The 286,195-nt window shown below is 44.8% G+C and overlaps 9 protein-coding genes and 1 long non-coding RNA gene across 18 annotated transcripts; 4 read left to right on the top strand and 6 right to left on the bottom strand.

The window, feature by feature from the left end:
* Positions 1-13,655: 13,655 nt before the first annotated feature.
* Positions 13,656-115,180, bottom strand: fars2 (phenylalanyl-tRNA synthetase 2, mitochondrial). 3 transcript variants are annotated; one of them, XM_036124864.1, is made up of 11 exons: positions 115,166-115,180; positions 113,344-113,391; positions 93,723-94,045; positions 91,592-91,678; positions 90,273-90,332; positions 90,008-90,176; positions 89,022-89,184; positions 88,803-88,934; positions 51,907-52,067; positions 49,243-49,418; positions 13,656-14,656 (listed from the first exon to the last, which is right to left on the bottom strand). In XM_036124864.1, exons 3-11 carry the CDS (start codon positions 94,025-94,027, stop codon positions 14,518-14,520), a joined length of 1,392 nt encoding a protein of 463 aa, XP_035980757.1. In that variant the 5' UTR covers positions 94,028-94,045; positions 113,344-113,391; positions 115,166-115,180; the 3' UTR covers positions 13,656-14,517. The 3 variants fall into 3 exon arrangements, with proteins under 3 accessions (XP_035980757.1, XP_035980756.1, XP_035980754.1); XM_036124863.1 differs by lacking the exons at positions 113,344-113,391; positions 115,166-115,180 and adding exons at positions 107,127-107,298; positions 107,419-107,438; XM_036124861.1 differs by lacking the exons at positions 113,344-113,391; positions 115,166-115,180 and adding an exon at positions 107,127-107,410.
* On the top strand, positions 113,577-139,967 carry LOC105917073 (LYR motif-containing protein 4A). The gene is made up of 3 exons (XM_012851762.3): positions 113,577-113,715; positions 122,403-122,523; positions 138,959-139,967. Exons 1-3 carry the CDS (start codon positions 113,627-113,629, stop codon positions 139,004-139,006), a joined length of 258 nt encoding a protein of 85 aa, XP_012707216.1. The 5' UTR covers positions 113,577-113,626; the 3' UTR covers positions 139,007-139,967.
* Positions 139,968-144,830: 4,863 nt separating this feature from the next.
* ppp1r3g (protein phosphatase 1 regulatory subunit 3G) lies at positions 144,831-147,538 on the bottom strand. The gene has a single exon (XM_036125495.1). It carries the CDS (start codon positions 147,441-147,443, stop codon positions 146,670-146,672), a length of 774 nt encoding a protein of 257 aa, XP_035981388.1. The 5' UTR covers positions 147,444-147,538; the 3' UTR covers positions 144,831-146,669.
* A 4,763-nt stretch (positions 147,539-152,301) lies between these two features.
* On the bottom strand, positions 152,302-157,334 carry LOC105917072 (cytochrome b5). 2 transcript variants are annotated; one of them, XM_036125096.1, is made up of 6 exons: positions 157,223-157,328; positions 156,984-157,165; positions 154,825-154,953; positions 154,721-154,750; positions 154,546-154,580; positions 152,302-153,281 (listed from the first exon to the last, which is right to left on the bottom strand). In XM_036125096.1, the coding sequence occupies exons 2-6, from the start codon at positions 157,119-157,121 to the stop codon at positions 153,197-153,199; spliced, it is 417 nt and encodes a 138-aa protein (XP_035980989.1). In that variant the 5' UTR covers positions 157,122-157,165; positions 157,223-157,328; the 3' UTR covers positions 152,302-153,196. The 2 variants fall into 2 exon arrangements, with proteins under 2 accessions (XP_035980989.1, XP_012707213.2); XM_012851759.3 differs by having other exon boundaries at positions 156,984-157,334.
* Positions 156,529-181,650, top strand: LOC105917063 (uncharacterized protein C18orf63). 5 transcript variants are annotated; one of them, XM_036125092.1, is made up of 14 exons: positions 156,529-156,546; positions 160,340-160,471; positions 160,592-160,670; positions 163,541-163,597; positions 163,673-163,784; positions 168,493-168,531; positions 168,642-168,718; positions 168,826-168,938; positions 169,952-170,048; positions 170,122-170,207; positions 171,463-171,664; positions 177,519-178,244; positions 178,383-178,469; positions 180,625-181,650. In XM_036125092.1, the coding sequence occupies exons 2-14, from the start codon at positions 160,341-160,343 to the stop codon at positions 180,745-180,747; spliced, it is 1,929 nt and encodes a 642-aa protein (XP_035980985.1). In that variant the 5' UTR covers positions 156,529-156,546; position 160,340; the 3' UTR covers positions 180,748-181,650. The 5 variants fall into 5 exon arrangements, with proteins under 5 accessions (XP_035980985.1, XP_035980986.1, XP_035980984.1 ...); XM_036125093.1 differs by lacking the exon at positions 156,529-156,546 and adding an exon at positions 156,575-156,593; XM_036125091.1 differs by lacking the exon at positions 156,529-156,546 and adding an exon at positions 159,064-159,168.
* A 33,739-nt stretch (positions 181,651-215,389) lies between these two features.
* dipk1c (divergent protein kinase domain 1C) lies at positions 215,390-254,615 on the bottom strand. Of its 2 annotated transcripts, none has more exons than XM_012857661.3 (9): positions 254,005-254,615; positions 250,498-251,368; positions 226,273-226,476; positions 225,553-225,609; positions 225,264-225,478; positions 224,536-224,845; positions 220,815-220,979; positions 219,143-219,217; positions 215,390-216,407 (listed from the first exon to the last, which is right to left on the bottom strand). In XM_012857661.3, the coding sequence occupies exons 2-9, from the start codon at positions 250,717-250,719 to the stop codon at positions 216,204-216,206; spliced, it is 1,452 nt and encodes a 483-aa protein (XP_012713115.3). In that variant the 5' UTR covers positions 250,720-251,368; positions 254,005-254,615; the 3' UTR covers positions 215,390-216,203. The 2 variants fall into 2 exon arrangements, with proteins under 2 accessions (XP_012713115.3, XP_012713114.2); XM_012857660.3 differs by having other exon boundaries at positions 225,553-225,606; positions 254,005-254,614.
* A 66-nt stretch (positions 254,616-254,681) lies between these two features.
* LOC118556816 lies at positions 254,682-259,813 on the top strand. Its single transcript, XR_004927390.1, has 2 exons — positions 254,682-255,098; positions 259,515-259,813. It is a non-coding gene; the product is annotated as an uncharacterized LOC118556816 (long non-coding RNA).
* A 967-nt stretch (positions 259,814-260,780) lies between these two features.
* Positions 260,781-266,889, bottom strand: tubb6 (tubulin, beta 6 class V). Its single transcript, XM_036125544.1, has 6 exons — positions 266,768-266,889; positions 264,529-264,637; positions 264,338-264,448; positions 264,008-264,123; positions 261,815-261,943; positions 260,781-261,703 (listed from the first exon to the last, which is right to left on the bottom strand). Exons 1-6 carry the CDS (start codon positions 266,822-266,824, stop codon positions 260,888-260,890), a joined length of 1,338 nt encoding a protein of 445 aa, XP_035981437.1. The 5' UTR covers positions 266,825-266,889; the 3' UTR covers positions 260,781-260,887.
* A 1,721-nt stretch (positions 266,890-268,610) lies between these two features.
* On the bottom strand, positions 268,611-273,818 carry cidea (cell death inducing DFFA like effector a). Its single transcript, XM_036125694.1, has 5 exons — positions 273,649-273,818; positions 270,114-270,252; positions 269,801-269,956; positions 269,174-269,346; positions 268,611-268,970 (listed from the first exon to the last, which is right to left on the bottom strand). Exons 1-5 carry the CDS (start codon positions 273,714-273,716, stop codon positions 268,862-268,864), a joined length of 645 nt encoding a protein of 214 aa, XP_035981587.1. The 5' UTR covers positions 273,717-273,818; the 3' UTR covers positions 268,611-268,861.
* A 2,693-nt stretch (positions 273,819-276,511) lies between these two features.
* On the top strand, positions 276,512-281,225 carry LOC105921802 (checkpoint protein HUS1). Its single transcript, XM_012857658.3, has 8 exons — positions 276,512-276,654; positions 277,585-277,712; positions 278,275-278,451; positions 278,723-278,830; positions 278,966-279,040; positions 279,856-279,955; positions 280,292-280,426; positions 280,948-281,225. The coding sequence occupies exons 1-8, from the start codon at positions 276,603-276,605 to the stop codon at positions 281,028-281,030; spliced, it is 858 nt and encodes a 285-aa protein (XP_012713112.2). The 5' UTR covers positions 276,512-276,602; the 3' UTR covers positions 281,031-281,225.
* Positions 281,226-286,195: the final 4,970 nt, after the last annotated feature.

Below are 286,195 nucleotides of genomic sequence, written 5' to 3' on the forward strand. Positions count from 1 at the left end.
GACCTGGTTTGGTCCCAACCAGCCTAAGATGAGGAAGATGAGGAAGATGAAGAGAGATGAAGGGAGAGTGTCCCGCTGGTCTTCCTGGTCCGGCGTGCAGGACCCGCTGAGAGAACTGGACACAACTCCTCGTCCTCTTTGATGCAATATAGCAAAGTTGCAAGCACAAAACCCCTCCTGCAGGTTGGCAGAACCTCGACTGGAACCTGGTCAGAACTAAATGCACCTTCCCTCATGATGCTGGACTGTAGGTCTATGACGTGTAACAAGGCCAGAGGTGAAAGCAGGACTTCTCTCTCACCAGCTCACTCTGGTCCAAAGCGTTTCCACACCAGAAGGGAGATACAGGTTCTGGTTCTGGTTCTGACCCGGGTCTCCTCTCAGTGGGACACGTCAGGAAAACCTGCAGAGGGAGGCGTCCCCATCAGAAAGCCCCTCATCTGGTTCCTTTCTATGCAGAGAAGCAGCAGCTCATCACCCCTGAGGCTGAGCCCAGCTGCTGGTATCCAGGTTCTGGTTCTTTTGGTTCTGATCCAGACTTCATGACCAGAGGCTTCATGGAATGATGCAAAACTAGTAAAGCTGAAAGGAGGACATAAATTGTTTACATAAATCGCTGCTGCATCTTTATCCTGAAAAATAGTGCAACCTACTGTGATTTTTAGAGTGATTCTTTTCAAGCTGTATGCAAACGAGATTTCATTCTGTACGCACTTTGTGCATACAAAACGACAATAAAGATATCTATCTATCTATCTATCTATCTATCTATCTATCTATCTATCTATCTATCTATCTATCTATCTATCTATCTATCTATCTATCTATCTGGACTCTGTCTGAACTTTTGTTAAGTTTGAACCCCGTTTTTCTCTAACACTAAACATCCTCCTACATTGCAAAACGTTCTTAAAGTTAGAGTTTTTGTCCTTGATTTGAGATGTTAAATAAGATGATCTGCCAGTGGAATGAGTATTTTGACCCCTAAAACAAGATAATTAGGTATACTGCACTTAGAATAAGATGATGGAGATGAGTTACTCCTGTTTTAAGTGCAAACATTTTATTCAATTGGTAGATAATCAGTCCTTTAGAAGTTTAGGTTAAATTATCAGGTAAATAACCTGAAATAACTTTAAATAATAACTCCAGTTAACCTGGCATAGGATACAGGTATTAAATGCTTGTGCTCCAATCATCAGGACTATTTTCAGAAGGGGGTTAGTAGGTTAAAAGTATTAAAAAACAAATTATTTAATATTAGTGTCACATTGACTGGCTGGATTAAAGAAGTTGATTTGGAAACTATAACAACTTTTATGGATTTAGAAACAGATTTAGTCTTTAGCATGGCTACATTATATAAACATTAGAAATAGCACTGAGCTATAAATGAATAAGAAATTGTCTTTTAGAAACCTTGTGAATATTTTTGGACTCTAAGCTTTTTTTTAATTTGCATCCTGTAAACTCCAGACAAAAAAGAACGTCTTATTTTCTTATTTAGTTGATCTCTCTCTGCCTCTATATTTATACTCATGCAATGGATCGAGAATATTTACACCAGTATCAACAAATCATGAGTTTCTGTTCAGTTTGGTCATTATTTTATTGCTGTTTGAAACTTTGGATGAGAATAATTTTATCTTTTACATTTTGTTTATAATTGTCAAACACAAAAACATGTTGTAAGAAAAGCACTTTCTTACAACATGTGGAAGTAGAGATACTTTACTTCAGAATTGTGGTTCTGACCGGGTAAACGGACTCAGCCACATTATAAAAGACAGGACCAGGTTTTGATTGGTAAAGTTCAGTGTAATGGTCCTCTACTGAAACGTAATATTCTTTAAGGCCACATAGACACAGTTTACTAATTCCTGCAGTATAGTGAAAAAACTAAAATTATAACTTAAATCCAGGTACGACACATTAGAAAACTCTTTTTTGTTCAAGGGAGAAATTAGTAAAAGGGAAAACTTGTCTCTATTCATATTAAAACATTATGATAACAACTACTTTTAAATTCAAGGGACTGAAATTAAAGTATTGTTAGATAATTTTTTCATTACTTCAGAAACAATTAGCTGTTGAGAAAACAAATTACTTTATAATGTATTTGATTAAAACGACACATTACGTTTAGTTACACGTGTGAGAAGGAAAACAAGGGAGGAAAGCTAAATAGTTTAGCACCATGGGCAAGAAGAAGTCTAATAAGCGATGTTTAACAAATTAGTGATCAGTACATGGGGCTAGCTTGTTGAAAAATCTTAGCTTTTTTTAAAAAAAAGGGTTCCGTCCGTCCGTCCGTCTGTTGTCTTCCGCTTATCCGGGGTCGGGTCGCGGGGGTAGCAGCTTCAGTAGGGAGGCCCAGACGTCCCTCTCCCCAGCCACTTGGGCCAGCTCCTCAGGAGGAATCCCAAGGCGTTCCCAGGCCAGCCGGGAGACATAGTCCCTCCAGCGTGTCCTGGGTCTTCCCCTGGGTCTCCTCCCGGTGGGACGTGCCCGGAACACCTCTCCAGGGAGGCGTCCAGGAGGCATCCTGACCAGATGCCCGAGCCACCTCAACTGGCTCCTCTCGACGTGGAGGAGCAGCGGCTCTACTCTGAGTCCTCCCCGGATGACTGAGCTCCTCACCCTATCTCTAAGGGAGAGCCCAGACACACTACGGAGAAAACTCATTTCAGCCGCTTGTATCCGGGATCTCGTTCTTTCGGTCACGACCCAAAGCTCGTGACCATAGATGAGGGTAGGAACGTAGATCGACCGGTAAATCGAGAGCTTCGCCTTTTGGCTCAGCTCTCTCTTCACCACAACGGATCGGTACAGCGCCCGCTTCACAGCAGACGCTGCACCAATCCGCCTGTCGATCTCCCACTCCATCTTCCCCTCATTCGTGAACAAGACCCCAAGATACTTGAACTCCTCCACTAGGGGCAGGACATCCTCCCCAACCCGGAGAAGGCACTCTACCCTTTTCCGGTTCAAGACCATGGTCTCGGATTTGGAGGCACTGATCTTCATCCCGGCCGCTTCGCACTCGGCTGCGAACCGCTCCAGTGAGAGCTGTAGATCACGCCCTGATGAAGCCAATAGGACCACGTCATCCGCGAATAGCAGAGACGCAATCCTAAGGCCACCAAAGCGGATCCCCTCAACACCTTGGCTGCGCCTAGAAATTCTGTCCATAAAAGTTATGAACAGAATCGGTGACAAAGGGCAGCCTTGGCGGAGTCCAACTCTCACCGGAAACGAGTCCGACTTACTGCCGGCAATGCGGACCAGACTCTGACACCGGTCGTACAGAGACCTGACAGCCCTTATTAAAGGGTCCGGTACTCCATACTCCCGGAGTACCCCCCACAGGATCCCTCGGGGGACACGGTCGAATGCCTTCTCCAGATCCACAAAGCACATGTAGACTGGTTGGGCAAACTCCCATGCCCCCTCCAGAATCCTGCTGAGGGTGTAGAGCTGGTCCAGTGTTCCACGGCCAGGACCAAAACCACACTGCTCTTCCTGAATCCGAGATTCGACTATCCGACGGACCCTCCTTTCCAGAACCCCTGAATAGACCTTACCAGGGAGGCTTAAGAGTGTGATTCCTCTGTAGTTGGAACACACCCTCCGGTCCCCCTTTTTAAATAGGGGGACCACCACCCCAGTCTGCCAATCCAGGGGAACTGCCCCCGATGTCCACGCAATGTTGCAGAGCCGCGTTAACCAACACAGCCCCACAACATCCAGAGCCTTAAGGTACTCAGGGCGAATCTCATCCACCCCCGGAGCCTTGCCACCGAGGAGCTTTTTAACAACCTCGGCAACCTCAGCACCAGAGATGGGAGAACCCGACCCAGAGTCCTCAGGCTCTGCTTCCTCAATGGAAGACGTGTTGGTGGGATTAAGGAGGTCTTCGAAGTATTCCGCCCACCGACGCACGACGTCCCGAGTCGAGGTCAGCAGCACACCACCCCCACTGTAAACAGTGTTGGTACTGCACTGCTTCCCCCTCCTGAGACGCCGGATGGTGGACCAGAATCGCTTCGAAGCCGTACGGAAGTCTTTCTCCATGGCCTCTCCGAACTCTTCCCACGCCCGAGTTTTTGCCTCGGCGACCAGCCGAGCCGCCTGCCGCTTCGACTGCCGGTACACATCAGCTGCTTCCGGAGTCCCACAGGCCAAAAAAGCCCGGTAGGACTCCTTCTTCAGCTTGACGGCTTCCCTCACCGCTGGTGTCCACCAGCGGGTTCGAGGGTTGCCGCCACGACATGCACCGACAACCTTGCGGCCACAGCTCCGACTAGCCGCCTCAGCAATAGAGGCGGCTAGTCGGAGGGTTAATGTCTTTTAAAGTGAAGCGGTGACACATTATTTAACAGAAAGCCAACAAACGGCTTTGATGACCTTTAAACATTACTGTCAGCTTGACACTCCCATCATCTCTGGCATAATTCTTGTAAATAATTAAGATAAATAAGCAGTTTTTAGAGATGGAGTACGCTAGCATCTATAGTAGAAGGAAAAACAACATATCCAGCAGTTCATTAATAAATATGGAGACATAAAAGGGAAGGAGGTAAAACTCATTCACCTTCTGTCCTGCTCTCCTCATAGACTCCGCCCACCTCAGATAGACTCCGCCCACCTCCAGGCTAAGCTAGGCACCTTTAATTCAGCACTTATTCAGTTTACATGTGCAACAAAACTAATATTCTGTTTAAACCCATTTTCTAACTATACATATTCCTAATAACAAAGCAATAAAGTCTGAACAGGTAAATTAGCAGGATGGATGTAAGTTCTACTTATTTAGAACATGACGAGTTTTACACAGACCATGAAACAGTTAATCAGTCCCAGAACTACAAGGAGGATAGTAATATAAGGCGTTAATGTAAATAAAACATTTTGGAGATTAAAACATGAAATTCATCCCAATGAGTCGTAAATGGGAGATTTAATAATTTGGTTTAGTTTTATATGTTAAGGGGTAGAAACCTTAGATATAAAGATGTAAGTAGAGAAAATCTAAATTATTCCTGTTATTTCCTGACATGATAAACCTGAACCACAAGCTTAAAGCCTCCTCTTCAGTTCCTGCTGCCGCTGATGCGCCTCATGAGCCGGTGAGCTCATAGTAACACGTGTGTGTGTGTGTGTGGGGGGGCAAACACACGGCCAACGCAGCAGACGCTGAAACATGTTGAGAGTGTGTGCCTGAATGCATTCAGAGGATTTGCAGAGACCAGAACCCCGACAGACGCCACCGGGGCCCGGCGGGGGCATGGGGTCCACGGCGCCGCCGTCGTGACTGAGACCGCCGACGATTCATCCGTCTGCAAACGACACGAGAGGAACGGCATCAAAGGACGGAGAGAAAAGGCCGAGCGCAGGAATAAACCGACCAGACATCGTCCCTGCTTTCATTTTAAGGTCAGACATGTTTCATCTGCTCACGCTCTCATCAGTGACTGGGAGAGGCGATGAACTTCCTGCACCAGACCCCCCCCCCCCAATGAAACGTCATTCTTTAGTCTTCACCCTGGCTCGTCACGTGTTGGTGAATAACCCAGAAACTCAGATGTTCAGGTTGTTCACAGCAAAACTCAGCCTCACTTTCCCCCTCTGGCTGCAGGTCTTCTGGGTTTCTCTTCTCCAGCTCTGGACGTCCACAGACTGAACAGTTCTCTCCGCTCAGACTGGATGGAGAACATCTGAAATCATCAGCGTTCAGCTCCTGTCGCACATTCTCAGTTAGAATTAGACCTGGACTTTGACTAGGCCATTCTATCTCAACCATAACATCTCAGGCTGCAGGTTCAGGCTGGTTCTCCTGCTGGAAGGAGAACCTCCTCCTCAGTCTTAGGTTCTCCTCCTGGATGGTCCTGGTTCTGCTCCATCCACCTTTCCTTGAAGTCTGACCAGCTTCCCACGGCATGATGCTACTAGAACCTGACTCTGCTTTAAAGTGGACCAGAACATTCTCCCTGACCCGTCTGCATGTACCCTCTGATGTGGGGGGGGGGGGGGGGGGGGGGGGGGGGGGTGTAGTCTGGGTTTAACCTCCAGGATGGATCTTCATTCATTGTCTCAGTAACGGACCAGGATTCTGGATCACATGTGGATAGTTGTCAGGTGATGAAGAGGAGTCAGCATCTCCTCCGTGACGGATGAAGATGTTCTCAGGATGTTTCTGACAGACGGAGGGTGAGAGCTGTGAGACTCCGCCTGCCTAGAGTCCGACCTGAAGGCAGACAGGAGGCCATCATCTCCAGACGCCGCTCCGAGCGGCTGAATCATCAGACCACAGGTGTGACCAGGATTTAGGCTTTAGAAGGAGCGGACCTGGAGACAGAAAGGTCCTGAAGCTGAGGAGGTAGATGAGCCGTGTGGGTTCTGATGGGCAGACCATAAAACTGCAGGTTCTTCTGGTTTGGGTCAAAACTCTCATGCTTTCAGGGTGGCTGCTGTGAAGATGTCAGAGGAAAACGCTGCTGCATTTTTAAACTTCTCGCTTTATGCAGGGAACCAGTGGAGCAACGACCGGGTCAGGGTTTCTGCATGAACATGAAGACAAGGAGAACAAATCCTAACATGCCAGGGTGGAAGTCAGCGGAGGAGAAACATGTTAAAAATTCATGTTTTCTGAGCTGCAGAGCAAAAAGCGCCTCTGGAACCAGTTTCTCCTTCAGCGTCTGAACTTCCAGACGTCCTTCTGATCCCGAGCTGAACGGCTGAAAGGACTCTGGTTAAACAAGCAAAGCGCATCTCCAGATATGCCAGAAAACTAATGTCTGTTTTCCTTTATGGTTATTTTCATCAGACGTATTCCAATCTGGGAATCTAGGAAATCTCCAGCAATTATCACCTAATCCTTTAATTTTAACAAAAGATCTCTCCGGTTGACGTGAGCCGTGTTCATCTTTCCAACACATTTAAACTTCTCCGTTGTTGTGAAATCCTTTAAACCTCCAGAAACGTCTCTGAATCGGTCTCAGCTGCCTGATAAATTATTGTAATTCCTGGAGAATATTCCAGTCATGCCGAATAACCGCTGCGGTATAAATTTTACCCCTGCCGACCGCTCAAAGCCTCTGACTGGAGAGCAAAGTGTTACTCTCACAGACACACACATCCAGCTGTGAGGCAAGTGCCTTGCTCAGGGGCACATCGACGGGGGGGTTGCGGCCTAGTGGTTAGAGCAGCGCGCTTGCACTTAGAGAAGGATGCAAGTCCCCGGTTTGATCCCCACTGCCGGCACTCTGGGTCCCTGAGCAAGACACTTATCCCCAGATTGCTCCCCAGGCGCCGCACATGGCAGCCCACTGCTCCCCAAGGGTGATGGGTTAAAAGCAGAAAACACATTTAGTTGTAATGTATGTTTCAATGACAATAAAGATGATATTATTATATTACTATCGACGTGGAATCGAACCCTCAACAGTTCTGTGTAAAGATCCTGCAGTAAGTCCCGTTGTGGCTTTAAATGACCTTCAGTAGATCTCTAACTGGGTTTCATGGCTTAAAATGTGTAAAGTTCTCACCTGGAAAACAGCAAAAAATAAAAAGCCCCAAATCCAAGGCACCTGGTTCAGGTGACACAGGTGCAGAGGGAAAACTAAACGTCACTTTTATCTCTGCTCCTGACCCCGACAGACAAGACATTTTTTCTTAATAGAAGGTACACCTGGTCTGGCGTTCTGTTAGCTGTGACATCATCAGGGGAGGCAGATCATCCTCTATTACCATCTAACATAGAAAGTACTCCTGGGTCAATGTGAGCTTCTGTGCTTTCTGTGTCTCTGCTCTGTCTTCTCTAACATAGAAAGTACTCCTGGGTCAATGTGAGCTTCTGTGCTTTCTGTGTCTCTGCTCTGTCTTCTCTAACATAGAAGGTACACCTGGTCTGGCGTTCTGTTAGCTGTGACATCATCAGGGGAGGCAGATCATCCACTATTACCATCTACCATAGAAAGTACTCCTGGGTCAATGTGAGCTTCTGTGCTTTCTGTGTCTCTGCTCTGTCTTCTCTAACATAGAAAGTACTCCTGGGTCAATGTGAGCTTCTGAGCTTTCTGTGGCTCTGCTCTGTCTTCTCTAACATAGAAAGTACTCCTGGGTCAATGTGAGCTTCTGAGCTTTCTGTGTCTCTGCTCTGTCTTCTCTAACATAGAAAGTACTCCTGGGTCAATGTGAGCTTCTGAGCTTTCTGTGTCTCTGCTCTGTCTTCTCTAACATAGAAAGTACTCCTGGGTCAATGTGAGCTTCTGTGCTTTCTGTGTCTCTGCTCTGTCTTCTCTAACATAGAAAGTACTCCTGGGTCAATGTGAGCTTCTGAGCTTTCTGTGTCTCTGCTCTGTCTTCTCTAACATAGAAAGTACTCCTGGGTCAATGTGAGCTTCTGAGCTTTCTGTGTCTCTGCTCTGTCTTCTCTAACATAGAAAGTACTCCTGGGTCAATGTGAGCTTCTGTGCTTTCTGTGTCTCTGCTCTGTCTTCTCTAACATAGAAAGTACTCCTGGGTCAATGTGAGCTTCTGAGCTTTCTGTGTCTCTGCTCTGTCTTCTCTAACATAGAAAGTACTCCTGGGTCAATGTGAGCTTCTGAGCTTTCTGTGTCTCTGCTCTGTCTTCTCTAACATAGAAAGTACTCCTGGATCAATGTGAGCTTCTGAGCTTTCTGTGTCTCTGCTCTGTCTTCTCTAAGCCCCAGTGGGTGGAGGCAGATGAGCGTTCACACTGAGCCTGGTTCTGGTTCTGCTGGAGGTTCTCCTCCCTGTTAAAGGGGAGTTTTCCTCTCCACTGTCGCTTCATGCATGCTCAGTATGAGGGATTGCTGCAAAGCCATCAACAATGCAGACGACTGTCCACTGTGGCTCTACGCTCTTTCAGGAGGAGTGAATGCTGCTTGGAGAGACTTGATGCAACCTGCTGGGTTTCCTTAGAGAGGAAACTTTCTCACCAACCTGGAGGATCTGATGGAGTCTGACTTTGGAAAGAACATTGAGATGATGGGATGTTAATTGATGCTATTACATAAAATTGAAGAGCGGAAGAAATGACGACGGGACCCTGAGTTCCTCAAACCAGACGATGTCCTCTTCATGTGAGCAGCTTGAGATCCCCTCCATAAACACTCAAAAACAGGACTGAGACTTGAACCCGTACTGAGAAGACTACGAGCTTTGTGGTGAGACTGTAGACCCTGGGAAGTGCTTAGAGACGACGAAGGCCCTGCACCACCCTCCATTAAAGAGGACACCGCCTTTAGCTTTCTCCAGAGCCACAAAACCCATGTACTGGACAATCAGACTTCCATCAGCTACTAAAATACCTTTAGAGTGGTTGAATCTCAATAAACTGCAAACATCTGTTTCCTATAAAAACTGTTACATCTGAAAAATGCGTGTCTCTACAGACCCATAGTTGCTATAACATGTTTAAAATCTCTGTAAAATCACCTCCATGTGAGGAAAAGGACGTTTAACAGAGTCTGACTCTGCATCGTGTCTCGGTCCTTTCCTCAAAGAGATCACCGCGTGTCCCCCGTGGACGATCCGATCAATTCAGAGCGGACCCAGCGGAGGATAAACCTCGGAGGAGCTCCACCTGGGAGAGGAGGCGCTGCAGATGATGGAGAGTATCGTTTGGGAGGAAGGTGTCGCAGTGCGACGCCTGAAGGACACAGAAGTCAGTGGGATGAAAGAAACCAGGTTTGGGGCAGAAACATCTGAACCTCCAGGGTCGGTGTCCTGCAGCTTCTAGATGTGTTCCTTACCCTCCACAGGCGAATCAAAGGCTACACGACGAGAAGGCAGTCACGCTCTGCAGCGCTCTGCTAATGAGCTCATAGTGGAGTCAGGTGTGTTGAAGCTGAGCTAAAAGTTGCAGGACCGCGGCCCCAGAGGACTGGAGGTGGAGACCACTGCTCCAAAAACACATTTTCTCTGCAATTACTGGTCCCATTTTATCTGGAGACATCACAGCTACGGTTCAAACACCCCTGGGGCCTCGGCAGAGTGTATTCACCCCCACGGTGAACGAGACACAGCCACGGCATCGGGTTCATTCAGCTGATTGGCTCCCAGTCCTGACTCAACAGTCAGTGATGGACAGAGAGACTCAGGTGAAACAGGTGGAGCTTCACCTGAGGCACAGCTGAGGACAAGGAGGATTCAACGTCTGAGGTCCGTTACAAGGGCTTCAGGTTGACTTTAAACCGGAAACTCAAAACACTCAAACTGATTTTATCAACCACATGTTTGGACTTTAAAGACTATCTGAGAAAAGGACCAGATACGCTTTAACCACCGAAGACCTGTGTCTGTAGTTCTCAGTTACTCCTGAACTGGTCTGCATGTGGCTGGGTTTAAGGACCCACTGGTATGTCCATGTTTCAGGAGGCCAGTGGGTGAGAGGCGCGCCCCCGGGTCAGAAATGAAGCTAATTAAACCCTGGAGTCCTACAGACGGAGCGGTTGCTGATTTTAATAACGTTGATTTTAATAACGCTGATTTTAATAACGCTGATTTTAATAACGTTTTACAAGAGGGCACACCGGTACCAGCCGGAGTAAAACAGCCCACTGTCCTACCGGGGGACGCGTGGGTCCATCGCAGCTCTGTCCAGTAGGTGGATAAACATCCATTCACCACGTTTTCCTGTAACAATGTCCATTTTTCAACAAAACACTAGTTTCTGTGACGTAGCAGTGAAATCCCTGATCATGACCACGTAGGCTGCTGGTCCCCATCTCCATATATGGTCGTCACCACGTCCATATATGGTCGTCACCACAGCGCTGGGTCCTGATAGGCTCTGACGGAGGCAGGAAATGGATTTTAAACTTTTTTCTCTGCTTTTAAAACTGTTAAAAAGGCTTGACTGGTATTTATCTCCTACTGTCCTGATTCGTAAGATTTATAATTATATTTAGAAATAAATGTTACATTGTTTGCTAAACTTATATTTACTGAATGCTTGTAAGCCTTAAACAGGAATCTCTTATACAACCTGAGAGTATTTCAAACAAACACGAGATCAGCCTTTATTCTCCGTTAATGTCGTTAACGGAACATATTCTCTCCAGGATCCGGTTCCAGGTTCTGCTGGATACATCTGAGCTGCAGCACATGTGAAGTTTTCCTGGTGTCCCCTGAATGTGGGACTGTTGCACGGACTTTTCTTTTTCTTTTTTTTCTGCACTGATACTTTTTCTCGGGCGTCAGAATACTAAAACAGGCACACTGATTAAATATTGAAGAGTGTATTTGCAGTGTCCAAACTGTAAGCCTGGCCTCAAACTGTCAGAGCTGAGTTTTAACTCGACCGGAGTGACGAGCCGAGCCATCGGACGGCGACAGGAACAGCGGCTGTGATTGGCAACGTTGGCCCGTTGGTGTGTGTGTGTGTGTGTTACTGTGTGTGTGTGTTACTGAGTGTGTGTGTGTGTTACTGTGTGTGTGTTACTGTGTGTTTGAGGCTACCTAAGCCAGCGTAGCGGCTCAGCGCTGTGACAGTGTGCTGACTGGTTGTTATGCTGTGTGTGTGAATGAATGTGGAGGAGTGTTTCCTCTAATGACTCCCATTCAAACCGCTGCATGTGTGGACGTACTGTCTTGTCTATCTCTGTGAGGACTCATTAGCGGTTCAGACGCTGTAAGTGAGGACACTCCGGACACTGTCCTCTCTCCCTCGCTCCGTGTCGAGACCCGACTGAAGAATAATGTGCAGCTCCACAGTGTAAAACAGATTAGGACAAGCGTGGTGGGCAGGAGCCCTGGAACCGTCTAAGCTACTGAATCTTCACATTTTTAACGAGGATGAAAACTGAAAGTGAAGCTGAGCCTAAACCGTGTGTCTTCATGTTCACATCGGTGCCGATCCAGTCTTTTACCTGTACTGTTCATTTAACGCTGAAAAGGAAACGTAGCAATCAGCGGCTGACCTCAGAAACCTCAATCATCTGACCAATGTTAGCGCCGATATAAAGGAGTTAACGACCTTTGGAGGAGCGACTGCTGTACGAAACAAGATGCAGTGTTCAGTTTGGGTCCCTCATCAGCAACATCCTGTCCAGAGATGCACAGAACCGGGTTTGGAAAAACCAAACAAGCTTTGGGCCTGTTCACCTCGCAGCCACTGAGTGGACCCTGAGCCATGCCAAGGGCCCATACATGGTCCAGGGCCTCACTGCTGTGTATTCAACAAGAACCCGGCCGGTCAGGACTTCCTCTTCAGACTCTCCATGTCCTCGGCACAAAGAAGTTCCTGCATGGGAGCTCTGACGTCCTCCACCTGCAGGACGCCCCGTTTGGACCGCTGAGGTTTAGCAGATACAGGCAGAGGTTCTGGAAGTCCGATCCTGGCGCGTTACTCTTCAAAATATTAGTCAAACAGAAACGCACAAACTGTATCTAGAAGGTTTTATTATTTTCATCTGGTCTCACAAACGTAACTACAGCAAACACTTCAAGATTTATCTCAACGGAACGCTGAAAATAAAGTGAAATAAGCGACGCTCAAACAGCAGGTTGTTGATGGCAGACGATGTTTCTCTCTGGTTTTCTCTAAATCACGTCATTAAACACATGATCTCAGAGCTGAATTCACATAAAGCTGGAGCGGCCGAGCTGAAGACATGCAGCTGGAGGAGAACCGCGGCGGAAAGCCTGGCTACGGAAAACCAAAGAAGCCAGAAGTGAGGAGAAGGTTGATCAGATCCAGGCTCGGCTTTCTGAAGAAGCTTTTTTAGGAAAGCTTAAATGAAAGCCTGTCAGCGCCGGCGTCTGCTCTGACAGGCTTGTTGTCTCCTGAGCCGCTGGGAGGAAGGTGGAGGGGAACCCTGCTGCTGGTTTGGTCCGCCCACATCCACCCGACAACCTCCCGCCGGTTCCAGCTCGTTACGCGACCCGACGGCGCCGCAGACGTTTTACTTACAGGCAAATCTGAGGAAACAAAGTTAAAGAAGAGATGCAGGAGACGGATTTTCACAGAGTTGTCAAACTAAGACAACTAATTATTGTTGGTGTGGCCTCCCAGCAGCTGTGCTGTCAGGGACGCTTTTTATTGTTACTCTAATTTATTTAGAAATTAAAAAACTAATCATGGGCAGACTTTTGGGGCTGCGTCTCAGACTAATGCGGTGGAGAAAGTGACAGGAAGAAACACAATCCCTGAATGTTTAATGAGCTCATTGTTCAAAAGGAAAACGGATTTCTGTTTATTAGATGCTGTTTTATTTCCATCTGGAGCAAGATGATGTTGGGCGGATGGGTCAGTTTCTTTTATCCAGCTGCGCTTTGCTAAGCTGCAGAACAATCATTCAAGATTCGTGTGCCGTAGGTTCACCATGAAAATGACAGAAAAATGGTAACAAAATATGTCGAGGAATAACAGGAACCCCTCAGCATGATGCTGCCACCACCGTGTTTCAATGCTCTTTGATGACATAAAGGCCCAGTTTGCTTTCACCAAACCTGCTCTATAGTATTATTATGATGCCTGAAAACATTTTAGTCTTCTTCTCCTGATTGATACCTTTTTAAAGTGGATCCTTTTAATCTTTGGTAACCTGTGTGCAAACGATGGCCTTGCCAGGTGTGAACTTGAATGCTGGAACTGAATCAAAAGGTAAATTAACTTATACAACCAGGTCACTGTAACTTTTTATTATGTTTAACTTTTACACCCAACAGTCTTTAGTTAACGTTAAAAAAAAAATAATTTCCAAAAACATTTCTGATGAACATGTCTGTCTTCACGAATGTGGCGACAGTCCAAAGTGCAAAAGCTTTCTGTCCATAACAGGTTCTGCAGGCGGCACCATTTTACATAATTTAGCGTTTAAAAAAAAAAAAAAAAAAATTTTATGGAACCTGAAAGGAGAGGAACGTCTGAGATTTCACCTCCTGTGCTTTTCTGGGATCCAGTCAGGTCCGTGTGTGGTTCTTTAAGAGGAACCAGGACCGGTTCAGGTTCTGACTGCTTAAACCATTCCTGGGTTTGGTCTGGAGACTCAGATCCAAATGCTCTCCTCCTCACATCTGTATGTGGAGCAGAAGGTTGCCTCTAATGGAGAACAGCCACGGTTCTGTTGAAGCTCGCTGGACCCAGTAAAGATTTTAACGGGAATTTCACATCAAATAAAACAGAAACAGGAAGTGAAGACAGGGACATGAATGCTGGCGTCCATCCATGGAGCCGTTGTTCTGTGCAGATCCATGGATAGACGGACGTACCCACACACCCCGACAGATGCTGGTGCCCAACGCGCAGAAGATGTTTTTGGAAATTAAAGGTGACACACGTCAGATTCACACGTTTAAGGCTGAGGATGACGAAGTGCCGCTGCAGCGTGTGAACCGCCGGCAGCAGCAGCATCAAAGGTGTGACGCCTGCATTGAACTCCGTTCTCCCTGCGGCAAAAAGCCACAGCTACAGAGACGTGATGAATCTGCTTAACAGCTCCGGCGGCGTGTCGGGACCTCTGCAGACTGTAAATCTGTGCGCCTGAGTCAGTATCGGCCCTGGACGCCCAGCTCCGTCTCGGCCGCGCGCTCGATTTGATCGTGGACCCGACGGACCTCCTGCTGGGTCAGAGTTCGCTCCATGTGGCGGTAGACGATGCGGTAGCAGTGACTCCGCCGCCCGGTCCTGGAACACAGAAACAATCAGACGATTAGCTTCAAACTCAACGTTCTCCTCTTTCGTTTAGCAGAAACGGGTCTTTACAGGTCGGCATTAAAAGAGTCGTGCAAACCAGAGTTAGGCAAACATTAGGTATTTTGAAGCTAATGTTAAGATTTTTATGTTAGTATTGTTATTATATTTTGATGCTGTTGGGTTCCTGTGATTCAAGCTTAGCTTTTCTTACATTTTATAGCAACGGTTTTCACTTTAGGTTGAGTTTATAAAAATAGGCTGTTAGCATCCTGTTTCATGCTAACATTTAGTTTAGGATAATGTTACGTAGATTTTCTTTGTTCTTTGTAGCGGCTGTTAGCTTAAAGGGTCACAGCTTCAAGCCAAGAAGTGAAACATCATCTGGTCTCAGCGGCATCTTAACAGAGATCCACTACAATTCAAAACTCTATTACTATTTAAGCTGCTGTCTTTTTGTTTCCCATACAGTCAGATACGTTTGCTTTTTGAAAGACACCAATTACATCTAAATGTGAGGAAATTATTTTGTCCTGTGTGTTGCTTCTGATGAATGTTTTTAATCCTGGAACAAAGAGGCGGACTTCACAGTGTTCTGCTGCGTCATTACCGGGTGCGTTACTTTTCCCTCTACAAATATATTTTTCTCATTTAATGACAAACTTGGAGTATTTGGAAATTAAATTTACATATTGTCTTGAGTGTGCCCAGATGGTAAGACAGTGAGGGATGCCTGAAGCTTGACTTTAGGTTTCCACCATCCATTATGTATAATGGACTAAGCCTGAGGACTAACATGCTAGAGAGGAGAAGACCATCTAATGCACCGTTTATATTAAACACACTCCTAACATAGCATTGGTAGAGATTATGAGATTACAGACTAAATTTACTGTAAGCTACTCTTCAGTCTGTAAACCTTGAGTAGGACGTTTATCTGTTGCAGTAGGATGTTCTCTGGCTAAAATAAAAACATCTTTTTGGCCTGAAATGCATCTAAATGTGGAATAACTTTGAAGGATAGTCAGAAAATGAACTGAATAATTACATAATTATGACTCACAGGAAAATACTCTTGACTTTAGTTAATAAAGATGGACAGTTTAAATCAGGGTGTCGTCGGCATAGATGTTGCTTTTATCGATTAGTGAGTTTTACATCACTGCAGACCCCAGAGAATCGGCCCCGGCTAGCAGAGACATTTAAGGTTGGCTGAAATGTGCAGCTACCCCCACGGACAGGACAAATGTCTTCTGGAGAAAGGCTTGGTGGTCAGACCAGACAGAGATTAGCCACGCTGTGAAGAAGTACGGTGAGAGGAGCCAGGAGAGGACTTTAAACCTAACGACGGCGTATAAAGAAGAAGATGGTTAACTCTGAATGGTTCACCTCAGAGCTACAGCTGCATGGAGGAGGACTGGTTTAGGAGCTGATGAAGATTAGCATCAAGTGGGAAAGTGTCTCCAGAGGTCCGACCTCAGCTCTGAAGGAAGTTTCAGGACATTAACTGAACACTAGGCGTGTCTTTAAATCAGCTCCACCAACTATTTCCTGTGAATCCCTGATGCATCCTGCAGCTCTTCATCCTTCCTGTTTACTCTTCCTCATCTCTAGCTGTCCTAACCTCACCCTCCTCTTCCTCCTCTGATTCAGCTTTTCATCCTCTTCATCTTGGCCTTTTGCATGCCACCCCAGTTCCTACCCCCCCCCCCCCCCCCCACCCACCGTTGACAAAATGCCTTACGACACGTTAAACCTACAATAACAAAATACAACATGATCTCTCCCTCTCTCTCCCCATTCATCCTGGGTGTCGCTCGCCCTCGCTCGGCGGCTGATGAATAATTGAACATCAGTACATTTGGTGGAAATGTCAGAGAGAGAGTCTGGCTGCACAGAAACGGAGAGACACAAACGCAATTACACATCATATACAAGCGCACACACACGGAGTGAATAGTATTTCATGAGATAGAGTGTCTTATAGTTTAATAATTGATGTCTCCATTATCCAGCCCACGTAGCTGGTGGGGTGGGGGGTGAGATATCAATACACTGACACCTGTAAACTTTACACACACACACACCGGGCAGAGTAAATGTGCCATAATTATGCACATGTTACATTATTCATACAGTAAACAGTTTTAGTAGGAATCAAAAATCCTCATAATGAAATTATTTCATCTTCATATCTGGAGATCAATAGTCTCCTGCAGTATTTGGGTTTTATGATCTTGATATTTCATCTGGTGTGTAAGAGAGGCTCATTATTCCCCTGAACCTGTGGCTGCCGAGTCAGTAACTCAAAAACTAAACTGCTGCTGAATAAAATTTTTACCTCAGGGCTAAATATTAAAGGAGAGCTAACCAGAAACTATAGCAGAAATCATGAAGGCTTTGTCCCTATGGAATTTAAAACACACGTAAAAGTATACAGCGATTTTCAAAAGGCATCTAATTTCAGAAACTCTTCAGAAAATCTCACAAAAACTGAGAAAAATAAGCCTAATTTCTGATTTTTCAAGGCTGCGTGAGAACCCCGGCAGATGAGGAACAAACTACAGCTGCAGAAAACCTCTGCTGCTCATGAGGAGCAATCTGAAAGAATCTGGGCTTTAGGAGACAGTGGGGAGATTGCTGAACTGCTAAAAAGGCCACAGGATTGCTGCTTACAGTTTATCACACAGAGTGGACAGAAAACACGTGGAGCAAGGTGGTCCGCCCAGACCGGATGATTTTAGACTCTTTGGCCTTCATGCAACACCACAGGAGCTTATACCCTAAACCTGGGGAGTGGACCAAAATGTGCTAAGGTAAAAACACGTGTGCAACCAGATTACATTTCTTTGTCCAATTATGAATCCAAAAACTATTCTATGAATTTAAAAGTACAAAAATGTATAAAATAACAGTCAGATATATTGAAGAGAACTGACTTAGTCATTGTGGGGCTAAAACATAAAAAGGGTCTCACTTATTTGCCTTTTTAAAAGAATGATTTACTCACATTGTTTCATTTTTTGTGGGTCTAAAAAAATGTTTTAGTCTTTTCTCATCAACAAGAACAGAATATGTATCATTCTGGAGGTTTGTTGATGAAATAACGGAAGAAAGTGGCTAAAAAAAGACAAAATAAATTTAATGTTAAGATTTTAATATTTTTGTCAAATCTTACCCTGATAAAAAAATAAAAGAGTCAGTCTGCATATCCTGTTGAGATAAGGTCGGGGGCCGTGTAAAATCCTCCCAGGGGCCTGAAATGGCCCCCGGGCCACATGTTGGACAGCCCTGAACACACCGTCTCCACAGAGACACACGGTGGTGGCAGCATCATGCTGTGGGACGATCCTGCAGGAGACCTGAGACCAGGGTGGAGGTTCACCTTCCAGCAGGAGAACCGCCCTGAACAGCCAGATGCATTATGGGATGGATCAGAGCAGAGTCAGGGGTCAGAACGGCCTAGTCAAAGCCCAGAGCTGGACGTGAAAACTGATGTTCTCTGATTAACTGTTCTCTGTTTTCTAAGGAATAAAGGCTGAAGATGTTTGTCTGTAGACGTTCAGAGCAGAGAGACAAACGGCAGCAGACTCTGGGAGTCGTGCATCAGTTTCACTCGTCTTGGTGTTCGTTTCAGCGTCTCCTGCTGAGGTTTGTGACGGAACGTGAAGCTATGGCCTCTCCTGCAGGATGCTGCGTCTTCTCGCTGACAAACGCAGTTAAACCGTGAGGCAGGAGGACCAGGTAACCCTGCTGCCTGCTGTAAATACACCAGAATCATATCGGTTCATTTGTCCCGGTATTAAAACGCGTTTCCAGACGAGGCGTCCGCGGCGCAGCCAATCAGAGAGCTGCTGTGGCTGCGGAGCGAGACGGAGAAATGATTAAAACCAAATTACCTAACAGCGATAATGAAACAGGCAGAACCTCCTGTGTGACACTCGCAGCTATTTCTGAGCACAAACGGCGAGGTGAGCGCCGGCGTCTCCTGAAGTTCTGCTTTAATCGCTGCAGCAGCTTCTCTGGAGGAGTAATTGCTCTGCTGGAAACATTCCTGTCTGCACCAACTCCTCCTGCATGAGGCATGCAGCACATTCCTGTGCAGAGTGCCGTCCCCACCGTGACTTTGGTTACCAGCTGGAAAACAACGGCAGCATCAGCAGGCCCGGTTCACCAGGACCAGACCAGCGCCATCATTAGATGCAATCAGGCCTCCTGCGTTAAAGACGTTTAATTAGTAACGCAGCAGAAGGAATCACAGTGTCTCCCTGGATCAGTTCTGGTTCTGGTAGCTGAGCGGCTCCAGGTGAGGCCTCGGCTAGTCAGGAGACGTGGGGGGGGGGGGGGCTGGAGGGGGATAAGAGGAGGCAGGGAAGGAGACGTATGGGGGGGGGGGCACCAGGAGACGAGCTTCTGGAGGTTCAGACCCAAACGTTCATCTGCAGAGAAGATGATCTGCTCCCCGCAGGACGGCCACGCCGCCGAGCGTCAGCCACACAGAGAACGCTCGTTAATATCCTGATCAGAGGAGAGAGGAGAGCTCCATCAAGGTCAGAGGAGGAGAGGAGGCGACCCCCCCCCCCCCAAAAAAAAAACAATTAGTCTGAGGAGGAACTTCAGCAGATGGAGGGAGGGAGGATGGAGGGATGGAGGGGAGTGTAGCGTTTCATCGGGGAGGCCAGGAGCCGCTATGTGGACCAGCCTGAAAGAGGAGAGCTGGGGGGGGGGGGGGGGGGGGGGGTAGATCGATAGAAGCGGGGAGCCCCCACAGCTGCCAGCGACCTTGAAAGCACCGCGCTGCCTTCACATGCAGACAGAGAGACACCGAGATCTGATCCTGTAAAAGCCTTTCAGGAGGAGAAGAAAGTTGGAACAAGAAGGCGAGGCAGGATGAAGCTGCTCTTCCTCCTCCTCATCATCACCATCATCATCATCATCATCGTCACCGTCACGCTGCTGTTTGATGCTCATTTCCTTTCATCTTTCCACTGAAGGAAAGAGACACAAAGCCTCTCAGCTCTGCTGTGACAATCAGACTTCTGATGAAATATCTGCAGACGCTGATCTGAGATCAGCAGACAGAACAAGCCGAGCGCTGATGCTGATGCAGGTGACAAACACCTGCATCTCATTTCCTTCCTGCTACCAGAAAACCTGGAAAGATTTAATTATTATATTATCATATTAATGTTTTTCTAAATGCCGACTCCATGAAGCTACAGAACATCGGCTCTTTGAGCCTCTCTGCTGTTTAAGTTCAGCTGAACAGAAACTGGTTTCACATGTCAGACGAGTTTTAAACAGTTTTAGACCTAAAACACCACGCAGTTCCCATTCTGCTCTTCTTCATCGTCCTCCTCAAAGCTAATGCAGCGTCTGAAGCACCTTTCCTGGTCAGGAAATGTCCTACTGATCACTTCTGACCTCTGCCTAGCTTCCACTTCTCTTTCCTATAACTCATCTTTATTCCTCTACCAGAATTGATTTTGACCAAATGTCCCAATTCAGCCAAATAAACTCCAAAAGCTTAGAGCAGATCATTCAGCAGCTAAGTTCCTCCTCAAGCTGCCTTGATGTTCTCCCCGCAGCTTTCTTTAAGAACGTTCTGCCTGTCATAGCGTCTGATTTGACTCAGATAATAAACGCGTCCCTTCTGTCAGGTGTTTTCCCCCAGTCCCTAAAAACAGCAATTATCAAACCACTGCTGAAAAAGAACAATTTAGACAAACTTCTACTCCAGAACTACAGGCCCATCTCAAACCTCCTTTATCAGTAGATTATAGAAAAAGCTGAGTTTCAACAATTAAACACCTTCTTAACAACGACCAGCCGCTTTGATGTTTTCCAGTCAGGTTTCCTCACCACAGTACAGAGACCGCCCTGATCAAGGTGTTTGATGACATCCATAGAAATACAGACTGTGGAAGAACCACCGTGCTGGTTCTATTGGACCTCAGTGCAGCATTTCATACTGTCGATCTCTCCATTCTGTTAGAACGCCTGGAGAACTGGGTCGGCCTCTCTGGTACAGCTCTCCACTGGTTTAAATCCTACTTAAAGGACTTTTTTGTATCAGTAGGTAACTTTACATCAGAGATGACAAAAATCACATGTGGGGTTCTCCAAGGGTCCATCCTGGGTTCCTCCTGTTCTAGATCTACATGCTCCCTCTAGCCCAGATAATAAAAAATAACAACATCAGCTACCATAACTATGCAGACGACACACAGCTCTACATCACCATGTCACCAGGTGACTATGAACCAATTCAGGCACTGAGTAAATGCCTAGAAGAAATCAATGCATGGATGTGCCAAAATTTTCTTTAATTGAATAAAAACAAAACAGAAGTAATAATATTTGGACCAACAGAGGAGAGATCAAAAGTTAGCACACAGCTTCAGTCGCTTCAGCTAAAAACCACCAATCAGGCCCGAAATCTGGGTGTAGTGATGGACTCAGACCTGAACCTTCAAAAGCATCTAAAGACAATTACAAGGTCAGCTTTCTATCACCGGAAGAACATTTCTAGGATTAAAGGACTGATGTCTCAGCAGGAACTGGAAAAACTAATCCATGCGTTTATATTTAGTAGAATTGATTACTGCAACGGTGTTTTCACAGGTCTGCCTAAAAAGTGGATTAGACAGCTGCAGCTGATCCAGAACGCTGCTGCCCGCGTCCTCACTAAGACTAAGAAAGTAGAGCACATAACCCCAGTTCTAAAGTCCTTACACTGGCTCCCTGTATCTCAGAGAATAGACTTTAAAATACTTCTGTTAGTCTATAAATCCTTAAATGGCTTAGCACCTAAATACATCACAGACTTGTTATCAGTGTATCAACCTTCCAGACCACTCAGGTCTTCTGGCTCCAGTCTGCTCTGCATACCTAGAACCAGAACCAGACATGGAGAAGCAGCATTTAGTTCCTATGCTCCATTTATCTGGAACAAACTTCCAGAAAACTGTAAAAGTGCTGAAAGCCTGAGTTCTTTTAAATCAAGATTAAAAACACATCTGTTTAAAATTGCCTTTGACTGTTCTAGTTAAACAGTTTTACTGTTTTTAATGTTCTTTTTTTGTTACTACATTCTATCCCTACTTGCTTTTATTCTATTTTCTATCTACATTTTATTATTTTGGTATATCTTAATCATGTAAAGCACTTTGTATTGTCTTGTACTGAATTGTGCTATATAAATAAATTTGCCTTGCCTTGGCTTGCCTTGAAAACTGGCACCAGCACACTCCTCCGTTCCTCAGGCTAAAGTACTGAAGTAGTAGCAGCGCTATTTCAACATATTTTACTCAAGTAAAAGTAAAAAAGTATTCAGTGAGAAGGCGACTAAAGTGCTGAGTAATTAATCATAACAGCTGATCATTTAGAATTTAAAAATGACGTAATCAGATAGACAAAAATATAAGGTTCTATGAAAAATCAGGTATTTTAAATAAAAAAATATACTAAGAATAAGGCAGAAGAAACATGTTTCTAAATCTTGTCTTCAACATTAAACTTGAAAGCGATACTTAATTAATGTATACACAGAATGTTAGAACAGTGCAAAGTACTGTAACCATATCTACTGTTTACTGAACGTTCATCTGACCTCCTAATGGCTCAATAATCTCAGAGGATAGAAAATAACATTAAAATAACATAAAAATAAGGTACAAAGATTGTGTATAAATATGTTTTTTTTTAAGGTTTTTTTTCTCTCTGATCAATGACAATATATATATGGATGTATTTCCATAATAGAAAAAAGGGTCAATAAAAAGTTCAATAGAATAACAGTTTTCCTTCCTTATGCATTCTAACCATGTAGGTTAATATTACATCATTACATCCTCCCAACCAATCACAACGCAGACCCAGGAACCAAGCTCCGCCCCCTTCACAGAGTTCAGAGAGCACACATTCTTTTGCGTTTTTAAAAACTTGTAGTTTTGGTAAAAAGTTGATTGAATAAAGGGTTGAGTTTGAATACAGTGTTTGTGTCTTTATCTAAAAACAGGTTGCTAAGCAACAGCATAAAATGGCCAGGGCTGCACTTAAAATCTATGTTTTGACTTTGTTGATAATTATTGATATCGATCGATATGATTTCTATTTTATGGATCTGCTTTTTTATATCGTCCAGCCCTAATCTGATCTTTTTTTAATGAAGTTACTCACAGTGAGTAGATTTTACTCAACAGTAATAATATGACTGAAGTAAAAGTAGAGCTCAGTAAAGTACATTTTGTTCAAAAAGTTACTGAAGTAAATGTAACTGAGTAACTGTAACTAGTTAGTGCTCAGGTGTGATGGATGCATATAAACACGGCTGGATGGATGGACGGTTGATTAATTAATGAATGGAAGTGATTGGTGGATCAGTGGAGTCACAAAGTTTACCGCTGGGCTAATCTCTAAACTCTAAACTCTCCAGTCCTGCAGGCCCGGCGTCCTGCAGCTTTTAGCAGCAGCGCTGCTTCAACTCGCCCTGACTCCAGTCTGAGCTCCTCAGCAGAGATCTGACTGCAGGCCAGTGGCTAGTTCAGCCGTCTGGCTGCGCCGCCAAGGCCGAGGGTCACGTCTGCAGTCTGAGACCCGGACTAAAGATCTAAAGCTGCAGCTGACTCCTAAAAGAAGGACTTTAGGGTGAATAAACGTTTGTCTGAAAGCCCAATAAGGAGAGAAATGACTTCAAAACTGAAGTCAAATCCATATTTCACAGACACGTCTGTTTAATCTTGAGTGAATCTTAATAAACAGAAAATATCCACCCCGTCTTCTAGAGCTCTAAACCTTTTAACCAGCTCTGATTCACGTCTCTTCCTCTGCCTCAGCGCCTTTTTTCCCAGATCCCATAAGTTGATTGCAGTCGATATTCTTGCTCTCGTCTCCATCGTCATCCGGACAGATGCTGAACAAATAGCTAAACCTAATTCCTCCTTCAAAGCCTCTCCTCCTTTCCTCATGCAGCGCCTCTCCTGGGCCAGAGCACAGCCCAAATCAATTAGTATTCTGTTAGACAGCTGCGACGTGCGCTAGTGTGAACTCCGAGCTCTCCTCTCTCGTTAATCTCACCACTTAGATCCTGCCTAATTGGGACGGACAGTCAGACGGAGGTGATGGAGGATGGGAGGAAGAGGAGTTTTGAACCGCCGACGGAGAACACAAACATAAAGAACGAATCCCAGCAGTCATTAATACGCCACACAGTATTCAGAGGAGCGTGTGAATAAATGTTTCTCTGATTATGCGCCATACTATGAGGGGCTTCGTACCTCCTACTCATCCGGCTGAACATAAATAACATCAACTTTGCCTCTGGTGTTTCCAGCATGTAGACATGTCCTAAAAAACAATAAATTCATGTTTTTATTACTCTAATCCAAAGCTGTCGGGCAAATGCAGAATTTATGCAAATATAATCAAGGGAAAGAAAAACATCAGTCCACGTCAGTCTGAGAGGACACAAATGTTGTTTATTGGCCTTTTTCCTGTGAATATTATGCATGATTTATGAAATACTGACTGAGCTTCATCTGTGCGTTAAAATCTAACAGAGAAAATGTAAACAGGTGACTTAAATCAGTTCATGCGCTTGTTAAATGTCACGAGAACCGCTGACCTGATGCAAACCTTCTTAAACGTGTTTTCAACACTGGAGAAATTACAGACAATGAGAATTTCTCCTCAGGCTGACCGTTTTCCAGAAAAAAATCAACACAAGTTTACTTAAACCCCTTAAAATATTAATCTAAATGCCACAATGATTAGCATCTAAAGGCTCACAATGAGATTTCTTTTCCTGGAAAAATTATTATAAATATAAATTTCATATCTACCACAGAGTTCAGACTGTAGTTGTCACATATTTGACTGTTTAAGCTGTTTTAACAGCATTAAAATCAGTTGTGGTGTGTTGGATCTCCGTTATAATTAACAATGAAAATGATTACCTGTAATATCTAAACAAAGGTGAGCAAATAATCCCATGTGGAGTTCCTCCAGGCTGTATACTTGGAACCTTAATAATTAAAATGTCAACAGTACCTCATTCATTTAAAGGACACATATAATGCTTTTTAATTCTCCCTTTACACACTGAAATCATCCAGTTGTGGTCCATATAAAGTGGAAATGCAATGTTTTTGTCGGAATTCCTCATTAATTTACCCCCATGTTATCCTTTATATCCCTGTTCTAAAGAGCATCTGAGAACAACTTAATTTGGTGCCGTCTCTTTAAATGTAGAGGAGGCACTTCACCTCCTCTACATTTTTCTGCACAAGAAAACTTATTTAAAGAGTAGAAAAGTGGATTTTGCCTGAACTGTCTCCATTAAACCCAAAAGGTAGATCTAGATTTAAAGTGAGCTTATAACTTTAGTTTAATCTTTCTTCTGGTTGAACGTGATGCATCAGCACCAAATAAAAACCATCATAATCCCAGTGGAAAGATTAAAAAGCTGCACAGCAGTCAAAAAGAAAAGGGTTTGATCACAATAAAGATTTCCCATTCATTATTGAGCAAGGTGTCAATTATTTTCTACCTGTAATTTTATTGGAAATAAAAAAACAGATATATTATATTCACATTACCATGTATACTCATTTAATATTATTTTATTACAGATTGAGTAACAAAATTAAAATGTTGGAATCCGTTTTAAAAGTGCATAGCCACGTTATTTGACTTTTTATTTGTAGCTGATTGACCTACTGGTTGGTTAGCTGACAGGGCGAATGGCTGGCTGATGAACAGGCTGACTTGCTGATTGGTTGGTTTACAGGGTGACTGGTTGGGGCTGACTGAGTCACTGACTAGCTGGTTAGTGGGCTAACTAACGTATGACTAGCTGTTTATGGATCAGAACCATCTGGTTAACCGGCATGGTTGCAGCCAGAGCCTGAATCAGCAGAGTTCTGCCATGACATGAAGACGCCTCTGTTTTTTCAGCAGGCTGTGTCGATGTTTTCTTCACAGGTTCTGCTAGTTAAAGCTCCGACAGCTGCAGCTCATCACCAGTGCTGCCTGAGATCTCAGCAGCATCCACAAAGTCCTGTCCTCAAACCGCCGCGCCGCCGCGCCCCCCCTCCTACGGGTCCACGCAGGACGAGACGGTCAAGGACTGAAAAGCATCTGATGTTTTTCAGCACCTTGGAGAGCGGCGCCCTCAGGTCATCTGGAACAGGTTTACTGAGCTTCTCCCAGGATGGAGTCCAAGCTGAAGGAGCTTTTACTTTCTGTGCTCACCATCTGCTGTGGAAGCTGCCTGAATACCTAAAGTCTGCTCAATCTAACACTCCGGCTCGGCCTGCACAATCATTTAAACACATGCAGGAAATTCCTCAGGAAGCTGAAGGAAAGCTGGTATTTTATTAAAATGTTTTGCTTTAAATGGAGGTTTTATGCTGTTATGTTTCAAAAGCACAGTTCAATGCATTGTTATCGGTCTCTAAGAGATAATTTGGGCATTTTGCCATAATTATGTGCTGATATCAGATTTACTTCTGAAGAGATTCTGTAAATAAATCTGAACATTGGAATCAATAGACTGACCTGACATGAGAGTTCATAAACATTTGGTTGACCCAATTCCTCGGAAAGCTGAAGTAAAGCTGATGTTTTAGTAAAATGGTTCAATGCTTTGCTTTAAATGAAGGTTTTATGTTTTAAAAGCACAGTTTAATGCATTTTTATTTGTCCCCAAGACATAATTTGGGCATTTTACTGTAATGATGTGCTGATAAAAGAGAAACTTAATCAGATTTACTTCTGAAGAGATTCTGTAAATAAATCTGAACATTGGAATCAATTGGCTGACCTGAAATGATATTTCATAAACATTTGGTTGGCCCGGGTTTAATCTCCGTTACCTCTGTCCTCCTGCCCTTCAGCGGCACCAGACTCTGGGCTGAGTTCTGGTGGGCCCGCCGGGCCGGAGGCAGATATCCTGAAGGGCGGGGCTAACCGCTGCCGAGCGTCTCTGACTAATTCATGCACATGTATTAATAGATCATAGGCAGCTCTCCCGGGCCGCCGAGCCGTCTGCGCGCCCAAAAAAAAGCCGAATAAACAACCCGGCAGAGAAGACAGCCGCCGTCACTTTGCAGACGAAAGGCCGGCTTCACAGGGAGGCAGCCGTTCGTCTATCCGCCAGCTGAATTTGTTTGATTTACCCAGGCTTTTATTTATTTATTCATCCTCTGCGTGAGTTTACTGTCAGACGAAATCCAACAGAAGACGTGGAATGCTGACCTCAACGCGGCGTCATCGCCACGCACAGAGCTGCTCTCATTCGGCTTTAATCCGCTCATGAAAGCAGAAATGTGCGTAAAAACAGCCGCGGCTGAAGTCAGAGCGGGAGAGCGGGGACGTCACGGCCGGATGGGTCCCTCTGCTCCGTGAAAGTGGGACACGGTCATGTTTGTCCAGCAGCTGCCGCTCAGAGGAAGAGCTTCCTGATCATTAGTGCTGCTGCTCAGCTGCTTTAAATCACCTGAACAGGTACGTTTCAGCTGTAGACCAGCAGACCAGCTTCCTCACAGGGCTCCAGCTCAAAGCTCCTAATGCTTTGAGCTAATAAAAGAAGTTATTAGTCTATTATTTTAAACTTTTCTCTGGTACTGAGATCATCTGGTTCAGGTTCTGCAGAGGTTCTAGGCCACCATGAGGGAGCAGACTGGGCCTCGTTTACCAAAAACGTCTGAGTGGCTTTTATCGTTCAGATGCAGAGAAAAACACCTGAACTGTGGTCAGAGTTTGTCTAGTATCTTATTTTAACGTTAGTGAGACATCAGAAGTGCCGATGAGGCCCCGTCTCTGACAGGACTCGTCCACGGATCACCAGAATCCTCCCTGGTCTCCACCTGGAAGGTTCTAGCGTTACTAATACGTTTATTTTCTCACTGACTGGGTGTCTGGGTGGTTTATTAGCACCTCTGTTAGCTGATTAACTGGCTGAGGGATCTCTGCTGAAGATCCAGGTTCTGGTGGGGAAGACGGATGAACAGATGGGATCAGAGTGAAGCAGGACGCCTGGTAAAATGTCCTCTTCAGTCTGGAATGATGGACGGGTGGCGACACAAAGGGCACGGAGCAGCATTAAAGTGGATTCCAGGAGAGACGGATCCCTCAGCTTCCCTCTCCCCTCGAGGCATCCTGCTCTTCCTCCTCCGGAGAGACTGAAGGAGGAGTGAGGAAGAGGAGGAGCGCTGTGAATTATTAACCGATCTGTCACTGTAGTAGGGAACCCTGTCTGTCACAGGAGGGAACACATAAACCCACTCCCACAGATCCCATCACCGTATCGGCGTTTGGGTCTGAGCTCGTTAAGGATTCATGAGGCTTCAGCCTAAACGGTCTGGGAGGACCATCGGATCCTCTTTCTCTGCTTTCTCTGCTTTCTCTGCTTTCTCTGCTCTTCATCCTGCCTCACGTCCCTAAAGAGCCGCTCTGCTTAACTTTCATCAGTCTGCTCTCATTTCGTCCTCCTGCTGTAGCGCAGCAGCAAAGACCAGACGCTCCAGGTGCGCCACCGCAGGTACGGCCCGGGATTCAGCTTCTAAACAGGAAGTCAATCGGCCAATCAGACGCCAGCAGCTCAATGCATCGACTCATCCAGATGTGATGAAGACGAGCTGCTGAAGGTCAAAATGAGCACCAGAATCAGAACCATAGACGGGCCGGTCCAGATAGTTCAGAACCTGCTGAACTGCTGGCAATTTCACCAACAACCCTCCCTCTGGTTCAGAGTATGGTCTGAAGAGGAGAAAACCTCTGAGCAGCTGGAGATGAAGATGTGGTGCTGATGTCAGAGGAGAACGGGCCGGCCGGTTCTGGATGAGAGAAACAGAACCTCTAATAATGGTTCCTCAGAACCAAAGTCTGCAGAACAGAACCTATTAATGTAGAACATGTAGGACCTTGGAGCAGATGGACCTCACCGGGTACCGCTCCTCTCAGCTGAGAACAGGAACCATGATTCCCACAGAATCACCAGAACCGGACCAGAACAGGTCGGATGAAGGTTTCATGGTCCGATGAGTCTGGATCTCAGCTGACTGGGTCAGAACCTGGTGGAACCAGCAGGAAAGCCTGGATCCATCCTGCTTGTGTCAGAGGTCCAGGCTGGTGGAGGTGGTACCGTGCTGTCAGAGATCTTCTCTCTTTGGACCTCTTGGTACCAGCAGAGCACCATCTAACCCCCACAGCCCAGCTGAGTTCTGGTCCTGACCGGGTCCACAGTGGACCCAGGTTCTGATGCTGCTCCCAGCAGGATGATGGACCGAGCCACAAAGTTCTGGGTCAGAAGGTCTCACCAGAACATCTCTGTGGGGGAACCGGAGGTTCTCATCATGGATTAAACTGTGTGACGTTATCAGGTCAGTTTGGACCAGAACCTCTGAGGAATGGTTCTGACACCTTGTAGCATGGATACCATGAAGAATTAAGGCGGTTCTGAAGGAGGTCCAGCTGGGTCTCAGTAAGGTTGTTCTGGTGGTCCGCAGTGATGAGGACGGCCAACATGGCGCTGACTTAGTTTCCTCTGATCAGAACCAGGTTCTGGATCCGGACGGAGAAGAAAACAGGGATCAGAAGTGGCTCCTCAGGTTCTGGTTAGAGTAACAACGGTCCGCTCCGCAGCGGGACCAGAACCAGAACCCTGCTCACTCTTAACGGCGTGGTCTGCAGACGGGCCTTCAGGCTGGACCGGGTCAGCGGTACCACCCAGGCCCGGCGCGGTGAAGCCAGGAGGTTCTGGGCCGGCTGTCTTTCTGACTGGATGCATTCAGCGTGAGCGTCGCCTACCGTCCATCTGCTGGAGCAGCGGGACACCATGAGCGTCTCATGACTCAGACCCCCCCCCTCCTCTTCCTCCTCCTCCTCCTCCTCCATCGCTCCGTTTATCAGAACAAACCAACAGATGACCTGAGTCACCAGCAGCTTCATCTGTTCCTCACATTCACGGCGCCGGCGTGGGTCCAGCGGACCAAACCGGGCTCAGAGCGGCACCGCTGCAGAACCACCGAGGCCTCAGAACCCGCTTCAGCCCAGCTGCGCACATCCAGGTGGAAATAACTCTCATTACCCACAATCCCCGGGCCGGGCTAATGCAAAGCCACTTAACATCAGCGGCGTCTGATTGGCTGCTCCCTGCTTTCTCCTGCTATCACAGTGAATAATTCAGACGGGTCGGCTGGCATTTCCCCCCCCGCTAATTGCTCGTTAAGTGCTCCGTTTGACCTTTAGCGGCAGGAGGAGCGCTTCTGAGCGGTTCTGTCTGCAGCGGAGGGGAACCGGGTCTGAGCCCGGTTCCCCTCCGCTGGGGCGGCGCCGACACGTGGAGGACAGGGCCGGCATCAGAACCGCCTCCACCGAGGCGATGTGGGCTTCAAACCAGCGCTCAGAGACCGGGGGGGGGGGGGGGGGGGGTGGGGGGTGATGTGTTCTTTATCACTACTGTTGCTCTTTGCTATCAGTTATCACTTTGTTTCCTCAGGAAACTTAATACTGCTTCTAGTAACACGTTTTCCATTTAGCAACATTCTCCAGACTTATTACCATTAATAAAACAAAACAGACTTTAATTTAACTCTGAAATCTATAAAAAGACAATTATACCAAAAACATATTTCTAGTTTTACAATAAATTAAAGTTTTGCTGCAGGTTTTTCTTTAATGGTAAATTTTTTCTCCAGATTAATTATGCCTACAGTCACTATTCATTGTGTTTATTATTCTTGAACAAATGTTTCTTTTACTTCCATCTATTAACTAAAAGCAGCGAATGAGCAGAAGTTCAGTCTACATTAAATCAGTATTTGCTGAGAGGCTTGTCTACCTCCAGGACAGCATCGGTTCTCCTAGGTGGACCTGAACCCCTTCAACTCCAATCAATACAATTAAATGTTATTTAATTTAAGTCAGCTTCCATCAGATCCTCCAGGTTGGTGAGAAAGTTTCCTCTCTAAGGAAACCCAGCAGGTTGCATCAAGTCTCTCCAAGCAGCATTCACTCCTCCTGAAAGAGCGTAGAGCCACAGTGGACAGTCGTCTGCATTGTTGATGGCTTTGCAGCAATCCCTCATACTGAGCATGCATGAAGCCACAGTGGAGAGGAAAACTCCCCTTTAACGGGGAGGAGAACCTCCAGCAGAACCAGAACCAGGCTCAGTGTGAACGCTCATCTGCCTCCACCCACTGCGGCTTAGAGAAGACAGAGCAGAGACACAGAAAGCTCAGAAGCTCACATTGACCCAGGAGTACTTTCTATGTTAAAGAAGACAGAGCAGAGACACAGAAAGCACAGAAGCTCACATTGACCCAGGAGTACTTTCTATGTTAAAGAAGACAGAGCAGAGACACAGAAAGCACAGAAGCTCACATTGACCCAGGAGTACTTTCTATGGTAGATGGTAATAGAGGATGATCTGCCTCCCCTTCCTGGTATCTTGGTCTAACCACAGATCTTCTGAGAACGCGGCTTCATCAGACGGTTCTGCTGAACATCTTCTGATTTCAAAAGGAAATAAACTTTAATCTGCTTCCCCAGGTCCACCACTGGGTCCACGATCCTCCAGCCTGACCTCAGTAGCCGTCCAGCTGCTCCTCTCCCAGTTCTAGAGCCGGTTCTGTTCAGTTAAAGTCCGGTTTAACCCACATGGGATGCTGATTTTTAAAGCATTCTTAGCAGTTTTTGATAAATGTCCAAAATCTTCACACAGTATATACATATAAACACATTTTCCAGACTATCAGGCACACTTAGAATCCTTAAATTATCTCAGAAATTGATGGTGCGCCTTATCAATTTCTGGGGATTGGGGGGTGCACTGTAAAACAAAGGAACTAAAAGTAAATAAAATCCTCTAGAATGAGTGTATTATTCCTTAATTTGAGCAGCTAAATAAGACTATCTGCCAATGGAATGAGAATTTCTACCCCTAAAATAAAATAATTAGATATCCTGCACTTGAAATAACGAGATGGAGATGAATTGTTCTTATTTTAAGTGCAAACGTCTCATTCCATTGGCAGAGAGTCTGATTTAGCTGCTCAAATTAAGGAATAATACACTCATTTCTAGAGGATTTAATGTACTTCTAGTTCCCTTTCTGCAGTGAGTGATGTTACACACCTGGGAAGAACATTGAGTGTGCCTTATAATCTGCTGCTCCTTATGGTCCAAAGAATACGGTAGAAATGGACAGAGATTAGACCAAGCTAACAAACAACAGCGTTATCAATTACTAAACAAATACAGTTAGATTTTCCAGGTTATAACAGAGATATTTCTGGTATCTTTGGCTGTAAGCCTCTGGATGTTACGTCAGGGTTTTTCTTTGGTTTTAAATCTCCAGTAAAGAAGAAATTTATCGACAGAAAGAAGAGAAATGGCTTCTGGAAAAAGAGGAAACGGTAAAACAAGCAAAGCCTTTCCAGCTTGTTGTGCTGCAGGAAAAAAAAGAAGCACAAACACGTTTCTGAGAACAATCTGATCGTTCCAGTCATGTTGAAAATTCAGAGTTTGTTCCGACAGGGATTGTGTCTCCGGGCAGCGCTAAATATTTAAGCAGCAACACATAACGCTGAAGGCAACAAGCTGGTTCACAAAGTGAGCAGCGGCCAAACAAGCTGGGCCTGACCTGAAAGCTGCCGTTCAGCTCAGCGCCGTCACTTCACATCTGCAGACCCAACAATGGCTGCAGACTCATTCATTATTCACACTCAGTTTATCCTACAGGAAACACGTCTTTCTGTTTCCTCTGCTGCTCGCCATCCCAGCCCGATGGGCCCGTTCTACTCCCACTGGCTCACATGTTGACCTTTCACCTCTCTGCTTCTCACACAGCTCCTCATGAGCTCGCTGCAGCAGGTCCGGTCTCTGCTGGGCCCGCTGCAGAACCGGGTCAGAGGGTGAGGACCGGTGTAGGTACCAGATCATCTCGGGCGCTTCCCTGATGACGTCTATTTATGGCAACTCCACTCAAACAAACTAGATTATGTCCGCGGTCTCCATTTGTTAAAAATCTATTTTATTTTGTTAATTTACGGTTATTTTCCTGTAAATTAGTCGAGGCATGAAAACTTTTAACATCATTCTGGAATACTTGTGTGGTAGTCTGACAATTTAATCGGTAATTTTGCAGGATCAAAGTTACAACCTTAGAGAAATTTAATTCCTCCAATTTTTTTTTTTAAGTTGTGAAGGGAAACTAAACCATAAACTCATTTCATTTTTAATAAAAGTCAGCAGCCAAATTTAATTTTATCACGGCATTCATCACTTTAAAATCAATAACGTTCATTCCTTCTTTTTGTACTGATGTTGTTCTTTCTGATCACATGTTTTTTTTATTATTCCAGATGAAATTGTGATAATTTGATTATTATTTTTATTGTGGTATTTGGTAAATTTAAGATATATGCTGGATAAATTAGTCTGGCTAGCCCTTCCGTTTTTGTTAACAATATTCTTCCAAACATTGAGCCAATTGTCAAATATTTGTTTTTTATTTATTAATTTTTTTGTAAAATGGCTTGAATATTTGTTCAAGCTTTTGAGAAAAAAGAAACCGCTAAATTAACTTAATAAAATTGATTCGTTACAAATGCAGAGCGCGGGCTCTATGTAGTTTGTTTGAGTGGTGTTGCCATAAGGTGACGTCATCGGGAGGCGCAGGGACCTCATGGAGATTTTCTTCATAAAATTGTCCGTTTACAAACCGTAATCCCGCTCTAGAATAAAACCTACACCCCGCTATAATTACTTTAGTAAGTTGTCCAGACCAATTACAATGTTTTGCTCAATTGAGCAAACGTTAAACTAACCATGTATAGTGACGTCATCATAAGGCGCAGGACCCGAGTCAATCAGGTACCTACACTGGCTCAGGTCCAGAGACAGGCTGGTTCCTAGGACCAGGAAGTGATCCTGATTGGATAAAGCTCCAGGTGGTTCTGATGCAGACCCGTCCCTGTCAGCCCCTGGGAGTGCACTGATGATTCATAATGATAATAATAATCATTATTTTCACTTCTCAGCTCCGTGCTGAACATTTCTGCTCAAACATCTGGTTCTGGGTGTTTCCTGTCCTCCAGGCACCGCTGGGCGCGACCTGCTGACATAAACCATACAGGGGTTGGACAATGAAACTGAAACACCTCTCATTTTAGTGTGGGAGGTTTCATGGCTAAATTGGACAAGCCTGGGGGCCAATATTCATTATTTGCACATTGAACCAATAAGAGCAGAGTGTGAAGGTCCAATTAGCAGGGTAAGAGCACAGTTTTGCTCAAAACATTGCAATGCACACAACATTATGGGTGACATACCAGAGTTCAAAAGAGGACAAATTGTTGGTGCACATCTTGCTGATGCATCTGTGACCAAGACAGCAAGTCTTTGTGATGTATCAAGAGCCACGGTATCCAGGGTAATGTTAGCATACCACCAAGAAGGACGAACCACATCCAACAGGATTAACTGTGGACGCAAGAGGAAGCTGTCTGAAAGGGATGTTCGGGTGCTAACCCGGATTGTATCCAAAAACATAAAATCACAGCTCCCCAAAACACGGCAGAATTAAATGTGCACATCAACTCTCCTGTTTCCACCAAAACTGTCCGTCAGGAGCTCCACAGGGTCAATATACACGGCCGGGCTGCTATAGCCAAACCTTTGGTCACTCGTGCCAATGCCAAACGTCGGTTTCAATGGTGCAAGGAGCGCAAATCTTGGGCTGTGGACAATTTGAAACATTTATTGTTCTCTGATGAGTCCACCTTTACTGTTTTCCCCACATCTGGGAGAGTTACGGTGTGGAGAAGCCCCAAAGAAGCGTACCACCCAGACTGTTGCATACCCAGAGTGAAGCATGGGGGTGGAGCAGTGATGGTTTGGGCTGCCATATCATGGCATTCCCTTGGCCCCATACTTGTGCTAGATGGGCGCGTCACTGCCAAGGACTACCGAACCATTCTGGAGGACCATGTGCATTCAATGGTTCAAACATTGTATCCTGAAGGAGGTGCTGTGTATCAGGATGACAATGCACCAATACACACAGCAAGACTGGTGAAAGATTGGTTTGGATGAACATGAAAGTGAAGTTGAACATCTCCCATGGCCTGCACAGCCACCAGATCTAAATATTATTGAGACACTTTGGGGTGTTTTGGAGGAGCGAGTCAGGAAACATTTTCCTCCACCAGCATCACGTTGTGACCAGGTTAAAGTGGCAGAAGCTCCTGAGCGTAGCGGTTCTGGTTCTGAGACGCCCAGCAGGCCCAACCCCCCCCCCCGTTCTCCCATTCACAGATTTTCTCTCCAACGCTGCGGTTTTCCTGCCGGCCCCCCCTCTCTCAACCACTTCACTCTCCTAAAGCTGCTCCAGAGACTCGCTGTGTGTGTGCGTGTGTGTGTGTGTGTGTGTGTGTGTGTGTGTGTGTGCGTTGTGGGTCGATAGCAGCTGTAAGACAAACAGGAAGTCTCCTGAGTGTGTGTGTGTTTATTAATCTGATCAGGATGGAGGGAGGCAGGAAGCCTTCGTCATTAGGAGGAGGTTCATGTTTCTCCACATCCTCCACAGGCGGCCACAGCTTCTCTGGACCTCTCTGGGTTTCTGAGGAGCTGCTGAGGGCCGCTCCCTGCTTCCTGAGTGCAGCGCCGGCCTAGAACCCGATCGTTCCTAACCAGCTTTGGGTTTGATGCCAGGGAACCCGAGCTTTGGTTCCTCGTGCTGAGGACCCACAGGTGTAGCAGGAAGAAGCTGCGTTTCCTCCTCCTGCAGGTTTAAGCTTCATGAACAACCAGCAGAGAAACCCTGGCCAACCTTCATAAGGCCTGTAGGAGCATCAGGTCAGCTCCAGACCACCTGAGCTCCATCATCCTGCAGGAGGAGAACATCTCAGCAGCTGAAACCTTCCAGGATGCCAGTGAGTGGAGCATCATCTCCTCTGTTCTGGATGTTCTACAGTCAAGGGTGAGTCCATTTGGGTCATCAACAGAACAATGAGTCCGACCACAGCAGCAGATCCACAACAGAAAGGAATCAAAGTGCTGAAACGGCCTAGTCAAAGTTCAGAGCTGTGAGAACTCTGTGTTGGGAGGTTCTGCTGGACTTTAACGCGATCTTCCTGATCAGAACTTTATAAATGACAGAAGTTCTGCCCACGCTACGCAGAAGCAGAACTTTCTGCTGAGTGCTGTGAGGACAGCGGCTAACTTTGAGCAGGAAACTTCTCTTAAAGAGAATAAATGTGATGTGCTCAGACGTGTTTGTGTGTTAGTGAAGCACAGATGAATCTTCATGGACTCCAACATGCAGTCAGATTAAAACAACAAACCGGGAGCGTCATCAATCCGTGACACCATCTGGGTTCTGCACGGCTCGCATCAATCATGCAGAAACATTCGTTTTCATCTAATCAGCCGCCTCTGAATCACCAGCAAACCATCAATCCCGGGATAACGGCTACGGCATCAATAACCCGCAGCGCTGATTAAACACGCTGCTGTCTCCTCTGACGCTGCCTGATCAAGACACAGCCGCTGACTTATCCGTCTGACCAGAACCAGAACTTCTCCTGATGTGGAACCAGAGCGCAGCGCCGTTAGCGCCTCAGCTAGCTTCCAGAGATTAGCCACGGCCCACCCAGACCGAGACGCCGGGACGGAAAACTGACCGGGGTTAAAGGTTATGAGCTTTAGATGTGCTTCAGCTGATGGAGGGCGACGCCTTCATTTTAGCATCAATCAGAACCAGCAGCGCCACAAACCGGGTCAGCAGAACCACCAGTGGACCGGTCCATAACGTTCTATCCAGAGGTGAATAGTTACTGGGAACATTTACTCAGTTACACTCAGGGGTGTGAACAAAATGTGCTTTTAGGAGCAGATTTACTGCACTCTACCTTTATTTGAGTAATAATATTAAAAATATCACTAATAGTTATTTCTTGGTTGGCTACTTTTTACTTTGGGGTAAAAATATATTAAAGTAGCGTTGCTCTTAAGTTAAATAAGCTACTCTACCTACTGATTTAATAAGAACAAAAGGAGGAACTGCTTCTGCTAAATGGAGATCACATCCTGCCATAATTCTTTATTATAGTTCTGATGTAAATATTTATATTTATTCATATAGAGCAGAGCAGCACGTCTGCAGGGATCTGGGTTTTAACTTCTGACCCGTTTCTTACCAACATGTTTCATTTTCTTCCTGCTAACCAAGCAGATCATGAACCCATCTCCAGGTTATTTATGATGATAAGTAGTTATTTCTAGTTATCATCCAGAAACCTGATTCAACTGGATGTTATTTATGTTATTTTCAGCAGGGTTTCCAGTGATCCTGGTTCTGATCTGGGTCGACTGATTTCCTTTAAATGAGCAGAAGTTAACCAGGTATGAAACGCTTCATCCTTCACATCAATCAGGGAGGTTTTCCTCACACCGTCAGGTTCTGCGCTCCTTTTAAAACAGCTGGTTCTGTTTTAAAAGCTCAGAGTTGAGTGGCTCTTAGTTTTAAAGGACCTGCTGGATACGTGGAGCTGAATAAAGAGCATTTATGGGAACAAACTGGTTGTGGCAGCAATTGGCCGTGTTTCCTGCTGCGCCTCCTTTGACCTCTGAACCGGGCCGATGATGCGGGTTTTCTCCTGGTCTCTGCAGACTGAGGCAGACTGAGGCAGGACGGCTGCATCGTGGATAAATGAGCTGATTTCCTGGAGTCTGGGGAGGCGACTGCTCCTGAGTCTGATCTCAGGAGCAAAGCAGGGCAGAGCCGCACGTTTCAGGCTAATAAACAGAAATTGGACCTCCTGACAGCGCGGACTGGAGGTGAAGTGTCTGCTGCTGCCCCCTGGGGGGATGCGGGTTGCCAGTTTGGTGGACAGCAGGTGTAATAGAGGCCAGCTCATTGTTGTCTCTCTCCATCAGACTCACAGGGAGCGCTCTGACTGCAGCCATCTGACTGCTAATGCTGCTGATTGCTGCTTTCTCTGAGAACGTCAGGAGATAAAACGCGACTTATCGGAACGCTTCCCCTTCCAGGTGGAGCCGTTAAACAACATGCAGCTGTTTTAAGGCAAGAAGCAGCTGCAGGTCATCGTTTATCAGGGATTTCCTCTCATCCAGGTGGTTAAAATGAAACATAGCATGAATACCAGCTTTAATGTCAAGGACCTGGCAACCGTCGGCTGGATCAGTGATCCTGCTGGCAGACCTGGGGGTTGCCAGTTTGGATCTGGGTCTGGGTCCAGGTCTGGGTCCAGGTCTGGGTCCAGGTCTGGGTCCAGGTCTGGGTCTGGATCTCCACCATGGAGCTGAGGAATCCATGCATGTTCTGCAACGCCGCAGCCCTCAGCATGATGCTGCCACCACCATGTCTGGTTGCTGCAACGTTAGGAAACGTATGTCCAAACATCCTCATGGACCTTAAAGGTCTCACCGGGTCTCACCGGGCCATGAAACGGTTCTCCAGAACACATTTAGCTGCCGTCTGTGAGCTGCTTACGCTGCCACCATCCTGGCTAATTTAGAACTGGTCCTGTGGTGGTTCTGGTTCTTCTGGACCTTCCTGCTTCCTTTGGGTCTCCTGGGACGCTGAGAGGAGCTTCTGCTGCTGTAACTAGACTGAAGCTCTTGTCTTAGGTGTCCACCACGGTGCCTGAACGTTCTGGCGCCTCTGGGTTCTGGTCGGTCCAATAGTGGCGCTGAGTGATGCAGAATTATTCCATCCCAGAACCAGGAGAGATCCAGTAAATCATGATTAGATGTTCTGATCAGAGCAGGACGTTTATCAGCAGATACCAGATTCTGTGGACCTGGTTCCGGTAGTTCTGGTAAAACGGGCCACAGCAGAACCTTGTTAGATATTTACTCCTGAAGAAATGAGCAGGGATGTTGGTTTGATTCCCTGAACTCTGCGTCTGCCTGTTCATTCCTGTTCACAACCTGACTGAAACCTTCACCCACAGGCTAACAGGACTGATTCCCTCTGATCCTGGGTTCTGGTCCTGGGTTCTGGTCCTGGTTCTGGTCCCAGGTTCTGGTCCCGCTGTGTCAGGGAGGTGATCCGGTGTACCAGTACGTTTCTGTCCTCCATCTCGGTTCCGTCACAGAGGGAGAAACGTCCTGAGGTTCCTCTGATCCACAGATAAACGTTTCTGCTGCTGACTGACGCTGGGAGGCAGAACCAGCAGAACCAGCAGAGTTCTGGTTCTCCCTCTGGGTCCAGCACGTCATGTCGGACCTGTGACCCGACTGATGAGCAGTGAGAGGCCTGCAGAGGATGCTGCTGTCATTTCTGCGCTGTCAGAGCAGCGGGTCGGGTCTCTGGAGCCTCCGGGTCACGGCTTTATTGAGACAACACGCGGGCCTGGACCAGAACCTCGGCCCGTTTCAGTTTCAGCAGCAGAACATTTACACAGGGTCTCCCAGGAGGAGCGCCATGAGAGCCGGCGGCCCAGAGCTCGCTGTTCAAACACAGACAGAACCTTAATTAGAGCGGGTCAGAACCAGCGCTGCAGCGGCGCTGCTTCAAGGCAGAGCAGCCAAACGGGTCGAGTTCTGGTCCTAAAGCCGCTCCGGATCGACCGCTGGCTGCAGTGAATGGATGAAAGTGGTTCAGATGAAGCCCAGAGGAGCTCGTCTGGACCCAGAACCACGTCTGGACCCAGAACCACGTCTGGACCCAGAACCACGTCTGTTCATCTCTCTTTGACCCAGAACCACGTCTGGACCCAGAACCACGTCTTTGACCCAGAATGCCGACAAACGCAGCAACCCCAGCAGAAAACTGTTAGAATGATCCTCCTGCTGATGTAGCCGACTAATTAGCGTTCTAATTGTTTTAATTGCATTAATTAGCTTAGCAGCAGTAATTAGCAGGAGACTCAGCGACCAATCACAGGCTGCTTCCTGTAAAGTCAAACAGGAGGTGAGAAAAGTTCTGGTAGCAGATTCATGTTCTGGACAGAGGGATGCTGCTTGCTTTATCTTCTGCTTCTCAGACTGGTACCGGTTCTGATCAGCTTAGTCAGCAGATCCAGAACCTCACCCTGCAGCAGGCGGACCTGTTGCACGGTGAGGAACCATGACGGGTCGCTGGTTGATGAAGAGCAGCCAGCAGCTCGGCTCTTCCTCCTGTGTCACGTTAACCATGCTGGGTCCTGAAGAACGGCGGCGGAGAGGAAGACCAGAAGAAGAACGGCGGCAGACAGGAAGGCCAGAAGAAGAACGGCGGCAGAGAGGAAGGCCAGAAGAAGAACGGCGGCAGACAGGAAGGCCAGAAGAAGAACGGCGGCAGAGAGGAAGGCCAGAAGAAGAACGGTGGCAGACAGGAAGACCAGAAGAAGAACGGTGGTGTGGCGCTGGAGGAGGCCTCAGAAAGGCAGCTGATGGTGAGTTGTCCCTCCAGCAGAGCAGCTCTCCCTCCTCACCTCTCAGGGCCTGAAGCCAAGATGCTGACTTCATGATTCAGCCGACAGAAGCTGATCTGCAGGAACGTCTGCGTGGCGGAGAGGCTGGCAGCTGCCGGAGACACGAGAGAGAGAGAGAGAGAGAGAGAGAGAGAGAGAGAGAGAGAGAGAGAGAGAGAGAGAGAGAGAGAGAGAGAGAGAGAGCCCAGCTGGAGGAATGTATGTCAGGAGGAGGAGGAGGAGGAGGAGGAGGAGGAGAAGGAGGAGGAGGAGGAGGAAGAGGAAGAAGAGGAGGAGGAGGAGGAGGAGCGGCTTCTCACCACCTGCTTAGATTCAGTCCATCACAAAAGAAACACCTGAATGTTTCAGTTCTTCCTCTAGAGTCCGGGTCCAGCTTGGTTCCTGTAGGTTCAGGTTTCTGGTTCCAAACTAAAGGTTCTGCAGAGAAAACCCAAACCTGGCTGATGTTTTACCAACTTTTATTTATTCAGGTCTTCTAAACACAAAACTTCTGGTTCTGCTGCTTTTCTCTCAGAAAATTATGGAGCAGCTTTCAGACAGACAAACATTCATTCCCGTGTTTTTAGATGAATCCTGGAAAAGAGTTTCACAGCCAATGGGAAACTTGCTGAGATAAAGAAATAAAGGCTTCAGCTAAACGTGAATATATAACCACAGCCTGGCAGTAGATGCAGCGTCCACAGCTGAAATCAGGAGAATAAAACACTTCATCAAGAAATTCTGACGACTTTAAGGTATTTATAAGGATGATCTATAGTCTGTGCTGCCTGACAACAAGAAACCACTGACAGGTCAGAGAACCACAGACCAAGACGCGTGGAAAACCCACTATTGTTGGTATGAGTGTGAGAAAAAGCAGCTAAAGCCCAAAGAAATAGGAAACAGTGACAGCTTGTTCCAAAGCATCTGTAGACGGAGAAGATCTTTGTCTGCCTGTCTGTCAGCGTTTGTAACTAAAATGGTGAAAAAGTCGTTTCAGTGACACTGATTAAAGATGGTGGTAATAACTGTAACATCTAGTGGATCTGTATAAACATGTAGACGTCTACGTCTGCCTGACAGCAGCGCTGCTTCTGCTGCTTTATGACGGTTTATTTATTTCCATCCAGCAGTTTCTGCTGCGCTCACATGAAGCTGCTTCTCCTCCACCAACATGGAGGCAGGTTTACCTCCAGGACGTGTTCTCCAGCTTAGCGAGCGTGTAACCTTGTTCCTGTCTCTGTGTTTGCCACCGTAACCTCCACGCTCAATTACACCTAGATTACCCAGAGGCCCCTGGGGCCGAGGCGGGCGGCGAGCTGGTATAAATCTGCTCTGTTGTTGATGCTCCGCTCTCTGACGCCCATAAAGCGCCGCTGCTGCTGCTGCTGCTGCTCACAAACAAACACTGCAGGCGCTCAGAGACGGCGCTCTGGGGAGCAGAGAGCTAATATGCTAACGCTGCCAGGTAGCCTGAAAGACGAGGAGGAGGAAGAGGAAGAGGAGGGATGAAGAGGGGATGAATGGGAAATAAAACCCACCTACAAACAGGAGCAGAGGCTCACTGTGTGGCTTTGCACTTTATACACATTTAACCAACTACAGTCACGGTTAGCCTTTAGGTTAACGGCACTCATGAACATTTACGGGACAGCAGGCGTCCACACTGATTTCAGTCAGATCACAACGCTCTAAAAGTAGAACATTAAACGGGAGGAACGCGGAACAACGTTCTAAAAATAGAACATTAAACGGGAGGAACGCGGAACAACCCGGTAGAGAACCAGGAAGCTGATCCGTGCCGGTCTGAGCAACCCCACCAACGCTGGAGAGTTAAAGGGAAAGAAGTCGGCTTTAAGACGACGCCAAGCTGGAGAGACAGCAGCAATGACCTTAAAGAAGAACCAGAACCAAGATGGCAGCAGGACCCATGATGGAGGAACCATGGTGGACAGAACCATGGTGGACAGAACCATGATGGAGGAACCATGATGGAGGAACCATGATGGAGGAACCATGATGGAGGAACCATGATGGAGGAACCATGATGGAGGAACCATGGTACTGTGGACCGGTGGACGGACAGTATTAGTTCTCCGTGTCCTCCTGACACCAGAACCACATCTTAGTTTAGTTAATGAAACAACGACCAGTGAGACCTGGGAAGGCAGTGATCGGACTATAAACCAGAATGAACCAGGCTTGGTCCCCAGAACGGCCTAGTCAAAGTCCAGACCTCAGCCTGACTGAAATGCTGCGGAGCAGAAACAGATGTCTGCAGACCTGAAAGAACAAAAGCAACGCTGGAACCTTGTTCAGTCTGGATAAACCGGACTCAGACTGGTACCGGCCCAGATAGAACCATAACGGCGTTCCTCGTCTTCCTCGTCTGGTCCTCTGGCTGCAGCATCCAGAACGCAGCAGCAGCGGCAGCAGGAAGGGCCCCGCCCGTCCTCCCGGCTGTGTGGACGGTGCTGCAGCAGGAAGGATGCATCCTGTGGGAGCCTCAGACCGCTTAATGCATCCTGGGCTGCTGGCCGTTTACGTCCTGCTCTGCCCACTGATTGGTTGTGGCAACAGAAAGCAATCATCCATTATTCAGGACCATAACACGCTGCCACCCACCCAAGGAGAACGCCAACGCACCCCTTCACTATCACATTCCCCCAGCCGTCCAAGTTTTAGGGCCCCCCCCCCCCCCCCCCCCCCGTTAAATCATTCATTGACTTCTGGTGGGTGCTGCCTCTCTGTCTGCTGCTGACGCTGCAGGAGTCAACAGGAGGACGGAGCCATGACAGGTGGAGGAAGACGAGAAAGGTGAAGACACTCCAGGACTCCAAGGAGTCAGAAAGTTTACTTCCATCAGTGGAGAATTTCACAGCAAACACGACCGTTAGAACGGTTTTACACGAGTTTAACCTTTGATACATGAAGCTCTCTGTTTTGTTAAACTTTTATTCATAGAGGTCGTCTCATTGCTGCTGCTTCAGTGGATTTAAGCACCAAACAATCTTATTTTCAGATCTTCTCCAGACACAGAAGCTCTTTCTGGTACCAGCTGAGGTGTCCACCATGTTCCAGACACCTTCACCATCAGCACGGCTCTGTGGAACCTGGCTGGTTCTGACGTGTCAGAGCAGGAACCGAGCTAAAGCACGCAGGACACCGGGCCTCCAGGACTGGAGATAGACACGCCTCCTTCAGTCCCTTTACATTCCTGTCCCAGTCTCTCCATCACTCTCTGCCTAAAGAGCATCGGTGCTTTTCTGCTGGGGCTGTTTAAAGAAATAAATCTAGAAACTGTGTAATATCAGGAAGTTTTGTGATGACCCCCACATCTCTATAACTTTAGCATTACACAGCGTCCCTGCTCCCCTCTGTGAGCGCTAGTTTCTCCTGACATTAAGTCCATCCAAGTGGTCCAGTCTAAGCAGAATGCTTCACCCTTTGAGACTGCATCATTGCATCACTGCATCATTGCACGCTGGGATTTAGCAACGACCACGTCTTTCAGATGTCGTGGAGCTCTGAAAACTGTAAATGAGATTTATCTGCAGAGTAATATCGGAGCCGTCCTGCTGGAGCTCTGCTGTGATAAAACTGAGATCTGGTTACTCTGACAGGACCTTCTCTGAGGTGTTTCTCCAGTCGGACTTCTAACAGCATCAGTTTTATTAATAAGTTCCCATCTGGTGGTTTATTCCCCACAAACGTGCCGACATGACTGCAGTAACGGGCCGCTCTCATGCTGACTGACAGCTCCGCCGGCTTATCCAATCAGTCCTCCTCCGGTCCCGGCTGACGCCGCTTCCCACCAATAAGCTCAGATTTGTGGGGCATCAGCTTTGATTTGCGGCTCAATGAGATGTTTATGGGCCGGGGAAACGGCGAGAGAATATCTGAGGAGAGGAGGAAATTTATCCGACGGGCTTCTGTTTCTGACAGTTGGAGAGGGTTTGGATCCATTTGCAGCCATAATGGATATTATTGTTTGCGAGGAGCTCAAACACTCATCCGGAGCTCACTTTCCATTTGTGAAGTCAGACATCAGGATAAACACGTTTTCATGAGACGGCCTCTTCCTCTCCCTGTGACGAGCCCAGTTCATGAAAACTGTATCAGTGAAGTTTAGTGAGAGTTTACTGAGACCAAAAGGTTTAAAACTGTTATATATGCTGCGCCAGCGGTTAGGGAAAGTAGGTCCTGGGTTCAAATCTGCCTCTCGCTCAGTGAGCGCTGGAGACAGCACCTTCAGCCCTGCAGGGAGAAGCAGCGATAGACGATGGATGGAGGTTTAATTCCATGATTAGCATGCGTCACCAGGATGCTAACCTGAATCGTAAAAGCTGCTCCGTAAGATTCGGTACGAAGAAGAATGTCTGCTGCACGTCTTTTATAAATCACGGTAATGATTACCGTACTAGACGGCTATGAGAGCAGCATGGATTAGAGCTGACTGACCAAAAAGACACCAGAAGACTTACATGAATACGGTCTTAAGGTAAAAAATGCACATGAATTCCAGTACGTTTAATTAAAAGTAAAAGTTTTTAGACAACATAAAAGAGAAAACATAAATGTATTTATTCAGATCAAGTTTATCTCTCATCAGACTCACATTGTTTTATTATAACTGTCAACTACAAATGTAAGTTAGCAAGGATCATAAGTGGAGTTCCTCAAGGCTGCGTTCTCGAGCCGCTTTTATATTATTATTTATTTACATACACGTCTTGTTCTCTTTTATTACCATCTATGCAGATGACATAGTTCTGTAACTCTGTCACCACTGGACAGTAATAAATTAAACCTGTTAAGTAAATTAGCTGATTATATCACATTGATGGGTCAGTGTTTCCTTCAGCTTAGTGAAATAAAAGTCATTAATCGCCTCTAACGCTTTTCTTTCTTTAGATGTAATGATAACCTTTTATGCACTTGTTTTTCTCTTTTAAGGTATTTCTGGATGTCCCATTTTATAATAAATTATAATAATTTTTCTATGTCTCAAGTATATAAATGTACCAAAGTGTATATAAACTAACGTTTCAAGCATGATATTATCTGTCATTTCAGAAGAAAAGTCATTAAAAAAACTCTGAAGCCCTTAAAAACTAATTTATATTCATATCATTTATGACCAGGAAGCAGCTCAGTTTTTAATGTCCGTTTAGGTCTAAATCGGTGCATGTTGTGTTTGAATGAAAACAGTTCCTCTCCAGGGGCGACGTCAGTGTTTTCCTCTGTTCACATCAGAAACCTTGAGTCTAAATGACTTTAATGAAACAGCGTTGATCAGTGGTGACAGTTATTAAAAGCTAATTGGTTTCTTCTGATAGACCCAGCCCTGCTCTGAGTTTATGGCCTTAAACAGTCTCAGATGCCTCATCAGAGCTTTCTGCATGCAGACAGGAGTTGTTATTCAACTTTAATATGCCGAGTAACGACAGCAGATGGAGCGAAATAATCTATCACTGCAGGCAGATTCACGGCGCTGATCTGCTGAAGGTTAGACAAGTCAATCAAGATTAAACTCAGAGTCCATCTCCTTGGAAATAAAAGCGCTTGTATTTTCCTCCACCTTTTGATGCTAATGCTAAACGCTACTCGTTGCATTTATTTACCTTTCAGCTGTAATAAGCAGAGCAGCAACAAGAGAAAGAGAAACTGAGGGCCGCCTCTACAACAGAGAAGACTGTAACTGAGATGTGTTCTACAAAAAGACTAAAAAAAACGATAAAAAACAAAGAAAAGCAGCAGAAATCAGTGAGATTGTGGTATTATTATTATTTCTTCATTAGTTAGAAAATAGCCAAAGCAATAATTAAAACAACCAGGGAGAGACAGGGCTGGACGAGGACCTTCCTCTCCCAGACAGGAGGACGGTAAATAATTATCTGTTAGAAACCTGTAGGAAGGTCTACACGTGTGAACGGGGGGTGCTGATGGAGCTGGAAGGGTCTGAATGTCGATGCTTCAAATGACCACAGCCATCCATCCCTGGTGGGCAGCTGGAACTGCAGCAGCTTCAGGAGATTTATAGTCGGGATCCAGACGGTTCTGACGCATCTTTAAGGTTTCTGACTAAACCCAGACCGCCTGGGGGGTTAAAGTGAACCCGCCTTGGTTACTACGCTGGGACACGCCTCTGGCCGCAGCGTTAGCAGTTAGTTTTCCTGGAGATAATCTGGTAATCAGACCCAGTCCTACCGGGCCGGGCCCGTTTGGCTGGAGACTCCAAACCCAGAATCACCGACTGCATCTCCAGAAAGAGAGAATTTATCTTTGAGGACGGCCAGAAGATTCAAAGACTTCTCACAGAAAAGAAATAATAAAATTAAAATGCAAGTTTCTAAATCCTTTTTCTAGCAACTGTTGATATTTAAAGTTTCACTAGCGGCTGCATCAGAGCGGCTGCATCAGAGCGGCTGCATCAGAGCGGCTGCATCAGAGCGGCTGCATCAGAGCTGCTGCATGAGAGCGGCTGCATCAGAGCGGCTGCATCAGAGCTGCTGCATGAGAGCGGCTGCATCAGAGCGGCTGCATCAGAGCGGCTGCATCAGAGCGTCTGCATCAGAGCTGCTGCATCAGAGCGGCTGCATCAGAGCGGCTGCATCAGAGCGGCTGCATCAGAGCTGCTGCATCAGAGCGGCTGCATCAGAGCGGCTGCATCAGAGCGGCTGCATCACAGCTGCTGCATGAGAGCGGCTGCATCAGAGCGGCTGCATCACAGCTGCTGCATGAGAGCGGCTGCATCAGAGCGGCTGCATCACAGCTGCTGCATCACAGCTGCTGCATCAGAGCGGCTGCATCAGAGCGGCTGCATCAGAGCTGCTGCATCAGAGCGGCTGCATCAGAGCGGCTGCATCAGAGCGTCTGCATCAGAGCGTCTGCATCAGAGCTGCTGCATCAGAGCGGCTGGATCAGAGCTGCTGCATCAGAGCTGCTGCATCAGAGCGGCTGCATCAGAGCTGCTGCATCAGAGCGGCTGCATCAGAGCGGCTGCATCAGAGCTGCTGCATCAGAGCTGCTGCATCAGAGCTGCTGCATCAGAGCTGCTGCATCAGAGCGGCTGCATCAGAGCGGCTGCATCAGAGCGGCTGCATCAGAGCGGCTGCATCAGAGCGGCTGCATCAGAGCTGCTGCATCAGAGCGGCTGCATCAGAGCTGCTGCATCAGAGCGGCTGCATCAGAGCGGCTGCATCAGAGCGGCTGCATCAGAGCTGCTGCATCAGAGCGGCTGCATCAGAGCTGCTGCATCAGAGCGGCTGCATCAGAGCTGCTGCATCAGAGCGGCTGCATCAGAGCTGCTGCATCAGAGCTGCTGCGTCAGAGCTGCTGCGTCAGAGCGGCTGCGTCAGAGCGGCTGCGTCAGAGCGGCTGCATCAGAGCTGCTGCATCAGAGCTGCTGCATGAGAGCGGCTGCATCAGAGCGGCTGCATCAGAGCTGCTGCGTCAGAGCGGCTGCGTCAGAGCGGCTGCGTCAGAGCGGCTGCGTCAGAGCGGCTGCATCAGAGCTGCTGCATCAGAGCGGCTGCATCAGAGCGGCTGCATCAGAGCGGCTGCATCAGAGCTGCTGCATCAGAGCGGCTGCATCAGAGCTGCTGCATCAGAGCGGCTGCATCAGAGCGGCTGCATCAGAGCTGCTGCATCAGAGCGTCTGCATCAGAGCGGCTGCATCAGAGCTGCTGCATCAGAGCTGCTGCATCAGAGCGGCTGCATCAGAGCTGCTGCATCAGAGCGGCTGCATCAGAGCGGCTGCATCAGAGCTGCTGCATCAGAGCTGCTGCATCAGAGCGTCTGCATCAGAGCGGCTGCATCAGAGCTGCTGCATCAGAGCTGCTGCATCAGAGCTGCTGCATCAGAGCGGCTGCATCAGAGCTGCTGCATCAGAGCGTCTGCATCAGAGCGGCTGCATCAGAGCTGCTGCATCAGAGCTGCTGCATCAGAGCGGCTGCATCAGAGCGGCTGCATCAGAGCTGCTGCATCAGAGCGGCTGCATCAGAGCTGCTGCATCAGAGCTGCTGCATCAGAGCGTCTGCATCAGAGCGGCTGCATCAGAGCGTCTGCATCAGAGCGTCTGCATCAGAGCGGCTGCATCAGAGCTGCTGCATGAGAGCTGCTGCATCAGAGCTGCTGCGTCAGAGCGGCTGCATCAGAGCGGCGTCAGAGGGAGACGGAGCAGAGGCTGATGTTTAAGAAGATGTTAAAACCCAGAAACAGAGGCGGACATCTTTACGCACTGCGGGGCCCTTGATGCTCACACACCTCATGCAAGGTCGGGTAGGTGTGTGTGTGTCAGGATGGTGAGAGAGGAGCCTCGGCCATGAGGTAGCAGCCTCACACCGCAGCTACACACACACAGTAACACACAATAACACAATAACACACACAGTAACACACAATAACACACACACACACACACACACACACACACACACACACACACACACACACACACACACACACACAGTAACACACCTCCTAAAAAGCAGGCATCATCAGCTCTGCAGCCTCAGGTCTGAGCTCCAAGGACAGCTGTGAGAGAGCAGCTCTTGTTGTCATTTAGAGCAAACGGGGACTTTAACCCCCCAGAATGTGTGTGTGTTACTGTGTGTGTTACTGTGTGTGTGTGTGTGTGTGTGTAAAAAGTGATGAGTCAGCTATCAGCTGTTTGCCGTTAGCAGCGCCGCAGACAGGCTGACCTTTCCTCCTCCTCCCGCTGCTCTCCCACATTCCCCCCCGCTCCTCTCAGCCTCCACTCCACGTTCTGACTTTGCAGAGTCACTTTCAGCCTCGGAGATGTGGGCGGGGCTTAAAAATGTCTCCCAGACGAACGACGCAGGAGAAGACGGCGTCTAGGGAACGGCCTGCACCCCTAAAGGACTCTGGGGTTGGCCCTAGTTTAACGCTGGTTTCCTGATGGGACGGAGTTTTCTCTACTAAAACACTTTATGCTCAGATGTGCAAAACATTCAAGTTAATTTAGAATGTTTCAGAAGAAGTGGACAACCCAGGTGTTCGCCCTCAGGTCACTGGCTTGGGTTTGAAAACTCCAGGCGTCCAGAGCTTTTAGATGCAACAGAGAGGCTAACAGAGAGCGGTTCTGCTGAGCGGGGACCGGGTCGGCACCGTTCTGAGGCGGTTCCTTACTTTGGATGCGTGAAGTCGTCCACCAGCGTCACCTTCTCCACCAGGTCTCCTCCCACCGCGCGGACCAGCTCGTAGAAGTCGTTCTCGGAGAAGTTCTCCCGGTCCGGCCCGCGGGCTTCAGGGTCCGGCAGCCAGAAGGAGATGTCGTTGTGGAGCGGCGGGTATTTGCTGAGCGGCTGATAAACAGAAACACACACAATGCTTAGAGGTCCGGTGTCTTCCCGTCCGGTTCTGGACCAACCTAACTGGTCCATGAAGGTCCGATCAGAACGTTTGCTTTGGCCAGAGCAACAGGTGACCCGGCGGACCTCCACCAGAAGGCCCGGACCAAAGCTAAGCGGTTCTGGAGGAACCAGGAGAACCTTCCATGTGAGAAGGTTCTCCTGGTTCCTCCCTTAATGTTGGATATCCAGACGGTTCTGGTTCTGTTCGTCTCTGAAATGATGATTCGGGTTTGGAACCGAGCCTCAGGTTCTACAAACTAAAGTTTATCTCCTAAAAATGTTTTGACCTGATTCTCATTGGGTCCATTTTATTTAAAATGTTCTGTTAATGTGAGAATCAGTACTATTTACTAACTATGATATTTTCACAAATATCTTAACATTAGTAAAATATCTGAATTAAAGGGTTTTTCTGCACAATGAACTCATTTCTCTGGATTCTGTTATTTATTCCAAAAATAAAAAATAAAAGCGGTTTTGTGCTATTTCTATTTTCTGATCATGTTTCTTTTTATTTCTGACTAAAATCAAAGTTCTGCTGCTGTTTATTTCTCCTCTTAAACAGGGAAACTCCATAACTGTTGATTTTAGGTGTTTTCAGCTTTAATTGTCCCTAAATGTCTGAGTTTGTTCTGCAGGTGAAACACTGATCGCTCAAACTGCTGCCTTCACCGTCACAGAACCAGAACCAGAACCAGAACCAGGGGAGGTGGTGTGGTTCTTCATGTGGAGCTGAGGAGTCTGTCTACACCATAAAAGGCCGTCCTGCTTCCTGCGTGGCGTCTGGTCAGCTCAGCTCATTACCTGGAGCTCTGAGGGGGGGGGGGGGGGGGTCTCTGACCCTGGGCAGGAGATGAGCTGTGCTCCCCTGGTCCCTCTGGAGGAACCGGGTTCATCAATAAAGCCAGGAGGGCTGGAGGGGGGGGCTGTAGATCCTACCTCCTTTCCTTCTCTTCCTCTGTCCTCCATCAGTGAAGAGTTGACAAACCTCGTTAGCGAGGACGGAGGAACCGCAGGCTGAACTCTGAGTCTGTTTCCCTGATAACCAGGCAGCTGGTTGGATGGAGGTGGTGGTTAACTAGTTAACTGACAGGAACCTGTAATCTAGTTAACTGGCTAGTTAAGGAACCTGTTAACCAGTTAACTGACAGGAACCTGTAATCTAGTTAACTGGCTAGTTAAGGAACCTGTTAACCAGTTAACTGACAGGAACCTGTAATCTAGTTAACTGGCTAGTTAAGGAACCTGTTAACCAGTTAACTGACAGGAACCTGTAATCTAGTTAACTGGCTAGTTAAGGAACCTGTTAACCAGTTAACTGACAGGAACCTGTAATCTAGTTAACTGGCTAGTTAAGGAACCTGTTAACCAGTTAACTGACAGGAACCTGTAATCTAGTTAACTGGCTAGTTAAGGAACCTGTTAACTAGTTAACTGACAGAAACCTGTAATCTACTTAACTGGCTGGTTAAGGAACCTGTTAACTAGTTAAATGGCTGGTTAAGGAACCAGGGGCGGCTCTAGACAGGGGCCCACAGGGGCCAGTGCCCTTGTAGAAATGGTCCTAAAGACATAACATTAAATAAACTTCTTTTATATGCATCGGTGAAGAAACCACACCTCATTTGTCACTTTGACCAATTTTTTTTTTTTTACCTTTTCAATTTCACCCTAACTAGGGTTTAAAAAATCAAGGTGTTTTACTTTTAGCTTCAGCTGTATTGAGCTGGGATCACAGTTTTCATCTGCTAGATCAGGGATCTGAAACCTGCAGTACCAGAGCCACAAGTGTCTCACTTCATGTTATTAAGCGATTAAATATTGCCCTGTTTTACGATTTCATTCTTTTATGTGCCCCTGTGAAAAAAAACACTGGCCCCACCTTGGCCCCCCTGGTAAATTTGGTCTAGAACCACCACTGTAAGGAACCCGTTAACCAGTTAACTGGCTGGTTAAGGAACCACTGTTGGTTCCTTAACCAGCCAGTTATCTAGTTAACTGGCTGATAAAGGAACCCATTAACGAGTTAACTGGCTGGTTAAGGAACCTGTTAACTAGTTTACTGACAGGAACCAGTTAACCAGTTAACTGGCTGATTAAGGAACCAGCGTTGGTTCTCTCTGTCTCGTTGTTGGTTGTAATAAAACATCTAGAAATGGGTCAGCGTGCCTAAAGCGGGTCAGACTGAGGTCCAGACTAGAAACATCCACCAGAACCACGTCTCCATGTCAGCTAAACATGTTCTGAACCGTTTTCCTTCTCTAAAACCTCCTCAGTGGATCATTCTGTCGATGTATGCGGTACCAACGCCTGCAGCCCAGCAGACTACAGGAGAGCTTTAGGACAGAGAACGGTCAGTCTGGGTGAAATCAGTTCTGATGACCTCCTGTGGCTGAGGGACGCGCAGCAGGTTCACAGAAGAAGAAGAAGAGCCGTGTACCTGGAAGCAGACGTGCTGCTGGATGTCCTCCACCCTGAACTGCCTCAGGAAGCGCTCGTCCCGACTCCAGAAGAGCCGAATGTCCGGGATGCCGTAGAGGATCATGGCCAGCCGCTCCAGACCCAAACCGAAGGCCCAGCCCAGCTTGTTCCCGGCTCCCGCTGAAAAGAGAGCAGACCGTGAGGAGGAACGCCGCTCTGCTCCGCTTCTGCTCCGGTTCTGCTGCGGTTCTGCTCTGACTTCAGTCCTCAGCAGAACCTTTCCTGAAAATAGCTCGTTTTAAACGTCAGCTCCACAAATCACCGGCTGGAGCTCGACTGACTTTACTACTGAGAGACGAACAGAAGGAGCAACAGGAGCTGAAAATACTGGAAATTCACCAGGATATTAATTTACTTATATTACACATTTATATTAAACAGATGTTGCTGCAGTCTGAAAACTCAGGATGTTCTCTAAACACAAGGTCCCAGAACAGAGGCTGGTCCATCCTAGGGACAGGTGAGTCTACAGGTGAATCTACAGGTGAGTCTAAGCTCTAAAGAGGCCTGCAGGTCTATAAAGCTGGAACTTCTCACCACTGCAGACATTTAGAACTGAGAAAGCTTCCTGGATGGAAGAGAAACGTCTTCAGCTTTAGAACAGAAGTCCTTTCTTTGGGTTGATCATTAATTGATCACCTGGATGACTGAGAATCTTCACCAACACGTTTATAGGGCTGCGCAATATTAGGAAAACAGGAAATTCAGACCGTTTAGAAGGTCGTTTAGAGACAATCTGTGGCTTCTCAGCGCAGTTATCAGTGGAAACACCATATTCTGAGGGTGATGATGGGAGCTGCAGGACCGACTCCACAAACAGAACCGAGTCCAACGTCGTCTCTGGACCTAACGGCAACACTCAGGTCAGCAGAAAAGTTTGATCCCAGGAGGATTTATGTTGCTTTAGGGCACTACGGCAGTGCAGGGCTGGAACCTGAGACCATGAAGATGACATGAGTCATTTAGGGGGAAGTGACCGCCTGTTTCCTGTTTCTGCTCTCACCTAGACTAAAGGTGTGCGTAGTGGACCTGCAGAACCGGGTTCCCCCAGTGAACTGCCTGGTGGTCCAGGTTCTGTGTCTCTGAGTCAGAACCGAGTCCACACATGAACAGAACTCTTCCCGGTCCATTCCAGCAGGACCCAAACCGGACGGGTTCCTGCGGGTGGACTCAGCCCCAGAGAGCCTTTCAGGGCCGGGGAGCGTCTGGCATGTTTCCTGTTCTGCAGGCGATTATTAATGTCTGGATCGTGTCGGCTGGACCGTTGCATCGCCGCTGGACCTCAGGTTCTGGGTTCTGACCCGCCTTGAAGACGTCCAGCGATGGGGACAGATGCTGACATGTCGCTCGCTTTAATGCAACATTAAAACATTAAAGTATTAATCTGCTTCTACAGTCTAACACAAAGCATCTCATTCCACCGGATCTTTAGCTTTTAAGAACAAAAACCCGTCAGCTGCGCCGCGGTGGGTCAAAGCAGAGGGCGGACGCTCCGTGGAGTGAAGGATTATGGGTAAATCCACGGATTTCAGGCGAGTTCAGCCTGGGACCGAGATGAGAGGCAGGCGGTTTGTCTCTGAGGGACGAAGACTGATGGAGACAAAGCTGCTTCCTGGTTCTGCAGACCCGCCGGGAGCTGAGACGAGTGAAGGAGAACCAGACAGAACGTCAATCTCTATTCTGGTGCTGAGAGAACAAATTAACGGCGTTCAGCCTTCAGAGCTGAAAACTCACATCCAGACGGTTTTATTTCATCACAACAGGAAACAGATGTAGAGATTAAAAGCAGCCTGTCTGAATTAAAACTATAAAGTTCCTCCACAGCGGCGCTAAAGACCCGTAAACCGTTACCAGAACCGTGGATCAGTACTTCCTGTTCTGATCTGAACCTGAAGCCTTAAACCGGTTTGGATGGATTCTCCTTTAATAAATGAAACCATTATTTAAAATAAAGCTTTTTACTGTTGTCTCTGGTATTAAAAGCTGTTTGATGAGTGAAAACATTTAAGTGGGTCAAAGAAGCAGAAGCTAAAGCGGCGCCTCTCTCTGCTAAGATGTTCTGAATGCAGCCAGTTTATGGAAGAAGGAGGACAAAGAGTCCTGCAGGGACCAGCCTTCCTGCTCACTGGTTTTATTAGAATAAAGCAGCTTCCTGCTTCCTGGCTTCATGCAGAGCTTCAAAACCACAGCTTCTGAGAGCCAAAGGCAGAGTTTCCTCCTCTAACTCTAAAGATGACCTAACGCTCCTATATGCTGAAGACACTTTATAGCTTTCTCACACATTCAGGTCCTGGATCCTTTATAAGCCAGAAACACGGCACAGAAAGATTCAGGAAGAAGGATTTCATTCCTGCATGATCTGCTGAGCAGAAATCTGCAGAAATAATTAGCTCTGAGCAGCAACAGCAGCAGCAACTGCAACTGCAGCAACTGTGGCAACGGCAGCAATAGCGGCAGCAATAGCTGCAGCGGGACTCCAGGCTGTACAGTGGGCTCAGCAGCAGCAGAGAGGTTCAGGGCGTAATAAGTTCCTTTTTCTAAATATCTGCTTTAGAGTGAAGCTCTGCTGAGACACACAAAGAGAACGAATCGGCTGATTTGATTGGAAACGCGTCTCCTCTTCAGGATCGTGAGCCACATCTCTCGTACCCCCCCCCCCCCCCCACTTCCTCTTTCTCATCCTGGTCTCGTCAGGCTCGGCCCAATCAGCAGTCAGGGAAAGTGGTTTCTATGCTAATGAATGCGGGGTCGCCAGGTCACAGGAATAAATCTGCACTTTATGATGTGCATCCACAGCTTCCTCCTCCTCCTCCTCCTCCTCCTCCTCCTCTCTCCTAATCATGTTAGCTCTGAACGTATCTATGACGTTTTCAGGCGTGTGGATGGCCGCCGTGACGGGAGTCAACACTTGTAATCAGTCACGGTGGAGAGTGGAAGCTCAGACGTGTTAATGCAAACAGAATTACAATCTACAAGCCGTTTAAACTCAACCTGGAGCTCCAGGGAGAGACAGAGGCAGCCGTACATGTAACTGATCCTTAGTTCAGTTAATCTGCAGATGCACCTTCACACCCAGAGAACCTCCAGACTGACGCAGACCTGATCTCAGGAGACGCTACTTTCTCTATTTCACCGTATGTTTCAGACTATAAGGCCCACTTAAAATCCTTAAATCTTCTCAATACCTGATAATGCGCCTTATATCTGATCACCTTTGTGCTTAAAATGTGTAAATATGTCTTTAATTAGCAACAAAGCCGCCCCGCTCCATGGATATTAGGAGCATTACGGTACTCTGTGTCTCTACCTGAGGACCCCTGAGCTGTCTACCAGACTGCCTGACTGTAATGTCTGAACTAAGGCTGGACGATAATTCAATAACGATATTTATCCATCGATAGACGTATAACAATGATAGAAAAAAGGTCAATAAAAACTTAAACAGAATAACACTTTTCCTTCCTTATGCATCCTATCATGTAGGTTAGTATTACATCATTACATCCTCCCAGCCAATCACAACGCAGACCCAGGAACTAAGCTCCGCCCCCTTCAGAGAGTTCACAGTTCACACGTTATTTTTTCTCTTTTTACAAACTTCCAGTTTTGGTTAAAAGTTGGTTGAATAAAACGTTGAGTTTGAATTTAATGTTTGTGTCTTTATCCAAAAACAGGTTGCTAAGCAACAGCATAAAATGTCCAGGGCTGCACTTAAAATATACGTTTTGAATTTGTTGGTAATTATTGACATCGATGAATATGATTTTATTGATATGTTTTGTTTCTCATATCGTCCAGCCCTAGTCTAAACTAGAAGTGCATTCATGTAGGCAGCCTGGAGTACGCTCTAGTAACCATTAACCTAGTTAGTTAATTAAATATAAAGTTTATTTAGGCCTCATGTCAGAAACAGGGAGTGTAGTCCAGCTACTCTGTCCTCCTGACGGACAGAGAGCTGTGGACATGAAGGAGAGATGTTACACACTAGGAGGAATATTTAGTGCGTTTTATGGTCTGAAAAATACGGTAACTAAAAAACAGAGAAGTAGATAAACTGCTTCTCTGAGCAGAAAAGCTCCCAACAAACAGCAGAGACCTTCCAGGCCTCTTCCTGGGAACCCTCAGGTGTTCCAGGTGTTCCAGGTGTTCCAGGTGTTCTGGTGAGGGTCTCCATGGTGCAGCTGATCCTGGGTCTGTTGGTCAGAGTGGGGCCGGTGTGGGAACCTGTGGAGAGCCTGATTCCCAGTGTTTGGTCTGTAAACGTCAGATTTACGGCGGCACAGCTGGCTTTTTATGCTGCGCATCCTAAAACATGCGCCGGGCCGCTCATTTAACCGGCAGTGAGACTTTTAGCGGCGCCATAAAGCGCTGGTTTAGTTTTAGAATCAGGCAGAAGGAGCCGCTTCATCCCTCTAGATGTTCTGCTTTTAATCTATAAATAAGGAGCGTCCAGATTAACTGAGAGAGCAGGTCTGGTTTAAAGGGAAGGCCTGCTGTCCTGGGTTTGAATCCCTAAATGTCCATGAGTGCATGAGTCAGCAGCTATAGGCCGACACTGGTCTCAGCCAATCAGACGTGTTCCTGTCGACGGAACCCTCGTTAAGCTTAACGTGACGCCGCGGGCGACGCCGTGATCTCCGCTGTCTGATCTGAGACACAGCGAGGATCATCGTCTGGATCTAAACGTCAGGAACCGGAAGGTGACGATCAGAAGCAGAGAGAACCCACAGGAGGAATCAAGGACCGCAGAGAACGTCTCAGCAGCAGAACGTCTCAGCAGAGAACGTTTCAGCAGCAGAACGTCTCAGCAGCAGAACGTCTCAGCAGCAGAACGTCTCAGCAGCAGAACGTCTGAGCAGCAGAACGTCTCAGCAGCAGAACGTCTCAGCAGAGAACGTTTCAGCAGCAGAACGTCTCAGCAGCAGAACGTCTCAGCAGCAGAACGTTTCAGCAGAGAACGTCTCAGCAGCAGAACGTCTCAGCAGCAGAACGTCTCAGCAGAGAACGTTTCAGCAGCAGAACGTCTGAGCAGCAGAACGTCTCAGCAGCAGAACGTCTCAGCAGCAGAACGTCTCAGCAGAGAACGTCTCAGCAGAGAACGTCTCAGCAGCAGAACGTCTCAGCAGCAGAACGTCTCAGCAGCAGAACGTCTCAGCAGAGAACGTCTCAGCAGAGAACGTCTGAGCAGCAGAGAACGTCTCAGCAGAGAACGTCTCAGCAGAGAACGTCTCAGCAGAGAACGTCTCAGCAGCAGAACGTCTCAGCAGCAGAACGTCTCAGCAGCAGAACGTCTCAGCAGAGAACGTCTCAGCAGCAGAACGTCTCAGCAGCAGAACGTCTCAGCAGCAGAACGTCTCAGCAGCAGAACGTCTCAGCAGCAGAACGTCTCAGCAGAGAACGTCTCAGCAGCAGAAAGAAAAGCTCCAGATATTAAAGGAGGGAAATGTTCTGGTAAAAAGAGAACAGGGCAGCATGCAGCACTGAGACAAAGATGATGGATCGGCACTGTAACTGTGATATTATTAGAGTTTGTTCACTCCCAGAACCTCATTTAGTTCTGATCATGGTTCCTGCTCATCAGAACCGAACCGACTCTTCTTCCTGTGTCCTCTCTCTTCATCTGCAGCCTCGCTTCCTCGCTCTTAATCTCTCCACTTCTTCCTCTCATCCATCATTTTCTCCTGCTCCGTCCCTCGTTTTCTTGTCGCTCCTCTTCTCGTACCTCTCTCCATCACTCTTCCTCCTCCTACTCCGTCCTCCTCATCCTCAGCTCATGAATTTCCTCTGAACGTCTCCTCCATCGCTCCCTTTGTCTCCTTTCATTCAGCCGGCACTCCTTCACTCCTGCCCACCTCCTCATGATGTAGGGGAGCAGGCCTCCTCATCCGTCCCTGCACCCGTCAGCGTCTCCTGTCCCTGAGGCTGCCTTCAGCAATACCCCCCCCCCCCCACCATTCATGATTTCTCTCAGTCATTCCTAACAGCTAAAACTGAGAAGGGCCAGACATTAGCTGATGAGCTGATTGGTTCTAAGTTCCTCAGAACTCTAAGAATGATCCTCCTGTCTGAAACTAGACACATTTCACATTGTTTCTCCCTGAATGTCCCACCACAGGATTTCAACAGGTCTGGACTTTGACTAGGCCACTGTGACACCTTGATTCTTGTCTTTTTCAGTGATTCTGTAGCTTTTCTGGGATCATTGGGCTGTAGATGATCTAGTTTGGACCAAACATTAGCAGTCAGACTGAAAACAAGCAGGATTACGGTACATCAGCTGATTCTTATCTTTCTGTCCATTAACACCGGGTCACTGTGGGGGAGGGCACCTAGACAGAGCAGGTGACTGGGCTGTAGCCAGGGGTACTTTCTTCAGTAGAGACGACGGTTAAACATAAAGCGAACATTACGTTAGAAACCCTGATGAGTCAGACTGTTTAAACTAGAGAAGACCGACCCACATTTACATAATAAGCTTCTATATCACTCTATATTATCTCATTTAAAGCTATAGTTGGTAATCCTGTTGTTATACTGAGTGACAGTAGTTAATACATTATGTATTATATTATATTATGTATTCAGAAAAATGAGGTTAAGAAATAGATCTGTGGAAACCGCAGGCCTGTAAAAACTCTGACTCTCTGCCGTTCGGTCCAAAGAGCAGTGATTGGTCAGGGTTTAGTTCCTGCTCTCAACTCCACCCCCCCCGTCCATCAGGTTCTGGGTTAATCACCTCATCTACTGGTTGTCCCACATGTCATTATTCTGACGCGCTCACATAACGCCAGTATGCTTCCTTCTTCCTTTTTATTTCCCCTCGCTGGCTGAGCACTTCAAGTGTTTATGTAGCCAGTTAGCTTAGCAGTTAGCTTAGCGGTTAGCTTCGGTGTTAGCCGTTCATCGTAGCTCCGCTGCTCTCACTGTAGACTCTGAACATGGCTGAGAGTCGCTAGAAGTGAACTGTGTTCATGTTTATGAGAAGAAGAGGAAGATCTCAGTAGAAAGAAATAAGGCCAGAGAGGATTTAGGAGATTTATTCAACGAGGAGTGAAAGAGCAGGTAAGACGGTCTAACGCAGTAATTCAAAAAGGGACCTGAGGAAACTTCTGAGAAAATTGCTGACTAGCTATAAGTAAAGGACAAAGTTATCATCACTGTTGATAAATTGTCCAACTGTCACCACAGAAAAGTCAATTCTTCCTTAAACAGAACAATTTTATTATCAACAAACTGAACATGACCTCAGGTTGCTATAATCAGGATGGACCTGACATGTTTATAATTTAATTATAGTATGTGATTAGTGGATTCACGTGGATTTATCTACTTCTAGATGACCACTTTATTACAAACACTGAACCGGCCAATCAGATGGCAGCACCTCATTTAGGCACGTAGACGTGGAGAAGTTGCTGAAGTTAAAATGAGCATCAGAACCAGGCAGGAATGGCTGTAAATGACACGGATGTTGGTGCCAGACTGACGTTACAGAACCTGCTGATCTGTCAGGTGAGGATGAGGGGATACAGATGCCTTCTTAATGTGACTCACCAGACTCATCAGAACCGGACCATACCAGACTGGTTCTGATGAGTTCAGGTGGAGCTGGGCAGGAAGCTTGGGTCCATCCTGCCTGGTATCAGTGGCGTTGGTGGTCTCCTGGCCTGGTCCATCCCTGTAGGACCACAGTGGACCCGTCTCCTGCTCCCAGCAGGACGATGGACCACGTCCCATGGCTAGCCTGCAACATGTCCATACGGAGCAGAACCCCTGAGCAGCGGTTCTGATAAAGCTGCAGGTAAAGGTTAGAGGGTCTTCTCTGAGGAGACATTGTTTGTGAAGCTGGAGCGATCTACTGTGACCACTAGAGGGTGGTGGCATTAAAAGCTGGTTTTCTGACTATTGCTCCTTGTTTGTATGAGTTAGTGAACACCTTTCAGAATAAAAGTTCAGACAGGAAACGGGTTCATCCATCAGCGGCGCTTTCAGACAGCTGCTGTACCGAAGCAGTTAGAAGTTAACAGGAAAAGCCTGGAAGGCTGGCCGCCTCGCCTGGCCACGTCCCGGGCTGCTACACACTCATCCGTCACCGTTAGCAGCGCTCAACAGACTATTGGCAGCCGCGGCCGTTCTCCCAACACCATGATTTATAGATGGAGACTCAGCAGCTGCTCTCCGGGACCCCGACATGACTGCAGGGCAGCACGCAGCGCTGAACAGCCAGAAACAGGAAAAATAGATGTTTTCTTGTAAAACACCAGGACTGAAAATGATCATCTGCTGAGGAACGGCCGCCTATTCGTCTTCTTTAAAATGTATTATTGGATTTACGCTTGTTTCCGGCACAGTCGAGTGAATCTGTCAGTTCGATCGGATACGCTTTAGAAACAACATTTTAATTAGTCATTGAACTGACGACGCTTTCTAACGCTTTCATTTGGCCTGAACAGCTGATCCTACCTTCACTCTGCTCACATCGCTCCTGCAGCAGGTCTACGGAGTCAGGGGGAGGAGGTGCTGCTGGGGTCCCTGCAGGTTGGAGGTCAGTCTCTGCTGCTGCAGGAGGAGCTAAAGGAGTCTGGGTGTTCATCAGGGACGGATAAACGGACCACAGACTCGTGATTTACCTGCATTCCTACATCCTGACCCGTACAGGCCAGAGATTTGGGTCCTGACTGGAACAAGGAGAAACCAGCTTCCTTCATTAAGGAGGCTGGACTCTGGAGTCCAGGTCAACTAACGCTGCTTCAACATGAAGTCAAAAGATAAAAAGGACCAGAAAAGTTTCTATCAGTCTGACAGGCTTGTTAATACAACCCTACAAATCTACTCTGGTTTTACAGATTAAAAGGAGCTAATTTCACGTTTTAAAGGCCAAACGTTTTTCTTGGAGTCCTGTTACTTTGACTCATTGTTTCCTGTTTGACGGCAGCCTGACTGAACCTGTTCTCCGGTTTTAAAACACGACAGATGTAGCAGAATTACCAAGAAAGCCCAGAGAGCTTTAGAGTCCAGCTAAGATCACAAGGAGCCGTCTGGAGGTCTGTAGTTCAACTCCAACTGAAGCCGAGGATCCACAGCTCAGGTAATTATTTCTCTCTGCAGCTGCAGCAATAAGAAATGAGATTCTCTTCAGAAACATTGGGTTCAACAACATGCCTGAACTCATAACCCCCCCCCCCACCTCTGCTTTCAATCAGCATCCAGGGATGAATATGGATCTGATGGAGACGACATATAGGAGCAGCAGCCGCCTCCTATCGGGCCTCGCTCCTGCATTAGTTATGAGGTCAACATAAATTATGCAGACTGATTAGTTACCAGGCAACACTCTGGTTTACCTCGGCGCTTATAGATCAGTGCGGAGGTGGGGGGTCAGGGGGTGAGAAACAAAGACGGGAAGTTCAGAGCAAATCAGAGAGAAAGAAATGCTTCAGGTTTCCAGAGGACAAATGCTTCCGTTATTAAAACTACGTTATTATAACAGGAAGTTCCTGATTGGTCCTAAACTCAAGCTTTACTGTCGATCTGAAAACTGTAAATGTAAAAACTGGAGAAGCAAAGATGAAGCGATCTGCGCCGACTCATGAACATCGATCCTGGTTTGAACACGTGGGTCATGATCCCAGCGCTCCACGGCATCATTAGTCACCCCAGAACAGGTTCACCTGAGAATAAAAGCTCAATCCAACATGGCTACCACCCATTTATCCACTGAATTAATCAGGAAGTAGGTCAGGATGTCTGTTTTACTCTCAGTTTCAAGCACCCAGCATGCGGAGGTGAGTGAAGGTTCATCAGCGCAGACAGAGAGTCTGCATAGCATAGTGTGAGTATAAGTATGGTTAGTAGGGAGTTAATGCTGCAATATATACATTTTAAAGTTACTACAGAAGCTCATGAGGCGTTCCCAGAACATAATTACACAATTTAAGATTCATTAAGTCAGAAAACAGTTTATGTTCATTAATAACCCACATAATGTTGAGATGTTTTAGCTTTCTGGAACGTCAGCAACATGATGGTGTCTTTTATGCACGGGGACTCTATTTTTTTAATTACTAGTTTTAATTTAAAGCCCATGAGGTAAAGATGAAACGTTCCGGCTGAAGAACCCAGTTTGAAGCAGCAGCAGCATCATCATTATTGTTCTAACAGGTTAAAGGCAGAAAATAACTCATGGCTTCCTTTTCTCCTCCTGTTTTCTCCAAGCTCATTTTCCTCCTGCTGAGTGGGCACACAGACGCTTGACTCATGATTCCTGCTCCTAATATTGGTTTTTAACAGCGATCCCACTCTAAATAACACGCTGATGAGTCTTCAGGTGGATGACGCGGACCCGTCCATACCCTGCATCCTACTCCTGCTTCCGCTGAAAACATTCACTGCAGGCGTGAGAGCGTCGCACTGATCGGCGCCGCCGCTGAGATCAGCCGGTAATTACGGCCGGATTACCGGGGAAAGGCCGGGATTTGGCGAGGTGAGGTGGTGGAGGTGGAGCTGTTCTCACCTCTGAGCCGCCTGATCCCGTATTTAGTGCAGCTTAAAGCCCTCCCTCATTCACACGGCGGTAATCAACAGTCCCCGTACGCCGCCTGAGATTACCAGAGGACTAATGAGGAAGCTGCAGAGGCTGCAGAGGTTAGACTAAGGGGAGAAGAGACGGCAGCCATGGTTGAACGGTTTAAAGTGAATCAGATCCAGCCGATCAAAGACGTTTTAAAGCTAAAACACTTTTGGTTTTGCTCAGTTTTGGAGCTTATTGCTCATTCTACATTTCAAAAAACAATCTGGGAAACCTTCCAGGCAGACAAAGGTTTGCCTGCAGACACGGTCAGATACTGAACAGAGAACAGAGACGAGCGAATGTTAACGAGCTAAAAATGCTAATTATGCATTATTATACTAAGGTAAAGTTGACTGCTGTGTGAACAGCGGATAATCCTCAGAGGACCGGACGTCCCAGGAAACGGCGCTCAGGGTCAGAGCGTCCGGTGCTCAGAGAGGGTCAGTGCAGCGCTGGACCCAAAGTCAGGCGTGGAGAGGGAAACCAGCAGGAGGCGTGACTGGAAAGAGGGAGGAGCAGAGAGGAGAGCGTGCATGATGACATCAGGAGGCTCTGACAATGACAACGAGGATATAAACGCAGGGGGGGGGGGGTATTAATGGACAGCAGACAGGTGAGGGTAATTAACGGACTGGGAAACCCTGATAAAACAGAGCACAGAGGCTCTCCTGCAGGTAAAACTGAATATAAACCAGGCACCAGGCTGACAAACCCACAACACTAAAATAATGAGAAAACAAAAGTGTGTGAAGTCCAAAGCATCAGTAATTTCTCCTGGTTACGCTCCGTTTAGCTGCAGCATGCTGCTGCTCCTGCGTAGCTTCAATGGATCAACTTTATCGTCCCCAACGGGAAACAGCCTGGCAGCCAGTCATCACACAGAAACACAGAGCCGCCCAGATTTCACAGCGTCGCTTTATGTTTTATGTCGTTAATCACAGCCGCAGGTAGGAAGGACGATCGAGGCAGAGGAAGACGGTCTGGACAGACGTGGTCCTCCTCAGAACCTGCAGGAGAAGTCCACCAGATGGACCTGAGGCCTCCCTGAACCGGACCGGGCCGGTTAGCCAGGTCACCAGGTCCGGTTTCATGGTGCAGACTACCAGGCCACCATACCAACACTTCAACAGGCTCATTTATAAGGTCATCAGAAGAGACATTAAAGACTCATTCAGCTGCTGTTTGTCTGTTACAGCAGCAGAATGAGACCCAAAGGACAGAACAGCTCCCAGAGACGTCTGACCAGCAGGACACAGTGTAGACGCTGTAAACAGCAACTATGAAATAAGCAGCAACTATGAAATAAACAGCAATTATGAAATAAACAGCAACTATGAAATAAACAGCAATTATGAAATAAACAGCAACTATCACTGTTTCACTGTTTCCTCACCAAACGGGTCTGATTCTAGATTTTCTACTATTTCTGTTCCACTTTGGTTTTATTTTCTTAAAGATGAGCGACGCCAGACAGAAGAAACTTCCATGTGACTTCATGCCGTTCTCTGATTGGATACTTAAAGAGTGTCCTCGTGGGGGTGGAGCTCTCTGCTCCTGCAGCCAATCAGAGCCTTTGTGCCATCCTTCCTCCAATCAGATTGGTTCATCACTCCTATCAATGAAAGTCCCGCCTCTGGCAGCTTGGAGGCGCTAACGTCCCTCAAACACGAAAAGACAGGAGAGAACGTCGCAGAGAAGGAAAATGTTCTCATTTATTAACATAACAGGTTTCACCAGCGTATTATAAGCCCACGTAGGTTTATGCTAAACGCGTTGATGTTTGAGAGCGACATAAAATGTTATTAAAGCTCCTGTCTGGGAGAAAACCTGGCGGTCTAAATAGCCAACATGCTAGCTGATGTTAGCCCATCTTCTGGGGGAAGCCTGCATAATTAGACTTTTATGAGGCTTTCACTGGAGGAAGACAAGCAGATAAAGACTTAGAAATCTTTAAGTTTAGTTTATTATTGTGTTCTAATCTCAGACTTCTAAATAAAACGTCATCACCAGCCGCCGCAGCATCCGGCTAACTACCAGCGTTCCACTTCCTGCTGCGCTGGGCTTTACAGAACCAGGGAGGAAGACTTCCTGCTGGGGTACGCACAGATTTGAGCCTGCAGACGGTGAAAAGCTAAAAGCAGCACCTAGACGTCAGATCTGAGCCCCGCTGGCTTCACCTGGCTGGGAAACATCCTGGAGACGTTGTTCTAATTAGCGAAGGACATCCTGGACCCAATCAGACGCCTCATCAACAACTTCTGCCTGCTTTCCTTCAGCTCTTTATTCCTGGCTCTGCGCTACGGGGACAGAGTTTGACTCTTCATTTGACCCCTTCCTGCTCTGCGTTCTAATTAAACTGGGGACCATACGGGGGGGGGGGGCATGACAAAGCTAGCCATCTCTGGACCACGGACGGGATAATGAGACACGAGTCTGCAGCCAACAGCAGGAGGGAAATCCCCCAAAAGGCAACACACCTCAATGCAAACGGCACCATGAGAGAGTGAGAGGCTGCAGAAATGGACGTCTGTCTGTCTGTCTGTCTGTCTGTCTGTCTGTCTGTCTGTCTGTCTGTCTGTCTGTCTGCGTCTCCGTCTGTCTGTCTGTCTGTCTGTCTGTCTGTCTGTCTGTCCAACACAGGCAGGAAACCTGAAGGTGTCCTCAGGCTGAGGACAGAAACTCCTGCAGTCTGGGTACCAGAGGAGACGATAAACGCAGAATAAATGCAGGTTATATCCGTGTTAAGGTGGTAAATTACAGCTTTGGCTGCAGACGTGTCTCACTGGGCCTCTGCTTCTGTTTTAGTTGGTTTCTGCTTCATGTTTGTTTTTATTCTTTGGGAGTTTGTTAAATGTCTCGTCTGCCGCTCAGCTCCTGGATTGTTATCTCTCCACCTGTCCTGTTTGTTGTTAAGCACATAAAGTCCTTCATTTAGCTCTGATCTTCATCACTTCCTGGACGTCTGTCTGGTCTTCCTCTGCCTGCACTGTTGCTTCAGCTCTACTGATGGATTTACAGACTTGGAAGTCTCTGTAGTTTTTATCCACAAACATTCAAAGTCTTGGTCCAGCTTTTAGTTTTCTTTGGACTCAAAAGTTTTAATTTGTCTTAGACAACTTGTCCAGAATTTCCTGGACTTGTAAATGTTCAACAGACCAAAAACTTAAATTTAGGTGATAATAACCTTGTGCGTCCTCTTCTAAACGGCCAAATGTTTCACTACATTTGGCCCTAATTCTACTACTTCCTCCCACTGACTAAACCAACATAAATCAACATAAATCAACATGAACCAGCTACTAAATAATGAACAATAACTCAGCTGGTGTCACAGCATCCAAACTCTATTGCTGATTATTAGGCAGTGGCATTTTTTAACGCTTGATGGTGCCTAATGTTTAGCAAAGGTTACGGCTGATATAAAACATATCAAAATATTATATCTAAATATTATATGATGAACTGCTAATTAAACCCAAAAAGGTCTCAGTAGCCATCCTGGCATTGATTTGGTGTGGAGCGCTGCAGATAGTAGCTTCAGTCAATCACAGTGATATAACTGGTGTTAATTTTCTACATCACCGTCTTTAACTGATGATTTCTTTCTCACCAACAAGGCTAATAATACCTCTAACAGTCCTGTTTAATTAAGACGTCATATACGAACGTTTACTACCGTTTAAACACGACTTCTTCCCACTGAATCCATAAAACAATGTGAATTAAATCCAGCCTGGCATCATTTTCAGCATGAAAGCTTGAATTTCCGTCTCCCTGCAGCGATAAATTGTCTCAGACTTTTCCTGCTGCTCAGCTCCGTGTTGTCAGGTTAAGACAATTTTACCTGCATCAACTCTGATTAATTGCATCCCAGGCTTTTGCTCAACCTGGGGGCTGTGTAACGAGGAAACTACAGTCTGTTAATAAAGCCATCTGACCTGTTAATTAGGCTGACAGAGAAGACAGAAAGGTGTGAAGGCCTGTGAGCGTCTCTGAGGACCACCAGCCGCCGGCTGGAGGAGGTTCTCCTCTCCGCAGCGTCTGAGAAGATTACAGGAGTTTATGCGACCAAAGCTTTCCTCCCACTGATGCGTTAGGAGTCATCTGGACCCAGAGTCACGTTAACCATTCACCGAGCATCAGCCGCATCAAACACACACCTCACGCAGGTGAGTCCCAGAGGAAGGCGCTGCTGCAGCATGAAATCAGCGAGTGCATGGGTATAAATAGATGAGAGACGAGTCTATTAAAGGAGGATGTTAGGTTATTCCAGGAAGATGGACGGCAGGCAGGAAGAGCTGCTGCTGTAGTTTAACTCTTCATTCCTGCAGAAAAAGCTTCCTCCTTCATTCACTCTGACTGGGGTTCAAATCGCCGCTATCTGTTGGAGTATTGCACCGGTTTATTTCAATTTAATTAAATTTATATAGCGCCGATTCATTAAACATGTCATCTCAAGGTCCTTTACAAAGTCAGATTCAATTAGATTATACAGTTTGGTCAAAAATGTCCTAAATCAGGAGTTTAGAGGTTTCCAGTAGGACTGAACAATTAATCGCATTTTCAATTAAATCGCGATTTAAAAAAACGCAGTTTCCAAATCGCAGAGTCTGCCATTTTTGGCTATGTAACAATTAGGGAATTAGACGCATCCTTTAGGTGTTTGTAAAATGTTTAAAGTGGGTTTGCCTCCACATGGAAGGGAAGACAGTTGCAGCAGTGAGACAATCTAATTTTATTACTTGTTTTAGAGTTTATATAATCATACAAAGCATTAAGTTCTGGTCAATCAGTTTAATACATAGACTTGCTTGTTGGTTGGACTTTATGTTCAACAAGGATTGATGTCCAATTAAATTAAAAGCTGTTCTCTTGAATAATATTCTGATTAATAGAAACATTAAAAGTTCTTGTTTTAAATAGTCCTTGTTTACAAACATCTTTATTTAGACGCCATTTTTGTTGCTTTTGGTTAATGCAGAGAAAAGTCAAAATTGCAATTTTGGTTGAAATATATTGTAGGCAGAACGTAATCATTTCTGCTCTGAGTTTAGATGCTGCGGTTCTTTTAGCAACTAATCCACACGGCGAGGAAACAAATTGATTTGTTGTTTGTATATGTTTAAAAAGACATGATAAATTAAACTGGGGGGAAAAATCGCATTAAATCGCAATATTAAGAAAAAAAATCGCAATTAGATTATTTTACAAAATCGTTCAGCCCTAGTTTCCAGGAGAAATCCTCAGATTTGCTGCACATCTAGATGTGACAGGATGGGACCTGTAAAGTCTGGCAGCTCTAAACTGGACCAGAACAGGGAAGTGGCATCTGGAGTTAAGCAGCGGCGTTAAAGGATGCTGACAGAGCAGGAATCAAACCCACAACCTTCTTTGTAAGGTGTCATATAGCCTGAGCTGAGCTTCAGATGACGGTGTGATGTTTAATGAAGCCACAGAGCTTCTTCTCAATAGGAGCAAAAAGTATTAATTATAATCTAAAAATGTTTTAGTTTCCTAATGGGAGCAAAACTAAAAATTAAACGTAACAATTCAGTCCGTTTAAATTAAATACCATCTAACCTTCACTTCCCCGTTTGGTAAAACAGTAGCCTAGATAACACTGGTAGTATTTTAATGTTAATATTCTTATTTAATTGTTCTTCTGTACGGTAAATGCTTCATGGACTGACCTTTATTTAGCTGTTTTCTAGGCCAGCAGAGAACTCAAAGCACTTTGTGCTGCAGCCATAATAACCAGTCGCTCAGATTCAGGCACTGATGCAGACCATGAGGCAACACGGGGTTAAGTGCCTTGCTCAGCAGCACATCGACACGCAGCGATGCTGTTTCTGTAAACTCCTGCTCAGAGGATTCAGATAAAGAGATAAAGCTTGTTGCTAACTTCAGAAATGATCAGTGGGAACAGAAATGTTAGTGAACTTTAATTTGGCTGTTATCTGTTAATCCTCGTCTTAAACATCTGCGCTGCTGATTTATAACTAAATAATTAGAAACAGCTGACAGGTGTTGTTTAAGAGCTCTGCAGAAAAAAAAGGTATTAATGAAGTAACTTAATGATTTTCATCTGATCTGATGATTTGATCATTTTTAGGATAAAATCATCTGTTTAGTTTGTAAAACACTCAATTCAGAAGAATTATATTGAATAAAAAAGTAACTCTGGGAAATGTGAAAAGGTGAGGCTGGATGATAATTTATCATCCATTGACGTATAACCATGATAGAAAAGAAAAAGGTTAATAAAAAGTTTAATAGAATAACAGTTTTCCTTCCTTATGCATTCTAGTCATGTAGGTTAATATTACATCATTACATCCTCCCAGCCAATCACAACGCTCCATCACCAAGCCCCGCCCCCTTCAAAGAGTTCAGAGATGATGCGTTCTTTTTTCTTTTTTTAGAAACTTACAGTTTTGGTAAAAAGTTGGTAGAATAAAGGCTTGAGTTTGAATTCAGTGTTTATTTGTTCTTTATCTAAAAATAGGTTGCTAAGCAACAGCATAAAATGGCCAGGGCTGCATTAAAATAAATGTTTTGAATTTGTTGATAATTATCGATATTGATGAATATGATTTCTCTTATTGATAATGTTTTTTCCTGTATGGTCCAGCCCTACTAACAGGTAAAGGTGTAGAGCCACAGCTCAGGTCAGGTCATGTGAATGAATACTAACACCTGTAGAGACGGACCTCCACAGCCTTTAACCACACTAAGCACCGCAGAGCTTCTCAGGAATAAATCTGTTTCCTCAGTAGAACAAAGAACCAGTTTAAATGTGTGAAACGCTGTGAGTCATGAACAGCTGGGACTTATTTCTGCTCTCTACACGGCGGCCTGATGAGGTCAGCCTGGCGTCACGTCAGCGCATCAGTCTGACTCAGACATCATTCACCCTGTCCTCCTGTGGTCCACATGGACGTCAGCCTGGACTCACCAGCCTGGACCCACCAGCCTGGACCCACCAGCCTGGACTCCCCAGCCTGGACCCACCAGCCTGGACCCACCAGCCTGGACTCATCAGCCTGGACTCACCAGCCTGGACTCATCAGCCTGGACCCACCAGCCTGGACTCACCAGCCTGGACTCATCAGCCTGGACCCACCAGCCTGGACTCATCAGCCTGGACTCATCAGCCTGGACTCACCAGCCTGGACTCATCAGCCTGGACCCACCAGCCTGGACCCACCAGCCTGGACTCATCAGCCTGGACCCACCAGCCTGGACCCACCAGCCTGGACCCACCAGCCTGGACCCACCAGCCTGGACTCATCAGCCTGGACTCACCAGCCTGGACTCATCAGCCTGGACCCACCAGCCTGGACCCACCAGCCTGGACTCACCAGCCTGGACCCACCAGCCTGGACCCACCAGCCTGGACCCACCAGCCTGGACCCACCAGCCTGGACTCATCAGCCTGGACTCATCAGCCTGGACTCATCAGCCTGGACTCACCAGCCTGGACTCACCAGCCTGGACCCACCAGCCTGGACTCACCAGCCTGGACTCATCAGCCTGGACTCACCAGCCTGGACTCATCAGCCTGGACCCACCAGCCTGGACCCACCAGCCTGGACTCATCAGCCTGGACCCACCAGCCTGGACCCACCAGCCTGGACCCACCAGCCTGGACCCACCAGCCTGGACTCACCAGCCTGGACCCACCAGCCTGGACTCATCAGCCTGGACTCACCAGCCTGGACCCACCAGCCTGGACCCATCAGCCTGGACCCATCAGCCAGGACCCACCAGCCTGGACCCATCAGCCTGGACCCATCAGCCAGGACCCACCAGCCTGGACTCATCAGCCTGGACCCACCAGCCTGGACTCATCAGCCTGGACCCACCAGCCTGGACCCACCAAACCTGGACCCACCAGCCTGGACCCACCAGCCTGGACTCACCAGCTTGGACTCACCAGCCTGGACTCACCAGCTTGGACCCATCAGCCAGGACCCACCAGCCTGGACCCATCAGCCTGGACCCATCAGCCAGGACCCACCAGCCTGGACTCATCAGCCTGGACCCACCAGCCTGGACTCACCAGCCTGGACCCACCAGCCTGGACTCACCAGCCTGGACCCACCAGCCTGGACTCACCAGCCTGGACTCACCAGCCTGGACCCACCAGCCTGGACTCACCAGCTTGGACTCACCAGCCTGGACTCACCAGCCTGGACTCACCAGCCTGGACCCACCAGCCTGGACTCACCAGCCTGGACTCACCAGCCTGGACCCACCAGCCTGGACTCACCAGCCTGGACTCACCAGCCTGGACTCACCAGCCTGGACCCACCAAACCTGGACCCACCAGCCTGGACCCACCAGCCTGGACTCACCAGCCTGGACTCACCAGCCTGGACTCACCAGCCTGGACTCACCAGCCTGGAATCACCAGCCTGGACTCACCAGCCTGGCTCTGAGCAGAACCGCTCCTGGCTCAGGGTCTCAGGCTGACTGAGGCCTGTAGAGTCTGAGGAGGAGCTTCCTGCTCTGAGCTGGGGCTGAAGCTGCAGGCTGAGATGTTCCTCAGCTGTGGACCCCCCATGGTTCTCCTTAGAAGGACGGGCTTCAGACGCTTTGGAGATGACCTTTGAACCCTCTTATAGGCTGGCGTTGCTGCTCTACGTCTAGGTCCATTCATACCCTACGTTTGGCCTACACGTCCGTATTTCTGTCCGTACGTTCTGTCCGTTGACTCCTTCATACCTCCGTCCGTTGAGGTGCGCAATAACCAATATGTCCTCTAGGTGGCAGTGCTGGGCGCTCCCTAATTGCGGCCCACTTGGACTTTATGACATCCCCTGTCATGGCCAGAGCCTCCCTGATTTCCTGAAAGCTATTCAGAACTTTCTGTTTGTCCCTGTTCCCCGGACACGACACATCACATGTGTGGGTAGTTGTAGACAAGCTCCGCAAGTCTTCCTCTAATCCCGCCATTGTTTAAAGCCCAGAATTATAACCTTCTTCGTGATTTTGTTGACATTTTGTACTACAAACTCAACAGCGCCCCCACCTTTTCCGGTAGTATTGCTCCGTATTGATCCGTTTCGTCCGTAATCGTAAGCTCCCAATTTTCGTGTCAAAATACGGACGAAATCGACGGTTAGAACGTATGAAACACTCCACACGTATCCGTCTTTTACGTGAGGTATGAATGGGCCTTTAAAGCTAACACCACAACCAGGACCGGTCTGGACCTCATGACCTCAGCTGAGGGTACGATCGTGGACGGACCGGATCAGCGCCAGCATCACTGATGGAGACACTCAAACTCTGACGCTAAAAAAACTAAAAGTTGGTAAAATTTTCTGTATCTGTCTTTGATTTTAGCAGCTAAATAAGAAAATCTGCCAATGGAATCAGTTTTTTGACCCTAAAATCAGATAATCAGATAATCATGCTGCACTTGGAATAAGACGATGGAGATGAGTTGTTCCTGTTTTAAGTGTAAATAATCTTATTTTCCTGCTCCAACCAAAGGCTAATGCTCTGATTTCAGTGAGTAAAGCAGTCCAGTCCAGTTTTTACCGGGTCAGAACTGTGATCTCAGACTGAGGAGCACTGCAGCATCTTCTGCTCTTCATCTTCCAGGTGACCCCCCCCCCCCCTCATTTAAAGGGAACCAGAATCTCTCTGCTGGAATCATTCTGCCTTCATCTCCTGTCAGCTCTCACTCCATCGGGTCCAGGCTGGTTCTGCTCTCACCGCCTTGATGCTGAGCTGCAGGAGGATCACAGCGGAGCGCTGCAGCTTCCACAGACTTCCTCTAATTACTCCGCCGGCCACTTGGACTGGAGGAGTCCACCGTTTCCTCTCATCCGTTCACGCCTCGCTGATCCATCCTGCTTCACCTGCCTCTGATTACCTCAGCCTGTTATTGAGCGTTAGCTGATTAGAAGCAGGTCTGAGATGTTTATCAGCTCTTCCTGGGCCTCGCTGCCTCCTTACAGCTGGAAGCGTCCGCCGGCAGCTGAGACGTTGGTCACAGCTTCAGACGCGATGTTTCAGCAGAGAGCTGGAGGCTCAGGGAGCATAAAACTGTCCTGCAGTGAAATACGGGGGGAGGTTCCCCTCTAATCCCAGCTTAATGCACTTCAGTCCGTCTGATTAGGGCTGGATTAAGGCCGGTAGACCTGAACTCACTGAGGAGGTCAGCTCCCAGCATCTCACACACCTGAAACATGCCTGATGAGATGGAGGTTCCTTCTGCTGTCAGCGTGAAAACGTGACGCTGGGGACAGGAACTGGTCATCGCTGTTTAACGAGGACGCTCTGCTGCTGCACACGTCTCTGGGCGTCCAGAGGAAAGATGAATAAAAGGCCTTAAAATTAAATGTTCCACCACAGCAGCCAGACTTCATTCAGTCGCCGTCTAAAAACCTCATCCAGGCGGGCGGCGCTCAAAGAAACCACCTCTGGGTCAGAGTCCTGCAGGTTTCCACGGCTACAGGTGTATTTAAAAAATAAGCCATGAGCTCCATATCTGCTTCGCTGTGGAAGGAATCAGGAGCAATCAGGAGGTTTTGCTGCTGCTATGAAGGAAACACCTGTCAGGTGGCTGATCAGGTGTGTCTGCAGGTGCAGATCAGCGTGTTTGCAGAACCAGAGACACGGAGTCACGCCGTGCCGGCAGCTCATTACGGCGAGTCCTCCGTGTAGCCAGGTCTCCTCTTCCTGCTGCACCACAGAAGAAGAACATGGCTGACCTTCACCTCCTCCGCCCGCTGCTTTGCTTCAGAGACAGGAAGCAAACGAGACATTTACGGCCACCTGTCCAGGTGACACGGTGCAAAGGACCCGGCTCAGCTATCTGAGTCCTGACTGACTCGGAACCAGCCGCTGGTTCAGAGCAGCCAGAGGAGCCGCAGCAATAAAAAGCTGCTTTAATGGAAAATCTGCATCAGAGCCGTAAAAGTTTGCCTTTAGTCTCATAAAAACGGATAAAAAGGGATTTCTGCTGATGGAGACGCGCCATTTGCTGCGGTTCAGCAGCAGGCAGGTAGTTTATCACTCAGGTACGCCAGGTAACACCTTTATTACACACGCTCCACAGTTACTCTGAGCTTAGATTACTCTGGACCAGCTGATGTTTCAGTAGTTTAACCCCAGTTTCACTAAAACTTTAGCTAAACTAAACTAAACCTCTGTCCTGTTTTCCTCCGTAGAAACAAGATTGCTGGTAATCAAATAACCTAAATTTAATTTAAAAAACAACTTTATTCCAGTTATTTATCATTTTCTGACACGTCTAACATGTCTGTGTCTTTTTATCCACGGCTTTTAATAATAATAATAATAATAATAATAATAATAATAATAATATAATAATAATGAATCACTGTGCGTTCAATTTATTATTTTTACGGTTTATTTATTTAAGGCTGTAGTCATTTTCTCATTTTAATGTTAATAAATGTTATTTTGTGTTTTGTAAACTTCATTTTTCAGGGTAAATATTCCAGTTGCGTATATTTTCCCAATAGTTTGTATTATTTATGTGTTTTTCTAATCTTGGTTCCACATTAACATTGAAATCATTAAATCCAGTAACGATGTCATTGGTTTTATTTAAAGTAACGAGTTCAGAAAAAGTCGTTTTTGGTGAGTTTTTCCAAATTAAACTCTTTGCTAGTTTTTAAGACAAAAGACCTTCATATCCTCCTAATACTCATTCCATTGTTTTCATATTTTACTTTTTTATTGTATTTTATTCAAATATTTGTTTTATTCATTTTGTCACGTTTATTTTTTATCTTGTATTTTAAATTTCTTTATTAGTATTTGTTTTATTTTATTTCCTGTTTGCGTTAAAACCTGAACTAGATAAAAAGAAATTGATGCTCTGATGACCAGAAAGTCTTTATTTACTGTTTAATGATGTTTTTTCTCTCTGGATGAGCTCTTTTGTCTTTCTGCCATTTCTGCGCTTTGGGCTTCATTAACGATCCTTTTTGTCGCTGCTGCTCAGCCTGACTCCCAGTAACGGTTCTGCTCGGTACCAGGCACCCGGCCCGGCCCGTTAATTCTGCTCAGCGGTATCTGAGGGTCGGGAATGTCTCGTTATCCTCAGACGAGCTTCCTGGTCGCCGTGGAGACCCGGAGAGAACCCCAGGAAGCTCCTCTGGGTCTAAAGCCTGGAGGCCGGCTCCACGTCGGCCTGTGGGGGTGCAGGAGGTCCACTGGACCAGATATGAAGGGTTCTGAAGCGGTTCTGCCCTGATTTACGGCTTTAATTTGCTCCAAACTGCATCGTTCACATGATGTTAAACCAGCTTTCTCCACTGAAATGAACTAAAACCATGAATCTGTTCTGAGTCCCACAGAAATGCTGCTGCTTGTTGGTTAGAAGGTTTTAAATAAGAAATTAACTTTGAAATAATGCATGAAAATAAGCAGCCGCTGCAAATGATCAGTTATTAACTATAATTTACTGCATTTATCTTGGAGATCAGGGAGAAAAACTCTTTTTTGTGGATTTTTGCCTTTTCTGCCACTTTTATCCGTTTCATCCGCCTTCTCAGAAAGTCTCTATAACAAGTTGGCTAATTGTCGTTAACGAGCTCCTTCGCTCAGTTTTAACGTTTTCTGGAGATTTCGTTTAAAATTAAATGTAAAAAGTTTCTCCCACATTCCCAGAGTTTCCCGTGTCTCCGTGGTAAAGGTAACATCCTCCTCAGCATGGTGTAAACCATCGGTGAGCCGCAGCAGCTGCAGCTCCTCGCGCTGTGGCGCCCTCTAGTGGAGGGATGTCTGAAGATGGCTACTATGCAGAAATTTAGCGCTCAACTTAAAGAAAAACCGGCTGAGTGATGAAAACCCGTTAGGTAGGAGACTCATACGTTAAGGTACCAGCCGATCCAGTCCGGATCCAGATCCGGACTGGATCGGCTGGTCGATAGAAGATGACATGCTGGGAATAAACTGAAATGTAGCGATGTAATGAGACCCGGAGTCTGAGGCCCGTTGCTACGACACTGATCCACGGCGCAGACAAAAAGTATTTGCCCCCTTACAGATTTATAATGTTCTTTTTTTACCAATTAAATGTTTCTGATAATCAAAGTAATTTAAATAATGTATAAAGACAACCTGAACTAATACTACAAACAGTTTGCTAATGATCATTTCCATAACTCAGGAAAATCAACCCTGTCTGGAAAAGTATTCACGCCCTAAACCAATCAGCTGGCATCACTCTGCTCTGTTTTAATTCAGTCTAAACAAGATTAACACCATGGCAGAAAATCCCAGGCAGATGTGAGCGCAGACTTTGACTAGGCCACTCATTTTTATTCATTTGACTTAATATTCTCATTTTCTGACAGTGAGTTTTGGGCTTTCATCCTCCGTCAGACACAAACATAAAACTAACATGAAATATTTCCTGCTGTGTGTAATAAATCTATAAATGAGTCTCCCTTTCAGGACTGAGGGATGATTTCATAGATGCATCTGTTTATCGGTGAGGAAGACAAAGCCTGAGGCTTGGAGTGACGTCCTTCAGAGCAGCGTCTACAGGCTGCTGTCCTCTGATGACGGCCAACATGGCCGACAGCTGGACGCACGGCAGCTGTTTAGCACATGCAGGAAGTGGCTGCTGACGGAGGCGGAGCGGCACAGATGGAGACGAGGAGACGCAGGAAGCAACAGCATCCTACGGCGTGGTGTTTAACGTACGAAGGCCGGGGCGCTGACTGCGCAGGACGGAGGTGGCGCGCGGCGACATCACAGCAGCAGACGCAGAGAGACCGGTTCATGCCGAGCGCTCGGCCATGACTAACCACCAGAGGCCCCGCTGCAGCCTCTCCGTCACGCACCGGACAGCCGGCCAAGCTTTGAGTCAACAGATAAAAATGGAGCGTCTGATTCATCGGACACGGACCGCAGCGGCAACATGGACGCTGCTACCAACGCTGGCGCTCCAGCAGGTTCCAGCAGGTTCCAGCAGGTTCCAGCAGGTTTCCGGTTCCAGCTCATCTGATGAGCCTTCAGCTTCCTGCAGAGGTTTGGATTCTCCTGAAAACCCTTTAAGACGCAGCGTCACAGGAAGTGGGTTAAAGCCAGGGTGGAAAGACCTCAGCAATGACCTCAATGACCAGGAAGTGGCTGCAGCGCACGCCGCATGACTTCCTGATGGCAGCGGAGTCCCAGGCTGCTCGCTGCCGGTCAGGCCACTAAGCATCCCGGCGGCGGCGGCGTTGGCGGCGGCGTCTCCAGCGGCAGAGATCCGTCCCGGGCCGAGCGGCGGCGCCTCGCTCTGATTCACATCCTCTGAGCTCAGAAGCTGCAGGATGAAGGTTTGCTCTGCAGGAGAACGTCGCCGCGCCTGCAAGCAATAAAACTCGACTCAGCGTCTGAAATCTGGATTTACAGAATATATTAGGTTGAATTATTGAAGAGAACGAGGAGCCTTGGTTTTATTTTTTATGTGTCGCACTGATAAAGCCAGAGATGAAAGTTAAATGAATCCCTTTGATCTGATCTTTATTACTTTTTCCTTCGCTCTGTTTGATGAGAGATGTCACGATTCAGCCGCTCATCACCGTGGATTCAGACCTGCGGGAGGAAACGACGTGTTGGAGCCTACAGGGTTCTGCTCAGACAGGAGAACATGTGACCCGGGGTTCTGCTGGGCTTAGAACCGGCTTCCCTGCTCGTTAGCAGCGGCTGAACGTGACGGTTACGGAGCCGGTCACGTTTGCCTCAGAACAGATTTAGATCCCCACATGAAGTGGGATCTATTTTTATCTGCAGGCGGTATTTTTAGCAGCGGCAGCAGTGGGTCTGCCTCTCTGAGCTCGCTTTAATAATCAGAATATATCAGAACCAGAACCGCCCAGCCTGAAAACGCCACAGGAGGCAGACGCACATGAAGGTTTTTACTAAAAAGGGTTTCATGTATTAAAGAGATGAGAAGTTTTAAATGTTCGCAGCGTCCTGTGGAGATCCATCATCTGCTGCTGGACTTTTCATGATATCCTGTTTATCGTAGATCAGGGTTAATCTAGTAGTTTTTGTGTAACTGTGCGACTCAGAGGACCTGGGGAACCACAGGGCTCTGTCTTTATTCTCTTTCTTTTATATATTTCCCTCCTGGCCAGATAATCAGGCAGTTTCCTGATGTCTGATCATTTCTATGCTGATGACATTCAGCTTTATTGTTGTTTTAAGCCTACTGAATATTTTAGGTGGTCCTGATTGATAAACTGTGTTAATGGTATTAAACAGTGGCTCTGTGAAAACTAGTGAACTCTGATAAGACAGAATCATTCCTCCTGAGAACCAAATAACAGAAATTAAGAAATGTGTGAAAAGTTGTGGCCCCCAGACTGAGGGAGGCGTTTATCTTTACTGTGAAGACGCTGTTTGTTCTTTTAAGAAGCAGTTTAAGATCCACTTGTTCCGACTGGCTTTTAATTAATTTTATGCTATGATGTCACATTTATGCTGTTTTATCTTTTAATATTTTCATTTTGTTTTTGTTTTATTGTTTTATTGTGAAGCACTTTGTGGTTTTTATCCTGTGAAAGCTGCTGTATGAATAACGTTAACTTACTAAGTTTATTTAATTAGTCTCCCTCCCTCAGCCTCCCTGCTTTCATCCTGCCTCTGCTGCTCCACGGATCCTCTGATTAGCTCATCTGCTTCCTTTCCTTACAGGTGTTTGGAGTCGTTGTTTTGATGGAGAGAGACGGAGGAAGAGTTTCCGGGGGTTTCTGAACACCTGAGCGTTTCCTTCTCCACTAGATTCACCGTATTTCCTGATCTGCTCATCTTTGGGTGGATCCCCGCTGACCCTTCCCTTCCCTCAGCTTTACAGGCGTCGTGATTCAACGGCTGCGTCTCCTCTCCCCCATCAGTCACTCCCGTTCTCCTCCTCCTCCTCCTCCTCCTCCTCTCATCCGCTGCTTGTTATGGAGGAAGCGGTCCGGGCCGAGATGGATCGCTGCACAAACAAATGTTTGTTCTGCCCTCCACACCCCAGAGAGACACACACGCCTTCCCCAGCCGCCCTGAAGTCTGCCGGCTGAGAGGAAGGCAGCGCCGAGCCGCTGTTTCACTCCAGGTCGGTTCTGCTGCGGGTCGGTTCTGCTGCAGTCGGTTCTGCCCTGGTTTCTTCTTAAGAATATTTCCAGAACGTTGATCCATTAACCCATCACTGCTGTGGTGGGGGGGCTGCAGTGATTTATGGATGGATGGATGTGGCAGGTCAGACACAGCAGGCGTGTCTTTACAAGCTGGAAACATCACAGAGAGGAAGGGTCACCACGCTCTCTATCGCCGGCCTGCTCCTCATTTCTCCTCCGTCCTGGACCGATACGAGGAGGAAGAAGAGGAGGAAGAGGAGGAGGAAGAGGGGGCGGGGCTAAAGTGCAGATTCATCAGAAAATGAGGAGGAGGACAAAAAGCTGTGAAAGCCAGGCTGAGGTGACAGACAGGGTTTAATGGGAGGATGGAGGGATGGGGGGGGTCACATGATTTATTCAGGGTGGGGGGGTGGAGGAGGGGGGGGGGGGGGGGGGATTAGGACCGGGGGCGACCACCTGAACCTCACAATCCCAGAGTCCCGCGGGAACGGAGGCGGCAGGTTTGAGAGGCCGTTAATTGTCTCCAACACGACTTTAATCAGATTTCTGCTCCCAGCCTCATCTGAGACCCGTCCCCCATGGGGGGGGGGGGGGGGGGGGGGGGGGGGGGCAGTCATTAGTGCCAGCAGTCCCATATGCTGTCCGACGGTACCGGGGAGAACCCGCAGACAGACCCCCCCCACAGAGCGTAACTCACACTGTGACAGGCAGCCACACAGAGGAGGAACGCTGCAGAACATCTATGTTCTCAGAGAACCTGGAGAACCTCACAGCAGCAGAACCCTGACGGAGCTTCATGCCACAGACACCAGGAACGACGTTTCTGAGGGAACCCCAAACAAGCTGACGTTCACCTCTGCACCTGAAAAGGTCCCTGATGTTCTCCTGATGTTCCCCCTACGTTCTCCTGATGTTCTCCTGATGTTCCCCTGATGTTCTCCTGATGTTCTCCTGATGTTTCCCTGATGTTCTCCTGATGTTCTCCTGATGTTCCCCTGATGTTCTCCTGATGTTCTCCTGATGTTCTCCAGATGTTCTCCAGCAGAGGAGCTCACAGCGCTGCTCCTCAAAGCAACCAGACGTTCCTTAACCTCGATGCTTTCAGGTCTCTAAAGCAGAGTTTTAGTCTCCAAGTTCAAACTTTGGGGATTTGCTTTAAAATAAGAGAATTTAGGTCATTATATCTAGAATAGATGTTTCATTTAAATGTTGTTGCAATCAATTATGCAATAAAATATGTAACTAATGATAGATAAATCAAATTTTTCATTCTGGAGCAAAAAAAGCTGCTTCTGCTGAAACATTTGTCAGATTGTACATGTCTTTTTTTTTTTTTTTACATTTTTCTCCCCTAAATGATAAAATTAGGCATTTTTCTTTAGTGTTAAGTGGAAACTGAGCTGAACACGCATCCATGGTCAGGAACCAGATCTAAACCAGATCTAAATGTGATTTAAACACAATTTAAACCAGATCTAAACCAGATTTAAACACAATTTAAACCAGATCTAAACCAGACTTAAACACAATTTAAACCAGATCTAAACCAGATCTAAATGTGTCCAGGCAGCTTTCAGCGATGATGCACAGAAGCACCTTCAGTATTAGAGGATTCTGGCTGCTGAGGGTTGGTCTAAAACTTTTGCACAGTCCTCTGTCAGCATCATCCACCTTTAATGTGTCCAGAAACACCACATCGTGAATTATTCAGTGAATAAATAATAATAATGCCACCGGTAAGCAGCTCTCTATCAAACAGCACCGTCAGAATCTAAAAATAGAACGTTGGTTGAGTAAATATTTGACATTCCGGATGTTTTACGGCTGGAAATATTTTCCTACAGCAGAAAAGCGTGATTGTGGGACTGAGCGCTCCGCTGGGTCTAGCTCCTGTTTCCAACGTTAAAAATGTGGATTTATTGCCTTTAATCTGGTTTTAATGGGAGCTGCAGGCCCGTTAGACGCCGTCGTCTCTCTCCCAGCTTCTGTCCCCTCGCTGCTGCTGAGGGAAAGCTGCAGAAACCGGGTCAGGGTTTGTAGTTCTGCAGCAAACCGGAGCGGTCCGATTGATTTCCGTTAGAATCACGGAGCGAGTCGTTCACGGACGGAACATTTAGAGCCGGATCAATGAGAGGCAGGCGGAGGTCGCTTTATTAGGCCTTAGATTCTGATTGATTGGGCAGGAAATCCCCTCTTCATTAGCAGCAGAACCAGCAGCCTTCAGCTCTCCTCCAGGTCCGATTAAACCCACCAGACAGAACCGGGACAGAACCTGAGATCCAGCAGGGTTTCTGCTCACTCTCTGGTCTGATTCCTGGACACGCAGCAGATCTTCAGCCCAACAGGACCTGGAGAAGTCCTCCTCAGCCTGAAGGCCATCATGGCGGCTGGTCCTGACCCGTCCAGGGTTCCACACCAGAACCACCAGCTGTTACCTGGTTCTTCTAACAATCTGCTGAGGTTTCTCCATCTCCTCCAGGTAAATACTGATGTTGGGCTCTTCTGTGAAATCCTGGCAGGAATGTTCAGCATCTAAGCTGCAGCCTCCTTTATTCTCCTCGGTTTCCCAGCAAAGCTAATCATGTGTGCAATCTGGAGGTGTGTGCGCCTGTCCTCTGAACCGTCTCCCAGCAGAGCCTGGTCAGTGTTTAAGGGGGCCTGTGCTGTTGGAGCTGCCCCCATGCTTCACCCCGGACCCCTGATACACCCCCCCAGTGGGTGGAGGCAGATCATCTTTCATCACCCTCTACCATAGAAAGTACTCCTGGGTCAATGTGAGCTTCTGTGCTTTCTGTGTCTCTGCTCTGTCTTCTCTACCATAGAAAGTACTCCTGGGTCAATGTGAGTTTCTGTGCTTTCTGTGTCTCTGCTCTGTCTTCTCTACCATAGAAAGTACTCCTGGGTCAATGTGAGCTTCTGAGCTTTCTGTGTCTCTGCTCTGTCTTCTCTAACATAGAAAGTACTCCTGGGTCAATGTGAGCTTCTGAGCTTTCTGTGTCTCTGCTCTGTCTTCTCTAACATAGAAAGTACTCCTGGGTCAATGTGAGCTTCTGAGCTTTCTGTGTCTCTGCTCTGTCTTCTCTAACATAGAAAGTACTCCTGGGTCAATGTGAGCTTCTGAGCTTTCTGTGTCTCTGCTCTGTCTTCTCTAACATAGAAAGTACTCCTGGGTCAATGTGAGCTTCTGTGCTTTCTGTGTCTCTGCTCTGTCTCCTCTAACATAGAAAGTACTCCTGGGTCAATGTGAGCTTCTGAGCTTTCTGTGTCTCTGCTCTGTCTTCTCTAACATAGAAAGTACTCCTGGGTCAATGTGAGCTTCTGTGCTTTCTGTGTCTCTGCTCTGTCTCCTCTAACATAGAAAGTACTCCTGGGTCAATGTGAGCTTCTGTGCTTTCTGTGTCTCTGCTCTGTCTTCTCTAAGCCCCAGTGGGTGGAGGCAGATGAGCGTTCACACTGAGCCTGGTTCTGGTTCTGCTGGAGGTTCTCCTCCCTGTTAAAGGGGAGTTTTCCTCTCCACTGTCGCTTCATGCATGCTCAGTATGAGGGATTGCTGCAAAGCCATCAACAATGCAGACGACTGTCCACTGTGGCTCTACGCTCTTTCAGGAGGAGTGAATGCTGCTTGGAGAGACTTGATGCAACCTGCTGGGTTTCCTTAGAGAGGAAACTTTCTCACCAACCTGGAGGATCTGATGGAAGCTGACTTTAGAAAGAGCCTTGATGATGACATGATGTTAATTGAAGCTATAGGAATAAACTGAATTTTATTGAACAAAACCCTGTCATGGTGCCAAAGTCCCAGAACATCCGTACAGAAGTTTGATTTTGCTCAGAACAGCTGAGAGAACCTCATGGACACGATGAGGAGCAGCTGAGCCACCAGAACCCTGCAGAGAGCATCCATGTTCTGGCGGGTTCTTCCTGTCTCTGTGGTTCTAAGCCAGGGTGAAGGAGTCGGTACCGAGGAGTTCATGAGACACTAGAAATAATTATTTAAAGGCGACTTAATCAACAGCAGATCAACGGATTTCAGAGGTAATTAGATGAAGTCAGGATCTTTTCCTCATCAGCTCACCGTGGGGTGTGTTTATGGACGTCTCCGTTGATGTGTCCCCCCTCCGCCTCTCCCAAACTCCCCCCTCCTTCATGGAGCCCCCCCCTCCTCCCCCCCCCCCTCCTCTCATTAACTCTCTCCCTCGTCGCCACAGGCCTCCGGCTACACATATGGCGGTCACGCTGCCACACCGTTAACTAACACACACACACCGGCCAGCACCAACTGGTGTCCCCTTATGCCGCCTCCTTGTGGAGCTCAGGTCCTGCCGCTCCTTTAATCCTCCTCCATTAATACCCCCCCCCCCCCCACATTAATACCCCCCCCCCCCCCCCCCGCCTCCATCACATTAACTTCCTGCTCCCTCATCTTCGCTGCTCCTTCCTCATTGTCTCCTCCGTGCTCTAGAAAAACTATGTGTCGGGTGGATGGAGGAGGGGTGGTGCTGGTTGGGGTGGGGGGGGGGAGATGGAGGGGGGGGGGGATGAGTGGTTTCCAAGGCAACGAGCCACATTGCCGCAGTGGAAACGGAGGGGAGGTGGAGAGGGTGAGGAGTGTTGAAAGAGTGAAAATGAGAACAGAGGAGGGAGTGTGTGTTACTGTGTGTTATTGTGTGTCATTGTGTGTTATTGTGTATTACTGTGTGTGTGTGTGTGTGTGTTATTGTGTGTTGTTGTGTTACTGTGTGTAATTGTGTGTGTTATTGTGTGTGTAATTGTGTGTTACTGCGTGTTATTGTGTGTGTGTTACTGTGTGTTACTGTGTGTGTTATTGTGTGTTACTGTGTGTAATTGTGTGTTACTGTGTGTAATTGTGTGTTGTTGTGTTACTGTGTGTAATTGTGTGTTACTGTGTGTTATTGTGTGTTATTGTGTGTTATTGTGTGTGTGTTACTGTGTGTGTTATTGTGTGTTACTGTGTGTAATTGTGTGTTACTGTGTGTGTGTTATTGTGTGTTACTGTGTGTGTGTTATTGTGTGTTACTGTGTGTTATTGTGTGTTACTGTGTGTTATTGTGTGTTACTGTGTGTTATTGTGTGTGTTATTGTGTAATTGTGTGTTACTGTGTGTTATTGTGTGTGTTATTGTGTGTCGTTGTGTTATTGTGTGTTATTGTGTATTATTGTGTCGTTGTGTGTGTGTTATTGTGTGTGTGTTACTGTGTGTGTATTATTGTGTCGTTGTGTTATTGCTGCTGTCAGCAGAGTGACTCTCAGTGCATGGAGGGGTTTTCTCCACACTCATAGTTGTGAATGAGCAGCCAGATGAGCTGCTGGAGAGTTTTCAGTCTGACGGCAGCAGCGAGCAGGAGGTCAGCGTCTCCTCAGCCTTTAGAGCCTCAGAGGCTCACAGAGAGAAATCTGAAGCTCTGCTGTGATGCAACACCAGGAAAAACTGCTAAATAAGAGCCGGAGCGTCTGAGCATAAACCGAGTGAGACGGGCTGCTAACCATTAGCACCACCTCCACCTGCTGATGTTCCCCATCCACACGTGGGGAACCGCTGATCTGGTCCTCACTAAATGGACCCGGTTCTGTCCCACCAAGCAGCTGAAGGAGACCCTCCCCACAGCCTGATGCTGCGACTGCCGTGTCTCACTGTGGGGTTTCCATGTGGGGCTGGACGTAGCGGCAGGTGTGGAGAGTTTTACACAGTTACGTCCTGCAGAGGGTCTGCAGAGGGTCCTGGTCCAGATGATGGACTGAGCAGAGCTCTGGGACAGGTTCACCGGTACTTCTCTGATAGATGGATCATCTCCTCCTCAGGCTTTTATCTGAGGTGGACCAGGTTTTGTCCATCTACCCGAGGTCCAGCAGTGGAGCCAGTTATTGGTGATTCAGACGCAGAAATCAGAGGAAATCCTCTCATGATGGCGTAGCAGCGCGCTACGCTGAATGCAACGCTGCCTCCGCCTACCTGGCGGAGGTACCAGGCGGCCTTATACTTTTGTGCGGCCTTATACTTTTTAATCTGCTCTTTGCTGAGGAGAGAACGAGCAGGATAAGTCAGACAGAGACGCCATCCGTTTCCCTGTCAGCTTCAAGCATCCAGCATGCTGAAGTGAGCGAAGCGTCACCAGTCTTGTTCGGTTCAGTTCAGTTCAGTTCAGTCTGATTCAGTTCGGTTCAGTTCAGTCTGATTCAGTTCAGTTTTGTTCGGTTCATTTCAGTTCGGTTCAGTTCAGTCTGATTCAGTTCAGTCCAGTTCAGATCATTCCGGTTCAGTTCAGTTCAGTCTGGTTCAGTTTAGTCTTGTTCGGTTCAGTTCAGTCTGATTCAGTTCAGTCTGATTCAGTTCAGTCTTGTTCGGTTCAGTTCAGTTCGGTTCAGTTCAGTCTGATTCAGTTCAGTCTTGTTTGGTTCGGTTCAGTTCAGTTCAGTCAGATTCAGTTCAGTCTTGTTCAGTTCGGTTCAGTTCAGTCTGATTCAGTTCAGTCTTGTTTGGTTCGGTTCAGTTCAGTCAGATTCAGTTCAGTCTTGTTCAGTTCGGTTCAGTTCAGTCTGTTTCAGTTCAGTTCGGTTCATTCAGTCTGTTTCAGTTCAGTTTGGTTCATTCCGTCTGATTCAGTTCAGTCCAGTTCAGATCATTCCGGTTCAGTTCAGTTCAGTCTGGTTCAGTTTAGTCTTGTTCGGTTCAGTTCAGTCTGATTCAGTTCAGTCTGATTCAGTTCAGTCTTGTTCGGTTCAGTTCAGTTCAGTTCAGTCTGATTCAGTTCAGTCTTGTTTGGTTCGGTTCAGTTCAGTTCAGTCAGATTCAGTTCAGTCTTGTTCAGTTCGGTTCAGTTCAGTCTGATTCAGTTCAGTCTTGTTTGGTTCGGTTCAGTTCAGTCAGATTCAGTTCAGTCTTGTTCAGTTCGGTTCAGTTCAGTCTGTTTCAGTTCAGTTCATTCAGTCTGTTTCAGTTCAGTTTGGTTCATTCCGTCTGATTCAGTTCAGTCTTGTTCGGTTCAGTTCAGTTCAGTTCAGTCTGATTCAGTTCAGTCTTGTTTGGTTCGGTTTATTCATTCTGATTCAGTTCAGTTTAGTTCAGTTCAGTTCTGTTGTTGCCTTTGTAGTAAAGTTTCTTCCTCCCTTTGAACCCGTGTTTTACATTCATGGTCTGTCCCATTTGGTCTCTTTCTGCTTCTTTGCGGTTTTAGCAGCAGTTCTGGGTTTGTTCTCCGTTCGTATTAAAGCGGAGGATCAAACGAGCGTTTCCTCCACATGTGCAGCAGCGAGCAGCTCATTTACATCCAGAACAGGCCGGCAGCCGCACCACGTCCGTTAACAGGCCGACAAACCGCGCCGACACGTCCAAACGTGTCAGTGGAAACACGGCGAGACGGCGCGGCGGTTTGATCCGCCGCTCTTTGGGTTTTAAAGCATGTATTATTGATCAGAACAAGCAGCGGAGAAGTGGAGCGCGCCGCCACAGCTTTGTTCAAGGGCAAAGCAGCAAGTTCAGCACTTAGCCGCCTGACAGCAGAGGAGAGGCAGAGAAACAGGCGGACAAACAGGCGGCAAGGGTTAAAGCTGGAGGGAGAGGCGGCGGGCCGGTCCGCTGAGGCTGGCCAGCTGGTTCTGATACCGGGAGGAGGAAGAAGAAGTGACAACAGAGAGGATTTATCCTTCCTCTGTTAATAAGAAACCATCCAGTGATCCTGAATTATAGACAGGCATCATTTTATACCCTAGAAGCTATGGAGGACGCTCAGGTTAAGTTAAATTTAACTAAGCTGAGGAACATTACAGCTAAACGACACGTCTGTTGCATTTGGTACAAAGTTAATTCATTTTAATTATTTTAATTAATATATCAGCAGAGTCTGAATCAACCTGAGCAAACAGAGCCTGAAGCTGAGAAACATCTCAGAGGACTCAGGCCATTACAGACGAGGCTCTCTGGTATTACTAGACAAACTTTACTGTCATTGTGCACAGAGTGCAGACAAAACGACATTTTGCTGCCTACAGCTTACGACGGTGCAATGACACTGAAATTGAAATAAAATAACATTACAGTATAGAGTCCAGCAGTGATAAGAATATAACAGAAAAACAGGAGAATGTTCCACCATTAGTGCAAAAAGGCCTTCATTTGAAAAGTTCAATGTTGGCAGCGCACAATAATAACGGTGTAAAAATGCAGTAAATGTTTAGTTATGTACTTTTAATTTAAATGGATTATAGAAGTTCAGCATGTTGGCAGTGCAACATAATGATGTGATTTTTTAGTTTCTGACCGTCCAGCATGAGGCGCCACATGGCTCTGATTCAGGTCCTCTACTAATTATTAGTTTTGATTAATGAACTGAATCGTTGTAAATTAGCATTTTTATGCTGATGACACTGTAACCGTTCGGCTCTCTTTAGTTCAGCTGAAGCTGCTCCAGGAACACGTGACTTTATTAATGATTTCATGTCGCCGCCGTGTTTTAGCCGTTTTCTTTTCAGATCTCAGGATTATCTGCTGCCGACGCTGAAAGTGGTTTTTGGTTTATTCTGATCCTTTCACACGAAACAAGCAGCAGATCCACAGGAGAATGACTGAATTTATCTCATTCAGGCCTTTTGGTTACAAACCTGGAGCCTTTAAGGCTGAATGAATCTGGTGAATTTGTCCATGTTTGTTTATAATATGTCATTATTTTAATGTTTTATTTTATTCAACACAGTTCAAACATGCTTTATTAATTCCCAAAGGGAAGTCAAATTGAGGAATACTGTCAAAGTCAGGTCATGCCTCCCATTTTGCTCCATTTCACCTTTAAAGCTCTTCATGAAATCAGGAAAACCAGAGCATCATCTCTGCTGCCCGGCCGGGTCGTATCCATGCCAGCTGGACCCGTCCTCCTCCTCGTGTGGCCAAAGCGTAATATTCTGCTGAATCAACCCAACAACGCTCTCAGACAGAGACGCTCTAAACACCCAAACCTGAAGATGCCATCTACGTGAAACATGAGCAGCCAGCGTGAAACGGATGGATGAGTCCAAACAGAGTCCATCCTTCTAACACCTGCAGACCTGATTCATCTGCCCTTCACAGAGATTCACAGCTCAGACACCAGGACCAGTCTCAGTGGTGACCAGATGGTCCAGAACAACGAATGTAGAGCCGTGACCTCCCTGTCTCATTAATAATGGCCTTAATGGCCTTAATGGACCTATTAGTGTGATTTTCCTGAACCATGCTCACAACTGAAGATGTTCTGAGAGCAGAAAGGTTCTCCAGAACCAGAGCAGAAGTCCTGCTTCCTCCTGCTGAAGAGACAAGCCAACGTTCCTCCAGATGTTCCCAGAGTTCAGAGTAGGGCTGGGCGATAAATCGATTTAATCGATTAATTTGAATTTACAATTCTTTAAGATTTCATTTTTGGAAAATCTGGATTTTATTTTGCCAATACACTCATTGGGTTTCCATGAAGAGAACAGCATGTGATGCTGAATATATGTTTAGGCAAATGTATTGTCAAAATATTGTTAAGTGGAAACTTTTTTTTACCATAATACGAGGTACTTCATTTACTTATTTACTTTTTTTTAACTTAGTTTGATGTTCACAAGTGCAGTGAAGCCTGTTTTTAGCTCATTGTGTAATCCCACTAGCAGCAAATGTTTTGTTATATTTTTATTGTTTATAATGGCACGGCGGCCATCTTGTTTCACAGCTTGATTTTAGTTGCTCTTTGAATTCAGGTCAACTCCCTGACCAAATGCTTGACATAAAAAGCAAGGTTTTAATAATAATTTCTTTAATTTCTTTTTATGAAACAAAAAGGAGGGAAAAAAATCGATTAATCGAATTTGGTATGATAAAATCAGAGATTTATTTTTTTAATCCATATCGCCCAGCCCTAGTTCAGAGATCTGCAGACCCTCTGGTCTGGAATCAGCTTTAAAGACGTATGAAAAGATCAGGCTTTCTTTGCCATGAACCAATCAGCGCTGGGTTGCTTTTCTTCTCAGTGACCATCTCCACTGCTTCTATAACAGCCATGATCTGGTGTCTACTCTGGTGTCTGCTAAAACTTCTTTACTTTGGTCTGCAGAGTCTGATTATGCAGTAAACGTATTTCAGAAAGAACATCAGACACGTCCTGCTTCACCACCAACAGCCAGCGATGAAGAAGTTTAGGTCCTGACCTGAGTCCAGCAGCTCCTGCTCCATCACCCCACAGCCCAGCACCTCCATCCAGTCGCCCTGGAAGAGCACCTCCATCTCAAAGGAGGGGTGGGTGAAGGGGAAGTAGCAGTCGACCCACCGCACCTCCACGTCTGGGGAGGAAGACGAGGAGGAAGACGAGGGTTAGCCGAGGCGGAGCCCCCAGAGACGAAGAGCAGCGGACCGCCCGCCTGCCTCACCTGAGCCGAACAGGTGAGTGACGAGTCGGGTGAGGGTCAGCTTCAGGTCGAACTCCACCAGCTTCACCGCCTCCAGGGTGTGGGTCTCCTGCTTCTGGGCAGTGCGCCGGCCCCCCCGCTCAAACAGAGAGAGGTCCTCCCCGCTCTGGACCTGGGAGAAGAGCTGAGAAGCACAAAGATCACCATCAGAAGTCCTGCTGAGGTCACCTTCACGTCTGCAGAGAGGAGAAGGTCCATCAGGAGGCCAGCAGGGGAGCAAACACCTGCTACTACACTGCAAAAAGGGAACTAAAAATAAGTGAAATGTTCCTAAAATTAGTGGATTTGTCCTTGATTTGAGCAGCTAAATAAGATGTTTACCAATGGAATGAGTATTTTTACCCCTAAGATAAGATAATTAGATAAACTGCACTTGAAATAAGATAATGGAGATGAATTGTTCTTATTAAGTTCCATTGGCAAACAGTCTTATTTATCTGCTCAAATAAAGGAAAAATACACAAATTTCACAAAAAACATTTTACATTTTGAGTTCCCTTTTAGCAGTGTAGGATTGCCTCACCGAGGCAGAAAGTAATCACAGATTATAATCTACGGCTCGATTAATAAAGCTTCAGGTGGTCATTGAGGGAACTGCAGCTTTTATGTGCTGTAGCAGGCTGCGGCCACCAGGTGGCAGCAGCAACGGTTTCATGGATCAAATAATGTTCACAATCCTAAATAAAACAGTCTAGAAAAGTCTTTCTATCGCTCCGCCTCCTCTGAACCAGTCCGGTTCCCAGAGTCCTGGTCACGCGTGTGCTGAGGGTCGTCCTGGTCACGCGTGTGCTGAGGGTCGTCCTGGTCACGCATGTGCTGAGGGTCGTCCTGGTCACGCATGTGCTGAGGGTCGTCCTGGTCACGCGTGTGCTGAGGGTCGTCCTGGTCACGCGTGTGCTGAGGGTCGTCCTGGTCACGCGTGTGCTGAGGGTCGGGTGAGTGCCCACCTCGTGGTTGGAGAAGAGGCGGACCCCCTCCATCTGGTGGAAGACGGGGTAGTGGCTGGCGTCGATCTCGTCCCGCCTGTAAACGTCTCCGGCCAACAGGAAGGCGTCCAGACCGGACCGGACCAGCTCCGTCTGGTGGGCCGAGGTGTGAGCGCGCAGCATGGTGGTCCTGGAAACCAGCGGGAACGAGACGTCAGGCCGACACAGAACCAGACCAGAACCAGAGCCAAAGTGGGCGGAGTCGTCTCTGCAGCAGGACGCTCACCTGTTCAGGTAGTAGTTGTCTCCTCGCTTCCTGCTGGGGTGCTCAGGTGGGATCAAGAGGCTGTGGGGGGAACACAGAGTCACTTCTGTCTGCTGGACACGTCACTCAGGAAGGAACTCAGAACAGGTTCTACCAGAGAACACCGAGAACCAGGAGCAGGTCTGCAGGGGTTCTGGTTCTGATGAGACGGTTCCTCAGATATGAAACATTCATCCATACTTCCATCTATTCATGGATTCATTCATCCATCTATCCATCCATTCATTCATCCATCCATTCATCCATCTATTCATCCATCCATCTATTCATCCATCCATCTATTCATCCATCCATCTATCCATCCATTCATTCATCCATCAATCTATTCATCCATCCATCTATCCATCCATTCATCAATCCATCCATCCATCCATCTATTCATCCATCCATCTATTCATCCATCCATCTATCCATCCATTCATTCATCCATCAATCTATTCATCCATCCAACTATTCATCCATTCATCAATCCATCCATCCATCCATCTATTCATCCATCCATCTTTTCATCCATTAATCCAGCCGTCTATTCATCCATGAATCTATTCATTCATTCATCCATCCATCCATCTATTCATCCATCCATCCATCCATCTGTCCATCCATCTATTCATCCATCCATCATCCATTTATTCATCCATCCATCTATTCATCCATCCATCCATTCATCCATCTATTCTTCCATTCATCCATCTATTCATCCATCCAATCATCCATCCATCCATCCATCTATTCATCCATCCATCTATTCATCCATCCATCCATTCATCTATCCATCCATCCATCTATTCATCCATCCATCCATCCATCTATTCATCCATCCATTTCATCCATCATCCATCCATCCATTCATCCATCCATCCATCTATTCATCCATCCATTTCATCCATTCATCCATCAATCCATCTATTCATCCATCCATCCATCCATCCATCATCCATCCTTCCATCCATCCATCCATTCATCCCTCCATCTTTTTTAATTTTCCTAACTATGACCCTCCTGCAGACCTTCTGCTCTTTATCTGATGGACCTCAGCCATCATCCATCAATCTATTCATCCATCCATCATCTATTCATCCATCCATCCATCCATCCATCCATCCATCCATCCATCCATCCATCCAATCCTCCATTTTTTTAATTTTCCTAACTATGACCCTCCTGCAGACCTTCTGCTCTTTATCTGATGGACCTCAGCCATCAGCCTCTGAACATCTGAACTCCTTCCACCACCTTCATCTCCTCCAGACAGCCTGCAGCAGCAGGAAGCTTCTGACCTGTCAAAGTTCTGCTCCACGGTCACCACAGGACTCAGGTTATCGTGGACGGAGAACAGCGGGTTGCCCCAGCGGCCGATGTAGGAGCTGTGGAGGAGAGCAGCTTTAAACCAGAGGAACCTTCAGAGAAACCTGCTCTACCACTCTGGATGATGGAGGTAGAAGTAAAAGTTCTCCACGGTGGTCCATGTGACTTTCTCCCTAATTATCCCTCATTGACTGAAACATCCACAGCTGACCAATCAGGAGCTCCTGAGGAGAGGTGAAAGCTCCAGCAGCTGATAGAAGGCAGCAGGAAAAAGTTTGCACCTGGTGAAGATTCCCCGTCTGCTGCCATCAGAGGGAGGTTCATGACCTGGAAGTGGCAGAACCATAAACCTCCTCCAGCGACGGCTTTATGATTCATTAATGCAGCATTAGCGGAGCGCCGAGCTCGGCCTGGCCATATCCTGCTGCTGCAGCGTGGAGCAGCAAACTTCTGCTCTCTGTCCTCCCTGCAGATCAGCAGTCAGCAGGATGAGCCACAGACAGGAGAACATGTGAGGGAGAGGCTGCTCTGTGGAGGCGGGGAGGAGATATCAGGTCCCAGAGCAGAAACCTGGGATGAACGGAGCTGCGTCGTCTGAAGGAACGCTGCTACTGAAGCTAGCAGGCCTGCCAACGCAGCAGGTTCTACTCTAAATGCATCTTCACTTGTTAACACTGAGGATCTAATTTACAAACTAAAGCAACGAGAGGCAAAGCTGTCTGCCAGAAGCTCGTCTGCGGTCACACACATGAACCTGGTGACCTGTCTCCTTTAACCACAGGCTGCCATGGGAGGCTGGCAAAGCTGCAGCAGGGTTAGGATGGAGATGTTCTCACCGTTCTGCCAGACGTGCATCAGTGAGGTCAGACAATTGGTATTTCTATATAATGTTATAACAAATAAAACGCCTTTCATTTTATATACAAAACTATCCTTTAGTACTGATACACATTATTATCCAACAAGACATGCAGTAGGAGGTAGTTTTATTTTACCTAGAGTTAAAACAAAATCAATTCAATGTTCAGTTAGGTACAGGGCAATGTGTGAATGGAATTCACTCCCAAAGACTATCATACAACAAAACACTCTCTATGGTTTCAAAACTTTACTTAAGAAATATTACCTTCAAAGAAATTTGGATAGTAATGTTAATTTTATTAAGGAGATACTGTGTAGGGTTCTTGTTAGCTAGTTCTTTGATATAGATCGATCAGGAGTAGCAAAATTTTATGTTAATTATGTTTATTTATTTATGTTACTTTTTAATGATAAAAGGCGTTAAATGTAAATATGTATTAAATTTTGTGTAAATGTCTTGTATGTATAGTGTGTAATGTGATGTAATACATTGTATTGTCACGTGGAAGACTGAAAGACCCCAGGAAGAATAGCTTCTAGCTGATGCTGAAGCTAATGGGCATCCTAATAAAACAAACAAACAAACAAACAAACAAACAAACAAACAAACAAACAAACAAACAAACAAACAAACAAACAAACAAACACTGATGTTGGACAACAAGCTCTGCTTATTCTAAAGTCCAAACCGTGTGGGAGAAAGAGAACGTGGCAAGAACCGGTAAAAAGGTAGAGACGAGACAAAACTGCTCCTTTTTACTGTCAGCAGGGGGATTTTTTTCCAGGAAGAATCCCATCATCACTACTTCACCGTCTCCTTTTACAGGGCTTCATTCATAGATGTGTATGTGGGATGTTCTAGTCACATTTCACACCAGATGTTTCCTAAAACATCTGGAAAACATACATTTAAAACACTTATATAACTGTTCTACTGTGAAAAACAGGAAATAGCCATTAGATATAATCAGAGGGTCTCCAGTGGTGAAATGCCCAGTTGTCCTCATTCTACCTCTACTAACTCTAGAACCTTCTAATCTCCCATAACTGCACCAATCCTTACATTATGTGCATTATTTAGCCAACAAATGTGCAGCTTCAGGATGTTTGACTCGCCGTTGTGGAGGACAACCAGAAGATTTCCTAAAGCTGTAGAGATATTCTCAGAAGACCGATTCTGTGGTACAGAGTGAACGTTTCCACAGTTCTAGATCACAGATTATGTCCGTTCTGACGTCTCACCTGTAGAAGTGCGCTTTGATCCGCTCCTTGATGAGCCACAGAGGATGGTAAGGCTGGTTGTGAAGGTGGTAGCCCACCTTGGACAAGATCTTTGGCGTGACGTTGGTGAAGTCATCTCGAGGGTAGGAGTGGCCCAGCAGCTCTACTGAGCTTTCTCCAATAACAGGGTGCAGGGTGGGGCCGTTGGTGCTGAGGCACCTGGGAGATGCTGAGCAGCCATTGGCCCAGAACTCTGACAGCAGGCGATGAAGCAGAGGACGGGTCCAGAGCGGACCACAGGGTAGGAACGCTGAGGCGGGTCTCATGACGACTGGTCCATGGAGCTGTAACCACACAAAGTCATTAATGTAGACTCACCTGTGATGGATGCTGGAAGACTGGACCAGAACACCTATTCATCTCATCCATGTCCTGCTTTAAACTTTTAAATGCTTGCATGTGCAAACTAGTCCTTCACACCAGTTTAAAACATGTATTAAATTAAAGTTTAAACATGTTTTAAACATGTCTTCTTAGAGCCTCCGAGCTAATCTTCCCAACTCTAACCACGAGTTACCTTGTTCCTCAGTTTCTATGGCATCAACATGAAGATTTAAATCCAGAGGCTTCTGGTTGAGATGCAGATGGAGGAGAAACGTTTATTCAATGTTTACTCAATTTAAATACAGTTATTTAGAAGAGCAATAAGTAAGATATTTACTGTAAAATCAACCTAAATCATTCTCATTTCTCACCCAGGATGTAAATAACATTCCCTATAATCATTCCTCTCCATCAACGTCTTAGTCACGTTTCTCTCCTTTCAAACCTAGAGGTACGGTCTAGACTAGAGTGTAGCCCTTGTTTACTTCCTGGTTCCTGAGCCAATCAGATGAGAGTTCCCAGAGTTCCCAAAGCAGAGCGCAGCATTTGGTATTTTGTTTTGTCAAAAGAGCAGCAGCCTGTTAACATGGAGGCCAGGAAGAGAAGCGGACCAGAACCAGAACAGAATATCATAGACCCGTCCTGTGATAATAAAAATTCACAGATGTTTCACAGCAGCAACAGACCGTTGAGGAAACATCTGTGTCGGTGCCAGGCTGTTGTTCTGATTTCAAACACTATTATTGTCACTTATTGTTCCTTTAAGCAACACTTCCTTACTTTCTATAGACGGAATGAAAGGAACATCAACGTGTCATCAGCATATCGAGAAACCTGACTCAGCTAATTTCACCTGACTGCTGTTTACTCTCCACAACATCCATCCTTCCATCCATCCATCCATCATCCATCCATCCATCCATCCATCCACCATCCATCCATCCATCATCCATCCATCCATCCATCCATCCACCATCCATCCACTCATGCAGGCCTGTGGGGGTCTGGTGTCTCCAGCAGTCATTGGGAGCGAGGCGGGGTAGTTCTTAAAACTAACTTTAAAAAGCACTAAAACTAAGATGGTTTTGCATTATTTTATAAGAATCTGAACATTTTACTGATCCCAAAGGGAAATTCTTGTGTTACTCATTCAAAGAACACAAACAGATAAAAAGATGAAAACACAGAACCAACAAAAAATAAAACTATAAAGTAAAGAGTTAGATGAATGGAAAGGCATTTATCTACTTTAGCTGTAAACTTTAGGGTAAACTGAAACACTCCAGATCAGCGTTTAAACTTAGCAGCAGACAGAAATCAGCTTTAAGTCTACATCTAATCATTTTTCTACATTTTCTAGTGTTGATTGCAGCTTTGGGGATAGAAGGCCTTTGGACTCTGCCCCCTCCAGGGATAAACACCAAACTGCTCTGTAAAGGCTCCTCTCTGTCACGTCTGTGTCCGATCGCTGTTGGTGTTTGCTGATCAATCAAAGCGGCTTCGGTCAACAAATTTATCATTTGCAGTCAACAGCGGGGAGGGAAGGTGTAAAAATAAATTGGCAGCTTCTCAGTGGAGGTCAGCCGAGACGGGAGCTGCAGGTGAAAGCTCCGTTTATAATTACACTAATGGATTAAGATCTGAAACAGCAAAGGTTACTGCCAGCTTCCATCACTTATCCTTTAACAAGAGACGACACAACTGGCCTTTAATCCTCCCATATTTGTCCGTTTTCACATGCAGACACACTGGTACGCTGGGGGAGCATCCCTGAACAAGACAAAGGGTGTTGCATTGCAGTGGCATTGCAGCAAAATGGATTATTGCTCCCAAATCCACGAAGCCTCTACCTCAGCTCGACTGCCGGTGTCATATTCTACCAAAACGGACGAGCCAGCACTGAGGCGGCACAAAAACGGAGGCAAAAGCCAGAGCCGTGTCGGCGCAGAGGGTACGAGTCAATGTCAGGAGAAGTTGGCCAGCGTGGTGGAGGCAGGGAGGATCACTGCGACTCAAAGTTTATCGCCTGGAGGCAGCGCAGGAAACACAACTATTGCAGGAAGGCCGGGAAATAAACAAATTCTTCCTCTGAGGAACTTTAATATGTTCCACAAAGGTCACAGCCATATTTGTGTTGTGCAGGTTGTTGATAATTTGTCTGAAGACGGGCGCTAAAGCAAAGGTTAGGCGAAAACATCGCCTCTGCAGAGCAGAAAGCTGTTTACAGCTTCCCCTTCAGCCAGGAGAGAATGAAGATGCTTTACGATGTGAATCATGCAGCTGGAGGGGAGGAAGCAGAGGAAACTTCAGGTCGCAGCGAATCATGGCACCGCTGTGGTAACGAGCTTTTTCACGTTGCTCATAAATTAAACTTTGATTAGGAAACACAACAGCTCCACATCCACTAAAAAAACACTGGCAGGGTGATTGTGGAGGAAAGATTTCTCTGTTTTGCTTTGCTGGGTCTGAAGCTCAGGTTTAAAACTGCATCATGGAGACCGTGTTGGTCTGGAGGTCCGGTCTGCAGCTCATTTCTAACCATGTCAGGATAACAAGGTGCTCCGGTCAGAGGAGAACCACACTGTGCAGCAGCACACGGTGGTGGCAGCGTCATGCTGTGGGACCAGGAAGCTGTGAAGACGGATGGAGCTGAATCCTGGAGGAACACCTGTTAGAGGCTGCAGGAGACCTGAGACTGGGGCTGCTAAAGGTTCTGCTGGAGTTGGGCTCCCTGGTTCAGCTCAACACGTATTCATGCTTTAGAACGGCCTAGTCAAAGTCCGGATCTAAAGTCAGCTTCACAGACGTTCTCCGTCCTCCCTGACTGGGCTTCTTCAGGCTGTAGATGTTCAGAGCTGGAGGAGAACCCAGAGCTGCAGCCGGTCCTGCAGAGAACCGTGGTTCTACAAAGTTCTGACCCAGAGGGAACAGAAAGTCCCACTTTCTGCAGTTTTATGCGCTAACGACGGTGTAAACCATGATTACCTTCATTCACTGCTGGTGTATAAAGCGTCTCTGATTGTCCGGGTTACTTCATCTTCTAACACTCAGATCTCTTCAGAGTTGCTGAGGCGTCATTTCACACTAATATCTGCTGACATGCTTTAGAAAACATGTTTTATCTGCAGCTCGGCTGTAAAAACATGTTTTATCTGTAGCTGGGCTGTAAAAACATGTTTTATCTGCAGCTCGGCTGTAAAAACATGGAATACGTGTGAATCTGTGAGGATTTCCCATGATCCCCACTGAACCCATCACCAGCTCTCCTCCCTTTAAGGCTAATTCTGCAGCTAGCATGAGCCGCTCGGCTCCATATGTCCCTTCCTCAGGCGCCAAACAACACCACACGTATGGCCGCCCACGCACACGCACACGCATGTGGAGCACCGGCACACGGGGAGCCGCTGCATGTTGAAGCGCAGAAACACGCAGAGAGGAGGAGGAAGGTTGAAGCTGCAGTTCCACCGCAGCAGATTTCCTCTGTTTGCTTCAGATCATCAGGTTTAGTTTTACCTTCTCTCCTTCATGATGGAGACATCTTCCTAAAATTTCTGCTCTTAAACATTTACCAGGCTGAAGTCTCTGAGATGTTTCCAGGTTTTTTAGAACATTTTACATATTTTACTACAGAACGTTAGTTTTATTTGGTGAAAATGATGCTGCCACCTCCGTGCTCTGCAGCAGGGACGTTCTCAGCCTGACCAAATGGTCTTCACACTACAGGACTTCCTCTTCTTCTTCTTCTTCTGTCTTTTCTCATCCACAGCGAGTCTTCTGTCTCCATCTTCTGCATCTTCTTCTCTCCCACCAGCTGCCCTCATGTCCTCTTTACCTCCATCCATGAATCTCTTCTCTGCTGCCTCCAGCTCCTCCTCAGTGTCTCTAGTCATCTTCTCTGGTCTCACCACCGTCTCTACACCTCTCCTTTCATTCTCACTCAGACTCTGTTATCACACCTGACTCTCTCCTCCTCCTCCTCCTCCTGCTTGGACACGTTTCTTCACCTTCAGGCCACAGGAAACGTCTGTAGAAATCCGCTCTTTGTCCCTGAGGGCGTTTTCTAGACCCGTTTAAGACTCTGCTGCTTCGTATTTATCAGATTGTTGACGTTGCAGAAAAGGTCGGAACAAGTAGCTGAAACAGGAAGAGAGGAGAAGAACACAGAGCTGAACTTCTTAAACTAAATCTTCTTGCAGCAATATCTGCAGTTGACTTTTATTACGTTCTGCTGGTGTTTAATTCCCCGCTGATGGTCGGCCTGCCGGCTCCAGCGGTGGAAGCAGGAAGCGAGCCGCTCTGACAGAGAGCTGATGAAACGCACGCAGCTCTCCAGGATAGAAACATGATTCATGGTTTGTGAAGGTTGTTGAGAAAATCCCTTGTTTGGCTGCCAAGAAGTTGTTCTGACTAACCGGCGTGGAGGCAGCCAACGGTGAGGCTGTGATGTGACTTTTAAAGGTGGAAGCAGAGACGGCGCCAAGGACGAGCCGCAGAACTCGGTCCAGAACGCGACGGACTCCCACCGAACATCAGAAAGTGCTGCAGAAATCAGCGTCTGAGAGCGCCTCAAAGCTCCGGCCGCAGCGCCGCCGTCTGGACGGACACTGCTGGAGAGCCGCCGTCGCCAAGGTTAGAGCGCCGTCACACGTCGCTGCACGTGATGAAATGCCTTCCAGAGGCATAAAGGACACACGCTGGTACCGGCGGCGGCTCCGGGGCCGAGGGGATTCATGCAGGCTCTAAAAAGTGACGCGCTGACGGAGAGAAGTGATAAATTACAGACTGCAGAGGAGAGCAGCAGAGAAACAGATCTGCTTTCATTCTCCACAGTCAGCAGATAAATACATGAAGGCTGTCTGACTTATTCACCACAGACCAGAGCAAAACCTGAGCTAACAACAACCCTCTTTGGTGTGGAAGCCGCTACAGACAGAGGAAGACTGAATACCTCAGAGATGTCAGGCTCAGGCTAAATACTCAGAACAGAGAAATAAGAAGATGTTTAAAAGAAAACTCCAGTTGAGCCATGTCTTTGGTTCATTCTGGCTGAGAGAGAGAGAGAGACAGAGAGAGAGAGAGAGAGAGAGAGAGAGAGAGAGAGAGAGAGAGAGAGAGAGAGAGAGAGAGAGAGAGAGAGAGACCTTCAGCAGCTAACAGAAAGGCTGAACAGAGGACAGCTGAGATCGTAACCTCTGTCTGACATCAGATCTGGGAAGGTGGACAGCCTTAGGTGGCTAGCATTAGCAGCACAGGCTGCTACTAATGCTAGCCATGCTAACGGTGTTAGCGGGTAATTCAGTTAAGATGCAAAACACAATTTAAAGAGTCAACTCCAAACAATTCTGTCTTGATTTTAAATAACAACACTGAGTCACTTCAAAACCTTGTTTTGAAGTGACTCCTTTCTCTCTCACACACAGTGTGACGTCACCCCTGCTGCTGTTAGGAAAATAATAGCAGCAGGCTCTATGCAAGAAAGCTAAAAAAAACTATCATGAAGGTTTTAGAGAGAAGTAATTGTGGTCAGGACAGTTCTGGTGTTCTCCAAGCATGGAGCCTCATGGACCAAGATCTCTGACCCCATCTGGACAGAGGATGCTGTTCCAGGACTCTCTCTTCATTCAGATGCAGTTCTGAACACTTAACTTGTTCCGTTTCAAACCAGTTTAACATCAACATGCTAAGACCTGGAGAGTCCTTCTGAAGGTCCTGGTCCGAGCAGCCAGACTTTAGGAATTCACCCCGTTCTACTCCAGTTCTTGTTCCTGACCATGGTCAGAGGAAGTTCTAGTTGTTGGGTAGAGAACCTGAAAAGGGTTTAAGACCAGGGCTCAGATTAGGGAAACCATTGAGTTCTAGCTGGTTGTTATGGTTATGAATGAAGCGTTAATCCATGCTGGTCATAAAACGGCAGAAACAATCCCAGGGACAGCCTCTCTGTGTGGAACCATGAACAGACGCTCCACCGCTCGCTCTGACAGCGTGGCTCGCCCCCTCCCATCGGAGGGAGTCCCCCTCTGGCACGATGACCACTTCCTGTGGCTCTCTTCCTGTTCACGACACGCTGCTGGCTCGCCAACGTGGACGGTTACACAACATCCGACACCTGCCGGTCTCTGCGCGGCGTTCGTGACGAGGCAGGATGGTGGCGGTGTAAAAATAGAGAGCAGCTCGGCTCCTTCACACTTTACTCACCCGTTTTAGAAGCAAACTTTCACACAGCTAGTAGACTGAGGCGGTAAGAGGCTTTACCTCAATGCTTTTCAAAGCTTCTGCACATCAAAAACAACTAAAGAAACCAAGGTAAGAGTCACATTCTCCTGGTATTCTGATAAACTCGCCCTCAGAGGCCAGGATTTCATAAAGCCACTCAGTGTTTAATATCTGTAACCCACCAGAACCCAAAGTAAACACAGACACTCAAACAGACACATCCAGCCCCAGCGACAGGCGCTGGACACCCATCAGAAGCTGCTGTGGTCCTCATGGACTCATGGTGCCGTTCTGGACCCATAAGTGACCCGTCCTCTGGGCACAGTCGGTGGACCTCATTAGAATGATTGGTTTGCTGACATGAGTGCAGCTTTTAAACACAGTACAGAAAATAATCTGTGGGGTCGGTTCTGGTCCACAAGCTTCTTGTTAGCCTCCTGAATCTGGGCCAAAACCAGCTGGGTTGATGTTTGGGATCATTGTCCTGCTGGAACCCCCAACCGTGATTTTTACCGCTCTGGTCCAATGACACCATCATGGCTGAGATGTTCAGGAACGATCCAGGAACCAAGGAACCAGGCTCAGGTGGAACACCTGTGGAGTACGGTGGTGGCAGCATCATGATGTGTGGGTCCATTGGACCTCCTCCAAGTTAGCTACACAGCCGACCTAATCCTAATCCTAATCCTACCAACAGTGACCCAGAACTAGTTTCTGAGAGGATGGAGGTTCTGGGACGACCCTCCTGGAGTCCGGACCAGGAAACGTTGGAGCTGAGCCAGAACCCGGGTTCTTGGCAGGACACCATCCTGTCTAAGGTTCCTTCCAGGAGACCCAGGTTCTAGTGGATCTGGTGTTTGTTTAGCCTGGACCCTGGGTTGACCCAACAGAATCTAGTGATGCTGCTGAAGGGTTTTGGGTTCTCTAAGGACCAGCTGTGGGTCCTGACCCGGTCCAACCAGGACGTTTATGTCTAATCATGACATCATTCATCGTCAGCTAGAGGAACATGGCAGCGGTACTAAACTAACCTTTGACATCCCAGATTGTGTCGTTTGGTTTTTATAAAGATGAAATGTCTAATTTATTGTTTCTACATTCACGTTTTCCACTGTTATGTTTTTACAACTTCATAAATTTTCTCTACAGCACGACATGAAGTCTCTCTCCTAAATCATGAGAAGTTTAAAAGTAACAACAATAAATAACGACTAAACCGTGAGTCGCTTCACGTGTTTTTATGTCGGACCTTTTCCCGTACATCCCATCATTCAGGTTGCCTGGCAACCACGTCTACAACCATCCGGACCATAAAAACGTGACGGACTGAAGCCTCTTCCCGTTATCGGCGACGCTTCGTGTGCACAGCCAATAAACCGGACGGCTGCGGCGTGTTAGCCAGGCGTGCGCTGGGATTGGTCGGTGAGTAGCAGATGGAATTATGGGAGCTGGAGTTAAACTGATCAGCGTCGTCCTTTCCTCCAAACCTCTGTCCTTCATAGAAGCAGCGCTGAACGTCTCCCTCTGGAGGTTCTGGTCCAGTTTCCAGCAGGTAAGGTTCTACAGAACCTCCCAGAGTTCTGATCATCATGTGGACCTGCAGAGAGGATGGACCACCTGCAGACCTACCAGGACATGGACGTCCACCTGGACTGACAGGCTGGACCAGGAGAGCATTGATCAGAGAAGCAGGAGGACCATGGTGGCTCTGGAGGAGCTGCAGAGACCAGCAGCTCAGGTGGGAGGTTCTGTCCACAGGAGAAGCAGAAGTTGTGTTTTCAAACACAATCCTGTGGAAGAAGGAGGTCTGCTGCTCCTGGGTGTAAAACAGAGAAGCATGGTGGTGGCAGCATGATGCTGAGGGGAGGGAAGCTGGTCAGAGAAGATGGTTGGAGCTGAATGCAGGTAGAGGAGACCTGAGGACACCTGAGGCTGGAGGTTCACCTTCCATCAGGAGGACCTCCCTGATGTTCTGACCCGTTACTCCACCTGCTGCCTCCAACCCTGAACCCCAGCAGCCCTGGCCTCCTTCCTCCTTCCTCCTTTCCTCCTCAGAGCCTGAATCTTCATCCTAGCTCAACGTCTTGGCTACAAACCCAGAAGATGAGCCGAGGTCTCCGTCCCCCGCAGGTAGAACCCAGCAGGTAGAACCCAGCAGGTAGAACCCAGCAGGTAGAACCCAGCAGGACTCTTCCTGCGTTTCCAGACTGGACATCGGTTATTCCTCCTCCGTCACTTATCCTCTTCATATCCTCCCAGCTTACTCTCCTCCTCCTCTTCCTCCTCCCCCCCTCCTCCTCCTCCTCGCTCTGTAATGAAGTCATATCTGTGGATGTTCTGCTCAGAGAAGCAGGCGGCTCTTTGACAAGCAGCGTTAGATCAAACCTGCAGCGGCAGCCTGCAGAACATCATAAAGGAAGAGATTTCTACAGATATGAGGAGGAGGAGGAGGAGGAGGAAGAGGGGGGGGTCTGACATGATGGAGAAGACGCAGGTTTTATGGTCGGTGATGAAAAGTGCCGAGGCTGCAGATCTCTGCCCTCCTTCCTCTGGAGCAGCAGGTTCTGAGGGACCAGGGCAGAACCAGGACCCGTTTCCCCAGAACTCAGCAGGTTCTGAGGACGCCTCCATGGTGGACTCGTTCAGAGGTCCGGTAGCTGCAGGTGCATTTCTGGAGCTCATTAGCCGTCTCAGACCTCTGGTGCCGGCTGGACCTTCTCAGAGTCATTATCTGAACACGAAGCAACTCGTTGTTTCATTTTGAGTTCCTTCAGGGAACCAAAGACTAGAACATCTCCTCCGTAAAGCAGAACCAGGATTCATCTTCAGCAGATTAACTGAGAGGCGTCTCAGAGCCTCAGGTAGAAACTAAACAGAACCAGGTGGGTTGACCCGGCCCAGTTATCCGGCTGGTTCCTGTGGTTCCTCTGGTTCCTCTGGTTCCTCTGGTTCCTGTGGATGGACAGAGACCTGAAGTCTTCATGGACATTTCCTGCTGGTCTGTTATCATCGTCAGGAGTTTCTGTGGCATGATGCAGATCCACAGCTGCTCTGAGTCCAGCGGGCCGATCGATGGCCGTGTGTGTGTGTGTGTGTGTGGGTGGGTGGGGGGGGGGGGGGGCGATCTGAATCGATCACGTCTCACAGCTCCTTTTTCACGGCGCTGATCTCATCACAACCCAGACCGTGTTGTCCATAACGACGGCGACGTGAAAACAGATCAATGCAGAGGGGGGGGGGGGGGGGGGGGGTTTGGGGTGGGGGGGGGGGGGGGGGGGGGGTTCCCCGGGAACGCAGCTTGTTACGGTTCAGGAAGGACAAGCAGCTCATGTTTAAACATCAGGTCCGTTTATTGCATAAATATTCAGAGCAGGAAGCTGGCGGCCATCAATCAGCCACTGAGCCCGCCTTAAATATGATCCCCCCCCCCACATCACCCCCCCCCCACCGGAGCCCAGACTGATGAGGCTGCAGATTTTCAGGCGGTCAGCAGAAACGGCTCACAGGCTGCAGCAACAGGCAGATTTACTGCTGCAGACCAGTTAGCAGCCTCCACCAGGTAGAAACACCTGAAACGGAGGTAGAGACTCACCTGGTGGTGAAGATGATGTGGTCCAGGATGGAGACCAGGACCTCATTAGGGCTAATAGGATCATCATCATCATCATCATCATCATCATCATCATCATCATCATCAGGATGGCCAGGATGACCCTGATTACAGTCAGCTTCTTCCTACCTGAGCTTACCTGTTGTTACCTGAGCTTACCTGTTGTTACCTGTTGTTACCTGTAGGCAGCAGGAAGGTTTCCCTCGCTGCTGCTCCTGCTGGAGAAGCTGCAGCAGGTGAGGAATCCACCTGTGCACCAGTTAAGCTCCGCCCCCATGCATCCTGGCTGCGACTCAGGAGACGTTGACTAAAGTTAAATCTGCGGCTCAGGCCTGCAGCAGGTTTTTGGCTGAGTCTGCAGATCTGCTGCTCAGCGTCTCAGCGTCTGGAGATCTGAGACACAGACACCCCCCCATACACCCCCCCCCCCCCCCCCCCCGCTGAGCTGCAGCCTCTCCAAGCGTGTCCTCCTGGTGAGCCTGCAGTCAGGGAGTCCTCTGCTGATCATGGAGTAGCACTGAGATGTTTGCTGAACACGATGAGCAGCAGAACACCTCCTGGAGGTTCTATCATCGTCTTCCTCTGGTCCCACATCCAGTCCCAGTCCCAGCAGGTCCAGGAGGGGACATGTTGTCCCTCAGGTTCTCCTCTCAGTGGGACGGCCTGGAGAACCTCCAGAGACGAAGAGATTACTCAACAGCTTTGCTTCTTGGCTCCTTGGGTTTGATTTTCTATTAAATCCTCGTGTTCATCTCACAGCTTCTATGGAGATTAGAAAGTTCTAGAGTGTTCTAGTCTACAGGTAGAACGAGGACAACTGGACTTCTGCTGAACCTGGTAGATCTAAACTGGGCATTCACTCCAGGAGAACCTCCTAATAAAGGTTCTCCTGCTGGCCGTTAAATACATTCAGCTTCATCTCGTCTTTTTTAAAGTTTGTTCCTTCCAGCGTTTCCACGTTCCAGTCCGTGTTTTGGACCTGGAACCGTCCTGCACACCTGGCTCAGGTGTGCAGGACGGTTCCAGTCCGGTTCCAGGACGCGCTGACGGACTGAAAACTTGTAATTAGGTAATTAATCATCAGTGAAGGAAGAACTGATTATTAATCATTTCACCAACTTCCGTCTTTATTTCTATAGAAAGAAACTTGGAACGTAAATCTGAATCTGTAATTAACGGATTTTCCTCCAATCAGAATCCACGCAGCTGTGTTGCTAGGCAGAAAAAGGGGTTCTCCTACTCCTCTCCAGAAGTTCTGGGTAGAGTTTATTTAAATGTTCTGGTTTCCTGACGAAGCTACAGATATGAGGCCAGAACCGCTGCAGAAGCTTCATCCCTTTCTGAACCCGTCTGGATCCGTGTGTCTGGTTCATGGTTCTGGTTCTGGTTCTGTTTGCCGGCAGGGAAGCCGCCCCACAGCATGACGCCACCACCGCCGTGCCTGATGCTGGATCTCTGCTTCATCCCCACCAAACGTCCCTCCAGAACCGCCTGACAGGTCCGTGTCCTCAGCAGTTCTGGTGCCGTAGTCTCCGTCCATCACGATGGAACACCAGCTTCAGTGATCCTGGGCGGTTCCTGGTACCGTCCACAATGCCCCTTCATCTGACCGGGCCGAGTCGGACCTTCTTCCTGAACCCGGAACAGAGACGGCTCTCCCAGAACTTCTCCATTGGTCTGAGTGGTCGGTCCAAAGATTGGTACCAGCTGGACCGTGATCGCTACCCAGAGGTCCAGAATCCTCTGCTTTAGGTCCAGAGTGACGGTTCTACAGCCAGAGATGGTTTAGGGTTCCATGCCATCTGCTGGTTCTGGTTCACTGGGTTTTCTGGAGTCCACAGGAACCAGGAAGGAGAAAAACCAGAGAAGAAGAGAAACAGGAAGTGAAAAGTAGCAGCAGATCAGGTCTGACTGGTCCAGATTAATACCGGGTCCAGTCCTGCAGAACTGCCCCCCGCCAGCGTTTAGCCGCATCCCTGCTGCAGCACACCTGGCCCAGGTGACCGAGCTCCAGCGTCAGAGACGTTCATCTGAGGCTAGAAACCCACCGTGTTAGATTGGGTCACAAGGTTCACGACAGAAACGGAACCATTTATGGATCCAGATCCTTGTTACACCCACAGATGGTTTCAGGGATTAGGTTCTGAGTTTAGACGCGACCACAACGCTCTGATGCTGATGCTGAGATCGCTCAGAGCATCAGGGCGTCTGCTCTGCAGCCAGAGTCTCCAGGGACGTCCAGAGGTGCTGTGGACCGTTCTGAGCTTCAGAACCAGAGCTGGATCATCTGGACTTCAGCAGCAGAGCGTCAACCAATCAGAGAGACGGAGCTATGAGGCGCTGGAGGGACTGTGAAGAACCAGGAAGTGGACGATGAGCAGCTAGTGGTGCTGATATCTGATTGGTCAGACGGGTCAGAGAGGAGGATGATGACCTCAGGTAAGTTTATTATTTATTAATATTCGTCTCCTCCCCGTCAGACCAGTCTGTCCCTGCCTTGCTCAGAGGCTGAGGCGCCGGACGCCTTTCTGACGGCTAAACCGGGTCTGAACGCAGCGAGGAGTTCACTTTGGGACGCTGGCATCTGGATTCTCATTCCTTCTCCACAACGTAAACCGTGTCCGATGAAAGGATCAGAACATTTGGAGAAACTCCTGAAGCCTTCAGAACCGGGCTGGTACCGTGGTTCTGTTGGACCTAGCTGACAGCCAGGACTGGAACTACAGACCTGTTTTCCTCAGGATTCTCGTCTTTATCTCATATTTTATCCTCTGAACATGGAGGAGGAGAGGAAACATCTTCCTGGGCATCTGAGCATCATGGATGTGAGTCTGTTAGGGAGTGATGTTCAAAATGGGAAAGACCAGAGAACCTGATCCGTCCCAGAACCTTTCTGACCTCGCTGCTGGACACGGCGCCTTCACCTGGACCTCCTCCTCCTCCTCCTCTTCCTCCTCCTCCTCCTCTCCTGCCGTCTGTTTCCTCGCTGTGACATTAAACACAGCAAACTGGGCGTAAATGTGCGGTGGCGGCGCGCAGCGACACGGAGGTCAGCGCCATGAAATATTCATCCAGGAGGAGGAGAAAGGCCGCGGCGCTGGCATTCAGGAAGCCCGGTCCAGCGGCGCCGGGCCGTGGAGCGCTGGGCTTCACTCCACGCCTGGGTAAATGTCACGCCGTGTTTACCCGCTGCTGCAGCTCCTGCTGCAGCTCTTTACCTCACAAACAGCCGCAGAGCGCCGCAGGAGGACGGAGGAGGCCAGAGGAGGCGCTACAGGACGGACGCCCGGCCGCCGTCGGGTCACGGCGCTGACGCGGCCCAGACGGATTCTTCCGCAGGAATGAACCCAGACGGAAGCGATCGATGGCGAGGACGCCGGGGTCCTTGATCTGCCAGGTGGAAAGGAGATGGAGACGGAAAAGTCAATCTGCAGCTCACAGAGCGAGGAAGGAGCAGGCGGCGCCTCAAAGGAGCTCATCAGGGTGGAGGGTGCAGCCCCCCCCCCCCACCTCATCACATCCAGCAGACGCCGTTTGGAGACGTGCGAGGAAGCAGAAAACGCCGTAATGCTGGCAGACGAGTTTCAGACCTGCAGGTGATGAAATGAACCGTCAATCAGCCGCGTGTGTTGCGTAATCTGAGTTAGTGGCAAATTAAGACGGAGCAAAGCATGCTGGGAGAAAAAGCAGCACGCACTCCCATTTCCCACCAATTATTCTTCTTCATGTGTTTATTTTCCAGATGTCTGCAGGATGAGAACAACAGTGGAAGTTCACAAACTTCACCAATAAAGATGATTCTGATTCTTCTGCAGCGACTCAGCGAGTAAATGACAGCGTCAAGATGTTTCCTCCTGGTCCTCATAAATACGGCATTTAATGAATCGAACATAAAGATATGTTTATGTTGGAAACTGGTGAAAGAACTTATCTTAACAAAAATAAATATACTAAATCCCTGAAGCACTCAGCAGGTTTGCCGTTAAAGTCACAGTGAGTGATCACTACTGCCATCTAGTGTTCAGATCAGAGACAGCAACCGTCCTAGACCAGGGATGTGGCGTCAACCGATAAGGAATAAAATGCATTTTTATAATTTATAAACCCAGTTACTAAACTAAAACGACTGCTGGCTGAGCTTTGGGTCTATTTCTCTCACTCTGCTGAGTTCTCCTACTGCTCTCCAGTCTGCATTGTTTGTTGTTATTTCAGCTTTTAACTTTTTGTTCTCTGTCATTTTCTCTTTATAGAAGGTACACCTGGTCTGGTGTTCTGTTAGCTGTGACATCATCAGGGGAGGCAGATCATCCTCTATTACCATCTAACATAGAAAGTACTCCTGGGTCAATGTGAGCTTCTGAGCTTTCTGTGTCTCTGCTCTGTCTTCTCTAACATAGAAAGTACTCCTGGGTCAATGTGAGCTTCTGAGCTTTCTGTGTCTCTGCTCTGTCTTCTCTACCATAGAAAGTACTCCTGGGTCAATGTGAGCTTCTGAGCTTTCTGTGTCTCTGCTCTGTCTTCTCTAACATAGAAAGTACTCCTGGGTCAATGTGAGCTTCTGTGCTTTCTGTGTCTCTGCTCTGTCTTCTCTAACATAGAAAGTACTCCTGGGTCAATGTGAGCTTCTGAGCTTTCTGTGTCTCTGCTCTGTCTTCTCTACCATAGAAAGTACTCCTGGGTCAATGTGAGCTTCTGAGCTTTCTGTGTCTCTGCTCTGTCTTCTCTAACATAGAAAGTACTCCTGGGTCAATGTTAGCTTCTGAGCTTTCTGTGTCTCTGCTCTGTCTTCTCTAAGCCCCAGTGGGTGGAGGCAGATGAGCGTTCACACTGAGCCTGGTTCTGGTTCTGCTGGAGGTTCTCCTCCCTGTTAAAGGGGAGTTTTCCTCTCCACTGTCGCTTCATGCATGCTCAGTATGAGGGATTGCTGCAAAGCCATCAACAATGCAGACGACTGTCCACTGTGGCTCTACGCTCTTTCAGGAGGAGTGAATGCTGCTTGGAGAGACTTGATGCAACCTGCTGGGTTTCCTTAGAGAGGAAACTTTCTCACCAACCTGGATAATAACCTGAACTGGGCGGCAGAGTTTAATAACGGGGACAACAGGACTGAATGTAACTGACTTTATGGTGATATACTGACTCTTCTTATTGTAAAGGTTCTAAATAAACTGAATAAAGTCATGGTGGCGTCCTCATGGACTCTCCTGTTCTCCTCCTCCTCCCAGACCTCCGTCCCTCTGATGCAACGTGTTCCCTGTGTCTTTCTGCTGTGGCTAAAACGATTTAAATCTATTGTAAATCGCAGCTTTAATGTTCTGTAAGTCTGGCTTTGGGCCCTGAACAGTTTGAACTGAGCTGCTTCAGTCAGAAGATGAACGATGGATTCAGTGATTGACTGTCAGAGGTGAGCACAGATACGACTGACCCCAGATCAGGACTGACCGTGTTATCAGGCTGAACGGCGGCAGGATGTGATCAGAGCTGACCTGAGACGGCCAGCCGGGACGTGACGCAGGATGAGAAACGCTCCAGGGACTGTCAGAAGCTACGGCTGATCTCAGGATTCACACCGACAGCTCAGATGAGACGATAGAGCCGGTCCGCTCGTTTGGGACTGAAGAAAATCCTTTGTTATTGATCACACGGTTCCGCACGCACCGTCCGCCTGAGGAGGAGCCCAGGGGAGTGACCTGCTGATTAACTGCAGCAGGACGCATCACCTGGACTCACCTGGACTCACCTGGGATGTAGAAAAGGCTCAGGTGTAGCGTTATAACAGGCTCTTTTATTTAAATCAGAGGTGTCCATGCAAACCGCAGGCTGCTCCTCCCTCACAGATAAAACTCTCAGAGTTCTGTTAACTTTACATAAATGTGCTAAAAGCTCCAGACGTTCCACCTGTTCAGGTAAAAAGACAGAAAACCCAGCAGACCCAGACAGAGCAGAACCGCCATTCAAAGGAAGAACCTAACACTAAGCCGGACTTCTGGCTGAATTCATGGATCTGTTTTACTGTTCTTACAGAACCAGAGTTTCTCCTGAATGTTGAGTGTTTGGTCTGAGGACGGTTCTGACCCGGTGAAGTAACCACAACCTTCTGGGTTCAGACAGCAGCTCCATCAACCGGAGGACTTCCTGCTTTCTGTCCAATCAGAGCCCAGCGTGCAGAGACACGCCCACTCCCAACATAACGTAAGCGCGCCTTTCTAAAACCATAAATTTTCACCAGACGCTGCTAAGTTACGCTCCACAGCTGCGTGGTGTGTGGCCTCCAGCAGGTTCTGACCCAAACGCTTCAAGAATCGCTCCGATAAACTCGTAGTTTCACACGACGACGGTTTCTGTTCAGACCCAACCCGCCGTCTGCGTTTTGGAGGGAAACGAGGCGCTTCCCGCCTTTTCTGTGGACCAACATGGCCGCCAGAGTCTCAGCGTGTCTGGACTTCCTGATTGGTTCAGCTTCATTCCTCCATTAATCTACAGCTGGACCATAATTCAACAATATATATCGATACATATAAAAAAGGCCAATAAAAGTTCAACAGAATAACAGTTTTCCTTTCTTATGCATTCTAACCATATAGGTTAATATTACATCCTCCCAACCAATCACAACGCAGACCCAGGAACCAAGCTCCGACCCCTTCACAGAGTTCAGAGAGCACGCGTTCTTTATTTCTGTTTTAAAAACTTAAAAAGGTAAAAAGTTGGTTGAATAAAGGGTTGAGTTTGAATTCAGTGTTTGTGTCTGTATCTAAAAATAGGTTGCTAAGCAACAGCATAAAATGGCCAGGGCTGCACTTAAAATTTATGTTTTAAATTTGTTGATACTTATTGATATCGATCAATGTGATTTCTGTTTTATGGATATGTTTTTTATTATATCATCCAGCCCTACATTAATCCATAATGGACTCTTTTAAAATAATATTCTGAAAAAAATAAAAGTATTTTCTTTTCCATGTAATATTAGGAGTAAAAGTCTCACTAAGGTAATAATTTATCAAACAAAGAAAGTCTTTAGTTTTCTTCCTCCTCATTTTTACCTGCATCCATATTTACTGCATTGTTACTGATTGTTCTAGTCTTGTTTTTTTCATAAAAGGTTTTAAGGTTTAAGGTTTTAAATAAAGAGGTCATCCTGCTCCTATGGTTATATTTCTAACTAATAACTGTTTAGTATTTCTTAATATGCAGTCTCCTTATTTTTAGTCTTTACATTTAACCCCATGCAGGGTCAGGGTTACATGATTCCACTGGACTCTCAGGAACCTCTGAGTTTGTTCCCTAAGCGACAATAAAAGCTGGTTCTGGTTTCTAAACCATGAAAGTCTGAGCATTAAGTGTCTTTTAAACTGTTTTCCAAGCAGAATCCTCTCCACTGACTCCACATAAAGCAGCTGAACATCTGCACTGTGGGCAGGAAGGCCTCATCATTGGGTCCGGTTCTGGTGAGCCGACCCGTTTCCCTGCTGTAACCCAGCATGTTATCTTTTCTATGCTCCCTCAGCTTTATTTATTGCTGCAGGGAAAAAATCCCAAAAAAAGTCACTTTCTGTCACCCATTTCCCCTGATAGAAGCTAACGTCTTATTTCATCATAAAACTAAATAAATTTAGCGGCTGTTCTCCTTTGGTCTATAAGGCTTCATACAGCTTTGACATCCTGGTACCAGCAGCGGTACCAGAGGTACCAGCAGCGGTACCAGAGGTACCAGCAGCGGTACCAGTGCTGACCCGAGGGGCCGTCAGTGAGCGGCTCTGGGACGACGTCTCATTGTCCGCATCGCTCCAGGTAACTTAAGCACATATCAGTCCAGTGAAAAACGACGATAAACTGCGATTTTTGTTAATTTCTGAATCAGATTCTCGGGTCAGAACGTTAAAAAGTGGAGAGGTCCGTTTGGTTCTCCTCCCCTAACCTAAACCTTTCATTAATACAGCCTACAGAGCCTTACAATGTAATAAAAACTCAACTTTACTCACTAATGTTCCAGGTTTGTGACTCCAGAATGTAAACATAAAATAATTTTAGATAACACTTTAATCAAAAAGATGAAATAATATTGTACTGATGAAAATCCCCATAAATCCAGCAGCAGAAAAAGAGGAAAAGCTCCTGGAATCTGGACCAAAGTCTGTTAGATCAACGTGTTAGCTGGGTTTAAACAGAGCAGGAAGAGCCGACCTGAAACGGTACCGGACCGGACCGGCGCCGACACAGACTGACCCACAGATCCAGAACCACAGATCCAGAACCACAGATCCAGAACCACAGATCCAGAACCACACAGACTGACCCACAGATCCAGAACCAAAGAGCCAGAACCGTGACCTTTACTCTCAAAGACAGACGGTATCAGGAGTCAGGGTGTGTGTCTGACCTTTTCCACACCCAGAGCTGCAGAGCACACACACACACACACACACACACACACAGCTCCAGTGTTGAGGTTCTGTAACGTCAATATGTGTAACTTCACAATCACAAACAGAGCCTGGATGCAACATCTGGAGGGATCATGTTCTCTGGTTCTGCAGCAGAGAACATGTGGCCAGCTGATCGTTGATGAGCTCAACGATGAGGATCTAAGAGGCAGAGATCTGAAACTGGTGGAGAGGAACATTGTTGGTCATATCTCATATTTTCATCGTCATATTCAGCAGTAAAAACATTTAGAGTTACAACCTTTGCTGCCTGATCACCTGGGAGGGCTTACAGCGCCGTTACTAACTGCTTTACATTAATTACCATAAAGATCAGAACCACAGAAACCCCAGAGAACTCCATGTTAGCCTCTCCAGGCCTCAGTCAGCAGGTCAAGAACATGACAGAACAATCAGACAAACCCTGAATGGCTACGACTAAAACCATGAGCCCAGAGACGGCAGCAAAACGAACAGAATGCAGGAGCTGCAGTGGCCTAGTCAAAGTCCAGCCTGCCACCTGAGGTGAGACCCGCAGAGAGCCGAGCAGAACCTCAGTGAACCTGAGAGGAATTATTATCCCTGCTGCTGCTGCAGCAACACTCTGCTATGACTTCCTGCCTGCAGCACATTTTTATCAGGTTTAAATGAATTACTGCCTTATCTGACAGTTCAGGTTCTGGATGTCCAGTTAGGCAGAAACGTCCCATCAGAACCTGCTCTCACAGTTCTGCCTGGATCTTCTGGGGGCTTTGAACCAGCAGCTTTAAGCTACCCTGGGTCACTGAGGGGCAGCTCACAGACGGACAGGTGTCTGCAGCAGAGCAGCTCACATGTTGAGCCAAAACAAAGAGCTTCTGGTGGAATAAGGCTCCGTGAGACCCGAACCTCCGCCAGTTAGAGAGATGTACCGGAACTATGACCCCCTCATGGTGTCCTCCGTTCACCAAACCCGGATGTTTGGCCGGTAGAAGGTTTATTTTAGAGGTTAAATGAGCGGCTAACTCACCTTCTGTCTCTGTCCTGTCAGGCTGCTGTTTGGCTAGCGGAGCGGCGCCTGTGTGGGTTAATAAGAATAAATATATTACTCATCCACTAAAATTAATACAGCATGTTTCCCTTGTTTACGCGTTTTAGAAGAGATCGCTGTTAATGAAATAATAAAATCTAAAAGTTCAACAAAGTGAGCGATTAAACTGCGGGTTTTTGTTCAGGCGCTGTCTGGTCGCATATAAACTGGGGTCCTGGCGCTGAGGCGGAAGCAGGCAGCGAGCTGCAGCGCAGGGTGGAGCATGATGGCCGCCTCCAGTCGCTCTCAGGTGATTTCTCTGTACAAGGCGATGGTGAAGGCGAGCAGCAGGTTCCCCTCCTACAACTACAGGTGAGAGCCGCGCTGCCGGCGGCGGGACGCGCTGCTGCTGGCCGCCTGATGGGCCTCCGTCCGCGGCCACAGGCGCGGCGGAGCGCCGCTGTTTACAGGCGGCGGGGACAGCGGGGACATGTGCGGCTTATGAAACTGTGGACGTGGGTCCTGGAGGAGAACTGAAGGTTCTCACTGTTTATGCGCGGCTTCTCCGTTTAACCTGTAGAAACGTTACGGTGAAGCCGTTATTACCTTTAATGGAGGTAATCTGACATAATCTGAGGTAATCTGGACATTTATCTGTGTCTTTATTCCAGCTACAGCCTCTTCATGCAGCTTTCCTCCCTGCAGCTTGTTTCTGTTAAAACAGACCAAAGTCTAAAAGTCCTTAATTATTCCATTTAATGAAAATAAAATGATTAACACAGGAATTTTACCAATTTTAATCTGAGGTTATGTCTTAGTTTCATAAACGGTGTGCAGTGATTGGGACCATAAAGGGAACTAAAAGTGATTAAAATGTTCTTTAAATGAGTTTATTCGTCCTTGATTTGAGCAGGAATATGAGATTATGTCCCAGTGGAATGAGTATTTGACCCTAAAATAAGATAATTAGACATAATGCTCTTAAACTAAGATGATGAGTTGTTGCGCCACCAGCCAGAACCTTTCAGGGCTTCATGGTAAAGCAGGTGGAGGCATCTGCACCTGCTGCTTCACCGTGTTGATTTTAATTCTTGTTTCTCTGTTTTCACGTAATCAGTTTAGACTAATTAGTGCAGTGGCGTAATAAATAAAAACCTTTAAATGAAAGAAAATGGGTAGAAATGCAGGAGGTGAAACCACAGCGAGGAGCTGCAGGCCAGGATGACACACCTGGTTCTCAGGTAGAGGAGCTGCAGCTGCCATACAGCTTCAGGAATATAAGAATATATTAATATCTAGAAATATAATAATATATATTATTATATGTGATGCAGCAACGCTCCACATTCATCATAATGAATATTTAATACAGGATTATTATCACTGTTACAGCCTGGATGACTGATGACGTTATTCAGTCCAGGTTTATAGTAGTATGGAATAAATTAGCTGTACATGTGGTAATATAATAGTATCATATAATAATAGTAAATTCTAAATTAGTAGTATAATAGTAGTGTTATGTAAAAAAGTAGCTGTATATGTAGTAATATAGTTATAGTATTTGTAGTAATGGGTTTAAAGCTTGAATAAGATTTTATAGTTTAATTAATTTTCTGTTATCTTGTTTAAAGTTCTGCTGTTTTCTGCATTTTATTTATTTCTCCTATAATATATTACTATTATTATATTACTATTATTATATTACTATTATTATATTACTATTATTGTTGTCAGTGAGCGGTTCTCCGGCCTCACTGGATGTTCGGTTCCTTTTTAAAAGAACCGTGTTCTGATGGTTCTGGCCGGTTCTGGTTCTTACCTGATGCGGTCGTCACGGTAACGTGCTGCTGATGCTTAACGCGGCGCTGCCCCTCCCCCACCTGTTGCTGCTAACCCTGTTTCACCTTAAAATGATTAAACTAAACGTGTTTTTCTGTCTGGAGCCATTTGGACCCGCCCAGCCGTCTCTGGTGGCATCAGAACCGACCGGACCAATTAATCAGCTGACAGCAGACGGTTAATCTGGGACCAGCAGGAGGACAGAGATAATCTGGGCTGGAAACGTGTTTGCCTAAAAACTGCGTTTAGTAGATCCGTCGGTACCAACATGACTCCAAAAGTTCTGAATAACTTCAGAACCATCGTTAATATTTTATATCAGCAGCAGGAGGAAGAACTGGAGAGTTTTAGCACGTTTTTATTGGTTGATCTGAAACGGGTCGCTAGTGGTTCTGAAGAAGTTCTGCAGAAAGGTCCGTCTCAGGTTCTGGTTCTGGGCCAGCAGGGCGGCGCTGCCTTCACACGGACCGCCATGTGTTGAATTTTTGACGGTCTGAACCGGGCCGCCGGCGCCGTCCAGCGTCTCGTCTGGGTCCCCTCCGTCCTGCCAGAGGAAGTTAGAGTTCATATTTATTATTTATTTAAGGCGGTTCTGTTCCTGGACATTTAATCTGCGGCTGTCCTGCTGACCCGACACGGTTCTGGAGGCGGTTCTGTCAGCAGGTAGAGAATCAGCTGCTGCTTCTACATCCGTCTGATGTGAAGCTGCGGTCCAACGGTTCATAAAGTTCACTTAGATTTACATGAAAACATTATAAAAACAGTTTATTAATCTAATCTAACTGCATTTATAAAGGACTTCTGAACTAACAGAGGCAAACGTGCTGCACAGAGAAAAGCTACATGTAGATGTCAATAAAGAAAATAAAATTAAACATGACTTTAGAAAATATGTGGAGGCATAAAAGCAGAACCTGTTAACTATTAAACAACTGCACTTTATTTCACCAACTATTGGCTTATGAAGGCTGCTGGCTGCACCAGAATGTTTTAGGGGGTGAATACATTTGTGCGTTTATGCCTATATTTAGATTATTCAGTTTTAGACAGTTTGTCCCACTTCACTTTACCAGCTTTGTTCAAATCTATCACATAAAATTCAGTTAAAATCCATTTAATTTACAGCTTGGGTTGGAACCAAAGTGTAAAGGACAGGGGGAGTGAATACTTTTGCAAGGCGCTCTAGAAAAGAGCCCTTATAATGTGTTTCAGCCACATTTATACATTTAAAAATGGTACAAACATTTGGACCTTTTCTGAACACGATAACTTTCACCTTTTGCTGTTTGGTCACATTAAAAAATGTATATAATTTTTTTTTTTTTACCTCCATTATAAATGAGAAAAATCCTCTTTTGCCTCAGAGCCACTTGTAGACATCGTTAGATGATCATGGTCATCGTGTTTTTGCGACATATAATAAAATTTGTCGTCTGCGTTCAACGCGGAGCGCAGTGGGCCGCCACCAGGTGGCGCCAGAGAGCATTGTGGGGCATTGGGCTGCAGCTTTGGCACCTTGGTGCATCACCGCCCCCTAGTGGTAGCGACCATCAGCAGCAGGTGGTGTAAAGCAGCTCTGATGAAACCCGTTTCCAGTGACTTGGCTTCATGTCGGCTTCATCAGGTAATCAGAGTGAAGGTGTTAGCGATGACGGGACTAACGGACGTCTTCAGGAACAACACCTGGAGAGAGAAAAAGGCTTTAAGGCGCGGTTAAAGCAGGAGGTAGAGCGTGGAGCGCCTTCATCCTGCTGCTACCTGGAGCCTCCAGGTTGTTGTGAAGTGACCTGAATCTGCCAGACGTTGCTGCCGGCGGCGCTTTGTTGATCAGCAGCTGATGCAGGAACTCTCTGCTCTTCCTGGGATTAAACTCTGCCAGAGTTTAGACGGCTTCGTCAGCCGGAGAGGAGCAGAAGAGGAGAAGAAGAGGAGCAGAGGAGGAGAAGAAGAGGAGAAGAAGAGGAGAAGAAGAGGAGAAGAAGAGGAGCAGAGGAGGAGCAGAGGAGGAGCAGAGGAGGAGCAGAGGAGGGATGAAACATTCATGATGTTCCAGCAGAAAGTCAAACACTGAGGAGGACGGGAGGCAGAACCAGAACCGTTAGGAGCTGCATGGCCATGCAGAATGATCCGGCAGACAGACAGTCAGGCAGGCAGACAGACAGTCAGTTTTATATGCAGGAATATCTAAACAAGACGACAGGTTTCATGGTTAGCAGTGAGCTAAAGTCAGGGCTCCTAAAACTTATTCTCTTAACTTTAATACTGTCTGAAAATAAAGCTTCAAACCTGGTTTTACAGGTGAAAACTATTATTTTGGAGTCTTTCACGCGTTAAATTGTCTAAAATAGATCAGGTGAATGTTTAAATGAAAGCTAAGTTGAAATAACAGAACCTTCATCTAAAGGATTCTGCCTGTAAATCCCTTCAAAGCGTCTTTATAAGATTTCTGATGTTTTGTGTAACTGATCACTCAGAGTTGTGTTTAGGGACCTGTTAGCCTTTATGTTGGATTAAATGTGGTGACTTCTTGTTTCTACAGATCTACTAACGAGGCCTGAACGCTTAAACTGAGCTGTCAGTCAAATCTGTAAATTCACCGGCTGCGTTTAGTTTTTCACAAAGAGCCAGATTAGTTTGTAAAACATTTTTATTCTCATGAATAAATTAAATCACCAAGTGATGGAGGGAAAACAGCTTTTTGTCTTTACTCAGTTTATCTTTCTGAAGCATTTAGGGGTGACAGAACCACGGCGGTAGAGAACCATAGTTGTCCTAGAACTCGTCTCTGTGGAACTCCTCAGCTCAGAGGAGGCTTTCATGGGAGTAAAGTGGGTCAGCGTAATGTTAAATGTAACATCAGGGAGCTATGACTGTAAAAACTGTTTATTTAACAGAGTTACAGCAATTCACTGCTGGCTACAGACATCTTTGTCTCCAGTAGAAAAGATTGATTTAAGGCTGGGCCAAAAATATCTCTATTTTTAGGCTGAATGTCAATATAAGATATTTATCTCTGTTTTACTTTACATAGAGTAATTATAAAAAGGTGTCTCTGAATCAAAGCTTTATCCAAAATGTCTCACATTTTCAACAAACAGCGTATTGATTATAGAGATCATATTTCTCCTGTTTAAAATTCTTCTTCTAAGGTATAAAGCCCTTAATAATCAAGCTCCATCATATATCAGAGCTCTGATTACCCCGTATGTTCCTAACAGAGCACTTCACTCTCAGACTGCAGGTCTGCTGGTGGTTCCTAGAGTCTCTAAAAGTAGAATGGGAGGCAGATCCTTTAGCTATCAGGCTCCTCTCCTGTGGAACCAACTCCCAGTTTTGGTCCGTGAGGCAGACACCCCGTCTACTTTTAAGACTAATCTTAAAACTTTCCTTTTTGCCTTTTTTAGATGACGTGTGTTGTGAATTGGTGCTATATAAATAACATTTAATTGAATATAAAATAAACAATATAATATCTGGATTTATCCCCCAGGCCTAGATCAATTCTTAGCTTGTGAATCAGTTTCTGCAGAGTGTAATTTTCATTTTGAAAGAACAGGCTTATGAACGTTTAAGTTTATGAAACAAAGAAGTAAAGTGGGCCACAGACTGAGCCCTGTGGTTCCCCACAGCTCAGCTGGGTGGTGTTCAGGAGCATAATGGACGCCTAACCTGAATTATTCAGTTAAAGGCAGCTGGGTTCCACCATTAGACCCTAGCTCATTGTAAGTTCTAGCCTTTATGTATTTCTGCACATGCAGTGCTCCCAGATTATGTCTCAGCACCAGCCGACATGCAGAGGGAACGTCTCCGTTTGTCCTGGTGCTGCTGCAGAAAGTTTATCAGGAGGGAGATTGCTGCAGGGCACCAAGCCTCCGCTGCAGGAGGAGCTGAGGACTAAATGAATGAGGCGTTTGTTTTCTACACCTGGACCACAGGACGGATCAGAATGTCTCCTCCTGTGGTGCCAGCAGTGCGCCTCCTCTCTGGCCTCCTCTCTGGCCTCCTTACGTCTTCACTTCCTGCTCTGAAGCGGCGCAGCCTCAGTCAGGCGCAGCGTGGGCGCACCAGAGGCTGTCAACGTCTCTTCCTCATGACGAAGGCTTCTGATGAATGAGTGAAGGTGTCTCCTGGTTCCTCGCCTCCTTCTCCCCCTCCACATCTCCTCTGATCTTCAGAGGGTTCCCTCTGAACCCGACTCGCTCTCAGACGCTCAGTACAGTCATCCGGCAGGTTCTCAGGTGAGGACAGGTGAGGGAGACGCCGCTGCTCGTTAATAAACATCCTGCTGATGTCAGGAACTCCTCATCCGGCTCCGTTCTCCTCCACGCCGACTTCACCGTGGTCCCTCTGGATCTCCAGAGTCTCTCTGGACTCGTGGCTCAGGAGCCAGAGATCTGATGACAGCAGAGAATTGTTTTTTCTCTGTTCTGAGTCGATCTAAACCAGACGGTCTGACCAGCAGAACCCAGGATTCTCCTCCTACTAAACCCTCACAGGGGTTCCTGATGTTTCTCCTCTGGGTTCAGGTTCCTCAGCGTTCTGGGCGGTTCTCCTGATCTACTTCCTGTTTCTAGTGTGGAGATCCTGAGACGCTAAAACTAGCAAACCTACAAATAAAACTCGTCTTTTCTGGGTAAATCAGGCATTGCTGACCTGAACCTCTGTTCATTGGTCAGTCTCTCCATCCCCTCATCCATCCAGACACCATCCCACACCTCCATCCTCCGATCCGTCCATCGTCCTTCAGTCTGACCAGCAGAGCTCAGCCTGACGTCACCTGCTGGTCGGACTCTGTCGGTTCTCTTCGTGTTGGAAACATGTTCACTGAACCGTTAAGGGATCCGTTACGATGTTCTGGGAACTGTTCAGTGAACTGTTCAGGTGTTCAGGGAACCGTTCCCTACCAGCGGCTCTGAGGGACCTGAGCCGTCTTCCATCATCGTCTCCACCCAGCTTTAGATGACTCTACATCCACTATTATACCCACAGCTGAGGACAGGAAGCTTTTAGTCCTAATTTATTATTTACGTTCCTATTAAGAGCAAATTCTGTCTAAAATGATCAAACAATCCTCTGCAAGCTGCTAAACTAAGATCAGTGATTTCTGAAGACTTTCCGTTTGTGTTTACAGCCTCTTCACAGGTTTCTGCCTTAAATAACACCATCATGGGAAATTATCCCTTATTTATATTTTACTTTAAGCATTTTGACAAATAGTCTCCAGTCTTTAAATGGACTTTCTATTTTTATATTTTTCAGCCTAGCAGCTGAGTATTTAATGTGTATATTAAACATAACTTTAAATTCATACTGCTTTAAAAAATCAGTCCTTAGTCTTTGAACACATGAAAGATCCCAAATATAACTGTTTGACAGACAGAAATGGGATGTTTGAGTCAATGAGGTTCCTAAAGCTCTAAAAATTAATTATTTATTAATAATTACTTTGCGACGTGAACAGGGCAGACTTGCTAACTTTCCACGGCTGATTTAGCATCCTGGTGCAGAAGTTGGTGACAAACTGAAGAGGCCTGAGAAGTTTGGATGGAGAATGAGCTTCTACAGATGGGCTGGACCCTGATATGCTCTTCAGTTTCACATTGTTTGAAAAACATCAGACTATAAGCATTTATTTAGACAGTTATTTCACAAAATCCAAGACTCAAAACTGACATTTTATCTGTTAATTTATTAAATTACACAGCTGCATCATAACCGGCTGAATAACATGGAACATACCTGTGAGCATGACTGGAGTAAATTAGCAACACCAACCAGCAACATTTCAGCGTAACGAGTCGTTAATAGAGGATGATCTGCCCCCCCTGATGATGTCACAGCTAACAGAACGCCAGACCAGGTGTACCTTCTATGAAGAGAAAAATGACAGAGAACAAAAAGTTAAAAGCTGAAACAACAACAAGCAATGCAGATTGGAGAGCAGTAGGAGAACTCAGCAGAGAGAGAGAAATAGACCCTGATGTCCTCCAGCAGCCTAAGCCTATAGCAGCATAACTATAGAGGTAGCTCAGGGTAACATGAGCCACTCTGACTAGAAGCTTTGTCACAAAGGAAAGTTTTAAGATTAGTCTTAAAAGTAGACGGGGTGTCTGCCTCACGGACCAAAACTGGGAGTTGGTTCCACAGGAGAGGAGCCTGATAGCTAAAGGATCTGCCTCCCATTCTACTTTTAGAGACTCTAGGAACCATCAGTACTGAATAATATTTCTCATATTTTCCTTTACAAACGGCCAACGTGTAAAATGAGTTTTTTCTATTCACCTCAGGATTAATCAGTTTCTGCACGTTCTCGTTCACCTGTTACTTTGAGTCTCCGTTGTAATCGATGGATTAGCGAGAGAACGCGGGCTAACGTCGATATTTATACATTTCTTACCTCAGAAGACATCCAGCCTCTAAACAAAAGACCTTTGCAGTCGCAGCAGCAGAAGTTTTTATTCTTCTCCCATTCTAATTTAAAACACTGGTGTTATTTCAACTTGTCACCAGAGGGGGCAGACTTCTGCAAAAATCCTGGAACCTGTGCTATGCTCCTTTTTAATAATGCAGAAGAAAATAAAGGAATTACCAGATGATCCCAGTTTATGTCCCTAACTTCCCTCACCTTTGTCTGAGATTTTATTATTCTCAATAAAATGCATCTGTTCATATTTACTGGTGTTAATGTGTTTATGGGCTGAAGGGACTAGTAGTCGGCTACCTCTTAATTTTGCTATTTTTAATTAAAAGACTTTTCTGTTTGGTCCAGAAACATTGTGTGATTGGATGCCGGCCAGCGGGCGGCTTGGTGCCTCTCTGCTGGTCGGCGTCTGAACCAAAGGTTATTAGCTGAGCATCCATCCCTGAGTCTTCAGCTCCCGCTTTACTTTGGTCAGGAAGCAGAGAGCGAGCCTCCTGCTGAGCGCTCACTCAGCATCCTGATGCTTCTCTTCGTGCTGCAGGTCGCTTTATGTGTGAGGAGCAGAAAAACAAATAAAAAGCAGTTGTTGTTTGTTTTTATTGTGCTGCCCTGAGGTTTGTTTCGCTCTCATCTGCACTAATTTCTCTGGCTGTTGGTTTAGTCTGCAGCCGTTTCCACCTCTGATCGGCTGTTTGCTCTCCTAAACTCCTCAGAGGGCTCAGCAGCTCCTGTTTTTGTTTCTCGCTGAGTTTCCTGCCTGTAAAGGCGCTGAGTGAAACCTGCGTGTGTGCTGCAGGACGTACGCGCTGCGGCGTGTCCGCGACGCCTTCAGGGCCAACGGGAAGGTGGAGGACCCCAGAGCGGTGGAGAAGCTGCTGGAGGAGGGGCAGCAGATGCTGGCGCTGATTCAGAGACAGGTGAGACACGCATGCACACGCCTTCAGGTGACCGGTTCTGTGATCCAGAGCGGGTCCGCCTCAGAGCCCAGCTCATGCATGCAGATGAACACCTGTGCGCTGACTGACCACCTGTCCGCGCTCACAGGCCCTCGTTACCGCCGGCTAATCGCTCGCTTTGCTCCCATAACGACCGCCAGCCTCTCGGCCAATCCCAGCGGAGGACGGCGGCTCGGTCCGGCCTGATTAATTTGTTTAAAGTTAGCTTTAAACAAATTCAGCTTAAAGTCCAGCTGTCAGTTTCCTCTGAACCGTCGTGTTTACAGAACCGCAGGTGAGTTCTGGTTCCCCCTGACCGGGTCGGTGAGCGTTTCTGGGTCCGGCTGCTGATGTTTCCCCGTCTGCCGTCTGGGTCGGTAGAAATGAGTCCAGGAACATTTAGACTGCTTTGACATTTAAGTCGGCTCGGTTTGGGTCTAACGATCAGATTTACATACTGACATTTGCAGCCGGACCGGGTCGTGATGGTGACGGTACCGCTGTAACGAGGGGGGGGACAACAACAGGAAACCGGACCTGAAGCGAGACACAAACAAGAACACACAGAATGTGTTCAGATGGTTCTGGACAGGGAGGCTGAGAAATAATCTCTGGTCCAACCAGGCCCGGTTCTGAAGACGTTCTGCTTACGTTAAAGGCAGAAACCAGGTCCGGTTCTGAAGACGTTCTGCTTACGTTAAAGGTAGAAACCAGGCCCGGTTCTGAAGACGTTCTGCTTACGTTAAAGTTAGAAACCAGGCCCGGTTCTGAAGACGTTCTGCTTACGTTAAAGGTAGAAACCAGGTCCGGTTCTAAAGACGTTCTGCTCACGTTAAAGGTAGAAACCGGGCCCGGTTCTTCTGTTTGAGTGAAAACATCCTGTGGTTCTGCTGCTCTGACCCGTTCTGCCTCACAGCCAGACCCAACCCTGACTGGACCTTCTCTGTTTCATCAGTGATCATCTGGAGTTCTGCTGGCCCAGATCGGTTCCAAACTGGCGATCCAGTTCAGTTACCTGGCAACCCGTCGTCCAATCGGATTTCACCGTTCTCACCTGGCTCTGAGCTTCGTAGACGGAAAGTTTTAGAATAAATAATGAATAACTGGGCTTTGGGTCGACACGGTGCTGAAATTTAAAACTTGATACTGATGTTGAGTAAAATTACTAAAAAACTACCATTTTTGATACCGTATCAAACAAAATATCCGATTAATCACAATAACGGCAACGTTAACTTTCCTAATTAGGGCCCAACCAATCAGTGGACGTTCCTCGTTTAGAGAAACATGTCGTTAAAGTTCCACTTCCTGTTTGGTGAAACAGCCGGCTATAAATGTTAATACGCTTTTTGGAGGTGTTTACCTTGGAGTCAATTATAATAAAATAAGTGCACAACTTATTTTATTATAATTATGTTTAGTGTGTCACTGTGTTTCCATTAGCCTGTTAATTTGTTGATGATATAGTTAAATGTTACAGATAAAAAACATTTTAAGGTAAATTATATTTCAAACGAACGTGGACCTGGTCTATGGGTTCCTGCTGGTTTATGCTCTAGTTGTCAGCTTCACAGCGGTTCCACCAGAACCTCATTACTAGTTTCTGATGGTTTCACATCTGGACTAAAGTGTTTCTGTGACTAAAGTGAAGACTTTAACTCTTCATGCCGACGCTATAAAAAGCTAAAAGCTGTAGTTTCTCTGCCGAGCCACTAGTGGGCAGTATGGCCCCGGCTGCTCAGTGTTTCCTGAGAACATGACGACCCTGACACAGTTCTGTAGAAAATGGTTTAATCAGTCAGAGCGCAGCAAACCTTTTAAGTTTTTAAGCAAAAACAATTTTATAAAAATAAAAATGTTTTTTTTAACCAGAGGTTGACATGATGATGATGATGATGATGATGATGATGAAGCAGTGAAAACGTTTTGGTAGACTTGTACCAGTTGTATAATTCTGGCCATGATCCAAACCGCCGGTCCAAAGGTTCTGGAGTCAACATCTGGATCCTCTACAGACTCTGTGGTCGGACCTTAACGGGTCCGCTGCCGGTCTGGATCTGCTGGTTCAGATGTTAAGGTCCCGCTGCAGCCTCATCAGGAAACTACAGCCTGCTGGAGAATCCAGGCTTGGCTTCAGGTCTCCTCTCCTGGGAAAGTGGATCCTCACGGCGTGTTGTTAGAGGCAGAACCACAGACACGCCGGAACACCAACGCTGTTCTGACCCAGCAGAACATCACGACTGAATATGTTTACAGTATAAAAACAGCCTGAGTGGTCATGCTGCCCGCTGCCACCAGGGGGCGCACAGGGGCGTCAATTATTTAAACAGCTACAAATATCCTAAAAATATGCATTTGTTTAGGGTTTTTAAGGATAATTTTAGGATATTGTTAGCTTATATAAGTAATTTTAAAGGTCAGTGCCGCTGTGCGCCCCCTTGTGGCAGCAGGCAGTATGATCAGTCAGGGTTCAGCCTTTAAGATTGATCTAAACATGCAAAATAAAGAAGTAGCTGCTGATTGGCTGCTCCAGGCCTGTTATTCAGGTGGAGTCTTTGAAGGCTGCAGACTTTATTAATAAATGCGTATCTGAAGATGAACGCAGCGTTTACACGCTGACCAATCAGCTGCAGGCTCCTCAGCATTGGTTTAACCTTTAACCGGCAGTGAAAATATGACCTTATAGATTCAGAACTTCACCTGGTTAACTCAGAATAATGAAAGCTGCTGATTGGATCCAGAGCAGAGGTGGGTGGACCTCCTGGGTCCCTCTGCTGCCCCGCGGCCAATGAGCCAGTTTCTGTGATCAGGAAGGATCTGAGCTGAAAGGTGAAGCTCTGGGTTTACCACACCGTCTGCCATCCAACACTCATCTGCCCGGATATTCACACCATGACGGACAGAAGGAGCTCCTGAGAGTCCTTTCATAGTTTGGCTTTAAATGGTAATTCATCCTGACCTGCATGAACCATTGATTCATTGAAACATGAACTTGTAGACAACAAAGGCTGAACATGTTTATGTAGTTTCTGTCTGCAGTCACACAGCAGAGCGTGGAGCAGCTCTAAGGACCATTACTGAGAAGCTAACAGCAGCTAGCGCTAGCTACAGCTCTGTTGTCTGGGCGGGTCACACCTTCACTGATGCGTGTAGTCCGGTGCAACTTATATCTGTTTATTTTCCTCTTTATGACACATTTTGTGACTGATGCCACTCAGTCTGAACAGTACGGTAGCAGCTTTAACGAGGTTCTCAGGCTGGGATCTGCACCCTGAGGAAGGCAGTCGGACTTGTTTCTATATGGGGATGAAGTCATTAAAGGACCATTTGGACGTATATAGACGATGCTTTAGATTCCATAATTTAATTCCAGTTCACATTGTTGTTGTTATTGGGGCTGAGTTACACTTTAAAGGTATACTATGCAACCGGGTTGATTTTCCAGCGAGGCTCCCCCCAGAGGGCGAAAGTAAAAGTGCACTGTCATAAAGATGCTCAGCTGTTCTGGTTTCTCCGTCAAGCCAGGCGCGGTTGTTGAGCTTAGCAGACAGGCGAACGCAACGAAAAGTGGAAAAAACGGCAGTACAAACAATGACTAACACAGTGAAAGTATGAACATCAAGCTTCCCGCAGCGCTATCTTGGCGAGGCGACCGCCGCCACTGCCTCGCCAGTTTTATTATTATTATTATTATTATTATTATTATTATTATTATTATTATTATTTTATGTTAGCGAGACGCTACCGCCGCCGCCTCGACAGTTTTATTATTATTTATTTTTTTATTTTTTTTATGTTGGCGAGACGCCACTGCCTCGCCTCGCCGCCGCCGCCGCGGTAGCGTCTCGCCAAAAATAAAAAAATAATAATAATTAATAAAACTCGATATGCTTGCATGTTTATTTGACGTTAACACGCGGTTCTTTGTTGTTGCTTTCGCGCGTGCATATAGTGAATGCCAGGGCAAAAACACATGGAGTTCTCGCTGTAAAGTAAGACCGACTCTCGCAATGCATCAGACTTCTGAGCCTGTGTGTGCGGGCCGAGGGCTCCTGCAATTGCAAGTGCGGTATTTCCCCCACAGACCAGCCGCTGAAAAAACCTTTGTTTGACCTGAAATGACTCATTTATTCATCCAAAACGATATGGAACACATTAATTAACTGAAAAATGTTGCATAGTATGCCTTTAAACTCGTCATCCTGCATCACTTCTTCTCTTTCTGGACATTTCTGGGTTGTTTTAATGTGTTGTGGGAAAACCGACACCTAGTGGTAGGATGCTGTTACTACACAGTTATAAAGTAGAAGAATTTATGCTTTTAAAGTTTATAAAGTGGCTAAAACTGAGCCTGCTGTAGTGAATGTTGATATTTCTGACAGGATGAGCCTGTTATGGCTCTGCAGGGCCGGATAAACTGTCTTGACGGGCCGTTCTCGGCCCACGGGCCCTCAGTTTGACTCGTGCCCTAAGGGTTCCGCTGACAGGGTTCCAGAACCTGACCAGAACCTCCTGGAGGAGCAGGAGAACGAGGTCTGCGTCTCCCTCTTGGAGCCGGTACTTCCACAGCCCGGCCTCTGCTTGCTCTCTGCATCTCCTCCTCTGGCCACCAGCTGCAGATGTGCTGCAGGTTTTAACATTTCCTCGCTGACGGACCGGCTGGTTGGACCCGGGGAGCTTCAGGGACCAATCAGGAGCCTCTGGTGCTCCGGGCCAGCAGGTCCAGTTTGTGTTCCTGAGGTCAGGAGGAGGCCTGGCTCCTCTTCCAGCCCAGCTGCCGTCGCTCCATCCCCGGCTGTGAGATGTGAGCCTTTCTGCTGCTGTGTGGGCGTTGACTGTGAACGGGTCCGCCGCGCGTGGGCGTGCTTGTTTCTCCGCATGGCCGACTCCTGGTGCGCTTTAAAAAGTGGAGTTTGCTCCTAATTGTGTCTGTGGGTCCCCGCTCGGCTCCGTGTGAGTCTGTGCGCCTTGGTAAGTTCGTTAGGGAGTAAAGATGATGGATTGCAGCTGCAGAGCCGCCTCTGTTTGTGGAGCGGAAGCTAAAGCAGTTTGCTCCGTTTAATGAGCGAGTTCAGGAATAAAGACGCACAGGAATGTAAAAGTGAGCGCTGAAGAGGAGGCGGAGGAGGTGAGAGGAGAGAGTTCAGAGAGGATGACCCAGAAATGGACCAAAGTCTGACGTTCTCCATCCGTTTGCAGCCAGAAATCAAAGGAGACGCTCTGACTGTTTAATTAAAAACTGCTTTTCACCATTTAAACGTGCAGAAATCCAGTCTGGTTGCTGTCATCCCACCTTAACGAGCTGCTAACGAGCAACCAGGAAGAGATTACTGCATGGATCCAGATCTCTGCTCCTCCAGCTTTTTGTGACGCGCATCAAACTTTTTTTCTGATCTAAAACTAAAACATTTCACCGGTGGTTCTGCCTCCAAAATGAGAGGAAAACATTTTTCATCTTCAACATGATGGCAAAGATTTTAAACGCTCCACCTTCTCCGTTAAAGTTAATTATCAGATATCGAGAGTAACGGTTTAGACTTCAGGCCTTTTTTTTTTTTTTTTAAGTTTTAGAGATGACATCATCATCTCCAGGGCTGAAGGGTCGGCCCGGTAATCACAGAGAAGCTGGTTCTGCTACCTGAGGACCAATAAGTTCCTACTGCCAGGATCTCTTCACAGATATGTTCCAGAGCAGAGAACCGCTTCAGGAACCAGGTTCTGTCCAGATTGTTCATGAAGAACCGGCTGAGAGAGACGTTCTGCCCTGATAGGCCTCTGAAATGAGCCGGCTACAGCTCCTGCTCTGTCGGGGGGGAACCGCAGGTTCTGGGAAAGGCAAACGGAGCTGAAGAGGAAAGTAGGGCAGCGCCCCGCAGGAGCGCGTGAGTCACCTCCTCTTCCTCCTCCTCCTCTTCCTCCTCAGCAGCGATTCCCTGCTCTCCTCTGTCATCCCCCCCCCCCCAGCACCTTTATTGGCACCTGTACGCTGGGCTGCCCCGCGGGTTCTGGTAGCTTTAACAGAACCCCCTCTATTAGGGGAGGAAGAGGAGATGAGGGGATGAAGGCTGGCAGCTTCCTCTGTGAGGCGGAGGAACGGCTGGAGAGCATCTCCTCTCCATCATGGCTGCAGACACTCATCCCTCACCCTAGCCCCCCCCCCCCCCCCCCCCCCACCCCCCGGATCAGCGCCGACGGAAGAATCTGACGCTCCTGCTGACTCAAACGGACCCGTGGAGCCGGTACCGGTCCGGTCCGGAGGCTTCTAACACCACAGGGTGTCCTGACTACAGTAACATGAGGATCTGATGAAGTCGGGTTCTGGGCTGTAGAATTATTGCCTTCATGGGTTTTCCTCTGGCTGGGTTCTGGTCCAAAGCTGAGAACCGAGCAGCACCAGATGTTCTGGGTCCAGTCATCACCCGGATCAGCCGGTTCTGGTCCTGGTTCTGGTCCTGGTTCTGGTTCTGGTCGCTGAGCAGGAAGCAGCTCCTGGGCTGATGCTCCTCCATCAGGGAGGATCTCACCATCAGCGTCTGATTCCAGCTGCTTTGGCGTCTATTCTTAGAAACCTGGAGCTGATGCAACCATCATCATCATCCTCCTCTTCCTCTTCCTCGTCTTCCTCCTCCTCCTCTTCCTCCACCACATGCATGATGAAATGCACCGACTGCAGCGTGCAACAGAACCGCCGTAGAACCAGGAAGAGGAAGTAGGCGGGCTGGCAGCAGGAGAACCGGACCTGGAGGCAGCGGTTAATTCAGCGCCGTCTGATGAAGGTGGGTCCAGTCTGGAGGTTCTGGACCGTAACAGCAGGCTGGGAGTTGTAGTCCTGGCAGGAGGTCCGCTTTATGGTTCTGTTTCTCAACAACCGGGCCCTCCTGCAGTGATGGCTGCTTAGAGCGTGCTCAGAGACCCACACGGCCCGGTGCTGAGCCCAGAACGCACCAGAACCCTGCAGAACCGTCCTGGTGTCGTCTAGATTTAACTTTATTAACGATTCTAAATACATTAATCCAGTCTGGGTTAAAAAAGCCACAGCTTGACATGCAGATGCATCTTTGACCCACGTCTGGGTTTTTCAGAATAAAAGCATCATTTCCTGCTCTCAGACGGCTGAACGAGGTCATGACCTGCTGCTGGCTCCGCCCCCAGGTCCTCTGGAGGCTGCAGATGGACCAGCCTGGTCCTGGTGTCCTGGTGTGCAGCCAGGAACCAGGACCTCCTGCTGGAGCGTCGCTCCTCAGCTTCAGCCACGGGGGGGGGGTGTTAGCTTCATTAAAAACAAAAACATCTCCTCTTTTACTCTTCCTGTTCATTCTCTATCAGAACAAAGACCTTTGTGATCCATAAACCCAGAGACTGACAGCGTCTGGCTGTGTTTTAGTCACTGATGCTTCATTTCCTGCTCTGATCAGGAAACTGATGGAGGCTGATCAGTGTAACACCCCCCCCCCCCCCACTCCCCCCCTCCAGGGCGGCTGGTCTAACCTGCTGCTGGTTCTGAAGCCGCTCTCAGCAGAACCGGGCCCTGCGCTGTCATGTTCTGGGTCCAGGTTGCTTACCTGAGTGGATCGATGCCGGCAGCTCCTCCATCAGGATGAAGTGGACTCTGAAGGACTCTGCCCCCCCACTCCCTGCTTTTCAGCACGACTTCATCGATCGCCTCCTGGTCTCGCTCAGCGGACTGAGCAATAACGTTAATGACGGTGAAACCAGGAGAACCCTGAACGGGTTCTGTTAGATCAGCTGTTCTGCTGCTGCTGTGAACACCGCTGCAATTACTCAGAGGCTCGTTTCTGCTCATCTGATGGTCCTGAAGGTTCTGATGGTCCTGAAGGTTCTGGAGGTTCTGTCTCTCCGTGTTCTCCCCTGAACTCTAAGCTGTGAGCAGATCATTGGTTAGAGGTTTCTGTGTCTGGACTCTGGTTCTGTTGATGACCCGGTTCAGATGGAGCTCCAGCTGCCTCCAGAATAACTGGGTGTTCAGAGGAGTTCACGGCCGCCTCAGGAGCCCGGATCATCACACCTCCACCACCGTGCTGATTGGTGGATGGAGGTGTTAGGGCCCGACACCTCTACTCTGGACCTCGGTGCTGGACCTCGGTGCTGGACCGGTTCTCCTCCAGTGGATGTGACTCCTGCTGCAGTAATGATTTAAGTTACAGCGGGACTAAATCAGAGTCCGGTTCTGATGGGTCCGGCCCAGATTGGAGGGTCTTCCCAGCACAAAGGCAGAAATCCTGAAGGCTTTCTCTGCCGTTTCAGTTCCGACCCAAAGAGCAGAGAAGTAAGAACATTCTGGCGTAGCGGCTTTGGGTTCTCCGGTGAAAAGAGCGGAACAAGTAGGAACCGAGCCTAGCAGTTCTGCCCAGAACCCCCCCCCCAACCCAGAACCCCCAGACCCCCACAGAGGATCCATCCAGACACCAGGAGGCTCCTAGGCAGGATCTCCCCTCTTCCAGCCTGGAAGGAGGTTTTTAGGTTCTTAGTTTAGACTTTCTGGTTTCCTGGACCCAGGATGAAGTCTCTGCTGACGGCCGGGTTCTGCTGACGGCACCCAGAACAAACGACCACACCGGCTGCTCAGCAGCAGGGAACTCTGTCAGTTTAGGGAAGGTTTGGGATAACTTCGCTCCTCCATGGTGAAATATTTCCCTCGGGTGCTGATGCGGAGCAGAACCTCGCGGCAGATTCGATTCTTTTGGGTTTTGCTTCGAAAATGTTCTGGATCTGGAATGAAGAGGTAAACGATGATGGATGTGGCCTGAGCCCGTTCCTTCCTGGGCTCCGCCGCCACGGGCCAAATGTTCCCTTCTTCCCAAATTTATGAAAAGCAATAACAGAAGAATGGGTGGGGGGGGGGGGGGGGGCTGTAGGTGTCAGATGGAGGAAACGACACAGAGGAAGATGTTGGGGTTCAAACCCAGAGTGTCTTTAATGCCATGAATAATTCAGGAGACGAAGCCGGAGGAGAGGAACGCACAGAAGAACAAAATCAGGGATGTAAACCAGCTCCTGTGTTTAGTTCTCCTACTACTCTCCTCCTGCCATCAACCTGGTTATTCAGCGTCTTTTTAGGATGAAGAGCTACCGTCCAGATCTGGAGCTGAGCTGTCAGTCAGCTGTGTACGATGGCAGCATGAGGGATTTTACTCTCACTGGGGAGGAAAGGAGGATTTTACTCTTCTATCGTTCTTCTAGGAACTTCCAGGGTGTGCCTGTCGGTAAAGTTTGTGTTTCTGTGAGGTCTGAAGCTCCGTAAACATGATTCTCTTAACTTCAGGTGTTAGAAGTCTTCAGGACGTCCAGATTGTCCTCACTGGGTCAGGAAGTGTGAATTCACCGCTGGTTCTACCATAAATGGACAATAAGCCGCTTTCTGCTCTTTAAAGAGGCTTAACGGATGTTTAGGCAATTACAATAAACCCACAACAACAATAAATCAGTTTATAGCAACATTTTCATTTAATGATGGTTCTCTGCATCAAACTCCATGTTTAATTAAAGCTTTTATAGAGAGAGCAGCTAAAGAGCTGGAAATACCTGAAGGGTCCATGAATCTTTGCAGAAAAGTTAGTTTGTTCCGTCAAATCAATCCGGACCGTTTTTTAACTCCGTCTCTTTTCATGAGGACAACAGAAACGGTTATGAGACGTTCCTCACCGGTCCAGACCAGCGTCCCAGAGCTGCAGCTCCTCTGCACGTCCCTGTGGCTCAGCAGGAAAGAACGTTTAAAATGGAAAGGTGATTAAAAGGCTGACTTTAGCAGCTTTTCCCTGTTGCTTTTAATGCAACATGTGCAGAAATCCTCTCTGCATCGTCCCTCTGCTGCAGAAGCAGCTGCTTTAAACTGTTCTAAAAATGAATTTAACCTAAAAATAATTAAATAAAAATGTTGAGCCTGGATCTGAATATGTAAACAAATAGTTGTTTTAATATAAGCTGTTGGGTTTGTAGTCCTTTCCTAGTAGAAATTCATGCTTTATTTAAATATTAACACTTATCTCTGCAGCTCTGAGTTATTCTGAGCTCAAGTCTCTCACCTGCTGAGTGGGAATGTTTCAGGTTTGCTCTGACTTTAGGGCCAAACTAACTTAAACTGTTATATTAATAAAAGGCCTAGTTTGAAGCTTTTTAACCCATCGCTGACCTCCGGCCTGCAGGGGGCGCTGGTTAATTCAGACCGTTTAGCTTTTTCTGGTCTTCTTGTAGAGTTTTTATCTGCCTGTTTGAAGCACAGAGAAAATCAGCGTTGCCCCTCCCCCACCTGCTGCTACTCACTGCCAGTCAGCTGGCTGAAAGCAGCTGCAGCTGAATTTCCCCTGATTAAAAGAAGCATTGATGGTTTTCTACCTGCGGTGTGTAATACCTGAACCAGAGCAGCTTTCCCTGCAGCTCATCAGACCCTCCCTCTGGTTCCTCTCCCTGACCAAACGCTTTAAAGTCAAACTTTGTCTCTGTGGGACCAGAAGCTCAGGACAGACATTATTAATAAGCATTAAAGGAAGAAATGCAGGTCATGTAGTCAGGTGGTGCAGCTGGATCCTGGCATATAAAAACAAAATGAGACTTAGAAACTGATAAGAAGAGTTTTCTGTCATGTAGAGATGAAGCGTGACTGAAGCAGGAACCTGGGCGCCTAACATGGTGGTTGGTCCTCACGGTTCCAGGTTTACTGCCGACCTGAGATCTGGTTCTGGTTAAAGTCCAGTTAGACTGCTGGGTTCTCCGCTGCTGCTAACCGGGATTACTTTTTAGGGCCGTCTCTGGTGCGTTTACCTACCTGAGGACCTCAGGCAGCAGAAGGTCCTGCTGGTACCAAGTACATGTTTCTACTGAGGGAATGTTCTGCAGGCTGGTTCTGCTGCAGGCGGACCTCGTTTAGTGAGTCTTGTGGAGTTAAAGGTCCACGTGCCTCCTAGGAGGACAGAAACTGGATCCGACCCAAGAACCTACCTTGACAGCTAAAGGGTCGTTGGCCTCCAGCACCAGGTGGACCTCCTGATTGGTCGGCAGGACCAGGTGGACCTCCTGATTGGTCGGCAGGACCAGGTGGACCTCCTGATTGGTCGGCAGGGTCCAGTGAGACAGAGAGGGGTGAAGACGCTTCCTGTCCCAGGAGGTCCATCAGACCAGAGCTGCTGGTGGTCCACATGGAGACGGGTGGATCTGACCAACAGAGGGAAGCTGGCTCTGAAGGTCAAAGATCTTTAAAAGAGTTTGGCTTCACATATGAAACCCCGTCAGAGTGAGAAGTTGGTTCAGAAGAGAGGTGAAGGTCTGGAGATGAGTCCTCCACCTCTGATCCACCAGCTTCACGTCTCCAGAGTCAACTTTAGTGAAACGACTGAAGCTTTGGCTCAGATTCCCAGTTAGACTCAGTCTGGCCTTTGACTAGGCCACTCAGGAACCTGGTCTAAAGCGTCCCCTAAGCTGTCTGGCTGTTCAGGTGGACCTGCTGGGAGGAGAACCTCTGGTCTCCTGCTGGGAGGAGAACCTCGGGTCTCCTGCTGGGAGGAGAACCTCGGGTCTCCTGCAGGTTCTCCTCCCAGGATGGTTCTGATCAGGTCTGACTTGCTTCCTGGTCCCTCAGCATGATGCTGCCACCACCCTGAGGCCAGGATGCAGATGTTCTGTAGATCTGCTGCTGCTTCACCGTGAGAAGCTTAGATGATGGTTCTCAGGAACTCCTCTGTCTGGAGCCGTTTCTGTCCTCGCCCTGCGGTCCTGAGCCTGGTTCTGTTCTGGCCCGGTCCGGCTCTCTGCCGGGTTAAATCAGAACCCGTCTGGGCTGCAGAGCGCCGTCAGACAGCCAGGCGTGGAGGAGCTGCGTCTCCTGAGGAGCTCCTGTGTCTCCTGACACGGTGTGAAGGTAATCTCACACCTTCGGCCCGCTGGGAGGACCGTGGGTCCGGTCACGACTCGCCGGGCTTCCTGGGTTCTGCTGCGTGTTCTGCTGCGTGTTCTGAGCGGACCTGGTGAGGGAGGCCAGATTTAGCTGGTCTGTGTGAGGAGGAGACGACGTCCAGAGGTTTCTCTGATTTAAGCATCCTGGACAAATATTCTCAGCTTTGACAGAAATAAACGTTTTATCGGCTAAATTTAGTCGATAAAACGTTTATTTCTGTCAGATTGTTCCTGAAAGCGTTTTATAAACAGCATAAAATCTGATCAGTAATTCCTCTGCCCCCTTTAACGCCACATCAGGCCCTCGTGTCTCTGCTCATCGTCTTAAAGAGGTTCTGCTCGCTGGTTCTTCAGCTTCTATTTGGACTTCTTCACTCCTCCTCCAATCAGTACGGAACCACATTTGGAGTTTTAGCCTCTGAACCGTAATCTTTGAATCCTTTCTGGCTCCCAAACTGCAGAGAAGAACCGGCTTTAACAGATGAGTGGAAATGAGGACTTTGATTATTGACGGTAATATTATGGACATATTTGTATCTTCTTTCTTAAACACGTGATTTCCTTGGCTACGCCCCTCCCTTAGCCCCGCCTCTCTTAGCCCTACCCTGCTTTTATTTATCGAGCCCTCCTGCTGTCTTCTCTGACCCGGAAAAGTAAATCATTAATGAACGGCTTCATCTGGGTCCACCCGTCTGGTTCTCTGACCCGTGTATCTGAACTGGACCTTATCGGTTTCTAACGTGGACCTGTGGGTCGGTTCTGCCCGTCCAGAGGACCATCAGTGTCTGCTCCTCTTCACCGCGGCTCTGCTTCCTGGTGTCGGCTGGATTTGTCAGAGCGGGTCGTGGATCTGAGGCTTTAACTCCAGACGACAGGAGCAGAACATGTCGGGTTCCCTCCGCCGTCTGCCAGAACCGAGGCAGCGCCTGGTCTGTTGGCGGGTCCAGTCCGGCGTCTCTGGGATCAGGGAGTTCTGCAGAGACCCGGGAGGACCAGCCAGGGTCGGGTCCTCAGGAAGAGCCGGCTGAGCAGAACGGCACCAATTAGTCCAGACCGCAGCTGTTCTGCTGCAGTTCTACGGCGCCGAGCTGCAGAAGGAGAACATTGAGCCAGAATTAAGAGGAAGGCCAATAAAGTGAGCGGAGCAGCTGTAATTAGAAGGTGAAGCTGAGCCTGAGTGCTCCACATGCTGCCTCACAACTCCTCCATTGATTATTCATGAGGGGGAACTGACAGCAGCTCCAATAAAAAGATGAAGTGATGCAGAGAGAGGAACAAATGTGTGTGGGGGGGGGGGTGATGAGACGGAGCGAGGCCACCCCTTTGTTACGAGCCACAGCCGCAACAATTTACATGACAGCCAAGCCTCCTGGAAGCTCATTGGTCGGCCGCCTCGGCCCGCCGGCCCCGCCCCTCCTCCCCTACGCCACGCCGCAGCCAATCAGGAGGTCACACACACGCAGGGGGGGCTCCTGGCAGCGAGGACAGAAAGTGAAAGAGGATTCATGGGAGGGGGGGGGTGAATGGTCTGACGGCAGAATAATCAGTGGAGGAGGTGGTTAGTGTGGAGAGATGCTGCCCCCTGCTGGAACTGCAGGGAAACAACCACACATCCACCACAGTACCAGGCCTTCTCTGTTCACTTTAGTTTATTTGGTTTATATGGTGTCAGTTCATGAAACATGTTTCATCATCAAGATTATAAAATCAGATCCTCCAGGTTGGTGAGAAAGTTTCCTCTCTAAGGAAACCCAGCAGGTTGCATCAAGTCTCTCCAAGCAGCATTCACTCCTCCTGAAAGAGCGTAGAGCCACAGTGGACAGTCGTCTGCATTGTTGATGGCTTTGCAGCAATCCCTCATACTGAGCATGCATGAAGCGACAGTGGAGAGGAAAACTCCCCTTTAACAGGGAGGAGAACCTCCAGCAGAACCAGAACCAGGCTCAGTGTGAACGCTCATCTGCCTCCACCCACTGGGGCTTAGAGAAGACAGAGCAGAGACACAGAAAGCTCAGAAGCTCACACTGACCCAGGAGTACTTTCTATGTTAGAGAAGACAGAGCAGAGACACAGAAAGCTCAGAAGCTCACATTGACCCAGGAGTACTTTCTATGTTAGAGAAGACAGAGCAGAGACACAGAAAGCACAGAAGCTCACATTGACCCAGGAGTACTTTCTATGTTAGAGAAGACAGAGCAGAGATACAGAAAGCACAGAAGCTCACATTGACCCAGGAGTACTTTCTATGTTAAAGAAGACAGAGCAGAGACACAGAAAGCTCAGAAGCTCACATTGACCCAGGAGTACTTTCTATGTTAGAGAAGACAGAGCAGAGATACAGAAAGCACAGAAGCTCACATTGACCCAGGAGTACTTTCTATGTTAAAGAAGACAGAGCAGAGACACAGAAAGCTCAGAAGCTCACATTGACCCAGGAGTACTTTCTATGTTAGAGAAGACAGAGCAGAGACACAGAAAGCACAGAAGCTCACATTGACCCAGGAGTACTTTCTATGTTAGAGAAGACAGAGCAGAGATACAGAAAGCACAGAAGCTCACATTGACCCAGGAGTACTTTCTATGGTAGAGAAGACAGAGCAGAGACACAGAAATGTCAGTTTGATGCGTTCACTGAACCTCAGAGTGGAACTTCTCCACAGTTCTGAACCTCTGCAGGTGTTTTCATCTGGAAGACGCTGCAGAATCAGGCCCAGCAGGATGGTTGTGGTGGGGAATGGGTCCGTCTGTGCGTTAAGCAGTGACATCAGGTCCAGTTTAGAAGGTCATACAGCAGTAAAGCTGTAACAGCTGCTGGTAACATAAATGATTAATGAACACCAGCGACGCAGAGAGCAGTGTCTCCTCTTCTGTCATCCATCTGTACCAGAAACCAGAACCGGATAAAAATCTGTTAAAGGTTTCTAAAGACCAGAGAACAGAAACTGGCGTCTAACTGCTCATCAGTGCTGAAGTAGTGAAGCTTGGTCAGCTGGAGCTGTGAGCCTCTCCTGGAGTGAGTTGGTGCAGCTTCCAGCCTGTTAACATCGTAGATGTATCTCCTGACCTGAACTCTGACAGTCCCCACAGTCCCAGCTTCTGCAGACCACCAGAGACAGAGGCGGACGCATCGACGGGACGGACCGGGTCAGAGGTTCTGAAGACCTCTCAGGTCCTAGCCAGGTTCTGACACGTTTCCTGCATGAAACGCCTCAGAGACCTAAAGTCATCGTCCGCCGGGCGTTGAACCAGGCAACAAGATCTTAGAAGCCTTGATGTGTGACGGAGTTGCGGCCTGTCCAGGGTGTAGCCCCCCCCGCTCTGCATGAAGCAGACGATGGATGGATGTTGGCCTTCTTGTCTGGATGGCTGAGGTCAGTCTGAGGCATTAAAGAAGCAGAGCTGGCAGTGAGGTCAGGAGTCATCGTGTGGCTGAATCCACTCGTTCTCTGGAACATCCACTGACCCATCAGGAGCGCCGCTGCTCATGGGTCTGGGCAGCCTCCTGCTGCCGCTCAGTCAGAGCCCGTGATCAGCGGCGGTGACACAGCGTGTCCAGCACGGCGTGTTCAGGTCACGTTTCTGCTGCCTGCAGTCAGAACAGATCGATGTGAAACGCTGAGCTGGAACAGGACAGGACAGGACAGCTGTCCTCACTCACCATAATTGGACATTATCTCCTGTTTGACAACAGTTGGTTCTGCAGTGTTGACACAAAGCAGCGACAGGACTCTGCTGCCCCCTGCTGGAGGCAGGAGGCGCTGCAGCCTGTACATCTGGCCAGCTGCTGTTCTGTTTGGTTTTATTTATATAGCTCCAATTCATGAAACATGTCATATTAAGTCTCTTTTAAAAGTCAGGTTCAATCAGATTATAGAGATTGGGTCAGAAAGTTTCCTCTAAGGAAGGTTTTCTCACCTGAAGCTGGAAAAGTCCTGAAAAAATATCAAAATGCTCTTTGGAAAAGGCTGGATTTTTTTATTTTTTGGCTATGAATTTGGTTTATGGTTAAATATTTCAAATTATTTTTATTATTGATTTATATAAAAGTATTTTTGTAATATTCTTATCTTATCTTATCTTATTGGCAACAATATATATTTTTAGATTTCATAAGAATACAGTTATAAAAACATGATTTAAAATGTAGTTTTTAGCAAACTATTTTAACATTGTGTAGATTTTGAATATATATTCTTTTATAGTAAATTAATGTTTTATATTTCTATATTTAAATCAGTGTTGGATATCAGTTTTGTGTTCATTCTTTGACAATTTGTAATATTGCAGAAATTATTCACTTGAGGATTTTTAGTTAATGTAAAAAGTTTAAACCCATAGAGGTCCCTTTTTTAAAATAGTTTCATGTTTTTTTCAGTTCTGTTTGTTTTATCTGATGAATTTTTCATTTAACGTATATAATTTTGTATGTAAATGACCTGTTTTCCATGTAAAGTAATTTTGTGAGCATATTGTGAGCCAGCGGTGGTAAAGCGCGGTTCTCTGTGTCCAGGTCTCCATCGGCCAGATGTACGGGGCTCAGAGGACGGTGGTGGAGTAACGGACCGCTGCCCTGACGACCAACGCCAGCTGAAAGGCATTCTGGGAGATGTAGGACAGAGTGAAGCGGGACACTTCCTGGATGCAGTCAGAGATGCACCGATTATCTAGCCTAGACCAGTCAGACGTCTTCTTCTTTGCTCTGGAAGAATCAGAAAACCTAAAATATGCCGTTTACTTTCCTTTAAAGCTGAAAAGATCAATTGTTCAGATTTTAGAAGCAGAAAGCTCTGACCTGGTGCAGCATGAGGTAAAAAGCTAAAAACTGCTGCACATGCTCAGTGAGGCGTGCAGACTGAAGATTTATCCAGAGCACCAATCAGGTGATGAGGCTGGGATCATTGAACTGTGCAGCTTCTCAGCTGTGAATGTGACTTTTCTTTGTTTATGTAAATGTGTGAAGCGCCAACAGAAGCTGAGACCTGAGGAGGAGCAGAAGTCTCCAGATGTGGTCTCCAGCAGCTTTAACTGAACAGATGTAGAAACATCTGCACTGGGAGCTGATCGGTGCATTCCTGATTAACTTTAGTTTTCTAACGCACAGTCGGTCCATCCTGCAGGAGGCGAGGAGCCTCAGAGCAAAGCAGCTTCAGTCGACCCTTTATTGACCTCTGACATGTTTTTTATTTTATTATTCTCCTCTGAGAACATTAACCTCTTTGCTTTGTGTGGATTTGTCTGATCAGAGGATAAACTGATCAAATCTGATGGACTGTTATGGTGGACAGGCTCCGCCCCCTTTCCTCTCTGCTGTGCTTCAGGCTGTTAAGCCCCTCCCTCAGAGAGTCGCCATGGCAACAGATCACGCAGATCCTCACTAGGAAGAGTCATTATTACCTATATCCTGGTTTATATCCTGGGAGGAAGTCCATGAGCGACCAAAGTATCACCTCCACCTGTCCTGAGCTCAGTCCTCCTGTCAGACGCTGAAATAAAATAAAATAAAATCGTCTTTAACGTGTTTCTCTGTGTGGTTGTTATTTCTTAACGTCTCTCCGCCGGGCCGCGGTTCTGCCTGAATGAGTCCAGAAAGCTGCAGGCAGCAGCGCTTCCTGCTGGGCCGGCCGGTTCTGCTGCTGAGAACCAAACTGACGGCTAAACGTTCAGATCAGGCTGCAAACGTCTCCAAAATAACCGGCCTGGTTCTGACTGGTTCTGACTGGTTCTGACTGACGGGGTTTGTCTGATAATTTGGGTCGGTACCACAGATTTATCCTTTGTCATCTACAGGCTCGGTTAAACAGCAGGAATCACCTCTTCAGCTTTTAGCGCAGATAAAATACTTTAATAAAAAATAAATCCTGAGATCGAAGCCTAACTCAGACGTTTGTAACTGAAACTAAAAGCTTTTGCAGCGTTTTATTTATCAGCTCCTGCCATTCCCACCCTGACGGTGGTGAGCAGCCAGGGGCCCTCTGTGGTGCATTCAGGTACCACTGGAAACCTCAGCACCAGCCGCTTCTAAACCGACTCTTTTTTGAAACTCTTTGTTCACTGATAAAAAAAAAAATCAGCATATTTGTTTATTTCTGTGACTTTAACGTGTTAAACTTACCGAACTGTGACGTTTAAACCGAGAGACGTAAACGTGTCACACTCTGGGTGTTTGTGTCTAACTTATGCATTTTTATTATGTGAGTTTAGATCGTCCTCGTCTAACTCATGTTGCCGTTAAACTCAGAACCCAGCAGGTTTCAGGATTTGAAACTGAAGGCTCCCACCAGCCTGTGGAGCTAACTGATGGAGCTAACTGGTGGAGCTAACCGATGGAGCTAGCTGGTGGAGCTAACCGGTGGAGCTAACCGGTGGAGCTAGCTGGTGGAGCTAACTGGTGGAGCTAGCTGGTGGAGCTAGCTGATGGAGCTAACCGATGGAGCTAGCTGGTGGAGCTAGCTAGTGGAGCTAACTGGTGGAGCTAGCTGGTGGAGCTAACTGGTGGAGCTAGCTGGTGGAGCTAACTGGTGGAGCTAGCTGGTGGAGCTAGCTGATGGAGCTAACTGGTGGAGCTAACCGATGGAGCTAGTTGGTGGAGCTAACCGGTGGAGCTAACTGGTGGAGCTAGCTGGTGGAGCTAACTGGTGAAGCTAGCTGGTGGAGCTAGCTGATGGAGCTAACTGGTGGAGCTAGCTAGTGGAGCTAACTGGTGGAGCTAACTGATGGAGCTAGCTGGTGGAGCTAACTGGTGGAGCTAGTTAGTGGAGCCAGCTGGTGGAGCTAGCTGGTGGAGCTAACTGGTGGAGCTAACTGGTGGAGCTAACTGATGGAGCTAGCTGGAGGAGCTAACTGGTGGAGCTAGCTGGTGGAGCTGACTGGTGGAGCTAACTGATGGAGCTGACTGGAGGAGCTAACTGGTGGAGCTAGCTGATGGAGCTAACTGATGGAGCTAGCTGATGGAGCTAACTGATGGAGCTAGCATGGACCTCCTCCACTGTAGGACTGCCTTGTGCTGCTAACTCGTCTCCTGGTCGAGGAGTTTGTGGTTTCCCTCTAAATCCTGGGGCTGTGGGCCGAGGTCTCTGCAGCTGGTGGATGTTTGGTGGTGGAGGAGGAGGAGGTGAGTGACCTCCGGGCGCCACCAGCTGCTATTCATAGCCCGCTGTGTTGGTTCAGGACGGAGCGCGCACACAAAGCAGGTGTTAAAGATCAAGTTGCTCAACAGCTTCTCGTTGCTTCAACACGTGGACCTGAACGCTGGGAGGGCCTTCTGCACATGCTCAGTGCAGGCCTGCAGCCAGAGGGGACACTAGGGTCGGTTCTGACCCGGTTCTGAGGACACTGGATCATTTCACTCCTGGTTGATCCGTCTGTTGATCAGCATCAAGTCTGTGATCTACTGTTCAGCCTCAAACATCCTGGGAGATTTAAACGCTCCAGGAGAAACTCAGAGTTCAGCCCAGATGTCTGAATATGAAAACATCTGCAGACGGTAAATGTTTGATGCAGCTCTGCGTCTGTCGTTGGTTTGTGAACATCAAGAGATGATCTACAGGTAGACTACAGGTAGATCTACAGGTGGGTAGCAGCCAGACGTACCTGTCCATGACGCCGTCACCTGGACCCAGCGCTGTTGCTCCTGGAAGAGGAGCAGCTTTACTCAGGATTCATGGGTCTGACTGCAGCGCCACAGAAGTGAGAAACATCAAGTCTGTCCAGAAACGTGACGCTCCTCATCATGACCTGCAGAAAGCTGCGCCCTGCAGCAGAGAAAAGCTCTGTTATAAATATAAACCTCAATGTTTCACACTAAATGTGTCATTTTAATAAAATGTCTAACTTCTGCTAAGATCCCCAGAGAACCAGGCTACAGTAGCTTTAGATGCTGATTCATCAAATGTTTGTGATGATCTGGGTCCATTAAACAGCAGGAGGCGCCGTTTTTAGTCTTTTAGGGCAGATAAACCAAAATATTAGTAAAAAACTCTTAAAGCCTAATGAACAGATTTGTAGCTGAAGCTGAATGTGGACCCAGCAGAGAGCCCAGCTTTGGGACCCATCATGTTTTACTTTCTTTAATTTAATCACTGATTATTATTTACCATTTTGCTTATTGTTTTATGATAATTTGTATTTAATGATTGTGTGTAGCTCTCTGGTCCTGTGGGAGTTTAAAGTGCTTAATAAATAACATGGTGTAGTAACTCAGGGGCCAGTATGGGGCCCAGCGGGGCCCCCAATGTCTCGCTCTAGTTTCTAACCTTACAGACTGAGACTCTCTGCTCACACATGCAGTTAAATGTAACATTTAGTCTGGTTTTATTGCCTGTGGTGCGTTCAGGGCCTGAAGGCTGACTAGAGCAGGACGGCGTTCTCTGGGCCTCCCTCTGTTGACAGACCAAACACAGCAGGTCAGGTTTACCAACGGCTCGGTCTCCAGGACCTCCTGGACTTTGGCCTCAGCGCAGCGCCGGGTGGACAGAGGACCGCTGACAGCAGGGAGCGCCTGAGCAAAACTCAGTAATGTTTACGTCTAACGGGGGGGGGGGGCAGAGGTGGAGACCACAGACGTCCTGCAGAGCAGAGATCATGAAGTTCCTCCTTCAGATCCCCGTGGAGGAGCTTCTCTGGTCCAGACCACCATGTTTACAGCTTCACCGTTAATTTCTTTATTTCTCTCATTGCAGCAAAGCTAACGTTCAGGTGAAAACGTTCCTGCAGCGTCTCATCCTAACAGGTTTAGGAAACTTTCATTTGCTTTTACCACAATATGCCAATAATTCCTTTAAAATTAACTTTTTTTAGTCATAAATCCGACGTAAAAATAAGTTTATTTACCTTACCCGCTCCTCTAAACAGGGAAGAACGTCATTAACGCGTTGCTAGAACGTCCCGCCTGGCTAAATGTGCCACATTTCCTGTAAGTTGGTTAGAAAGTAGAAGGTAACTGGAGGACCTGCGTCCACCTTCCACCAACCAGTGAGGAGATAGAAATCATCTCCACAGATCAGAGATGGAGAGCTGCAGCTCAGATGGACATGTTAGGGCCTTTAAGGCTCCATGAGAACCGGTTCTGTCCCACCATGAGGAACAGAACCCTGCTGGGTCCTTACCTGGAGCTGGCAGGTTCAGACCAGGTGTTTCAGCTGCAAACACTCCAGGAAGGAGAAAGTGAACCACTGGTGATTAAGCATGGAGGAGGAGGTGTCATGCTGGGGGCCTCCTCCTCCACAGGCCTTGGGTTGCAGGGAATCATGAACTGCATCATAAACTAGAACCTGTTAGATAAAATCTGCCGTCTTCTGCCATGAAACGGGTCGTCCAGCAGAATAATGATCCAGAACTTCTGCTCATGGCTCAGCAGACACAAAGTGTCCACCCAGGACCTGAGTCTGGTGGAAGTCTGGTGCTGTGGGTTAGCGGCTCCGTTAAATAATCAGGAGACAGAAAATCTGCTTTCACAGTGAGAAAAGGTTAAAAGTGTTGAAATAGATTTAAAATCTGTTAGTTTTTATAGTAAGATTCTAATTTGTGTCCTAAAAAAACCAGAAAACGTTTTAATTAACTTTATGTCAGAATTGGGTTAAGCTTCCGGCGTCGGCAGGAAAAACTGCAGCAACATGGAGACGTTTGATGATAAAGCCTGCAGAGACGTTCTGGACATTATGGACCCGTCTGTCCATCTGCAGGACGCTCTTCCTCTGGTTCTGACTGATTGATGCTCCTTTAGTTCAGAGACGCAGAAAGCTGAAGCTGATTCCTCCTGCAGTGAACCCTGACTTCATGACGTTTCAGCATCAGTCCCTGAATCTGGGTCCAGAACTCTGTTTGTTGGTCCGGTCCCAGGCAGAGAACGCTCGCTTCCTGCTCTGTGCAATATGAAAACAAATATTTGACTCCAAACTTCCAAAAGCTGAATACATAGAGCTCCTCATTTCACAATTTAACAACAACGTGCCAGTCGGCTGCAGAGATTCATGTCAGAACCATCTGGAAACGTCCCGTACTCTGACCCGCTGGACCTGCTGGCTGCATTAAAATATGACATTTAATCTTAATTTATGTTTAAATGACATGTGGGATCAGGAGGAAGCCGCTTAGTTTCTGTTCCAGTCAAGCCCAAAAGTATTCATACCAAGAAGTTTGTTTCTGACATCTATCAAAAAATCATAAAGCTCAGGAAAAGGCTCAATTTTTAAAAATGATGAGTTTTTATTTACATCTTTTTAAACAGGAGGTGAATATTTATCTTTTTATCAACAATCAAAGGAAACATCTTTACTGGAGGATTAGTAAGTGACTGTCCCAGAGAGCTGAGCGGCCTCCTGCATGTTTAGGTTGGAGGAACTCACTTTAATGCTAAAAACCCCAAAAAGAAACAAACAGTCAGCTTTGAGCTCAACAAATTTTTATTAACTTTTTTATGTTTGGGTTGCTGTTGTTTATTAAATTGCAGTTTTTATGTTTTTTTAATGCTTTTATTTATCATACAGGAAATCATCGTGTAAAACATATTATAAGATAAATATGCAACAGATTACTAAACACTGATGTAACATTGTTAAAATAAAATGAAATTACCTTTCCCTTTTTATGTATAATTATTTTTTATACTTTATTATTAAGTATCTTTTTTCTATAAAGCCAACATTTAAAGATCTTTTTGGTTTATTGTTTAATAATAAAACAAAGAACATAAATCACTTGAAACCACATAAATTACAGCTTTATTGACTTTAAACGACCTAAAGCTTCCCAACTAGAGCAGCTGATATTCACATGTTGCATCACACGCAGTCTGAGACTAGCTGAAAACAGCAAAGGTTCAGTTTATGGTTGGAGGCGCTAACTTGGCTGCAGTTCACAGTTTGAGCCACTAGGTGTCACTAAATCTGACATGTGGGACCTTTAACCCTCCTGTTATTCTGACAGCTTCCTCTCTCACCAGCAGCTGAAGCTCTTTCTGGAGGATGCGGTGGCTTCATGGCATTTAGGGATTGTTAGCGTGCTAGTCGATTATGCTAACTGTTTTTAGCGCATGCTAGTCGATTATGCTAACTGTTTTTAGCGTGTGCTAGTCAATTATGCTAACTGTTTTTAGCGCGTGCTAGTCAATTATGCTAACTGTTTTTAGCGCATGCTAGTTGATTATGCTAACTGTTTTAGCGCGTGCTAGTCAATTATGCTGTTTTAGCGCGTGCTAGTCAATTATGCTAACTGTTTTTAGCGCGTGCTAGTCAATTATGCTAACTGTTTTTAGCGCGTGCTAGTTGATTATGCTAGCTGTTGTTAGCGCTACAGGCTGCTCAGCGCATGAGAACAGTGAGCGACGCACCAAACAGGAGGAAGAAACTGAAGGAAGGGACTAAAATAGCGGCTAGTTACTTTAGCTAGCCGGTCTCTCTATGCCAGGCAGCCATGTTGTATTGAAAGCTGCTTCCTGTTGGGTTAAATTCTAGATTCACTTCAAATTTCTGAGGTGGTTAAACACTTTTAATTCAAAGTTTTTAGGATGATTTACACGTATCGAAGCAATGATCAGTCGTTCCTAAAGTTCTCCAATATCGGGCAAAAACAACATGTATAATAATTAATATTAAAGAAATTAAATATGTTACTATTATCTCACATTAAGTGTTTTCCTTCTTCTTTCTGGGCCTCTTTTAAGGAAGGAAAGCAGCTTAACGTGATCAGATCATCACCCAGCATTGGTACCGGGTCCAATGGACTATGAGACGATCAGTGGATCCAGTGGGTTCTGGTTCTGGATCACAGGAGCAACTAGCAGTAAACGGTCCTGACTGGTTGATAAACTAACTAACGATCTGTTAAAACCCGACAGAGTCAATTAACCAATGATTAATGAAACATTTCCTCTTGTTATTCTTCCAGAACCGGAACCATCTGCTAGAATTAAAATGTGGGCCCAGAAACCCAGAAGGTTGGACATTAGTCCTTCTGTGGTTCTGAAGAACTTTCTAGTCTTTGCTGGTATTCATTATTTCATCCTGAGGGGCTAAAAGTCTTCAATGGGGTTCAGAACCGGGTCCAGGTGGGGTTCTGGTGACCAGCATCCTGCCTTGGCCTGATGGAGACCATGTGGACCTGGAGGTTGGTCCAGGCGGACCTGCTTCAGATGTCCTCAGAACCAGAACTTTTCCGCTGGGTGGTTCTGGCCGAACCGGGTCCCTCGGCTCATGTGGAAAGCAGCTGCAGCTCCTCCAGACCTCCTAGTCTCGGTACCGCAGCGTGTAGTTCTGGCCCAGATTGTTGTCCCAGAACTCGCCCTCGTCGCTCCGCAGGAACACGGCGAAGTGCACGGCGGCGCTGGGGTCCACGCAGGGCGGCGTGGACATGGTGAAGCCGAACCGGAGCCCCTCGGCGCGCGGCTCCCCCGCCGGCACCGCCTGCGCGTCCACGTAGGACAGCCAGTCGTTGAAGGTGTACCTGACCCCGACCTCCCGCACCGAGCTGCCCCGCAGGACCCGCACCTGGCCCCGCACGTCGAACCGCGTGACGGTGAGCGTCTCCAGGCAGACGCGCAGCTCCCGGACGCGCCGCTCCGCGTCCCGCGGCTCCGGGAAGGAGGCCACCAGGCGGCCGGTGTCCAGCACGGACCTGAAGCTGTGGCACAGCCCGGCCAGGGCGTCCTGCTGCGGCGGCGGGAAGCTCCGGTGGCGGGACAGCACCTTGGAGGGGATCTGCGGCTCCTCCTGGGAGCTGAAGTGCTTGACGCTGGCCAGCGTCAGCCCCATGGAGTCCGCGAACTTCACCCGCTTCCTGCCGGGGTCCCCGTTCAGCAGCGCCGCCGGGTAGGCCGGCAGGGAGCGCGCTCTCCTCCGGTCCCTCATGAACTTCTCCAGGTGAGACGCGTCCTCCTCCTCCTCCAGGTCTCCGTCCTCCTCCTCCTCCTCTTCATCCTCCTCCTCCTCCTCTTCCTCGGCCTGCAGCCCGTTCTCCTGCAGGGCCCGGCCCGGTCCGCGCAGCGGAGGTGAGCGGAACATGGTGCGCTGCGTCCTGCTGGAGCTCCGCCGCGGCGCCGCTTCTATACGCACCCCGCCCCCTCCGGCGCGACAGCGGGGCGTGCGGAGCGCAGACAGCCGCAGCTGTTTATCCCCCCCCCCCCCCCATCAACCTTCACCTGTTTGCGTGCAGCGCAGAGGGAGGAGGGGTTAAAGAGCTGCCGCCATCAACAACAGGAGCTCAGCTTCAGCTTAAAATGACGAAACATTTGGAATAAATCTGAAATCTGAAAAGTGTGGTGTGTCTTTGACTCACAGCCTCCTGAGCTGCTGGTCTCTGCAGCTCCTCCAGAGCCATTATGGTCCTCCTGCTTCTCTGGTCCAGGTGGACGTCCATGTCCTGGTAGGTCTGCAGGTGGTCCATCCTCTCTCCAGGTCCACATGATGATCAGAACTCTGGGAGGTTCTGTAGAACCTGATCTGCTGGAAACTGGACCAGAACTTCCTCCCTGAACATAGGTGGGCTGTTTTTATTAACTGGGCTGAATTTCATTTAGAGGCGTCACAGTAGAGGGGCTAAATGGTTTTTATCTGTTGATGTGAGCAGAAACCACCAATGGTTGTTCTGGCACAGGGGTGTCCAAAGCGTGGCCCGCGGGCCGTTTACGGCCCACAGAATGATTTGGTGTGGCCAGCATTCAACCAAGATGGACACAAAATGGACCCAGGAGCACTTTCTATGCGGCAGAAGGTAAAAGGATGACGGCAGGACTAGCTGCTTTAGTGGAAACAGATAAAAGCTCTGAGGCAGTTTTCAGGCTTAGAAGATGAAGGAGAGCTCAGAGAGTTAGTGGTGGTAGAAGCTCAGCAGCAGCTGCGACTAGGAGAGAAACAGGATCAGACTCTGAGAGGCAGGAGCAGCAGCTGAGATGACCTCCACCCCCTGGACGGAGTCACTGTTATAAATACAAGCTTTGTCAGAAAGGAAAGTTTTAGGATTAGTCTTAAAAGTAGACAGGGTGTCTGCCTCACGGACCAAAACTGGGAGTTGGTTCCACAGGAGAGGAGCCTGATAGCTAAAGGATCTGCCTCCCATTCTACTTTTAGAGACTCTAGGAACCACCAGCAGACCTGCAGTCTGAGAGCGAAGTGCTCTGTTAGGAACATACGGGGTAATCAGAGCTCTGATTAATATAATAATAATAATAATAATAATAATAATAACAATGATAATATTTTTAATAACAACAATAATAATAACAATAATAATAACAATAATGATAATAAAATTAGGATAATAATAATAAAGATGATGATGATGATGATGATGATGATGATATAAATAATAATGATAATAATAATAATTATGATGATGGTAATAAACACAAATAATGTTAATAATAAGAATAAAGATAATAATAATAATAATAATAATAGAATAAAGAAAATGGTAATAAAATAATTATGACAATAATAATAATAATGTTGATGATGACGATAAAAATGAGAATAATGATAATAATATGATGATGATGGTAATAATAATAATAATAATGATAATGATAATAATAAAAACGATAACAATAATAATAATAATAATAATAATAATAATAATAATAATAGAATAAAGAAAATTATAATAATAATAGAGATGATAATAATAATAATAATAATAAAGACGATAATAATAATAATAATAATAATAGAATAAAGAAAATGATAATAATAATAGAGACGATAATAATAAAATAAAGATGACAATAATAATAATGATAATAACTCCACGTAAACTGAGCTTCCTCTTGTGAAACCTATTAAATCTCATTGATCGTACTTCTGCTCCTTTCTTCTGTAACGTGTCATAAAGCAGGAACTACACGCACAGTGAGGGGAAAACGTCATTATTATTATTTATCTTCTCAGAAGTTCATGGTTACATAACGCGGTGCGTCAGTCAGCGCACAGCAAACACGCATGATGTCACTCCTCCGCCATGGTGACATCACGCTGTGGTGAGAAACAGGGAACTGAAGGAAATGTTTTCATTTCTGCTAATTTTCCGATAAAAAAGAGTTTTCTGTTGACTTTCCAGTGAAGAGCTTTAACGAGCCAGAGGATCCATCCAGGGTTATATAACAGTGGGTCATAGAAGGTAAACCTCCACAGAGTCAACATGTCAGCAGTTTACAACAGAAAACCCTGATCAGAGCGATTAAATCAGTGAAAATGTTTTCTAAATGCCTTTAGATGTCAGCAGTTTAGATGGATGGAGAATAAAAGAATAAAAGCTCCTGGAGGAGCTCTGATGTTCAGAGAGGAAGCAGAACCAGCTTTCACTGCATCTTTACTGGGCAGAAAATGCTTGGAAATGATTTTTAATTGGCCTGTTATGAGGAAAAATAAGAGCTTTGACATGATTCAATATGTCAAGGATATTATGAAAGCTAAAACCCTCCCAAATGATGTTAAATATCCTAAAATAAGTTCTCTTCACTGAAGAAAGATTCATCATTTAATGAACACATAAAGGTCTGATTATGGCGAGACTAAAGTTTTGTCTTCTACACAGAGGAATGAGGAAATTGAACAAATTCATTTCAAATACAAAAATATGTTGCATAACATCAGTGAATTAATTGGTGATGATGTGAGATCCATGTTTAATAACTACATCCATGTAGTTTGATGATGATTGATCCAATATATTGATGAAGTCTTCAGGAATAGCAGACTTACACGCCTCCCAGGGTTCATCAAGGTTCTTTGGTTTCATCTTCCATGCTTCCTGCTTCATTTTACTCCAGACATGCTCCATGATGTTCATGTCTGAATGAGCTGACCAGTCCTGGAGCTCCTCCACCTTCTCCACCTTCTCCACCTTCAGGAACTTTGATGTAGAGATGGAGGTATGTGATGGAGCCCCATCCTGCTGCAACATCTGACCCTGTTATGGGTGGGAATGTCAAAGGTAGCTAATACTTCTTGATATTTTAGGACATTGACATTGCCTTTTCTTTCCTGCAAATCTCTGAACTGTTTTCTGGGTGAACCTCAGATCCATGCGGCTCCAGTAGGTCTCCTGTAATATTTGCAGCAGCTGTGAAGTAATTCAACCAAAGATTCGTCTGAGAAGTGGACCGTCTGCCACTTTTCCAGCCTCCATCCTTTTAGCAGGCTGGGTCTTAGCAGATGCTACATGTTTTTTAATTGCCTTTTGTTTAGTGCTGGTTTCTGGGCACTAATCAGACCATGGAGGCCTTTTCTAGCCAGAATCCTACCAGCTGTCCTGGTTAACCTGAGGTGACCAGGCCTGGTGGAGTTTCCAGCCAACATACGGTCCTCCAGAGCAGCTGTCTTTAGGGGTCTGCTGGACCTGAGCTTATCAAAAACATTTTCTTATTCTTTGTATTTGACACTGAGACACATTGAAGGTGTCGGCACCTCAGCGGTGGATCTGGTCCTCAGCCTCTTGATAATCACTTTGGTCTCAGGGTGAATCTCAGGCATGAGGTCAGAGGTCAAGCTGCAGCTGATTTGAAGGTTTGGTTGCTGCGGTTCTTTTTATACACACCCACTAATTGACTGATCAATTACTGATCACAGGTGAGGCTGTAATCTAGAACTGGCTGCATCACCTGACAAGGAGACAAAACTTTCTGTGTTCATTAAATGATGAATCTTTCTTCAGTGAAGAGAACTTATTTTAGGATATTTTACACCATTTAGGAGGGTTTTAGCTTTCATACGAGCCATTTCTAAAACCAATGGATTATTTAAAAGTCAGGTTATAAACTGTATATTCCCCAGGGAGACAGGAGATGATGGACCAGACGTTCCTCATAGATTTACCACTTACAGCCTCCCACCACTAGATGGCAGCATCTCCCCTCTTTAGCTTTGGACCTTTATTGTTTCCCCACAGCAGCCAAAATGAAACATACCTAAATTTCTTGGCCTGCATGTGATTTTTTTACCTGCTCCAAAATAAACCAATCATGCTGAGTTTTAACTGAACAAATAAGGCTGTCAGATTTTATTTGTAAAGACAAGACTTTTAAATTATTTTAGCTCTAAAAATCAAAAAGGGTTTTGCACATTTGCTGCATTAAACTAAACAGATCCAGTTTCCTAATTGCTCTGGGCTCTAATATTGAGAAAAATAAACTTGGTCTAGACTCAGCAAGAACCGGATTTGGGCCAGTTTCTTTAAAGATGCTTAGTTACATTCAGCTAAGTTTAATAAACTAATTAAAATAGATTTAGGGGCACCTAAAGTCTTTTTTTTTCCATTTGAAATTTAAATTGTAAATCTCCATTTGTGCTGCTGGCCTCTGCTGCTGTTCTCAACTTCATTGGTTTTTATTTCAGTTCTGACTTTAATTCAGGGAAGATGTAAAATAAATGAACTCCTGAACCATAAACAGGTTCTGATGCATCTGCAGCAGATGATTTTAAACTGATCTCAGATCTGAGTTTTATTCACATCCAGGGATCAGTAACCCATCAGTCCACAGGGTGGCGCTGCAGAGCTGTAACCCTGAGCATTAATCTGATGACCTCCAACATGATCTGAAGTAAACCGAACCTTTGACCAGACAGGGGTACTGAGAGATAATCAGATTTCAGAATAAAAGCTCTGACTGATCCAGTCTGAGAACATTTCCTACATTAAATCATCTTAAACTCCTGGTTTTATTTATCTACTGTTATTATTTCTTAACAATGATTTCAGGAGCTGCTCTCCACCCACATCAGAACCGTCCTCCAGGACCAGAACCCTCCATTATGCCTCCTGTTGGTTGATTTTTTTGCTTCTCTGATGAACAACAGACCCAAACGTCCAGCGGGTCGGTCCAGGTTCTGGTTCTTTTGGACCAGAGCCGAAGTAAAAACACACCACCAACATGTGAATCACCTTTATTGTATTAAAAAGCAGCTGCACTCTTACAGACTGACCGGGCTGGTTTTCTGGCTCCGGTCTGGACGGAGAACCTTGACACCATTGCGTCAGATATGGACCGGACTGAAGGTCCTTGAGCAAGGCACTTCCAGCTCAGGCTGCAGTCTGAAAGTCGATCTTATCTTGGAAAACCGTTTAATCTGAAGGGTTTATTCCGCGCGTCTGTCGGACGGAGGAACGGCGACACGTCTACCGTTTCCATCCTCTACAGAACAATTAGTTTACTAACTGTTCTAACTGGGTTTATTCTGTTACCAGGAAATCAAACCAGAACTTCTCCACTTTTGTTTAATATTTGAATTTAGTGCAGATGTATCTAAATGAGGCTGTTGGTTTATGAGCTGCAGTTAGACAGAATAAAGGAGGTTTGGGTTAGCTTCTAGATTTCCCTTCACACCAACACTACCAGCTGAGTTCTGCAGAACCGACGCGGACAAACTGGACTTCCTGCAGCATGACGACCGTTAGCTGCTGACCCACACGGAGGAACTCATTCATGTTCAGTTATCAAGCTATAAAAACACAACAAATTATACATCCAGTGCATTTCTGTAAGATTTTAGATCACAAAGTTTTCTGCTGAACGTCTAGATTTGGAAAATGGCCGACATTAAGGACTTCATTGTGATAATGCCATGTGATTGGTTGGTTAATTCAGAGCTGTCATGGTGAATCAGCGTAGAGCTGCTGCTTCTATCAGAGGCTGGAGGAATGTTTAGCATCACGCTGGTCCACAGCAGACCGCCGTCTGCTCTAGAGCCGCCGCAGGAGCCACAGCACCGAGCGCCGCCGATGACGACGTCACCGCGGCCTGATGGTGATGGCCATGATGACATCACTCGCTCTCTGTGGTGTAGATGCGGTACATCAGAGTCACGATGGCGGCTACCAGAGCGGGGATGATCATGTTGGACCACCAGCTGCAAGAGAAGAGAGCAGAAGTTACCAAACCACCAAGAAGCTAACCTACACCTGCCTACAGACCAACCAACTAACTGATCGACCAACTAACTAACCGATCAACCAACCTACAGACCAACCAACTAACTCATAAATCAATCAGTCTACAGACCAACCAGCTAACTGATCGACCAACCAACTAACTGATCGACCAACCAACTAACTGACTGACCAACCTACAGACCAACCAGCTAACTGATCGACCAATCTGCTAACTGATCAACCAACCTACAGACCAACCAATTAACTTATCGACCAACCAATTAACTGATCGACCAACCAACTAACTGATTGACCAACTGACAGATCAACCAGCTAACTGATCGACCAACCTGCTAACTTATCGACCAACCAACTAACTGAACGATCAACCTACAGACCAACCAGCTAAATGATTGACTAATCTACAGAGGAACCAGCTAACTGATTGACCAACCAATTAACTGATCGACCAACCAAGTATAGATAACGGTACCGATAAAATAGCAGATCGATAAGGCGTATGGGTCAGAGTAGTGGTATCGCTAAATCCTTAACGATACCCAGCTTTACCTACCAACCAACTAACTGATCGACCAACCAGCTAACAAACCAACTGGCTGAGTGACCAGCAACAGAATACAAACCAGTCAAAAGTAGTATTAAAACATTTCCAACCAGTTGGTTTAAGGCGTCTTAACCAAGCCTTCATCAGTACTGAACACAGTAGATGTCTCTCCTAGTTAACTAAACTAGCAACAACTATAACCCTGAAAGACACAGAGAAAGTAACTAGCAACCCAGACCAAACCAACCAACCAATCAATAAATACAATTTAACTAATTAGCTGTATCAGCATTGTTGTCTGATAACCAACTAGTTATCAGCAGTAACTCTGCTTATACACTACACTGGTAATGTCACACAGCTAACTGATCGGTCAACCTACAGACCAACCAGCTAACTGGTAAATGTTCAATAACTAGTCATACTGAACAGGAATACCAGATTTTTAATATCACATTAGATGGTTAACTAGTCATAACCCTCTAGTAACCAGCTGGTTAACAGCTTTAATGTTGAGTTAAACCTCCGGCTGATGGAAGAAGGACAGAAGCTCAACATGAACGCAGCAGGAAGCTGGTTCTGGTTAGCTGGTTCTGGTTAGGCCTTGTGTTAAACTAACCAGCCCAGAACTAACCGGGTCAATGTTTAACATGTTTACAGGTGTGGTGTGCAGGTACCTGGACTCCTCCTTGGCCGTGGTCACCAGCGTTTCCTGCCCAACACAAACACAGAGCAGGTGAGCAGGTGAACAGGTAGACGTACCTGAGTTAACCACCTCTGGGTTTACTACAGCTCACTAGTGACGGCTGCCTCCTACGTTTCCCATAATGCCCCTGACAGCGGCCCACTCACCACAGGCTTGGCGATCTTGTGCCGGTCGTCCTGCAGAGACAGACACAAAGGGTTAATCAGTGGGCGGGGCTTGGGGGCGTCCGCCGCCGTCCTCTGGGACTCACCGGGTGCAGCTCCCCGATCACCATGCTGGACGCCATCTCCCTGGCGTCCGTGGAGTGGCCCACGTCCTCGAAGCTCTCCGTGGCGTTGCCTCCCGCCTGCTCCCTCAGCACCTCCTCCCCGCCTGGATGCTGCAACAGCAGAACACAAACTGTACCAGCGGTCCAGAACCAAGTCACCCCCCCCTGACCTTCAGTTCCTTATGGGTCCCTTCCAAGACGTTCTACAGACGTCATCCTTCAACCAATCAGCTTCTGAAGGCCCCGTTCTCCTGGAATCACCTCCTCGGCGCTAATCGCCGGTCAGACTACGTCGTCTGCAGAAGTTAAATCGGTTCTGGACAGAACCTGGAAGCCTGGGCGTGGAACCTTCAACCAGAACGCAACCTTTAACCCTCTGGGGTCTCTCCATGATGTTCTACATCTGGGTTCCTGCCTCCGATAAAAGCCGTTTACAGACCGACATGCAAACCTTTTATCTTCATTTTGTGATGTCATCGTCACATATAAACACAAATTATCACAGATTTTCTCCCCCTAAACGTCCGTCTCGGAGTCTACAGAACCTGAGGAAGCTGGTTCTGTTGGGCTGCGTCTAAAAGAACGCTTCACTTTAAAGCTGCTGGGGATTAAATGGGTAATTAAACCGTTTGTGTCTGACAGGTTCTCTAGAAAAGGTAAAAACAGAAAAATATTGACAAATGTCTTCATCTGTTAGACGGCCAAAAGGAATCAGATAGATAGATAGATAGATAGATAGATAGATAGATAGATAGATAGATAGATAGATAGATAGATAGATAGATAGATAGATATAGATCTTCTCTGGAGCAGAACCAAGATCAGGGTCTTCGGTTGGATTCCTCCTTGGGCCAGGCAGCAGCCCGTGGGCCCAGAGCGGCAGGCTGCTGGGGGCCCGGAGCATCAAGGTTCTGTGTGGTGAGAACAAGGAGGCTCTGGAGGAGGTCCAGTCCTGGAAGAACCTGTGACCCTGCAGAACCTCCTCTCCACATGATGCTGACGCAGCGATGCGTGTTCTGTCCACGTCAAACAACCCGGCGGTCCACACCCTCCCCGGTCCAGCCTGATCGGATCAGTCAGATCTCCAGGAGCGCAGGCCGAGCCTCCTGCTGACTCCTGATTGGCTGCCTGGCCCGGCTGGAGGACACGCCCCCCCCCCATCCCCCCCTCACCTCTGTGCTGACTGCTCTCAGGCTGGCTGGAGGCCAGGGACCAGAGTCCAGACGGCAGTTTGCTATTGTGTGAAAGTTCCTGCAGGAGCAGATATCAGGTAATAAATGATCATGGAAGGGAGGCGGCCTCTGAGGTCAGAGGTCAGCGGCTTATTCTCCCATCAACACCCAGGACACCATGAACGCATCACTGGAAACCAAACAGCTGATTGGTCCACAGCTTCTGAGAGCAGAACCTGCTGGATCCATTAAATCAGCTTCAGGGTAAAAGAGAACCGGATCAGTCCTGAACCCTGGCCTCCTATTGGCTGATGGGAACCACAGCTGACCATCAGCTGCAGCCAATAGGATCAGTTCATCAATTAGACCCATTTCAGGTGCTTGAATAGAGCAGGTGAAGCCAGGTTCCTCTACGCTGCGACCTGGACGGATGGATGAAGGATAGAAGTAGTGCTGGTCTGGACCAGAATTGACCCAAACACCTGAGATGACTGCAGGTAGATGAGCAGGTAGAGGAGCAGGTGAGAAGCAGGTGAGAAGCAGGTAGAGGAGCAGGTAGAGGAGCAGGTAGAGGAGCAGGTCAGACCCAGAGTTCTGGCATCAGGAGGAACCTGCAGCAGCTTCATTCTCAGCATTCATCAGGTCTGAGAAAAGGTTTCTGTGGATCCCTGAGCTAAGCTTTCCCTTTAAATACAACATTAAATAATAATAATTATTATTATTAAAGGGAATAATAATAATAATAATAATAATAATAATAATAATAACAATAATAATAATAATAGTAATAATAATAGATGTTCAGAGAAGGAGCCACATTAAACTAGCAGACACCGTCTAAGGGCCCCGGGCCCCTCACAGCTCTGCTGCGCCTCTGTTCTCGCCTCCAGAACCGCAGATTGAACCCAGATAAAGCCTGAGAGGTTGTGGGTTCAACTCCGGAGGCAGAGGGCCGAACCTTCTCCTCACCTCGTCCAGGAACTTGGTGACGTCATAGACCTTGTTGTGGATCAGGATCCAGGTGGACTTGAAGGAGTTCTGCGCCTCGATCTCTGACAGCCTGAAGTACTTGACTCCTGCGGGGCTTTTCTCCTCCTCTTCCCCCATCTCTGCCTGCCTGACCCGGTTAGGAGGAGCAGCGGAGGAGCAGCAGGAGGAGCAGCAGGAGGAGCAGCAGAGGAGCAGCGGAGGAGCAGCGGAGTAGCAGCGGAGGAGCAGCGGCTACTCGGCCTGGAGGAGGTTGTGTAATCCCGGGGAGAGTCCGCACCGCGACGCCGACATTTACCACAAACTCCGCACCAACTTCCAGCGGCTCTACTTATGCTGGTCAAGCTCAGCCCCGGACAAACTGCTTCCGCTCCGGCTTTTCAAAATAAATTACTGCTTGGGTCGGGGTGTTATAGCTTTGTGTCACGGGGGCCACAACTGTGTGGTAAAAAGTATTCAAGGGGCCAAAAAATGTTATTAAAAAAACAAAAACTATTAACCTTTACAATATTATCATTAAACAAAGTAGTCAGCCTTTCTTTGTAGATAAAAACTAACAACTTAAAAGTGTTTTACATAGTTGCCTTATTGAAAAATGGGCGTCCAGGTTGCAAATTATTTTGTGCTTTTCTTTAAAAAAAAATAAAAATAATAAATAAATAAATAAATAAAAAAAATAAAAATAATAATTGACAGAAGTAGAATCTATTCTCAGCAATAAAACTAAAATTAAGTTTGTCTTTATTTGAGGACACTTGCTGTAAGTTAAGTGATTTTAGATCAGATTTTGGAGCATCACAGTCTGCATTTGAATAAAGGTCATTGAATACATGTGATCTTGTTTACTATGAAACTAAAGGCAATGTAAAAAAACAGGTTATTAAAAGACAATTGCTTTGTGCTGTACCATACTACATTGTAAGATTTTAACTTTACAATAATAATTTTGCTCCAATTAAAGCTAAAAAAGCCGTTATCTGCATCAATATCTGTGATGGTGGGATAAACCTTTCTTGAACTGCCATCAGTCAATGGGCCACAAATGGCCCCTGGGCTGCACTTTGGACACCCTGGTTTAGGTGTTATGATAAAATGGGTAAATACAAAAAAATACATTTCATTATGATCAGTAATTCTCCAGCGGCATCTATGTTTACTACGTTAATTAATCAAAAATTAACAAAAACAAAATTCTGGAGTAATTATTAAGCATTAAGCAGTAAATTGTGGAATAGGCAAAAGTATTCAACATTTAAACTGACACATGCTCTTTTATTTTTATTTTTTTTATTTTTATTTATTTATTTATTTATTTTTTTCAGTATCTCTTAAAACAGATTTTTTTTAAAGAACGGTTTTTATACATGTTTATTTATTTATTATCATCATCATTATTATTTTTTTCTCTTATTTCAAATTTTTATTGTGAATATAATGTAACATGCTTCTTTATGTATCTATTTATTGTCTTATAATGGAATTTTTATAGTAGTGTTATGTGTGAATGCAGTGTGACACATAGTTTGGACTATGTAGCAGCCAGAGTCTGTAACCCAAATCAAATTTCCCTTTGGGACAATAAAGTTAATCTATCTATCTATCTATCTATCTATCTATCTATCTATCTATCTATCTATCTATCTATCTATCTATCTATCTATCTATCTATCTATCTATCTATCTATCTATCTATCTATCTATCTATCTATTAAATCACTGCTTGTAACAAACAGATAAATAAATAAATGGTCTACATAAGAGCCTTTCCGGAGGATCATATAATGAAGAAGTGTTTTATCGCGGTTTGATTATGTTTTACCGTTGTTATTTTATTTCAGTTTATTTTAACACTTTTGTTTTGGTCACATTCTGGGATTTTAATGTGAAATCGTCACATTTGTTCTGGTCAGGACGTGATTAAGCATCGCTGCTTCATGTCACCAAACACGGACCGCGGTACCGCCCTCAAACTTATTCCAGCGCTCCGATTGGCTCTTCCCTTCCTTATCTTCGAGGAAGCGAGTCGCTGATTGGTTGTCCTCGCACGTCAATCATCACCCGCCTCTGCGAGAGGAATGTGGGGCGAAACAGGCTAAAGTTCACCAAAGTTCAACCGTTTTCAAGGAAACCGCCTTGTCACGCAAGGAGTCCACCTTCTCACGCAAGGGTTGGTTAATCTCACGCATGACACGTAGTGAGTTTTCAGCTGACCGCAGGGTCAGAGGGCGCTAGAAGATCAGGGTTTTAATGTGGACTTCCTCAGAGCATGAGCGGCCTGTAAAGTGTTAGGAGCAGAGCTTCCTGTTTAACAGACAAGCTTTGTTTTCTCAGGATAGGTCTCCGGCGGGAAAACAAGCGCCGCTTCCAAGTCAAAGATGGTCTATTTTAGAAGATGCTACACTGCTTCAGAGAGGAAAATCAGTCAGACTTCACAAAAATAATAGAAATAGTTACATGAATGTGATTAAAGATTATACAGGAATACAGCCTCGTTCACTCAATATATATCAGCACATTTTATGGAAAACAACGCTTAAAACAAACAAAATACGTCACGGGTGAAATAAGAAGGAGTGAAAACTCGTCCATTGTTACCCAGCTTTGGCTTGAGCAAAGGGATTAAAAGATTTTTATGCTAATTTTAATTTAATAATAATAATTTCATTATTTCTCTCACAACCGCTTTGATTGTAAGAAGTTTTCCATTCAGTAAACGCGAGACCGTCGTAGAGCAGATTAAAATTTTACGTTTCAGTCAGAAATATCAACATTAAAATCTACAAATTAGATTCAAGCTAGTTTATCTTGATTTTACTGTGGACTTAAAGGAGTCACAACGAGGTGAGCAATAGTTTTTCACACTTTTTTCATTATTTCTACCTCATTAAAAGCCAATTTGTTGTTTCATGGTAGATGTGTAATTAATATTTAAGTGCTAAATTGTTTGTTAGCTTTAGCCACTGTTGCTATAACTTTTGCTAATGTCACTGGTTTTAGCTAATTATACTGACACTAATTTGTACATTTTTTAATCTTTCACAACCTGCAGATTAGAATTTATCTGTTCACGAAATTATTAAATGGAAATATAATACAATTATTTATGTAAAATAGAAGAAAAAACCTTAAAAAAGAATATGTAAAAAGTAAATAATTGTGTACTTTATAGACATATAAAGTACCTAATTTTATATATATATATATATATATATATATATATATATATATATATATATATATATATATATATATATATATATATATATATATATATGGTCGTTCTGTCACTGGCGGACCAAAGGATGCCGGTAAAAGATGATTTTGTGCTGCCTTTGCAGGATGAGTGGAGTCAACCCAAAGTCGTTGTTCTTCCTGGGACTTCCTGATCTGAACCAGTTGGTCTGCGTCACGCTGAGTCTGCAGGATGAAGAAGACCAGGAGCCCAGGAGCAAGCAGATCAAGACCTGCAGGTGAATTTACACCTGAGCGTTTATCTCAGACTCATCATAAATTACTCCTGCTCTGTATGTGATTAAATGGATACTGCTGAGGTTGCCATATGTGATTTATTTTTTTGTATTTCTTCCCAGAGAGCTGGTGCTGCTGTACTCTGACATCCTGGCCTGTCCTGCTCTAGACTCCCTCACTGATATCACAGCTGTTATGGCTGTAAGCGACGCACACATCAAACATTTTCTGTCGTTTAGCAAAACTAAAAAATATTATGCCAGAAAACTGATGGAGAATCTTCAGTATTTCAAAATCAGAACAATAATATTCATAAAGTCTCATGTTAAGGTCAACTAGCATAACCTTATTTTCTAACATAAGTGCTCACATGGATCCCTGTTTTCTTTTCTAGGAAGTTCTGAGCTGCATTTCAATGTGAGGAAGTTACACATTCAGAAATGTTTTAAAATCAGGTGCATCTTATCAGTGTTATCCTAATATTACCACGTTAATGTTGCTCAGAATCTGAACTAATAGATTTAAAAAAAATAACACCTTAAATCTTCCCAAAAGGTGTTTAATTAACATTTTACACAATTAGTTATTAGGGCTGAACAATTAACCGCATTTTCAATATAATCGTGATTTTAAAATAACGCAATTTCCAAATTGCAGAGGTCTGCAATTTTTGGCTATATAACAATTAGGGAATTAGACACGTCCGTTAGGTGTCGGTAAAATGTCTGAAGTGGGTTTGCCTCCACATGGAAGGGAAGACAGTTGCAGCAGTGAGATAATCTAATTTTATTACTTGTTTTAGAGTTTATATAATCTAGGGCTGGGTATCATCTAGGATGAGCCGATTCGATACGATTCTCGATACACAGCTCAGCTTGCTTTGATTCCAATATCGATATTTATTAATTTGAATTAATGCTCAGTGATTCAATCACCAAAATCAGCCAAATATTATGTTTATGTTCTATTTATTGATCACAGACATATTAACAGGAAAATAAAGTGCATTTGCTTCAATGCATTTAACGTGTCACAGAAACCAAAAATGTGCCCAAACATCTGATTTTAGGGACAAAGGAGTTTCTAAAATCCTGTCGGCCGTTCCACAAATTCGTCTCACTTGCTCTCCTTCGCTATGAACTGTAATGGTTGCGCTGTAATAACGCCCCCTAGAGGTTGGGAGGTATATCGATATTGAAAGCCAGAATATCGATATTAAATCGTTTTTAAAAATATCGATATTAATCTTTATATCGATTTTTATGCACAGCCCTAATATAATCATACATAGCATTAAGTACAGGTCAATCAGTTTAATACATAGACTTGCTTGTTGGTTGCACTTTATGTTCAACAAGGATCGACGTCCAAATCAACTAAAAGCTGTTCTCTTGAATAATATTCTGATTAATAGAAACATTAAAAGTTCATATGTTTAAAATAGTCCTTGTTTACAAACATCTTTATTTAGAGGCCATTTTTGTTGCTTGTGGTTAATGTGGAGAAAAGTCAAAATTGCAATTTTTATTGAAATATATTGTAGGCAGAACGCAATCATTACTGCTCCGAGTTTAGATGAAGCAGTAGAGATTGAGTTTAGATCTTTTAGCAACTAATCCACATGGCGAGGAAACAAATTGATTTGTTGTTTGTATATATTTTGAAACACATGATAAATTAAAAAATCGTATTAAATCACAATATTAAGAAAAAAGATCGCAATTAGATTATTTTACAAAATCGTTCAGCCCTACTAGTTATTGAGGCTCTAATCTGTGGAACAAAAACAAAGTTTATTAAAAGAAACAAAGGTAGTAGACAGTTAAATAAATATTAAAAAGAAACAAGGTGTAGGCTGTGATAAATGATAAACTGGTATTATTATGTACTAACAGAATGTAAACATTATGTCAGAATGATGACAGAGCGTTTTAGCGCTGGTGGAGCTGCAGGGCGTCTGCTGCAGGAGCAGGAAGCTGCTGCAGGAGCAGGAAGCTGCTACAGGAGCAGGAAGCTGCTGCAGGAGCAGGAAGCTGCTGCTGGTCCTGCAGCGCATCAGGAGACGCTGAGATGTGACCGATAGGTGGAGGAGCGTCTCACGCACACGTGTGGAGCCTGCATGCCAGGTCTGGCTGCTCACACGCTACCTGCATCCACACAGAGGCATGCAGCAGCAGCAGGACAGGAAGACCCCCCCGTCCTGCTGCAGATTGTAATCATTCCTGCTGGATGACGTTTCCCCTTCAGGTCAGTAAAAGTTTACGGCTGCTCAGATCCTTTCAAGGCATTCAGGTCTCAAACCTTCGAGGAAAATTACAGCTGATGTCGGAGGCATTCAGGGTCAGAGCAGAGTTACAATACAACAGAAAAAAATGTGAATTATTTTAATTTGTTTCTGTGAAGCTGAAGCGTCTGTTGATCCTAAACTTTCCTCCCATTCCAGGAAAGATAAAAACCTCAGAGCAAATAAAAACAAACAGTTTCTCAGCCAGAGGTTAATGTTTCAGAGACATTCAGGTTTCTTCTTTTACGTTAATTCTCTAAAATAACCCCTGAAATCATGTAACGATTGCGTAAAATCATCTAAGCAGGGAGTCTGAGGCTGAATGGGACTTTAGGAGACGGCAGAAGAAGTCTGGGCTCCTTATCAGAGAAATGCAGAGAGAGGTTGGCAGGAAAAGGGAAGGAAGCGTGACGATCAGAGGAGCAGAGACCTTTAAAGGCTGCAGGAGTTCAGCTCAGCTGCAGCAGCGCTGGTGACCCTGAGGAAGAGGAGAGCAGAGCATGTTTGGTCCAACAATAACGCTGATATCTCTGACCTTAACCTGCTCCTCCTCTCTGTGGGTTAGGGTTAAATGTTAAATGTCTCTGAGGATGAAGTAGTTTAGTTCTGTAGAACGTGTTTCATGCATTGTTCTTTAAATCGGCAGATCTGTTGCTGTCTTTAGATCAACATCCTGGGTGCATGTCAGACGTGAATGTTTTAGCTTCTACTCTGGCTTTTTAACCTGGAAACATTAAAACACGTGAATCTGCATGTTGTCTAACTGCCTCCTGATGTCTTCCTACAGTCCCAGTTTTTCCAGTCGGGCGTCCTGCAGGCCTTTGCAGCCAGACAGCGCCTGCAGGTGAGCTGGTCTCATCATACCTGCAGTCTTTGGTAACTGATGGATGTCATGCTGAGCTGCTGTGTGTGTTTGTAGCTGGGCGGTCCTCAGAGAGCCCTTCCAGGTGATCTCCAGTGCTGCGTCTCCTACTCCCTGATCGCCCGGCTGCCCCCCCGCTGGAACAAAGCAGGACTCTACCTCCTGGCCGGTACGTCACAGTGGACGTTTCCACTGTCCGCCATGCTGCAAGCTCCAGCTTCAGTCTGGAGGTTTAAAACAACAAAAAGTCCGACTAGATGCAGCCACATATCAGCTGTTCATCCTTTATTTTTAGATATTTACATTTAAATCTGTTTTACAGCTTGAAGAGTTGAACAGAAGCAGAACATTTACACACTTGCTCAGAAGTTCAACCATGAAAAGGAAATATAGAAAATACAGAAATAAACATGGGAACTAATATGATTTTTACTGATATATATATATATATATATATATATATATATATATATATATATATATATATATATATATATATATATATATATATATATATTAGGGCTATATGATATAGAAATATATAAACATGAATTTATATATATAAAAATACAGAAATATATGGATATAGACGATATAGATAAAAAGCATATTGGTAAAATAGAAATCATTTTGATTAAGATCACTTATTATCAAAATAGCTTCAAAATATATATTTCATGTGCAGCCATGACCATTGTTTGCTTTTGTTTAATGATCTAGTTTTAGATAAAACAATGAATTTAAACTGAACTCTTTATTAACCAACTTTTTACCATTTTAAAAAATAAAAATAAAAAGAACGATGTTCTCTCTGAACTCTTTGAAGGGGCGAAGCTTGGTTCCTGGGTATGTGTTGTGATTGGTTGGGAGGATGTAATGATGTAATATTAAGATAGATGATTGGCTAGAATGCAAAAGGAAGGAAAACTTATTCTGTTGAAGTTTTTATTGACCTTTTTTCTCGTTGATCCAAACGATTATCGATCGATATATATTGTTATTGAATTATCACATAATTATTTTAAAACTAGTAACAAGAAGAGTGATAAAAAACTAAAGATGGTAATGTAAAAAGTAGGGCTGGGCAAGTTAACGCGTTAATTCATTAGACTATTAACGGCGATATTTATTTTATCGCGCATTAACGCATGTTGCTCACATGCTTTCAGTCAGTGTCAGTCAGCATGCGCGCTGACTGCAGCGCGCTGTCTCACGGCAGCACTCTGGTGCTCCCCCCATAGACATCATATACGTAGACGCCCCATTGTACGCTGCCGGCTGCTGGGCCGACGTGCCTACAGGGCGGCCATCTTGGTTCAGACCACAGATCAGACGGCTGCTGTCAGAATGAATAGGAGGCAGCTCAGATCTCATTTTAATCATGTGTTCACAATGCTCGTGACCTTTCAGACAGATTACACATATTTATTCAGAACCAAAACTATTTAAACTGAAGTCAAACTGAATGAAAAATGTACACGCACTTACATATTTTGCAGTTACATATTAATCTAATATACACACAAATTATACACACATAAATCTCTCTGTCTTTCTTCCTATATATATATATATATATATATATATACACACACACACACACATTGGATATATATACTGTATATATAGGCTAGATACACAGACACCGATCTACAGACAACAGCACTGATATACATAGGAGAAAAACTATATACAGGAAAGTGAGAGCAGAGGTACCCATAACAGCATTTAAAAATTATATAATACAAACCGCAATCTGGGGGGAAAAAATCAACAAAAAACCTAATATCGCATCTTAGAATCAAATACATTACAAAATCATAGCAAAAACTGTATAATATTTTACCCCCCCCCCCCTTCCCCTTCCATCCCTGCTACCCATTAGCACATATTGTGTTTAAGCCGGAAAAACTGTAACTGTAAAGCATGAGGATTATCTATCATAAAATCTTACTTATGGAAGGTAATTCCCCAGAATCTGGTTTCTAGTATCCTTTTATTTGCGCACCCATAAGCGGAGTTAAAGTCGGGCTTCCTGGGACGGAGCTCTGGAAGTTTGCTTACTTTCAATACAAAATAAAAATTATTTATTAAGTTAGACAATAATTTAATTCAATCAATTGGTCCCATGTAGCCCCTAAAGGGGTGACGTTTTCAGTCAGTTGATTTATCTGGAAATCGGGTGAGAATTCACCGGATACAGAGTGTCTGAAAACATAAAGTACATTTTCCTGAATTGACGCGTATTCTGTCTGACTGCAGCTTGGTCTGACCCAAGATGGCCGCTCTGTCGGCACGCCTCTCACCCGAGGACGCGGCTTCTACGTATTCTTGTCTGTGGCTCCCCCTCCCCTCTCGTACATAGCTCAGCGGCGCCAGCCAATCAGCACGCAGGCTCAGCCTGGCCCGCCCACTCAGCTCTCACACAAACTTAACACACAAACAGCTGAGAGAGACCGCAGCAGCGGAAAAACATGAACAAGGGAAGTAGCACCGTTTGGCTTTATTTTAATATCGTAAATGAAATCAAGCTGTATGTTTTGTAAAAAGCCGGTTAAATTCAGTGGAAACACAACAAATTTATCTAAGCACGTGAAAAAACATGAAAACGTCGAGCCACAGAAACGGAGAGAGGAGACGAAACTTCTGTCATTGCCCCGACAGACCCACAGACGTCTCTGACTGAGGCGTTTCAGTCCTCCAGGGAACATCCAGGTAGATCAGAGTGGTCATCTTCAGCAGCAGTTCATGTTAACTTTCAAAGTAGATATTATCTATCATATGTTACTGGAGCCCACACATAACATGTAATTAAGACCTTGAAAGAACCCAGTACATATATTAAAAAGTGTTATTTAAGATAAGATAACATTAGCTAATCCTTTTTTTATCCCACGACAGGGAAATTTATAGGATTAAAGCAACAGGCAGGTGCACACAACACAGGCAAAATTACATAAGGATTTGAAATATATAAGAGGTGGACTAGCGAAAAAACACTGAACATAACATTTTTGTTATTATTATTATTATTATTTAATTGTAATAATAAAATAAAAACCACAAAACCCAAAAGGTCAACAGTTTCATGATACATCAAGCTTAGGGACTGGCTAATATACAACAGGTCAAAAAAGGCCATATTTTGGCTGCAGTGCTGCTGTTCTCTGATGAAGAAAAGATCAACTAGAGCACTAAATTCAATAGATGGGTTGAAAATATCCAGTATAAAATAAGATAAGTGCTACAAATGTTACAACACTTTTGTTCATATGGCAGCAGAACATTAAAATAAAAGTGCTCTTTACACTACTTTTGAATTCATTCTTGGAGTTTGCGCATACAATGCGATTAATCATGATTAATCGGGCAAATTATGCGATTAATCGCGATTAAAAATTTTAATCGTTGCCCAGCCCTAGTAAAAAGACATCAGCAGGAGAGATGTGTGTGTATTTATGGATTCAGACAGGCGGTCTGACTCCTCTGACTCCTCTGACTCCTTTGACTCTTCTGACTCCTCTGACTCCTCCTGCAGACCCCTCCCCCTCCTGTTACATCAGGTGTGCCCCAGGCCTCAGTCCTAGAGTCTCCTCTCTTCATTTATTGACTCCTCATCATCTTGCATCGCTCTGCAGATGACACACAGTTCTCCTTCCACACCAAACCCAGCCTGGCGCTCCTGCTGCTTCTTTCCTCGCCTGCTTATCTGACAGAAAATCTTTGGCTGATTTCCTCCAAAGATCAAACTGCTGGTAGGAAGCAGATCTACAGGTCTCCCTGTTTCTCCTCCCCTCAGGTTAAACTTTGGGTTTCATTCTTTACAGCTCCCCATCATTTCAGGCCTGCATCATCATTATCACTAGTTCTGCATGTTTTCACTTCCAGTTAAATCAAGAAAGCCATTCAGCCTTGTTCTGTAAACAGTCAGACACACCCAGTACCCCCCCCCCCCCCTTATCTCTGTAATTAGCACATGCCCCCCCCCCCCCCCCCCCGCCCCTCCCGGTCCTCCTATGTCCAGCTGCCTCAGCTCCACCATGAGGAGAGCAGCCATGAAATCCTCCTCTCTGTCACCTCGTCTCACTTTCTCTGTGTTAAACCGCGTCTTTTCTACGCAGTGATGCGCTGACGGGCTGTTTTTAGATTAATCAGTATTATTGTGAGTCCCGGCTGTAATGGCTGCACCCAGGCAGCGTGTTTGTAGTTTATTAGGATCAAGGCTGCTGACGGCGTCTGATCAAAGCTGCATGTTGGTGTCGCAACAGCTGCAGCCTTCACCTTAGACCTCGTTAGAGGAAACGTCCCTGGAGCTCTGCGCCTGCGCTGCTATGTGCAGCACCGACTCTGGGAGAACCCTGAAACCTGAAACACATAAAACCTGAAACCCTGAAACACATAAAACCTGAAACACATAAAACTCTGAAAACCCTGAAAACCTGAAAACCGGTATTTATACGGCCTGAATGTAACCACAGCGATGCCAGACGTGTCCCTCTTCTCCTCTTTATCTAGAAGTTCAGTTCTCCGATTGTCATCAGTGACACATAAAGTCCCTTAAATGATCATTTAAGGGACTTTAATGCCACGGCCTCCATAAAAGCAGGACTGTGATGGTCTGCAGCACAGCGCCAGGGCGGGAAGACATCAGCAATGGCCTCAGAGCTTCAACTGTTGCTGCTTAGTCAGATTTACAGCAGAAAGGCTAAAACAAAGAATCATGGACCGAGGTCTGAGTCCATCTGTCTGAGACCTGCAGACCGGGTCGTCAGCAGAACCGTGATCCAGAACACAGCAGCAGGTCCACAGGGCGGTAAAGTGGGAACAGAACCTTTTCTCTCTGTACTGGTGCTGCAGACGTTCTCCTCTGTTTCCAGGAGACTTCCTGATGGAGACAGGGAGGCTCGACGCCGTCAGTAAGTTTTCATCCCCGCTCCGGCGCACGGGTCCAAGCCCAGTTTCTGGTTCTGCTTATCCGGGTCTCTGGTTCTGTTTGTCCGGGTCTCTGGTTCTGCTCGTGTTGCAGGCATGGAGCTGAGCACCAGCGAGGGCCAGCTCTGCTTCAGCCTTGAGGCCTACTCCGTGCGGCTGCCTCCCCCCACGGTAAGAAGCCCTGAGGGGGGGGGGGGGGGGGGGGGTTCTGACCGGTAGGACCGGTTCTGACTGAGACCCGGTTACCCAGAACCTCCCTGCGTGTGTCTTGTTCTCAGCTGGAGGACTTTGAGCTGCCGGCGCTGGTCCTCAGGAGGTTCTGCAGCGATCCTGAAGCCGTCCTCCACCTGTCCTCTGCTGGTCGACCCATCTGGTGTCACGTCCTGCCCAGGTGAGACAGCGCCACCTGCTGGACCTCACCGCCACGACGGGCGGCGAGGTCCACGGGCCATCAGAACCGTTTTAAATTCTTTACAGAATAATGTAAAAATGTTCCAGTCAGAGATCTGACGAATCCTCATGCTGACAGGACTGCTGGCAGTTTTCAGCTCATGTTCATGTTTTCATGCTAACATTTAACTTCACAGCATCAGAGAATATCTAGTTTTTATTTAATTTACAGAAATGTGCACCTTTTATCACAGAAAATGTTGTTTTCTTGCAGGTTTATGGCTCTGATGTCAGAGAATGTGAATATTTTTTTAATGTGTGAAGTTAATCTATAAATTATCAGTGTTCTGGTAGATATTGTCTCCTCTGTGGCCACGATGTTTATAATGGCTCTGATGGTTTTAGAGAGCCGCACAGAGGAGCTCCCTCTTTAATATATTATAAATAATATAATATAATATAATATAATATAATATAATATAATGTAATATAATATATTATAATATATTATATTATAATATATTATATTATAATATATTATAATATAATATATTATAATATAATATGTTATATAATATATTATAATATAATATAATGTTATATAATATAATATAATATAATGTAATGTAATATAATATAATATAATGTAATATAAAATATTATAATATAATGTAATGTAATATAATATAATATGATTTAATATAATATAATGTTATATAATATAATATATTATAATGTAATATGCTGCTTTGTTTCTCTCATGTTTGCATTGTTGCGTCTGACTGATATCTGAGCGGAACCGATAATAATAGTTGATAGTAGTTAATAGTTATCTATAGTAATTGATATTAGTTAATAGTTATCTATAGTAGCTGACAGTAGTTGATCTAATGTGAGTCTGGCTCTGATTAACAGCACTCAGGGTGTGATGCTGCTGCCCACCAGCAGGTGGAGCTGCAGCTCCGTGTTCAGCCGCCTGCTGCTGTGGTTTTAGGCTGTTTTCATTCTCTGCAGCATGAAGAAGGGTCAGATCATCACCATCAGCCGCCAGCTGCCCCCAGACGGACCCTTTCGCACCTACAGAGACCTGCAGAGCCACTGGAACCGGCTGGTAAACGCCGACCCGTCCCGTGGTTCTGGTCCTCCGCCATGCTGGACCGGTGCTGACCCGGTGTGTCTCTCAGTACGGCTACAGGCTCCCTGACCTGGAGCAGCAGGAGACGGTGTACTGCAGCGTCTACTTCAGGCCCGTGGGGGACAGACTCTTCACGTATCCTTTGACCCAGAACCTCTGGACCAGAACCGAGGACCGGTCCAGATCCTCCAGATTGGGTCAGATTATACAGATTATTATAGATCGGTGAGAAAGTTTCCTCTCTAAGGAAACCCAGCAGGTTGCATCAAGTCTCTCCAAGCAGCATTCACTCCTCCTGAAAGAGCGTAGAGCCACAGTGGACAGTCGTCTGCATTGTTGATGGCTTTGCAGCAATCCCTCATACTGAGCATGCATGAAGCGACAGTGGAGAGGAAAACTCCCCTTTAACAGGGAGGAGAACCTCCAGCAGAACCAGAACCAGGCTCAGTGTGAACGCTCATCTGCCTCCACCCACTGGGGCTTAGAGAAGACAGAGCAGAGACACAGAAAGCTCAGAAGCTCACATTGACCCAGGAGTACTTTCTATGTTAGAGAAGACAGAGCAGAGACACAGAAAGCTCAGAAGCTCACATTGACCCAGGAGTACTTTCTATGTTAGAGAAGACAGAGCAGAGACACAGAAAGCTCAGAAGCTCACATTGACCCAGGAGTACTTTCTACATTAGAGAAGACAGAGCAGAGACACAGAAAGCACAGAAGCTCACATTGACCCAGGAGTACTTTCTATGTTAGAGAAGACAGAGCAGAGACACAGAAAGCACAGAAGCTCACATTGACCCAGGAGTACTTTCTATGGTAGATGGTAATAGAGGATGATCTGCCTCCCCTGATGATGTCACAGCTAACAGAACGCCAGACCAGGTGTACCTTCTATGAAGAGAAAAATGACAGAGAACAAAAAGTTAAAATTTGAAATAACAACAAACAATGCAGATTGGAGAGCAGTAGGAGAACTCAGCAGAGTGAGAGAAATAGACCCTGATGTCCTCCAGCAGCCTAAGCCTATAGCAGTATAACTATAGAGATAGCTCAGGGTAACATGAGCCACTCTAACTAGAAGCTTTGTCAGAAAGGAAAGTTTTAAGATCTTAAAAGTAGACGGGGTGTCTGCCTCACGGACCAAAACTGGGAGTTGGTTCCACAGGAGAGGAGCATGATAGCTAAAGGATCTGCCTCCCATTCTACTTTTAGAGACTCTAGGAACCACCAGCAGACCTGCAGTCTGAGAGCGAAGTGCTCTGTTAGGAATATACGGGGTAATCAGATATATGATGGATATACAGACGGGATAAATGTTAAATAAAAGTAGAACCAGAACCTTTTAGCAGCGGTTCCTCTGGTTTGGACCCTTCACCCTCCCTCTGAGCAGCTACCCTCTGATCTGCGTCCGCCTGCAGCCGGCGCAGCGTTGTCCCCGGGTCGACCCGCAGGCCGCGCCGGCCCGCTTCCTGTCTGACGTCAGAACCAGGCTGCAGAGCGTGTGCGGCTTCCCGACCCGCATGACCAGCCGGCCCAGTTACCCCACGGCCCGCCTGAACACGGCCGCCGCCATGCAGGTACAGACCCCACAGGTAGACTCACCTGGAGACGTCTGGGTTTAAAGTGTTTGCCGCTAAACGAGGCGCTAACTGTAAAAGGTTCTGTTAAGTCCAGCTTTTTTATTTCTCTGTTAGAAAATTTATTTTTCTTTATCTGTTTTTTTTTTTTCTGGTTGCTTTTATAAAGAAACAAGGAACAATATTTAATTTGTTGCGTTTGTAACACCAGTGAGTTAAAATCAGGCTGTGATGATTAATTACAAGGTAAGTGAAACTATTTTAGAATAAAATAAAAACATTTCTTTTAATCACATAAAAGTTAAAGGAACTTTTTTAACCATTTAGAGCGTGATGCAGGTAACTGCTTTGCAAAAAGGGAACTAAAATAAGTAAAATTAGCATATTATTCCTTGATTTGAGCAGCTAAATAAGACTTTCTGCCAATGGAATCAGATTTTTGTGCTTAACAGAAAAACAATTCATCTCCTTTATCTTATTTCCTGTGTGTGATATGTAGTTTTCTTATTTTAGGGGCAAAAATACTCATTCCATTGGCAAATAGTCCTATTTAGCTGCTGAAATCAAGGACAAGTACATTAATCTCAAGAAAAGTTTACTTTTAGTTCCCTTTTTGCAGTGTGAGGAAACTTCACATTTTTAAAAAAGACAATTTTTTGGTTGCTTTAAATAACAAAACGCCTGGCTTTCTAATTTTCTTTGTACTAGACTAGACCTAAAAAAATAATTTACCTCATGTTTTCATTCTTAAAAAATAAGAACAAAAATGAAAAGCTAAAACTACATTAAAATCAGGATAAAACACAGAATAAAATACATAAAGAAACATTTACTGTATTTTTTCCCTTTTTCTCCTCTTTGTTCACTTGGCTGTACTGCCCCCTAGTGGAGGCACCAGCAGCTTTAAGAAATTTCAAGTTTTATTTCTCAGAGACGTAATTAAGCAGATAAATAAAGCTGATCTCTGGGTTTATAACTGCTGGGGGTAATAACTGTTAGCCACTTTCTCCTCGCCTGTCTGGGAAGTGTGAAGCTGGAGGAGAGGCGATTATTCCAGCGCCTCCTCCCAGTGAAACCTTCAGACATGTTTACAGCCTGAGAGCCGCGGCGCTGCAGAGGAGCCGGGCTCCTCCTCGGCTCGGTGTGAATTAACGCTCCTCACGCAGACGTCGTGGACCAGCGGCGCTTTAGATGGGAACCACGTGTGAAAGGTGGAGAGAGGCTGGTCCTCTGGAGCTTTGTTAGGAGAAGTGGCCTGAAAACGCAGCCAGCGAGGTGAAAAACTTCTACAATAAAGACGTTTCTGACTCCCAGCAGCCGTAAAGGCTGAAAGGCCCGCCTGCAGTCTGCAGGTTCAGCATCAAAGCAGCTCAAATTAAAGCTATTCTTCATCCTGAGAGTCAGAGCAGGAAAAAAAAGGGCCTGAAGTGAAGAAAGTGTGCAGAGATGAGCTGGGTTCCCACAGAGGGAAGCTGAAATATTCATGCTGCTCACAGAACTCATTTCCTTCCATGTGAGCTCAAAGAAATCTCATTTTCCAGCTTCAAAGGTGAAACTTTCTGCTCATTTCCAGGCTGAAGGTGGAGCTTGATTCCGTGTAGCAGAAGAAACCCTTTCCTTTGTCTCTGTGAAATAAGTCAGAATCCCTAAAACCAGCTTTAATTATTGAGATTATTGTTATTTTCTGTTGCTGTTGACCTGCATAGGTTCTGGTATCTGAAGATGTGTCTTCCACAGAGTTTCCCCCTCATGCAGACGCATAAAATAAACACGTTTATCTTTAGTCGCTGCTGCAGAATCTGGCTGAAAAGGTCAGAAAATCTAACCTTTAGGTTAAAATCACCATTTCTACATTTTTAACAGTAAAATGAATAAAACTGAATCGTTTTTAATGTTTACAATCAGATTCTCCAGGAAATGACTGGCCTGTGAGGCTGGTTTCTCTTAGTCGCTCTTCAAAATGGGAAAGACAAGAAATATATATATATATATATATATATATATATATATATATATATATATATATATATATATATATATATATATATATATATATGTGTGTGTGTGTGTATATATATATATGTGTGTGTGTGTATATGTGTGTATATATATTTGTGTGTGTATGTGTTATGAATATAAGGATCAATTTGTTAAATCTAAACATTGTGGTCTTGTTTCATAAAACCGTGTCACATGTGAACCTTTAGGAACAGACTTTTTGGGGGAGTATTAAAGAGGTAAAATTAATAATATGAGAAAAAAAGTCCTACGTCAATAAAGTAAAAAAAACAAACAAACACATAATGTAATGAGAAAAACGTCATATTATGAGAATTAAGAGGGAACATTTCCAGAATATCAATCAATCAATCAATCTTTATTTCAGACACAAAAGAGGTCCATAGTAAAAAACAAATGATAAAGAAAAAGAAAAAGACAAACAAGGAATAAAATGACAGTCACTGAGCCACAAATAAATGATGACGCCAATGTTTCCACAATCTTGAGAAAAATCTCACTGTACTAAAAACAGGGTTCACTAAAATTACTATTATATTATTGTATGACACAGATAATCTACACATACATTTATACATGAGATTCCTGAGTGCAGCTGCACATGTGGGAACAGCGGTATGTACAAACATGTGGCTAGCACTGCTCCATCTAGGCACTTTAAGTAGGAGCCTCAGGCCATCATTGTATGCCACATAAAGTTTGTGCAGGCTACTTTTTTTATATCTTCGCCATAGATGGGCTGTGTAAAATGAAGTGCAAAAAGCTTTAAAAAGAGCTACCTTCACAGAGGATGAACACATACCAAACTTTCTGATCAAAATATTAGCCTGAGCATATATCATGCAATACTGCCTACGAATGTCACGATCATCAAATAGGTCATCAGTTATGTAATGTCCCAGATATTTAATTTCATTGCGTATATTGAGGACAATGCCAGATAAAGAGAAGTCAGGGGTTATCAGATGCTTATCTGATCTACTTCTAACAATCATGATATTGCTTTTCTTAGCATTGTATTTGACATCAAAATCACATCCATATTGGGAACAGACCCTTAGTAATTGTTGAAGGCCAGCACTATATGGGCATAAGACTACCAAATCATCCGCATACATTATGTGATTGATTATGCGGTCACCAACTACACAGCCTGTTTTACAACAATTCAGGCGCCTTGATAGTTCATCCATGTAAATGTTAAAAAGGTAAGGGGACAATATACTTCCCTGCCTTACTCCATTACCAACATTAAACGAGTCAGACAATGAGTTACCCCATTTGACATACATTAGTTGATGGCCATACCAATAGGCCATTATTCTAATTAGATATTTGGGTACACCTCTGTTTTCTAACTTGCAAAACAATTTTTGATGGTTCACGCGATCAAATGCTTTAGAAGCATCAATAAAACACATAAATACTGTAGTGTTGTGCAAATTATACAGATCTAAAATCTCCTTTAGCACAAAAATACACATGTCTGTACCGTGTTTGGGTTTAAAACCGAATTGATTTTCAGAGGTCAAAAAGAACTCTTCCAGCCTATTTAGAAGGACTCTTTCAAAAACTTTCGATAAACTACTAGCTAAAGCTATGGGTCGGTAATTATCCAAGGAGCTAATCTTACCCGTTTTATCTTTAATGGTAGGTACCAGAATGACAGATAGCATTGAATTAGGTAACAGACCATGTACTAGACAGCTAGTAAGACACATAGAGAGTAATGCACAGAGTTTTTTACTTGCATTTTTCAAATGCTCAACGGAAATGTTATCCAACCCACAGGCCTTATTGTCTTTCAGTGTCATAATTGTATGATATATTTTTTGTGGGGATACAGTCACATTCTCATTACTGTGAATGTTTCCTATGTCAGGAATATCGCTTTTGACACAATTAAATAGCGCACTGTAGTGCTCTTTCCATAACTGAGTGATTTCTTTTACACCAGTAATACCATCAATAGTAGATGGAAGTGACGTTTTACAGTTGTTTACTTTCTTTATTTCTTTCCAGAAGTCCTTAACATTATTATTTCCTAACTTTCTAGCGAGAGAGTCAGACCTCATAGTATTTTCATGTCTCCTTATGATTCTTAAAGAATGTTTAAAATTAGCATTTGCTTGTTTTTTGTATTCAAACAAGGGACCATGTCTCTGTTTACCTGCGTCAGCCCATGCTTTAAGAGCCCTTCTGGCCTCTGCATGATGTTCTTTTACATAGTCGTTCCAACCCGGCTTGGTGCTATGCGAGATGGTTTTATGCAGTGGCTTACTTGAGATAAGAAGGGATTTCACAACATTCTCATACAGAGTACATAACTCAATACCATGTTGAGGGTCTTTACAATTCATATCACGACATGAGATTGCTCCCTTTGGTAAATATATATTGCTGAACATATCATTAGTTCGATAGCAATAATCTGATAGATCTTTTTCAGTCAAGTTATCCCATGCTATTTTTCCTGTACTTATATTATAGTCTACAGGCAAAACAGAAGGTATGCAATTCATGTTTACACATAAGGAGAATGGTATATGGTCAGTAGTGGCGAGGTCATAATTGACACAAATTCCCAGAATGGAATCATGAGCATCAGCTGAACAGATACAATGATCTAACCAGGAAGTTGTATGCCATGATTCACTAATATAGGTGTAACTGTTGCTAGGCAAAAGTGCCTTACTAGAAAGAATTAAGGCATTACTGTGACAGAATTGCATTAAATGCGAAGCAAATGTAGAATGTTTATCTGTAACATCTGCATTTAAGTCCCCCACAATAAAAAAACAAGTAGATTGATTATCTTGCATAAAAGACATAATAAAAGCCAATCTATTAAGAAATTCGTCTTCGTTTTGAGGACATTCATAAGGTGTGTATATGTTTAAAACAATAAAAAGTTTGTCTCCACAAGTAAATTTTAGCCCTATGGCCCAATCCACACCCAGTCTAATCACCTCAACCAGTTGATCATATTTTTTGTGCCATAATATTGCAACACCACCGGCTATCCTTCCCCGAATTATTCTGGTGCTAAGGTCGGTAGTGGATTCACCAGCGCCGTAAAATTCTTTGTGTATGCAATTCAACTTCTCCAGGTCCTGTTTAGCTAAGAATGTCTCCTGCACACACAGTATATCACAAGTCTCCAGTAATTTGTCCACCACAAGGCGACGCGCTCTGTCTGTTTCACTGTGTCCAACACGCAGACCTCGCGCATTATATGACACAATATTAATACCAGTCATTTATTTATCGGGATCTGCGTGGCCGTTGCTCATCTGCGGTGTTACAGATGCAGGTACGTTTTCTTGCTGCAGTCTACCAGTCTCTGACATATGAGCCAAACGGATGCTGTCGTTTTTTGGTCTGCGCGCCTCAAAGTAGCGACGCACATACACACCCAATGGCCAGAGTTTAGGATCGTATATTTCAGCAACTTCCGAGCACTCTGCAGTTATATGAAACGAGCTAAATCGGTTACGCATCGAATCTATCTAGAATCTAGAATAGTCACAGTTTGCAGAATTATTTCACTCCTGGAGTAATAGGGCCAGGTTAGATTATTTTAAATACTTTTATTCTTTACGAGAATAAATTCAGGAGAATGAAGCTAAAGGGATACAAAAATAAACTTGTAATACTACGAAAATAAAAATATTACGAATACAAAGTATATTCAGAGATTAAAGTCCCTCTGATACTGTTTAAGTGACTGAGTAACTGCAGATTTGCCACATTTAAGATGGCGGACGCTCTGACGCATCGCAGCATAGGCAGACTCCGCCCACCGAGGCGTCTACGTTTATATGATGTCACGGCTCCTCTCCCCAATCAGGTGCTGAGTCCAGACCAGGTCAACCTGACCGTCAGCCTCTCCCAGCCTCCCAGCACCTCCTCCAGGCTGCAGCCGCCCTGGGTCCCCCTCTCCCAGCAGGAAGTCCAGACCCATCGTCCTCGACCCGGTTCCTCCTTCTGTCAGAACCTCCGCCCAGCTTCATCCCTCTCAGAACCGCCCAGGCTGGTGCCCATCTTCAGAACCAGAGAGCCGTCCCGCCTCATCAACGTCGCTCTGCTGCGAGCCCAGAGGCAGCCGAGCGGAACCGGGCCGAAGAGGCACAGAATCGCCCTGCCGGTACCGGTCGGGTCCAAATCCACCGTCACCGCAGCCTCTCTGGCGTCTCTCTCCGCCTCCTCCCTCCCTCTTCCTCCTCCCAGAGTCCCTCGCTTTGGAAATCGTCCTAAGAACCCGAGCGGCGCCGCCTCTCGGCCGTCGGGTCAGCCCAGGGTGAACCGGATCTCCAGCCTCAGCCCGGTGTCGAGGCGGATCCCCGCGCTCATCGTCCCGCCCAAACCCAGAACCAAGTCCAGCAGGACGTCTGAGCGGGTCGGCCCTGAAGACGCCTCTGAGACCCAGAAGACGACGGCTGGTTCTGGACGGATCCGACCCAAGTCCATCATGAAAACCAACAGCACCGGCGGCCCTGAAGGCAACACGGAACCAGAAATGGACCCACCACCCACCGCCTCTGAGGGCATCTCTGCCTCCATCAGCAAGAAGAAGGTGAGTCCACGGAGTCTGGGCCCGCTGGTTCTGGTTGGGCCGTTAGAACCTCAGCAGCTGGTTCTGAAGTCTAGAGCTAATCCTGGTTCTGTAAAAAATGCCTGAACACCTTCTGGTTTCCCTTCTGGTCCCGTTCAGAAGGTCGTCTTTGAGCTGAAGGAGGAGAAGCCCAGGAAGTCCAAGGCTTCAGTAGAAGACGTGCAGAAACTGGCCCGAAGCAACCAGGTGAGCAGAACCCGGCTCCTTCTGGATATGCACCTTTAAATAAACAAATAACGTGGCAATGCACCTTTAAATAAACAAATAGTGTGGCTATGCATCTTTAAATAAACAAAAAACGTGGCTATGCACCTTTAAATAAACAAAAAACGTGGCTATGCACCTTTAAATAAACAAAAAACGTAGCTATGCACCTTTAAATAAACAAAAAAATGTGGCTATGCACCTTTAAATAAACAAATGACGTAACTATGAACCTTTAAATAAACAAATAACGTAACTATACACCTTTAAAACAAACAAAAAATGTGGCTATGCACCTCTAAATAAACAAAAAAACGTCGCTATACACCTTTAAAACAAACAAAAACGTGGCTATGCACCTTTAAATAAACAAAAACGTGGCTACGCATCTTTAAATAAACAAAAACGTGGCTACGCATCTTTAAAACAAACAAAAAACATGGCTATGCACCTTTAAATAAACAAAAAACATGGCTACGGATGTTTAAAGTCGCAGCAGACTGTGACCCACTGTGTGATTTCCTGTTCCCATGCTGTTGCAACATGTTCTGACCTGAACCCAACTGAGCAGAGGCCGGACCATCGTGGTTCCTGTTCCTGTACTCCTGGTTCTGTTGTATGTTCGGCCCATTTATCCCAGTGTGCAGGAAAAACTGTTGCTTTCTACATTTTACTGCATTTGTTGTTCTGAATCTTTACAAACGGGAGCGTTCCTCCAGGTCTAGCTCCAGGTCCAGGCGGTAGAACCGGGCCTGTACCGGCGCCGTACGGCGGTTCTCCCCATCAGTCTGATGGATGAGAGGCCGTTAGCGTAATGGAGAGCGAACACGGAGCCCCGCCCCCCTCTGAACACGCGTTAGAGTGATGGACGATCCGGCGCCGGCCGCGGCGGCTCGCTGTGGGCCGAGCAGATTAACAACAACATTCATCAGTTTTACGGCTCGGACCTGCGAGGGTTCCTCTGTGACGTTCCCCCACAGCTCCGCTGGTAAATCAGCGTTTATGGGAGCGACGCCGGAGATTTAAGGCTAAACCCGTAGAACCGTAGAACCGTCCTGACGGGTCCTCTCCTGCGTTCCAGTGGTCCAGAACTCGTAGAACCGTAGAACCGTCCTGACGCGTCCTCTCCTTCTGTCCAGTGGTCCAGAACCCGTAGAACCGTAGAACCCGTAGAACCGTAGAACCGCCCTGACGTGTCCTCTCCTGCGTTCCAGTGGTCCAGAACCAGTAGAACCCGTAGAACCGTAGAACGTTCTGACGCGTCCTCTCCTGCCTCCAGTGGTCCAGAACCCGTAGAACCCGTAGAACCGTAGAACCGTGCTGACATGTCCTCTCCTGCCTCCAGTGGTCCAGAACCGTAGAACCCGTAGAACCGTAGAACGTTCTGACGTGTCCTCTCCTGCGTTCCAGTGGTCCAGAACCCGTAGAACCTATAGAACCGTAGAACCTGTAGAACCGTGCCGACGTGTCCTCTCCTGCCTCCAGTGGTCCAGAACCCGTAGAACCGTAGAACCCGTAGAACCTGTAGAACCGTTCTGACGTGTCCCCTCCTTCTGTCCAGTGGTCCAGAACCCGTAGAACCGTAGAACCGTGCTGACATGTCCTCTCCTGCGTTCCAGTGGTCCAGAACCGTAGAACCTGTAGAACCGTAGAACCGTGCTGACATGTCCTCTCCTGCGTTCCAGTGGTCCAGAACCGTAGAACCTGTAGAACCGTAGAACCGTCCTGACGTGTCCTCTCCTGCGTTCCAGTGGTCCAGAACCGTAGAACCTGTAGAACCGTAGAACCGTCCTGACGTGTCCTCTCCTGCGTTCCAGTGGTCCAGAACCGTAGAACCTGTAGAACCGTAGAACCGTCCTGACGTGTCCTCTCCTGCGTTCCAGTGGTCCAGAACCGTAGAACCCGTAGAACCGTAGAACCGTCCTGACGTGTCCTCTCCTGCGTTCCAGTGGTCCAGAACCGTAGAACCTGTAGAACCGTAGAACCGTCCTGACGTGTCCTCTCCTGCGTTCCAGTGGTCCAGAACCGTAGAACCCGTAGAACCGTAGAACCGTGCTGACGTGTCCTCTCCTGCGTTCCAGTGGTCCAGAACTCGTAGAACCGTAGAACGTTCTGACGCGTCCTCTCCTGCCTCCAGTGGTCCAGGCTGAGCTGCGGGACGATGCTGCTGTGGCTCAAGCAGAGAGGAGTCCCGGTCGGCGCCGCGGCCCGGAAGGAGGAGCTGATGGTGAAGGTGATGAGCTGCCTGGCCGAGGCCTGAGGCTCACGGAACCAGAACCGGACCGTCCGACTGGACCGAGCCGTTCACGCAGCAGCCGCTCAGAACCTCCAGCGGGTCCAGAGAGACGTTCTCCTCCCAGTCTGACCCGGTTCAGACGGTTTGTCCTTGTTGGGTCAGTTTGAAATGTTCAGGTTTGAGATTCTAGAGGAGAAAGTTTAGTTGTTCCTGCCTGAAAACTCACAAGTTTATAATTTTCAGACCATAAAAATACATTTAGTTGTTAAAAAACAACTTTTGTTCTTTGGAAGCTGCTCAAAACTTGTTTTTTCACACGTTACTTTAGATCCAAACTATTTCAGCAGAACCTGAAGCTCAGTTCAGCAGAACTTTCTGAAACTTTGAGGAAACATTAATGGAGCTAAACGATATAAAACCTGCAGGCTTCTCAAGGTTGATTTAACGGGTTGTTTAACAGAACCTAACAGAACCTGTGGGTGAGTAACGGGTCCAGATTAACACAGACCTTTAAAAGGTTCCTGTAAGCTTCAGGAAGTCTTTTATAAAACCTGGAAAGGTAAAAAATTTAACCTGTAACATCCAGGAAGTTAACTTCTGAGTTTTAGAAAGTTCTAGAAAGCCCAGTTCTGGTTCTGGGGAAGGAAATGTTCTGTAATAAACGTATTTATTGCATATTTAAACTGCTCCAGACTGTCCAGCGATATTTATTTATTTAAGTTTATTTATCAGAATAAGTTGCTGCTCTGTTTTCTGGCTGATTTTATTTAATTTTTGTAGGATTTCTGCAGATTAAAGGTGCCTAAAGGCCTAAAGAAGGCGGCGTGTTGTAGATTTAAGACGTTCACACGGAGACCGGAGCTTCTCTCTGGTTCTGGACGTTTAGTTTCAGTAACAATGTTAGAAAAATAAAGTTCCTTCCTCTGATTTTGTCCCAGCTTTGTCTCCATCAGATGGTTTTAAAGCTCCGCTCTGCAGGATTCTAACCGTACTATTATTATTAAAGCCGTGTTTCAGTGGACAGGTCCGTCCGGTCCTGGGAACCGCGCAGAACCGGACTGGAACCTCCTTAAAAACACAAACAGAGGCAGGATGAAGAGTGATGGGGGGAATATTTGTTCTGTAAACAGTGATCCGGTTCCATCCTCGGCTGACGGGTCTGATCTCTGGTCTCCAGGCAGAGACGCTGGTTCTGACCAGAATAATGCAGAACAGAACTTTTAATCCTGGATGTTTGTTAAAACGACGTTTTTAGACCGACGCCTGCGGTAGGGTTGGGAATTGAAAAGATTTTCACGATTCCGATTCCCTTATCGATTCTGTGAAATGATTCGATTCTCTTTTCGATTCCAATTTGGGGGAAAAAGGAGAACAAACAGTTTGATGATGAGCATCAACTTTGTTTACTTAATTATCACACGACCTTACAAACTAACAAGGTCAAGATGTCCACAGCAAATGTGCAACTGGAGTAACATTTATATTTGTTTTAATAAAAAAAGGAATATAAGAACAAACTTAAATACAGTAGATGAGTTGCTTAGAGTACAAGAAAATGTAAGTTTGTTGTGACAGTTGCTTATTAATCTTTCTTTAGATAACCTCAGTCATCTAAATCTAACGGAGAAGCCATCCATTTAATGAAAAAGCATTACTGTAGAATTTTGGGAAATAAACTCATCTCCCCCTGATTTAAATAAACGAGCGTCACCTTTCTCTCGCTCCCTGAACTGCGGAGCAACTTCACATCATGTTTCCTTACATCCATTGCAATGCCTAGAATCATGTAATAATTCCAGCTACCAGTAGTTCTAATTAAACATGTTACCAATGAAGGGCTGGATTAACGAGAAAGGTACACTCCCTTAATAACCCATAGAGAGGTAGGATATTGGTTTATTTCCAGAAATAAACATATGATTTACTAGGAACCAGCCAGTGATGTAAAACTAGCTACTTACCACCAGAGTTGCGGATGTAAATGCCATTTTGCAATGATTGCAAAGCGCCTCGTTGCCGTCGTTCTCTTCCTTAAAATGAAACCAAACTTTCTACCGATTCCACCGAAGGGGCGGCATTTTTTGTTGTTTGGTTTTTCGCCTGGTCGTACTTGCTTACTGAATGCCGTGTGCGTAACTTGCGTAAAAAACGTGACGTAACTTGCGTATAAAACGTGACGTAACTTGCGTATAAAACGTGACGTAACTTGCGTATAAAACGTGACGTAACTTGCTACCGTTATGCTGCTCAGAGCCGCAGCACGACGGAATCGATAACAGAATCGTTAAGCTAGCTGCCAGACGGTGCCACGGAGTTGGAACACACGGAACCGGTTCTGAACAGGAACCGGTTTTCCATTCCCATCCCTACGCCTGCATTTCTCGTTCATCTGTGAAAGCTTCTTCTGCCAACAGCAGGATCTGTTCCTCCTGGTTCCTCCTGGTTCCTCTGATGTTCTCTGCAGCTTTTCTACATTATTAACCCTGAGGACTGAGGAACGTGGGAGAAGGTGCTGATGGAGTCAGAAGAGCTGCTAGAAGACCCATGAGCTGTTAAAGCAGACCTCAGCACCACAGGTCCTCCTCTGATCCATCACTGAGCCCACCGGTCTGGTACCAGGAGCTCCATCTAGGTCTCATCGGACCAAGGCTCAGGTCCAGGTTCTCCAGAACCTTTGTGATGGTAGGACAGAAGGTTTATGGTTCCTCCATGAAGGCTTCAGGCCAGAAGAAGCTGCTTCCTGAATCATGAAGGTCACACATCCATCTATCCCTCATGCACTGCAAAAACACAACTAAAAATAAGTAATATTTTCCTCAGATGAGTGCATCTGTCCTTGATCTGAGCAGGTAAATTAGAAGATCTGCCAATAGAATAAGATTTTTGCACTTAAAATAGGAACAACTCATCTCCATCGTCTCATTTCAAGAGAAGGATGTCTAATTATCTTATTTTAGGGGTCAAAATACTCATTCCATTGGCAGATAATCTTATTTATCTGCTCAAATCAAGGACAAAAACACAAATTTTAAGAACATTTTACTAATTTTTAGATCCGTTTTTGCAGTGTGGGAGCTTCTCTGGTCTCTGCTACTGTAGAAAGTGGACCACTATGTGTTTAACGTAGAAAAAGCTTCACTTACCTTTAATTTACTGGAATTTTCAGGTCAATAATTCTAAATGTTCCCAAATCAAAGGCTGAATAAATATAAAACATCAGTGTGATTTAGCTTCTGCAATAACAGTTTATATAAAACATGCTTCTACATCTCAGACAGGATGAGCTTTATGGCAGGGAGAGAATTTAACCTGCAACCACGGCTCCAGTGATTAGCTTTGGTTTACAGCCCAGATTGAGTTTAGGCCTCCACAGACGACCTTTAACCTCCAGATGAGAACATTTCACCCATTCATCGTCCGTGAGCCAACAGATGCTGAGGGTTGGTTATACTGACGTAGTGAAGGTCACATTAAGTGGAGCAGTCGTATTTCTCTGATCTGTAACAGATGTAGAATCAGCCCAGGGAGGGAAATCAAGCAGCTGTGGAGGTAGAAGCTGTTCTTCCTCCAGCCAGAGAACGTCAGGAACAGCAGCTTTGGGTTTGTTACGGTTTATTCTAATAAATAAATGTGACGTCTGAGCCTACAGACCAGCTGGGAGCCTCATGGATCTAACAGCAGGAATAAAAAGGTTGAGCCTCGCTCTGATAAACCCAGCGGCCTCACGGTGATGGATTCTCCTGCAGAACATCCTGAGCTACGACACGTTGCTGCAGGAAGACCTGCCAGCTGGTGCTCTGAGGAAGAGGAGCTGCTCAGGTGAGGAAGACCCAACAGGAGAAGCTTCTACTGAGGATAAACGTTGCTTTCACAGGCGCTTTGTTAGCAACAAAAACATCCACACGCACATTCACTGCTGTGGTTAAAGAAAAGTGCTGCTGCATTCTGGGTAATTCTGCATGCTAAAGTCCCGCCTCCTGCGCTGTGATTGGTCCGGTCTGCGAGTTGTTTTTAGGAGTCACTGCTGTCGCCTGCTGCCTAATTGTTCTGAACCAATCACTAGAATCCAGAGACTGGTGCTGGTGGATGGGAACCTCTGGCTGGTTCTGGAGAATCGTCCTCCAGAGACGAGGGAGAGGATCCGGTCCGAGAGGTTCTGTTCAACACCTTGCTTTAAAACAAACCTGGAACTTAATCTGTTGGTTTAAAGTTAAACCGCACAGAAACCATCATTTAAAGCAGGGGTGTCAAACATACGGCCCGCGGGCCGGATCCGGATTTTTTTAAATTTTTATTTTATTTTTTTCCCAGTGTCCTGTCTGGCAATATGGCAATAAGAATTGTTGTCTTAATGCCAAAAAGAGCTCATCAGATTTGACTTTCACAAGTGGAGCAGTACTGCTTTTGCCATAGTGCTCCGCTTGATTTATTTTTTAGTTTTATTATGATTCATGCGGGGAATATCTCAAATGATATGGACACTACAATGGGAAAGTAGGAGAGGAAAGGAAGAACAAGAAGAACAAAAAACAAAAGGTGAAAGAAAGAGGAGATGAAAGGAAGAGAATGATAAAACAATTATTGAAAAAAACATGTACTTAGTTTAATTGAAAATATGCAGTTCATATATTGTCCTCGAGGGCTGTGTTTTAATTAGCAGATTAAGCTTCAAGTGTGGAAAAATTTAAATAATTTCTTAATTTTTATCTGTTTGATGTATTTTGTCATGCAGGACAGTGTTTTTAAGTTAAAAAAATGTGAATAAATGTTTTTCAACATTGTATAATCACTGTAATCAGTTCTTATGCATAATGCACAAGTAAATGTTTAACTGAGTAAAAGTATTGTTGAAATTGCACATACTTTTCTTAAAAACGCTGAGGTTATTCATAATATATTGTGTAAAAGTGAAATTAACTTAATATAAAAATCAACAAGTCCACATTTATTAGTTCTATTTAATCTTGCAATGAGTTAACTCGTGTGGCCCTCTGGAGATCAGATTAAGCTGAATGCGGCCCCTAAACCAAAATCAGTTTGACACCCCTGGTCTAAAGTATTGTACTGGCCGGTTCTCCTAAGTCCAGAACTTTTCTGCTGACATAAACAGAAACAGAACCCATCCTGGCAGCTCTGGTACCACCGTGCCGACCCACAAAGCAGAAACACCCATCCTGTCTGTGGTGGGGAATAAAATCCTGACTTTTTATCGCCTGACCCGCCTTACAGTGAGAAACAGGCTGCAGGAACCGGTCCAGAACCGCACAGAACCTCCTTTGTTTCTGTGGGACAGAACCTAGCAGCAGTTCTGATGGATCTGCAGCAGCTGGGAGGTTCTGACGTGACGGAGAGGAGCGCTGCTGGGCGGCCCGGCCGGACCCGAGCCTCCAGAACCCAGAGGAGTAAAGGTTCTTAGATCACGACCCGACATGATCAGAAAGATTAGACGTTTAATTAAAGAACATCTGGATCCTCTGAGCAGAATTAAGTCTGGCATTTTATTTATTATTAAAAACAGCCGTTAATGTCCTCCATGATAAAAATTACTCATTTAATAAGTCAGTAAATTATTTCTGAAACATGAGAAATATAAAAAAAAATAAGAAAACTTACATTTATTGCTGGATCCTGTTTACAAATGTTCTTAATTCACGACCTTTCAGAGTTCAATCCGACACAAAAACAAAAAATTATGTTTTATAAAAAACATCTGGATCAATGATAAAAACATTAATTTTCATTTAATAAGTCAGTAAATTATTTCTGAAACATGATAAATATAAAAAAAACAGCTAAATTAATGCTGGATCCTGTTTATATACAGAATAAATCAGAATATTATTGAACTGTTTATTAATTTGAGCAACAGAACTCATTAAATGAAACATTATATAGATTAATTAAACACAGACTGATGGTTTGATATTACATCAGCCTCATAAATACATATTTAACAAATAAATGTGGGCTTGATGAAAAGTATGTTTAATATCTGCTTAAATGAATATTTAATCACCAAAGAGCCTCATCAGAAACAGATTCTGCTGGTAATTTGTTTACTTTGAAGGTCCAAAATGTTAATTATCACTTGGGTAAAAAATCTGACGTTATTTTCTCCAGATGTGTTTTTTTGTTTCTTGGAAGTCCGCATCACCACACCTCCTGACTCCATCTGAGACTTTAGACCCAAACCCAGGTGCATGCTGGGAGAGAAAACATCTTTATTATGAGGAGAGACAGGAAAACATCTGTTATTTTATTAATCGAGGATACAATAAATGCTAATTCTGCCTCTAACATAAAATAGGAGGCGGTACTGAGGAGGACTGAGGAGGTCCTGGCAGCTGAACCTCCTGCTTCCCTCCTGCTTGTCACCACTAACATTTAAAGACCTTCAGGCCTTAAATTCACTCATTTTATCGCCTCCACCACCGTTTGTCTTCCAGTCTGGACTCCCTCCACCTCCATGGAGCTGAAATAACCCCCCCCCCCCCCCCCCCCTCGGTCCGGCTGTTCCTCCTGTTTCTGCAGACATGATGCAACGATCCCTGACAGCCGGACAGAGGGAGCGATTAAATCCAGACTTCCTTCAGAAGAAATCCGACAAATGCAGCTAGTTAACCTAGGGCTGGACGATATAGACAAAATAGAAATCATATTGATCTATTTAGATAATTATTATCAACAAATTCAAAACATAGATTTGAGCTGCAGCTCTGGAAATGTTATGCTGAATCACTGAATTCAAACTCAACCCTTTATTCAACCAACCAATTTTTCGTGTTACGTAATATTTTTTCTTTTTAAAAAAAGAAAAAGTATTCATTTTATTCTTTTATTCTGTTTTTATTTTCCTATATTTTAATCATGTAAAGCACTTTTCATTGTCTTTGTGCAGAAATGTTCCTTACAGATAAATTTGCCTTGCCTTGCGTTTTAATTTGACACGTGATTGGCTAAAACCAACCTCTGGTGGGCGGGCACTAGGTGTTGCCTCGTCCAATCAGCTCAGAGCGTTCTGCTGCTGGTCCCTCCTTCCCCTGAACGGATTAGCTGGAGCAGAACCAGATGAATAAATTACAGAACTAGAACGCTGAGCTGCTTATTTCAGCCCTCCTGTTCAGAGTAAAGTTTAACTGACTGACAGGTTGACGGTTCAGCTTCGTCATTTATTTTCCTGATGGCTGATCCTGTGAAATATCCAGAAACGTTTTCATTCACACCAACGGGACTCGGCTTTTAGAAGGAGCTTCTAAAACTTTATGTTTTCATTTATTCTCCATGTTTATCACAGGACTCTTTTTTACAAAATTAAGGGTTTATTTTCCTTTGAAAAGGTTCAGTAATGGATTTTGTTGTTTGATTTCCTTTGTGTTAAGAATAAAACATTTAATTAAGCGGGTGTTTATATCCAGACACGTTTTATTGTGTAGCAGCGAGGGAACAAGAGGCAGTTTGAGGTGAAAACCCGTCATTTCTGGTCATTTCCTGGACGTCACCGTTAGAGTTTGTTCTGGTTTCCTCCTCTGACTGATGCTGAGGAGGAAACCACCATCAGCTCAGCATCGTCTCCTCTCCTCATCAGACGGTTTAAAGCTTTCCAGCTGCAGCTTCACCTCCACTGCTCAACTTTTCCTCTGGAGGAACAAACATCAACATTCAGACGTGAGTAGAAACTCCTCAGATATTCAGCTATTTATCTTCTTCCTCCCCCGGCTCAGATGGCAGGGAGGGCGTTTCATCTCTGACGTGATTAATATTTCCTGCAGAGCAATAATTCATCCCCAGCTGCAGGGGAAACGTTTCCTTTGTCCTCCTCTGTCGGCCCGCGGCTGAAATATGACTTCCATTGATTGGGAAAAATGTTCAGTAAAACATGAGAATGTGGTGGGAACGAGTCAGATGTAGAAAACCCTGTTTAATGTGAGGAGGTCATTGTTTTCACGCTGTTCTTCATCCCACAGATGTTCTGCAGGACCTTCACTTCCAGGTTCTGCTTCAGCCTCCGTGTGGAGCAGGCAGGACCAGCCGTCATTTAATCACCAGGTCCACCTTTACACTGCAAAAACTGAACTAGAAATAAGTCAAATCTTCTCAAAATGAGTTTATCTGTCCTTGATTTGAGCAGGTAAATAAGATGATCTGCCAATGGAACAAGATTTTTGCACTTAAAATAAGAACAACTCATCTCCATCGTCTTATTTGAAGTGCAGGATGTCTAATTATCTTATTTTAGGGGTCAAAATACTAATTCCATTGGCAGATAATCTTATTTACCTGCTCAAAGCCAGGGTAAATACACTAACTTTAAGAATATTCTACTTATTTTTAGATCTGTTTTTGCAGTGTAGATGTTCTCATCCAGCAGACCAGAACACGATCAGAACCTGCTGGACCTGGCAGCGCTGAGGTCCACATGGCCAGTTCTGTTTAATCATCATTGTTCAGGTTGAAATGTTACATTATTACAGATCTTAGAGGCTGAAAATATCAGAGTTTTATTCATCTGGTTTAAATAATAATAAAAATGTTTTCTCCCTCTGAAGATGAATTCTTCTTTTTGGTCATTCTGACTCCCTTTATGTTTCTCTTTGTCTGTTCACTGCAAAAATGGAGCTAAATGTAAGTAAAATGTTCTTAAAATGAGTATATTTTCCTTTATTTGAGCAGGTTTGCCAACCCGCCTCCCTGTGAACAGTCTGGATCATTTTCTGGCTCTAATGTCACCATAAAAAGCTCCATGTTTGTGGGTCTCCTGCTGTATTTTCTGTTTTCCTGCCTCCTCGCTGCCTCTGGTACCATTTAGCTCCTCTGTGTTTAGCTGCAGGTCCGTTCTGAGTCATTAATGGTACTTTTGATCCATTTTGTACCGTTTCAGGAGGCCGAACGCCTCTGCAGGGTTTTCATTTCACACCTCTGAGGTCATGTGGCCGTTTTAAACCTGCTGAACCGCTTCAGGGAGGCTTTTCTCCACCGGCTCAGGTTCTCCTGTCAGCATTGGGTCATTAACACCCAAACAGTCGGGTAACGAGCTCCTAACATGCTGCTTTACTCTGCTCTGCCACAGTTATTATTATTATTACTGCGTAACCTCTGGGCCTTCTTGCTCCACTCCTTCTGCTCCAAACCTGCAGCCTGGCAGGTCTGTTGCCTCTGCGTTACTCTGCAGCTCAGATGCGTCCGCCGTCACCAGCAGAGGAGTCGGACTAATTAAACCTGAAAGATGGAGGCCACCCGGGTTCAGCTCCCTGACAGATGTTCTCCGCTCCTCCTCTGATGAATGCTTCCTGGGAAGGTTCATTAAATTAATCGGCGGCGGTAAGCTGAGCCCCGCTGCTGCTGGAGGTGACTTTAATTAAGAGATGAAGGCGGCGGCCCGAGGCTCCGTCTGCAGATAAGACTCTGAGCACTTTCTGCCTTTCATCGTCTGCCAGGTTCTTCAGAGCTGCTGGAAAACGCCTCCTGAACTTTAAATCACAGATCTGGGAACAGATCGCTGGTTCTGGAGGTGATAACAAGCAGGACAACTGACCTTTGACCTTGTCTGTTGGATGGTGATGTGCCCCTGCAGGCTGACGGCAGTACTGCACATGGTGCAGTAAACAAGTCCCAGAAGGATCCGTTCTCTCTTTGGACCTTTTCAATTCAGTTTTATTTCTATAGCACCAGTTCATTACATCACGTCATCAAGGCTCTTTCTAAAGAAGACTCCATCAGATCCTCCAGGTTGGTGAGAAAGTTTCCTCTCTAAGGAAACCCAGCAGGTTGCATCAAGTCTCTCCAAGCAGCATTCACTCCTCCTGAAAGAGCGTAGAGCCACAGTGGACAGTCGTCTGCATTGTTGATGGCTTTGCAGCAATCCCTCATACTGAGCATGCATGAAGCGACAGTGGAGAGGAAAACTCCCCTTTAACAGGGAGGAGAACCTCCAGCAGAACCAGAACCAGGCTCAGTGTGAACGCTCATCTGCCTCCACCCACTGGGGCTTAGAGAAGACAGAGCAGAGACACAGAAAGCTCAGAAGCTCACATTGACCCAGAAGTACTTTCTATGTTAGATGGTAATAGAGGATGATCTGCCTCCCCTGATGATGTTCATAGCTAACAGAACGCCAGACCAGGTGTACCTTCTATGAAGAGAAAAGTTAAAAGCTGAAATAACAACAAGCAATGCAGATTGGAGAGCAGTAGGAGAACTCAGCAGAGAGAGAGAAATAGACCCTGATGTCCTCCAGCAGCCTAAGCCTATAGCAGCATAACTATAGAGATAGCTCAGGGTAACATGAGCCACTCTGACTAGAAGCTTTGTCACAAAGGAAAGTTTTAAGATTAGTCTTAAAAGTAGACGGGGTGTCTGCCTCACGGACCAAAACTGGGAGTTGGTTCCACAGGAGAGGAGCCTGATAGCTAAAGGATCTGCCTCCCATTCTACTTTTAGAGACTCTAGGAACCACCAGCAGACCTGCAGTCTGAGAGTGAAGTGCTCTTTCAATGACCCATTAGAGCCGTGGTACCAGAACTATAAACGCAGGCTCAAATATATACATACACCCACTAATGTCCGGTTAAACGTTCCGTAGCAAGTTGCACCCGGACCACCTGCTTCTTGTAGCCGTTAGCCCAGATATTTAACCGTTCTTTTTAATAGAATCAGTTGGGTTTGTTCAGAACCAGTTTTTTAACTGGGTGCACGGTTTTTCCTGAGGCTCATGTCGGGTTTTCAGGAGACCGTTGAGTTAAAGTTAACTGGACTTATCTGACATTTCACCGCACGCACAAAAGTCCTCTTCAGTTCTGGAACCATCAGCCTGATAGCAGTCAGAACCGGGCCTCAAGGTCAGCAGAGCCGAGGCGGCCAGTAACTGCTTACATTTATTTGACTCACTTTAAATAAACAAGTTTTACTGCAGCGTATGTTTTATTTCTACTTGAATAAACGGATTTTGAAGCGGCGCTGCTCTTACAGGTCCGGGTTCTGGCCCGGTACCGCCTCCTGTCACCGGATGAACCCAGGAAGTTTTGATCTGAATCACTTCAGACACGTTTCTATGTTACAGAGAGAATTCTGGTTTGAACAGCAGCTTTATTGACGCCCCACAATCTGCGTTTAAAGTTTGATTCCAGCTTCCTCTCATCGTATGTGCCCCTGGGCAAGGCACTAAACCTTAGTCCGTCTGCTGTGATTGGCTGACTGTAGCTCTAGGACATGGGTTAAAGTTCTCTGTCGCTGCGACGGATTTCCGTTAACTGGAAAATGAGCGCAAAAAGTTTTGTTCAGAGTTTTTATTCTAGGTTTAAAACTGAAGCTGCTCTCAACCAATGAAATCCGGCAAAGCCAGAGCATTAGCCAATCAGAAAGAGAGTAGGGCAGGTCTTTACAAAGCAGACATTTGCGAGTCTGAGGTTTATCGGTGTTCAATCATTTTAACTTTTAGAGCATCTCAAACTGACCACAGATGCATGAATGACAGGAGCGGTGGTCAAAGTTTTTCTTTGGATTTATGTGAACCAGCAGGTCAGAAAGTTCAGCGGAATGAAAAGCTGACAACAACTTCCCTCGGTAAGTATGTCTGTCGCTGCTCAGAGAGAGAGAAATATATGTGTGTGTGTTCTGAATATAAAAATCAATTGGGTTGAATCTAGACATTGTGGTCTTCATTATTTCATAAAACCATGAAATAAGATCTGGTGTACCATATTTTCAGGACTTGAAGGCCCACTTAAAATCCTTAAATCTTCTCAAAAATGTATGGTGCTCCTCATATTCCGGTGCACCTTATATATGATTACCGTTGTGCTTACTGAGCATTGGTTAGCAACAAAGTTGCTCCTATTATTGGATATTCGAAGCAATACGGGACCCCTGAGCTGTCTACAACGCTGCCTGACTGTAATGTCTAAATTAGAAGTACATCCTCTCAGCTACCTTTATAGTTTTACTGCTATAGGCTTAGGCTACTGGAGTATATCAGGATCTAATTTTCTCACTATATTGAGTTCTACTGTTCTTCAATTATGCATTATGTGTTGTCATTTCTGCTTTAACTTTCTGTTCTCTCTCTTTTCTCTTCATAGTAGGTACACCTGGTCTGGCGTTCTGTTAACTGTGACATCATCCAGAGAAGACGGCTCACCCGCTACTACCATCTAATGTAGAACAGATTACTAGATCAATGTGTGCTTCTGTGCTTTTTTGTTTCTCTTGGTGTGTCTCTGCTCTGTCTTCTGTAACCCCAGTCGGTCGAGGCAGATGACCGTTCATACTGAGCCCGGTTCTGCTGGAGGTTTTTCCTTCACGTTAATGGGTGGTTTTTCTTCCCACTGTCGCTTCATGCTTGCTCAGTATGAAGGATTGCAGCAAAGCCATGTACAATGCAGATGACTCTTCCTGTGGCTCTACGGTTCCCCAGGAGTGAATGCTGCTTGTCGGGACTTTGATGCAATCAACTGGTTTCCTTATATAGGACATTTTTGACCAATCTGTATAATCTGACCCAATCTGTATAATATGATTGAACTTGACTTTGTAAAGTGCCTTGAGATGACATGTTTCATGATTTGGCGCTATATAAATAAAATTGAATTGAATTGAATTGAATTGAATCCATGTAAACAAATATATATATATATATATATATATATATATATATATATATATATATATATATATATATATATATATATATACATAGACGCCTCATTGGGCGCAGGTTTGCACGTCGACGTCACCGCCATATTTCATGTAGCAGAGAGTAGTGAACGTCTATGTTCCCTATGTATATGTTTTAAATATTTAGATAGAGACACACCTGTAATCTCGATATATAGTTATATGTAAACACAACCATGTATTTATAATACTTCAAAATCGAAATATGCACATCTATATCTAAAAACATAGATTAATAGCTCTGTTCTGCCAATCTCTATCAATTATTCTATATATTTCTTTACAATTATATATAAGCTCCATCTATATCTTTCTATCTAAATGATTATACCCAATTTTAATAAATTACTGACACATTTAAATCATTATTTCATAAGTTATTTATGTATTTGAAATGCAGGACTGAAGAACTAGAGATTTATGGTAGAATCAGTATCAATACTGATGTAGTTTAAAGTGGATTGAAATTCAGAATGATAACATTTATCATTTACATGTAAAAATATGTAGCTGCTTCTGGTAGTATGGCAGCCTGGGGTATAAGTAACACAGAAAGACTGATAATACAGAAAAATGTAGGAGAAAAAAGGGAAAAACTGGAAACTAAATAATTACACTTTAATAGGTTAAAGCTAAATCACTTTAAGTAAATGGTAAACATGCAACAGGACCATGACAACTGCAGTCTGCGTGAAACAGCAAATTATATTTTTATGTATTTGCATTATCATATAAATCAGAAAGAAGATAAAAGTTAAAAGTAGCAATAAATAAAATAAGTATCAAAAATACAATAATATTTTTTTAAATGCTGTCAGTAAAATAAAAGGTCAAATCATGTTATTTTTGTAAAACACAAATCAAACAGATAATTTAGTTTACTACTAATAAGTTACTGACTTAATTTAAGCATTATTGGTAATTTATTTGTTTTACTAATTTCCTGTCCACATTCCAGTCCAGTATGTGGTGGTAATGCACTTTTATAGTTGGTTCAGCCAGTTTATCGCTGATATAGTTTTATATTAATTTAAAGAAATTGGGTGAAATTCCCAAATTGATTTAAATATATTATCATTAAGTAAAATTAATATTTATTCAAAGGATGCAAATTACAACCACAGTATGTTGTTGCAGAAAAATGGTTATGTACATAACATTTTAAGATCTAAATGTCAAATACTCATGTAGTTCTTTACTAGAAGGGTGTCCATTATTAACCTTTAAGGGTTATTTATAATATAGAAACATAAAAGAAAAATTTAATAGAAGAAAAAAGTGGACTTTAATTGCTTTGGCAGAAACAATCCTCTTCCACCATTTTCTTGCATTATATTTATTTTCCCACTAAATACATATAATTTCAAATTAAATAAAAATAATAATAGCTGTTGACGTGAGGCAAATAATTTAAAGCGAGCAACGTCATGAAAAACAAACAAACAAACAAACAAACAAACAAACAGCTGTCATCGAGAGTCGGGTCCTAGTTCAGCATAAAGAGTCGTTCCAAAGAGTCGGATCGGTCGCCAAAGTCACATCACTGGTAGGCGGAGACTTTGTGATTTGGCGCCTATTTAACGCACCTGGTGGCGTCTCACAGTCACAGTGACAGGACGAAGCAGGTGGCTGTTTGCTTTCCGGTAAGTTTTATTTCTGATACCTTATTCTAGGTTGTTTATTTCCCCCTGATGTAGTTATTAAGACATTTCTTACATTTAAACAGCGCAGCAGACAAGGAACGGCCCGACCTCAGCTTCTGGAGGCGGTTTGTTTGCTGCTTGGCTGAAACGTCTGAGGAGGAAACATGGCGGCAGGAAGCGGCGGCAGATCTACGATGGACGCTGAGAGGATCTCTGCAATCAAGCTGAGAGGATCTCTGCAATCAAGCTGATTGATCTGCAAAGGTAGGAGACAAAACTGCTGGAGCGGCGGATCAAGACGTCTAAGGTAGGAGCTGCTGCGGGTGATGATGATGATGATGAAGGCCAAAGCGCTTGGCTGCTGCTGTGCTGGGAAATTTTGATGCTCCGCCGAGAGTCGATGTGCTAAATGGTGGGAAACAAATATGGCTGCTATAAGGGTTTGGTGAATATAATTAAAAGCTGTTTGACTGATCATCAAAGGTAGGTGAGACAACAAAACGCCTAAAGGTAGGAGCTGCTGTGGGGGATTGCTGATAAAGGTGATGATGATTATGCTGATGATGAAGGCCAAAGCGCTTTGGCTGCTGTTGTATTGGGAAGTTTTGATGCTCCGCTGAGAGTCGATGTGCTAAACAGCAACACGGGGATTCATATGTTAGGAGTGACGTACATCGGTGGACAATTCCATTAATATTTCAGTCCGGTATTCATATGATTCAATACACTTCAGATAAAATAACATTTAAAAACTGGGGATGATCTCAGCACTCTATGGCAAAATGATTTATTCATAAACAAACAAAATATTAGGTTACAAAAGAGTTCTATTTTTTTTTTTTCAATAACACTCCAAAAGGTACCATATCTCTAGAAATGAATTCAAGAAGTGCAATATTTTTATTTTTTATTTTTTATTTGATCCACCTTTCTAAGCCAGTCATGGCTGCCAAGAGTTTGGCTAATCTAGTTAAAAGCTGTTCCACTGATCTTCAAAGGTAGGTGACACAACAAGACGCCTAAAGGTAGGAGCTGATGATGATGAAGGCCAAAGCGTTTGGCTGCTGCTGTGCTGGAAAGTTTTGATGCTCCGCCGAGAGTCAATGTGCTGAATGGTGGGAAACAAATATGGCTGCTATAAGGGTTTGGTGAATCTATTTAAAAGCTGTTCAATTGGTCATCAAAGGTAGGTTAGACAATAAGACGACTAAAGGTAGGAGCTGCTGTGGGGGATTGCTGATGGTGATAAAGGTGATGATGATGAAGGCCAAAGCGTTTGGCTGCTGTTGTGCTGGGATGTTGTGATTCTCTGCTGAGAGTCGATGAGCTGAGAAGGATTCTGCTGTGGTGAAAATCTCTCTTTGTGGTTTGCTGTGCTGTTTGTGAAGCATCTGCTGTGGTCGTTGTGATCTGCTGAGGGTTTGATGGAACCAGCATGTTGGTGGAATCTGAGTTTAAAGGTTGAAAATCAAATGGTGGGGAACAAAGATGGCTGCCAAGGCTTAAAAAGCTGCAGGAAGAACGTTCTCTCCAAAAAGTCAATCAGAAGCTTAGTACATATCACTAATAAAACTCAATTAAAATATTTATTAGTCATAATTGTAACTATATTGACATAAACGTCAATGACCAAAGATGTCTTTGGGTTAAAATAAGGTATTTAAATTTCAAAGACAACCTTAAGTATTTAAATCAAAAGAACTTTTGTAATATGCTTAATATTTAGTTTACATTTCTCAAATATTTAGATAAAATTTTAAAGTACTCCAGGGGGATCACTGACATCTTCCTTCCTGCAGGGGGCATCAGCTGAGCTACTGATGCTAATAACTACTGGATCCTGTTTTTCAGTTTTTAACCCTACTCTCTCCTAGACCAACCTGCTGACCATGTGTTGCATCTAACAGTTTCTTCTCCTTTCATCCTTTAAAATCAGCTGTTTATCTTTTTCTTTCTTAGATGAAGCCGCTGAAGGAGCTACTGTTGTAATTAACTATTTTTTTCCTTTTACAATGAATAAACAGAAATGTGTCAGATGTGGAAAGCAAAGCAAGTCACATAAACCAGCTTCAAGAGGAAAAGCATCAGCTTCCACTTCTGTAAATCTAAACTTTTAAAGTGACAATAATAAAAATGTTGAAGAGGAAAAACAATATGGAGAAACTGAAAATGTGGAAAAGGAATGTTCCGATCGGGTATAAATGCCCCAAGGACCTCTGGATCCAATAAAGACCATGTGCCGTTATCTTGTTTGATGGAGAGAGGGCGTCCAATCACAGCTCATGAAATTATGGATGCATCTAAGTACCGGACAATATAAGGACACGAAAGGGAAAAAAGGACATTCCTGATGAAACCATGAGTCTATACCAAACAATGTATCTGGATGGGACACTAATGGCCAGCGGAAGACGTTTGTTCACAGTTGATGGATTTTAATGGTTTCAGAGGCGATCTGGTAATGAACAGGAGGTTTCACACGCTGACAGCAACAACTTTCTCATTGCCTTTAGGTAAATCCAGATGGAAAATTCTTCAGGATTGTTGCCTTTTCCCTAAAGGATGAGCTGATGCAACAAAGGAAGTAGACTACCTGGATGAGCTGCTTAGGGCAGGATATCACATTAAAGATTTGTCAACGGTGATAATGAACTTTTAGGTATGAGCTCAAGGTTGACGTATGGATTAAGAAGAAATGAAAATGCTAATCTTAAATTATTGTCGATGGAGACTTGGAAGTCACCAGATGGAAGGAAACTAGTCAGGAATGTGGACGGCAACATGTTGGGAGTGGACTCTAAACCCAACAGCAGGAAAAGTGGTTTGCTACTTCCTGTAGCCTGTCTTCAGCCAATGAAAGCCTCAAATACTGGAGTATAAGAAAACTGGTAACAGACATACATGGTGGATGTTCTCTGAATGATTTTATTTATTTTGGTCTGATCTAGTAGGTGAATGTGATCTATTATAAACATCAGCTGAAGATGGTTGACAATAAGTCATAATTAAAAACCAAGGGCTTTAAAATGGCCATACAATGGTAAAATAAGAGAAATAACGAGTGGAAAAATCTTTATATATTTATGAGAATACACTCCTTTCCAAAGTTATTGGAATAAAGGTTTTCAGTAATTAAGGCTGATATTTATCAGAATACACTCCTTTCCAAAGTTAATTCTCACTGGAAAAGAGGTATTTAATCAATAAGGCAATTATTTATCAGAATACACTCCTTTCCAAAGTTAATTCTCACTGGAATAGAGGTATTTAGTCAATAAGGCAATTTATCAGAATACACTCCTTTCCAAAGTTAATTCTCACTGGAATAGAGGTATTTAGTCAATAAGCCTGATATTTTTCAGAATACACTCCTTTCCAAAGTCAATTCTGACTGGAATAAAGGTTTTCAGTAATTAAGGCTGATATTTATCAGAATGCACTCCTTTCCAAAGTTAATTCTCACTGGAAAAGAGGTATTTAGTCAATAAGGCTGATCAGAATACACTCCTTTCCAAAGTTAATTCTCACTGGAAAAGAGGTATTAAGTCAATAAGGCAATTATTTATCAGAATACACTCCTTTCCAAAGTTAATTCTCACTGGAAAAGAGGTATTTAGTCAATAAGCCTGATATTTTTCAGAATACACTCCTTTCCAAAGTTAATTCTCACTGGAAAAGAGGTATTTAGTCAATAAGCCTGATATTTTTCAGAATACACTCCTTTCCAAAGTTAATTCTCACTGGAAAAGAGGTATTTAATCAATAAGGCAATTATTTATCAGAATACACTCCTTTCCAAAGTTAATTCTCACTGGAAAAGAGGTATTAAGTCAATAAGGCAATTATTTATCAGAATACACTCCTTTCCAAAGTTAATTCTCACTGGAAAAGAGGTATTTAGTCAATAAGGCAATTTATCAGAATACACTCCTTTCCAAAGCTAATTCTCACTGGAATAGAGGTATTTAGTCAATAAGCCTGATATTTTTCAGAATACACTCCTTTCCAAAGTCAATTCTGACTGGAATAAAGGTTTTCAGTAATTAAGGCTGATATTTATCAGAATGCACTCCTTTCCAAAGTTAATTCTCACTGGAAAAGAGGTATTTATTCTATAAGCCTGATATTTATGAGAATACACTCCTTTCCAAAGTTAATTCTCACTGGAAAAGAGATATTTAGTCAATAAGGCTGATCAGAATACACTCCTTTCCAAAGTTAATTCTCACTGGAAAAGAGGTATTAAGTCAATAAGGCAATTATTTATCAGAATACACTCCTTTCCAAAGTTAATTCTCACTGGAAAAGAGGTATTTAGTCAATAAGCCTGATATTTTTCAGAATACACTCCTTTCCAAAGTTAATTCTCACTGGAAAAGAGGTATTTAGTCAATAAGCCTGATATTTTTCAGAATACACTCCTTTCCAAAGTTAATTCTCACTGGAAAAGAGGTATTTAATCAATAAGGCAATTATTTATCAGAATACACTCCTTTCCAAAGTTAATTCTCACTGGAAAAGAGGTATTAAGTCAATAAGGCAATTATTTATCAGAATACACTCCTTTCCAAAGTTAATTCTCACTGGAAAAGAGGTATTTAGTCAATAAGGCAATTTATCAGAATACACTCCTTTCCAAAGCTAATTCTCACTGGAATAGAGGTATTTAGTCAATAAGCCTGATATTTTTCAGAATACACTCCTTTCCAAAGTCAATTCTGACTGGAATAAAGGTTTTCAGTAATTAAGGCTGATATTTATCAGAATACACTCCTTTCCAAAGTTAATTCTCACTGGAAAAGAGATATTTAGTCAATAAGGCTGATCAGAATACACTCCTTTCCAAAGTTAATTCTCACTGGAAAAGAGGTATTTAATCAATAAGGCAATTATTTTTCAGAATACACTCCTTTCCAAAGTTAATTCTCACTGGAAAAGAGGTATTAAGTCAATAAGGCAATTATTTTTCAGAATACACTCCTTTCCAAAGTTAATTCTCACTGGAAAAGAGGTATTTAATCAATAAGGCAATTATTTATCAGAATACACTCCTTTCCAAAGTTAATTCTCACTGGAAAAGAGGTATTTAATCAATAAGGCAATTATTTATCAGAATACACTCCTTTCCAAAGTTAATTCTCACTGGAATAGAGGTATTTAGTCAATAAGCCTGATATTTATCAGAATACACTCCTTTCCAAAGTTAATTCTCACTGGAAAAGAGGTATTTAGTCAATAAGCCTGATATTTTTCAGAATACACTCCTTTCCAAAGTTAATTCTCACTGGAAAAGAGGTATTTAATCAATAAGGCAATTTATCAGAATACACTCCTTTCCAAAGTTAATTCTCACTGGAAAAGAGGTATTTAGTCAATAAGGCAATTTATCAGAATACACTCCTTTCCAAAGTTAATTCTCACTGGAATAGAGGTATTTATTCTATAAGGCTGATATTTATCAGAATACACTCCTTTCCAAAGCTAATTCTCACTGGAATAGAGGTATTTAGTCAATAAGCCTGATATTTTTCAGAATACACTCCTTTCCAAAGTTAATTCTCACTGGAAAAGAGGTATTTAGTCAATAAGCCTGATATTTTTCAGAATACACTCCTTTCCAAAGTTATTGGAATAAAGGTTTTCAGTAATTAAGGCTGATATTTATCAGAATACACTCCTTTCCAAAGTTAATTCTCACTGGAAAAGAGGTATTTAGTCAATAAGCCTGATATTTTTCAGAATACACTCCTTTCCAAAGTTAATTCTCACTGGAAAAGAGGTATTTATTCTATAAGCCTGATATTTATGAGAATACACTCCTTTCCAAAGTTATTGGAATAAAGGTTTTCAGTAATTAAGGCTGATATTTATCAGAATACACTCCTTTCCAAAGTTAATTCTCACTGGAAAAGAGGTATTTAGTCAATAAGCCTGATATTTTTCAGAATACACTCCTTTCCAAAGTTAATTCTCACTGGAAAAGAGGTATTTAATCAATAAGGCAATTATTTATCAGAATACACTCCTTTCCAAAGTTAATTCTCACTGGAAAAGAGGTATTTAGTCAATAAGGCTGATATTTTTCAGAATACACTCCTTTCCAAAGTTAATTCTCACTGGAAAAGAGGTATTTAATCAATAAGGCAATTATTTATCAGAATACACTCCTTTCCAAAGTTAATTCTCACTGGAAAAGAGGTATTAAGTCCATAAGGCAATTATTTATCAGAATACACTCCTTTCCAAAGTTAATTCTCACTGGAAAAGAGGTATTTAGTCAATAAGGCAATTTATCAGAATACACTCCTTTCCAAAGCTAATTCTCACTGGAATAGAGGTATTTAGTCAATAAGCCTGATATTTTTCAGAATACACTCCTTTCCAAAGTCAATTCTGACTGGAATAAAGGTTTTCAGTAATTAAGGCTGATATTTATCAGAATACACTCCTTTCCAAAGTTAATTCTCACTGGAAAAGAGGTATTTATTCTATAAGCCTGATATTTATGAGAATACACTCCTTTCCAAAGTTAATTCTCACTGGAAAAGAGATATTTAGTCAATAAGGCTGATCAGAATACACTCCTTTCCAAAGTTAATTCTCACTGGAAAAGAGGTATTTAATCAATAAGGCAATTATTTATCAGAATACACTCCTTTCCAAAGTTAATTCTCACTGGAATAGAGGTATTTAGTCAATAAGCCTGATATTTATCAGAATACACTCCTTTCCAAAGTTAATTCTCACTGGAAAAGAGGTATTTATTCTATAAGCCTGATATTTATGAGAATACACTCCTTTCCAAAGTTATTGGAATAAAGGTTTTCAGTAATTAAGGCTGATATTTATCAGAATGCACTCCTTTCCAAAGTTAATTCTCACTGGAAAAGAGGTATTTAGTCAATAAGGCTGATATTTTTCAGAATACACTCCTTTCCAAAGTTAATTCTCACTGGAAAAGAGGTATTTAATCAATAAGGCAATTATTTATCAGAATACACTCCTTTCCAAAGTTAATTCTCACTGGAATAGAGGTATTTAGTCAATAAGCCTGATATTTTTCAGAATACACTCCTTTCCAAAGTCAATTCTGACTGGAATAAAGGTTTTCAGTAATTAAGGCTGATATTTATCAGAATACACTCCTTTCCAAAGTTAATTCTCACTGGAAAAGAGGTATTTAATCAATAAGGCAATTATTTATCAGAATACACTCCTTTCCAAAGTTAATTCTCACTGGAAAAGAGGTATTTATTCTATAAGCCTGATATTTATGAGAATACACTCCTTTCCAAAGTTATTGGAATAAAGGTTTTCAGTAATTAAGGCTGATATTTATCAGAATGCACTCCTTTCCAAAGTTAATTCTCACTGGAAAAGAGGTATTTGGTCAATAAGCCTGATATTTTTCAGAATACACTCCTTTCCAAAGTTAATTCTCACTGGAAAAGAGGTATTTGGTCAATAAGCCTGATATTTTTCAGAATACACTCCTTTCCAAAGTTAATTCTCACTGGAAAAGAGGTATTTAGTCAATAAGGCTGATCAGAATACACTCCTTTCCAAAGTTAATTCTCACTGGAAAAGAGGTATTTAGTCAATAAGCCTGATATTTTTCAGAATACACTCCTTTCCAAAGTTAACACCCAGCAAACCCACCCACCAACCAAAAAAGGCTTTAAAAAAAGCCCCCCCTACCCACCAACCAAAAAAGGGCTTTAAAAAAGCCCCCCCACCAACCAAAAAAGGGCTTTTAAAAAGCCCCCCCACCCACCAACCAAAAAGGGCTTTAAAAAAAGCCCACCCCCCCCCACTCACCAACCAAAAAACAGCTTTAAAAAAGCCCCCCCCCACCCACCAACCAAAAGGGGGCTTTTAAAAAAAGCCCCCCACTCACCAACTAAAAAAGCCACCCCACCCACCAACTAAAAAGGGGCTTTAAAAAAAGCCCCCCACCCACCAACCAAAAAAGGCCTTTAAACCCCCCCACCCACCAACTAAAAAGGGGCTTTAAAAAAAGCCCCCACCAACTAAAAAAGGCCTTTAAACCCCCCCCCCACCCACCAACCAAAAAGGGGCTTTAAAAAAAGCCCCCCACCCACCAAAAAAGGCCTTTAAACCCCCCCACCCACCAACCAAAAAAGGGCTTTAAATAAAGCCCACCCCCCCACACCAACCAGTATAGGGCTTTAAAAAAAGTGGTAAATTATGAAACCAACAAAAACAAAGTAAAACTAAAAATATAAAAATAAAACCTCAAAACTTAATTTTAATTTTCCCCTCCGTGGGCTGCCACCTTATCGTGGTGGAGGGGTTTGAGTGTCCCTTTGGTCCTAGGAGCTACGCTGTCAGAGGCTTATATCCGTCATAAGGTCTCCATGGCAAAAAGGTCCTAGGTGAGGGATCAGACTAAGAGCAGCCCAGAACCCTTCAACATAAAGACTGAGAATAAAATGCAGATTTAAGATTTTTTTTTTTTTTTTTTTAAAGGGAGGAAAAAATAACCCAAACCTACATACATGGGACTCTGTGGGGGGAAAAAAACGATTGTCTCCCATTAAACATAATTTAGCTGTGGTTTATCACAGGGGAGTTGACTGTCTGCTGCCACACCTGCTGCTCATCCAGACGTCACCTGAACAGGACCTCCTTGATAAAACGAGCAGAAAGAGGAATGGTGGCAAACTCTGCTCACACTACTGCTGTAGCAACGTTAGAAATGTGGAAATCAAGAGGCTTTAATCTCAAACTCCTTTTGTGGAGAGCAAAAAGAACCAAGAAGAGATTTTCTCTAAATCCTTTGAAGATAGCAGATTTAGAGGCTGGTGAACTGAACGGTGTCGTTACTTTAAAATGTGACTGATCAGCTGGTTTATGGATGAAAACACGTTGATGTGAGGCTGTTAGCAGCAGATGGAGCTCTGTGAAACCAACACCTCTGTGTTGGTCTACCTTCCTGTACCTGCAGGAAACCTTCTGCTGAGGGCCGCCCCGTCCACACGCCGCTACGGAGCAACTAAATCACTTGTGAAGATGTTTGTCGAACATTAATCTGCTTTCTTCTATGGTGTGTTCAGAGGTTCTGCCTCAGGATGCTGATCCATGAGTTAAATATCAGAACGGTTCGGTAACAGTGATTTCCTTTACTGGGTGCTCTGATGGTGACAACCTATGAGAGAACGTAGAGTTCTTTTTTAGGCAGATGGTGAGTATTTTGACATTAGGCAGATACCTGATATGTGGGGCCAGAGCAGGAGAGATTTTCAACCCCGTGAAGATGTGTAATAGCCGGTATGTGAGAACAGTGGCTGTACCAAAGAGGAGGTTTGTCCTTTTTACGCAGCGCCTCCTGCTGCTCCTTAGATCCGCCCTGCAGAAGATAATCAAAGTTTTCTGGCAGCCGCTCCTCCCTCCCTCTCACCGGAGGCCTTTTTTACCAATCTTCTTCAGAGACCTGTTACGCAATTATACCTATTTGACTATGAAGATTATCAGTTATGATTAGGACCGGACAATATAGAAAAAGCCTACAGATAGAATTGAAATATTGATCGCTATCGATGATTATCAACAAATTCAAAACATTTATTAAGTGCAGCCCTGGCCATTTTATGCTGTTGCTTAGCAACCAAATTTTAGGTACAGAACACACAAACACTGAATTCAAACTCAACCCTTTATTCAACCAAGTTTTTACCAAAACTGCAAGTTTTTAAAAAAGAAAAAAAAGAACATGTGCTCTCTGAACACTTTGAAGGGGCGGAGCTTAGTTCCTGAGTCTGTTTGTGATTGGTTGGGAGGATGTAATGATGTAATATTAACCTACATGGTTAGAATACAAAAGGAAGGAATATTATTGAATTATTGACCCACCCTAGTTATAATTTGCAATTATAATTTCAATTGATTTCAAAATCATGGGATAACTATAATGACAATTATTACAAATAGTTGTGATCAAGGGCTATGAGGCTGTAATGATTAGCACTAACAATTGGCTAATTAAGTTATTAACCTAGCCCAGAAAAAGGGCGTCTAACTAGTTGTTGACTGAGTTAGACTTTCAGCAAACCTTGACAACTTTAATTATAATTGCAATTTGAGTTTTAACCGTTACTCATTCACCACAAGCCAATGAAAATGTCTCAGCTTATTCAATTATTAACTCAAAAGGAGGTAACTCTCTTCAGTGACCATTCAATTTCTGATTCAAAATAACCAAAAACGGCTACGATTTTACAAGCTGTTATTTATCAAACGGATAATTCCCTGTTACAGCAATTATTATAATGAAAATACTAGAAAAACTACTCACTACTAAATTAAACATGCAAAAGAAATGAAAATTAGTCGGCTGAAATGGATTGAGAGGTAGTAATTTGAAATCAATTCACAGTAGGTTAGGAGTTTTATTGGTTTCAACATTGACTATCACAATCCGCTTCACCACTTTCTGCTAACGGCATATAAAGAATTCTGGCTAAATAGCTCTGAGGTAGTTGTAGGAGCAGATTATAGTTGTTGGTGATAGGTATGGTTTGTTTCTGGTTTATTTGGTTTGGGTGGTGGTGTTTTGTTTAGGTTGACACACTTACCTATATTTTTTCTACCACTGGTGCCGGTGTGGAGGAGAAAGCTGTATAGGAGAAAAGGTTTGGGTGACGGGGGGTCATACGGTTTTTACTGCTTTTTTTTGGCACACAGAAGCCTACGGCCACTGGTTAAGTTCTGTCAGATCCACACTCTCCATAACTACCTGTCCATCTCAGCTGTTGTAAAAGACCACAACTCATAGTGTTGGATTGTTTGTTCAAACTACAAACGGCCATAACTTATCTCCTGGTCTGGACATCATTCTGTAAGCGCCTTAGAACCAGGATTCCTGCACCCAGAAAAAGGTTGATAGTCGCTACAGTAGTGAAGCTGGTATACCCAACAGGCCTGAGGCTTCTGGCAAAACTAGCCGCTAACAGTGTTAGTTAATGCACGGAAAGCTTTTAACACTGAAGTTCTAATTCAGTTTTAAGGTGGAGATCGGCTAACGATAGCTAGTCAGTTGGTGTGACTTCACAACAGCCTGCAGTTAAGAGCCTCAGGGCTATTCGGTGCCCCACACAAGATGGCTGCTCTCAAGCTGTATGGCTTCCGGCCTTGCGTGCCTTACATAAGATGGCGGTCGTATGTCATATGAGCAAGATGGCGGCTCCGGGATGACAGGCTAACTCACCAGCGTAGCGTGAAGGCGGGCGTTGAACGGATGGCGGTAACCAGACGAGACAAAGACTTCTACAAACAGCGGGAAACCAGGAAGAGAGAGGAGGATGGATGAAGGGTGAAAAAGAGTTCTAACGTTTCTCACCAAACCAAACGGCACAAATCACTTATAACGGAATAATTGGACATTTTCAGCACAGTTCAAATAAACTCCCTTTGGAGTACTTGAGCAATAAAACTATTCCTAATATTTTCTGCCCAGGCACAAAACACCACCTTATGGGTGGAAAAAAAATATATATTTTTTTCCACCCAAAAGCAAGCAAGCTAGCTGTCTGTCTGTCTGTCTGTCTGTCACGTGGCAGGGAACCAGTGGAGTTAATGTTTGGGTGTGAAGTAGATGATGAAGCTGCTGTCTTTGGTACTAGTTGCAGTTTTTGGAGGTTTTCTGGAGGACAGGGAGGGAAGTCAAAGTGTAAAGGTGAGTGACTGTGGAGCAGTTTGGCTGAAGTGTGAAGGAAGAACTTGATGCTGCAGAGATGAAAGTTAACCAGGTGATGGAGAGGCTGTCCAGGATGAGACCAAAGCTCTGAAGCTGAAAGGTGGAGAGATACAGGAATTAAAACTACCAGATTTGGTTAAAGGTAACTAAAGTGGCGTGATGTCCACGGCCCGAGAATATATGGGCTGATTAGAAAAGAAATTCAGTCAAACTGATTATTCTCGCTTTAAGCCCTGCTCTGTGTGAAGTGCTTTGATTAAAGCAGCATATAAATGTTATCAGAGGTAAAGACGGGTTTAAAGGCTTTATACTGAAAAAAGAGAGGTTTAGGAATCTGTTTTTCCTACATTAGTTATTCTGAGGTGATTATTCATGGTTTTATGGGGAGTCTCATTTTATTCTTTAAATACCAGGACTAACAACTAACTTTCTCCTTTTTTATTCAGACGCTGTGATCAGCCACTCTGTACCTGAGGAGCCGTTTTATATAAATATATTTAATATTAATGAGTATAAACAGGTTATATCTCTGAATGTAGCATGTTTTAGCTACTCTACGGTCCACTCAGCTCCATGGTTGGGTGGTTCTGACCCAGCGGGTTAGACGTGTTCCTCCATGTCACCTGTCTCCAGGTGAGATGGCTGTAAATCAGCCTGAGAAGGTAAACCACCTTCAGCCGCCGCCAGAAAGCTGCTCCTGTTTCTCTGACTGTGGATCAGAACTCTGCTGGTCGGTTCTACCTCCGTTCACCTGAAGACGTTCTCTGGCTGCAGAGTGAGAGCAGAACAAGCGGCGCCGTTGTTCTCCGTCCTGCTTTTAGCTGAATGTGGATGTTTGTGGAGAGTAAACGAGACGCCTGTAACGCTACACCAACAGTTAGCTTGACCCCCCCGGCCTTTAAGGGTCAGCGGCCTGCAGGAAATTAACTTCTCAGTAGGAAATTTGAGGTTCTGTAACCTGAGAACCTGTCAGGGTCCGGTTTGGTTCACATTTAGCAGTTCTATCAGTTTAATTCATGTTAAATCCAACAACTTTTACCAGAGATCATTTAAAAAGCTCCGGTTTAGAAAAGGTATCAGTAAAAGCAGCTTTTTCAGGCTGACTGGCGTTTTCAACCCTAAATGATGCTGAATAAATCTAAAATATGATATAAAATGCTAAATATGGATAAAATATGCAGTGTTGTGTTTGCAGAAGGTAAACGCTGAGCTGCTGCTGACTGCTGGCTCTCTGCTAAAGAATCGCTCCCTCACCAGGAAATAAAGGCTGGAGCTGTTGGCAGAGAAGGTCCTGGGTTCAAATCCTGGCCTGCCCTGGTGTCTGCATGCCCTCTGGGTCGCCTGGCAGAAACAGGACTTTCAGGTTAACTGGTTACTCTAAATTAGTGGTGATCATTATGGTGGATGCTGAGCAGGAACTGAAACACCATGTGAGCAGCAATAACTGGACCTTTTCTGATCTCTGTATCCTCACACCAAAGCAGCTCTGAGGTCCTGAAGACTCCTCCCACAACGTTTAAAGCAACGTTTAAGATGAGGAAACAGATTGTAGTGAAATGAAGGAGTCAGGCTGAGTCCTCAGCTGAAGCTTCGTTTCTCTCTAAAGCTCAGAGGACCAGGACTGTTCTTCTCTGCCTCCATCACCAATCGGTTCTGCTGCAGCTGACTTATTCCTCCTCAGCAGAGGCTGGTGTCAATGTGCAGGAAAGGAGAGAGAGGAGCTCCTCCAACCGGCTCCGTCCCCATGGACTGACCCCATGGACTGACTCCATGGACTGACTCCATGGACTGACTCCGTGCTCCTCTGAAGATCCAGAGGTTCCTGTAACACCAGGATGATCCTCAGCAGGTCTGTTTGGCCGGCTTGGAGCTCGTCACAGAACAGGAGGAAGCTGATGTGACCCCTGGTCTAGATGCGTCCCCTGACTGACCGTCAGGCGCTCCAGCTACTGCCAGTCTGGTTGGGAGGAGACGTCTGCAGAGCTGCCGGTGTTTACCAGGCGGACCTGCTGCATCATGTTGGAGGCTTCAAGCTGTGTAAACACGAAGATGAAGGTGTTGGAGCGCGGCCCAGAGCTGCTTTCTGTGCCGTTCTGCTCTTTTAAAGGTTTTAGGTAACGAGGAGTCTGAGCAGGATCAGGTTCTACCTCCTCGATACGGACTTTAATCGCCTCTACCTGCAGCTCCAGGATGGTTCTGATTACCAACAATTTAATATTTTTGGGAAAAGTCATGGATAAATTGATTATTTGTTCATTTACACTAGAGACATTATGGATCATCGTGTTTTCCTGTTTTTAGGATCCAAATATTCACCTCAGTTCTCAGCTGACAACAAATATTGTGTCCCTTTAAAATCTGTTGTCTTTAGAGAAAATACAAAAAGTGGATTTAGTGCAAAGTGGAGATTTATTGGAGAGTCTGAAAATGTCAAAATTGCTTCTGCGTGTTTTGTTTAACTCAGGAGTTGCATCCAGATGTTAAGCTAATTTAAGATCATTTAACGTTCTTTTAAGATGAACTTTGGTTCTTTAAGTCAAATCTGCAGTGGACCAGGATTAACTGCATTATTCTGATGATGATCAACCATTTTATTTTGTCTTTTGTTTGTTTTGCATGTAAATAGTTCCTTAGCTTCTTTTTATCTTCATGTTGCTTAGTAGTTTAGTTAAGTTTCACTAGCCTAGTGATTGAAATATAGAGTTAATTCAGATAAACAGCATTATATAGTGATGTTCTCTGGAACCATTGTTTACCCTGCACTCTATTGCACTTCTGGTTAGACCTAAACTGTATTTCGTTGCCTCGTACCTGTGTAATGACAATAAAGTTGAATCTAATCTAATGTCCATTTATTTCTGTTATTAAATTCTTGAACTTGAAGTTGTCACTCCTTTATTCTATGTGTGTTAAGGTTTTGCTGTTAAAAGATCGCTAGTGATCAAATTCATTCCTTTCAACTATTGTCCTGATTTTCACCGGACAATACCTAACAGACAGTTATTTATGAAACATTAAATAACTTAGAACATGTTTAATGGCACAACAATAATAAAAGTGCAGAAGGGAAAACGACTGAATTTACTGTTTTATTAAAAAGACTCAACATGTGCAACCTGGACAGATTTTGCATCATAGCAGCCAAATGTGCAAAATTAAAAGAAAACTCAAAATGGACTCTGAGTCAAATTAAAATCCTTAAATGCTTGTTTGGTTTTCTGTTGACAAAGAGAGGAAATTAAACAACCTTTCAGTTTTTACCGTTTCCATCTGGTGTAACGTTAGTTTATCCATCTGTCAGCTACTAACTAATAAAATCAAGATTATAAAACCAATGTCATTTTTAAATGGATCAGAACATATTCTGATCCCAGATTCCAGACATCAGTCCCTAATTCTTAGAACCTGTTCTGTAAATCATTTTGACCCATTAAGTCGTCTGACTGCATTTTATGGGCCATTTCTACATGTATTAGTTAATATTTAAGCTATTCAATTCAGTTTTATTTCTATAGCACCAATTAACATCACATCATCTCAAGGCTCGTTCCAAAGTCAGACTCCATCAGATCCTCCAGGTTGGTGAGAAAGTTTCCTCTCTAAGGAAACCCAGCAGGTTGCATCAAGTCTCTCCAAGCAGCATTAACTCCTCCTGAAAGAGCGTAGAGCCACAGTGGACAGTCGTCTGCATTGTTGATGGCTTTGCAGCAATCCCTCATACTGAGCATGCATGAAGCGACAGTGGAGAGGAAAACTCCCCTTTAAACAGGGAGGAGAACCTCCAGCAGAACCAGAACCAGGCTCAGTGTGAACGCTCATCTGCCTCCACCCACTGGGGCTTAGAGAAGACAGAGCAGAGACACAGAAAGCACAGAAGCTCACATTGACCCAGGAGTACTTTCTATGTTAGAGAAGACAGAGCAGAGACACAGAAAGCACAGAAGCTCACATTGACCCAGGAGTACTTTCTATGTTAGAGAAAACAGAGCAGAGACACAGAAAGCACAGAAGCTCACATTGACCCAGGAGTACTTTCTATGGTAGATGGTAATAGAGGATGATCTGCCTCCCTTGATGATGTCACAGCTAACAGAACACCAGACCAGGTGTACCTTCTATGAAGAGAAAAATGACAGAGAACAAAAAGTTAAAAGCTGAAATAACAACAAACAATGCAGATTGGAGAGCAGTAGGAGAACTCAGCTAAAATGCTGATGGCCATTCTCTCTGGGAGAATAAAGGTTCCAGAGTTTCTGATCCGGGTCAGAACAGCAGCTGCAGCTCACATAAAATCCAGCACTTTGGTTTCATCTGAGGAAAGAGGAGCTGCGTCTGATGGAAGTTTCTCTCTGAGACGTTTGGTTTCAGGCTCCGGTCTGAAGGTTCTGCTTCTTTATAGAAGATCCAGTTTCCTCTTTGAACCGAGGATGAAAGGGGAGAGGAGGAAAAGCTTTTTCCCAGTAACAGCAGCATCCTCTGCAGCTTTTCTAAGTAATGAGGCTGTCCTCGCTCTGGAGGACACGTTTAAACTCCCACATGCGCCTCAGAGGCTGTACAGCTCCACACAGTGTGAAATTAGCTGCAGCTTTATCGCCGTTTGTCTCCTGTTCCTTAATTAAATCAGAGCATAAAAGAAAAACCTACTTCAGGACCAAGCTGGACTCTGTCTGCTCTCACTCTGCGGGTAATTGGAAGACGGCGTGGCGGAGGAAGGTGAGGCAGGTGTTTAAATCTGAAGTATAAAACCCAGCAGCTGCTGATGAAGGAGCCTCATTAAATGCAGACTCTCCTGCTCGTTCAGTGAAGCTCAGGTGATTGAATGACCCCTGTGGGGGGTGGGGTGGGGGGGGTCCCATAACGAGGCCCGGCTCCTCCAGCAGACCTCAGCAAAGTGGATGCAGATGGCTCCCCTGATCCTCAGTCCCTGCTGGTCGCCGCATCAAATGGATTCAGTTTCCTCTGCAGAAGTGAAATAAAATCCTGGGCTGCAGGTTTTAATGAGGCCATCAGCTTCAACAGTGTTTTCACCAGTAAAACAATAACGCTGAACAATGTTTGTGCCTGAGGAAGATGACAGTAATGTCTCTGTGCATCAGATTCAGGTTTTGCACATTTTCAGCATAATTACAACCATTTAACGCCAGAGGTTATTTATCTGGGATCCAGCTGCTGATCGGTATCTCTGTCTGTGCTCCGCCTTTTATTAATAAAAAATAAAAGCATCCTGGGTGGAACCCGTGCAGAACCAGAACCCGGCCGGCGTGTTGGTGCTCAGAACAATCCCCTGAGGCCTGATGATCAAACGTCTCGGCTTGCCAGCAGTAATTTCTGCGGCTGTCTGAACAAACTGCGGTTGGACGTTTTCTTGCTGCCATGAGCAACAAAAGCAAACAAACTGCATGAAAACTGCAGCAAAGTGTGATTTTCTGAGATTGTGACTAAACAGAGCCAGCAGAACCAAACCTGCTGCTGGTTCCTGTTTTTAACACGGCTCTGTTAAATGTTGCAGAACTGGGCGAGCTCTAATCATCCCTTCTGGCTTCTCTGCAAACCAAGAGTCTCCATGAATGTTAATGAATGCAAACCGTGTGATAACGAGTTTTATCTGCGCTCCTAAAACTCACTAATAAAGGGAAACAACAGCGAAAGCAGAGAATTCAGAGCAGCGCTGACCCAGGATGACGGAACTGTTTACTGCACATCCACATACTCAGAAATCCTCCAAAATATGTTAGTTAAAAACAGAAATGATCCCTTTGCTGCGTCTGCTGCTCTGTTTTCCATCCTGAGAACCTGGAGCAGAACCTCCAGCAGCTCGGTTCTCCTGCTCTCTGTTTTTGTTGGAACAGAAGCGGAGGTGAGATGCCAGACTGACTGCAGACAGAGCTCTGGACGGGATCCAGGTAAATCTACACCGCTGGGAAACACCAGAATGTTCTTCCAGCTGCCTTTGGTTCTAAAGGGGAAGAACCTGGGACTGACTTCAGGGTTCTGAAGCACAATGAGGCAACAGAACACTTTGATGGTTTGGACATTTCTGGTTTAAACTTGGTCGGTTTTGTTCCACAGTTTTAGTTTCTAGTCTTAAAGCGTCTTGTTTTCTCCTCAGACCTTTATTCTCTGATTACTCCACCGGCGCCTCTGCCGACCTCTAACGCTGCCCTTACTGTTTCTGGTCCTGTTGTTGGGACTCAACCATGGATGGAGAACATCTGAGCTAAGCAATAAAAAGCAGTAAATCCCAGAATGCACAGTGTTAACCTGTTTCCATGCCGGCGTGCAGGAAGGAGGAGTTTCACGTCTGTATAAAGTATAAAAGTATAAAAGCGTGAGCAGAGCAGCAGTTGTTACCAAGGGGCTCGTCTGGATCTTCATGGAAACTTTGGGTCCGTCTCAGTAACTAGTGACTGAATCCCAGCCTAAAGTCAGATAAACCATCTGAACATGGCTGGTCCTGAGTTCCTGCAGTAAAGAATCTGAAGGAATGAGAAATCCTCCAGAAGAGACGGTGTCCTTCAGCAGCTAGCAGCTAGCAGCTAGGCCGCTGCCTTAACTTTAGCTTAGCTTAGCTTTAGCTAATGGACCACCTCCACTGTTCATCAGAAGAAGAAAACAGTAAAAAGTTGTCTGGGCAGAGAAAATTAGATTAGGATAAATATGGTTTATTTCATTGTGTTTTACTCTGTAGTGTTTAAGTGAGCTAACAAGCCACTGTTAGCTCGTGCTTCCTAAGTTGCAACAAACTTTTAGTGTTTAAACAACGATGGTCCTTTTGCCAAGAAAACTAATCCTGCGCTTTGCTTTGTGAAGCCTACCACATAGTCCGTTACTGCAGCCAAAGCTAAAAGCTAATATATTCTTTGCTGAGTCGCTAACTGACATCCATCATCCTGTGATGAACTTTTGTTGGTAACTCCATTCAAAAAGCAATCAACTATCAATTGTCCAAATGTTTATTGATTTTTGATTAATTTCTAATTAAACTACTATCCTATTAAAATATTTTATTTATTACATTATTTTAATTTATATTTTGTTATAACAATATTTTAATTTATATTTTGTTTTGCTTTGTGAACTGGTTATTCAAACTCAAACTGTTGTTCTTAAGTTTTAAAGCTCATTTTTGACTCATCCCAAATTAATCAAAGCAAACTTTCTAATAATAACACTGAACTGTGACATTTTTTTTTTTTTTTTTAGCTTTGTCTTTCATTTTACTTTGTAGTTCAGCTAAAGGTCACTGTCCTGGCTAAAAAGGCTGTGGTCTAATGTAATATATCAAGAATTTTGTTAATGAATACCTGTGTTTTGGAGAGAATTTTTTCTATGCTTATTCTGCATATATGGGCAGTAATTGCTTAATTGCTCTATAAAACCACACCTCACCAGACAGGTATTCATAAGACAAGACCTGCCAAAGGCTGTTTGGGTGTAATTTCCTGATAATCAGGTGGTGCTCTGACTTGGTTATTTTGATTTAAAATGACTCTGTTAATAATTACCTCTGGTATTTATGAACTACTATTAAACACAACGATGCATGGCCAAACCAAAAAAGGGTTTGGCCATGCATACAAACACCCTTCTGTGTTTGTATGTTTGCTGAACTTTGAGGCGTTGCAGAGTCTCTTACTGATGAAAATGAAGCAGTTATGTCACTGCTTTACCAGCCAGTCTGGGTCTTTGTTTGTTAGTCGTTGGTATTTTGGAAGAAGGACAGAAACTATGCAGTAAATGACCCAGAGTCGGTAATCAAACCCGGGATAACTGGGTGGAGAACTGTTGCCTCCATATATGGTGACTCTGCTCGGCCCCAAACCTCCTCCTTAAAAACAATGTTTTTTTTTCTAAACTTTGCTTTTTGTCCCTGAGCTGAGCTCTGTTCTGAATCTGTCTGCTTGTATTTCTCAGCCTGTTATGTTAAACTCACACATGGAACATATTAACCATGCCTACAGTCCAGAGCCACATTCAACAGCATCTAAAGGTTTCTGTGGTTTCAGATTCTTGGCCTCTGGCTTCAGGTCTGTTCTGAATCAGTACAGCAGGTTTAATGGTCTCATATTAAACCTTCTACCCCTGTTCAGATGTACAGGTCAGGAACTGCTAAAAATGTGCATAAGAAAAAAGCTCAAAGCAGCTGAGCTCAGCTATCTGGGATATAAATGACAGCAGTAGTCAAAGTCTGCAGCTCCGATAAGAGCTCGTGAGCTGAAGGTCTGGAGACTTAACAAACCGGCACCCCACAGTGATTCAGCACAGTGCAGAAAACCACATGAGACCAAACCTTTCCTGCAGCGTTCAGACAGACGTTCTAATTTTTTAGTTTTAGATAAAAACTTATTTTAACTCAACCAAGAAGTTTGTTTCTGGTGGATAAAGGAGGGAAGCGTCTCTGTGACGGCCCTAGGCCTCGTGGACGGGGTGTTAATTATGTTTGGGTGGGCGGGCCCTCCTCTGAGGGGGTGGTGCTGTTGATCCAGAACCCAGACTATATAAAGCTCCTATTTTGCTCTTATTTTTATATTTTACCATGCTGCTTCATCAGCTACCAGCATTCCCAGCGGTTGGACACTTCCTGGTTTCTCTCAGTCGAGGAAAAAAAAAACAGACAGAAAAATGTATGTCAGACGTCTTCATGAAGCAAACAGTCGTTTATTTAGCTAAGAAGCAAGTTTTATTTAGTGAATCAATTTACCGAGCGTACAGAACCCAAGTACATGTTTTTATTTTCTTAATAGTTTCTCTTTAAATGAGAAAGATTTGAATAAATCTCACTGAGACTGACTGGTTGAAACAGAACTTGGTAACCAGTAAAGTTAGCCGTTCACAGACATTAACCACCGTACCGGACCTATTAACCAATCAGGACCCTGACCCATCTGTTGCCGTGGTTACCAGCTTCCTGGGGGGGGGCGGGGCTTGTTGGTAGAGATGAAGCCCAGGTGAGAGGGAGTTACTAAACTCTGAAGGTTGAAACATAAACTTGTGTGGTGAGAAGACACTTGAGGTGTTTGGCTGTCAGTCTGAACACCGTCCTGGTCTGGAGGTTCCTGGAGTCACTGAAATCTCAATATTCCTACAGAAATGTTTATTTACACATCGACTTCAAATAAAGATCAGCTAATTACATACAGGGACGCTCAATCAAAGAACTGGAGCAGAATCAGGAGCTGTCAGGGCTGTGGGGGGGGGGGGCTTTCTACTCCATTAGTTTCTGACTAACTGCCCTCATCCATTTCTGAAATGCTTTTCCTGTCTGGGCTAAACGTCTGCTCTTCTTTCTGCCAATTAAGGCCCTTTAATCCACAAAGGCTGTAAAGTAGCTCAGACGTTGGAAAAGAGTCAGTCTCTGCCTGAAGGACACAGCAGTGATGATAAAAAGACACCAGGAGACGGTGGAGGACTTGACATCATGAAGAACGCTCTGCTCTGGTTCCTTCACCCGGTCAGAAGTTCAGAGCCGTGTGGACGTGGTCCGCTTCCTCCTTTGTCCATTTTCTTTCATCAGAAACCACGTCCTCCTGCAGGAGGCGTCTCAGGACGTCCAGGAGACGCTGGTGGACCCTCCGGCCTCCGCCTCCATCACCCTCTGCTTTGTCCACGCCGCCGTCGGTTTCTGAGCACTCCTGCACGGCTCGCTGCAGCTCCACCTGTTCAACACAAGGAAGATGATGTCTGCTGTAAGTGGAGCAGTGAAAGTACCAGGATCTGACTTCACTTATAGACCTGGGTGTAAACCTCGTCCCTGATGGAGATAAAACGTCATCATTCTAAGAGCTGTAGAACCCCACAGAGAGGCGCAGAGGAAGATCATTTAAATTAGATTTTATACAGTAAACTAACATTTGATCATTTTACTTTTAAATTTAATTTTGGTATTTCTATGCATCCTGGTGCAGCCAATGGAATAAAAGTCTGTACACATGTTCCAAAGTTCCTCTGTGGTGAATATGCAGCTAGCAGCTTGGTGAACCCATTCAATGCTTCTGGATGTGTTGCTCTCTGAAGACATTCTGCTGGACAGTTTCCTACAGCCGCCGGTTCTGAAGGTCCAGCAGACTGGCACTGGGTGGGGGGTAGTGGTGGGTATCGCCAAAGAAGTCACTATTCGATTCGAATCACAATTCACATGCCATGATGTGATTCTATCACAATGCATCACGATACTTGAATTATTGCGATGCATAGCGATGCATTGTGATATTTTCACTGAACACTATTAGAAAAAAATACAGCCAGTACCATTGGCTGACTGGCTGTGTATGATCTGGATAGTGTCTTCAATTTATACATAACTGAAAGCAACTGAATTCATACATAGCTCTATTTATTGAAATGACTTTTGGAGGTATTGCTATGAAAACAAATATTACTATTACTGGAGTGGACACACTGACAAAAAGTGCTTAGGATTTATAAAACTTAAAATAACAAAATAAGGATAATCAGTGCCGTTTACATGGCCTCAGTGGTTCTTTAAACCAATGAAGTTGTATTCCACTTGTTTTTGGCTGATGTTCGCCAACCATTCATGCAATTTTATTAATTTATTTTTTTAAATAAATAATCGATAGTTGGCATCAAGAATCGATGCAGTAGATCGCGAAATTTAGAATCGCGATGCATCGTCAGGACGATTATTTTGCCCACCCCTAGTCGGGGGTGCCGTCCAAGCAGAGCCTTTTTGTTTGGGAATGCTGCAGGTCAGTGTTGGACAGGAATATGACCCAGACGCCAGATGTGGACGGGCTTTGAACAGAATAGCAAAGGTCAGGACTGGTGAATCTCTCGACATCAGCTCTGTTGCTCGTTCCTCAGCATCGCCACATGCAGACACAGTGGTGCTTCAGAGGGAGCGTCCTGGGGACAGGTAGCTGTCAGGGACACCGTTGGACACCACCAGGTCTTCTTCTACAGAGTCCTGGTAGACGGCAGAGACACTATAAAGATCCTGGCCTAATGAAGTCTGTAGAGGTGGACAGGACTCTCTGTAACGGTCATCTGGGTTCTTCATCAGACCACTGTGGTGTCTGGATGATCAACATGACAGGAAATCATAACAAAATCCACAGTGGGGCCCCCACCAGACTGTTGGGTTAATGCTGGCTAAGGGCTCTGCAAGGCAAGCGCTGCTTCCTTAACGTCTGTAGGGCGCTCCAGCTACTGCCTGGTGATAATCACCGACACATCTCTGCTGCGTGTCCTCTGGTGTTTTTGGGTAGAAACGTGGCATCAGATGCAAACTGGGGGTAAAAACGCCCTAAAAGTGTTGACTGGCATTGCTGGAGGACGACCCTACCCTGAACTGTCTGGTCTCTCTGTAGAGTCCATGAAGGTGAGATGGTGGAGGCTGGTTACCAGATATTAGCTGCGCCTCCATGGACTCCCCTCTGAACTGAACCTGAGTTTGAAACGCTGTGGAAAAAAACTCAGTGGGTTTATTTTATCAGAGAATCCAGACTGAAGACTCTGGTTTGTTAAAGAGACAATCAGGAGAGCTCAACATATCCTGTTAATACGCTTGGTTCATACATCAGTTATTGAGTCCTGTGATTTATTAAATTAGGAGAAGACAGCAATTCAGTATCAATATATATCGCAATATAACTTTATTCAATAACTGTTACATGACATTCACGATGTTTCAATATATATTACAGTCTCTTATTACAGCTTCTGTCACTGACTGATGTTCTGGGTTTTATGTAGTTTTTTACATAAAGCAAATATTTCTAAAATGTTATAGTGGAGGAGTTTAATAAAAGTGGCAAAATAATTGTCTTAAGTTTGTTCAGGCATCTGTTGTGGGCATTCTTTGTAATATGTTATTTGGTTTATATCGATACCGTAATTATATGGTATCTACCAAAATAAGGAGATAGATCGTGATATAAGGTTTGGCCGTATGATCCAGCCCTATATTAAATATTAACAAACGTGACTCCTAATTATCACAGATGAGTTGATGGCATCAGATCATTTCAGGTGCAGCACAATCAGGTGATGAACCTGATTCTCCTCCGATTTCTGCTACATTAAATGATGTTCAGCAATTAAAACAGGAAACTTCGACACATTCAGTAATATGAGTTGAATAATTAGCTGGAGCAAATAAAATTGTTTTAATTAGGTTAAATGTTTCTTTAATTCTGCTGTTTTTCCTGCATAGAAAAGATTCTCATTTGTCCACAGTTTGTGGTAACAAGACAGCAAACGGCAAATAAACTAATAAATCCTAGTGTATAAACTAGGATTTATTAGTTTATTTTTTTAAATAAGCTCTAAACTATGATTTACTAATTTATTTTATTAAATAAGTATGCAATGATAAGTAGGTGTAGACAGTGGATGGGTGAATAGTTTCTAAACCTTTCAAACTAAATACCTGCAGTGGGAGGCCAGCTTTGGCCCCCAGGAGTGTGGGAGAAAACCAAGGCCTGAAAATCTTCTCACAGATCACCTGAAAAAGAAGAAAAGACAGATGAAGGTGTGGAGGAGAGCAGGAAATACATCTAAAACAATACAGGTTGGTTTGTAAATCACAAGAGAGATGAATGGAAAAACGTGTGAGAAAATAAACGATAAAAAGCAGGTGTGAAAGTGAGCGTCAGGTGAGAGAAAAGCCAGGAATAAATAAAAATAATAAATAAAAATAATAAATAAAAATAATAAATAAAAATAATAAAGGTTAAGGAGGATCTAACGGCCGAACTCTGAGGAAGACAAAACCGTCTTTCTCTGCAGGGATGAAGGGCAGATGGCGGGTCATCACAGGTCGGCCTCAGGAGACACCTGTGGCGCTGCAGCCAATAGGAGAGCAGCTTGTCAGCCACATGTCAGCGGCTCCGCTCTTCACTCATCTTCGTTTTATTTCCATCCTCTCCTCTTTCTCTCTTTGTTCTGCGCGTTCTTTGTTAGAACACAAACACTTGTTTCTTTATTTTAGTCAGAAATGCAGCATTATAGATTTATTTTTAAAATTCTCCACCTTTGACCTTCTTACTCTCTGATACAGAGACTGCTTTAAAAAGATTGTCTACCTTTGTTTTGTTTTAATCCATTTAATTCACTTTATTCTTTATTTTAGCTCAGTCCATAGCTTCTATGACCCTTTTGAACTTTTCTTCTTTCCCCCCGTTGCCTTTTTCTCATTGTTTGGTTTCTCCTCCTTTTCTCTCCATCTTCCCATCATTGTGCATCACTTCCTGTCATCACCTGGATGAAAACAGCTTCAGCGTCTCCTCAGGTGAATGCAGGTATCTGGTATCCTGAGACATCTGATAGTTCTGCCGGCAGCGTGATGAGAGTTCGTCCTGCTGCTGTCAGCCTGACGGCGGCTGATGGAGGCCCGCCGTCCTCCACCGGACCTGCAGGCCGCGACTGGACCAGCGGCAGAACCTTTTCATTTACTGCTCATCATAAAACGGCTGCTTATTATTATTATTATTATTATTATTATTATTATTATTATTATTATTGTTATTATTGTTATTATTATTATTGTTATTATTATACAGACATTTATTATTATTATTACTATTACATACAAATATGTATTATTATTAGTATTACAGACAAATATTTATTACTATAATCACTACATACAAATATGTATTATTATTAGAATCATTATTATTAATAATCCATAGAAATATTTTTTACATTAACAAAAATATGCAACTGAGTTGCAAAGTTATGCTAGCACAATTAACTATCTAAAAATAATATATAAATAAAAGCAACTGAATTGTTTTTCTTTATCAGTAAAACAACATATAAATGGAGCAAAGGAATTATGTTAAATATTCAGGATATGTAATGTGTTTATTTGAAAAAGATTTGTTAATATTCTTATTTATATTAAAATATGCCATTTGGTCTTATAATTACTGATTCGTGTTTTAAAAGTGAAATTCTTCTTTAAATTTTCAAAATGCCTTCAGGAATAAACTTTTTTCTGACACAGTCAGCCTGAGCAAAAAGAAATAAAGCAAAGTGAAGGTGTACCTAATTGATCAGGCCGTTTACAGCCTGATGATTGGAGGACGGCGTCTCACCTGCAGGTTGGTGTTCCTGCGGCGAGGACTGCACCTGCGTCTGAGCGGGTCACACCTGGACGAGCAGTCGAAGAAGCTGCAGTCGTCGTCGCTGCTGCAGTTCTGCTCCAGGATGTCCCTCATCTTTGGCTCAAAGAAGGCCATGTCCACGTCGATGGCCACCACCTGCAGACCCACGAGACCACCGCTGGCTCAGGAAGTCATCATTAATAATTAATAAGTTATTATTATTATTATTATGGAGGAAGGGAGGCTAATCATTGTTAAAATAAATTATGAAAATGATCAAAATCACTCCTCAGGCTCATCAATAACACAAAAATGATAAAAGGATTGAAAGTAAAACTGAAAACATCACAAAGTGGAAAAAAGTTTATTGGAAAATATCCAAATTAGATACAAAATAAAGCTAAATGACCAAAAAAAGTGTTTTAATCTGTAAAATAAGTCAAATGTAATCAGAGTAGTCTAATTAATTTAACTGTTACATTTTATTTACAGATTATGATAAAGGGAGTTTTGTTTATAGAGAAATTATATTTTAGGCCAAGAAGCTAAAACTGTAAAAAGCATGAATTCATTTCAAGAATTCAGATAATTTTAGAAAATTAGACACAAACATCAGGAAAATAAAATTAACTTTTGTAGATGCATCTTCAGTGTTGATCTTTCAGTTCGTTTAGTTATTTTTTAATCTGAATAAAATAAGCTTTTTAATCTGGTTCATGCAACGTAAAATATTCAAATTGAAACGGAAACATGTTAAATAAAATAAAAAGTTTTTCACCGTCATGTTTTAATATAAATTACTTATTTAGTCTGAGCTAAATCTGCCAATTTAATGAAGTCACAGTATAAACTTTAACAAACTATGAAGAAATTAGAAGGTGTTATTTTTATAAAAATTCTCATCAGTTGATAAACTTTTAATTTGTGATGCATTTCAAACTAATTTATTAATGGTACTACTAATAAATAATAATGATCATGCGTAGAATTGTATTGACATTTTAAAACTGTCAATACAATTCTAGAGTTTGTATTTTTATAGTTAAATGTGTTTCAAAAATAGCTTTAAAATAATATCATAACATTAAAAAAAGTTTAATTGTTTATAAATAATGTTTTTCAAACCTAATAACAGTAAAAACGAAGCTAATTTCCAAATGACTGAACATTATTATAGAATATTAATAAACTAATAATTAATAAACTAACTGGAAACTAAAATCAAAGATTTGTCATGAAAATAATGTTAATTATTCACAAATTATCTCTGAGTTTTTAGCTGAATTCTAATATTTGAGTTATTGCGTAAATAAATAAACAAATAAATAAATAAATAAAACACGGTGACACTTTTTGTTGAGTCAGGATATTAAAAAAATTTACAACCTAATTATTCTTATTAATGATTGTTAGAGCAGCAGTGGTGCTGATTGGAGGTTTATCTGATTCAAATGAAGCTGTTTTTAACATTTTACCTCTGTACAAGTCATTTACAGGTTTTTCATAAAAAAAAAGAAATTACTAATGCCTTTAAATAATAAAAACAAGTAATAAATCAATCTGAATGTTTTTAGCTAAATAACGTGTTTTATCTACAGAGCTGTGTTTTAACAGTGAGATGTTAATTTATCTAATCAACACTAGAAAATAGCTGCTAAAATGTAAAATGGCTTTAACTAGTAGCGCTTCACACTACAGTATAGTCATTCATAAAATGTTAATATTGAAATTAAAAACATTAAAACTGTTAAACCACATTTAGTTTGTATTTTTACTAAAAAGCACTTTGTGTCCTGTAGGTTTCTCTTAGTATAATTTCCTTTTCCAAGTTTCCAAGCAGCTGTGAGAGAAAATAAATGTTTAAATCTGTCTAAATGTTGGCAGGAACCCGGTTTTGACTTTATGACAGATTTATGGTCAGAGAAAGATTAATAAAAGAGAAATAACAGTGAAAAAATAAAAAGTTTCACTTTTTTTCTTTTGACATAAGAGGAAACCCAGAGGGTTCCGTTTATTTTTCTCCCTGCTGGTTTTCATTTACATCTTAATTAAGCAAACCATTAACTGTTATGTTACATCTAATAATCTAATAATAAACTGGATTACAAAGTTTGACTTAAAATAAAGATATTTGGCCCTGATGGAAGGAAACTTTCCCTCTTTATTTAGCTTCCTGTTATTTGCGCTGCTTTATACTTCAGACTAAAATACAGGACGTCATTTCATAACCTCCCTCAAAAGAAACATTATATTTAATTGTTAATATGTGTAGATTTTCACTGAGGTGGATGACTGGATGCTGGTGGCTCATTTATTAAGTTTTCATCTTTTTTATTTAATTCTGGTAAAGTCTGTGTTACTGAATGGATCTGACGACTTCTGTCTGAGTTTTTGCTGCTTTCACGCCTGAATTTCTCCACTAAAAAGTATTTTTATTCTACTATGCTGCTACTAGGATGCTGCCTTAAAGTTAAACAGATCATTTAAATATGAAAAAACTGTGACCTCCCTTTAAAAGACTGAAATGAGATGTTTTCTCTACAGCTTTAATATTTAATCAGAGAAAACAAAGTGGGCAACATTTTTACTCCTGTTGTCATTTCTGCATCGTGGAGCCCAGTTTATTCTGTAGAACTTTGGTTCTGGAGGCTTTTAGCACTTTGTAAAGTGGTTTTTCCACCTAGCAAAGTTTTAGTGTTGATGATACCAAAGAATGAAAAGTTCCAGGAGTGATTTTGTTGATTAAAACTATGATTAGAACCGTTCCTGGCCTCAGATGAACAACCTCAGTCTTCTGATGTTCTCCAGTGTTTGCTGGGAATCACATGGAGAGTCAGGAGGAACTATAGGAATCTTGTTTTTTACTATAATTTTAAAGACATTTAGACTTTTTTTTAATTTACATCCAACTGATCAATATACTGATTTTAACAGTAAAGCTAAGAGATTAGGTCATGTTAATAATCCATATTTAGACGCCGGTGCTTGATGGGATCACACACAACCAAATAAAGGGTTTCATTACTAATTTCACCTTTTGGTGATATTCTGTTATTAATGTTACTTTGTGGGAAAAGTCTTATTTCTGTGGACTATAGAGCCTAAAATAGACATAAACAGCAATTTGTGTTAATACTGGATCCTTTGAGTTGAACTCATTAATTCAGCTTTATTACAGAAATGACAGCATCATTTATTTATTATTTGTCAAAAATGTCTATTAGATTAACATTAAACAAATTAAAAGACTTTTACACTATTTAATAAAGTATTGTAGTGTAAAAAGAGGCTGTGATTTGATTCTGACATCTGTTATAAATACGCGTGTTAATTTAGATTAAAACATTTCTACAGGTACACTATAGGAGGCGTTTACGTTCACAGACCTTTGGATCAATTTTATCTGCCATTTTTCCTGTTTTCAGCCAAACTATGACAGAATTCATCGTTTTGTCCCAGAAGGTGCCAGAAATCAGGTCCAGCTGCCTTTTCAGAACCAGGTTTAATCACCAGTTTACCTTTGGTTCTGCTTTCATCTCAAAGTGTTAAGCATTGAATCATTTTTCTTGTAAATGTGAATTTCTGTATTTCCCAGAAGGCCACGGCCTGGTGGCTTTGGTTCAGATGGTCCGGTTTCTAAGTGTGTCGGCGGGTCGGCAGCACGGTGGGAATGTTTGGTTCTGGTCCGGCGGGGCGGCGGACCCAAACTCACCGTCAGGTCCTTCCTGATGGCGAAGTTCTCTGGCTTGATGTCACACAGGTGCAGCCTGTGGGTGAAGTCGTTGTCAAAGTGCCACACCATGTCCAGGAAGCTGAGGGCGATCTGGTGCACCATCTGCCTGGTGCTCCACCGGCCCGCCGCCCCGGCCCGGTTCTGCCGGTTCTGCCCGGGGACGACCACCTGGTCCATGGAGAAGATGTTCTGGTCCCAGGCGTGTCCGGCCGAGAGGAACTCCACGGCGTAGAAGTGACCGCAGGAGCCCAGCACCTTGGCCACGTGGGGGCTGAGGTCCTGCAGGACCCTGGAGACCAGAAGGAGAGGAGGACTGGGTTCCTGAGCCGACACCACAGGTTCTGCTTTAGAACCGTGAAATATTTCTAACCCGTTATAAATCAGACCAGAGAGAAGATTAACGAGGTGCAGCAGTAAAAACCGTCAGAAAAGATAAAGAGCAAACGTTCATTTATCCATCTCCTGGTTAACCTGTGACCAGATCTGAGCATTAATCACATTAATTACATATTTTATGTTTTATACATATAATAAAACATTTTAATGTGGATTTCTGGGCTAAATGTGAAGGTTTAGGCGACAGATGAGACCCTGCATGGTGCCACTAGATGTCCAGCAGCAGAGGACCTTTGACCCCTTATAAATATAATAAAGGAGCATAAAGACCCCCCCCCCCCCCCCACACACACACACTCTGAATGGCTTACCTGAGGAAGGTGTACTCCTCCTGCTGCAGCAGCGACCACAGGGAGCCCAGCTCAGCTCTGGAGTAGCTCCTCTCCCTGATCTTCAGCTTCTGGCCCCACAGTCTGGGCAGGGAGCCGTTGCTTCCTCCTCCTCCTCCTCCTCCTCCTCCTCCTCTTCCTCCTCCTCCGTCCTCCTCGTCCTCGCCGTCCTCAGACAGACCCAGGGAGTTTCGTACCTGCGGCCAGCAGAAGGCAGACTGAGCAGGTGTTCAGAGAGCGAAGCCGTGGCGGCTGGGCTGAGGCGGCTCACCTCCATGGTGGCGTAGAAAACCACGTCTAGAGCCGACAGCTCCTCTCCTGCATCCTGCTGAGCACAGAAACAGATTCACAGGAAATCCCCAGAGATCCACGTGTGGAAAAACACATTTTGTCCTGTTAAAGCAGGATTAATGAGGCTTTAATGATCTGGGCTGACTCTGCCTTCACTAAGGAGTGATGGAGGAGCGATGATGGAGGAGGAGCTCTGCAGGCTGGTGAACGCAGCATGGAGCGTTATTTCAGATTAAAAGAAAAAATGATGCATGTTTTCAAGCTTTTCCCCCATAAAAGCCTACATGTCTTCAGTTTCCTCTGCTTTAGTGACCAAGTGCCTCCAGAAGTCAGCCAGAAAGTAAACGGTGTCTCTGGAGGAGCTGCAGAGCTCCACAGCTCAGGTGGGAGGATCTGCTAACACTTATGGCAACAAGAACTCTCGTTATCTAAGGAACATGGGTTAGAACCGAGCATAGTCAGGTCCTATAGTGGCCTAGTCAAAGCCCAGAGGAGGGGTTCCTACAGTCCCTCCTAATCTGATGAAGCTGATTTCTAAGGAATGATGGAAACATCTTCAGTGTGTAGATGTTCAAAGCTGCTGGAGACAACCCAGGTTCTCCAGATTAAAGCCCAGGAACCCGTTCTCTGTGCTGGTGGTTCCTCTGGACTCCTGAAGGAATGCAGGTCAGAGGTTCCACCAGGTGAAGGTCTACATCACCTGGTAGTCCAGGATCCCCAGCGGCTCGTAGGAGGAGAAGTTCTCCAGCTTGGACTTGAGGATGACGGGGCTTCCCCTCCACCGCGCCTCCATCACCTTCTTGCCGTTCTCGTAGTAGAGGCAGCGCCGGTACTCCACCAGGCCGCGCACACACAGGTCCTCACACATGTCGCCGGTGGCCGAGCCGCCGCTGAACTCCAGGCACTGCAGAGGAGAGGATGGAGGAGGTTAGGGAGGAGGAGGAGACATCCGGCCTGCAGACCGCCGTCTTGTGACCGGATCAGCCGGAGCGGCTCAGCGCCTGCAGGCGTGAAGACGAGGATGATCCCGGCTCCGCTCAGGGATTACCGGGATGATCCGGGCTCTGCCCACATTCCTACACAAACATCCGTCAGCGAGGCGCTCACAGGCGGAGCAGCTCTGCTGGCAGGAGAACGTCTCTGAGCTGCTCTCAGATCAGATACCTGAGGGAAACCTGAGGCCCCTAAAGAGGCAGGAAGGGCCGCAGACATGATGATGACGAGCGCTCCTTCATCCTTCAGCGGCTGCTTGGCTGAAGTGGCAACTTTAGATAAAGTTTGTTTCCTGAGGAGATAAAGCTACGCTGAGAACAGAAGGAGCTTTAATAAAATAACTTAATGTGATCCTGAACATCAGCAGCAGACCAGCGGGAGTAAAACAGGAAGTTACAGAAACATCCTGGTTTACTGGTGAAATCTAACAAAGACTTCTGGCTCACGTTTAACCTGAACGGTGAAAATCTGTCCGCTTAACGCAGGATTCATGAAATAAAGGTTAAACCAAGTCTCTGCTTTTTATCCCTGCAGCTTTAAATGTGTCATTTTAACACACATATTTCAACAAAGTCGGTATTTCTCTGAAAACACAGTTTACAGCAAACCAACAAATATATTTTAGTCTACATAAAAACGCAGAAATCATGAGGAAAATGAATTATTGGTGGAACGTTTCCTGGATCAGGCTCTAAAGGCCTTTAATGGTTCTGCTTCAGATAAACTGGGACAGAATATTCTGGCTGAACCGAGTCGACCCGTTTTAGTTAAACCCCTGAATCATTAAGAAGGCAGACTGACTCGCTGTCCTGCAGCGTTTGAACCTTCAACCTCTTCCGTCACGTCACACTTTGCTGCGTTTGTTAGGATTTTATGTGACAGGCCAACACAAAAGGTCAAAGGTTAACGACTCATGGTCTAAAACAGGAGGCTTCATTTCCCCCAGAGCTGCATCCCTGGTAACGAGCAAACGGCTCGTTACAGACCTCCATGGAGCCGGACTCACTCAGATGATTCTGAAGTTCTTGTTCTGGTTCTGGTTCTGGTCAGCGCTGCTTTGCATGGTTCTGTCTCATCAGATCAGCAGCTCACATGGAGGTTTGTGGTTTTAAACGCTCCATAGGTGTGAATACTTTAATATTTTCCAGGGTTTGGACGAAAAAGAAATGGAATAAAAGTGGATAAATAAAATAAAACACGTTATTTTCCTCACATTCCGGCATCCAGGGTCGTCTGTGATGAACGTTTGTCTTTGAAAAGATTAAACGTAGCATAAAAAATAATTTAAAGCTTTTATATTTAATAATTAAACACTTTGCAAGAAATGTAAAAATGTGCTTATCTTTCAGAGATGCTTTAGATTTTAATTGAAGCTATTTAAGTCTAAGCTACAAGTCGTGTTTTTTTAATATATTTTTAATTAGTGGGATAGAAATGTGGCTCTTATCTTTATTTCTTTATTAATTAGCAGAAAAATCTTCCCTAAAACAGTTTTTTTTCTTGTGTAAAATGATTTTCTGTGCAGCTGAGCTCTTCGTACTCGTTTTTCTCTGATAACATCTGAAGCTTCCCCTCCAGACCTGCTGCTGATGGACTCAACAGGTTTAGGGAGGGAAGCGCTGAGAGGCAGAGGAGGCGCTGCAGTTACCCCCCCCCCCCCGCCTGCTGCTGCGGCCCCTGAGGGTCCCTTATGCTAGTCCCTGCTGTCTGTCATCGCAGGCAGAGGGACGGCGGTTCAAAGCCTCCTTCCACACCGACGTTCCTGAGGGAATCACAGCCTCTGCTGCAGCTTCACCTCCAAGTTTGAAAACTCACGATTCATCAGAGAGAAAAACACAAAGACAACTGAAACTATTTCAGACAAACTGTGCGTTCTATCCCACTCATCCTCCTCATCTTCATCCCTGATTTTCATCCATTCGTCCCTCTGACGCCATTATTACAGACATTTTCATCCCCTTCCTGAAACACTCAGTTCTTTACCAGGTGCTACATCCTCTTTTAATCCCACCCATTCTTTCCCTCATTAATCCACAGCTCACACTCTCACCATCATTATCCCTCATTGCTGCCCCACTCATCCTCCTCATCCTCATTCTTTGACTAGACCACTCCTCATTCCGCGCATTTTTAAATTTTAATAATTTTAATCCCACTCATCCCCCTGTTTTAGCATATTTATCATATTCTCCTAATCTGGACCGCCTCTGTCGTTATAAAAATATCAAATTCAGCCAAATGAATTTAAAATCATTACTTCCTCCCTCGACTGAAGTCAGATTCCTTGTTTGTGTCACAAACTCTGTGATTAACCCTCATCATCCCTCCTCCCTGCCTCTGCTGGCTTCTTTCCTCATTACCAGACCAGGATGGACCATCCTCTGCGTTTTAACTCTGAATAAACCGGTTAACTTACATTATTAGAGTCACTTTTCCTCGTTACTAGCTGCTGCTGACTCGTCACCGCCCTAAAAACTCTCAGCTGGGGTTCAAACACTCGTTGGAGCGTCTAATTCCACCTTTATGCTGCTTTCATGGCAGCGGTCCATCTACTGACGTCTCTGGTCTAGAAATGCTCCTCAGTCCAGCTGGCCAGCAGCTCCAGATGTTTCCACCAGCACCTCTGGCTCCTTGCTGGAGGAAGAGGACGAGGAAGACGTCTGTTTGCATCCCGCCGGGTTTCTCCTGCTGGGTTCAGCCAGAGCAGCTGCTTCCTGCGCTGCCCTGAAGACGCCAGCAGCTGTTTCCAGATGTTTGGATGGAAACATGAACTTCAGCATGGAGAACCGGCTGCAGCTGTCTGCTGCTCAGAGCGGGTCTGATGAGGCCAACAGAACCGAGGTTCTTTAATGAGGAGTTTCTGTTGGTCAGTGTCAGAGCAGAGCGTTTTACTCTGACCTCAGCTGGAAGGTCATTAAAATCATTTTATTTTATTCTGCTCAACCTTTCTCTGCCTTTTTCCTCTTTTAACTTATTTACTTCCTGCCAAAGTTCCAAATTTCCTTAGATTTTACTTATTTTACAGTTTTTCTGTCTTTTCTGTCCTTTTTTCCTCCAACCTTTGTTACTTCCTCTTTTACACTTATTGTCCTTCCTTCCTTCCTTCCAGTTATCCTTCAGCTGTGGGTTCATTAAAACAAACAGGAGATTTAAGCTGTGTCCTTCCTCCTCTTCCTCCTCCTCCTCCTCCTCCTCCTCCTCCTCCTCTTCATCATCTCTCCTCCACCTTCCCCAGCAGAGTTTCCCTGTCAGTCTGGAGGAAGCGGATCATCTCGGCTCTCAGGCAGAAAGGCTCCTTTGTTGCTCCACATTCCTTGAAGCCAACATTAAGACGCTTTAACCACATTCCTGTGTTTGCTGACGGAGCTCAGAGGTTCTGACCCGTTTCACCAGAACCACCAAGACCTCCTGGGTTCTCTGGTGCCGCTTTCTGACAGCCTGGAACAGTTTTTACCAAAAAATGGTTCTGGTCAAAGTTCTGAAACGTCTCAACTTTAACTCAGTGGCCACTTTATTAGGTACAGCAGCTTATTAACAATCAGCCAATCAGACGGCAGCATCCATTCATCCAGACGTGATGAAGACGAGCTGATGAAGGTCAAAATGTGCACCAGAATCAGAACCATAGATGGTTCTTGGGGCCAGACGGGCTGGTCCAGATATTTCAGAACCTGCTGAACTGCTGGGAATTTCACCGACAACCCTCCCTCTGGAACCATGGGTCCACTGAGCTCCAGGACTCAGAACATCTCAGTAGAACATCTCTGGGATGTGGGGGAACCAGAGGTTCTGATCAGCTGACAGTTCAGAACCAGAACCAGAAGCTGAAGCTGCATAAGGTCCACATGGTCCAGATGGACAGAAATCTCTGAGGAACGGTTCTGACTCCTTGTTGAAGCTAAGACATCTTTGACGGAGGTCCAACCCGGTACCACCAAGGTGTTCCTGAAGAACCGGCTTGTTCTGCAGAGGTTTGGGCTTTGATGCATTCCTGAGCAGGTTGTCTGTTTAATGGAAATGAAAGCGGGTCGCAGCAGAACCGGCGCCATGGCTCAGGACTTCCTGTCGCTGTGGTTCTGGTTCCCCAGACGTTCTGTCCCGGTTCTGACCTCTGAGCGTGGAGGAAGCAGGAAGTTTCTCCTGCAGATGAATTAAGCAGCTGGTGACAGAATGATTTATGGGCGCGCTGCAGAAATGCCTGCAGATTAAATCAACACTTGATCAGAACCGCCGTTGTTCTGATGCTCCCAGAACAACGGGCCGTTTCTCCGGCTCTGGGCCGCGGCGCTGTGGGCTGAAAGCCTCGTATTCTCCACAGCGGGAACGTGACTCACGGCGAGGCGGCGTGGGCGGACCGGCTGACCTCGGGTCAGCGCGCTGGAAGCGTGGGCCGAGCAGCGCCATGAGACGGGTTGGAGCAGCAGAACCGGGCCTTCAGCAGCAGAACCGGGCCTTCAGCAGCAGAACCGGGCCTTCAGCAGCAGGTAGCCGGGTCCAGAGGCCGATTCACTCACCGCTCAGCAGGCGAACAGCAGCAGGAGAAAAACCTGAACTTTGTTCACCAACCTGGGAAACTGGAGACGTTTAAATGGATTAAAACATCCAGAGACTTTAACCACGAGGAAAATATATTTGTTTCTTTGTGAGCTAAGTTAGTGGCTCTTTAAAGGAGACGGTTTCAGTTCTTCATTTTCACATTGAACTCATTCATTGTGGTTTATATAAAGTGAAACTGTGATGATTTGGTCTGAATTTCCCAGTAATTTATCCCCACATCCCCCTTTAATCCTGCTCTGCATCTGAGAGCGACTCGTTTTGCTGCCGTCTCTTTAAATGTAAGGAGGCTCTTCACAGCGCCCCCCTCCAGGTCGCACAGTCTGCTGGGGGACGTTATACAGAGCAGCTGATCCTCTCTGAGCTTCAGCTTGGACTACAAAATCACTGCGAGAAATAAAAATAGTGGATTTATGAAGTGAGCTGGAAGTGACCTTTTTAGCAGCTCTGCAGCAAATACTGTGATGTAATTGTTCTAAAAACCATAATGGAAAACAGCGGAAACTGTTGAAAACTACGACCCAGACAGAATATGAAGATATTTACGCAGCTCCTGGAAGTCTACATTAAACCTTTCTGCACTCCTAGAGACTCCAAGTTCACAACTAAATGAATCTAAGAGCTTAAAATGTGGATTTCTGCCTTTTAAAACGTCAGATTTTAACCAAACAATCACAGCCAGAAGCTGCAAACGTCTCCTGTCAGAAACCTGAATGAATAAAGTCGATTTTCTTCTAATTATGCCAGAAAGAAGCCACCAGCTCCAACGAGGACGTTTCATGGTGAAAACATGAAACCTGAGGATGTTTTATGGAGCTGACGGTAGAGCAGGAAGACGGAGAGTAAACACGTCTATAGATCTGTTATTATTAACCACAGGCTTTTTTCTTGTAAAGTTAGTCTCTAATTATTGTTTTTAATTTATGTATTTTATCACTCTTTGTGAATCTTTATACATCTATCTTTGCCTTTGCTCTTGGGGAACATCCCCACTGAGGGACAATAAAGGTTGTTTCTATTTTATTTAATGATGCGACTCAATGCTAGCTCTAATGAAAATAGAAAGCTGGCATATTTGATCGTTTCTCTTGTAAATCTGTTAATATTTATCTGTTTATGAGTTAATCTTGACTTCCTGAGCTGCCTTCCTCCAGCTCTGCTCACGTTCATTTCTCTCCTAAGTAGCAGAAATGATTCACATATTTCAGATTTCTGAGCTGCAGCCTGGAGCTCCTGCCCGCTCTGACCCAAACATCCGTCATCCGTGTTGAGGAGGCCAACAGAACCTGACAGCCTTCAACGCTTGTTAACCGCAGAGACGCCTGCAGCGGCCGGCGTGTTCAGACCCACTCGCTCGCTGAGCGCCCGGAGGAAGGGGCCTGCTGGAGGCCCGCTCCCTGCAGGACCCCCGCCCCTTGCAGGACCCCCGCCCCTTGCAGGAGGCCCGCTCCTTGCTGGACCCCCGCCCCCTACAGGACCCCCGCCCCTTGCAGGAGCCCCGCTCCCTACTGGACCCCCGCCCCCTACAGGACCCCCGCTCCTTGCAGGAGGCCCGCCCCCTGCAGGAGGCCCGCCCCCTGCAGGAGCCCCGCTCCCTACAGGACCCCCGCCCCCTGCAGGAAGCCCGCTCCCTGGAGGACCCCCGCCCCCTGCAGGAGCCCCACTCCCTGGAGGAGGCCCACTCCCTGCAGGACCCCCGCTCCCTGCAGGACCCCCGCCCGCTGCAGGAGGCCCGCTCCCTGCTGGAGGCCCGCTCCCTGCAGGACCCCCGCCCCCTGCAGGACCCCCGCCCCTTGCAGGAGGCCCGCTCCTTGCTGGAGGCCCGCCCCCTGCAGGACCCCCGCCCCCTGCAGGACCCCCGCCCCTTGCAGGAGCCCCGCTCCCTACTGGACCCCCGCCCCCTACAGGACCCCCGCTCCCTGCAGGACCCCCGCTCCCTGCAGGAGGCCCGCCCCCTGCAGGACCCCCGCTCCCTACAGGAGCCCCGCTCCCTACAGGACCCCCGCCCCCTGCAGGACCCCCGCCCCTTGCAGGAGCCCCGCTCCCTACTGGACCCCCGCCCCCTGCAGGACCCCCGCCCCCTGCAGGAGGCCCGCTCCCTCCGTGGATCCAGTAAAAGCCACAAACCTGCAGTTTAGCAGCTCATAAAAAGACACGCTTCATCTTTTAACCATCATTTTTCAAGGAAACGAAGGTTCCTGCAGGCAGTTTGTCCTCCAGCTGCACAAACAACAGGATTGTCTATTTTCTGCTCAAGGAGAGTTTTTGTCCTTTTTGGCAATAAAACATGAACAAAAGTGGAAAATATTGTCCTTTTTGGCGATAAAATGCAAATAAAAGGGATAATGTTGTCCTTCTGGTAACAAAACATAAATAAAAGTGGAAAATTTTCTTTTCGGCGATAAAACATGAATAAAAGTGCAAAATTGTATTGTTTTTGGCAATAAAATGTGACTAAAAGTGGAAAAATGTTCCCATCTCCACAAACAGCCGATTAATCACATAGATGTCTTTATGCCTGTGTTCTTCTTGCGGGTGGAGATGAGCGTGCAGAGACTTGATGTTCCTGCAGAGAACGAGACGCAGACTCTGCGCTCTTTGTTTCAGTCACTGGGGGGGGGGGGTGTGTGTGTGTGTGTGTGTGTGTGGGGGGGGGGGGGGGGGGGTTGGGGGGGTGGATGGGTGGCGTGTAGCTGCAGGAGCTGCTTTTTAAACCTTTTCTTAAGTTAAATCCAGTCGGCTGCTAATTCTCCTAAACAGGTTCACGTCTTTGTTCATTGCTCTAAATAAATACGCATGTTTCTGAATGGAGGTGATGCGTTCAAGGACCCTCAGGAACATAAACCTTTAACTTGTTGTTCCTGTTCCTTTCAGAAACTTTTCTAAGATGATACATTTAAATGCATGATTCATTTATAAAATAAAAAGTTTCTGTTTTGTCTCTAGAGTCAATATCGCTGTTTTTAGGCATTTTTCATTGGTGCAGTTCTTATTTTGTTGTAAATGTAAAAGTTTGAAGGTCAACGTTTACGGGGTTAAAGCAGTTTTATTTGATGGCTGGACATTAATGAACTTTATGCGGACATTTTAACTTCAGGTCCAGATGGAGGATCTATAGAAAGAACTGAAATATAAGGAGGGCTGACAGCGAGGCAACCAGAACCTACAGAACCAAAGATTCAGAAGTCAGACCGGATCTTTACAGAATCCTGATCCAGAGAACCAAAGAGAGAAAAGACGACTTTCAGCATCCCTGTTCAGAACAATGAACATTTGGACCTTGGTTCGGTAGGACCAGAACCGGGTTAAATTTCATAGATGTCCAGGGTTCAAAGTCACAACTAGAGTCCAAATGGAGACATAAATGATTCAGTAACAAGTGGACTCACAAACCATAGGAACCATAAACTGCAGCACCAGTAAACGTCAGATGGTTTAATTTCCCCTTTGCTGATTGGCTACAGGGATCAACATGCTGCGTCTTCCTCCTCTAGGAGGTCCAGTTGGTCCAGTGGGCTGTGGGACTTTGACTAGACCACTGCTGCCATCATCTATGTTCTCTCTGGGTTCTTCAGCCTCAGAGCGGTTCTGTTCACCTGCTTCTCATCCGCCCACGGCCACCTCTCAGTCCCCGCCATGACAGCAGATGGTTACACTGAGCTCCTGTTAAAAGAAGTTGTTCCTCTCTACTGTCCCCAGATGCTTGCTCTGGTGGGGGGATTGCTGCAGGATCTGAAGATGACCCAGTTTGGGCTGAATCTGAATGAGATTTGGATTCTTTAGAACCGGACCTGGCTGTCTTATAATGTGGCTCAAAATTACCAATGTCCGTCCATCCATCCATCCATCCATCCATCCATCCATCCATCCATCCATCCATCCATCCATCCATCCATCCATCCATCCATCCATCCGTACGTTCTTGATTAAAACAGACTCTCCCTGTGGCTCTACGGTTCCCCAGGAGTGAATGCTGCTTGTCGGGACTTTGATGCAATCAACTGGTTCCCTTATATAGGACATTTTTGACCAATCTGTATAATATTATTGATTTTGACTTTGTAAAGTGCCTTGAGATGACATGTTTCATTAATTGGCGCTATATAAATAAAATTGAATTGCAATAACGACCCTTTTGCTTCCAGAACCAATTAGCAGAATCAGAACCTAAGCAGCTCAGGTTCTGTAGGGCTGGAAGGTGTTTTTTATCCCCAGAACGCTGCGGATTAGAAACTCGTGATGTTTTCTGAGCTTCAGCTTCAGCTTCAGCTCAGAGCCGCCATCATTAGTCTGTTTTCGGGTCGGAGCTGCTTCACAGAGAATAGCAGAGGCGCAGCTTGTTGACGAGGTTCTGCCGGCTTAGCTGGACCCGCGGGCCTCCTCGTTGGTATGCAGCCGTCATGCCCAGCGCTGCAGCTCTGCCTTTTTTAAGTGTCTCTGTTCTTATCTGTCCTCCTCCGTCTCTCTGACCTTCTGTTCTTCTTCTGCAGGCAGCAGACGTGGCTGAATACAGATCAAGAACCAGAACCAGGAGGAGGAGTCCTCCTGAGACGTTTTCAGCTTGTCTCACAGAGGACGACACGGCGGACATCAGTCCACTGATCATTAATCTCATTTAACAAAGTCAAGTCGATTCAACAGAGTGATACTTTAAAAACTTCCCTGTTGTTCTTATGGGCCGCCGTCTAATTGAGGTTCTGGTCATAAAGACTCAAAGCTGTCAGGGAGAATTGATCCTGTATGTTTCTAACTCAGGTATTTCTTACATGTTTTGCTATATTTATCTTCCTGCATCCATCCTGTTTTTGCACTTATTCTGGTAGAGAAACACTCAGGAATCACAATCAGTGTGTAAACTTGAATTCAACATGTTATATTTAAACAAGAAAATAATGATAACTAGGAGTTATAGCATTTTAGCTGCTTTATTTTCTATGTGAATCTAAAAATTATTCTCACTGCAACAAAGCATTGTAACTTCATTAGGTTAAATTGTTGTCTAAATAAACCTTAATCAGTAATTATTAACTGGGAAGGTCTGGATGAAAGCATTGAAAGCTTCTCATGGATAATTCAGAACATCTGAGCTAAACTGAGGCTCACCTATGGATTCATTTTAAGGTAGCCTTCTTAAAGGTATAAAGCCACGTTATATGCTTAAAAAAAAAATAAATAAAAAATTTGATCATGATAAAATAAAGTTATATACACCAAGCCCTTTTTTTGGATAAATTGCCCCGTGATTAGCAGATATAAACAGACATGGCGCCATCAACAGGCAGTACTGCGAACAGTCCCACATGGGAAAAAACGTGGCGGTTGAGCAAGCTCACACTTTGTGGAGACTGAGATTTGTAAATATAGACATCTTTATGATTCGGCCCCAAAAAATCCAAGTGATCAACAAGTTGTTAACAATTCCTGGACAGACATTGGCATCACTCTTGGAAGAAAGGAAGAGGTTTTAAAATTTTGGAAACAACTGTGTTTCCTACTTTTACGTGTAGTGTGGTGTGGTAAAGGTGACGTAGGACTGCAACACTGCCCCCTAGAGTCTAGGAGAAAAGTGCTACTTCAGACGAAAAGCCACACGGAGAATAAATGACGTTTGCGTCTCTCATTTCCGTGCTGCGCATACGTGCTTCAAGCATGACGCACCCTGAAAACGCGCTCCCTCCTCGTGTGACATCATCGATAAATCTAAAGAAATTTGTTTTTGAGTACAAACAAGGAACTTAACTTCGGATTTCGTGTAAAAAAAAAAAAAAGAGACGACAAACAGCAGCAAGCACAAGAACAAAGTACAATCTTAACGAAGCAAAACGTTATTCAGGGACCTCTACAGGTCTGCTTCGTCCTTGAGTCCAGTCTCCAGATGCTTGAAGGTTCCACATTGTTCTGGATAAATAATCAGACGCAGCATTTAGCTAACGTGAGGTTCGGAAGGGGACGGGTTCTGTATCGCAGAGATGGATGGGTTCTGGACAGAAATGTCTGAACCAGCTCTAGAACAAAAGCTGAACCCTTGTGAAAAAGCTGCAGAAGCGGGTCAGAGAGTCATGATCCACCGTGAGAGGACTTCTGGAACAACATGGACTGAAAAGCCGCTCAGAGAGGAAGAAGCCATTGATCCAAGAGCAGCAAAAACAGTTTGCAGATGGACTCAGGGACAAAGAGTTCATTTTTGGAGACATGTCCTCTGGTCCATAGCTGGAGAGTTTAGCCATAATGACCATGGTTACATTTGGCATGCCAGAGGAGGGACAGCGACCCAAACCTTAGTTCCACAGTGGCCTGAGGACAACAAGGAGGATGTTTTGGAGGAACAATCACAGAGTCCTGATCTCAGTCTCAGAGGACGTGGGCTGAGCTGAAGACGTGTGTGTTAGCAATGTGACCTACAAACCTGGTTACACTGGTTCTGTCAGGAGGAATGGGCCAAAACATCTGAAACATTCATTCAGTTCAATAGACTGTTCTACCAGATGTTAAGGATGTGAATGAATGTTTTTGGAGAAAGAAGCTAAACGATGCTCCTCCACGTTGACGTCTAACTCTGGTATTTGAACTCGCTCTGGACCATCAAGGACGACATCTTACAACCCGCCAAATATTTTCTCATAACACCGTGTTCATAAAAGTTCAGAGATTGATTCCATCCTGGTGATAAAACATTTACCTTCCAGTGAAGTAAAAGGATTTGAGCAGAAATTAACAGCACAACATTAAATCCTGTTAATTCCCTGACACTTTTCTCTACAATCATCAATATTGAGTTGAGAACAATCACAGCTTTTCTCATCACTTTGTTCACCATTACCAAACCTACTGGTAATACAGAGATGAACTGATGATTCTATCTGTCATCGGATGCTCAGTCCATCGTTTGTCCTCCAACATGGCAGACAGGAAGTTCAAGCTGCAGCAACATGTGATTAAATCTGCTTCACTAGACTCTGCTGTTGGAGGCCTGAAGATACTGATGCTTCAGATCTACTCCACACAACCCCACTTAAAGGAAACACCTACATGGTTTCTCTACTATGAATCATTCAGCTGAGACGGTTCTGCTGCAGTGAGAACCCGTTCCAGCCGGATCCATTCGGGCTGCAGCAGCAGAAGTCAGCAGAGACGAAGCCTGAGGAGCAGAGCTGATGAAATTCTTCCAGCAGCAGCAGTGACTGAAGGTTAAAGAGCCACTTTCTGCCCCATGCTGGGCTCTGACAGCTGCAGCTGAGCAGGGAGCTTCTCATCAGCTGCCACTCTAATTATCACACGTCCCGTAAAAGAGCGATGGAGCCGTTATTAATGAGGGCAGCGGCTGGAGCTGCTCTAATTAAACATATGAAAGGTTCCACAGATGTGATCAATCTGAGGTTCTCCAGCAACGCTGCTGACATCTGGGAGGTCCGACTCTTCTGCAGGATGGAGATCTGGATGAAAGCTGAACGTCGGCGCAGCTAAACCCGGTTCCTAGAAGCTGAAGAGAAGAGTCGATCATCAGGCTGCATCTAAAGCAGAAACCCTGATTCCTCCTCCTGATCCATCCGGCCTTCACCGAGGAATCAGAAGCTGGAACCTCTCAGCTGTCCACAGAGAACCACGGCTAACTGAGGAACCAGAAGCTGGAACCTCTCAGCAGGTCGGAGAACCACGGCTAACCGAGGATGTCCATTACTGTGAAAAACAACCTTCACCCACTTCATGTTCTCCATCCTGGGATCTTCTAACGAGGATCCAGGCAACATTTCTCCAGACTTTCTGGACGTCCTGCAAGGTTTTCTTTCCTCAGACAAGTTGAAACTTTGGTTTGACGTGAATAAACTCTTTAACCTGAATAAAACTAAACTATTTGGGAAAAGCGACGTAGCATCAAGCTACGGTAGATAATGCTGACGTAGGGAGAGTTAATCAACCTTTGGCGTGTTGCTGGATCATCAGATTGGTTGGAAACTTCACATAAACTCAGTAAAATCTAAACCTGCAAAGAGTTGTTGGGAAGTGGAGGCACGTCCTAAATTATAAATCACACTTTACTTCTCGCTGGTTTCCCACATTTGACCCACAGAGCAAAGATTTGGGGTCAATCTACAGCCATTATTCTGCAGAAAGTCAGAATAATCAATAATGCAGAATATTCAGCTCACACAAAGCCTTTGTTTTGGAAATCAGATGCCATAAAGCTTCCTGATTTAATCTGTAAACCAATAAAAAGTATTTAGTTAAATCATCATTTAGCGACAAAGACGGCTGTACATAGAGGTGAATTCCTTATTTCCGCTTAACTTTCAAAAATGTGATTCAACTTGTAGAGTAAAATTATGGAACCCATTAGATATTAAATTTAAACAAATTAATGATATAATCAGATTTAAAAGCACACACAGGAAATATGTGTTCAGTATTGCATTGTGTAATAAATCTATTAGTTATTAATGTGTTTTTGTTCTTGGGTCTATGCAGGTCTACACATTTATTATTTGTTGTAATCTATTTTCAGTAATAATATACATTTTATACAAATCTGTTATTAGTAAATGGAATACAATAAATTATGTGTATGGTATATTTATATAGTATAGATTGGTGCAGTTTAATGATTGTATATTGAAGTACAATTTTTATTAAAGGTATTTTATACAGGAACACGTATTATTACAGTAAATTAAGGGTTACAAAGAGGTCAGAGTAAATAAGTGTTTACTTCTCTGTGCTTCTTTTCAAACTGATTTCTGTACGTAAAATGTTTTGTTTAAAGTTATTGTTTGAAATACACTTTAATTAATTAATTCATTCATTCATTCATTCATTCATTAAAGAGGTCCTGAAGACAATCTAACAATAAAGCTTTCAATGTCAGGTCCAAGAAGGAGAAACATTTTTTGTCTAAAAGCCTGTTTGGTCAGAAATATTAAACGTGGATTAAAAAGAGGATATAAATAAATTTAAACCTTTCTCCCAACAAATGGCAATAAAATATTCAATTCAATTAAATTCATTTATTTATAAAGCGCCAATTCATGAAACATGTCATCTTGAGGCACTTTACAAAGTCAAATTTAATCAGATTATACAGATTGGTCAAAAATTTCCTAAAGGAACCAGTTGATTGCTTCAAAGTCCCGACAAGCAGCATTCACTCCTGGGGAAGCGTAGAGTTACAGTGGACAGTCGTCTGCATTGTTGATGGCTTTGCAGCAATCCCTCATACTGAGCATGCATGAAGCGACAGTGGAGAGGAAAACTCCCCTTTAACAGGGAGGAGAACCTCCAGCAGAACCAGAACCAGGCTCAGTGTGAACGCTCATCTGCCTCCACCCACTGGGGGTTACATGAAATTCAACCAAACCTTTAACAGTATGAACAGATATCCTGTCTGGACCAATTAAAGCCTGACCATGTGACCATGTGACCCTGCAGGGACGTTACAGACGGTGGATGATTAAATCAGTTTTACTCCTGTATTAATAAATTATTCCAGTTTCCTCGTTTTTCTTCTGGCTGACATGAAGCTGGGAGTGTTTGCAGGGTGAAGGCGCTCTGGGAGCGACCATTAATGTCTGAAGGCTCTGTGACTGTGAGGAAGTGTCTGTGTGAGCGGACAGAGGAGCCGTTAGTATCTGCGTTACACAGAAAATCTCTTTGGCTGCAGGAGGCAGACCACCTGCCAACAGCTCAGTCCTTCCATCTAATCTCTCTCTTTTAATGGATTACATTTCTGCTCACTTTTCTTTTTTTAATCTGCATTTATCTGCAGATCAATATTCCTCGCTGAAGGACTTCAGCGTTTAGCCGCCCGGCCGTGTTTGGCCTGCTTCCTTCTCCACATCAGCTCATCAGCTTTTGATTGATCTGCGGTTCTCCAGATGAGACGGAGCTCAGATCTGCAGATCTCTGACAGACGGCTGGATTCTCCTGATGTGGGTCAAACACGTCTAACCTGTGGGTCAGCGCCTCGGGGGCAGCAGGAGGCAGAACTTCATTTAATTAAATCCTCTGGGAAAAAAATTCACCTTTCTCTGGAACTGCCACAGGAAAAAGTTTTTTTCTCTAAATGCACCAACGTGTGACGCTTTGTTTCAGGTTAATTCACAGGAATCTAAAACATCAGATTCTTTCAATTCAATTCAGTTTTATTTATATAGCGCCAATTCATGAAACGTGTCATCTAAGGCACTTTACAAAGTCAGATTTAATCAGATTACACAGATTGGGTTAAAAAATATTTCCTATGCAAAGATTTCTGCTGCAGAATGTCGCTGCTTTGCAAAAGTCTGCACCTTATGGTCAAACTTGGACGTATTTATTAGGATTTTATGGTAATATGTTTTTATTACAAATGAAATCTGAAAAGTGTGGCATGCTTTTCTTAAGAGCTTTTTACTAATAAGTAATCTGCCCTCAGAGGTCCGTTAGAGGACACCAGGGAACATGGCAGGCAAGGAAAACGTTAATTAGAGATTACAAAGGTAGCTCTGGAGGAGCTGCAGAGATCCACAGCTCAGCTGGACTGTTGACAGAGAGTCTGACGTCTGACCTAAACTTTATGGAAGAAGAATCCAGAAGTCCAGTTAAAAAGTTGACATAAGACATGAAGGTGAAACATGGAGGAAGGTGTTCTGGCGTTATCCTGGTTATAAACACGGTAAATGGAGGCAAACCTCTGCGTCACAATCAGTGTTTGGTCCTAGAGACACGCTGCCCTGCATGTTCTCCTGCTTTAACACTCCTGGTTCAGTAGTTCCAGATGTTGCAGATGTTCCCTGCTGAAGCAAAGGAACATCTAAGTGTCAGCGTTACATGGAGGGGGGGGGGGGGGGGGGGGGTGGGGGGGGGGGGTGGGGGTGATAAACAGAGAAACTGCAGGTTGGATCTTGTGCTGAATAATTTGGTGAATAATTTATGATTAGCCTTGTTTAAATGGACAAATGTATTTAATAATCATATTAACAGTAATATTACTTATTACCACAGTGTCTCATATAAGTCGCGTATCTCATATATAAAGTTTTTAAAGTATTCAGCCTGCAGGAATAATAATAATAAATGCAGATTTCACCAAAGAGTAAAAATAAAAATCTGAACGAGAACGGATAAACATCCCTTCGAGTAATTTGGATTTTTTTTAATTAGCTTTTGCTGTTTTTTAATGACGTTTAATCTGCGCTGGCAGAAAGAAAACTGAGAGGAAAACGTGGATGTGCTGCACCTGATCTGTAATATAAGAAGTACAACACAGACTTTAACTCCGTTTAAATGAAATAAACTGAGTTACTGCTGCCAGCCTGGGAGCTGCTGGCAGAGAGGAAGATCAAATCCTTCACATAATCTCTGCAGACAACCAGGAAACAAAAAACACTTTAATGAATGAAGAATTTCTGCTGTTAAACAATGTCATAGAGACAATAATAATTATGATTCTTTAAAATAAAGAAAATGGTTGTTTTGTGAGTAGATAAAACAGAAGAAAACAAAAGAAGAGCTTTTATTTTATGTCTGACTTTAAAAAGAAAATATCACAGCTGACAGATTTATCCCTGTTGACTGAATCCTGCCTGGAGGTAATAATGATAATAACTATTTAGAAGAAAATAATAACATAAGTAGGTCTGTCCACACATTCAGACCTGTGATTTCAGGTAAAATAGTTATTAGTAATAGTAGTAATAGTAATTAACGTCTTTACAGCCTCGTTAATAATCAGCTTTTATTTAGAAGCATGTCAACGTTCAGGATCAGGTGTTTTTCTCCTTGTTTTACGTTTATGAAGGTTAATACTGCGTCTCTCCCCGGTCATTAGCAGTCGTCCTTTTCTACACTAAAATTATTCTCCTGATGTTTTCCTGACAGACATGTTAACATGCAGAGACTCAGCCGTCGTACCTGAAACTCCTTCCAGACTTTCAGAGGTGCTACATATGAACCAACTCTCAGGTTCAGCTTTGGAAAATGTCTTTATGTATTTTACGTATTCATGTTTGCACGTCCCCTCCCTTAAATCTGCACGGTTTGGTCACTGGGTGATCTGCATGTTCATAAATTCACTTTGTTCTCACTGTTCTGCTCATTTTAGAAACACAAACGGCTTTGCTCCTGGTTTGATGATCAGCTTTGCACAAATTAATCACTGTATACCTGTTTTAATACTTTTGAAAATCAGGCCTTAATGCTTAGTTTGGATAAATCTATCAACAAAAAAGCCTAAACCCAATAAAAAGTTACCTAGTTTAGATTTCTTTAGCATCATTCTGTCACAAGATTCAGACGAAGTAACGAGGTGAACAGGATGATCCAGATGTTAATTGATCTGTTAAATGAATAGTTTATCTCAGTTTTTTTCCTTTCATTGCAGGTCAAAGTGGATGGAAGACGGATGGAGGTGAAGCCAGGACGGTCCTGCAGGAGAACCTGAGACTGAGGTGGAGGTTCTCCTTCCTGCAGGAGAACCAGCCTGAACCTGCAGCCTGAGATGTTATGGGATGGTTAGAATGGCCTAGTCAAAGTCCAGACCTGAATCCGACTGAGAACCTGAGGCAGAGTTATTCTCAGATGTCTGAGTGAGCTGGAGCTTTTTATGAAGAAGAAAGGAGGAAATGTCTGTAGAGACGCTGGAGGAGACAAACTGCTGCAGCCAAAGGGGGTTCTACAAACTTCTGACTCAGACGGCTGAATGCAAACGTCTGATAGATGTTTATATTTGTTAAACGTGTTGAATTCCCTGCGTTGGTCTATCAGATAACATCTATTGAAGGAAGTTCTGGTTGTCTGAACAGCTTTACGGTCAGAGGAGGTCATCAAGCAGACGGTTTGTTCTCTCTGCAGAGTTTCAACAGTTTGTCGGGGATTTGAACCCTCGACACGCGGCTGTAAATCAGCGGGACGGAGAAACGGATCCAGGATGACCTGAACGCTGAGCTGCAGCTGCAGAGAGTCTGTGCAGCGGAGCTGAAAATGAAAGAATCAAACTCTGCGTTCTGATGCTGCTGTGATTCCAGGAAGTCAGACCTTAAAATCACAGTTCATGTCTGAATGAATGCAGCTCGAGCGTTTCATGTTTAACTTCAGCTTGTCTTCCATCTTACTGACATCAGGCGTTTTAACAGCAGATCTGGCCTCGTTAGGCTCAGACACGGCGGTGAAGCAGTGGAGGTGATCTCTCTGGTAGAGCCACTAACAGTGCAGGTTAATGCCAGCAGAGCCTGGTGTGTCGATAAAAGAGCTGCATATTTATCCAGATCATTTCCAGATGTTCTGCTGGAACCATCCATTAAAGAAAAACACCAATTTCCATGATCTAAGTCCGCCCGGGTCCTTTACGCTGCGCCGTTGCTTGGAAACAGGTCCTCCAGGAAGTCTGGGCCATTTCAGATAATAATGTTTGCTTTTAGCGGGCGGAGGAAAAGAAAATCAAATGTTTTCTCAAAGCAGAAAAAAGCTTTTCAGGAGGAGGTTAATAAGTCCCGTTTGATTGTGTTTGTTGTTGGGACTGCCTCCCACAACTTTATCAGTCGCACCAAAGAGGAACAAGACCGCAGATCTAATTATTATTTGTCTTTATCACAGATTAAATCTGCTGAAGAGACACATTTAAGTCACGCTCCAGCAGCTGTTCTAATGGGAGAACCGAGGACCGTGTGAGGCGAGGTTCATGGCTGTACCGGGCCGAGAACGTCCACCGGTACCTTCAGCAGGTTTAATGGACGAGCAGCAACCAAGTTCTGATCCAAACACTGGAAAAAAGAGCCGACAGGCGTGGAACCATTCCTTTTTACAGCATATCATTCAGGAAAATCACATAAAACCTGCTAATTATCAAAAAGACTCTGATTGACTCTGATGCATAAGACATTATCCATTTCTAGGATCCTAAAGGTTCTCAGTCTGCACACATAGATCTGAGGTCTCAGCAGGAGAACGCCGTTTCTTCCCTCATTGGGCTGATTTCCCTGCAGCCAGGTTCTCCACCAGGTTCTCCACCAGGTTCTGATGAGCACTGATGGAGGCTGAGCTCCAGCTGATCTCCGTCAGACCAGAGGACTGCGCTCTGCGTCTGAAGGCTCCTCCTCAGCCAGCGCTCAGATTTTACGGCCCGGCAGAGAAGCTGAACAGGAACCCGTCAGAACCTCTGAGAGAACCTGCAGAGATCCATACATGGAGAACTTTTCCAGTCACAGAACAAACAAGGCTGGGTTAAAAACGGAGGCAGCTCGTAAAAAAAGCCGTAAAAAGGCGGAGGAATGCCAGCAGCACGCAGCGACAAGTCGCTGTGCTGCAGCAGAACGGCTCAGAAACTGTTAATAGTCAGAAGATCAGCAGAAAGCCAGAGGTTTCCCTCCCAGAGGAAAACATCTGTGCAGACAGCATGAAGGCAGACAAGAGGAGGAGGAGGAGGAGGAGGAGGAGGAGGAGGAGGAGTCACTGTGGAGGAAGAGCTGCTGAGAAAACTACAGTTTACAGCGAGGCTCAGAGCTGCTTCAGCTGTCAATCCTCACAGAAAGTTCTGCTCCTCAGACACGACAGGAACCAGAACCTTTTTACCCTTTGGACAAACATCTTAAACTGTTTCTGACAGATTTACTGCTGAGAACAAAGAACCAAAGAACTGAGAGCTTTAGCTGGCAGGAAGCATCTCCAGCATCTAGAATATAGACCCAATCATCCTGGAGGTCAGGAACCAGTTCAGAGATCCAGATCAGATCAGGAACCAGTTCAGAGATCCAGATCAGGTCAGGAACCAGTTCAGAGATCCAGATCAGATCAGGAACCAGTTCAGAGATCCAGATCAGATCAGGAACCAGTTCAGAGATCCAGATCAGATCAGGAACCAGTTCAGAGATCCAGATCAGATCAGGAATCAGTTCAGAGATCCAGATCAGGACATAAATCTCTGGTTTGGGTCATTTCTATCTGTTAAAGGAGCAATAAGCCATATTTACCACTAGCTGGGCGTGAGCTCTGTAGACCAAAACAAGATGGATGACAGGCTCTGCTCCAGGGTCTTCTCCCAGTGGTTCCTGCTTAAAGAACCTCAGTTTCTACATGATATTTACCTCATAAAGTTAATGTCTGTTGCAGAGAACAGCTTCAGAACCCTGTCAGAGGTTCTGGTGTTCACATGAAGCCCGGGTGAGGAGCTGCAGAAGGAACATTTGATCGTTGACAGTTGATCGTATCTGAAGAAGCTCCAGGAGGAGGAGGAGATGTTCCTCTGGACTGATCTTCTGTTCCTGATCCACAGAGCAGACAGGAGTATTTCTGATGGGAGCTTCTGACTGAACGATGACAAAGACAGCTTAGTTTTCTGTTCTGTGGGGACCGAGCGTGTCGGAGACGTTTCCCAGGAGTATTTCTGTCTGATGATGTCATTCCTCGCTCCGCCGACAGCCAGAAGCTGCACATTCTGCCTTTTTGGGCTTGTTTATCATTTCTCATCAGCATGACGAGAAGACAAAGGTTGTTCTTCATGCCAGCTCTCCACTTATCCAGCTGATCAGACACATAAAGCAAACGCTGCATGAAGACTTTTATGATTTGTTTCTCCTTCGTCTGAGCACTTAGTGCCACTTAGTCAATCTCCATAATGCCTTCAGAGAAGACCCAGCGGAGCAGATCTGGACGCGCTGCAGCATGCAGACGCCACATCTCTGGTAAAATAGACGGTTTATGTGGGGAGGAACAATAAAGAACCAAAAAGCTGTGAGAAGCTGTGAGAAGCTGTGAGAAGCTGCCTGCTGAGGTCTGCAGCCTTCCTGATGCAGCATCTAGTCGTCTTCAGGCCTATTAGACACAAGTTAATAAAGGAGAAAGTTACCCCTGATGTTCTTCAGCTAAAGCCGTAGTGTGGAGAGAAATGATCCAGAGGACCTGGATGTTTCAGTAGAAGATGACGGGGAAGCACTGAGCCTCACGTTTACAGCCCAACAGTAGAAAGACTCTCAGTATGAGCAGAAAAAAGACTGAAACTATAAATTCATCTAAAACAGATAAAAAGACGAGACAGAAGCTGGTGAAGAAGGCTGAGGAGAGTCTGGCTGCACTGAAGGAGCTCCAGGCGTTTCTGAAACATCTGGATCTTCTCTACGTGGGACAGCAGGCTCCTGAATGAGGAGACAACATCTCTACCACAAACAAACATCCAGGCCTGGAAACATGTTACATGTGATGAGCCTGAACTACTGGACCACACGTCCACTAGTTCAGCTAGTGGACTTTGACTAGGCCATTCTGACCCATGCACTTACTCTGACCTAAACCATCCCATAACATCTCAGGCAGCATGAGCATCGTCTGAACCTCCCCACACACCAACACAGTCTACAGTAAAGTCAATAGACCACAACCTGGAACCGGTCTTCTGATGGGAAGTCCATGGACATTAGGTTCTGCAGATAAAGTCCTGACCTCCTGCTCCGTCCTACCAACACACCAGGAGACCTGAGCTCCTCAGAACCCACAGAGGACAGGAAACCTTCCCCAGAAGAGAGAAACTGGGTCCTGCTTGTCCTCCCGGTCCCCAGAGCTACAGGAAGGTACCTTCATGTAGACCAGGTCCTTCAGAGAGCTGACGTCAGGTTCTAGATCTATGTAGGAGGTAGAAACTTCCCCGTCTGCAGATCTGAGACAGTTTTCTCTTTCTGATCAGCTTCTCCTTTAGAACGAGGAGTTTTCAGGAACCTTCCTCTGCTCAGAGTTCCTTCTGGCCTGAAGCGTTTCTTCCAAAGTAACTTTTTCACTTTTGTGCAAACGGCAACAAAGAGGGAAAGTTTTCTCAGCCGTCATCGCCTGAATGCGAATCAAAGCTGGCAGGATGTGAGCGAGCGAGGCTTTTCAACACGGCCCGCTGTTAATCTGCAGCTGACAGCTCTGAGAACGGAGGAACAGAGGCAGAAGACTGACAGACGAGTCTTCAGGTTTCAACAACACCTGAGCGGCCGAGACGAGCCAGAACCGATCCGCTGGGCAGCCGAAGAACCAAAGCAGCAGCAGCAGCGGGAGTCACTGAGGAGACTCAGTTTGTTCCTGGAGCTTCACTGACAGAACTGACCCAGATTTCAGCCGCTGGAGGAACCTCACCACGTTCTCAGAGGACGTGACGTTCTATAAATAAATATATATATATATATATATATTTATATATATATATATATATATATACCATGATCCATGGTATATATATATATATATATATACCATGATCCATGGTATAACGAGGACACACTGTGTATATATTTGATGCACATCGTCCTACTTGACTCCTCTTTCCTATGATTACTGATCACTGAGCTGATGTGACATGAATTTCTCCAATGTGTGATCAATAAAGCCTATCTTATCTTATCTTATCTTATCTTATCTTATCTTATCTTAAACTCAGAGCGTTTAGACGGAAACATTTGGTTTGCTTATTCTGGATCTCTGGGTATATTCTAGGTTTCATTAACTGTGATCGTTTACTGAGATCCACGAAGCAGAGATGGTTCCAGGATCGCCGCTGTGGTGGAACATGGATTCATCAGCAACCTGCCTGCTGTCAGGCAGGCAGGTTGCTGATGAATCCAGCAGAAACAGCAGAAACAGCAGAGCCTCACAGGTCTCCCTTTACCTTCACTTCTACCTTCATCGCTGAGACCTTCAGGGTTCATCTCAACCAGAGCTTCTCCTGAGGACCAGCCTCAGTGCTCTGAGGTCTTTGCTGACGTCTTTCTGATAATTCATTATTCAAACCTGCTTTTCATGTTGATGAACGAAAGTTAATCGACGCTGATTAAAAGCTCCTAAAGGTCGCCTTAGTTTTTAATGTTTCTGGATTTTAATCAGATTAAAAAACTGCAATTAAAGACTCGTTGGACTCAGGTTGTTAATCTGAGGTTGGATGTTCTGCTAAATTCATGACAGTGTAATCCCTGATGGTGCAGAAAGCGCAGAACAATCAACAGAACCACCAGAAACCCGACAGCATGGACAAAAATCTAAACTCTCAACATTTCCAGAGGAGAACGTTCGCCGCCTCAGTGTTTAAGATCTTTACTGAGTAACTTCTGCTGCAGACTGAAACCATCTGAGAAAACTGATGAGGTGAAAATCCAAGAACAAATCATGATCTGTGGTCAGCAAGGGAAATTAGGAGCAGGTTACTGAGACACGTTAAGAATGAGCAGGAAAAGCATCTTAGAAAATTAGAAAGCAGCAGGAATGAGGAAAATCGATCCGAATCCAGAGACGAATGAGGAAAAGATAACGGGAAAACCAGGATAGAAGAGGAGTTTCAGACAGATGGAGGGGAAATGAGGAGAAAATTAAAATGCAGAGCAGAAAGTGCTGGAGCTGCTGTGAAAGCAGCATCTTGTTATCATCGTGGGCCCACAGCGCAGCAGCAGATGCTCCGGCAGATATTAGCAGATATTGACCCTCGCTTTCTCTCCAGCCGCCTGTTTATGTCTGAGGGACGAGCAGCAGGACCACGGCTGACCTTCAGACCGAAATCTGAGGTAACTGCTCCAAATTCATCAGATGAGCGGGTAGAAAAAAAACGCCACACTTTGCATATTTTCACCATTCCTGCCATTCCAACCCCCTTCTCCACCGTTCTGCCACATTCCTACAATTTCTTAGATTTCACGTAGAAATCTGAAGTGGGCTATAATTTGCATACTCAGACATCTCAGATGTTAAAGGTTCAGTATGGCTCCTGCTGTTATTCATGGGGAGCATCAGTATTTTCATAAATCAAAGGATTTTGGTCTTAGAAAAGATCACTGAAAGCCGGAAAACAGCTGGTCGCAGGAATCAGGTTTCATTTTACAGGATGTCCCGGTTCTCCGTTTCTAATCCACAACATTTCCCAAAACTGCTTCTGAAGGCCTGGAAAGCTCCTCAGAAAATCTAAAGAAATGTGCAGCTGATGCATCATTACCACAATTCACTGAGGATGACACATTCTTCTGCTCTGCAGCACAGCTGTTGCACTTTCTAAATCAATGCATTAAAATGTGAAATGTCTTAAACTGAAAGCCAATCATCAGTAGAGAAGAATACGTGATCTTTTTCTTAAAATCCATAATTATTATTAATTATTAATTACATGAAGTAATTAATAAGACACTAAGATTCAGTCAATGAGCAAAAACAGAATAATCTTGTCAAGCTGCAGTATTACAAAAACTGTCAACTATAATATCAAAGCTGCATCATGTCCATTTAAACTTCATATCATGTGATACGCTTCATATTTTTTAACTTCCCGTATGAGTTGCATGTTCTGCATCACAACAACAGCAGACCAGGTTCCTAGCATGTGAAAATACTCAATAAAACAAATCCTGGTTTTATATCGCTGAACATTTCAAAGGTTTTCTGCTCCGTGGTTGTTGTGACTCACCAGTCGCTGCAGGATCCTCTTGCTTTTGTCGTCGGTGCAGTAGTCGGACAGAATCCTCCTGTGGACCAGAACCAGGCCGTTGAGGAAGAGCCAGGAGCCAAACCAGAGCAGAGCAAAGAGCAGGGTTCCCCGGCGGGACCACAGCCTGAGTCCCAGCCACCTGAGAAGGCACAGTCCGCCTCCACAGAGTCCTCCGCCTGATCCTGATCCTCCAGGGATCATGATGACGTCCCGATCAGTTCTGACCCCGCTGAAGGCTCGGCCGACTCTGAGGTAGTTATAAATCCCCCACTACGTCAGGAGGAGCTCAGATCAAAGCTAAATATCATTTATTGAGCTTTGGTGAAAATAGCGATATCGTCTGCATATTGTGTTATTATAATGCCCGTTTTTCCTCTCCTGATGATCTCCATGATGCTCCTTTGCCAGGCAGGCTGAAAATGATAAAGGTCCTTATTAATACTAAGAATACTGAATATTATCCCTTGTTTTTGTCAACTGCTACTTTAACAAAATTCTGCTTTGAAACCGCAGAACATGGAAAGAATCCAGTGCAATCATACGTAGCTGATCTGTCCATCGTCCAGCTTGAATCTGAAGGCTTTTCTGCACAATGAGTCTGTTTTCATGCTCAGATTTGCTTTCTTTAATATCAGAAAGTTGATTTTATTTACTCAGCAAATGTTCTTTATTCAGAGGCGTTCCTGTTCCGTCAGTATTTCCTAGAAATAGAGGCTCCACTCTGCATTTTTTACTGATAGGTTGGCATCCAGCCACTAAAAAATGAGTTTAAAAAACAAAAAAAGACATTATGGAGGAAGGATGTGTGAGACGCTGCAGAATATCCTGGATTCTTTCTTCTTAACTTGACCTACAAAGACACAAACAGACATTTTTTTTTTATCTCTGCAGAAACAAATCAAACCCCAACAAGAACAACATTTGAACTCATTACATTAGGTTTTATAAATTTCCCTTTCAGCCTCATTTTTCAAAAGGATCTTTAGCTGAAAAACCAACTTTAGAGCGTTGATCGTTCACAGCAGGTTCAGAAAACAAGCCTGTTTTCCTTCTGAGGCTTCAGAGATTAAATTCTTTCCTCTGGTTCCCAAACATCCAAAAGAAAATTGAAGAAAGCTGCTGCTCTGTTTTCAAGCTTCTTCTTGGTCCGGGGTTTGGTTTGTTCAGCCTTCATTATTTCCTGATGTGGCTGTGGTCGCTTCACTGAAGCATCCAAGCCTTTAACTGGAGCAAAAAACAGCCAGACCACCGGAGAACCACTGGAGAACCACTGGAGAACCATCAGAGAACCACTAGAGAACCACCAGAGAACCATCAGAGAACCACCAGAGAACCATCAGAGAAGCACCAGAGAACCATCAGAGAACCACCAGGGAACCATCAGAGAACCACTGGATTCCCTCCAGAAGTTTACGGCGTTTCCGTCCACATAGCTTTAGTTCAGCTGAGCGAACTAAAGCTGAACCTCTGAAGGAAAAATGAAACCAGGAGAAGTTCGTCCATCGTCTGGCTCCTAAAATACCCGCATTAGTCTGTGTGATGATGGGGGCCTGGGGGGCCTGGGGTGGGGGGGGCAGACAGCTGCTCCATAACGGCCCCTCAGGGACAAAGATGGACTTTAGCTGCTGCTCATAAGCTGCAGGTTTTATCTGAGCTGCAGAAATTAACTTTAAATAGTCCTAAAAGTTTCCACTCATTCATCATGAACTCTTCTAGTCAGGAGGAGTTTATTCATAGAAAAATTACTTCATCATCAGCGCTGGACTTTCTATCCCATTAATTAAAACTCTAATACTTTATGTTTATTGATGTAGGCCTACAGCATGAACAAATACAGATATACTGTTTATATCATATTAAATTGTTTAATATAAACAGCTGAGATCATTTTATGCCAGAAAGCACAAAGATGTTGTTCCATAAAACCTGCAACACGTTTAGTTCCTGCTTATTTCTGACCTTTAATCCTGATAAATGTTTCTATTTTTTGCTTAACATCAAATTTTACATTTTAACATCACTAATAAAATTCCTGCCTTGGTAATTTATTCCCTCTTATTCAAGGTTTCCTGTTTTATTTCCTCGGTGTAACAGTCGGTAGAATCTAATTCCTGGATCAGGCCTGGATTTCCTTCTCGTGGGAAAAGTTCTGCTGAAACCAAAGAAAACGTTTTTGTGCTTCTTAAAGCTGAACATCTGCTTTTCTCAATTTAAATGACTATTTTTTAAAACCTTGTTGAGAGCGACAGATTCTGTTTCCATGGGGAATAAAATGATCCGTCTCTTTGGTTCTGAAGCCGATCGGCTTTACCAGCACCAGTGAGAGAAGAAACACGACAAGATAAAAAATGAGTTTATAAATCAGAAAACTGAAAAGCAGATCAAAACTGGATTGAGTTGAAATAAAGAAAATGTTCACAGATCTTCCAGGTAATACTGTTAATGAAGCCGATGTAACTTTTAATAAGTTTGGTTAATATTTGGATTTAAAAACACAAACTAGTCCGTCGGTTCTGGTCGGTTTGGTTCCTTCTGAGGTTTTTCATTCCTTTTCTTTGCTGGATTTCTCTAAAGTATAGTTCTACATATTTGGACGTTGTATATTTATTTATACTGAGTTTGAACTATTGTGATAAATATTTACTGTTGTTTTAATACTTTTTAAATAAATTTTTCTCTCATTTTCAGCTTTTTTTGCATGAAATTCTCTTCCTCAGTAATTGCTTTGCAGCCGTTATTATTCACCTTCTGTCTCTGTGTTCAGTTTAAGTTTAGTTACTGTTATTTTTTTACAATTCTCTTTCTGTTTCAGACTCTTTGTTGTCATCAAGTCAATTTCAGTGTCAACTTTATTTTATTTTTTTTTGCAAAAAAACTAGTTGCAGCAAAATGCTGCACGGCAGGAACAGAATAACTGGACTTGTAAAAAAAAGAACAAATGTGCAGAAAACATGACTAAAGAATGCATTAAAATAAAAGAAATAAAAATATGTGAAAACAGAAAGAATTAAGGTATCAAGCCCTGTTAAATTAAAAGGCCAAGCAGTAGAGCTGGGTCTTTAAAAGCACCGTATGGGTCTGGAGGTTCTGAGCAGCTCCTGCATGGACCGTAGATTATTCAACATTTTGCTTTTCTTGTTTCTTTTTGGGCTGACTGAGCGACTCTGATGGCAGAAAGTCAGAACTTTGCTTCTGCTGCAGCTTTCTGGAGTCCTGCAGAAGTTCTGCAGAAGTTCTGCAGATCTCCTGCAGCTCCAGCAGGTTGTCCCTCTCAGCTCCGTCAGTCTGGTCTGACAGCGACGAGTCGAGCTTCTCGTCTCATTTTTAGAGTTTCTGCCTCTGAAGCAGCGAGGAAAGCTGAAGTCTGAAGCCTGTCTCTCATGTTTCAGCTCATAAACCGAAGGAAGCACAAACTACGACACGTTTGTGTGGAAATATTTACCTTTGAATGAATTGTGGGAATAATGTGAGGAGCTGTTTCCTTACCGTTCAGTAAACTGGAAACAGGTGTTGACATGTTTCCAGGCTCCCAAATGCTCCTCAGATGCTTTCTGCTCCCAAAACGATGAAACCTCCACAGCCAGAACGGCTGAAGCTTGATTCTTACAGGAAAGCTTTTAGTTTTCTGATGGATCCAGAAGGAAAGTCCAGACTCAGATTCCAGGTGGAGGAGATGCTGCCAAAACTTTTCTCCTGGTTTCTCTAAACCTCTGATGATTCCACAGATTCAGAATAAAACCTCTGATGGTGACCGGATCCTTCAGCTGCTGAGGTTCAGCTCCGGCTGCGTGGATCAGGAATAACTGCTGGGAATCCTGCCAGCATCCTGGAAGCTTGCTCTGTCTCTGAGGAGTTACCTCTGCAGCAGCTCAGCCCGACCTGTGAGGAACCAGGACTGCTCCTTCCAGCTGGACCTCCTAACTGCCTCCCATGGTTCTGGGTCACCTCTCCCTTTGTGACCCGGAGCGTAATGCGAGCCGGGCTGGATCCTGACCCGGGCAGCAGCAGGAGGAGCAGGTCTCCTCAGCCAGAGAGATGCAGCTCTGAGGAGCCCAGCAGAACCGTCAGGCAGCCTGAGAGGCTCCGGGCGGAGAGTGGTGTTCCTCCTGTTCCTCCTCCTCCTGGTCTGACGCTCCACGCTGGGAGAGAGAGAGAGAGAGAGAGAGGGAGAGAGGGAGGGAGAGGGAGGGAGGTGTGTGTCGCGCTCAGGCTTGTTCCTGCAGCCTCATTCCTGCCTCTTCCTCTCTGTTTGTTCCCTTCACTGCAGCAACCAGAACCTGATCCGCTCTGCAGCTTCAGGGGATTCAGTCCCTGCTGCAGCAGAAACCAGCGTCTGCATGAAGTTTCAGGGTGTTTTCACACGAAGGAGGGACACCGCCTCCTTTGAAATAACCCCACCATCATGGCAGCAGCTCCCACAGAGGAGCAGCTCAGAGCGGACAGCCCGTCGCTGAAAGAACCAACAAAGTTCTGCAAAGATCAGCAGAGGACGGTCCATGGGGCTGAGATGCCTTCAGGGCTGAGAGACGCTTTGAAATCTGCTCTGATGAGAGAACGGGAGAGGAAGAGGAGAAGAAGAGGTGAGGAAGAGGCAGAATCAGTGAGAATTACACTGATACTAAAGCTCAATCTAATGGTTTTATCCACCAGGGGAAAAAAACAACAAATAAAAACCCAGAACCAGATCAGCCAAAAGCAAACATGAACTTTTATTTGAATTTTCCTGCTGCTGGTGAATAAATGAAGCAGAAAATTAACGTTGATGATTCTCTAACATCATGAAGAGCTTAGTAACACTTTACTGCCTGATCCAGCTAATTGTAAAGAAACGTTTTTTAAAAAGAAAATCTTTTTTGGTTGCTTTTAAAAAGAAAAAAAACAAGACATCAGGTTTACAGATTTTCTTCATCATTTTCCTCATGTTTCTGCATTTTTATATGCGATGTGTAAATTATATTCATTTGCAGGTTTCAACTGGCTTGTTCAGGAACATACGGACTTTGTTGAAGAGGTGGAGGTCTCAGAAATGTGGGATAATATCAAAACAGCGTATTTATTAAAAAATAAATAAATAAAAACTTTGAATAACCAGAGGTGATTGCTGGTGTTGGATGGGATGATAAATCACAGGAAGTTGTTGCAGTAATCAGGGACATGATCAACGTGTAGAGTTGAATGTTTATTGATGGAAAGTGGAGATAACTGATGGTTTATAGAGGGAAAACTGCAGATTGTGAAGGTTTACTCCATGTGGATCTCAGCAGACGTGGAAGTCATGGTGGTGAAATACGGTCAGTAAAATATAAAGGAGGAAAAGTCAGGTTAACAAGCACAGAGCCCTGAGGAACGCCCTGAGACAGAAGCAGCAGGAGGAGGATCTCTGTTACTGCTCAGTCTAAACCAACTAAAATCAGCATATTAAGGCGTTATTTGGTTAGATTTGGCATTTTAACCTCGTTACAGCAGATCTAGTCATGATGTCACCAGAGCAGTTTGTCACAGCAGGAAGTTCTGGCAACATTTCTGCAGCCTGAACAAATAAAATGACTGATATACGAGAGTCTGGAGGTGAAACTCCAATAAAAACAGCAGAGATGCTCATTGCATTTTATTTTCTCAGTAAATAATTAGTTTATTTGGTGAATAACTAATTAAAGCTCCTCTCTGAAGGGTCGATGTGGGGTTTATATTTTCACTCTGTAGCTGTAAACTTCTCGTTTCTCCTCCAGCAGCTCCTCTCCGCCTCCTTCTCTCCTTTTGCTGAGCAGACCAACATCCGTCTGCTCCTCAGATGATAGAGAGGCTCCTCTGAGTCCTGAAGGCTGGAAATGAGATCAGCTCACAGTTTCTTATTAAACATTTACTCCAGTTTAGCTTTTTTCAGCATCGGCAGCAAGAAACTGAACAAAACGGCGGTTCTGGAGAGGAGAAGAAAAATGGTTCGTTTAACGTCTCTGAAATGAAAGTTCTCAGAAAACCAAGGTTAGCTTCTGAGCTCCTCTGCCATGTTTTACTGTGAGGGAGAAAGTGAGAAGTGCTCTGATTCTGTGAGGGAGATAAAATCCTGCTCTGTCAGTCACACTGGGCTGTCTTTGGGGTTTAGAAAGGTTTAAGAAAGGAAATGGGAGCCAAACGACTTCCAGAAAGCCTGGAAAACCACAGATAAGCATCTGTTTAGAAGATTAAAGGAGAGTCAGTCTGCCTGGAAGGGAAACGAGGCTCAAACTGGTTTTAACTGAGAGGTTTTCAGCGTTTTTATCAAAGCAGTCTGGTTATTTTAGGCTCATCACCAGCAGAGGAGATCAGATGAAGCAGATTCCTGCAGAGACCCAGAAGCTCGGCTGTGACACACAAACCCTTCAGGACGGTTCTGTTGATGCTATAAAAGCTTCACCCCCCCCCCACCCCCCTGCAGCCTCTCTGACCCGTGATGGCCAATTAAATCCTGCAGCCTGTAACCGACCCCCTCGTTAAATCCCCCCCCCCCCCCCATGCAGCCAATTACCCGCGCCGGCTCGTTAGTGGAGCCTTTTACCCTTGAGGTATGTTAAACAGCTGAAGGAGGTGCTGACCCGGGACTTCATGGACAGCTGCTGTCAGGACAGAGCCCGGTTCTGTTCTGGTTCTGTTAGAGGAAGTGGGTCCATCTATAAACATGAGCTCCTACCAGCACAGCTGCATCCGTCACCATTTCAGCTGTTCACAGCGTGGAGCTCGTTTAGAATCACACTAAACTCAGAGATTTAAAGTTTGGAAACCAGAAACTCCTCAGAAAATGACTGAAGACCATCAGAGACGATTCTAGTCCAGAAATGTGTCTCTGTAGACCAGCAGGTCCATGTTCCGCCCTCAGAACCGGGTCTGGGCTCCATTAGCATGAATCAGTGCAGCGTGGATTTGATCAGCCTGAGGTTCCGTTCAGGTGTTCTGGAAGCCCAGCTTACCTTTATAGCCACCTTCAGCTCATCTTCATCATTGGTTCTGGTGTCTCTCATCTTCCTCTTGACTCCATGGATTCTATGCACTGTTTAGGTCTGGTACCAGGTCCAGTAAAGTGTTGAATGGTACCGGGTCCTGCTGTAACTGGAACCAGCATCTCCATAAAGCTCGGCAGCAGGGGGAAGAAGCTCTAAAATGTTTGGGTCAAACTCTTCGCTTCACAATCCTCTGAAGGCTTCTCCTGCTCCTAGAAGACTTTTTCCTTCCACTAAACTTTCCACCAGTGACCTTTGGTGGCTTAGCCTCATGGTGGAGGTTCATCAGTGGCTTCTAGTAGAACATTTCTGGATTAATAAATATTTTTGTTGTTGGTCTGTTGGGATATTTAAATTTCTCAAAGAAACCTTTAGGGTTTTGATTCAAGTCAGAATCATATAAATTAACAGAAATTAAAAACTTCACATATAATCACTTTATGCTGAATAATAAAAGATGACATTACTGAAATAGATAAACTTTTGGATCATATGTTATTGTGAGTCTGAAGTTCTCCTGAGCAGAGTTAAACTTTTTCCGCCAATCAGACCCAACAGGAAAAGGTTCTTGTGTTGCAGCGCCTCCTGGTGGATCTGCGTAGCATTACAGAAGGTAAAAAATAAACATAGAAAAAGATATCTGATTTTACTTTTTTCTCCTGAGTGCCTATAGGAGAGAGCTTCACTTTCATTTCAGAGTAATTATTACTGTTAGTTTGGTGTGAAACTTTAAAAATGCTTCTAACAGTTTCCCTCAGAGAAGAAGGCTGTTTCTAAACCCCAGCTTTAATTCAACCTGTATTTAAATGCAGTTTTTCACTTAGATTTTTCCCTAACAGAGAAACTCAGAGTAAACACATAATTTAACCTCCAGGTCATCATCTTTAAAACTCACCTGCAGCCTTCAGGCAGCTTTAAACTGAACCACGTTTCTGCAGGAGTAAAAATGTGCAGGAGAAAACATGGTTTTCATGGAAAGTTACAAAAAGTTGACCTTAAAACTTTTTAAATGTGCTTCAGTCATCTGCTGCTGAAGAAGTTAACTTTGTTTCCAGCGGCCTGAGCGTCTTTAACCTGCATGTTTAATTATTTTATTTAACCTGCATGTTTAGACGGTTCATGGTGTCCAGTCTGGTAGGAAACATATAAACCAGCTCCTGTAGAATAAACTGGAGCAATTACACTTAAACTACAGAGGATTTCCCATCAGAAACAAATAAACAGATCAGATACTAACTGGTTTCCAGCTAGTTGTAAAAGCAAATATCTGCTTCAGTTTTGTTAATATTTTTTAGTCATAATTTAAATAAACCAGATTCAGCTTGTTTCAAACATTTAGTACCTGCTTATCTAAACCGAATCCAGGTTGGCAGAAATTATTTCTTAGTTTACTAGTTTTCACATTTTCTTCTATCTCAACTCCTTTAAATGTTAAACTAAGGACTGATTTATCTTTTATGCCAGATTGCTCTAAGAAATATATAAACGTGTCTTTATATATGCTAAGCAGTGTAAATTTCCCAGTCAGAGGTAAATTAAATTAATCCAGCCTGTTTTATGATGTGTCATTCCCAGTTATGGCCGCTAGGGGTCCCTGAAGGCCCCCCACTTTGTTGTTTCTCCTTGAATTAAATGTTTGTTCCCGCATTGCCTCTTTTTTAGCAGTATTGAACCAGCAACCTGTGAGGCCTCTCCAGGACCCTGTAGTTCACCACTGATCATTTATTTTTTGGTTAATCTTTATTGGCTTCTCCACATTCCAGCTTCTGGTGAAACTAAAGGATTTTTGTTAGAATCCAGATGCCAGTTATGGATATTCTCATAATAAGGAACATATTTAGACTCATTCTTTTTTTAAATCTTAATTTTAAGTCTTTAAACAGACTCCAGATCTGCTGCAGGGATTCAGTCGGTTTAAACCAAACAGGAAGTCAAATTTTTTTTACTAATTGCTCTTAAATTGATCAGTTTTCCAGTATTGTTCCTGAAAACAAACATTTTTGTCTCCTAACGTCCATTCAGGGTCTCCATCAGCATCAAACAGCAGCAGCAGAAGGACCTGGGCGTTAACCAGAACCTTCAGCCTGAAACGCTGCAGGAACAGAGATCCACAGAGCCGAGCGTTTTTGTCCTGCACAGCGACGGCCGATAATCCTCCACACAAACAGAACTGCTGGGAAATCAAGTCTGCCGCTGCTGATGGAGCAGAACCGGCTCATCTGGCTGAGCAGGGAGGAGAATTCAGCTGACTGCAAGCTTTAACATAAAGAGACAATAATAAACTTCTAAAGGCAAAAACCTGAAGTTTTGTTGAAATAAATCCAGAAATTATTAATCAAAAGCATGTCAGTGTCTCCCTGCCTAATGAGCTTAACTGCTGGGGGAACTTTCTAGACAAGGCAACATCGTTTAGGCAGATCTGGAAAAAAATGTGTTTCATTTATAGGAAGCTGAGCTGCTGGAGCAGTAAAATAAAATTAGACTGAATCTATGTAAAATAATCATAAACAGAAGAGTTAAAGGCTTTTATAGAGTGTCCAGTTGGAAGAAATGTGCTTTAATGCACCAGAGAAAAAGCCAAATACGTTTGGGTGATTTACAGTTTTAATATGATCGTTTTAGTTTAACTGTGATTTATGAACTGTTACTATTTTATATTTAGTATTTTACCAAGACTTATTTTATTAATGATTGAATACGTAGTGCAGTGCAGCTGATCCTTGTCTCCAAGGCAAATTTCTCTCAAGGGAGAATAATACAAATACTTTGACTTAAATTAGAAAATGCAAATGTTTAATTACATAAATAGATTTGTTAAAGTAGAAAAACTAAAGTAACCCTGCAGCACAATTTCATCGCCTCCATTCCTGCAAGTGGTGCTGAAACGCCGTCCTCACCAGGAAACAACTCGTCTTTATCTTTTAAGTTTCTTTACATGTTTCATGACTTCATTTTATTGCATGTTGGACAAAATAATCACCCGTCTGCACCGTTAACTTCAAAACTAACTGTTCAAAGTCACTATAGTCATCTCTGGTTTAAAGATTTTATATGTAATTTGTATTTCTAAGATGTTTTTTTTATTGAAGGTACAGAAAAAAATTAAGGTTTGTTGTTAGTTTTCCTAATTTCAACATCTGTGGGAATAAATCATGAAACGGACTAAAGTTGGTTGTTGCACAGAAAAGTTTGGTCTGGATTACAGAACTAAATCCTTTCAGATCTTCTTTTCAATGATTTCATGAACAACAAACTTATTTAATCTAGAATCATCCAGATGTCCAGAAATCACAGGTGGAAATGGTTTTATTCTGAAAGGCGGTCTTAACTCACTGAAATCATCAAAGACTAACATGAACATTTCACTCCAGCAGCAGTTCTGGCTTTTCGTGTCCTTACTCGTCGACTTCATCCTCGTCCTCAAAGTTGTCGTCGCCGTCGTTGGCCGTGGCCTCCTGGTACTGCTGGTACTCGGACACCAGGTCGTTCATGTTGCTCTCCGCCTCCGTGAACTCCATCTCGTCCATGCCTTCTCCCGTGAACCAGTGCAGGAAGGCCTTCCGCCGGAACATGGCCGAGAACTGCTCCGAGATGCGCTTGAAGAGCTCCTGGATGGCCGTGCTGTTTCCGATGAAGGTGGCGGCCATCTTGAGCCCGCGGGGGGCGATGTCGCACACGGCCACCTTCACGTTGTTGGGGATCCACTCCACGAAGTAGCTGCTGTTCTTGTTCTGGATGTTCAGCATCTGCTCGTCCACCTCCTTCATGGACATGGGCCCGCGGAAGACGGCGGCCACCGTCAGGTAGCGGCCGTGGCGCGGGTCGCACGCCGCCATCATGTTGCGGGCGTCGAACATCTGCTGGGTGAGCTCGGGAACGGTGAGGGCGCGGTACTGCTGGCTGCCCCGCGCCGTCAGAGGGGCGAAGCCCGGCATGAAGAAGTGCAGCCTGGGGAAGGGCACCATGTTGACGGCCAGCTTGCGCAGGTCTGCGTTGAGCTGGCCGGGGAAACGCAGCGAGGTGGTGACGCCGCTCATGGTGGCCGACACCAGGTGGTTGAGGTCGCCGTAGGTGGGGGTGGTGAGCTTCAGCGTGCGGAAGCAGATGTCGTACAGCGCCTCGTTGTCGATGCAGTAGGTCTCATCGGTGTTCTCCACCAGCTGGTGGACGGAGAGGGTGGCGTTGTACGGCTCCACCACCGTATCAGAAACCTGCAGGATGACAGGGGGGGTGATGACGGGGGGACGACAGGGGGGCGAGGCATCAGAGCAGAGGAAATAAAAACAGGGGAAGGTTTCAGCTACGTGGATCAGGTGCTGCACCTTAGGAGAGGGCATTACGCTGAAGGTGTTCATGATGCGGTCGGGATACTCCTCCCGGATCTTACTGATCAGCAGGGTCCCCATTCCAGAACCCGTCCCCCCTCCCAACGAGTGCGTCAACTGGAAGCCCTGCAGGAGAAACGACATCTTCAAGGAGACAGAAGGCTGCAGAGATGGAGTGAGATCAGTCCTGCAGGTTGGTAAAGTCAGCCAGAAAGCATCTGAACCAGACACCACAGTTCTGCTGTTATTTTTTCTCTTCATAGAAGGTACCCCTGGTCTGGCGTTCTGTTAGCTTAGGGTTAGCGTGTTAGAAAATGAATGATGGATGGTCTGGGCTATTTCTTTTTCCTCGCCATCAAGATCTCTCTCAACTGGCACCAGAAAACGCTATTATTGGGCTTTCTTCGTCTGGAAACAAATGTTAACAACCGTTTACGGGCGCAGCCAAAATGACGTGGTAAACTCGCTCAGCTGACAATACAGTGATCTGATTGGCTGAGCAGCAAAAATCGAATCACGTGACCTCTTGGACCGGAGCGCAACAGTTTTGAATTAGTGATATAGAAATAAAACTGAATTAAAACATTAAGCCGCTGTTCTTCAGGTCAAACTCATTTTGTCAGAGATCTTGGCACTAAACTGAATTTGGTCCTCTGAAGAAAAGCGCTATGACGGTTTTCTTTACATCATGGGATAATGGAAGTTCTTAAGGACGTTATGAACACAAATCAAAGCATTGATTAATGGACGCTTCTTAATGTGACATTTTCAGTTTCTGCAGTTGTCAGTATGAACTGGCAGCTACAGATCCTGATCCCAGTAAAAGGAGCACTTTGAACCAAAGAGAGCAGCATTATTACAAGTTGATAAACTTTTGTTTTATCCCCCAGCTTTTGGCTTTTGTGCTGAAAACTTATTTACTAGTCAAGAGACTCGCTTTTCTAAAGTCAAATATGAAACATCTACTTTGATAATTTTTCCTAATTTTGTGTTTTTTAAATATAATTTTATAACTGTTTATCAGTCATCAAAAAATAAAAAGCTGATTAAAAACATTTTACAGAAATGAAAAACATGATAGAATCATGCCATAAAAATATAAAAAGGGAGATTTTTCTTCCAACTGACTTGACCTGATTTTTCTTTGAAACTGATTTTCAAACAAAACTAATTTATTTAAAAACTGGACTGCCTGAACTTAAAAACTATTGTTTAAAATAAGTATTCTTTAATGTCCAGTATAAGTTAAATGTATCAATCTCAATATTCAAATATATTAGATAGATGGAGACACTTTGCAAATGAGCAAAGTTTTGAAATAATTGTTCCCAATGCCAACCTCTAGATGGCGGTAGAGCGCAATCTACAAGCGCAACCAGGCTGCAGTTAAGATAAGATAGGCTTCATTGATTAACGAGAAACAATAATGTAAATATGCAGCTATAGTTTACATGCTGTAAAAACTTAGTTATTTATAATGATTTCTATAACTTCTCCCAGCTGTCAGACCTTTTTACAGTCTAGATCTTTGTTCTCCAGACTTCCTGAAGGTCTTTCAGAGTTTTTAAATCAGAAAACTTTTACAACAACATGTGGATCCATGCAGCAGAGGGCAGAAGGAGAAGCTTTTCGTAGCCGAGGATAATCTCAGAGTCTCAGCTTCATCAGGAACAAAAACAGCAACGATCTGACAGGACATGAGAACCTCAGCATCCTTCAGTTAGTCACTGATGGACAAGTTCTCAGCAAACATCCCTTTGGAATCTATAAATGCTAGATTTAAAATTTAATTATTAGCTTCAGGATTTGCTTTATTGATTCAAATAAAATGGGAACATTAGCATTTTAGAGGCTGCTGGCAACTAACGCCAAAGGCTGCATGGGTCAGAAGGAAGTGGTTTATCACCCGGTCCTCCAATAATGACTTTACTGGAATCCATCTGGAGAGAAGCAGCCAAACGTCTAAAGGAAACCCTCAGAGAAACCTTCTGAAAGCCTGCAGAGCATCTGATTAGGATCACCAACAGATGACAGGAAAATCTGACAGCTTTGATGGTAAATATATTATCAAGTTCTGACTGAGTCACCTTTAAATCTAATAAGTAGAAAATGTGTTTTCTTGCTAAATAGAACCTCTGACCCGTTGCATCAGGCTAAAACCTTCTAGCAGTCAAAGCTGAGTGGTTTCACCTGCAGACAGTCGCAGTGCTCACACTCCTTCCTCACCACGTCCAGCACCGAGTCCATAAGCTCCGCCCCCTCCGTGTAGTGGCCTTTGGCCCAGTTGTTGCCAGCACCTGTCTGACCTGCAGGCAGAAGATGCTTTAGTGAAAGATGAAACCGCTGCATTTCTGAGCTCTGCTCCGTTTGCTGATCTGAGGCTCCTCCTGCAGACCGGATCAGAACAGATCTGAGGCTCCTCCTGCAGACCGGATCAGAACAGATCTGAGGCTCCTCCTGCAGACCGGATCAGAACAGATCTGAGGCTCCTCCTGCAGACCGGATCAGAACAAAACGCACCGAAGATGAAGTTGTCTGGTCTGAAGAGCTGGCCGAAGGCACCGGAGCGAACACTGTCCATGGTTCCTGGCTCCAGGTCCACCAGCACCGCCCGGGGGACGTATTTATGCGCTGCACACACAGATGGGGGGGGGTTATTTTAGACGGGGGGCTATAGTGGAGGCCTACAGGCCCGGTTCTGCAGAACTTACAGGACGCCTCGTTGTAGTAGACGTTGATCCTGTCCAGCTGCAGCGCCGAGTCGCCCACGTAGCTTCCAGCAGCATCGATGCCGTGTTCGTCACTGATCTCCTCCCAGAACTGCAGCAGAGACAAGAACCTTAGTGAGTGGAACCAGAACCACAGTCTGGACTGTCCCTTCACTGACTACTGATGCCTACTGAGCCCTTCAGTCCAAAAACACTTCTGACTGCATCAGACCTGCCATCTATTCCAGTGAATCAGAGGATCTGAGCTCCTGCAGGGATCAGAACCGGACCAGCAGCACCGACTGCTCTGCTCTGTGTCAGACTGACTCAGCAGCTCCTCAGGAGTCTGAAACAGATCCAGACGCTGAGCTAAAGCAGTGAAGAGAGTCCATGTTTGGACTTTCTGTGGTTCCTGTGAAGCATCTTTCATGATGTTTAGATAGAACTGAATGTTTCTCTGCTGCGGTTCTGTTGAATCTTCATCACGTTTTCTTCCTTTGATGGATTCAGGGTTGAAGAAAACCTGAAAGAAGCTTTAAGGATCTGTCATGTTTTAAACTGTTGCTGCAGAACCATGAGTTTATCTGGTTCTGACTCAAGGACCAGAGACACAGATATTTACCATCTCCCTGGGGGAAAAATCATTTGATTTTTATTTTACCGTAAGGTTTAGCATTTGAAATGTGGTCAGCTGTGTCGCCTCTCCAGAACCCATCTATCAGCCGGTTTCTCTAACATAGAAAGTACTCCTGGGTCAGTGCTGCTGTGCCTCTGCTCCGTCTTCTCTAACCCGCGGTGGGTCGGGAGTCGGGACAGATGACCGTTCACCATCTGGTTCTGGTTTATTCCTGCTAAAAGAGAGTTTTCCTCTCCACTGTCGCTACATGCATGCTTGGCATGAGGGATTGCTGCAAAGCCATCAATAAAATGCAAGAACCTGTCCATCGTTCCCCTCATCGTCCCTCAGTCTGTTCTCCTGCTTTCACAACATTTAGCTCAGACTGAGCAGCTTTCAGCTCTGATTGTTGCCTCAGATCTTCTCCGTGGTTCAGTTTCTGCTGCTCTCTGTGTTCCAGAGCATCTGGAAAAACTCTTAATTCTGTAAAACAAAACTTAAATGTTCATTTTGATTAGTTAGATTCATATTTTAGGAGATTACGTTTATTCAAATAACTCAGCTAAGAAACTATTTGCTCACGTTTAGTGTGTAAATTGAAAAATGATTAACAAAGAACAACTGGAGGAAAACTTTTATTTTAGTTCATTAAGAGGCCGGCCTGTGTTTAAATGACTAAAATGCTAAATAATTTCAAAGTTTAGTTTGAAGGCAGAGCTTCATTCAGTGTTTCCACACTTTGCTTCTTCAGCTGAAACAAAACAGTCTAATAAATATTAGCATCATTAAATCGCTGTACCGATCCGTTGTGGTGAAGAGAGAGCTGAGCCAAAAGGAGAAGCTCTCGATTTACCGGTCGATCTACGTTCCTACCCTCATCTATGGTCACGAGCTTTGGGTCGTGACCGAAAGAACGAGATCCCGGATCCAAGCGGCTGAAATGAGTTTTCTCCCTAGTGTGTCTGGGCTCTCCCTTAGAGATAGGGTGAGGAGCTCAGTCATCCGGGGAGGACTCAGAGTAGAGCCGCTGCTCCTCCACGTCGAGAGGAGCCAGTTGAGGTGGCTCGGGCATCTGGTCAGGATGCCTCCTGGACGCCTCCCTGGTGAGGTGTTCCGGGCACGTCCCACCAGGAGGAGGCCCAGGGGAAGACTCAGGACACGCTGGAGGGACTATGTCTCTCTGCTGGGAACGCCTTGGGATTCCTCCTGAGGAGGTGGCCCAAGTGGCCGGAGAGAGGGACGTCTGGGCCTCCCTACTGAAGCTGCTACCCCCACGACCCGACCCCGGATAAGCTGAAGACAACGGACGGACGGACGGAAATTAGTTTTATATACTTTCATTTTGTGATTTAAAGCTCAGTTTAATTTGCTCAGAAATTATTTTGACTTTTTCTTGTGTTAAAGTTTCCACGTGTTTCTGCTTCCTGAGGGAATCAGGACGTTTCAGTCCATTTGAGCCCGGTGGGTCAGAGACGCCCGAACCCAGCAGAACTCAGTCAGCGCCACAATAAAGTCACTGATGAGATAAATGACCTCACATGTTGGCATCTATCAGGCTAAAAGTTGTAAAACATGTGGTTAATTTTAATAAAAGTATTATGAACAGAAGTTAAAAGCGGTCCAAACCTTGGTTCCGATCTGGTTCCCGCACTGACCCGCCTGGATGTGAACTATTTCCCTCATTGCTCCTCAGCTTTCTCTCTTCTTCTCCAGAACTTCCTGCGCGTCTGCAGCTCCAGGCGCGTGGCCGCCGCCTTTTATCGTCTCCTCGCGCGTCCACGTGGCCACGCCCTGTGTCCGCGCGCGCGGTCGGGACGAGGCGCGCCCACGGGATTCCTGTCCCAGCTCGTCCCGGTCAGCAGGAAAAGACCCACTTTATGTCGGGTTAGAAAGTCCGAACAGAACCAGAACTTCCTGCTTCATGGAGGTGAGCAGCAGAACCAGAACCAGAACCAGTTTACCCGGGGCGTCCAGTTATGATCCTGACCGGTTCATTCTGACCCAAATCAGTTCAAACTTTCAGAACCAAAGAAGTCCAAACAGAGCCAGCTTTGTTTGGGCTGAAGTTTAAATTCCTGTTAAATTAATCTAAATCTGTTATAATTATATTTCTCCATCGTTTTAACCCTCAGTAGCTGGAGATGTTTCCTCAGTTCTCAGCAGCTTTTTGAATCCATGACAGCAGATTTATCTAACAGTGTTTTGAGCTGCAGACAGGCTGTCTACAGGATTGTCCATCATCCATGGAGAAACACGGTGGTGGCAGCATGAGGCTGTGGGATGGAGATGAACCAGGAACATCCTGGAGGAGAACCTGTTAGAGGCTGCAGGAGAACCTGAGACTGAGGTGGAGGTTCTCCTTCCAGCAGAACCAGCAGCCTGAGCTATAATGGGATGGTTTAGAATGGCCTAGTTAAAGTCCACTGAGAATCTGAGGCAAGACTTTAAAACTGATGTTCTCCTTCCAACCTGATTGAGCTGGAGATGTTTTCCAAAGCAGGATGGAGAACATGTTCAGTGTGTGGACGTCTAAAGCTGCAGGAGACAAACCCCAGAAGACGTGAAGCTGCAGAGAAAGGCGGTTCCACAGGTTCTGACCCAGAGGCTTAAAATATGCAAAGATTCTTTTTACCAGCAAAATCTGAAACTATTTATCACTTTTCTTCCTTTTTTCTTCCACTTTGTGTTTCTCCGCCACATTTAGCCCTGATGAGGTGTTATAGGATGGAGGAATTTAGCCATTAAACTTTAACATTTAGCACTTTCTTCACTTTTAGTGCATTTCCCCTCACAGTGGGACATGCTAAAAAAAAATGTTAAATTTGTTATATGTATATCTCATCACAGACAAATCATCAGAGAATATGCTAATTAATCATTTATTTTGTACAGGTTGGGGGTGTGGCCATGAGTTCAGCCTTTAAAGGGGCGTGGCTAATTTGCATATTTTCAGAAGCTTTGATACAAGATATATATTTATATCTAGATTTAAATGTTAGATTCAAGATATATATTTAAGACATTAACAAAAAGATACGCATAGATTTAAGATAATCATATATGATGTAGAAATATTTAACATTTATATTTAGCATTTCCAACTAAATGTCAGAAAAATGCACTAAATGTTAAAAAGTTTGCTAAATAACAAATGAGACTGAATTTTTTGCTACATTTTACACATTCAGCCTCCCATAATTGATGCTTTAATAAAATGTTTCTTGTGTGACGGTGACCTCAGAGGAAGGATAGCAGGAGCTGCATTCCTGCAGATGGAGGAGCGTTCAGCTGCTGCAGGATCAGTTTACGGCTCGCTGGGAGAAATAAACCAGGAGTTCATGTCTGTGGGAACAAAGATCCTCCTGCAGCCAACCAGCCTCACTCTGGCTCCTTTAAATCCCTTTACTTACAGTTTGGGCTGATGTGGAGGAAGAGTTTTAGTTTCTCAAGAACAAAACAGACAAAAACCTTTAAAAAAAAAACTTTATCTTTATTCATATTAATCAAAATGCCAAAGATGAAAGAACATATTTAGAAACGTTGATCTAATGCAGATCAGATCTAAAACCTCACATCCTCCTCATCTAGACCCTGAAGGTGGTTAAACAGCCTCAGTGGACATTAAAACAGTCTGAGGGCCCTGAGGACCAGGACCAGAACCAGAACCAGAACCAGGCCTGGTCCAGCCTCAGGGTGGCGCCGTCCTCCTCACTCTGGCCTCTAGGAGGCGTCCTTGTCGTCTGCGGTGAACTGCAGCAGCGAGGAGGACGTGCAGAGCAGCAGCTGGCCGGTGATTCTGGTCAGACAGGTGACGCAGCGCAGGACGGACCTGAACACACCGAGAGACGCGTCAGCTGGACCGGTACCAGAAGAATAGTCGACCCAATACTGCCGAGGCAGAACCCTGCTGAGGTTCACTGAGGAACAGGAAACGTTCACAGCAAACCGGCCATTTCTCTCCAGAGGAGTAGAGGCTGGGTTAAACCAGGGTTCTGACCCACAGGAACCAGAACCAGAACCTGCTGGACCCACCTGAGCACCTGCTTGACTCTGGTGCACCTGAAGTCGTAGGACAGCGTGTAGACCTCGTACAGCGTGGCTCTGACCGTCAGGCAGCACAGGAAGTCTTTAGGGTGCACTTTGTAAAGGTCAAAGGTCACCTTGGCGACCCCTTTCTTCTTCGGCTCTCGGAAGCTCGGCAGGATCTGAAACATTCAGAAAACACATTTATTCATAAACCTGAAGTTTGCCATGATTTGGACCTGCTGCCACCTGCTGGAGGAACTGAGTACTGCAGGTTTCACTGTTTGGGTTTGTTTTCACAGCATTTAGGATAATAACTGTTCTCAGCTGGGGTCAAAGTCAAACCAGGCTCAGACCAGATCGTCTGAGGAACTCTGCCATCTGGGAGATGTTTTCCGTAGAGCTGCAGCTTCTCTGCTGCAGAGGAAGGAAGTCCAGGTGGTGCAGGTTCAGAGTCCAGGGAGGAACCAGAACTTTTACACTGGGTCTCAGAAAGGCCTTAAGAACCCCCAGCATGTGGAAGAAGGATGTTTATGAAGTTCAGCAGACGGATCATGGAAGCTCTGAAGGTCAACCATCAGCCCAACGTGAAGTGTTGCGTTTCAGAGGTTCTGGTCCACCTGCTGCTGTCCTCACCTTGCTGTGGCTCCACATCTCTCCTGCATCCAGGACCATCAGCGGCGTGCTGCTGGGCAGCGACTGGAAGAAGTCCTCTGAGTCCACCACGGTGCCGTCCTCCTCCAGGACCAGCGTCAGCAGGCTGCAGCAGGACATCATGAAGACGCTCGCCGCCTGGGAGGCGTGAAAGAGAAGAGGGCCGTGAATGTGACGCTCAGAGGCGCGGCCCCTCCTCAGAGGCGCGGCCCCTCCTCAGAGGCGCGGCCCCTCCTCAGAGGCGCGGCTCCTCCTCAGAGGCGCGGCTCCTCCTCAGAGGAACCTCCATCTTCACCTGCTCCAGCAGCTCAGGACGCGTCGCCGCCACCAGACTCCGGCGCCGCCGCCGGCTGTGGGTGCAGACCTTATAGCAGCGAGGCTGGGGGGCCGGCAGGATGTGGCGAGAGATGGTGGTCTGCACCGTCGACACCGACCTGGAGGGAGGGGGGGGGGGGCGTAGTTAGGTGGAGCAGAAAGGTGGAGATCCAGGAAGCAGCAAACGGTTCTGACTAGAAAAACTGTTCAGGTTCTGTTTGTTTACCAACTCACTGAAACTGAAGAATTCTAGAAAACAGCCAATAAATTCCTAAAGACTCTAAAGCAGATGGACAGAAATATTTATTAATAAAGCAGAAAACTCAGACTTCAGCTCTGAAAGGCTCAAATGTTGCCTTTAGACCAGGGGAGTCCAAACTTTATGTCAGGTGGGAAGAGAAAACATAATTTTAAATAAAAAATTGAATTACCCCTGACTATACAGAGCTTTTTAACCTGCTCCAGAAAGTATTATGCAATATTTTACATAAATTAGTCAGATTTTCTGAAGGAAAGAGAGGCGTAACTTTTAGGGAAATGTGCCTCATTAAATGATGGTCATTCAGTTTATAAACTGCTTTGCTAACTGAATGATTCTCAGTTATTCTTTAATCTAATTTTTATTTATTCTCAGCATTAAAACAGGATTTGGGTCAGTCTATCTTTGAAACCACTTGCTGTACCTAAACAATTTTAATAAAATAGTTAAAGGCAGATTTTTGTGAACCAAAGCTGCTTTTGAGTAAAAGTGATTGAACAAATGTTATGGTAGTCTCTATGAAGTTAAAATAATGCCAGAGATGTGGTAATTAAAAGATAAATACTTTGTTTTATACCCAACATGTTCAACTGCATGAAGATTTTAACTTGGCTGTAATTATTTTCCTCCAACTAAAAATAAAAAGGATCCGTCTAGATCAGCTACCAGGGCTTTTTGGCCAATTGCAGTTGGGGGGGGGGGGGGTACACAGAATCAGTCCAGGGGCCACAAATGGCCCCCGGGCCCCACATTGGACACCCCTGCTTTAGACAGATGGATCTACAGCTACAATAGAAAACATTTATTCCTGTTTTAAGTTATTTTACTCAAACATCTCAACTACAGACACTCCTGTTCTGCTGTCAGCATCTTTAATCCGTCATCTGGTTTCTGTCTCATTTCTAGAGGCTTTAATATTTTACCTTTGGTTTAATTTACCATTTTATTTCCTACAATAACAACATAGTTACAATTTAGCTCTTTGGAGCCCAGGAGAACACTGCCCATGGTGACTAGAGAATTTATCAAACCTTTAAGTCTGGTTTTCTCTGTGAACCTAAAAGCTCATGATGTGTAAAGTTTTTAGCAGATCCTGAGTCTCAGGTTTGAAGCGTCTGAGCTAAAGTTGGAAAAAAGAAAAAACCTTTTTAAAAGGAGGAAGTCATTTAGAAATAATTTAAAGCTTTAATTTAAAGGAGAAATAAGGAGCAGCAGGTGCTGAAGTCTCACTAACAGGATTAAAAAAGATCTTTAAGTCAAAAATGAAAAGAACCCCCCCCCCCCCCCCCCCCCCCCAGGTCAATGTGTTAACTTGCTACAGATGAACATTGTTTTTACATGTGTGATACAACCTTTAGTCTTGATAAAAATAGCAGAAAAGATGTATTGATGTTTGTTCTGAGGGGAACGTCTCACCAGGGACAGATTTCCACAGACTGACTGTTAATCAGCATCGCCTGTTTTGAGATAAACTCATCTAAAAATGTCCTGAACTGGGATCATTGTTCATTCATCACAGAGAAAGACTATATCTGGACCTCCTTCAGAATCAGAACCAGCTGTAATCTCCAGGAGGCTGGTGCCGTGCACTGGCTGAGGTTCTGGTGGAGGATGTCTGGGTGGTGCTGAAAGCTGAGCTGAAGGTTCTGAAATGCTTCAACAATAAATCCATCACAGATCTGCATCAGATGCTTTCAGGACCAGGAGGATAAACGTTCTGGGCTTCAGTTCATTTAAAGGAACCAATGGATCTACTGATCCAAACCCAAGGCTGATCCAGACTTCACAGGTTCTTCTGGATCGTTTCCTGGTTTAACCCAAAAGATGTTTTAACGAGCTGAGAGCTGGAAAAGCTGCTTCCACAAACTGCTGCAGCAGCAGGTGGATTCAGACCCAGTTTATGGTTCGGATCAGTGAGTTCAGAGGTCTGCTGGTTCTGGTTCTGCTCATGTCTGAGGTCCGATGAAGAGCAAAGGGAATCAGAACCTCCTTTCTATAAAACGTAAAGGAGGTTTTAGTCGTCTCTGCAGGATTCTGTTGAGTGACAGGAGCAGACAGCCTGGTTTAGCAACCAGAGACCATTTAAACCTGAAACCCAACCAGATCCAATCAGAACCAGAACCAGGGATCCCAGCAGCTTCAGTTCAGGTCTTAGTTTACACAACAGAAAACCTTTCAGTCTGATGTTCAGATGAATATTTCTATATCGCTGGAGAAAATTAAAAAATCTGGGTTCAGTAAAGATCACAAAAGGTCATTTTATTTTGAAAATAAGCCAAGCCCCAACCATTTGTTCCTCATTTTCTCCAAAACAAGCACATTGTTTTTTGAATATTAGATTGTCACATAAAATAAAGTTTAAAATTGATCCAATCCCCCCCCTCCCCATGAAAACAGGCCTGCCCTGACTGAGCCGAGGGATTTAAACTACAGACCTGAGCCTCTGCAGTTATTAGAGGATAATCCCTGACATGCCGCCTCATGGTCAGAGCTGAACAATAATGAACTTTTCCCCTGAGGATAAAATCCAGCAGAAGTATTTCTGACTCCTCAGAGGATTTTCTGGACGTTTCTGAACAAATAGAAGCTTTTCTGAGTTAGAACAGCTAAATAAAATATAATTTAAAAAGATGTTGATTGGATGTATTTCTATTAAATTCTATGTAAAACACTGAAGGACAACAAAGTGATGTTTTAAAACATTTTATAAGATATATTTAATTATTGACCCATTTTATGCTACCTTGTATTCCTGTTTAATTTATCACGACTTTACAAAAGAAAGTCCAGAATTATTCATACCTCTGGCAGACTTAAAGTAATCTTTTAATTCAACCTGCAGGTTTCTTCTTACTGGTTTCAATATAAATATTAATATTTATTTTAACCCAGCATGAGTCCTGGCCTGAGTCTGATAGAGAATCTGTGGGGGAGCTGAAGATCAGGGTGATGATGAGGAGGAGATCTTCTAAATATTTTTCCTTTTATTATTGAGAAAAGGTAGAAATCTGAAGAACTACAAAGTTTCTTCCAGAATCGGATCAGTTCTGCGGGATTTACCCCCTCCCCCCAAAAAACAAAAATAAAGATTAGTTTCTACACAAAGTCCCCAGGAGGAGAACTTTAAGGCCAAACTGCTCACATTCACCTCTGATACCTGCTAAACTTTAAGATAAAAATATTTTATCTGTTTCCTCTGAGCTGGATGACAGAGAATCATTAATTATCTTTAATTAGTTCCTAATTAGCTCCTCACCTCTTCAAGGTCTCCGGCAGCAGCGTCTTGGCGTAATTAACTCCGGACTGGATGGACAGCGGAGCCATTCTGATGGTCTGTGGGTCAGAAACCCGGAGAAGGAGCAGGTCGGTACCGGGAAGCTGCTTCTAGCTGCAGAACCGCCTGTCTGGATCGGTTCACCTGCACAGCAGAACACACGGACTCTTTAAGAACAATGGCGGCCTCTGATTGGTCATGGGCCAGCCCTGAAACCCCGCCCAAAGCTTTAGTGACCAATAACCGCCCATAGGGGTCAGTCATGAGCCAACGATGTGAAAATGAAGGTGCAGGAAGGGATTTACCTGCAACAACAGAGAAAGTCTGAATTAATGATGCTTTCATGTCGATTCTATTTGGTTAGGAAAATATTTTAGGAAAAAGGCAAAAAGACAATAAACACAAAAGTCCAACATTAAAGCTGAACCTGGCAAAGTTAAAGAAATGTGTCCAGAATATTCCATCAATTTATTAATTTTGTCACATTTCATCCACAAACCTAAACGCATTTTAGCAGGATTTTGTATGAAACCCATCAAGAAGTAAAGGTGAATTACTAAATGGAAAAAGCACATTCTGTCTATTTTTTCCAAATAAAAAAAGTCCAAAAGAGTGGTAAACATATTTATTGAGCCTTTCTCCGCAGGTCCAGCTGCAGGTTGACTCCACCAGGTTTTAACATCTGAATGTTTTCTCCATTCTTCTTTATAAATCTCAGAGATCTGGATCTCAGAGAATAGACTTTAAAATCCTTCTGTTAGTCTATAAATCCCTGAATTAGCACCTAAATCCATCACAGACTTGTTATCAGGGCATCAACCCTCCAGACCACTCAGGTCTTCTGGCTCCAGCCTGCTCTGCAGAACCAGAACCAGAACCAGAACCAGACATGGAGAAGCAGCATTTAGTTCCTATGCTCCACTGATCTGGAACAAACAAGTTTGTTTAAGTTCCTTTAAATCAAGATAAAAAACACATCTGTTTAGGATTTAAATGTTAATGTTGAAGTTTGTAGTCCAACTTGTCTTGTTTATCTTGGTTTGCTGTTACTAGTTCACTGCAATGTGCTTTCCTCTATAATTTATTACAGATTTTAATATGTTTTTTTGTTCATGTTCAGCACTTTGAATCATGGTTACTGCAAAGTGCTTTATGAATCAACTCCTCTTGCCACAGAATCACGAAGACCAAGGAACACGGCAGACAGGTCAGGGAGAAAGTTCTGGAGAAGTTTAAAAGAGTTTAAAGACCTTTCAGGTCATTAGATGTTCAGATACCAAACAGTGAAGACCTTCATTTACAGGTGACTCGTCCAGAAGCTCCACATGACTTCTTTGGTCTCAGAAAGTTATTTCTGATACTTTCTGTGAAAGCAGACTGAAGAGATCAAGAAGTCCTACTAAAAGATTCAAAACAAAATCATGAAATAAGAAGATGAAGCAGTTGCTCAGTCCTGATGTAAACTCTGGGTTTATTTTAGCTCAACATTGCAGACGGTGGAGAAAGAGACCAGAGATGAGGCTACCTCCTCTCAGTGCTCCTGATGTAAGGAACCTTTAACGGGACTCTGGTCCAGATATCTAAGCAGCTTATAGGAGTTCAGCTGCTATTCTGATGTTTCACAATAAATGAGCTCCAAGATTAAAAAGTTTTATTTTGAATGGTTAAAGATGTCTAATGCTTCAAATGTAACATTTCAAAGAGAGAAAAAATAACTCATAGTAAAGTAAAGGTTGTTGCACAGAAGAATTTGATTTTTATACTTTGAGATACTCAACCTTCTGTCAGCGAAAGCCTCCTAAACTCAAACGATGAACCGATGATGACACAGAACAACCAAACCTTTGGTTTTCAGCAGCCTGTCATACAGACATGATCTGTGCATCATCCTTTGATTTCTTTCTTTTTTTTAATTAAATAACTACTATTAAATAACTAATATTGTTTGTTATTATTTCAACTTTTTTTCCTATTGAACAGAAGTTTTCCTCTCTACTTTCGCTACATGCTTGCTCAGTATGAGGGATTGCTGCAATGTTACAGTTTCCTTAGAAAACTTTTAACCCATCTGTCTGGATTATTTTGGTAGAACTGACTCTGTAAAGAACTCTGAGATTATATGTGTTGTGAATTGGATTAAAACAAATGAACTAAATTAAATCAGAATTGTAAATCTTACCAGTTAGCTCCAGAAATAAACAAGTCTGGCCCTAGTTACCTTTTCCTTGGGGAGTTAAACTTGGGGTAAAAACTGGTGTCGTCTCAGACTCTGATTTAACTTTTTATTCCCAAATAATAAGATTAAAAATAATAACGCTTTCTCTTAAACATCCATGAGAGATTCAGTAAAACTCAGAACATTTCTGAGTACATTTGGTGCAGAAATATTCACCATTGATATCTTTTGTTTCAGGCTGACCTGATTACTGTGATATGATATTTGCTTAAATGTTCAATGCTTATGATTTAAGAAGATAGATCCCTAACTATAAAAAAGCTAAATACTCGCTTTTTAACATGACTTTTACAACATTTCTGATCCGTTGTCTTTTATCTTTATCAATCATAGACTATTTGTGTGATTCTGTTTTATTGTATCGTTCTCTTTGTGATAGACTTTTAATGACTTCATTACATAAGGGTTCCCTTTTGTGCCAGTGTGTAAAACATTAATTTATTTTTATTTGCAGATTTTGAAAACATGTATTTTAATGATTGTAATCAAAGTTTAATCATTTAAATCATAGCCTAAAGCGGTTATTAAAAAATAGTTTTGTTTTAGATCGAGTCTCTCGGGTCGTATGTCTTTGGTTTCTGCTCCGTTAGCAGGAACCTTTGACAGGCGTATAGCAGCTGCTGTTTCCGCCGGACTGCATTAAGAGACGGACCAAACACAGGCTCCCGTCTCTGAGCAGTTAAAAGTTTACTGACTTAAAATGAAGTTTCGGGGGAAAATAATCGACGTGGCCTGTTTGAACCACTTCACCAGTGAGTCCATTAGCGTTGTTAGCATGTTAGCTTGTTTCTATGCTAACGCGTTAGCTTGCTGTTAGCTTGTTCAACATGATGAGATGTTAGCTTCCTGCGAAATAAAATCATTCAGCTCTAATTTTACTTTCTAGAAGATTTATTCAAATAGAGAAAAAAAACTTCCTGTGCTAAATTATTCATCAGGAGGTTTAAACTAGAAATGAATAACAAGTTACTATGGTAATTATTGTTAATAAACCTGTTTGGCTCATTAAGAGACGTATACGTTTAATTAAATGGATTAAAAGCTATTCTTTACTGGTTTCTGCTACCGGTTTATTATAGCTAATTTTCTCTGTTATTTTTCTCTGTTATTTTATTTTATTTTAAATTCATGGACCTGTCCAGCACTTTACTCACTTTGTGTGTAAAGTGCTTTATAAATAAAGGTTGACTGTTTGATATTATTCGGTGGGTTATTGAACTTGTTGTCCTTATATTTGGTTGTTTTTACGCACAGTTTCTTAGTCGGTTGAGCTGTTTGTTGGTTATTTTACCTCTATAAATTAAATCATTATTTTAATATGACAGCAGTTGCCTTATATGATTATCTGTGAAATATTTAAAGAGAATCCTCACATATAAGCTAAGTCCAATCCTTCTAGTTTAAATGATTGATGAAATAAGTCCATTCGTCATAGTTTACCCTGTTTATAGGTTAAGTAGAATTTACCAAGATATACACAGATATAAATCCAGACAAACACAGAAACACAGTGAAGATTCTTCTTAAAATACAACCTGAGGATAAACAGAGAGGAGGCATATTTTACAGCTAAAGACTCAGTTGTTGATGCATTTTAGTGTGACTGCGCTGCAGTAAACTGGAGATAAACCCAGCTGTGAATGATCTAAATCAGCAGAACGTACCTTGTCTCCTTTCTTCAGGAGTGGTGACCACCATCTCCAAGCTGACCAAGACCTGCGTCCTGCGGCTGACTCCAGACAACCTGTTCTTCATCCTGTCAGGAAAAGTGACCAACGGAGGTGTCAGCATGTGGTGTGAACTGCTGCAGGTCAGACGTTCCACCAACACAGTGGCTTCCTGTATGGAACATCTGCAGAGTTTTAAATCACAACTCTGCTGTTTCTGGTCATTTATCTTCTCTAAAGAGGTTTAGAGGTTTTCCTCTTGGTGCTGCGTGAAAAGCCTGATGTTTATGGAAGAAGATGCCTGAGACAGTGCAGTGTGATGGAAATAAGCAATATTCTTATAGCTACAAGGAGACTCACTAAAAGAAACACTGTGATCTCTTGAAAATAATTTATTTTAATAGATAAAGGGTTCAGGAGTTAAAACTGTGATAATCTGTGAAAACGTTTTTCTTTAACTGAGCAGAAACTGGTCTGAAACTGAGTTAATAGAAGCTAAAATGTCTAAAGAACATCTCTGCCTGACCTTTAGAAAGTTCTGGAAACTGCTGAGCTCTTTAAGATGAAAGCAAGTGTTTCTGCTTGGAGGGAAGACGTGAGGACTGGGTCAGAGTTCTGGTTCTGTCAGGATGGATGACGTCTGTACTGATGTGGGTGAACCCAGACAGGCTTGGTGTTTAGCTAACAACGCTGTGGTTCCTGCAGAACAACTTCTTCGATGAGTACCAGATGGAGGGCGTGTCCTCAGAGTTCAACCAGATCTGCCTGGAGGTGTCTCCAGAGAACCTGTCCCGGGCCCTAAGGACGGTCCAGTGCGCCAAGTCTGTGAAGATAAAGCTGACCAAGAAGCACTGCGCCTGTCTGACCGTGGCTGCTGAGCTGGTGAGGAGAACCAAGAACCTCTGGTTCTGTTCACGCTGCTGTAGAAATGTTAGAGCGCTGCAGGGATTAGAACCATAAACCTACATGGACCTGTGCTGCTGTCAGAAGTCAGTCAACCCCTCCTCTGACAGGAACAGTTGGAGATGATCTGATGTTTGATAATTTCCCAGTTTCAGTTATTTTTCTTTCTCTGTAATGTGATGAACCATTTCTTGAGAATCTACCTTAGTGGTTTATCTGATGACCTCTGACCTCCATGCGTCCCGTCCAGCCCACCCTGTCCAGCGCCAGCAGAGTCGTCACTCACGACGTTCCTGTTGAGGTGATTCCTAGAAGACTCTGGCAGGAGTTCAAAGAACCCGTCATGCCGGACTTTGATGTGAGAAACGTCTCCATTCCAGATGGAAATCCTCCTTTCAGTCCAAGGATTCGTCCTTCTTCATAAGTGAAACTATCATTCTGTCCTGATGACTCTTTTGTTCATTAAAGGACTTCCTGTTGGTTTCCCTTCCAGGTGAGCATCTACCTTCCTCCCCTGAAGATGTTGAAGAACGTGGTGGACAGGATGAAGAACCTCTCTAACTTCCTGGTAGGACTCACAGCTCCTCACCGTAAACTCTGGGCTGTGGTCCAGGTCCAGTTAAAACCTGCTGCTGGTAACTCAATCCACCACCAGGTGGCGCTGCTGCACCAGAACTCCCCATGGAGCAGCTTCATGATAAAATTCTAAATTTATTTCATAACGTGGATTTTTTTTACTCATAAAGACATATTGTCTATCAATAATAATAATAATAATAATAATAATAATAATAATAATAATAATAATAATTATTATTATTATTATTATTATTATTATTATTATTATTATTATTATTATTAATATTATTATTATTATTATTATTATTATAAGCTGCACGTTAGACACAAACTCCACCTGAGTTGCTCACCTCTTTGGTTCTTCTGGTTCTGCTTTTTAATAACTAATAACTGTTTTCTCATGTTGCACATTCACCCAGACTGCTCAGTCTCCTTTTCTTACTTTATGTTTTTATGAGCAGCACTTAGAGCAACGAATATATTGATGATAAATCCTTAAATGAACAGGAAACCTGGGAACGATGCATAACTAAAGCAGTAATATCAACATGAAGAACTAATTCCTGAAGCTTTTAGACTCAAACCTAGATTATTTTATGGATCTGGACACGTTTAACTGGTCCTGAGTTCAGTTTATCTATTTCTGCAGTGTTAACATTAAAAACTCAATCTCTGATTATTCTTTCTGCCGTTTCTGACTCGTTTTATTGCAGAAAATCATAGTGTCTTCTCCTCATCCAAAGGGTTTTAAAGTTAAATTATTCTCCAATATTTGGTTTCCAGGGTGACTCTGTGTGTTTTCAGGTAATCGAGGCCAACCTGAACGGAGAGATGAACCTGAAGATCCAGACAGACCTGGTTTCTGTCTCCACTCACTTCAAAGACCTGGGGAACCCTCCGTGGGGTAAAACAGCTTTAGTCCCACTCTTCAGGTTAAATCAGCAGAAGATTTAGATGTTCCCTGAAGGAGGATCTGGACCACCTGGATGCTGAGTTGGTTCTAAACCAGCATCTCAGGAACCTTTGGTTTGGCTTTTAGCTTCAGATGATGATGGTTTTATAAAAGGAGACAGGAGCTCCTGACCTTCTAGAGTTTGACAGAACTTCTGGTTCTGTAGGGTTTAGTCTCCAGGCTCAGATCTTCTCTCTCCACTGTTAAATCGTATTGTAGCAGAGAACATGTTGTCCAGCTGAGCCAGGAGCTCAGAGACGCTGACTGAGCGTCCGTCTGTCCCTTCAGGTGAAGACGCCTCCCAGGACGGAGGTCCGTCTCAGAGAGGAGACCCAGAGCTCCTGGCCGAGGCCACAGTGGACATCAGGAAGCTGCAGCAGTTCCTCGTGGGACAGCAGGTCAACCCCACCAAGGCCATGTGCAGTGAGTCCAACACGTTAAAATGAACGATGAAGATAAAATGTTCTGCTGGAGGCTCCTGGACCCAACAAGCTCTGAGGTCTGATCCTCATGCTGGAGGTTCAAATCCTTCAAGGCTTCAGACACCAGTGAAGCTGCCCCTGATGTTCTGGACCAGGTCCAGCATGTTCTGGTACCAGATGTGACCTGGAGGACGACTTGGAGCTGCAGTTTAGATCCTTCAGGCTTTCTGAGTTCCTCCTGATGGGAATCAGCACCATAACAGGGGAGGGTCCACTTCAACCCCCCTATTGGCTGTCAGCATCCTTCAGCTGATGCTGACAGCCAATATTATTAAGAAAAGAAAACTGGAGTAAATTAGTCTCTTTTCCATCTAAAATCAGCTCCAGAGACAGAACCTTTAGGAGGCTGTTGTCTCAGAGTCCAGTTGGGTTTCATGAAGAAAATCACAGCAGCTTCTCCAAAAGCTCAGAATAAATCATCTTCAGGGACTAAATCATGTCTGTGTCCTGCTGTCTCCTCAGATATCGTCCATCAGAACGTGGTCCACCTCATCCTGCTGCATGAAGACGTTTCTCTGCAGTACTTCATCCCTGCTGTGGCCTAGAACCTCTGCAGAGGATCAGTGGGTTCTGGTGCTGCTCAGTGGGTTCTACCTGACACCAAGAAGGACATCAGAGACTCCAGGAGACTTAAACCTGCTGGACTGGGCATTAATTATCACATGTTAAATATTTTTACACAGATGTATATTTCAGTGTCTTTAAGGTTCGTTTTATGATTAAAATCTTTATTTTTTCAATCTGTGTGATCTGAGAACTGCTTAAACGACCCAAACATTCTCCATGTTTCTCCAGTAGTTAAGTTCCTCCAGGGTTTACAGCAAGATGCTGCAGATCTTCTCTGTTGTGGAGAGTCTGGTCTCTGCCATCATCTGCTGGGCAGCATGCATCAGAGCATCTGGCTTAAAGAAGCTCAGTGTAATAATAGATTAGGCTGGTTCTGATCTGGAGACTCCTGCAGACTTTTCAAACAGGGATTCTTCATAAAATGAACATTATGAACAACCCTGAGCATCTTCTTCACCATATGATGATGTCTTCATTCAGAGACTTCTCCAGATCCACACCGCTACAGGGGATCCTTCCTGCCTGCAGCCTGAAGAAACCCCATAACATGAGTTAGAGCAGCATTTCATTTCCCTCTGGGGTTAATGAAGTTTTAATGAATTTGAACTGAATAAGGAAACTATCTCTGGTTTGGGTCCATGGATGATTTTACTGGATATAAACTATATAAAAGTAGACACTGAGTCAAACCTCAGTAACTGAAAAGCTACATTAAGACAGATTTAATGTTTGCTGCCCAGGTCAGATCTGTATAATTACTAATAAATTAGCTGCATCCTGAGCAGCAGACCTGATTTCTACATGAGTAAGAGTTCAAGATGTTGATTCTGTCTAATGGGCTGTAATGAAATCTAAGCTTAGACATTTATATAGACGTGCGTTTATCTGTCTGTTCTCTGTTCCCACTCATCCTGTCTGGGTGGAGGTGGGCTGGTCATTGGGCGAGAGGCGGGGTCCATCTTGGACAGGTCAGCAGTCCATCACTGGACAACATGGAGACATACGGGACAGACAACCTCACACTAACTGTGGACTATTTAGAGATTATCAACCCAACAGTCGTGTTTCTGGACTATAGGAGGAAGCTGGAGTACCCAGAGAGAACCCACACATGCACAGGGAGAACATGCAGACTCAGTGCAGTAAGGCCCCAGGGATTTAACCCCTGCTGTAAGCAACATTGGTTCCAGCTTTATCACATTAAATTATTAATGTATCACCCATAAATCTATTAAAAATAAACTGGAAGTTCAATAAAATCTATAAATCATTGAAATGTTCCAGAATGTATAAACTAAAATTGAGCTTATGAATTAATTTGATTCATATTTTCATTCAGACAGACTTGCATAAAGGAATAATAGGCAACCTCTGCCAGTAAGGGCCCCTTGGTTTCCCACCCCACTTAGAGCAGCCCTGCATTATTTATGTGTTTGAAATATAATAATAATTTACAACATAAACAACAGCGTGACAATGCTCCTCATTGCCATATATTAAATAGATCCCACACATGTATTAGTACCGCTGAGTACCAGATGGAGAGTTTAGAGAGGAGAAAACAGAGCTGTAAAATGAACAAAGCAAGAAAAAAGGTAGATTTGTACAATACTGAAATCTTCTGAAGACCCGAATCTCATTAAATAAGATATTTAAGTGTTTGAGGAAAAGATGCATTAAGCCAAAAAATGACATCAAATTGAACTAGAAAAATTTGCATTTCCTGCGAAAATGCACTGTGAATGCAGATAGCTGAATGATTAAGCAAAAGATGCAGAAGATCTTTGAAGAGAAAAAATAGCTGAAAAGCATTGAAGAAGTTGAAAAAGTTGAAGAAGTTGAAAAAGTTGAAGAATTTGAAAGAGTTGAAGAATTTGAACATGAAAGAACAATAGCTGAATTATTAGAAGAAGAAAAAACTGAAGGAAAGGCACCAAACATTTCCTAACTCATTCTAAACACTGAATCGTTTAACAAAGCATAAGTAGAATTTCAAACTTGAATATACTGTTGCCATATGTGGGCCTGCATTTCTAGGGAGTATAAGGGGTTTCGCCCCCATTGAAAAGCATTGGATGTTTGACACCTCCTAACTTGGAGATGCTTTACGTGACGAGGCCCAAACTTATTGTGGAGCATTCTGTATAAAGGAGGTACAGACTCTGTAAAGCAGAAGTTTGTCCGAGCTGCCTAGAGCTACTTCCAATTAGCAACATGCTAACCATTAGCCGCTAACATGGTTGTGCTCAGGATCACCGGGTGATTGTACTCTGTCAGTTTGGTCCAAATCCTGTACTGGGAAGTGCCTCAAATAGGGGTGCCAATACTTAATGTCGCCAAACGTCACCAAAGTTCATGAGTCAGATTGGCCTCCTTTAGCAACTCAGCCTCACCACATCTGGGCCCAGAACTCAACATTTGACCAAAATGGTCAGTAGCGCCATTTTCCACATGTGGGTGGTGCTGTATTGGCCAATTGGGTCGTGTCTGGGCATCATGCCAGGTCCTGTTGGAAGCAAAGGCCCAATAGGAAAGCATGTGAAATCCAAAATGGAATAGAAAAATGACACATAGCTGAAAGTCACTTGAAAATTTTAAAATGTCAAGAGGAAGTGACTGTGCGAATTTCAGATTCCTACATTTAACACAGCAACTGCGGTGAGCGTCGAAAGTTGCCATTCTATCTCAATTGATCCTGTCCCTCTGGCCCTCAGAGTTCCGTCGTCATGGAAACTCACTGACACACCTGCAGCGGCCAGTCTACCCAAGTGCAGAGACTTTGCTCACAATAAGTCCCATTGGATTATAATGGAGAACTTTGCCCCGAACAACGCTTCATATCTCCTGATCCCTAAATGGTAGAGACGTAATTTTTTCTGCGTTTAGTTCGTAACGGATAGGGGAAGAAGAAAAGCTATCGTTTTTTGCTGGAAATACTTTAATAAAGGCGTAAAAAATTATGATCTAAAGGGGTTTTTTAAGGAATTTGCAAAATCCTCTAAAAACAGTCCCGAACAAATCGCTCTAGCTGAAAAAGTATAAGAGATATCAAAACAATTATTTCACTGTGAGTATCAGCAGGCTTTTGAGGACTATGTTGCTCATTTTTATGTTTGTACAAAAATCGGTGTAGGCACAGCAACGATGTAAAAAAGTGGATCATGTGGAAAAATGCAGCTCTAAAGCATTTTCAGGATTTTGCACATTCGCTACTCCCGAACAAATTGTTCCTGCGGAAAAACCGTAACAGTTATCCACAAAATTCCTTTTTTGTGAGTGCCAGAAGTGTTGGGACATTCATATGTGAAAGTCTCATGCCTGTACATCAAACGGTTTAGGAGTAGCGACGATGTAAAAACGTGTGATGTTTTGGATTTTCAGACGTCATTTTTCAAAACCGCTCCATAGGAAATGAATGGGGGAGGTTTCGGGTTTGTGTCGCTCTGAGGTGATTTGCGAAAAATCTATAAATGCTACACCAATGAGGGTTACCATTTCCTGATTCCAGACAAAAATTCCTACGTTTTGATGTATAATTTATGTGGATAGGTTGAAAATTGAGCGAGTGAGAAGAAGTTGTTCGGAGATGAAGAATTTGTTGAATTTCTAGAGTGCGCACTCTATAACTGCCTCCTTGACGACCATAGCAACGCATGTTATTTGCTGAATTTCTTGAAAAGCCAAAATTATTTTAAGGAGGTACTATATGAAAATGGTAAAAGATATGAAAAAGCTGAAATAGACCATAATAGCTGAAAGATATCACTACATTTTAAAAGTTGAATGGCGTTTCTAGCTGAAAGTAGGCTGAAGCAGTAAGCTGTCAAAAAGCAGCTGAAATGAGCGGAATTTTAGTGAATTACATTCATTTCCTATGGGAGAAAAAAAGCTGAAAATTTGCAGAAAAAGCTGAATATTTTAAAAAGTTGAAGAGTTAAAAGTACAAAAAGACATAGCCATCCATTCCAGAAGAAGCTGAATAGTTTAAAAGTTGAATGGTTGAAATCGGAGAAAAATTGTAGGAGGAGAAGCGAATCAAACTTTAAACAGTAAAAACGCATTTGGAAGAAGTTCCTATAATAACTAGAAAAATTTGCATTTCCTGCGAAAATGCACTGTGAATGCAGATAGCTGAATGATTAAGCAAAAGATGCAGAAGATCTTTGAAGAAGAGAAAAAATAGCTGAAAAGCATTGAAGAAGTTGAAAAAGTTGAAGAAGTTGAAAAAGTTGAAGAATTTGAAAGAGTTGAAGAATTTGAACATGAAAGAACAATAGCTGAATTATTAGAAGAAGAAAAAACTGAGGGAAAGGCACCAAACATTTCCTAACTCATTCTAAACATTGAATCGTTTAACAAAGCATAAGTAGAATTTCAAACTTGAATATACTGTTGCCATATGTGGGCCTGCATTTCTAGGGAGTATAAGGGGTTTCGCCCCCATTGAAAAGCATTGGATGTTTGACACCTCCTAACTTGGAGATGCTTTACGTGACGAGGACCAAACTTATTGTGGAGCATTCTGTATAAAGGAGGTACAGACTCTGTAAAGCAGAAGTTTGTCCGAGCTTCCTAGAGCTACTTCCAATTAGCAACATGCTAACCATTAGCCGCTAACATGGTTGTGCTCAGGATCACCGGTTGATTGTACTCTGTCAGTTTGGTCCAAATCCTGTACTGGGAAGTGCCTCAAATAGGGGTGCCAATACTTAATGTCACCAAACATGACCAAAGTTCATGGGTCAGATTGGCCTCCTTTAGCAACTCAGCCTCACCACATCTGGGCCCAGAACTCAACATTTGACCAAAATGGTCAGTAGCGCCATTTCCCACAGGTGGGTGGTGCTGTATTGGCCAATTGGGTCGTGTCTGGGCATCATGCCAGGTCCTGTTGGAAGCAAAGGCCCAATAGGAAAGCATGTGAAATCCAAAATAGGATAAAAAAATGACACATAGCTGAAAGTCACTTGAAAATTTTAAAATGTCAAGAGGAAGTGACTGTGCGAATTTCAGATTCCTACATTAATCACAGCAACTGCGGTGAGCGTCGAAAGTTGCCATTCTATCTCAATTGATCCTCTCCCTCTGGCCCTCAGAGTTCTGTTGTCATGGAAACTCACTCACACACCTGCAGCGGCCAGTC

This window comes from Fundulus heteroclitus, chromosome 21 (assembly GCF_011125445.2).
Source record: "Fundulus heteroclitus isolate FHET01 chromosome 21, MU-UCD_Fhet_4.1, whole genome shotgun sequence".
NCBI lineage: Eukaryota > Metazoa > Chordata > Actinopteri > Cyprinodontiformes > Fundulidae > Fundulus > Fundulus heteroclitus.

What these genes read in the sequence shown, in the direction of transcription:
- fars2 (XM_036124861.1), bottom strand. Translation starts at nt 107,387, where the DNA reads ATGAGCTCCTTTGAGGCGCCGCCTGCTCCTTCCTCGCTCTGTGAGCTG. An exon ending in CACTCACCTGTTCGGCTCAG is followed by an intron (nt 88,935 to 89,021) that starts GTGAGGCAGGCG and finishes CTTCCTCCCCAG; the next exon opens with ACGTGGAGGTGCGGTGGGTC. An exon ending in AGCAGCACGTCTGCTTCCAG is followed by an intron (nt 49,419 to 51,906) that starts GTACACGGCTCT and finishes TCTGTTTATCAG; the next exon opens with CCGCTCAGCAAATACCCGCC.
- tubb6 (XM_036125544.1), bottom strand. Translation starts at nt 266,824, where the DNA reads ATGAGGGAAATAGTTCACATCCAGGCGGGTCAGTGCGGGAACCAGATC. An exon ending in CTACTACAACGAGGCGTCCT is followed by an intron (nt 264,449 to 264,528) that starts GTAAGTTCTGCA and finishes CTGTGTGTGCAG; the next exon opens with CGCATAAATACGTCCCCCGG. An exon ending in AGCACTGCGACTGTCTGCAG is followed by an intron (nt 261,944 to 264,007) that starts GTGAAACCACTC and finishes TTTCTCCTGCAG; the next exon opens with GGCTTCCAGTTGACGCACTC.
- cidea (XM_036125694.1), bottom strand. Translation starts at nt 273,716, where the DNA reads ATGGCTCCGCTGTCCATCCAGTCCGGAGTTAATTACGCCAAGACGCTG. An exon ending in CTGCCGGAGACCTTGAAGAG is followed by an intron (nt 270,253 to 273,648) that starts GTGAGGAGCTAA and finishes CCCTCCCTCCAG; the next exon opens with GTCGGTGTCGACGGTGCAGA. An exon ending in AGATGTGGAGCCACAGCAAG is followed by an intron (nt 269,347 to 269,800) that starts GTGAGGACAGCA and finishes TGAATGTTTCAG; the next exon opens with ATCCTGCCGAGCTTCCGAGA.
- LOC105917072 (XM_012851759.3), bottom strand. Translation starts at nt 157,121, where the DNA reads ATGGGGGAAGAGGAGGAGAAAAGCCCCGCAGGAGTCAAGTACTTCAGG. An exon ending in TCACCAAGTTCCTGGACGAG is followed by an intron (nt 154,954 to 156,983) that starts GTGAGGAGAAGG and finishes CTGCTGTTGCAG; the next exon opens with CATCCAGGCGGGGAGGAGGT. An exon ending in ACAAGATCGCCAAGCCTGTG is followed by an intron (nt 154,581 to 154,720) that starts GTGAGTGGGCCG and finishes TGTGTTGGGCAG; the next exon opens with GAAACGCTGGTGACCACGGC.
- LOC105917063 (XM_036125092.1), top strand. Translation starts at nt 160,341, where the DNA reads ATGAGTGGAGTCAACCCAAAGTCGTTGTTCTTCCTGGGACTTCCTGAT. An exon ending in AAGCAGATCAAGACCTGCAG is followed by an intron (nt 160,472 to 160,591) that starts GTGAATTTACAC and finishes ATTTCTTCCCAG; the next exon opens with AGAGCTGGTGCTGCTGTACT. An exon ending in CAGCCAGACAGCGCCTGCAG is followed by an intron (nt 163,598 to 163,672) that starts GTGAGCTGGTCT and finishes GTGTGTTTGTAG; the next exon opens with CTGGGCGGTCCTCAGAGAGC.
- dipk1c (XM_012857661.3), bottom strand. Translation starts at nt 250,719, where the DNA reads ATGATCCCTGGAGGATCAGGATCAGGCGGAGGACTCTGTGGAGGCGGA. An exon ending in TTTTCTACGCCACCATGGAG is followed by an intron (nt 225,479 to 225,552) that starts GTGAGCCGCCTC and finishes TGCTGGCCGCAG; the next exon opens with GTACGAAACTCCCTGGGTCT. An exon ending in GAGGAGTACACCTTCCTCAG is followed by an intron (nt 224,846 to 225,263) that starts GTAAGCCATTCA and finishes TCTGGTCTCCAG; the next exon opens with GGTCCTGCAGGACCTCAGCC.
- LOC105917073 (XM_012851762.3), top strand. Translation starts at nt 113,627, where the DNA reads ATGATGGCCGCCTCCAGTCGCTCTCAGGTGATTTCTCTGTACAAGGCG. An exon ending in TTCCCCTCCTACAACTACAG is followed by an intron (nt 113,716 to 122,402) that starts GTGAGAGCCGCG and finishes TGTGTGCTGCAG; the next exon opens with GACGTACGCGCTGCGGCGTG. An exon ending in TGGCGCTGATTCAGAGACAG is followed by an intron (nt 122,524 to 138,958) that starts GTGAGACACGCA and finishes CTCTGTGTCCAG; the next exon opens with GTCTCCATCGGCCAGATGTA.
- LOC105921802 (XM_012857658.3), top strand. Translation starts at nt 276,603, where the DNA reads ATGAAGTTTCGGGGGAAAATAATCGACGTGGCCTGTTTGAACCACTTC. An exon ending in CTGTTTGAACCACTTCACCA is followed by an intron (nt 276,655 to 277,584) that starts GTGAGTCCATTA and finishes TCCTTTCTTCAG; the next exon opens with GAGTGGTGACCACCATCTCC. An exon ending in TGTGGTGTGAACTGCTGCAG is followed by an intron (nt 277,713 to 278,274) that starts GTCAGACGTTCC and finishes TGGTTCCTGCAG; the next exon opens with AACAACTTCTTCGATGAGTA.
- ppp1r3g (XM_036125495.1), bottom strand. Translation starts at nt 147,443, where the DNA reads ATGTTCCGCTCACCTCCGCTGCGCGGACCGGGCCGGGCCCTGCAGGAG.